General features: G+C 48.8%; 5 protein-coding genes and 1 pseudogene across 15 annotated transcripts; 5 read left to right on the top strand and 1 right to left on the bottom strand.

The window, feature by feature from the left end:
* Window positions 1-13,532: 13,532 nt before the first annotated feature.
* PXN (paxillin) lies at window positions 13,533-59,585 on the top strand. 6 transcript variants are annotated; one of them, XM_047696954.1, is made up of 15 exons: window positions 13,533-13,693; window positions 48,491-48,717; window positions 49,024-49,139; window positions 49,506-49,642; window positions 49,740-49,941; window positions 50,680-50,815; window positions 52,515-53,381; window positions 54,583-54,858; window positions 55,105-55,419; window positions 56,040-56,138; window positions 56,416-56,586; window positions 56,701-56,874; window positions 57,699-57,780; window positions 57,946-58,094; window positions 58,844-59,585. In XM_047696954.1, the coding sequence occupies exons 1-15, from the start codon at window positions 13,681-13,683 to the stop codon at window positions 59,108-59,110; spliced, it is 3,231 nt and encodes a 1,076-aa protein (XP_047552910.1). In that variant the 5' UTR covers window positions 13,533-13,680; the 3' UTR covers window positions 59,111-59,585. The 6 variants fall into 6 exon arrangements, with proteins under 6 accessions (XP_047552910.1, XP_047552912.1, XP_047552911.1 ...); XM_047696956.1 differs by having other exon boundaries at window positions 53,082-53,381; window positions 54,583-55,419; XM_047696955.1 differs by lacking the exon at window positions 54,583-54,858.
* Window positions 59,586-64,148: 4,563 nt separating this feature from the next.
* Window positions 64,149-68,096, top strand: RPLP0 (ribosomal protein lateral stalk subunit P0). The gene is made up of 8 exons (XM_047696366.1): window positions 64,149-64,188; window positions 64,468-64,569; window positions 65,548-65,723; window positions 65,836-65,923; window positions 66,048-66,194; window positions 66,305-66,490; window positions 67,362-67,502; window positions 67,866-68,096. Exons 2-8 carry the CDS (start codon window positions 64,516-64,518, stop codon window positions 68,025-68,027), a joined length of 954 nt encoding a protein of 317 aa, XP_047552322.1. The 5' UTR covers window positions 64,149-64,188; window positions 64,468-64,515; the 3' UTR covers window positions 68,028-68,096.
* A 1,453-nt stretch (window positions 68,097-69,549) lies between these two features.
* GCN1 (GCN1 activator of EIF2AK4) lies at window positions 69,550-130,778 on the top strand. The gene is made up of 58 exons (XM_047696364.1): window positions 69,550-69,593; window positions 75,011-75,113; window positions 79,558-79,621; window positions 80,162-80,293; window positions 80,795-80,903; window positions 84,741-84,839; window positions 84,935-85,069; window positions 85,946-86,014; window positions 86,137-86,245; window positions 87,140-87,214; window positions 87,467-87,595; window positions 88,374-88,424; window positions 88,768-88,866; window positions 89,079-89,252; window positions 91,385-91,537; window positions 92,752-92,844; window positions 94,154-94,229; window positions 94,385-94,544; window positions 95,371-95,560; window positions 95,658-95,782; window positions 96,492-96,670; window positions 96,980-97,073; window positions 97,656-97,769; window positions 97,862-98,060; window positions 98,937-99,092; window positions 99,571-99,752; window positions 100,810-100,890; window positions 101,245-101,388; window positions 102,589-102,716; window positions 102,911-103,100; window positions 103,308-103,378; window positions 104,029-104,194; window positions 104,551-104,745; window positions 105,921-106,167; window positions 106,624-106,745; window positions 107,088-107,202; window positions 107,996-108,175; window positions 110,586-110,806; window positions 112,009-112,077; window positions 112,283-112,421; window positions 112,511-112,707; window positions 112,903-113,045; window positions 114,294-114,411; window positions 114,523-114,738; window positions 116,498-116,662; window positions 117,947-118,108; window positions 118,387-118,479; window positions 118,684-118,827; window positions 118,923-119,192; window positions 119,437-119,550; window positions 119,974-120,204; window positions 123,718-123,911; window positions 124,052-124,166; window positions 126,192-126,288; window positions 126,636-126,784; window positions 127,297-127,404; window positions 129,246-129,464; window positions 130,099-130,778. Exons 1-58 carry the CDS (start codon window positions 69,576-69,578, stop codon window positions 130,222-130,224), a joined length of 8,016 nt encoding a protein of 2,671 aa, XP_047552320.1. The 5' UTR covers window positions 69,550-69,575; the 3' UTR covers window positions 130,225-130,778.
* An 8,504-nt stretch (window positions 130,779-139,282) lies between these two features.
* On the top strand, window positions 139,283-156,703 carry RAB35 (RAB35, member RAS oncogene family). 2 transcript variants are annotated; one of them, XM_047696813.1, is made up of 6 exons: window positions 139,295-140,406; window positions 145,755-145,805; window positions 148,318-148,441; window positions 152,629-152,753; window positions 152,848-152,972; window positions 154,336-156,703. In XM_047696813.1, exons 1-6 carry the CDS (start codon window positions 140,355-140,357, stop codon window positions 154,462-154,464), a joined length of 606 nt encoding a protein of 201 aa, XP_047552769.1. In that variant the 5' UTR covers window positions 139,295-140,354; the 3' UTR covers window positions 154,465-156,703. The 2 variants fall into 2 exon arrangements, with proteins under 2 accessions (XP_047552770.1, XP_047552769.1); XM_047696814.1 differs by lacking the exon at window positions 152,848-152,972 and having other exon boundaries at window positions 139,283-140,406; window positions 154,336-154,442.
* LOC125081814 (uncharacterized) lies at window positions 154,475-156,703 on the top strand (annotated as a pseudogene).
* Window positions 156,704-157,319: 616 nt separating this feature from the next.
* On the bottom strand, window positions 157,320-260,155 carry BICDL1 (BICD family like cargo adaptor 1). 5 transcript variants are annotated; one of them, XM_047696807.1, is made up of 11 exons: window positions 259,604-260,155; window positions 251,128-251,343; window positions 183,653-183,769; window positions 182,726-182,737; window positions 180,698-180,844; window positions 174,222-174,401; window positions 173,378-173,596; window positions 172,144-172,287; window positions 166,259-166,389; window positions 161,692-161,812; window positions 157,320-158,869 (listed from the first exon to the last, which is right to left on the bottom strand). In XM_047696807.1, the coding sequence occupies exons 1-11, from the start codon at window positions 260,036-260,038 to the stop codon at window positions 158,708-158,710; spliced, it is 1,884 nt and encodes a 627-aa protein (XP_047552763.1). In that variant the 5' UTR covers window positions 260,039-260,155; the 3' UTR covers window positions 157,320-158,707. The 5 variants fall into 5 exon arrangements, with proteins under 5 accessions (XP_047552763.1, XP_047552767.1, XP_047552764.1 ...); XM_047696811.1 differs by lacking the exon at window positions 172,144-172,287 and having other exon boundaries at window positions 259,604-260,154; XM_047696808.1 differs by lacking the exon at window positions 182,726-182,737 and having other exon boundaries at window positions 259,604-260,154.
* Window positions 260,156-261,155: the final 1,000 nt, after the last annotated feature.

Below are 261,155 nucleotides of genomic sequence, written 5' to 3'. Positions count from 1 at the left end.
AAAATAAAGAAACCATTTGAGACTAAAAGCCCTTTGCTTTCCATGACCACCTTCTATTTTTTTTTTTTTTTAAGATTTTATTTATTTGACAGAGAGAGATCACAAGTAGGTAGATAGGCAGGCAGAAAGAGAGAGGGGAGAAAGCAGGCTCCCTGCCAAGCAGAGAGCCCAATGCGGGACTTGATCCCAGGACCCTGAGATCATGACCTGAGCCGAAGGCAGAGGCTTAACCCACTGAGCCACCCAGGTGCCCCCATGACCACCTTATTGAACTACTTCCTGATCAGTTATCAAATCTGGCTGAGTAAGATAAATTAATGTCACTCCTTCTCTGGAAAATCCCGGATAGGTTTCCCAGGGCTGAGGGATGCCCTGCATTCAGGACAGGAATTCAAGAGCCCCCAAGAAGCCATTGTATCAGAACTGAGCAAACATGATGGAAAGAAGAGGTCGGTGAGCATTTCTCAAAGGGGCATTCTGGGAAGAAAAAGAGGGGCAGGGCACCTAGGGGGCTTCGGGCTCCCTGCTCAACCGAAGTCTGCCTCTCCCTCCGCCTGCCACTCCCCCTGCTTATGCTCTCTCTCTTTCTGTCAGATAAATAAAATCTTAAAAAAAAAAAAAAAAAAGTACATACCTTAAATTTAAAAAAATACTTTGGAAAAAAAGAAAAAGGGGGAACATCCTGGAGACCCCATGTTGATTGCTTAAGAACTTCAAAAGGAGGCAGGCGTGCTACCCAGAGGTTAAAATGTTGATATAATTATCCCTGATGGTGTGGTCTGGAAATGCACCCCAACCATTTCTTTCCACCTTAGCTGGTTTGTCGAGATGGCTAATCAGAGTACTGACCCAGGTCTGGAGGAAATAGAAGATGGTGCTCTTGTGGCAAATTTTGTATTGATCAGAATGTCAGCTGACGCTCTGGCAAACACTGACCTATGTTATGTGGTGTGCGTGCGTGTGTGCGTGTGTGTGTGTGTGTGTGTGTGTGATTTTCTTAGAATTTCTAATAGCAAGTAAGTGAAATAATGGCCAATTTGTGGGCAAACACAAAAGCATGGGAAAAACCACTGAAAAGATGAACAAATAAAGAAAACAAAATAATGTTTTTATTTTTATTTTTTTTATTATTTTTTTTTAATAATGTTTTTATTTTAAAAAGGGAAAAGTTAGGCATTCGTTAAGCATCTGCCTTTGGCTTGGGTCATGGCCCTGGGGTCCTGGGATCGAGCCCCCCATTGGGCTCCCTGCTTGGCGGGAAGCCTGCTTTTCCCTCTCCCATTCTTGCTTGTGTTCCCTCTCTCGCTGTGTCTCTGTCAAATAAATAAATAAAATCTTTTTTTTTTTAAGATTTTATTTATTTATTTGAGAGAGAGAGAAAGTATGAGAAGGGGGAGGGTCAGAGGGAGAAGCAGACTCCCTGCCAAGCAGGGAACCTGATGCGGGACTCGATCCCAGGACTCCAGGATCATGACCCGAGCCGAAGGCAGTCGCTTAACCAACTGAGCCACCCAGGCGCCCATAAAATCTTTTTTTTAATTTAAAAAAATAGAAAAGGGAAAAGTTACAGAACATCCATGAGACATTTTGCTCTCAGCAATACTGGACTCTTCTTTTGGCTGGGTAATTTGAGTTGCAATGATTTTTTTTTTTTTTAATTGCAGTAAAAATCAGACAACATAAAAATAGGTGTTTGAAAGTGAATCCATATGATGTTAACATACTGTTTTCTGTTTCACAATAATATTATTTCACAATATTTATTAATTCACAATAATTATTAATTCACAATTTCACAATAATTTTTTCTGGTTACAAAATTACTGCACGTAATTTTGCATATAAAATCCAAGCATTGTATATACGAAGAGACAGTCTAAGATCCCCCACCATAAACCTGCCTCTGCTGCTAGAGGAGAAAGCCACAGATAAGTGAGACTATTCTTCCAAATTGTTCTATTCCTATGTCAACATTATTATTAACAAACATTGGATTGAACTCTACCTCAGTGCTACTAATTCTTTTTTCTTTCTGCTAAATAATACAATGGTGGCATATTACCCATGTCAGTACATAGCTCCCCTCTTCCTGTATGGGTATATATCACTTCAGCTAACCAGTCTCCTGAACATGGACATTTGACATATTTTCATTTTTCCTGATTAGAAGCAATGCTCCTATGAACATCCTTGCTTGTGCAGCTTTGCCTACTCATGGGGTATTTCTTTTCTTTTCTTTTCTTTTTTTAAAGATTTTATTTATTTATTTGACAGAGATCACAAGGAGGCAGAGAGGCAGAGAGAGAGGAAGGGAAGCAGGCTCCCTGCCGAGCAGAGAACCCGATGCGGGGCTCGATTCCAGGATCATGGGATCATGACCCGAGCCAAAGGCAGAGGCTCTAACCCACTGAGCCACCCAGGTGCCCCTTGTGGGGTATTTCTAGGGAAATTTTCTGTAGATCTGATTGCCTGCACAAAGGCCATGGCTATTTTGCATTTGAGAGGTGTCCCCAAATCAGCTCCCCTGAGACTCTTCCAATGTATTCGCCCACAAAGCCACGTAGGGAGAGCACCTGGAGAATGTCTGATGTATATCTTTGGATGTCTCGGCAGTTTGCCTGTTAGGGAAGGGAAGAGGGAGGGGTGTGAATTCACATCCAGTTTCAACACTGGTTTGTTCTCCAGCTCCTTTCCAGACAGAGAGCAAGAAAAGACTGTGTTGGGTGAGGTAGTCCTGGCCCTTCCACCACACAGGGAAATATCTTTGGAAACACCAACACTCCCCATGGAGCCAACAGTCACCCCACCCTCCCTCCCTGTTACCCCAGCCAATCTGGACCCCTAACTCCAGGGGACAGAGAGCCTGAGCACCATCTCAGCAAGGAAATGACCCACCAGCCCCCCCAAACAATCTTCTTAGTGTTCAAGTCACTTCAGGATGTCTGTAAGAATCAGCTGGGAGCTTTTAAAAATTTTGAAGCCCAGGGGCACCTGGGTGGCTCATTGGGTTAAAGCATCTGCCTTCAGCTCAGGTCATGATCTCAGGGTCCTGGGATAGAGCCCCACATCAGGCTTTCTGCTCAGTGGGGAGCCTGCTTCCTCCTCTCTCTCTGCCTGCTTCTCTGCCTACTTGTGATCTCTGTCAAATACATAAATAAAATCTTTAAAAAATAAAAAAATAAATAAAAATTCTGAAGCCCAGGCTGCATTCTAGGACAATTAAATCAGAATTTCTGAGCGTTAGTTTTGGGCAAAAATAAATAAATAAATAAATAAATAAATAAAATCATCATAATAATAATTTTTAAAAACTATATATATATATATATATTTTTTTTTTTCAAATGATTCTGATGAGACTAACTGCCATAGAGATCTTGTATTACATGATATAGGAAAAGTGCTTCCAATGATGCCTGACCCAGAGTTAAATGCTTTGGTACGGGTCATAGGACCAATTTTCCAAGCCTGGGCGGTGGTCAGGGAAGGCTTCCTGGAAAAGGGGGTAGCTGAGCTGTGAACTAAAAGAGAGCGGTTAACCAGGACAGAGAGGATGAATTTTTACAGGAGTTAACAGCCCCTGCAGGGGTCTGGAGACAGAGGAACTGTGACTGGAGCTGAGAAGGGAGAAAGTAGCCACACTGGGTCTTTTAATGGGGTTAGAAGTCCTGGAAAACTACTGGGTTTTATTCTGGTGTCTTTTTTTTTTTTTTTTAAGATTATTTATTTACTTATTTATCTGACAGAAAGAGTACAAACAGGGGGAGTGGCAGGCAGAGGAAGAAGGAGAAGCAGGCTCCCCACTGATCAGGGAGCCTGATGTGGGGCTCAATCCCAGAACCCTGAGATCATGACCTGAGCTGAAGGCAGACGCTTAACCGACTGAGCCACCTGGGCACCCCTTATTCTGGTGTCCTGAAGGATTTCAGCAGGATAGTGGGAGCCCAGACCATGCCTTCCCTCCCAATTCAGAGGCAGCAGCGTCTTCCTAAGGCTGTGTGCCCCCATGCTCTCGTTCGTGAGCCAGCCCGTGGACTCTCAAGTCAGGACCGTCCTGGCTTTGAATCCTGACTTCACCACTTTGTACCCGTGTGACCTCCAGCCAGTAACCTTATTCATGAGCCTCAGTTTCCTGGCCTATAAAATAGGCATGAACCCCACCTTGGGTTTTTCACAAGGATTAAATGAGATAATGTAAAAGACTTAACATAGTGCATCCCACACTTCAAACAATAAATGTTCTAATATAATAATAATTCTAATATGATAATGATTATATAATGATAACTATTAATATGATTAATAATAGTCCATGATATTGATTCTGCAACCCCTGGGTGACTGGTTAGATCCCTAAATCTGTCTTTTTCTCTCCCAGGCTTAATCCCACTCCCATGATAATTAGAGTTTCAATTTCTCAGCCTTTTTCCTGCATTTTTCGTGTTGTTGAATGCACATAACAACCTTGGGAGGCATATATTTTATTATCCAGATTTTACAGTTAGGGTAACAGAGGCTCAGAGTGGTTAAGCCACTTGCCCTAAACCACCCAGCTAAGTATCAGACCTTCAACTTCACACGCATTCATTGATAAGGAAACTGAGGCTCAGAAAGATGAGGTTATCATGAGTAAGGCTGCACAGCTGGCAGGTGGCAGGGCTGGGGTTTAAATCCTTGTCTGTCCTGTGACTCCTGGACTCTTAAGAGTTTCCTCCAGAGGGCTGACATGCTTGCTAGGATCCACTCTTTGAACCACCTGGGGAGATAAGCACGAGAGGCTGGAAGCTTCCATTTTTGCTGCTCTTCCTCTGGGGCTCTCATAAACTCAACCACCATCCCCTTCTTCCGGAATGCCCTCCTCACTGCCTGCCTCCCATTCTTCAAAAATCAGGTGAGTGTTCATTCTTTTCCAAGAAATATTTCCAAGTCTCCCTTGAATCACTCTTAAGCAGTTGAGTCTCTTTCATGTTAACGTCTGTATTGTCTTTTTTTTTTTTTTTTAAGATTTTGTTTATTTGCTAGAGAGAGAGAGAGAGCAAACATGAGCAGGGGGAGTGGCAAGCAGAAGGAGAAGTGGGCTCCCCATAGAGCAAGGAACCTGATTTGGGACTCAAAACCAGGACGCTGGGGTCATGACCTCAGCCAAAGGCAGAGGCTTAACCAATTGAGCAGTGTCATTTTTACAATGTAATTGTATTTTAATTTAAAAATATCGATTCATGGGGCACTGAGAGAGAGCACAAGTAGGCAGAGAGGCAGGCAGAGAGAGGAGGAAGCCGGCTCCCTGTTGAACAGAGAGCCCGATGCAGGGCTTGATCCCAGGACCCTGAGATCATGAGCTGAGCTGAAGGCAGAGGCTTAACACACTGAGCCACCAGGCACCCCTCCTGTCTTTTGCTTTTTTAAACACAGCACTGCAGAAGGGCCTGGCTGGCTCAGTTGGTGGAGCATGTGACTCTTGATCTCAGAGTCATGAGTCTGAGTCCCATGTGGGGTGTAGAGATTACTTAAAAATAAAATCTGGGTGCCTGGGTGGCTCAGTGGGTTAAAGCCTCTGCCTTCGTCTCAGGTCATGATCCCACAGTCCTGGGTCTGAGCCCCACTTCAGGCTCCCTGCTCAGCGGGAAGGCTGCTTATTCCCAGTGTAACAGGAAACCGCTGAACAGGTGAAGCAGGGGAATGAGAATGGGACAGTGTATGTTTTTTAGATACTACCTTGTGACCCAGCCATACCACTCTTGCGTATTTACCTGAGATGAAAACATAGGTCTGCACAAAGACTTCTCTACAAATATTCATAGCCCCTTTGTTCACAGTGGCCCAAACTGGGAAAACAGCCCAGATATCCATCAACAGGACTGTGGAGAATCAAAGTGTGGTACCTCTGTACACAGGCGTCTTACTCGTAATAAAAAGGAGCAAACTCTTGATACACACACGACGTGGATGAATTTCATGAACGTGCTGGGGACAGGAAGCCAGGCGTCCCCACACCCTGCAGAAAAAGAGAAAACATATTGTATGATATCATTTACATAAATGCATTATAAAGAAAATGCTGGGGCACCTGGGTAGCTTCCAGCAGCTGCTTTGGGCTCAGGTCATGACGCCGGGGCTCCCTGTTCAGCCAGGAATCTGCTTCTCCTTCCTTTTCCTCTGCCCCTCTCCCAATCCCCTCCCCAACACTTGTGATCTCTCTTGCTCACTCTCTCTCTCAAATAAATAAAATCTTAAAAAAAAAAAAAAAGAAAATGCAAAGTAATCCATAGTCAAAGAAAGCAAATTGGTGGTTACTTGGGGCCAGCAGTCAGGGGACAAGGGATGAAAAGCAAGGGGCAGGAAAAAACAATGGAATGTTCTGTATCTTGATTGAGGTGTGGGTTACATGGGTGTATCCACCTGTCAAAACCCATTGAACTAGTCCACTTGTTATTGGTGTGTCTTATTAGGTATAACGGCGAACAGAGAGGACTGGGGATGACTTCCCATTGTGCCCCTGTCAACATGTGGGCCCGTAGCTGACATCGGACATGGAGGATGGAGTAGCTTTGGAGGGAAATCCAGTCCCCTTCACTCACAGAAGGACCAGACGGTCTTTTGAGATCCTTTCCGCCCCTACAATTCTCAGTGTAAAATTGGAAAATCCCTCCCTTCCCAGTGAGGTATGGACTGTCAGTGACTGAGAAGCATCCTCACCATTGCCACCTGTGGAGGAGACTGGTTAACAGGAAGGTTGGAATTCCAGCCGAGGTCTCACTTCTGTTCCATTGTCCGGTTTTTCCTGAGTTCTCTGCCCCCGCTCAACTCCTGCCACTACATAGTGCCCCTGGGCGGTGGCTGAGCCTCGGGAAGTGTCCCAAGCTCCATTGTGAGTTTTGCTATCCCTGAGAACCCACCGTGCTGTAACTTAACTATATATTTCGGGACGCCTGGGTGGCTTAGTTGGTTGAGCATCTGCCTTTGGCTTAGGTCATGATCTCAGAGTCCTGGGATGGAGCCCCGCATTGGGCCCTCTGCTCAGCAGGGAGCCTGCTTCCCCGGCTCTCTCTACCTGCCTCTCTGCCTACTTGTGATCTATCTATCTGTCAAATAAATAAATAAAATCTTAAAACAAAACAACAACAGTGCACTTAACCTCTGATACAGTGCTTTCACCCCTGGGAACTGATCTTCAGGAAATAATTAAGGACGCACTCCAGGGGCGCCTGGGGGGCTCAGTCATATAAGCAGCTGCCTTGTCCCTCTGCCTCTGCCCCTGCTCATGCTCTCTCTTGCTCTCACTCTATTCCTCAAATAGATAAGTAAAATCTTTATTTTAAAAAATATTTCATTTATTTATTTATCAGAGAGAGAGAGAGCAAGAGCACAAGCAGGGGGAACATAGGGCAGAGGGAGAAGCAGGCTCCCTGAAGAGCAAGGAGCTCAATGAGAGACTGGGTCCCAAGACTCTGGGATCATGACCTGAGCCAAAGGCAGATGCTTAACCGACTGAGCCACCCAGCCATCTTGATAAGTAAAATCTTAAAAAAAAAAAAAAAAGAAGGATGCACTCCCATATTTATATATTTTGGATTGTGAACACTTAATTTTAATCTTTTAATCGATTTGTTGTTTTTTTTTTTTTAATTTCTTCCTACCGTGAACTACCATAAAGAAAACTTCTCCATCTATATTATAAGCTCTGGAATTTACTTTTGGAAATCTTTTTCCTCCTTTGTCCCTTCTTTCTTTCCAATGTCAACTGTTAAGACATGGTCTCTGGCTTCCTGAAGTCTAGAGTCTAGCAGGAGACCGAGATCTGCAAACGAGTGCACAGGAACTGTTTAATTATAATTGTCAGGAGTGCGTTCCAGGGTGCTAAAAAAAGATCTTAATAACAGGGGCCTCGTAGGTCAGGGCATGGTTTTCTAAGGCAATGGCTTTTAGGTTGAAATCCCCAAAATAATGATGCAGGCTCACAATTAAAGCTGCACTGTCCCGTGGGGTAGCCACTGGCCCCACGTGGCGGCTGAGCACTGGAAGTGTGGCTAGTCAAACTGAGAAGTATTCTCAATGTAAAATACACAATGGAAAAAAAGTGAAATATTTCGGATACTTTTCATACTGATTAAAAATGAGAGGGGTGCCTGGTGGCGCAGTCGGTTAGGCTTCCGACTCTTGGTTTTGGCTCAGGTCAGGATCTCAGGGTCAGGATCTCAGGGTCGTTGAGAGTGAGACCCACGTGGGCTCCACATTCTGAGCTGCGTCTGCTTAACTCTCTCTCTCCCGGGGCGCCTGGGTGGCTCAGTGGGTTAAGCCGCTGCCTTCGGCTCAGGTCATGATCTCAGGGTCCTGGGATCGAGCCCTGCGTCGGGCTCTCTGCTCAGCGGGGAGCCTGCTTCCTCCTCTCTCTCTGCCTGCCTCTCTGCCTACTTGTGATTTCTCTCTGTCAGATAAATAAATAAAATCTTAAAAAAAAAAAAAAACTCTCTCTCTCCCTCTGCCCCTCCCCTTGCGCAGTCTCTCTATCTCTCTAATTAGTAAGTAAGTAAATAAATACAAAGTTGAAATGAGGACCCTGGGATCATGACCTGAGCCGAAGGCAGAGGCTTTAACCCACTGAGCCACCCAAGTGCCCCAAATTTAAATTTTTTTAAAGATTTTATTTATTTGAGAGAGAGAGTGAGTGAGTGAGAGAGAGCACAAGCAAGGGGAGAGGCAGAGGGAGAGGGTGAGGGGGAAGCAGGCTCCTCACTGAGCAGAGAGCCCAATGTGGAGCTCCATCCCAGGACCCCAGGATCATGACCTGAGCCAACCAACTGAGTGACCTGGGCACCCTGGATATACTGGATTACCAAATATATGAAGATTCATTTACCAGTTGTTGTCTACCTTTTTATTTATTTGCTTAAAAAATTTTATTTCTTTATTTGAGAGAGAGAGCGCACGAGCTGAGGGAAGAACAGAAGGAGAGGGACAAGCAGACTCTGTGTTGAGTGTGGAGCCTGATGGGGGGGCCTCGATCCCAGGGCCCTGAGATCATAACCTGACTGAAATCAAGAGTCCGAGGCTTAACCGAGGCTTAAGCCACTCTGGCGTCCCTCTATTAAACAAGGCTACTGGAAAGTCTTAAATTACGTCTGTGGCTTGCATATTTTTTTTAAGATTTTATTTATTTATTTGACAGATCACAAGTAGGCAGAGAGGCAGGCAGAGAGAGAGAGGAGGAAGCAGGCTCCCCGCTGAGCAGAGAGCCGGATACGGGGCTCGATCCCAGGACGCTGGGATCATGACCTGAGCCGAAGGCACAGGCTTTAACCCACTGAGCCACCGTTGTGGCTTGCATTTTGTTTCCAGTGGGTATGGCTGAGCCAGAGAGTGCTTGCTGGTAGGAAGGATCATTCTGAGTACTCAATGTATGGTGTTTCATTTAATCTGACCGTAACTCTCAGAGGTGGCTAGTATTCATGTTTCTGCAGAGGTGGAAATCTGAGGTGCAGAGAGTAAACGGCCAGAGACTCGCCACCAGCAAGGAGCATAGTGGGGGTCTGAACCCCCGGTGGAGTCCCTCTGCCTAACCAATGTGCACTTAACTTCTACCCCACACTACTGAGTACAGGCACTACTGTGCTGGGACAGCCATATAGCCATCAGAACGGAAGGAACAGCACAGAGATATTTCATGGACTAGATGGCTTCTGTGCCTTTGGCTATGGAGTGACCCCACCACAGGAATCTGCTTTCTCGGTGGCTGTTTCCTTACCCTGAGGACTCTGTATTCAGTTTTAGCAGGGCTGTCTGTCTGCCTTGTCAATGCAAGTTAATCTTTAGAAAGCATACTCATAACGATCCACTGAGCACTCTCTAACCCAGCCTATGCACTAGAAACAAAAGGCAAGCCATGTATGTAATTTACAATTTTCTAGTAACTTTTAAAAAAGTAAAAAGAGGGGTGCCTGGGTGGCTCAGTCGGTTGGGAGTCTGCCTTCAAGCTCAGGTCATGATCCCAGGGTCCTGGGATTGAGACCCACTTTTCCCTCTACCTCTGCTGCTCCCCGTGCTTGTGTTCTCTCTCTCTCGTCAAATAAATAAAATATATTTTTTTAAAGATTTATTTATTTATTTGACAGACAGAGATTACAAGTAGGCAGAGAGGCAGGCAGAGAGGGATGGGGGGAAGCAGGCTCCCCGCTGAGCAGAGAGCCCGATGCGGGGCTCGATCCCAGGACCCTGGGATCAGGGCCTGAGCTGAAGGCAGAGGTTTTAACCCACTGAGCCACCCAGGTGCCCCAAATAAAATATTTTTTAAAAATTTATTTATTGGGGCGCCTGGGTGGCTCAGAGGGTTAAAGCCTCTGCCTTCAGCTCAAGTCATGATCCCAAGATCCTGGGATTGAGCCCCGCATTGGGCTCTCTCCTTGGTGGGGAGCCTACTTCCTCCTCTCTCTGCCTGCCTCTCTGCCTACTTGTGATCTCTCTCTGTCGAATAAATAAATAAAAAATCCTTAAAAAATTTATTTTGGGGAACCTGGGTGGCTCAGTGGGTTAAGCCTCTGCCTTCAGCTCAGGTCATGATCTCAGGGTCCTGGGATCGAGCCCCGCATCGGGCTCTCTGCTAGGCAGGGAGCCTGCTTCCTCCTCCCTCTCTCTCTCTCTCTCTCTCTGCTTGTGATCTCTCTCTGTCAAATAAATAAAATCTTTTAAAAAACATTTATTTATTTTTGGGAACCTGGGTGGCTCAGTGGGTTAAGCCTCTGCCTTCGGCTCAGGTCATGATCCCAGGTGTCCTGGGATTGAGCCCCGCATCAGGCTCTCTGCTCGGCAGGGAGCCTGCTTCTCTTTCTGCCTGCCTATTTGTGATCTCTCTCTCTCTGTCAAGTAAATAAAATCCATTAAAAAAATTTTTTTAAAGATTTTATTTACTTGACACAGAGATCACAAGTAGGCAGAGAGGCAGGCAGAGAGGGGTAGAAGTAGGCCCCCTGCCTCGCAGAGAACCCCATGGGAGGCTCCATCCCAGGACCCTGAGATCATGACCTGAGCTGAAGGCAGAGGCCCAACACACTGAGCCACCCAGGCGCCCCTATTTATTTTTTTAAATAAAAAAGGTAAAAAGAAACAAGTAAAATTGTTTTATCTACTCCAATATATCCTAAATGTTACTGTATCAACTTGTAATCAATATAAAAAAGTGTGGCTTTGCTGACCCTTTTGTCTCCCCATTTTCACTCCCCATCTCATATTTCATGCTGCAAATTCCTTCTAGTTCTTCCAATGCACCATGGCCTTTGTCTTAACCATAAGCCTTTGCATATGCTGTTCCAGGCAGCTGGGAATGCTGTGAGGCTATTCATTCTTCATACTGGCTTATTTACTTTCCTGCCTGCCCTTTTGGACTGTATCCCCGAAGAAGGCAGACACCGTATTAGTTTTATTTATCACTGTTTCTCCAGCCTGAGCACAGCTTTTGGTCCAGTGCAGGCACCGTTAAATATCTCACCTCTGAGTGAACTGATGAGTGACTTCACTAATTATCTTCTGAGTCTTCAATTAAACCAGGAACTTTCTAAGGAAAGGGACTGTGGTTTACTTCGTTCCAAGTGCCAGGCATAATGTCCACCAGTCACTCAGCAAATATATATTGAGCAGCCCCTCCTATATGCTGCACACGTAGTAATGGACATGGTTCCTGCCCTCACGTGCTTTTCCTCTAAGAGGATGAGGGACATTTATCAAATAATCTAACCACTACATGTAAATTGCAGGAGTGAGAAGTGTCTACAAAACAGAGGTACATTAAAGGTGTTGGGAGGGCAGGAGACAGCATGACTTGCCTGGTTGTGGAGCAGTCTTGGTTCTTGAGTTTTAATAGAGGAGGTTGTGGTAGCCAAAGGTGAGGCTCCTGGTTCTGCCTTCAAAAAAGAGCTTGATGATGGGTCGCCTGGGTGGCTCAGTGGGTTAAAGCCTCTGCCTTCAGCTCGGGTCCTGATCTCAGGGTCCTGGGATCGAGCCCCACATCTGGCTCTCTGCTCAGCAGGGAGCCTGCTTCCCATTCTCTCTCTGCCTGCCTCTCTGCCTACTTGTGATCTCTCTATCAAATAAATAAATAAAATCTTAAAAAAAAAAAAAAAAAGCTTGACGGGTGCCTGGGTGGCTCAGTTGGTTAAGTGACTGCCTTCAGCTCAGCTCATGATCCTGGAGTCTCCGGATGGAGTCCCACATCAGGCTCCCTGCTCAGCGGGGAGTCTGCTTCTCCCTCTGACCCTCTCCCCTCTCATGCTCTCTCCCTCAAATAAATAAATAAAATCTTTTAAAAAAAGCAAAAAAGAGCTTGGCACCGAGATTGAGGAATGACCGCTTTCACATGCAGGGTTTTTGGGGCAAGGCTGAACTCTTCCTCCAGGGCACCCCCAGCCAGTGGCTGAACATGGACGACCTCGGTGATTGAGGGGGGTGGGGGTGGGGACTGGGGCTTGAACACTTCTGCTCAGTGAGGCTCCTCCAAGGAGTTTTAGCTCATTTATCTTTGTCAGATCTGAGTCCTTGCGGGATCCTGTTTCTTCCCCTTTCTCTTTCACATGCGTTACCTGCCCCCTGCCCCCAACTCCATCTCAACATTTGCTTCCTGGAGGACCTGACCTGACCCAGAGGGTCTTGGGGGCTGGGTTCTGGTGGGCAGGGGAACTCCAAGTTGTGCCTACAGGGCATTTTTATATAGAATTGACAAACTACCCTTGCCCTTTGCAAAGAGAGGGGGGAAGGGCTGATAGCCATAGAAGCCTCTATGAGAATTAACTTCCATAGTAGCTACCTGGTGTCTGGCACTCCGTGAATGGCAGCTGTTACTATTATCTGATTTGTACACATCTCCTCTGGGCTTTGGGGTGGCAGAGGGTGTTTCAGGAAACTGTGCCTGGCACTGGGTGTAAAAGCCCTTGAACTTTTTCCTTTAATGTCTAAGGTGGCGTCCCCTCTGCTCCATGTTTTGGGAAAGTTTCCCTCTAGGGACGGTGAACATGTGGAAGATTAAGGGATATATAACTTCGAAAGTATTGAATCTGGCCCCAAAGTCCGGATTGCGAGCTGCACACAGAGGGCGACCCCAAGAAAGGTCCTCCAAAGGTTCCCTGCTTTGCCTGTACTGACTTAGGGTCCTCCTCGGAGGTGACCTACTGGGAGATAGGCAGATAGAATGGTGGACAAATCTAACTCTCCAGCGGATGGACATGTGATGAGTGAGTGACTGATGGATGGACAGACGCAGGTCAGACTGAGATGTCAACACAGGAGGGCTGGCGTGTGACTTTGAGACGGACAGAGACTGACCACAGGGCTTGAAGAGACTTACCGCAGAGCCTTAAGGGCAGAGTCTCCCACCTGCCGGCTCGGCCGCGAGGGGGCGCTGCCGCTCGCCCGGCGTAGCCCTCTGCCGGCCGGGCGCGCGCTCGCGGGCCGGCGGTGGGGCGGGGTTAGCGTGAGCACCGGGCGGGGCCAGCTTGCTCCGGGGGGCGACAGCGGGCGGGGGCGGGGCGCGCGTGCTCGCGGGGGCGGGGCGCGCGGCGGGCGCGGGTGCGCGCGGCGGCGGCGCGTTCCGTTCCCGGCGGAGGCTCGCAGCGGAAAAGTTGTGGGGCGGAGAGGAGCGGCCCCGGGACGGGCAGAGAGCGGGACGCCGAGCCGGTTCCCGGCACCCGCGGTCCCGCCATGGACGACCTCGGTGAGTGAGCGGGAGGCCGAGGGAGGAGGCTGCGAGGGGCGCTCGGCCCCGGGCCGGGCGGGCACGAGCGAGCGGCGGGGGCCGCGGAATCCCGCGCCCCCCGGCCGAGGTCCTGGCTCTGCTCGCTGAATGCCAGGGTTCCGCCGGGCCGGGATGCCCGGCTGGGCCTGAGTCCTGGGCCAGGCCGGCCTTGCCGCGGTCCTCACAGATACCAGCCCCCGCCTTGGAGACGGCCCCACCTCCGGACCCCGGACGTCGGACCATCTCCCAGACCAGCCGTAGGGGCTGGCTTGCACCTCAGGGACCCGCCCCGTTCGCCCCAGGGACGGACCCCCCACTGCCTGCACCACATTGCCTCCCCCGCTGTGGGACCCTCCCTTCACACACGGCTCCCCCACCCCCCACCTCACTGATCGGCGGCCCAACTCGGGGAAACTCGAAACTCTCTGTTGGTCCCTCATTTCCAGGACTTGTTCCCACCCCGTTAAGGACCCCCTTTCCAGGGATAGACCCTCCAAGACCACCCTTTCATTTCACAAGTTAGAGATGAGCCTCCAGTGACCACACCCCCATAAAGACAAGTTTTTCATCTGTCCCCACTACTCCCCCCCCCAATGCAGGTCTGGGCACCCTGTTTTATGGACTGGTCACTCCATTTCCCGACTGCTCTGTCCACGCTGTGGACCAGCCCCTCCCCTTTCCTATCACAGATCAGCCTAATCCTAGAAGAGTAAGCGGGGGAGACATGATTCTTCCCCCCGACTGCCAGGGTCTGGTGCAGTGCCAGGAGAATGAGGTGGGAAGTGGGCCCCAGGGTATGGCCATCTCTGGGCTTGTCCGGGCTGGAAGGGTTCCTCCCACCCGGCAGCATCCAACCTTGCTGGAGGCCACACAGGTAAGGAGGACAGGATGCCCAGAACAGAGTTTTACTGTTTTCATGTTATCAGAGCTCCCAAACTACTCTTTTCAGTCCAGCCTTGATCTGGCGTTAGGATGGGGAAAAGAATCTCCTGGAACCTGACACTAAACCCAAGGGGGTTGATGCCAGGGTTCTAGGAATGCCTTGAGTGGCCTGAACCCGGGAGTGAGAGGATTCACTCTTCACTCTCCCTCCCTCCCTTTCATGCCTGTAGCCAGAGGGCCTCTGAGCTGGGGAGGTAATGGGGGGGAAAGTTTCTTCTCTGTAGGAGCCTTGTCTTCCCTCTTTGGACTGTGGGTGGCTTGTGTGACCACTGATGCTTTCTCTGTCCCAGGCTCTGAGGAGTAGATTCATCAGACGGCCCTGAGTGGCCGCCCCCAACCACACAGGGCACTAAGTTAAGACTGGCTATTTGTAGGCACTGGACTTCCAAAGAGACAGGGAAGAGGACCGCCAGCTTCCTTTTGAAAAAGATCAGGGTGCCGCTGAGAGATCCTGGTGCTGGGAATGGTGCATAGTCCTGCCTGTTTTGCAGGGTGTGATGGCTGCCAAGCATAGTTCTGCCTTTGGGTCAGGCTTGGCACCCATTTTTCCAACACATTCGAGGTTGGCATGGCCTCCAGGCAGGTAGTTTGTTCACATAAAAAATAAGCTGAAAGGAGACTGGGGGATATTTTTTGAATCAGTATCTGAACGTCTTGATGCTTTCCCAGCAGGAACCAGGGAGCAGAGTTACAGTTTCTAAAACGCCGATGTGTTTCTGTTGCTCTTCTCCAGTCCCTTCCACACAGTACTGTTTGAAGGTCTGAGAGAGTTTTGTAGAGTGTACTCTTGGTGTCCAGAATTCCTGTCCTCTGACAGTCTTCCATTTAGTTCCAGGAAACCTGGTGAGTCTTCGGGAAAGTGTATCCTGGCAGAGGGGCCTGCAGGAACTGAAGTCTGCTGGTTTGTTTTTAAAGATTTTATTTATTTATTTGACAGAGAGAAATCACAAGTAGGCAGAGAGGCAGGCAGAGAGAGAGGAGGAAGCAGGCTCCCTGCTGAGCAGAGAGCCCGATGTGGGGCTTGAACCCAGGACCTGGGATCATGACCTGAGCCGAAGGCAGCGGCTTAACCCACTGAGCCACCCAGGCGCCCCTGAAGTCTGCTGTTTATGGAGTGCTTGCCTGTACCTCAGCTTGTCCCCGTCCTCCCTCACAGCAGCCCTTTATAAGAGCCCCTTACTTAGGGCCCTTACTGTCATTCCTGTCTGCTTTTTACAAATAGAGAAAACAGACTGAGAGAGGTTGATTGACTTGCCCCAGGCTGCACTGCCACCAAATGACCAAATCATGACTAGAATGGCAGTCCTTGGCTCTTAGATCTGCAGCTCCTGGGTACCAAGAGGCCTTTCTTCCTGAGGAGGGGGTGAGCAGCCCATGAAGGAGGGGTCGCAGGGGGTGGCGGCCGCCACCTGTAACTTCTGTCGCCTTTCAGCACACACTCCCCCGTTGTTCCAGGCTGCCTGACTTCCTCTGCCAAAGCTCCCAGGAGGCCAGCCACGCCTGGCTGCCCCGGAGCCCCTGGGGTGGGAGCAGTGGGGTGAGCAGGAAAGGGAGAGGAATTTGCCTCTGTGCTCGGCCGCATCAGCTGTCTGGATGGCTGCGCCACACACCGCCCGTTCAGCTGTTTTCCTTAGTTAGGGTGGACACAAAGGCCAGGCCTCTTGTTTTTATTTTTCTCCTGAGAGTGCTCTCAGCTGTGAGCCTCCTGGTCCCTGGAACAGGGGAGAGTTTATGGTGTGTCCTGTGGCAAGGCTAGAGGGGGCAGAGTCTCTGCTGTGACTTTGTTTTTTTTGGTCTTGAACGTTGGGGAACTCTTCCCTCCCCATAGCGGCTAGTGACAGACACACCATGTGCTGTTTAATAAGTTACAAATTTATAGCTCTTTGGGCAGAAAAACATAAACATTGCCCTTCCCTGTGTGTTCTCTCCTCTTTGTGCTGCGGGGTGGCTGCTGGTGGCTTTTCCAATTACTGTTTAGATGCTGGTTTGGCCCGGAGTTCGCCCTGTTGAGTTCTGGCTGGAGTTTCCTGGACAGAGTTCCCACAACACTGAGATGCAGTCTGATTACGGTTTCGGACCCAACTCCTCGCTCTCCTCTTGTTCACGTTCCTAGTGCTTCTGGGGGGCTATGACCACAGCTGCGGCCCAGTAATGGTCACGTGTGCTTGGTGGGAGACAGGCATCGGACTCAGCACTTTAGGCTTATGATCACTGACACTTTGGAGAGAGGGTGGTTTTTATCTCCGCTTTACGAATGGGGAAATGAGCCTCTGGGAGGTTCACTGGGGCAAGCGGGGGTTGGAACCCAGACTGATCCCATTCCAGATCTGGCCATCTAAACCAGAACAAGGTTAAGTGCTAGGTGAGGTGACTAACTGGGAGGGGTGGTGAGCCCCGGGCCTGCTGACTGATTGCTAGTCACCTTCAAAATTTGGGCCCTGGGGGCCTTCCTGAATAAATGGCCTCTATGGCAAAGGGCGGGTGCAGTTCAGACCTTGATGGCTTTGCCTTCCCTTCTCTTGCAGGGGCAACAGCCAGCTGTTGGCAATGCCCAGTTGCTGCTAGAATCTGGACATGTCTTCTTTCAGCTTCTCAGCAGTCTTGACCCTCTGAAATACAGTGCCTCATTGTCCTTAGGGGGAGTACTAGGGGGCAGGGGAGTTGCCTGGGGCATTCCGGGCTACGGAGCCTCCCTGTTTCCATGGAAAGTCTGGACTTTGGGCTTGCCTGTCTGTGGTGCCTCTGTGTGTTGGGCTGGGGTCAGGGCACCCAGCTGCTGGGCCCGCAGCAGAGGCAGCCCCAGGGAGTGATGCTGTGTTCCTCGGCAGGGCCAGGTTTCCTTTTGGGCTGTGCACTAGTGAGGTACAGAGCTGGGCTCCGAACCCTAGGGTGTTTGATTCTTAAGCAGGTGCGCTTGCCGTTGTGCCAAGCTGTCTGCAGCCTGGGCAGCCCCAGCCAGGGTGGAGAGGTTCGGGTTGCTGGGGCCATATCCCTGCCGCTGTGGATTGGAGGTCTTCCAAGGGAGCCTCACGGTATTCCCTCCAGCTTCCCCAGCAATAGCCTTGCACTGGGAGGCTGGGTGGGTCGTTGGCTGGAGGGGCCCTCAGAAGGCCAGAGTTACCGCCGGGATACCGAGCAGTGCCTCTCCCCCATATAACTCAACTTGCATGGAGTGTGCTGATCCTCCAAGGCTTCCTTTGGCCTTTGCCTTGTTCCAGGGGGAGAGAGTTGAAAAATTCCTCCCACCTTCACCTCATTGAAGCTCTTCCCTGGGTTGTCCTAGTGTCGGTGCTTTCAGTAATAACAACAAACATCTGTAGAACGCCTTCCCAGAGTGTTTATTGAGCACTTACTGTGTACAGGCACTGTGCGGGGCACTTTACATGCCTTGTTTCACTGACCTGTATCGGCCATAGGAGGCACAGGTCCTGTTATTATTACTACTGTCCATTTTACAGATGGTGAAACTGAGGCACAGAGAGTGTTAGCGCCCTGACCCAAATTCTGTTTACCAGTGAGTGGTAGGGCTGGGGTTTAAATGAGAGTCGGTCTTGTGACCGTCCTTATACCTCTCTGTTCATGATACTGGATCGGATCTTGCTTGCCTGTTGGTTTGATTGTTTTCCATTTCTAGGATGATAATAATCTTTTCTGTCCCCTCCCCACAGCCTCCAATCTCTGTTTGATCTCCCCCATCCATCCTCTTCCTGTTCTCTGGGCTTCTTCCCCTTCCTTCAGTCTTCCTTGGGATGGGCTGCTGGACACTTGTGCAGGGTCTCCTGCTCAGTGCCCTCCCATCCCCTGTCACCTCCTCTCCAGTCACCTGTTCCCCTTGGGACAGAGGGTAGTCCTCTGAGGTCCCTCTTCTAGGCCTGGTTGGAATCACGCCCTCTGTGCCCCTGGCCCATACAGACGTGCTACTGTCTTCATTCAGGTGTTTGGACTTGCCGCCAGTTGGAGCCAGCCCATTTTCAGAGGAGGAAGTAGATGAAAACTTTGAGGTAGAGAATTGAGAGTGTCCTCTGTGAGGGAGAGAGGGAGAGAAGGAGAGAGAGAATTGGGGGGAGCTGAGTATTCCCAGAAACCTTGACAAAGCTCCTGATAAAAAGGGTGTTCCAGGAATTGTCTCCTCACCCGGGATAGGCCAGAGCCTCCCCAGCCCCCAGGTCTACTTTGCCTTTTCATTGGGGGCCTGTTGGGAGTCTCACATCTGGCCTGAAGCGTGCATTCACGTCCTGATAAAGTCTTCCAGCTAACGAATTGATTGCCTAACCCGTGAGACTCAGGGCTGGCCTCTCCAGGGAGGCCTTGGACGCTGGGCCAGTGGCAGACAGAACGTGTGGTTGGCCAGGCCCAGCAGAGCCCCCAGTGGCCAAGTTTTCCCTTAAAGATAGCCTTTTAATGCTTATTTCTTGTGTGATTGTGGTATTGTGGTTTTATGGGTGAACATTGTCATTGTTAGGTGCATGTTAAAAGTATTTCGGAGTAAAATGTCGTGATATCTGCAACTCAGTTTGAAATGATACAGTAAAAAAAAGGAGATGTGTATATATATATATATATATGCATACACACACACATATGTATATATATAGAGAGAGAGAAAGCCTTCAAGCACATGTATCTGTTTATACAAAATGGCAAAATGTTAATGACTGAGTCTAGGCAGAGGGTATGTGTGTGCTTGTTGAAATGGTCTTTCAACTCCTCTGTATGTTTAGACACTTTCATGATCAAAAGTTGGAAAAAAAGTAGATCATGGTTTATTCCATAGTGGGCTCAGGCTTATTCAGCCGGGAGTGAACCTAAGTGTCTATCTGTGACCCTTGGCCTGTTGGGACCCTGCGGCCCTGGAGGAAAGACTGGGGTGGGGGGGCGACAGGAGCCAAGCAGGCCTGGGATGATCGGAACTGGTAACTGTCAGTTGGGGGGCGGGGGCACACGACCACAATGACCCATGCAGTAAAAAGGACAGGGCCAGCCGGAGACAGCTGAGTTTCCACAGCATGAAGGCAGCCCCCGGGGTTATTTTGGGTGTGGTGACATTAATCAGACCCCAGGTCGGGGCAAGGGCTCTGGTCAGAGTTTGGAGAGGGTTGCCTGGGTGGGATGCGGAGCAAGGCTTTACAAAAGACTAGCCTCTGGGCAGCTGGAGCCTGGGGGAGGGGATGAAATGCCATTTGCCTCACATCACAAACCTCTTATCTGTGGCCAAAAGAACACCACTAGCCTGTGGGCAGCGTGGGCCAGAGTGGCCCCTGGGCTCTTACTGGCGGCCCAGGGTCTGGCCGTTCAGTTCTCCAGCCTTCAGGACCCTCTCCTGGAATCCCCACTCCTGGGTCCCTCTTGTCTTGTTTTGTGCTGACTCAAAGCTTGGGCCACTTGGACCTCCCATCTGTTTGGGAGAAATGGTTGGATTCTGGCACCAGTGGGCCCCTTGGCTTGGAGGTCCTGGTGCCTACCAGGAACATTTGGGGCAGCCGTCAGGGTCTTGTAAGGGGAGCCCTTCACTCGAGGGTCTCCTTTGAGACCCATGCGTGTCTGTCGGCATGCACGGACGCAGAGACTGGCCACTCGCTCGGGCCTAGGGGATCTTTCTAGTGGGGGCTCAGAGTGGTGCATCATGGCCTTTCTCTGCCTGTTGGAAACGCAGCACGATGTGATGTGTGTTTTAAGGGGGGGGAGGGGCGGTGCTGTGAGGAAGCTGTATGTAATTCTTGGCTGGGACTCAGGTAATTGTTTTAATGAAATGGAATGCAGCTTATTCAGAACTCACTTGGCAGAGACAGCCATGTTCTGTTCTGTTTTCTTGTTGGGGAGAGCAGGGCGCACATTTGCAGCTGTTTTGAATAGTAGAGCCCTGGGTGAGCATGGAGGTGGGCGGAAGGCTCTGGGGAGCTCTTCTCTGGTTTGCTCATGGATCCTCAGGCTGCTGAGACGCCTCTGGACAGCAGTCCGTGTTTCGCTTTGAATAAGCCATGGAGTCCTGGGCCTTGCTCTGGACAAGAGAACAATCCTATTGAAAGCAGGGTGTAAGCGTGAGCTTACAAGAGAAGAATCCTGTTGAAAGCATGGATGGACCTGCAACCTGCCTCTGGTGTCCTTGGGACCTGCAGGAGACGAGGGCTGTGGGAGTGCCTGGCACCTAGCAGAGAGACCCCCCACAGCTGTCTGCTCACCCCACGTGTCTCTTCCCCTTATCACCTTCTGTGAGCCCCCGTACCCTTCCTCCCCACATACCCCATCAGCATACACCTGACGTGGCCATCTGCCCCTTTTTCTTCTGGCTCCCTCTCTTTACCCATCTGCCCCTTCTAACTTCTTCAGTCTTTTCTGTTGTTAACACAGCCTGGGTCCTTCTTTCATGTTATCTTTTTTGCTAAGAATGCGCTCTTTAGCGGACATATTTCCCCCTCCCTCCCTTGAGATCTGCTTCTGTAGACACCCCCCCCCACTTCCTTCCCCATTTCCTTCTCGAATCCCTTTGTGGGGGCCCACCTCTGTGTTATTCTAAAGATTTCTGCTGGCTCCCTGTTTTGCTCCTAGGTGCCTAGGTCAGTTTTTCTACTTGCGTGACCTCTTTTTTCACTCGTGTGCTGGCAACTCCTAAATTTATATTTCCACCCCTGACGTGGATTCTATTGTCCAGATTCTTCCGGCCTGCACGCCAGCAAAGACCCAGCTCATTTCCTCTTCACTCTCTCTTCGCGGCCTCAGGCATTGTCTGCTTTCTCTGTGATTGTCCCCTGTCTTCTCTTGCCGTGTGTGACATCATGGGCCTTTGCTCAACACTTCGAGATTTAGGCAACATTTTCGTGAGCTTCATCATTGTTGATAGGATTCTGACCACAGTCCTTTGGGGGGTGGGTGCTAGTTTTCCCCATTTTGCAGATGAGGAAGCTAAACTGCAGGTACAGGGGCTTAGGGACACACCCAGTGTCACCCAGACCCTGATGCAAGAGCTTGACCGGAGAGCGTCACCTTAGGTCCCCTGTCACCAAACCCATTCTTTTTTTGGTTCTTCATACTGGAACCACAGGTTGGTTGCTTGGCTTTCACAGTATTTAAAAATATTCCAGATCACCATTGGATCCTCAAACAACATGGTTTGAACTGTGTGGGTCCACTTAAATGTGTGTGTGTTTTTTTAAATAAATATAGAATAGTTCTATCAATGCACTTTCTCTTCCTTATGATCTCCCTAACATTTTATTTTCTCTAGTAGACTCTGTTGTAAGAGTATAGTATGTAATATACAAAATAAGTGTATAAATTATAAATATATGCAAAATATGTTTTCATTGACTACTTCTATTACCAGTAAGGCTTCTGGTCAGCAGCGAGCTATTAGCCGCTACATTTTGGGGGACTCAAGTTGTATGTGGATTTTCATAACTGACTGACACAAGCCACTTATTAAAATGTTGACATTATTAAAAAAAAGAAGTTATATGTAGATTTTCTACTTCTCAGGGAGTTGGTGCCCTTAACTGACTATGGCTGCCAACATTGAAAACCTTAAGAGTTATGCATAAAAATCCATATGTCGTCTCTTTGAAGGAATCTCGGTTGGCTGCACCAGATGCCTGTCCTCCAAGGCACCACGGGCTTGGCCTCAGCAGCTCCAGCCATCTCACTGGTCCTCTCCTTTGCCTGCAGTGAGCTTGCTTGGGGAAGTTCTTAGAATGCTCCCTTTCTGCCCCATGTTTATGGCAAATGCACACTTGCTAAATCTAGGGGGCTTCTTTTCTTTTAAGATTTTAAAGATTTTATTTATTTATTTATTTATAAAAAAGTAGGGACGCCTGGGTGGCTCAGTGGGTTAAGCCTCTGCCTTCGGCTCAGGTGATGGTCTTGGGGTCCTGGGATCGAGCCCCACATTGGGCTCTCTGCTCAGTGGGGAGTCTGCTTCCTCCTCTCTCTGCCTGCCTCTCTGCCTGCTTGTGATCTCTTTCTCTCTGTGTCAAATAAATAAATAAAATCTTAAAAAAAAAAAAAGTAATCTTTACACCCAATGTGAGGCTCAAACTCACAGCCCTGAGAGCCAGGCATCGCATACTCCACTGACTGAGCCAGCCTGGTATCCCATCTAGAGGCTTTCCCAAGTTTCATTCTCTGTGTTAGATATGATTTCTGACCACTCCAAGCACTTAGTTTCGCCTAGAGTCTGGATCTTTGTCCAAGTTGTGGAAAATGGCCTCCGTACCTGTCTCCCTCCCCCTCCTCATTTAAGATCTGTGCAGCTCCTACCGTGAGAAGGCTTCTTTCTGGTTCAAACCAGCCAACCTCTTCACCCTCTCACTTCAATATAACTTTGCAGATCTAAAGTAAATTGGGCTTCTTCCTTTTGTCTCCCCTCTCCCTTGTAGGCCCCTTGAAGACAGGGATCTTATCTGCCTTTCAAGCATCTCTCAGTGCCAAGTTCACCTCGGTTCTCTGCAGTTGCTTAATAAATATTTGATGGTGGTTGATGATTAAATGGATATGAACTGCAGACACCCACTGTGATGCCAGACCTCCAGCAAAGCTCTTTCTCTGCTGGAGAATCCAAGCAAGGGACCGCCTCGTTCTAGGTTGGTGGGGAGGTTGCATAGTCCCTCGGACGGAACACAGGCTCTGACATCAGCCCTCCCGGGTCTGTATCGTTGCTGCCACTTGCTTTAACGTGTGACCTCGGCAGGTCACTTTACACCATTAGCCTCGGTGAAAGAGGCACACTTCTTGAAGTGCTTAAAAGTACTCAACAAGGGGGCTAGGGCGCCCAGGTGGCTCTGTCAAGTGTCTGGCTTTTGCTTTTGGCTCAGGTCGTGATCTTGGGGGTCATGGGATTGAGCCCTGCATCAGGCTTCATGCTCAGCGGGCAATCTGTTTGAGATTTTCCCTGACTCTCTCTCACTCTCAAATAAATAAGTCCATCTTTTTTTTTTTTTTTTTAAAGATTTTATTTATTTATTTGACAGAGAGAGATCACAAGTAGGCAGAGAGGCAGGCAGAGAGAGAGGAAGGGAAGCAGGCTTCCTGCCGAGCAGCGAGCCCGATGCGGGACTCGATCCCAGGACTCTGGGATCATGACCTGAGCCGAAGGCAGCGGCTTAACCCACTGAGCCACCCAGGTGCCCCTAAATAAGTCCATCTTTAAAAAAAAAAAAAAAAAGTACTCAGTAAGTGGTGACGGTTGTTATTATCATTCCTCCTTGGAATAATTTAGACTTTGCTTGGGGCCTTGGCCTTCTTTACTGTTGATCTTGGCCCAAAGGCCAAGAACCGATGGCCTTGGCCTTCTTTGTCACCTCTCCACTTCACCAGTCTGCTGCCTGTGTTTGCTGAGGCCTTGGTGGCAAACATTTGTTTATTTTTTAATTTTAATTGTTAATTTTTTAACTTTTTTCCAGTGTTGAATAGTAGTGGGTAAAGAGGACAGTGGGTAAAGAGGGCTTGGGGGCACAGCTCTGCAGGTGAAATGGTTGTCCTCTCGTGCTGGTGGTGTGAAATTGGGTTTTGGTTATAAGACCTTACATTTCCCCAGAGCTTCTTTGGTGGCTTTGATGAGGAAGTGGCTGGTTAAGGAGGTCATTCCGTGGCTTGGTTTATACTGATTGCTCATTTAACACTATATTTGAGAGCTGCCAGAGAGTGGTCCTGGGATCCATTTTTGGTCTAGCACTGGACTTTTCCCAGAACCGACAGGCCTTCCTCCGGTCAAGGAAGGCCATGAGGGATGCCCCGTGACAACTCTAAAGCCTCATGGGATGGGTCTAGGCCACCGGGGCTCCTAGTAGCAGTAAAGAAAGGGAGGCTTTGGTTTTATGGACCATAAACTGAGGCTTTTGTCCACTGAGTGAGCCCAGCTAATAGCAAGAAGCTGGCCCAGTGGCTGGGCCGCCCTGCTTGCCTCTGGGCGTTTTTCAGGGCAGTGGATCTGTTAGGTCAGCCCTGATCGCTTCTCGGTCTTTTGGCTAAGATCAAGTGTTAAGTCAGCCCTGAACCCCTTGGGGAGGTAGAAGTGGCTCAGAGAGTCCTGGCCAGGCTTTTCCTTGTTCTCTGTTTCTGGGAACATTCCTCTTCCTTAGGTGGAATGGGAGAGTTCCCTAGTCTGCACTTGGTTTCCTCTGGATTTGCCATTCCCGCCCCTAGACTCCTGACCTGGATACCCCACTAGGGTATCTCATGACTGCTGAACTCCAGGATAGGCAGGTCAGGCTGGCTCTTCTGGGGTGGGCTTGAAGGAGAGGCCGTGCCTCAGAGACCCAATGTGGCTACCCACCTGGGCTTGCTTGGTCACACGTTGGCTGTCTTGTTCCCATGAGTGGACTGTGGCTTCTTCTCCCTTCCTCAGTAGAGTCAGCCTAGGTGTACCCTTTGGATGAGCTGCTGGGTAAGCGGGGTGGCCGTATTTCCACCCCGCCTCACCCCCTCAGATGGCCTCTTCTCTCGTGTCCTGAACTTTCCAAGAATCTCTGCCCCTTTTCTCTCTTTGGAAGTCAGTACTTGAAGTCATTTTGCCTGCCTGAGGCAGCTACACCGGAAACAAGCTGGGGAAAGAAGAGAAGTGTCACCTGGACGCGGTGGTCACAGCTTCCTGTGGTCACTTGTGGTCATTTGCTTCCAAACATCCTGTTTGCGCCTCTAGAGCAGCAGGAACACTGACCTGGAGACAGCTGTTGTCTGCCTGACTTCGTTCAGAGGCATGGGGGCCAGGGGTGTCACAATCTGTCTGTCCCCCAGGACCCCGGGTTTGCTGGTCACTCTTGATGGTGTTGCTGGTAGCAGCTCCTTTTGCCATCTCTGGCTTGGATGTCATCTCTGCTCTGCCTTTCTTCTCCCCTGCTTCTACTGCCTGTGCAATTTGTCCTCAGAATGTTCTCTTGGGTGTGATGAGTCAGCACTCCCCTCTCTGTGGTTCTGGACCCATCCAGTCTTCCTTGGATGGCTCCCTACACTGACAGAGCTGGAAGAAGTCTTAGGATATCCCCTACGGGTGTGGGTGGGGGCTCTCCAGCCCACCACCTTCCTCAGTCAGATTAATGCGCTTTTTATCAGTTTATATATTGGACTTTTATCAAAGATGGCAGTTGCACAAGTTTTGAGACTTTTTCTTTTCTTTTCTTTTTTTAAGATTTTATTTGTTTAGTTGATAGACAACACAGAGAGAGGGAACACAAGCAGGGGGGAGTGGGAGAGGGAGAAGCAGACTTTCCGCTGAACAGGGAACCCGATGTGGGGCTTGATCCCAGGACTCTGGGATCATGACCTGAGCTGAAGGCAGATGCTTAATGACTGAGCCACCCAGGTGCCCCAGTTTTGAGGCTTTTTAAAATATTGAAAAAACAGTGTAAAAACATTTGAAAATCACAGGGTTCAATCCATGCATGTTATAGGACAAACCAAGGCCTTCTGAGGAGAAAGCACTTGCCCAGAACACTTATTAGCAGAGCAGAACTGTGCTTTTTCCTCTTTCTTATGCTTTTTGAGGAATATGTAGGGTCCTGGTTTTCTTCATTTCTAGAACTATGCACCTGCCACAGTGTAACCTCAAGCTTGCTTTTCTCTAGGGACCTTTCTCCTGTCATTTTTACTGTTACTTTTGTAAAAAGTTTTTTTTTTTTTAAAGATTTTATTTATTTATTTGACAGACAGAGATCACAAGTAGGCAGAAAGGCAGGCAGAGAGAGAGAGGAGGAAGCAGGCTCCCCGCTGAGCAGAGAGCCCGATGCGGGGCTCCATCCCTGGACCCTGGGATCATGACCTGAGCCGAAGGCAGAGGCTTTGAACCCAAGGCAGAGGCTTTAACCACTGAGCCACCCAGGCGCCCACTTCATTCCTTTTTATGACTGAATAGTACATTGTATGGATATACCGAATTTTGCTTATTCATTTGTCAGTGGATGGACGTTTGGGTGGTTTCCACATTTTGGCTGTTATGATTGGTCCTGCTATGACCGTGTGTGTTCAGATTTTTATTTGCGTACCCGTTTTCAGTTCTTTTTGGCTTATGTCTATTCATTGCTTTTAAAGTTTATTTTTCTCTGTTGTTGTAAAAGCCTAATAAAAGGACTATAATCATATTCATGTTACCTTTTTTTTTTGAGAGAAGAAAGAGGGAGACATTTTTGAGCAAGAGATATTTTTGAGCGAGAGTGTGTAAGGGAGGCGGGGGAAGGGCAGAGGGAGAGAGAGAATTTTAACAGGGTCCACACCCAGGGCAGAGTTCCACACAGGCTCAGTCTTACAACCCTGAGATCATGACCTGAGAGGAAATCAAGAGTTAGCTTCTTAACCAACGGAGCCCCTCAGGTGCCCCATTTTTACTTTTAATATTGAGCTGTCTTTTTCCTGATTATCAATGTTATGCATGTTCATTGTAGAAAATTTGAAAACTACAGGGTTGCCTGGATGGCTCAGTCAATAAAGCATGTGACCTTTGATCTCAGGGTTGTGAGTTTGAGCCCCACGTTGGGTGTGGAGCCTACTTTAAAAAAAAAAAAAAAAGAGCTACAGAGATGCACAAAGAAGGAAATGGTGAAAACTCACAGATATAATCAGAGAACCACAGTTAATATTTTAGTGCATTTCTGTAAAATCTCAGTGCATATATATTTACATAATTGAATAATTGCCACCATTATGCCACCATTACTGTAACATTTACCCTATGCTAGACATTGTTCTAAGTGCCTTACTTACATTATTTTTTCCTTTCATAACAACCCTATGAAGTAGATATTCTTTTTTTTCTTTTTTCTTTTTTTTTTTTTAAGATTTTTATTTATTTATTTATTTGACAGAGAGAGATCACAAGTAGACGGAGAGGCAGGCAGAGAGAGAGAGAGGGAAGCAGGCTCCCTGCTGAGCAGAGAGCGGGATGCGGGACTCGATCCCAGGACCCTGAGATCATGACCTGAGCCGAAGGCAGCGGCTTAACCCACTGAGCCACCCAGGCGCCCTCTTTTTTTTTCTTTTTAAGATTTTATTTATTTATTTGAAGAGAGAGAGATCACAAGTAGGCAGAGCAGGCAGAGAGAGAAGGGGAAGCAGGCTTCCTGCTGAGCAGAGAGCCTGACTCGGGGCTCGATCCCAGGACCCTGAGATCATGACCTGAACCAAAGGCAGAGGCTTAACCCACTGAGCCACCCAGGCGCCCCTGAAGTAGATAATCTTGTAGATGCCAATGCTAAAGCATAGTGAGGGTAAGGGATTTGCCTGAGGGGAACTATTGGTACCTGGTAGAGGAGTCAGCGTTGGAATCTGGAGGCAGCTTTAGCCCACTGTGTCCCCATCCAGCCCCTTTGATTAGACCGACCTTCCTTCCTTCCTTCCTTTTTTTTTTCCCCCAAGATTTATTTATTTGAGAGAGAGAGAGCATGAGCAGGAGGGGCACAGGGGGAGGGAGAGAGAATCTCAAGCAGACTCCATGCTGGGCACCGAGCCAGACCCGGGACTGAGCCTGACCTGGGGCTGGATCTCCCAACCATGAGATCACAACCAGAGCCTAATCCGAGAGTTGGAGGCTTAACTGATTGAGCCACCCTGCACGCCTGGACTCCATTTGATTCCCACTCAGTGATGCCACCGAGGGCCGCTAGAGAGGAAGGAGGAAGGGAGTCAGGCTGGTGTGCATGTGTGTGTATCCTGTGTATGTGGATCGCAGTGTGCTTGGGAGTGTGGTAACTTGGGAAAGTGATCAGCCAGTGGCATGGCGGGGGTGTTGTTAACACTGTTAACACTACCCCATCAGATTTGTCGAAAGCCACTGGGGAGTGTGGTGTGAGCTGAAGTGCCTCCCTCCCTCTGGGTAGGCTTGTGGACCCAGCAAAAGGACAGGAGCCTTGCCTGCTCTGTGGCCACCTCTCTGCTCCTTTGGTGCGGAGAGCAAAGGCCTGGGGTCTCTTGTGCTCCTCAGACCAGCGCTCTGTTGGCTTTATGTCTTGTTGCTTTTTAGCTCTTGGATTATTGTCTGATGTCTTCTGGCTTATGTCCTCTTATGTCTTCCTCTGGCTTCCTTTTGAAGGGCTATTTCTCAATGACTGGTCTTTCTCAATTAGAGAGTTAAAATCTCCATGCATGATTGTGGATTTGTCTCTTTTTCCTTTCAGTTCTTCTTCTTCTTTTTTTTTTTTTTAAGATTTTATGTATGTATGTATGTATGTATGTATGTATTTTTAGAGAGACTGACCACACACAAGTGGGGACGTGGCAGGCAGGCAGAGGGAATTGCTGAGCCAGGACCCCCCCCCCCCCCCCATGCAGTACTCGATCCCAGGACTCTGGGATCATGACCTGATACGAAAGCAGATGCCTAACCACTGAGCCACCCAGACATCCCCTTTTCCCTTTCCGTTCTGTCCATTTTTCTTTCATCTAGTTTGAAGCTGTTATCAGATATGTATGCACTTAGGACTGTTAAATGTTCATGATGCATTAATGTTTTATCATTATGAAATGTCCTTTTTTTTAATCCCTGGTGATACTATTGCTTGGAAGTCTACCTTATCTGATAGTAACAGAACCAATCCAACTTTGCTGGTGTTAGTGTGTTGTCTTTCCTCCACGTTTCATGCCTCACAAGCTGGTAAGAACTGTTTATCTGTGTCTTTGTACCTGAAGTGTTCCAGATAGTAGCATATGCGGAATCTTGCATTTTTTTTTTTTTTTAAGATTTTATTTATTTATTTGACAGAGAGAGATCACAAGCAGGCAGAGAGGCAGGCAGAGAGAGAGGAGGAAGCAGGCTCCCTGCTGAGCAGAGAGCCCGATGCGGGGCTCGATCCCAGGACCTGAGATCATGACCCGAGCCAAAGGCAGCGGCTTAACCCACTGAGCCACCCAGGCGCCCCGGAATCTTGCATTTTTATCCAGCCATACAATCTCTACCTTTGAATTGATATAATTATATAGATTTTTCTGACATTTGCAATAATTATCAATATGATTGGGTTTATTGGTGTTTGTTTTTTTTCCTGGCGGGCAGCAAAGCAAGTTTATTGAGCAATAGCAAAGTGATAGTACAAAGCTCCCGAGGGAGTTGCCTCATATGATTAGGTTTAAATCTACCATTTTGCCATGTTTTCTATTTATATATCTGTCTGTTAATTTATTTCGTGTAAGCTCTGTGCCCAGCCTGGGGCTTGAACTCACAACCCCAAGATCAACAGTCACATAATCTACCTACTGAGCCAGCCAGGTGCCTCTATACCATCTGGTCTTTATTCTTCTTTTCCTGCCTTCTTTTGGATTCATTGAGTATTTTTTTTAAAGATTTTATTTATTTATTTGTCAGAGAGAGAGCACAAGCAGGGGGAGCAGCAGGCAGAGAGAGAAGCAGGCTCCACTGAGCAGGGAGCCTGATATGGGACTCAGTCCCAGGACCCTGGGATCATGACCTGAGCTGAAGGCAAACGCTTAACCGACTGAGCCACCCAGGCACCCCTCACTGAGTATTTTTTAGGATTCCATTGGCTCTCCATCAGTGGCCTCTTTAGCCATACTTCATTGGTTTACGCTTTCTAGTGGTTGCTCTCTGGTTTACAGGTGGAACTCATCACAGTCTGCCATCAGGTCACGTAACACCCTTTCACATACAGTGTAAGACCTCACAACGGTATATTTCCATTTCCTCCCTTTCTTGTCCTTTGTGTTACAGTTGCCCTAAGTTTTATTTCTACACGTATTCGGTACTCTACATATACTCTACATATACTCTACATATACTCTACTCATACATCTACATCTATATTCTATACCTGTAAAGCTCACACTGTGTTGTTAGGCAAATTTATGTCCTGGTACTCTCTGTCCCTTTGTAGAAAGGGCCTTTTAAAATGGAAGGAAATTGATAAAAAAATGTTTGCAGAACATTTCTTTTCTTCCCTTCCTTTCCCTTTTCAAAAACTTGTCTTTCTCTGGCTAGTTTCTGGCTAGTTTCCCTGCCTGTGGAGCTTCCCTTAGTGTCACTATTTTTGGGCTCCGCTTTGTGGTTCGGCTTCTCTGCGGCTCGGTCATGAGAATCAATGATGCTATCAGCCACTCTGGGCTCCAGAGCCCACGGCTGGTGTTGCTAACATGTTCCAGTGCCACGCGTTTCAGAAATCCTCACATTCCAGCTTATGTCTCCTGCCTCGCCTGCCCCACGGGAAGAGGTGTGACAAGATGGGATCTCCCTTTTCTTTCTTGACCTGTCGCTTGCTCGCCCCTCCTCCTCTTCCTCCAGCACCAAGTGAAAGGGCCACCTAGTCCCAGGACCTGACTCCGCCTGGGTTACGCAGACCCCTCCAGGTGCCTCCCTCCTGGGAGTCAGCCCACCTCACCGACTCACCCCCGCACCCCCAGAGGCAGCTAGACAGGCCACACAGTGAGTTTAAACCTTATGTACCCACAAAAGGCTGCTGTGCTCTGGCCACAAAATCCTGTGGAGTGTTCCTTTTTCTTTTTTCTTTCTTTCTTCTTCTTCTTCTTTTTTTTTTTTTTTTTTTTTAAGGGTGAGCATGGTGCTGTGTTGGGGAGGTGGTGGCAGTTAGATCCCTATAGAGGGACATTTCTTTGGTTAGAAGAATAGAGCGGCTTGGGCCCTGTGTGCATGCGTCACCCACCCTTCCCATGCTTTGCATGTAGTGAGTGCTCCCGGAGGGCCTAGAAGCTGCACAGACTGGAGTGGTGGGGCAGATCTCTGCTGCACATGGGCTTGGCAGGGGCATTCATTGATTTAGCATCTGTCCATGGAGCTCTTCTTATGTTCTAGGCTCTGCTCAATGGGAGGCAGTGAAGATGGGTAATAAAGACACACTTCTCGTCCTCACTGAGCTCTCACAGGCTGGTGGGACACAGACTCCCAGGCAGATGGTTCTTACCAGTTGGATACATGCTTTCATAGGGGAACTTCGTGGTGCTTTGGGAACTCAAAGGAGAAGGGCCTTGAACCCTGTGCAGAGAATATGGTCGAGGAGGGCTTCCTGGAGGAAATGGTACCCTAAGTTCACTCTTTGTTGTGTGTTTATTTTAACTGGAATGTTGACATTCATAAAGGGCCCAAACCTTCATCCTTTAAGTAGATACCATTCCATAATAAGATTTGGGAATGTCTTATAGAAGAGGGCCCCATCGTAAATAACCACACATTCCTTTTTTTTTTTGGTAGGCAAAGCAGATCTTTTTTATCCTCATGTTGTAAAAGAGGAGACTGAAGTGTGATGAGTCTCAAGGGATACGAAAGGATGTAGCGTGGTGAAGAAGACAGGACGGTGGTCTAGGCTCAGAGAACAGCCCGTGCAGCGGGCTGGAGGGAGGAGGCTTGTGTATGTGTGTGTGTGTGGTGGGGGGCTGATTTGGTACCCTGTGTGCTCCCAGCTAATCTTACAAACTAATCGAATAGCCTGAGCTACAAGGCGCAGGACAGTGACTATCCTTTGCTTCCTCAGTGGGATGAGCTTTTGGGGTGGCCTTGGAATGACAGCCAAGGCTGGGCCATCTCTGGGGCTTCTTCTATTCTCTGGCATATGTTGCACTCTGTCTCTGCTGGGGTCCAGTTTGGAAGGGCATTTCCCTGAGAGTTTGGGGCCTGAGATTTCATCCTGGGCCCACTGGCCCACGTGCTCACATGGCAGGAAGGACCTGGTTCCTGTGGTAATGCGCTTGGCCTGGTCCCTCTTCCAGAGGGAGGCTGTCGGGGGATGGAGCTACCTTTGTTTTTTTTACAGATCTTTTTTTTTTTTTTAAAGATTTTATTTATTTATTTGACAGAGAGAAATCACAAGTAGGCAGAGAGGCAGGCAGAGAGAGAGGAGGAAGCAGGCTCCCTGCTGAGCAGAGAGCCCGATGTGGGGCTCGATCCCAGGACCCTGAGATCATGACCTGAGCCGAAGGCAGCAGCTTAACCCACTGAGCCACCCAGGTGCCCCTGGAGCTACCTTTGTATTTGGATACCAGGGCAGACTTCACCAGAAGGGTGGGAGCCCCCAGTATTCCTGGGCATTCTGAGGACCCCCGAGCAGACTGCCTATAGTTTACAGCTCCCGCAAGGCCCGGCAGGGAGAACTCCTTGTTTTCGAAGGAAGAACAAGCTGGAGAGGCAATACTGTATCATTTCCTAAATAGCTACCTTCTGGGCCCCTACAAGATTCCCAGGTGACGTGGCCAAGGGAAAAGAAAGTCCCTCGGCCTGGCTCTGTGGCCCTGTGTCCTGCCTGTCCTCAGCGGCTGACCCTTCCATGCCCCTTCCTGCCCTCGCCCTGCTCCTGCTCCCCTTCCCGTCCTACAATCTCATCTGTTGCCTGTTCCATCCTCCCACAGAAAACAAATGTGGGCCGCCTCTTTCCCTCCCTCTTTCTCCATAGCTGCTCAATTGCCAGGTCTCGTTGATTTTACCTAGTTTTATCTAGAACATTCCTCCAGTCGAGGCCCCCTCCCTCCCTTCTGTCCTGCACTCACTGTCGGAATGATCTGAAACACAAGCCTGGTCCTGCCTTCCTCCCCACAGCCTTGTGTGGCTTGCCCTTCTAAGTCCAGACTCCGCAACAGGCCCTGGGTCCTTGACTCCTCTTCCACCAAGCCGAGACTTGTACTCTGAGCTCCGGCCCCCTCTGTCTGCCAGGCTGTTTCTCACCTCTGTCTCTGCTCCTCCATCTGCCTGGAAGATGCCCCTCCTTCCTTCTCCTGCCCCAATGCTGATGGTCTCCCGCTAGTTAGCGCTGCCTGGGGACAGACACTGGGTCTTTGTCTCCCCATCATGCACCTGTGAATAGTACCTGTTCATGGACATCGTAGGGGCCACCACTGGTAAAGATGAGGTGGCCCCCGGGGGGAGGATGGAGGGACTGGAGGAGGCAGGTGGGACAGGTATGTAGAACTCACCCATTTTCAAGGTTAGTCTTGGATACCCAAGTGGGGCCTCCCCTGCCCAGCCCCCTTCCGGAAGAAATTCTGGTCCCCTAGGACTGAAGGAGAGATGAGGACTGGGCAACCAGACGTGTCTTCCAGGGACCCGACTGTGAGTTACAGGGGCAGAGAGGCCACTGTCGGCCCTTGTTTCTCGCAGTGGCTTCACCTTCACCCCACCCCTTTGGATCATGAATATTATGAACCATCTCCCAGGAGTAATGCCATGGGGACATGCACAAGATGTCCCATGTGTAATTTCAGGGGGTCTGCGCATCCCTTAGAGGGTTCTCCTTTAAGCGTCAGGTTCACACCTCCGGGGTAAGGTTAAGCTTCTCTGCTGTGGGGGCTCTCTGCCTGTCTCGCCCTTCAAGGGGACCTAGGACTCCTTTTGCCCCATAGGTGGGTCGCTGAACTGAGTCAGCAGGGGGGCGGTGTGGGGCGAGGTGCAGGCCACACAGAGCAGGTAATCACTTGTCATGCCTGACACTCAGAGGCCCTGGAGTAAGTCCGGGGCAGGCTTGTGTCATTGCTGCTCTAAAGGCTGAGCTCTCTGGCCGAGTTAGAGGTTAGAGCCCTGAGATGGCCGTGTGCAACAGGAACTACCTTGGCCCATGCCGGGCCTCCTTCCTCAGAGCTTGAATTGTTGGGAGCAGATGGCACCGTGGGGTGGAAGTTCGGACTTTGGACCAGACTCCCGGGTAGACCAGCAGTGAGTAGCCTTCCTCCTGTTGGCTTTGTGCACTGAGCTCCCCATGCCCTGAGCACAGGGCACTCCAGATGCTCCTTCTTGGCAAGTCCTTGAACTTGGGGATGGCTCTGAAGCCAGGGAGAGAGATCACAGTTTTGATTGGGGCCTGCATATGCCTGTCAGCTTTGTAGCCAAGATCTCCTTGTTGGCAGAGACCAGTGATCTGTCCTGGTGTATTAACAGCTGGATCTCGGGTGGGGGACTGTGTGGGGGAGTTGGGCTGCCCGCCTGACACCTTTCAGAGCACCTTCCTGTGATCACTTGTGGCTTGTAGCGCTGGGTGCTGTCTTGCACCTGCTCGGGTGGGACAGTCAGGGGTGTCAGCTTTGTGGGTGGGACAGCCACTCGGCCCCCATCTGTCATCTGCTGTCACCTGTGAGGTAGACACGAAGGTTATGTACGGACTGTGTGCTTGTGATGTGCCAGATGTGCTTTCTGTTCATTCTCTGAGTTATTCCTCCAAATGGCTCGGGTGAGGCTTGGGGATTCCACAGTCCGCATGATGTAAGGGGCTGTTGTTCCGCCTGTTCTGTAGAAAAGGGAACTGGGCTCAGAAAGGTGCCGTGCTAGCAAGGGCAGAGCTGGGACTTGAACCGAAGTTCAGCGGCAAGCCCCACACTATACTGTGTTGCAGACTCACCTGCCTGCTGAGGCCGGGCAGGTGCTGTGCATGGAGGAAGTGGGCCAGAGCAGAAAGCGGGATTTCTTGCAGCAGCCAGTGGGGGCCCCGCAGGAGCAGACCAGTGTTGCTTGCTCTTCTCGCTGCTCCCAGAAAGCCCGAAATCCTGGCTTCCCAAGTGAAGTCTCTCGATTTCTTAAGACAAACTCAATTTCGTAAGAAGCATAACCGCATTCATCGGGGAGCAGGGCGCAGCCTGCCGGCCCCGGGCTGGTGGCCTTGGCTGTATTCTGTGTTGTCTCCCTGAGCTCCCCATCCCCCTCATCTCAGAAGGAGAAGAATCAGAGTTCATTGCTAAAAGAGATCCTGGAAGATTTATCTGGGCCAGGCCTTAGCCGTTTATGACACCTGTTTTACCAGAAAGATAGGGAGGTGTGGAAAGGAAGGAACTCGGAAATCTGCCCTCGAGAAGCCATACTCAGGAGCCAGAGCAGTTCGGGTGCCTGTTCCCTCCTCTAGAGGCCACTGGCACTTGTCTGCTCTTCCACGCTGAGCTGCCTGGCTCCAAGGGTGGCATGGCCCCCCGAGACCTTCCCTCAGAGGACCTGGACACTAGGGGAGAGTGCTGTGGCTGCTCTTTGTGCCTGGGTTTTAAGATTTGTCCCTGTCACATGGAAGCTGGAGTTATTATTCATAGTCTGTGAGATTTGGCCCATCTCAACTCTCTTCCTACCTCAACTCAGTTTGGAGTAAGAACGTGAGAGAGCCAGACATCCCCTTAGCTTCTAGGTAACCTCTCCCAACCAAGGGATAGTGCCCATGGAGGAACACAGTCTGGGGAACAGCAGGGCAGGGTAGGTGGAGACCGAAGCTTCCACTTTTGAAAAGGAAGATCAGTGGGGTGAGAGAGGGCAGTGAGAGGGTAGTGTTGGATCGCCTGCTAACTTGCTTGGTGACCACTTCCTTTCTGTTGTAGACGGAGACAAGAGAGGCAGCAGCCTTCATTGGCAGGCTTGTTCCGATCAGAGGTCGCCAGGTCATCCGTGAATTTTCCAGACACATGTGCAGAAGCACGGGATTTCTCACCAGGCTTATCCTTGGGAAGTTTAGACCAGGGGCGCCCAGGGCACAGCCCACTGCCAGGCGCAGAGCGGGCACGGCGAGTGAGGAGCGGTGGGGTTCGATGCTCCTGGGTCATGCGGGCCTGCCCCCCCGCCCCAGGCGGGCCTTTCCCATGACCCCACAGAGTGAGCCAGCATTCTCTGCCGACATTGGAGAGCCTGGCGTCCAGGGGAGTGAAGGATATAAATGTCTCCATGCACGGTCACCCAGATCTGCTCGTGAGAGTGTTGTTTCTGTTAGAAGACATTCCCTGTGGTTTAAATCCAAATTCCAAGCAAACTGGGCATTATGGCCCGGCACTGCTGTTGCCATCTGTCCTGGCTCTGCTGGGTTGGATTCCCAGGGCCTCAGAGTGTCTCCTGCAATAAAATCCAAATGAGCAGTGAGGTGGATACTTCCCTCCTCCCCATCAGTCTTCTGGTGGAACCAGCTGGGCCTGGTGGACGGAGGCCAGCCACACCGAGTCAAGCTGGAGTGCTGGGACCCTCTGCCGCCTGAGCCCCGGGCCATGGAGTCTTGGTGTCTGCTGGTCATCGTCTCAGTCCTGGGGTTGGTGGGCTTCTTGCCCACAGACTACAGGATCTTACTTTGTTTTTTTCCCGCCCTGTCCTACTCCTCTGCACCTTCTGGCCCTGCATGTGAGCTCTGCCAGTGAGGCCGACAGCCCGGAGGTCTCCCTAGACGCGTTTTGTTTCTGGGAAGTCCGTCTTTCCTGCCTTCTTTTCTATTGTGGTTTCCCAGTGTGACTCTGGTTAGCCAGAGCTGGGAGGACTGTGGCCTGCATCTGCTCCCTCCCTGTCCAGGATGAGGCTGATTTCCTGATGTGGGGAGTTGGCAAGGATCTGGGCTTCCAGAGAAGTTTGTCCTGCCCTCCTCAGGGCAGTGGCTGGAGGCGTCCTTCCTCTGAAGATTAGTGACACCATCCCACCAAGGCAAGCCACCTGAGAGTGTGGGGAGCTCTGGAGGGGCTTAGGGCTTCTATAGGTGTGATGGGCCCTCTCTAGACCATCTATCCTCTTACTTGGGACATGCCAGCCATCAGTTGTGACACCAGCTGCCACATGGCCTCTGGAGAATTTTGTCTTGCCCAGAATGAAGCAGATGGCTTCCAAAATTTGTGAGACCACAAAGAATAGGGCTGGATAGCATGATCCCTCTAGAGAAGTGAAAGTGCCATTGGGGGTCAACTGGGGAGCACGGGGGTAGCTGGTCCCGTCTTTCTCTCTCTCATCTTCCCCTTCCTCTCAGAGCTCTTGACCATCTCAGAGAGTGGTCCCAACTTTTGTTCCACCAGGACACACACTACAGGTGACTCTAGGGCAGATGAGAATCACCCGCTGTCTGTCCTTCCTGCGGGCATGCCTGGGACTCTGTGCACTGCCCATCTCTTTCTCTTAAGAAAGCAGATTGAGGGACGCTGGGTTGGCTCAGTCGGTGAAGCGTCTGCCTTTGGCTTTGATGATCTTGGGGTCCTGGGATGGAGCCCAGCATCTGGTTCCCTGCCCAGCAGGGAGGCTGCTTCTCCTTCTCTCTCTGCCTGCCCCTCCCCCTGCTTGTGCTCACTTTCTTTTTGTCAAATAAAAAAATACAATCTTAAAAAAAAATAAAGAAAGCAGATTGAGCACATGTGGGTGGACTGACAGTCATGGAGTAGTCTTGAACCCACTTCAGTTTATTTTCTAAAATGAAAAGCAAATCATTTGTGAGTATCAATAGTTTGTGGGGGTTAGCTGGCCAGTGGCAACCCTTCACAGCTAAGAGCCAGCGTGAGAACCAGCGTGAAGCCGGCTCCCAACTTGGGCTTGTGTTTCCCTGGTATGTTAGTGCATTCCTCACCCTCTTCCCCTAGTGGGAGGTGGGTACAGCGTTTACAGAGGGAGGAAGCTGGGGCCTGCCACTTTTTTGCTGGGAGGAGTTAGGCTCAGGTGAGACGTGGGCCTATCTGTAAAAGGAAGACCTAGGGGGCGCCTGGGTGGCTCAGTCGATTAGGTGTCCAACTCTTGGTTTCGGCTCAGATTGTGATCTCTGGGTGGTGGGATCGGGCCCTGCATGAGGCTCTATGCTCATCACAGTCTGCTTGAGATTCTCTCCCTCTCCCACTTGCACACACTCTTTCTCTTCCTTTCAAATAAAATTGTCATTTATTTATTTATTATTTATTTTAAAGATTTTATTTATTTATTTGAAAGAGAGAGAGAGAGAGAGCGCGCGTGTGAGCGAGCGTGGGAGGGGGAGGGGCAGAGGGAGAAGCAGACTCCCTGCTGAGCAGGGGAGCCTGGTGGCAGGACTCCATCCCAGGACCCTGAGATCATGACCTGAGTCAAAGGCAGACGCTTCACTGAGTGAGCTGCCTACGCGCCCCTCAAATAAATAAAATCTTAAAGGAAGACCTAGGTTGATTTTGGGTTGCAGAGTTTAGCCCAGATGCCTGTCCGTCCCTCAGTTGGCTCTTTAGCGAGTTCAGTGGAGCCCTGAGTAACTGTCTCCTGATGATCCTCATGCTGCCTTTGCCTGTTTCTGGTGGGGGCTGAGGAGCCACTGATCTGTGTGTGTCCCCCAAATGGTCCAGGCATCTCCCTCTCATCTGGGTAGGAAGGCTGCCTGGCAGTGAGGCCAGAGGTCAGTGCTTGGGCCAGCCCCGTCTTGTATCATGTCACTTAGAAAACACTCAGGCAGGTCAGCCCAGCAGCAGGTTAGCCTAGACCATGGCCCTGCCGCCTTCTCTGAGTTCTTGAGCTCTGAGGGCCTCCACGTGGGCTCAGCAGTGGCTCAGGACCCTGCCTGCGACTGAGGAGGAGGTGGGGAAGGGAGCGGGGGAAGAGAACAGGGAGACCAAGAGCAAGGGACCCCTGAGGAGGCAGCGGTGGAGCAGCACCCCATGGCCAGCCTTTTTGGATTGCAAGAGGGGCTCCGGAGACTGCTCTGGAAACAGGACAGTGGTGATGGGCGGAACGAGGGATGGCTACAGGAAGCGATCGCTCCTCTCCCACTGGGGTGTCATGGAATGAACGGGAATGAGTTTCTGGAGTCAGGCAGAGCTGCCCTCACCACAGACTCCGCTTGCCTGTGGAGCACACTCACTAGACATCTCAGCCTCTTTGTCCTTATCTGTAAGATGGGGTTGTGAGGCCAGTAAGGATTACTTCTCTCCCCCTCCCCCTGTCTGAGCTTCTTCCTGTCCCTGCGGCCCTGTCTTTGGGTTCCTTTGTGGCGCTCTGCTGGGTTTGGAGCCTCAGTGTTAGGAGCAGAGGCTGCTCTGTCCTGGGTTTGCTCCTCTGGGAGTTAAGAGGCTGAGAGCTTCTTTGGAGTTCGGGCAGCTCCTTCTGTTGTCGCCATTCCAGGTTCAAAGCCACAGGGCTCTCAGACAGCTGTGACTTCCCGGCAGGCAGGAGAGCTGGCATTGTATGTGTGTGTGTGTGTGGGTGTGGGGGGTGCTGGAGCCCTGCAGCTTCTCTCTTGCCTCTGTCCTTGCTCGGGAGTGAGTTGGAGGCTTCTGGGCTCAGCTGATTACTCTGAGGAGGACTTGGAAGAAACCCCAGGCACGGAGGGGTGAGGTCAGTAGTTTGCTCAGCAAGGAGGCCTGAGTTAGGGACGGGCCTGTCATAGCTCCCAGGATTCCTGGCCACTGTCCCTGGCTCCACCTCTGCCCCTCCCATCCTTAAGGGAGATGAAAACCAGTGATGTGGGTTTATCTACTGAGCGTCCCCTCTGTGTCACAGTGGGAGGGCAGAGGAGGGCCTCCCCAGCCACCACAGTGGCTCTTGCATGCTTTGTCATGGATTCCTCACCATGTGTTCTCTGAGTTCTCTGTGTCGCTGAAGCCCAGAATGATCTAGTTAAACTGCCACCCAGGCTGGTGAGTGGTGGAGACTCGGCGGGGGCCCCTTCTTTCCCTACTGCCACACTGCCCGGCGTTGGGATGCCAGAGGGTGTACAAAGAGCTATGTGACTGTCCCCACTCCCAGTGCCAGTAGAGCAGCCAAATTTGTGGTATGGACAGGGTGGCTTTATGTGTGGACAGTGGTGGCTTTGTGGTCCTGCTTGAAATTGTTCTGCAGAGTCCCCAAGTGCACGTGCAAAGAGTCTCCTTGAAGCCTCACTTTTTATCTTACAATTCATTTGCATTTTTGCCTTTGGCTTCATAAGGTAGCCTTGCTTGTTTTAGGGCAATGGTTTAAATTTCTTTCTCCTGAGTCAGTTTGATCCTCAGAATATATTTATCTTGAGGTTCCTGTGCCCCGGCCTCCATGTGTCCCCTGGGGTGTGTGGCTGTCCCGGTAGAAGATGGGGGGAGGCATGTTTAGTATTGTGAATCTTGGCACACAGCTGGGGAAAGGGAAGAGAGGGCCCAGTCTGTCTAGAGAGGCAGGTTGCCGTGAGTGTGCCCCAGGAGGAGGTAAACGCATGTTTCGGGCTGTATTCTGAGAAGCTCAAGGCCCGAATGCCGGCCCCTGGGCCTCTATCTTATCCTGCAGGCAGAGGGAGCCATCCGTGGCTGAGCACTGTGATTCCGTCTTGCCCGACAAACACCCACTCCCAGTAGGAAAGGCTCATGAGGGTATTTGTGCTGTGGATCTAGCGGGAGGGAAGGGAGTTCCTGCCCCAGGAACACAGGGTGTATGGTCTAGTGGGCGAGGCGACACACACCAGAAAGGGGGTTCCAAGAAGTTCATATTGCTGGTGTTTGCTGAAAGGGTCAGAGTTGGGGAACCTGGGTAGGGGGCTGCAGGCAAGGCTGAGAAGGGGGCTGAGCCTGGACCTGGATGCTGGTCTAACCTGTTGATGAAAAGAAAGGAAGCCAGTAATGGAGATGCACCCGAGAAGGAAGAATTAATTTGCCAATCAAGTTTGGGAGCTGGGGACGGCCGCAATTGTTAGGGTTGCTGTCAGGTAACCTGAAGGGCAGGAGGGAGAGAGCTGAATTCGGGAAATGGCCCAGTTGCCCGAGATCAGGAAGCTCTGGCCCGTTCTGTGGCCACCTCGGCCTGTGTTCCTTCATCAGAACTTGACCGGCAAAGAGTGGGTAACTAGGGCTGTGAAATCCACAAACATTTTGAAGAGAAGACCGTGGCTTATCCCTGCAGCAGGCAAACTTTTGAACTTTCTGTTCGGGTCTCTGCAGGGCAGATGACTCACTTCTGAGCCCCTCCTAACCTCTGGTGGTGATTAGCAGGACTGAGAGGCCCAAGGAGCCGCCCTGCCCTGTGACAGAAATGGGCCAACTGGCCTCCAGGAGCCTGATTGCCAGAGTGGTTGGGAGCTGGTGCGGAGCTGGTATGGAAGAGCTGAGAAAACTTCCAGGACCTGAGCCTCCTGTTTTTGTATGTAAATCCGTGTTGAAGGAAATGTGGGATGAGCCCGGAGTTGGGTCCTAGCTTGACTTTAAAAAGAACAGTTTCTGGATGACCCAGAGTAAGGTGAATGAAATCTGACCAATGGAATGCGTCCACGGTGGTTCTGGGCCCTCTGGGGGAGGGCGGGGCCTACTGATCCCCGACCAAGGGATGAGTTACCGACAGCAGAAAAGAGCCTGGCGTCCAGCCAGCTCAGTCCTGCTCCTGGGCCGGCAGGGAGGTGTGCAGGGGAGAGAGAGATCTGGGCAACTCCTCCCGTTGGCCACTGCCTGGGGAAGCTTCAGTAGCAGCCAGGGGCCTGATGGGGGGTGGGGTGGGGGCTGTGTGGGTGCCTGGTGCCGTTGCACTTCTTCCTGGAGCTCAGGGTGACTTCTGGAATTGCCTTTCTGCCTTCATTCTCTCGACTCTCCGGTTACCTGTGCTCTGTGACCTTGGGCACCAGCCAGGACCCAGTAAAGGTGACCCAGCCGGCATACTCATGTTGTATCAGCCCCTGTGAGGAAGGACTCTTCAGCAGACAGGAAACCACCCTCCTCTGGCGTGTAGGAAGCCCAGGGTAGAAATGCCTCACCCAGAGGGCACCTCCCAGCTTTCCCAGCAGCAGATTGGAGGACATCCCCCCCCCCCCCCCCCCCGCTGTTTCCCGTGTGTCACCCCCAGCCCACACTTCCTCTGGGGCTGAGACAGTAAAATGGCAGTTCCTGTTGAGCGAGGGATGAGTCAGCGAGGGAGAATGGTGGCTAAATCTTCATAACCTCCAGGCATGGCTATGAAATATTTAAATGACACTAAAGTATTGATTGTTTCTCATCATCCCCTTAGGGAGAGCAGTTCCTGTTTGGGATTCAGATGATAGCAATGCCTTGGATTTAGGCAAACTCCAGAAAGCCCAGAGATGCTGTCTAAGTCTTACCTGAAATTGTATTCTCTCCTCTCCGGAGCTTGCTCCCAGGAATTGGGTTCTGCCCATTTTACAGACAGGGAAGAGAGGATGACCGTGTGGACGGTTTGACCTGCTGCCAGGCACTCAGCAGGCTGGGCCTGGAAGCCTTGCATCCTGGCCTCTCTGCACTAGCTTTCTCTGCTCCCTTCTCCCTCCCTGTCTTCCTCTTGCTCACATCCCCTGGCATTCCAGCTTCTGGGGAGAGAGGCGTCAAGCAAGATGGACAAGTGCTCTCCAGAGCTTAATTCTTGGAATGGAGAGAGTTGGTGGACAAGGACCCAAACTGGCAGGGAAGGCCCCTCCAGGAGATGGACCTCCTCGTCAGTGTCCAGGCCCTGGGTCCCTGGGCCCTGTGGGGGGCAGAGCGGAGCTGGCCTCATTGGCCCTTACTGGTCACAGATCTGCCTTTCCTCCCAGGACAGTTATCAGGATAAATATACCCAGCTCCCCATTCCTGGGGAGTTACTCACCCAGTAAAAGTACCCTGCTGTGGATTAGATTACCTCTGCTCTGACTGTTCAGAGCAGCCCTGACTGCTCAGGGCTCGGGGAAGGGGGGGGACCCATCTTCTTGTCCTGCTTCCTTCCTAATCTGGAAGAGTCCCAGCAAAGGGGCTGAGAGGAGACCATCCTGGAGGAGCTGGTCCTGCTGTTTACATAACTCCTTCCTTAGGAAGGCCCGAGTCTGCTCACTGCTTGGATCCCTGAGCTTGGGCAGCTTCTCTTCTGACCCTTGAAGCCCCACTCCGCCCCCCAGCAGGTGGTCAGCAGGGGGTGGCTGAAACTTCCCTTTCCCAGAGTTCTGAACCTAGCAGGGTAGACAGGCCTAAGACTGGGCCTCTCTAGGGTTGTGGGAATGGGACTTGTGGACCCTCCACTGTCTCTTTGAGAGTCCGATCTCGTGTTAAATGGCAGGGATGGACAGACAGCTGGCCGCAGACTGCCGGGAAGGCCCTTGTGCTATGGCAGCCCCTTGCCTCCCGTGTTGGAGCTCTCAGGGCGGTGCTGGCTGCTCCTTCCTTCTGCTTGTCAGCTCCTAAGGACACCATGCCAGCCCCTGCCCAGGGTGACGAAAGCTGAGTTAAGGCCCGCGGGAAGAAGGTGGGTGAGTGGAGTCTGGAAAAGATTTGAGTTCTAACTGTGGGCTCTCCTGGGCCTCAAGAATGCAAGGCATTTTGAGGTGGGGTCTTCCTGGAGGCTAAAGGAGCCCACCTCTTCTAGTGGAGCCCGGTGCTGGGGGTGGAGAAGGATTGGGAGTGTTCCTGCCCCGTCGTGGAGACCTGATGGGGAGGTTTCTCCAGGTGGTTTTCTGTTCCCCAGAATAGTGCCCCTAACTGCTTCTCCGGGATTGCAGCATCCTCTGCCTCCCGGACTGGGTTAGGAAGGGGAGGTGCTTTCTCATGCCCCTCCAGGGCTACCCTTCTCTCTGGGAGCCAGCTCCCCTCAGGTTAGCATTTACTCAGAGTGTGCTTTCTTCCAGGACAGTGCTAAGCCAGCTCCGTGTATCCATTTTTTCACGATATTCCTTGCTCCTATGAGTAACATGGTAGAATTTCGGTCAGACAGACAAGGAGACTGAGGCACAAGCAGTTTGGCCACTGAGCAGAGTCTGTGTGACTCGAAATCTTCCTGTGTAAGTTCTCACATCTGGTGTCTTTAGAGCCTGGGAGGAGAGAATGGAATAGTCCTGGGTCCTCCCTCACCCACACCCCCCACCTCACTTGAGGGATCCTGGTGGATAGACCTTTATCTTCTGGCATCTGCCCAGCTCTGGGCGTGACAGTCTTTAGCACACACTCAGGAGAGGCCAGGGCTTGGGTAGGAGGAAGCCAGTTTTGTGAAAGGGTCTAACTTGTTTTTACACTTCATTGGGGGTGGAGGTGGAAAGGGTTCGTTGCATGTCTTTAACTTATAGGGTGTCATGTGTCAGTGGATCAGCCTAGGTCCCCAGAGTCCTCGTCTGGGGCACGTGAGGAGGGCCGGGGCTGCCCTTGTCCTGCATCCTCCGCCTTGTTTGGGAATGTGAGGGGCGCAGCTGCGGCTTGCATCCTGGAATGCAGGCAGACCGGCCCCTCTCTCTTCTCCCTCCCTGGGCAGCCAGCCTCTTAACCCCCTCAAACCCTTGCGGCTACAGACCCCAGGCTCCCGCCCCCTACCCCCATCGCCCGTCGGGTCCTCGGGATTACGTTTGGCGGGTCGCTGGGGCCCGGGGAAAGGGCGTCTTCATCTCGGCCTGGCAGCGTGCTCCGTGCCCGCCCAGGCAGCCTACCCCCGAGCGGCCTGCGGGTCCCAAGGCACCCCTGATCTGAGCGGCTGCTTGGGCCCAGGCCCTGCTGCAGGGTGGGGACGGGGCGCCCGCGGGCGCTGCGTCTGCGGAGGGGCGCGCGTCCCTGTGGGCCTCCGGATGCCCCGCGGGGCTGCGTCACTCTTTGGTCGTGCCTTCAAATGTTCGTGTGCCCCAAGCACGGGTGGCAGGTTTGGCACCTCCTTGTGCGCCTCCCGTAGCTGCTTCGTCCCTCCAGCTCACCGAGCTTTCTCGGGATTGAAACTTCCCCAGGGAGCCCGTGGCCGGTGGCCGGGAGCTCCCCGGTCTTCCCGGCTCGAAAATTCCGTGGTTGCGTGAGTTTACCTTGGGTTACTGCGCCCGCCGCCGGGAGCCGACGGGCCAATAGCGCCCTCTGGCGGGAAGCAGCGGAAGGGCCGCATCCCTTCCTCGCCGGGGCGGAGCTGGGTGTCCTTTGCCCCTGGTGGGCTGGAGACTTTGCACCCAGCCGGCCATCCCCTCCCCCACCTACCTGGAGAGAAGAGCCCCTCCCCCTGGCACACGCACATCGGATGGTCTCACCCGGAGACTTCCACTTCCCCTCTTGTGTGGGTGGAAGTGCCAGGACATGCATGAGCTGGTCCGAAGAGGCAAAATGCCTGCAGCATCTAGGGTGGTTTCTTCCAGAAAAGGGATGGGAAGCCCCAGGGAGCGCTTCCTTCCACAGGGTGGCTTGGGTGGTTCCAGTGGCTCTGACTTGTCCTCAAGGTTTTAGGACCCAGAAACTTAGTGGAGAAATGTTCAGGACATTCGGAGCCTTCCTTAGCCTGGAGGAAGGAGCCCCCCACAGCTTCCGGTCCTGCCTCTGTGTGTCTGGAGCTATCCTACAAACACCTTCTTTGGGGTCTGGGTGGAAGGACTCTGGATTCTGAGCCCGGCTGCCTGGTGTTTAGAGCTACGTACCAGGCAGTAGGTGTAGCTGAGGACTGGAGGACCCGCCCATGGGGTGCTGCTCCCAAGTGAACTTCCTTGAGCAGTCTTGCCTCTGCGGCCTCTGTTGACTCAAGCAGGGGAGGAGTTCGCTGAGTTTGCAAGGAGACTTTGGCCTGGAACCATTTTGCGGGCTTTCAGGCCATAGCAACCTTCTACACCCATAGGAATCCAAAGCAGAGCCCAGAGGCCTCCTTGGCTGCCTCCTATATTCCTTGCTCCCTTCCCTGAGGCGTTTGTGGGGGGCTTTGGGGAGAGAGTGACACTGTGCAGTCACTGAGCAATGTCCAAGGGTGCGGAGAGGGAAGGAAGCTATCCCAGAGGCCCCCTGGCTCGGGCATGGGCTCTCTCCCACTCGGGCAGACACACATTTGATCGCTTTCCCGCCGGCGTCCACACCGGCCTCCCTCCGACTGGTGCTTTATTACTTCTTTTCTCATGAGGCTTGCCCTTGGCACGTCTTGGATTCTGACCGTAGAAGATGTGGGAGTGATCGGTCCGGTGCATCCTACCCTGACCTCCTTGGAGGAAGGTGTTTTTCAGAATGTCACAAAACGAAGAAGATCTGATGTTTGTAGCTTTCCAGGGACTGTAGCCCCCACTGCCCCAGGTAGAGCTCCCACCAACACCGTGAGGTAGGAATGATGAACCCCAGCTTGTCGGGGCAGCTGAGGCTCAGGGATGGCCGCGGAGAGAAATGGAGGAGCTAGGACTCGAACTCCTGGAATCTTTTGTTTCTGTCCCCCTGGGACTGCTCCTTCTGACCAACAGATGTACCGGTGTTTAAAAGACCCCAGTGAAATTTTAAGCCAGACTTAGAGTCGGGGGAGAAGAGGGGCAGAGGGCAGTGGAGGCCCTCACTCGGGGGGTCTGATGGGATAGGTTATCCCTTTGCCTGAGAGACCCGAGTTCACATCTTCGCTGTGTCCTCTCAGCCAGGGGTTGGCAGCACAGGCGTGTGACTCTGCCTGCCTGCGCCTCACTTTTACCCTCCATGCTGGTGTTGCTGTGAGGAGGAAGGGAAGGAACACAGCATGAAGCTCCTGTTATTCCCACTGGGGCTGCACATGGTGCCTGCTCTGGGGAGCCCTGTAGGGTTTTCCAGCTGGCTCTGCCTTTGATGGAAAAGGGGAGACCCTACCCCTGCCGAACTGGGCCCAGGGCAAGTGGGGATGCTGTGTGAAGCCATGACACCAGGTGGTGGCCGTTCAGAGGCCACTGAGTTCGGCCCTGGACCCCAGTTCCTTTTCTGTCATCACCTAGGCACGTACTGACTGCCTCTAGTTCTGCTTTGCCAGAGACAGGAAGCCAGACTTATCTAGGGGATCTCGCGAGGGTGGGGGGCTGCAGGAACTGACTTTCCTCGGGAGTCAGGAGGCCCTTGTGCTGAGCTGCTGGCCCCAGGGTCCTGGGCCTTGTCACAAGCTCCCCCTCTGACCAGCTGGGTAAGAGCTGGGGGTAGGTGTGGCCACCCTTGGGGGTAGGAGGGCAGGGCAGGCAGCTGGGAGGTGTGGGACCCCCTTGGTTCCCTCTACTGAGCTGAGGTAGGGTTGGGGACAGGGCCATAAGGAAGGATCAGCCTGGGACCGGCACTCAAGAAATTGTACCATTGAAATATGGCATCATGTCGTGATCTCAGCAGACTGTTCCAGGCCAGATTTTGGGGGCTTGGGGCTACCGAAGAGCCACACAGTCCTTTCTTTCACTGGCTTTGTTATCTGGGCAGCTTCCACTACCTCTTGAAGCCCCTTTCCCTGCCTGTAAATGTAGGATCAGAATTCCAGCTTTATCTGGTATTAGGGTTCACAGAGAGACCCCATACCACGCAGTGCCTAGCGTGGTGCTCGTTACTAGTGATTGGCAGTAGATCCGGCCATTGCTTTCTGATACATAATATCCTAAGGGTGGGGGACTGACCCTTCCTGGCCCCCAGCGGGTCAGCAGGAGAGTGAGGGTGAGCAAGTCCTTGAGTATGGTAGGAATGAGGGTGTGGTGTTGGGGCCAGGCTCTCTGGGCTGGGGGGCTGTTGAGGGTCTCAGGAGGGGGGATTGAAGTTGAGGGGTTATCAGCAGTTCCTATGCCTGCCTCTCCTGCTAGGGGAGAACCACGGCCCCCCAGTTGGCCGCCTGGTGCCAGGGTAATGGAAGCTTACACTTGATTTGGCTCCCTTCTGCTGTTATAAGCAGAGTAGCGGGGCCCTGGAGCCTCTGGGGCCAGGCGGCTTGCCAGGCTTCCGCAGAAACAGCCTACAGAGCAGTCCTGCCCCCTGCTCAGCTGAGGGGGTGGGGATCCCTGCGCCAGCCTCCACCCAGCCCCCACCTCCCCACCAACCTTGAGCCTCCGCCTATAGCCCAGGGTATCGGAGGAGTAGGGAGCCTGGGGTTTTGCTTCCGCCTCGGCAGAGGGCCAGGTACCATACCCTGGAGAGCGCTCCCGGTGGAGGGGGTGCATTGCTGAGAAAGCCCAAGCTCCTGGAATTTCAGTGGGACCTGGCAATGCCTGTGCCTCTCCCCATGACGTGGGGCCCCTCCTGCCCATTCTCCCCGCCTTGCCCTGTGGAGTCGGAGTGCTGAGTTCCAGGCAGGCATTTCTGACTTCCAGCCAGCCAGCCGCACAGCCCTGTCGGCAGGGAATGCAGGTGCCCAGGCGCCAGAGGTAGGAGAGCCCCAGGGGCAGCCCAGGAGCCTCCAAGCACCTTCAGCCTTGGGCTGGGGAGAAGAGGTCAGTTTCAGAAGCTGGTTCTTTGCCAGGCTGGTCTGGGCTTCTGACTTCCTGCCCCGAGGCTGGTTATTTCTCCCAGGGGTGGGGCAGGTGCCCTTAGAAGTCATTAGCTCTTGGGTGCAGCGGGCAGGGAGGGCACTGCCACTGGACAGCGTGTTGCCAGGATCCCTGGTTCCTAACAGCTCTCAGCGTGTTCTCTCTGCAGACGCCTTGCTGGCTGACTTGGAGTCCACCACCTCCCACATCTCCAAACGGCCCGTGTTCTTGTCGGAGGAGACCCCCTACTCGTACCCAACTGGAAACCACACATACCAGGAGATTGCCGTGCCGCCCCCTGTCCCGCCACCCCCGTCCAGTGAGGCCCTCAATGGCACGATCGTTGACCCCTTAGACCAGTGGGAGCCCAGTGCCTCCCGATTCATCCACCAGCAGGTAAGGTGGGGACGGGGGCTGGGAAGACAGCCCGAGGCTTTGGGGCAGTAGGAGCTTGCCTGGCAGCAGCTGGGGGAGCCCAGGGAGGAACGGGATCAGGGGAATAAGGACAGGGGCCGGGAAATGGCTGGGTCTCCCAGAGGCCACGTGAGGGGGCAAGTGACCAAGTGTTAATCACCTGTCCCCTGGCCGGAGTGTGGAAATTCCCTGGTGAGACTGTCTGTGAGCAGGAGCCTCCTGGGGGTGACTCGGGTTGTTCCTTTTCCACCCCCTCGGGGGAGGCTCTGAGCATTCTGTTCCCTGCAGCCTCAGTCCCCGTCACCCGTGTGTGGCTCCAGTGCCAAAACTTCCAGCGCCTCCGTGCCCCAGGACGGCGCCGGCCCCCCGTGTTCCCGAGCTGGTGAGGAAGAGCACGTCTACAGGTACTGATGCGGCCCTCTGTGCGCCCCTTCCCCTCCTGCCTGGGAGGTCTGGGGCCAGGGATCAGGCCTGGCAGCGGCCCGCACAAGGCCCCAAGGCTCCTGGCCAGCTCGTACTGCCTTGGGCTGGCCTGGTGGCCTTCGCGTTGCTACTGCCACACAGTAGCAGGGTTGGGTTGTCACGTCAACTGTGTCGTTGAGGAACTGAGGCAAGACTTCCTTCCTCCCCTCTTCTCACCACATCCCTTCCCCACTGTCCCATCTCTTGCTGGGGGAGACTTCATACCCATTCCACCTTCTTCTCCTGGAGGTCTTGAGGCCGCCAAAGCTGGGGACGCCTCTCATAGTGGCCTCCCCTCTGCCTCTCAGTTTCCCCAACAAGCAGAAGTCGGCCGAGCCTTCACCCACTGTGATGAGCTCCTCCCTGGGCAGTAACCTTTCTGAACTTGACCGCCTGCTGCTGGAATTGAATGCGGTGCAGCATAACCCCCCGGGCTTCCCTGCAGGTAGGACTGGCTCCCTGGGCCCCCGGGGGCCACCTGCTGGCCTTTGGATCCCCAGAGGGGTCAGGGCTGAGCAGCCTTTCCCTCTCGCTCTTCCAAGATGAGGCCAACTCAAGTCCGCCGCTGCCTGGAGCTCTGAGCCCCCACTACGGCATCCCGGAGAATAACAGCCCACTGGGGGGCAAAGCTGGACCCCTGACGAAAGAGAAGCCCAAGCGGAATGGGGGCCGTGGCCTGGAGGATGTGCGGCCCAGTGTGGAGAGTCTCTTGGATGAACTTGAGAGCTCCGTGCCCAGCCCCGTGTGAGTATTGGTGGGCTCTCCCGGGCAGGGGTGGTCTTGCCCAGCCAGCGCTGTGCTCCAGTGTCTGTCCACTTGGCCCAGTTGTCCCCCGTTCCTTCTGCAAGGGCCTGTCGTTTGCCGGGCCCTGGACCAGGCCCTGGGGGAGCCACCAGCTTAGTGGCTGTCCTCATGGGCTTTGGACCACAGTGTTAGGGCTCGGGTCTCGGGTCTGTCCTCACTAAGTGCTGTCTCTCAAGCCCTCGTATCCCTGTCTGTAAAATGGGATGAAGGGATATAGAATAATGGCGAGTAAGACCACCTGCCTTGATGGGATGAGACCCAATAATCCACGTAAAGTGTCTGGAGTGGTTTCTGGCTCAGGCATGTGGCACACATGGCTCGTTACTAAATGTCAGCCTCGCTCCTGTCGGTATGTCATTGGGGCAGTCTCACAGGTCTGTACGGTGTTGTGCCTGGTGCTTGGGCTCGTTTAACAGGCGAGCTTGAACTCAGGCGCGGAGGACCACAGATGTTCTCCTGAGAAAGGGGCCGGTTGAGCTGCCCTCTTGTCCCATGCCAGTAGCTCACCTCAGCTTTGTCCCCGCGGCTGAGACTGGGAGCTGGCGGGTTTCTCCGGAGTCAGGCGGGAGGACCCCAGTGTGAGAGCTGAGATGTTGAGACCCTGGAGAGGAGAGGGCCGCTCTGGGGGGACACGGAGCTGGCCTCTGGGTTCCCGCTGACGCCGTGCCCGCCCCACAGCCCTGCCATCACTGTGAACCAGGGCGAGATGAGCAGCCCTCAGCGAGTCACCGCCAGCCAGCAGCAGACACGCATCTCAGCCTCCTCTGCCACCAGGGAGCTGGACGAGCTGATGGCCTCCCTTTCGGATTTCAAGGTGCCCTGAGACCCGTCTTCTTCCCTGCCCCCTCATTCTTCTTCCCCTCTACCTCGGTGTGAGTAGTTGGAGCGCGGGCCCTCAGTGTTTGGGTGCCTTGCCCTGAGCCAGGGACCCTGCGGTGCTCTGATCTCACCAGGGTGCCGGGGAGGGAGGGTCACACCAGGCTTCACTCACAGCTGATGAAGGCAGAGAAGCACTTAGCAGGGAAATTCCTTCTTCCTGGGTTGCTCCCAGGTCCCAGCCACCCAGGCGAGGGGATCAGGAGGCTGAGACAAAGGGTTCTGTGTTGATGGTTGCTCTTGGTGGGGGAGGGCATTCTCTGCTGGGCCGTGTGGGACTGGGATCCTGTGCCTGAGAGGTCATTTGTCCCGGAGCCCCGTCTCCCACGCTGGCTGGCTGTCCTCAACAGGTCCCTCTTCCTTCTGCCTCTGGCTCCAAATGCACAGGTCTCCTTTACCAGCCTCCCTCCATCCTTCCCCATACCCTCCACAGGCCCGAGTCCCCACAGGTTCTATCTGTGGGAGACCTAAACCCTTCAGGTTCCTGGGCCAGTCCTGCAGGAGGCATCCTTTCCCCTCCTGTCCTGGGCCTCTCAGACCTGCCAGACCCGGATGTTTCGCGTCAGCGCCTCGGTGGGGATTTATCCTGCCTGATCTCCCGCACTTGCTGACTTCACCCTTCCACGTGGGTCTGCCTGGGACCTTTGGGGCATGAAGTAGGGAATCTGAGAAGGGGAGCAAGCCTCCTGAGTGCTCTTGGCCCCGAGGGCGGTACAAAGAGTCCCTCCAGCTGGGGGGTTCATGGTGGGGGATGGGAGCTTCCGGGGCTCGTGACCCTCACGTGCCATTGGTTGTGGGTGGTGAGTGGCCACCATCAGAAACAAGTCCCTTGGACTTTGGTGTTGGTCTTGGGGAGCCCTGCACTACCACCCTTTAAACTGTTTTTACTTTTTTTTTTCCCTAAGATTATTTGAGGGGGCGGTGAGTATGAGCAGGGGGAGGGGCAGAGTGAGAGAGAAAGACATTTTTCAAGTAGACTTTTTGCTGAGCAGGAGCCTGATGTGGGGCTTGATCCCAGGACCCTGAGATCATGATCTGATCCGAAATCAGGAGTTGGACGCTTAACTGACTGAGCCACCCAGGCGCCCCAGTTTTTACTTTCTGAGACAGCCAGCCAACGTCGTAGTGCCCACAAGCAGCTGCACTGGTTCTAGCTGTGCTCTGAGATGAAGGTCTTGGGGGATGCAGGAAGGCTAAGATTGTCTGGGGGAGACAACCGGGTTGAGCCAGGTTTGGAGGAAGCAGAGCTGCTGCCTGTGGCTGACTCTTCCTCGATTGGGCTTGGGCTGACCTTCCTGGTCACTGGTCTCCATGGTCCACCCTCTGGAGCCTTTTCTCCCTTGTCCCTACTCTGACTAGGGTGGCCCCGCAGGCATGGCACAGTGGTGGCTCTTTGCTGCCTGGGTTTGATGGGGGCCAGGAATGTGGAGCCCAGGAAGACCTTTTTGGGGTCTGAGTCTTTCTCAGGCCAACCCTCGTGCTTCAGCTTCTCAGCGCCCTTAATCTGGTGTTGGTCAGTGTAGTTGGTGGCTCTCAGTATCCTCAGGCCAAGCCCATCCCTTGCAGAGAGCACCTCTCCTCACCTCTCCCATCTCTCTCTCCTCTCCTTTCTGCCTTTTGTTTTTCTCCTCTTCCAGACCAGCTCCTCTGCTGTGGCCTTGAGCTCCCTGGGGCTGCTGCCCAAACCAGCTCCATCCCCACGCCACATACCTTCCCCTTCTCCTCCTCCTCCTGGGCCCTCTCTGTTCTTACCATCCACTCCTAAGCTTGCCTCTGGAGGTCCTGCTGCCTCCCAGGAGGTCCTCTGCTTGGAGGACCCCAGTAATGGGCAGGGCCTTCGACTTCCTGTGGCTGCCCTCCAGGTGACACCTGACACTCCCAGCACAAGGTCTTCTTCTGTGGAGGCCCCTCTGGAGCTGTTTGGTGCAGAGAACCAGGCTCAGGTTTGGAGAGACCTACCAAGCCTTACAAGTGAGGTTTCCAGGGCGCCCCATTGCCACACAGCACCCCGCCAGGCTGGGCGTGCAGGTCCCGAGGAGCCTGGAGACCCCAACGGGCTGTTGGCCAACCCTTTGTACCCAGAGGAAGCCATGGCTGCCGCTCTGGAGCATCCATGGGCTTTGGAGGCGCGTGAGATCCCCCACGGAGCTATACCCAGCTCTCCGGAAGTAACTGAGCCAGCTGTACTGGCCGTGGACCGTCAGGCTATCTTCCCAGATACCTGGAGTCTCACAAAGGAACGTGGACAGCCGAAGCAGAGAGCAAAGCCAGAGCCAGGGGAGCTGGAAAGCAGCTGCCCGGCCCCAGTTGATGAGGAGCAGTTAGGTGGACAGACACCCATGAGGGGAAGCCTGGTCAGGCCAACCCAGGGACCCGAGACCCTCAGGCGGCCGGAAGGCACCACCGAAGCTGCTGCCCAGGCCCAGAGGGAACAGCCGGAGCCTCTACCTGCCGTGGTCACGGACACGCCCAACACCACTGAGAGGATTTCCGCCTCCGGCCAGGCAGGCGCAAGCTCGCACCGCTGCTAGGCATGGCCCTTGGCTGGCCCGAGTGTGGGCCGCTCCTGGCTAACCGCATGCGGCCTCCCTCTCCGTGCATGTCTGCTTGGGCAGCAGATCCCAAGAGCGCACGGCCTCAGACCCTGATGACCGGGAGTGGGTTCTGTGGGGCCAGTGGAGCCTCCAGGTCCTGGAAATTCTCTTAGTGACAACCCTCTTTTTGCTTGTTTGAAGGCTCTTTCCTCTAGATGGGCTACCCCTCACCTCTTGACATGATGTGTGCGAAATGGTTAAAAGCATGGGCTTTGGAACCAGATAGTCCTGAATACAAACCACGCTTCTGGTATTTGCTACCCTGTGTGACCTTGGGCAAACCCCCACCAGCCTCAGCTTTCTTGTCTTTAAAATGGGGGTAACAGTAAGGGGGCCTCGCTGGCTCAGTCAGTAGAGCATGCGACTCAATCTCAGGGCCATGAGTTTGGGCCCCATGGTGGGTGTGGAGTCTGCTTAAAAAAAAAAAAAAAGAAAAAGAAAATGGGGGTTGTAATAGACCATTTCCCCCCACCGCTGTCCAAGGACTAAATGAGGCAATGTCTGTAAAGTGCTGAGAACACAGCACGTGGTCCCCTATAAGCCGTGGCTGATGTTACTGTTCTTACTGGCTTCTTGCTTAATGAAAATTTTATGTCCTTTCCAAAAACAGACTAGAGCAACAGCAAAAAAACCCAAACAACTACAAGTGAGGTTATAATATACACCAGGAAAAAAACTAATTAAAAGATGTACTGGCAGAAAAGATCACATTTTTCTATTACAGATCAAAAAAAAAAGAAAGAGTCTTATGCCTTTTCAGGAATGTCCACCCCTTACATCCTTATCCTTTCAAATAATCTTGGAATAACCCTACAAGGCAGCCGAGAAAATACTCTAACCCCATTTCAAGGATGGAGATGCTGAGACCCCTGGAAGTGAAGTCTTGCCCAAGGTCATTGCTGACTTGGAGATGAAGTGCCAGGTGGAGGGAGGCCGCTCTGCCCCCTGCCTCCACCTCAACCCTCTGCCCCCTGCCTCCACCTCACCTCCGCTTAGCTCCTCTCTGGCAGTTGTGTTCTGCCCTCTCCTGCCCGCGGCACCTGAGTGTGGACTGAGCAGCTTTGGCTGAGCCCAGAGTGGGACAGTGACAGCTTCCCCCTCCCCCCTTCAGATCCGCTCTGTGATCAGGAGGAGCCGGGAGACGGGCCACGCACACCCCATGTCCCGGGAGCCCTCCCCTCGCCGCCGGTTAGACCCCGCCACCCTGAGCAGGACCCCATCCCAGGAGCGGCTCATCGCAGAGCTGCAGGGTCGGCTGGGCATCCAGCCGGAGGCAGAGGAGGCAGCGGGGGCAGCGGGGGTCTCTGCCAAGGACTGGCTGACTGAGGGCGTCATCATCACTGTGCAGCCTCGTGGGAGGCGGGCTGGGGGGCAGCTTGTAGAGAAGGTATCGAGGAGGTGCCTGGGGCTGGGCCAGGGCCAGGCCAGTAGGCATCCTGATTCTTGCCCAGGATGGCTGGAGGGGAGATGTGGTGTGGAAAGGAGGGTGGGGGGAGGGTCTTGCAGCCTGTGGCCGAGTGAGGCTGGCCTCACTCTCGGTGCCAGGGTGGGAAGGCCCAGGGGGAGCCTGGGGATGGCATGCTTCCTGCTCTTACGCTCTGCTTCATCTCTCTCCTTCCTTTCTTCTTCCCAGGTCGTCTTCCCTCCTGGCTCCCCCGTTCCCCTAAGAAGAACCTTCCCTCTTCTGACTTCTCCTCCTCCTCCTGTCTCTTTGCTCCAGCGGCACAAAGACACTTCAGCCAGCAGCCCTTGTCCCTCACCCAGCCTGCCCGCCCTCTCTTCCCTGGGGCCCTCCGCTCTTGCCCGAGGTTCCCCTGGGGTCCCAAGTGCTGCGGCAGGGCTTCGGGAAGAGGGTGTGCAGGGCCCCACCCCGCCCCCTCCTGCACCCCACACTTGGAGGTCCGTGGGCTGCCAGACCGAGGAGGACCCGCTCTTCCCCCCGATGCAGGCAGGCCTCCCTGTCTCCGTCCCGCTGCCTGGGCTGTGTTCCCGCACTGCACGCTTGGGGACACACACACACACCCCCTCTCTGGCCCTCCGTCCATGAGTCAGGACAGTATCACAGTCCTTCCTTAGACCTTGCCTTGACCCTGGGCCCTCTCAACCTGCTGTCAGCGCTCCCAGCCCCTTGATGTCAGCTGTCCTCTTGCTTCCCAGTGGGGCTTCTCTCTGCCTGCCCCTTCCCCATGTCCCTTGGTTCTGTCTCAGGCTCCTCTGAGGAAGCCATTCCCAGAAGGGAAACCAAACCTGCTCCTCCCGCTCCAGCCCCCAGGCCAGTACCTGGAAGGCCACTGTGCTCTCAGCCCTGTTACCTTCCTTTCCGTTGTCCGTGCCTTTAGTTGGCTTACCTTCTGCCCCTTCTTCATCTCTCCCCGGGCCTCTCTCTCTGGGTCATTATTCTCTAGACTTTTCCTCCTCATTCTGGTACTGCTGGGGGTGGGGGTGGGGTGGGGTCCTCTTATTTCATACCAAATTCCCTTTTGTGAAATGTTCCCTAACGAGGTCTCCTTTTCTTTCTTTCCTTAATTAAAAACAATTTTCTTGTCCTCGTTTCCTCCCCTATCCAAGATCCAGGGCCTGGAACAAATGGCGGATGGAGAAGCGTGGGCGGCCGGCTGGCCTCCGAGCGACAGGCAGAGCAGTCCCGAAGGGCAGGACGAGGGAGGGGTCAGTGCCGAGGCGGGGGCGCCTAGGGTCCTGCTTGCCTGTTTTCTGGGCCTTGGTAGGCCAGTGGGGTGCCGCAAACCCCTCTGATTCCCAGGATATCTTGTGGATGCCACTCCCACCCTCGGGGCTCGGGGCTCTGGGGGCCCTGGACGAGGTTGTGCCGCTTGCCTCCGACAGCCCGTCTGCCCAGGAGGGAGAAGAGCCCCCGGTGCCGCGGTGCTGCGAGGCCTCCTCCCCAAGCCTGAAGTCCTGACCACCTCTCTCCCTGTCTTTGCAGTTCATGGCCCAGGGGAAGACGGGGAGCAGCTCTCCCCCTGGGGGGCCCCCAAAGCCTGGGAGCCAGCTGGATAGTATGCTGGGGAGCCTGCAGTCTGACCTGAACAAACTGGGGGTCGCCACGGTTGCCAAAGGGGTCTGCGGGGCCTGCAAGAAGCCCATCGCGGGGCAGGTGATAGAGGGGGAGGGGAGCAGGGGAGGGAAATTGGTTCCCCTGGGCCCCCCGGGGGGGGGGGCGCTCCGTGGCAGGCCAGGGCCCTGAGCCTCGTTCTGCCTCTTTCCCCAGGTCGTGACCGCCATGGGAAAGACGTGGCACCCGGAGCACTTCGTCTGCACCCATTGCCAAGAGGAGATCGGATCCCGGAACTTCTTTGAGCGGGATGGACAGCCCTACTGTGAAAAGGACTATCATAACCTCTTCTCTCCGCGCTGCTACTACTGCAATGGTCCCATCCTGGATGTGAGTCCGGGCGGGCGGCCTGGCGGGAGGGCAGGTGTACTGCCCAGTTCTTTCCTGCTGCTGCTGCCGTCTGATGCTAAGAGAGGTCACTCATGCTTGAGCTCACACAGCTAGGAAATGGTGGGGTTGGGATTCAAACCCAGGCTAGATTCGGGGCCCTTCTACCTCCCTCCCACCTCCCATCCTAGATTCCCTGCTGCGTACACTCCAAGGCTTAGGAGCCATGGCCTGATAAATAGAGTAGAGTGCTGGCTCCCTCCTTCTCCTGCTGCATGATGTGGAGAGAAGCACACAGCCCCTTGGAGCCTGTTTCTCCACTTACAAGATGGGAGTCTGAATAGAACCCATGACCTTGGGGTGCCTGGGTGGCTCAGTCATTAAGCGTCTGCCTCAGCTCAGGACATGATCCCAGCCAGGGTCTTGGGATTGAGCCCCGCATCAGGCTTCCTGTTCAGCGGGAAGCCTGCTTCTCCCACTTGCCCTGCTTGTGTTCCCTCTCTCTTGCTGTGTCTCTCTCTGTCAAATAAATAAGTAAAATCTTAAAAAATAAATAAATAAATAAAAGAACCTATGACCTTAATCACATGGCAAGATTCAGGAGAGAGTATGTCGAGAGAGTATGTCTGGCATGTCAGATCCCTCCATAAACTGGAATTCCCAGTGGTAATCAGAGCGCATTGAGCACAGACTTGATCTCTGGGTGGGGGAGGGAGTGGGGGTGGAGGTGGGGGGGTGGGAAGGACAGTCTTGCCTGTGGGTCTCTGCTGTGGGATCTGTCCATTGGGTCGGCACCTGGGCTCTGATCCCACACTTTGCTCTCACAGAAAGTGGTGACAGCCCTTGACCGGACGTGGCACCCCGAGCACTTCTTCTGTGCCCAGTGTGGAGCCTTCTTTGGTCCAGAAGGTATGACCAGCAGGCAAATCACCTTGCTGGATGGTCTCCTCCCCCTCCCTTCCCCCTTACCCCCAGCGCTTGGGAGGCAGGGGCAGGAGACTTTGCTGCTGTTAGAGTCAGGATGATTCCATCTCTAGAGGCCCTCACTCGGCCCCCTAAACCCCTGTTTCTCAGGGTTCCATGAGAAAGACGGCAAGGCCTACTGCCGGAAGGATTACTTTGACATGTTCGCGCCCAAGTGTGGCGGCTGTGCCCGGGCCATCCTGGAGAACTACATCTCGGCCCTCAACACTCTCTGGCATCCTGAATGCTTTGTGTGCCGGGTAAGGAGCCCCCCTCATCTGGAGGGAGCTGGGAGTGGGCAGCTGGGAGAGAAGGTCCGCACCCCCCACCCCCTTGTGCTCTCTGGATCTAACACAGGGGTTATTAAAGGGGTGAGCAGGTAGGAGTGCAATTCTTCAAGTTCAGAGGGTCTTGGGCCAGGGCTCACAATGAGGTTGGGAGAAACCAAGAGGAAGGGAGACAATGTCCCCCAGCCTTGTCCTGTGCGATGGCCCTGGGACTGGTCATGTTCAGCAGAAGGGCGTGTGAGAATGAAATGAAATAATCTTGTACCAGCTTCAGTGGAAACAGGCAGTGGTCTCCAAACTGTATTTTGGTGGTAATGGGAGTCCACAGACGTTAGGGATCCAACAAGGGTTCTCAGACCAGATACGTTTGGGAAACTGCTCACTGCAGGACTTCTCAGTGCCTTTTATACCCAAGTATGCAGGTTGGTTTCTGGGCACATGTTCCAGCCACCTGCTCAGGAGTCAGACCTCTGTTTGAATCCAGGCTGTGCAGCTTAATAGGTGCGTGACCTCAGGTGAGTCACTGAACTTCTAAACCTCAGTTGCCTTTGTTGAGAGAATGCAGTTAAGTGTTTAGTGCAGCACTTGGCACATAGGAAGCGCTCAGCCAGCAGGAGTCATGAGCGTGACTGTGTGCTGCCCATCCCAGTGGCAGCTGTCCCAGCCCCAAGCCCCAGCCTGAGCCCCTCACCCTCCGCCCTGCCCCCTCTTCTGCCTGGCAGGAGTGTTTCACGCCCTTCGTCAATGGCAGCTTCTTTGAGCACGACGGGCAGCCCTACTGTGAGGTGCACTACCATGAGCGGCGAGGCTCACTCTGCTCCGGCTGCCAGAAGCCCATCACGGGCCGCTGTATCACCGCCATGGCTAAGAAGTTCCACCCTGAGCACTTCGTCTGTGCCTTCTGCCTCAAGCAGCTCAACAAGGGCACCTTCAAGGAGCAGAACGACAAGCCTTACTGTCAGAACTGCTTCCTCAAGCTCTTCTGCTAGGCGCCTTTCTTGGCCCCTCTGCCCCGGCCCAGCCTCCCCAACTGCTACTGTGACCCAGAGGCCTTGCCCTGAAACTGGAACGCGCGTCCTCGGCTGGTACAGGATGGCAAGAGGGCCTGCTCTTCTTCCCCCACCTGCCAGAGCCACGGCCTTCCTCCTCCTGCAGCCTTCCCCAGGCCGTCAGCTCTTCATGCTCCCTGAGAGGTGGAGGCTGGAGGGCCCCGCCCTGCACTGTGTGTGTCCCCATGACCCCGCCTGGCCTGGCCAGCGCCCCACACTGGAGCCGTCTCTTACTCATACTTTGGCAGTGGAGCAAGGGGGAAGGGCAGGCAGGGTCAGATGGGGTCTTTTTTTATCCTTCTCCCCCCATCCCGACCTCATTATCCTTGTCCTGAGAGTACTGGGGGATTCCGGCTCCCTTCAGACAATGCCAGCATAAATCCATCTGTCCAAGGGTGGAAATGTTCGAGGGGCCGCGGAAGGTTTCTTGTGCTCCTCCTGCCCTTCCAGTGTCCCCAGGCCTAGGCCCCTCCCCCCTCCCCCCATAACTGCTCTGGTTCTACTGAGAAAGGCCTCTCCAGCAATAATGTTTTATAGTCACTTCCTCCGCCTCTGGGACGGCGTGAGGTGGGGAGTTTCCCCCTGTGCCTGGACACTGTACCGACTTTGATAGATTTCTACACTGAGGTTTGAATTCATATCGTCTGAGTTGCTTTTACTTCTCTATACAACATGATTTTGAAGAGATTTTAAAGATGTCCCCTTTTGTACTCTCCTCATCCATGGCCACTGGTCCTGTTGGCATCAATGGCTGTGGTGTGGGGTTTGCCTTGTACTGAGGGCTTGGGGTGGGAAAGCAATTTGTATTTTATTTTTTCTTAGCACAAGCAGGTGAACTGGGAGCAGCTCTGTGACTCTCCTTCCTTAACTTCACAACTCACCAGGACTGTTTTATAAACTGCTGTATTTTAAAACCCCTTCCTGGATACTACCTGGGCCAGCAAGCTCTTAACTGAAACTGGCCTCAGGGTGTCTTGCCCTTGGGGGCCTAGAATTCTGAACCTCATCCGTCCTGTTCCTGAGGGAAGAGAAGGGGAAAGTACACTTTGGGGGTGCTGATTCCTGTCTAAGTAAGCCATCAGGAGCATTTGCTCCCCTGTGAACTTTTTGGCAACAAAGAGAACCCAGCAAACATCTTGGCCTCCTCACCGCTTCTCTGTGGCTCTTCTGCCTCCTCAGGAAAGCTGGTATCTGGTCTTGTTGATTCCACTGGCGCCATCACTTCCCCAAATTTCCTGCCCTCCCTGGAGACTGGAGGTTTGGGGAAAAGGGCCCAGGTGGTTGCAAGGGGGGCCTGATAGGACTCGGGGCAGTGGGATAGGATCCTGCTAAAGTAGTGGGACACCCCCAGAGTTCTGGCCCTCACAGATGAAACAGGAGCAGGCAAGCCTGGGGTTCTGGGTCAGCAGAAAGGGGCCCCTGTGGGGTCTAAAGTGAGGAAGATCCAGACCACTCCACTAGACTCACAGCAGAGGCTGAGCGTGCGGGGGTCTCAGAAGAGGGTCCCCTCCTTCGAGGCAGGACTGGGAGCAGCCCTGGTCTGAGGAGGTCAGCCAGGCCCCTCCAAAGGTCTGATGTCTTCACTTCCACCCATAGGCCTTATTGCTCTGTTTACAGGGACCTGCCCCAGGCCCCTCCCCTAGGGGGACGGGGTTTCTGGGGTCCACCCTCTGCGTCAATGGTTATTTGATGATTTTATTTTATTTTTTTCTCTGTAAACTTCTAACCTGGCTTTTCCCCATGTCAGTTCCTGTGATTTATGCCAATAAAGTTTGCCATTATTTTCACCCATGCCTAGTTCCTTTTCTTGGCGGTCTGAGGTAACAACTTAGTACCAGAAGAGAGACCAAACCTTTCCCAGACTCACGGGGACCATACTAAAGGTAACTCAGTGATGTTCCCTTAATTGAGGCAGAAAGCCCCCTGGGGATGGGATCCCTGCCTGAGCTTTGCTCTTCCCTCAGCAGTTGGTGAGGAGAAGCAGGGGGAGCAGTGTTGGGCCCCGTGTGGTGGGTCACGCCCTGCCCTAGTGCTTGGGTGTCACTTCGCTGAGGGAAGGCATCGTCATGTGGGCCTGTGGGTGGCCTCACACTTACAGAACCGGAAGGAGGTTTGGAGAAGAGAACGGACATGCACAACACAGTCCTCTTAGTGAGCTCAAAGGCAGGATGTGAACCCAGAGCTTGCCTCTGCCTGTGTTCCTGCTTTGACCAGACACCACCCCCTCAATGTGTTGGCACCAAACCTTGGGTGTGGAACCTGCCCAGCAGAAGTTGGCGAACTTAGAGTGGAGGATGGGTCTCCACTGACCTCCTAGTGGTCATGTCCATATTTGCATGCTTCCTTCTTGCCTGAGCCAGAACTCCAGTGCGGGGGCCCTCCTGGATAGCATTGTTCCCCTTTGAGATGCTTCACAATTTCCCTGTTCTCTGGAATGGTTTTCCAAAAGCAGCATGTTGAATTCTAGTTGGAATCTTGGCCATTTCACAGTGAGCTCAAATGGAAATTACCTTCGACCCTCACCCAAAGGTGATGACGGTTTATCCTTCCTGACCATGTCGAATTTATTTTATTTATAGAAATGGATATGGCACATTTCACTGTAGTTTGCTTTTTCACTCAGCTGTACTTTGTATTTTCCCGTGTCAATAAATATACATCTGCATCATTTTCTAATGGCTTCATGAGATTCCATTATATTGATGTACTACAATTAGAGATGGTATTTATATCATCAGAGCCAGGATGTCCTCGGAAAGGTACCATTGAGTGTGTATATACTTGGAAAAGTGCATTTGGGGAGAGACAGCCTCAAGGTTTAGAAGGGACTGTATAGCATCGTGAGACTCAGGGGCTTTGTACTTGCTTCTAGATTTCAGTTCCAAAACCATTGTTTATTAGGGCTTGAGCAAGCTGTTTAACCTGTGAATTTTCTCATTGATAAACGGAAATGCTAATACTGTACCTCCTCAGGGTTGCAAAGATTCACAGCAGTAATGTGTACAAAGTACTTAGCACAATGCTGAGCACGCAGTAATACACTGTCATTAAAAAGATCTTAGCAGGGGCGCCTGGGTGGCTCAGTGGGTTAAGCCGCTGCCTTCGGCTCGGGTCATGATCTCAGGGTCCTGGAATCGAGCCCCACATCGGGCTCTCTGCTCAGTGGGGAGCCTGCTTCCTCCTCTCTCTCTGCCTGCCTCTCTGTCTACTTGTGATCTCTGTCTGTCAAATAAATAAATAAAATCTTTAAAAAAAAAAAAAGATCTTAGCAGTAACTGACTCCAACATTTCTCTAAACAGCTGGTCATCAGAGGCACTAGGAGGCTTTGAAACAAAAATACAGAAACTTCTAACTTGAAAGGGTGAAGATAGAAACACCCCTTCTGCCCTAGGGTCTACCTCAATTATTACCAGAAAGAAAAAATTATTGATCTAACACAAGTGTTCAAATAAGTGTTGAATGAATGCATAATAAAAAACTAGAAATCCTCCTACATTTCAGGGACTGTGTTAAGACTTAACACATGGGGGTGCCTGGGTGGCTCAGTGGGGTAAGGCCTCTGCCATCGGCTTGGGTCATGATCCCAGGGTCCTGGGATTGAGCCCTGCATTAGCTGTCTGCTCAGTGGGAAGCCTGCTTCGCCCCACCCCCTGCCTGCCTCTCTGCCTACTTGTGATCTCTGTCTGTCAAATAAATAAATAAATAAAATCTAAAAAAAAAAAGACACGTATCTCATTTAATCTTCATAGCAACTCTAGAATGTGCTTACTTCGTTATCCCTATTTTACAGTTAAGGAAAAGGAAACAGGATCAGCAAGGTGAAATCACTTCCTAAGATAACACAGTTAGCAAGTGGTAGAAGAAGGATATGGATCCAGGTTGTCGTTGTCTTCTTCTTCTTCTTTTTTTTTTTTTTTTTTTTTTTTGGATCCAGGTCTTCTGACTGCAAACCTTGCATTCATTCAGTCAACAAATATTTATTATGTGCCTGCTATGTGCCAGGCGCAAGACAAGGGTCTCTGCTTTGTGGAGCTTGCTTTCTTGCAGGGAGAGACAGACAACCAACAACATAGTAAGTTATATAGTGTGTTAGGAGGTAGAAGTGCTAAAAAAAAAAAAAAAAAAGGAAAAAAAAAGGAAAGATAGAAAGAAAAAGGTGGAAGTGCTACCGAAAAAATAGAATAGAGTAAGGGGGAAGTAGTAGTGGATTTTTGGGTAATTTTAAATAAGGCGATCGGGTAGGCCTCCTTGAGCACATGATATTTGAACGAAGACTTGAGTTAATTCCGTGGATATCAGCAAGGAGTCTTCCGGGAGAGGGACTAGCTATTTATTGCACGACCCCTCAAGTGGGAGCGTGTTTTGGAAAAACACCAAAGAGCATCGTCTGGCTGGAAGGGAGCGTCAGTAGGAAAAGAATGAGATTATAGGGGTGGAGGTCTAGAGCAGATCCTGTAGGGTCTCGTAGGCAGTTTAAGTTTTAAGCTTTTTCTCTGAGCAAATTCGAAACTTTTGAGGAATTCTGAGCAGATGAGATAATGATCTGACTTAGGTGTTAAAGGGTTCCTCTGTCTTGGTAGGGGGAAGAACAAACTATAGAGTAGACAAGAGACCATGCTGTTTCTAACGCGTGTGCAATTATGCCTCAGCTCCACATCGTACTCTTCTGTTTGCGATTTGACCAGGTGGCAGGAGAAAACTTGAACGCTCAGCGCCCAAGCTCTAGCCCCTGAACGCGAGCGGCTCCAGGCCAGCAGAGGGAAGCAGCTTCGAGACAGCTACTCCAACATAAACGGTGCCTTCTTTAACTGCTTTATTTAAAGACGGCTTCCCGTTGGCTGGAGTGGCAGCAATATTATCCAATGGCTGTCTACCCCAGTTTAGCGTCACTAGATAGGCGGCGGCGCCAGCCAATAGGTGGGGGACACTGTCCTCGTCTTCTGATTGGCCGCTTCGTTCACATATAAAAGGTGTGGGCCGGCGTGCGGCCTTCTCTCTCCAGGCGTCCTCGTGAGAGGTTCGTGTGGCTGCTGTGGCCGCACCGGGACCCGTCGGCGGGAGAGATGGGTTGGGGGGGGTTTCTTTGTGGGATCTTGGGAGGGGGCGGGTCCGGGCCTGTCCGGCCTGGGGCCTAGGCGGTGGCTTGCGCTCCCGGAGTGGCGGTGACGGCGGCAGCCCCAAGTCGGGCTGGGGGGCGTCCACGCGTGGCCTACCCTGCATAGGCCTCGGCCTTGGAGCCCGATTGGGCCGTGGTGATGGGTGTAGGGGGGTGTCTGAGTTCCTTTCCTCTGCGCAGTGACATCGTCTTTAAACCCTGCGTGGCAATCCCTGACGCACCGCCGTGATGCCCAGGGAAGACAGGGCGACCTGGAAGTCCAACTACTTCCTTAAGATAATCGTAAGTGCGGGGATGGGTCGCCATCGCCCATTATGCTGCTTGGGGCCTGGGCGCTACTAGGAGTCATGAACTGTCATGTGTTGAGCACGTCCTGGGTGCCAGCTGCTGAACGACCATTTCAGGCAAATCTCGTTTAGTTTTCCCAGTCTGCGGAGATCTGTCCCCTCCTCTCCCCCCCAATCCTTGTTGCAGGTAAATGGGTTCAGGCAGTTTAAGTGGCTCCTGAGGTGACACCATTCATACTCTGGTCTGTCTGGTTTCCAGAGAGCACTCGTCCTGCTCCTGCTCTTCTGTCTCCGTTTTGGGAAGGCCCATGAGTGACTCACTACGAAGTGGCAACTTGTTGCATATTTAGGTTCCATCAAGATACCAAATACCCTGTGAATGTTCTCTTGGATGGTCTCCGTGGCCCGGGTGGGGGGGTCTTCCCTGCGCAGAAAAGAGACCCTGCTCCTCTTCAGGCATTAGGCTGCCTTGTGGAGCTTCGTCTCTTCTCCCCTGTTGATCACGAAGGTTTTCAGATACACAGAGAACTTAAAAGGATTGTCCAGTCGTAACCACAGTTTAGATTCTGCAAGTAAGGTTTTGTTGTACTTGTTTTACCTCGTGCTTAAAATGGTTTACAAACCTAACCTTGTTTGGAATAGTCGTTTTTTTCTGTTGATGCAGCCATTTAATGAATCAGAAACATGTCTTATGATTGGGAAAAATTAAAAATGTTACAATAAAAAAAATCGAGGGATTGAACGGAGATATCTCATTTTCACCATTCATACTCAGGGTACAAATCTTCGATGCAGTCTGTCAATTTTGCAACTCAGGTGGCTCCCAGTGGGAGGAATTGTCCCAATTTATGAATCACTTCAAACGCCTAGAAGAGAGGGAGTGAGATGGAAGCCAGTGATTATGGGATTTGGTTTCTTTTGGTATTTTCTCTCTTTCCTCCTGTTAACCATTGTTTCTGGCTTGTGTTTGTAGCAACTTTTGGATGATTATCCAAAATGCTTCATTGTGGGAGCAGACAATGTGGGTTCAAAGCAGATGCAGCAGATCCGCATGTCCCTCCGCGGGAAGGCTGTCGTGCTGATGGGCAAGAACACCATGATGCGCAAGGCCATCCGAGGGCATCTGGAGAACAACCCAGCTCTGGAAAAGTCCGTTAATTCTCTTGGGCATCTTTGTCCTCCCTTCTCAGAGCCCTTCTCCCCTTTCCTGGAGAAGAATGGTGCTGAAAGGTGACTGTCTCCTGTCAACTTCTCTTTGCAGACTGTTACCTCATATCCGGGGGAACGTGGGCTTTGTGTTCACCAAGGAGGACCTCACTGAGATCAGGGACATGCTGCTGGCCAATAAGGTAAGGAGAGAATCAGGACGGCTAATGATTTCTTATCGCTTATTTTGACTCCTTAAAAAGCAAAACTGATCATTTTCAACTTGTGTTTGTGGAGAGAAGACTTCTCACTGTTGTTTCCGTGTAGGTGCCAGCTGCCGCCCGTGCTGGTGCCATAGCCCCATGTGAGGTCACTGTGCCAGCCCAGAACACTGGTCTGGGGCCCGAGAAGACCTCCTTCTTCCAGGCTTTAGGCATCACCACTAAAATCTCCAGAGGCACCATTGAAATCCTGGTGAGTGGACTTGGCTTGCCAGTGCTAGCCAGGCAAGTGGTGGGGACTTGGTTTCTGTGGGCCTGCTGGCTGTCCTGGTGTTGACTGTCAACCGTTACCTTGTTCTTCAGAGTGATGTGCAGCTGATTAAGACCGGAGACAAAGTGGGAGCCAGCGAAGCCACGCTGCTGAACATGCTGAACATCTCCCCCTTCTCCTTTGGGCTGATCATCCAGCAGGTGTTTGACAATGGCAGCATCTACAACCCTGAAGTGCTTGACATCACAGAGGAAACTCTGCATTCTCGCTTCCTGGAGGTAAAAGCTGTCCATTTCAGGCCCTTGGTTAATGGTTGAGAGCCTGGACAGTTTCAGACTGCATCCTGGCTACACACCTGAAATGAGCCACATAACCAAGGACAATGATTTAATCTGTTGACTTTGGTTTCCTCGTCTGTAAAACAGCAGTAATAATACAAGGTTGTTGAGGGATTTAATTAATTAATCAGTATAAAGCCTTCTAACAGCACTGGGCAAATAGGGCCATTGTTACTCTAAGACCTGCAGTAAAACCTGAGATTTTGAGTAGTGTGTCCTGAGTCAGAGGAGAAATGAGAAAAATGAGGACTGTGTATAAGTAAATGTTGCCAGGTACCCTGTTTGGGGAGAATTGACTTTTCCTGAGACTAGCTGGCTTAGTTTTTGCCGTTAAAATATCTTTTAATTGATGGATAAGGAGAGAGAAGATACAATTCCTTTTTTTGTTTTCTTGGACAAATGAGAAATTGCGTTTAATATATATAGTTTTTATTATTTGGAAATCTTAGTAGTGGATGAAATTTACATCTGCAATTAGCTTAACCTTTTTTTTTGTTCTCACAGAACTGAATGGTTAGCTTAGTTTACATTTTCACAAAATGGTGACTTTTGAAGTAAGTGCCATCATTATGGTATAGGAAATAATCATGTTGGCAAATAACCATGTTGGGAATAGGGGCAAAAAGCATTTATAAATTACTGCGTCTGAATTGCCCTGCCAGAAGCATTTGGTGTGAGGTAAGCGCCCTCTGTGAGACATAGCAAGTCAGTCTTGAAGTCTTGCCTGCTGTTGAACTTCGCTTGTACTTCACGGTCTTGACTGTAAGTTACCTAGCTCAGGTGACATGGAATTTTTTTCCTCCCCTCATAGGGTGTCCGCAATGTTGCCAGCGTATGTCTGCAGATAGGTTACCCAACTGTTGCATCAGTGCCCCATTCTATCATCAATGGATACAAGCGGGTCCTGGCTTTGTCTGTGGAGACTGATTACACCTTTCCACTTGCTGAAAAGGTAAAAAACCCATTAGGACCACAGTGGCTCTGATGGGATAAATAGATGCTTAGTTGTGTTTAATGATCATATTGTACAAATTAGATATATTTTTAAGAGTTTCCTTAAGAAGTTGGGGGGCAGGGGGAGTGTGTCCTTGACTTTAGAAATGACAAGAAACCAGAAGAGGGGTTAGTTGATGGATGAGAGCTGGGTCTAAGCTTACCAGGCCATACCCACGCTGTCTTGCCTGATCATCTCCAAGAAAGGCTCCAGGGAAGGCTTTAGTGGCTGAGAAGTTGTTGGCCATTGAACTAGAGCTGAGGGGTTGTGGGTAGCAGAGGTTGTGAATGACCATTTTGATCATGAACTTTTCCTCTTCAGGTCAAGGCCTTCTTGGCTGATCCATCTGCATTTGTGGCTGCTGCCCCTGTGGCCGCTGCCACCACTGCTGCACCTGCTGCTGCCGCAGCCCCAGCCAAGGTTGAAGCAAAGGAAGAGTCGGAGGAGTCAGATGAGGATATGGGATTTGGTCTCTTCGACTAATCAGCAAAAAGCAACGAATTCAGCCAAGTTTATTTGTGAAACAAGGAAATAAAGGCTTAGTTCTCTTAAGTGTCTCTGGACTCTTCATTTTGTGCATTTTGAGGTTCATAATGCTTTGTACTAGAAACTAGAGCCATGGTGGAACAGTAGAGGTTTATTTGAAGTTGACATTTCAGTGTCTTTTTTTTTTCTTTCCAGTGTTCTTGTAATTGAGGTGCTGCTTTCCCAGCAGCTGGGATCATGACCTGAGCTGAAGTTCTGATGCTTAACTGACTGAGTCACCCATGTCCCCCAAATACTACCCAGCTTTAGCTGTTTTGTTTTGTTTTTTTTTAAAGTAATCTCTACCCAACTCTGGGCTTGAACTCACAACTCAGAAATTGAGAGTTGGATGCCCCACGGACTGCCAGCTGGTCCCCCTAACTGAATTTCTATTACACCAGAATTCTTATTTCCATGGCTATCTGGCCACTAGCCTGGGTCCCTCATATTTTGAGTAGGTGGTGACCAAGATAAAACGTGATTGCTGCAAGGGTAGGTGTTTCCTCGTGGTTGTTACAAATCTGTACTGGGTCCTGATGGAAAAGTATTTGTTGTAACTAGGTTGACTACAGTTTGAAGGCCATTGCTAAGAGGGCCAACAGCTAAGCTGCACAGACCCCTTTACACCGTAGTCTGTAGAGTTGACCCGTCTGCACACTGAAAATTAAGACCATGTCCCTTGGACCGTGAGGTCCTTTACTGCCCTCAGGCTCCCACCCTGTGGCCTTGCCTACATCCCAATCTGGAACATTTTGTCCTGTGCAGCCCCCTCTCAGCTCCACAATACTTCCCTGATAGCCAGAGTTCCCCTTTGTTTTCTAACTCAACATTGTCTGCCACTGGTTACAAGCTCAGGGGAAGATGCGAGTTCGCTGACTCCCTTTTACCTAGGTCAGTTCTGCCATTTAAGAATCTCATTTCCTGGGGCGCCTGGGTGGCTCAGTGGATTAAGCCGCTGCCTTCGGCTCAGGTCATGATCTCAGGGTCCTGGGATCGAGCCCCGCATCGGGCTCTCTGCTCAGCAGGGAACCTGCTTCCTCCTCTCTCTCTGCCTGCCTCTCTGCCTGCTTGTGATCTCTCTCTGTCAAATAAATTAAAAAAAAAAAAAAATCTTTAAAAAAAAAAAAAATCTCATTTCCTTAAAGAATGTGGCCTTCGCTTGGCACAGGCCACGTGGGGCCAGACCTGCGAACTCAAGCGGGTCGAAGACTACGGGGTGGTCTCACCACATTACAAATCCTCAAAGACCTTCGTCTCCCACGAGGCCAGGCTGAGAAGGGCCCCGGGGTTGAAGAGCGGGCCCTGGGGGTTGGCCTCCACTATCGCCGGCGCCGGTTCAGGCACTCCATCCCGCTGCCCGCCTCCTAGCCCGGGCTGTTGCGGCCGCCGTCCCGCCCGGGGGCGCCAGGCCCGGGCCCGGCGGGCTCCTGGCCTCGCCCTGCCGCGTGGGCCCGCGCTATGACCCGGAAGCGCTCCGGAAGCGGTTCCGGAGTCAGCGCCGGCAGGATGGCGGCGGACACGCAGGTGAGGCGGGCGGCTGCGGGGCCAACGCGGCCAGTGACTGGGTGTGGACGGCGGCCGTTGAGCTAGACCGCTCTTGCCTCTGGCCTAGGGGTATTGGGGGGCAGTGGTTGCGGAGGGCGCGGCCCCGGGGCCGTCTCCGGCCGACCCTTCGCGGCTCTTGGTCCGGCCCGGCCCGCGCGGCGCACACCAATCCCGGACTGGAGGAGGCAGGGGCTCCGGCCTGGGCTTCGGCCGCTGGCGCCCGGCGGGGCCCTCCCTCACCCTGGAGTTGCAGAAGTTCACCTTTACGAGTCTTTGCTGCAATTCTCCGAGCTCTCGGGCAGTGAGCCCCGGCCGACGCCGGCTCGTCCTTAAACTTTACGTTCAGCAAACGTTTCTCGAGTACCCACGGTGTGCAGGCACTTAGAGCACAGGCTTTGCATTTATACAGTTTGAGTCCCAGCTCGCTGATTTCCGTGAGATCCCCGGCAACTTACTTAGCTCCGCCAAGTGTCAGTCTTTTCGTCTATAAAATGGGGCTAAGGTAGTACCTACGGTAGAGGCTTGTGAGGATTCAGTGAGATAAAGTATACGTTATACGTTATACGTTGGTGGTTGTTCTTAGGACCACGGTTGGAAGTAAAAGAACCGTTACTACTTTGGAAGAGCCTTACCATCCTTGAGTGTAATACCTCGTAGTTTGGGAAGGACTTGGGAAAAACTTTTTCCTCCACCTTAGCCTCGATTATAGTCACGAGTGTTTTAGAGTGAAAAGACAATAATATGGGAAAAAGAAACCCGTGTCTAAGGGACAGCTTGGCTTACTTGGATCTCCCGGGAGAGGAGACTAATTGATTTTGATAGGGAGGCCCTGAGACCTGAGAGTGAGCACTTAGGGAACATTTGGGAGTTGTGTTTTGAGTATTATCTGTGCAGGGGGCTGGTAATTTGTTTCAAGTGTGTTATACTGAATCCTGGAAAGGAAAGCTTACTCTCTTGGGTATCTTGGAAGGGGTTAGGGGACACACACTGAATGTTTAACGTTAATACTCAAGTGGAGAAACATCTCTCAAGAGCTGTGGTATTCGTTATGGTAGCCGTGTGGGTATTTAATCGCTAGTTAAGTTAGTTAAAGGTAAATGAAATGAAAATTTTAGTTCTTCAATTGCTCTAGCCACATTTCAGTGTGTGGATAGCTATGTGTGGCTGCTGGCCACTGTACTGGACGGTGCAGAAGAACAATTTCCATCATCACAAGGTTCTTTTGGACAGTGCCACTCTAGAGAGAAACCTGTGATCTCTAAAGCTGTTTGCATCTGGTCACACCAACAAAAGACTTCTGTAAAAGATCTTGGTGTGCATTTCTTCAGTTTTCTGATGGAGCCTCAATTCATTTTCTGATTAAGAGAAAGAAGAGCCTTAAACCTAAAAAGTTCTTTCAACTTTGTGAGAGAAACTGTGGCCAAGAATCTAATATTATCCTAGAAAGACAGCTATGTGGGAATTCTAGGTAGAGAGTGGGTTGTATTCATGCATCTATTTTTGATGTCTCCTCAGCCCTCACTAAAACTAGTAAAAGGTTTTTTTTTTTTTTTTAAAAAGTAATCCCACAAGGATTGGGAGAATGGGGAGCAGACAACACCAACAAACTTTTGGAAACTACAAAGTGATGAATGGCAAGGATTTAGCAGACCCAAGGAAAATGACTCCTAGGCCAACAGTTGGGAACGCTGAGAAGCAACCTGATTCACATGGCAGAATCTCTGACAGATGAGAGCTGGGGGTATCAGCTAACCTCTGGAAGTGAGGGTGAGTAGGAGGGGTCAGTTAGGAGGATTGGGTGAAAGCCCTTTTCAGATGCAGTCAGATCCCCAGCTGTCTTTCTCCGCCTTGGCAAAAGCCTGGGCTTTTTTTTTTCTCAGGAGTGTGTAAAACAGGATCGCTGTGAGGACTAGTGTAGGAGACCCAATATCCAAGGAGGTCATCTGCAGAGTAATTGAAGAAACTTGCCCCCAACTGGAGGGTGTGTTTCCAGACCAAAAATGCTCAGCAGAATAGATGAAAATAGACTCGCAACAAAGCACATTAGTGTGAAACTTTAGAACCTAAGACACAAAGAGAAGATCCTAGACGTTTGCAGGGGTAAAAGTCAGGTCTCATACAAAGGAGCAGAAATCAGAATGACACTGGACTTGGTAACAACACTGAAAGCTGGAGTTCAGTGAGAAATGTCTTTGGTAGTCTGAGGGAAAATGATTTCAACCTAGTATTCTGTATCCAAACAAACTTAAGTCAGCTGTGAAGCTAGAACATTTTCAGATTTGCAAGGACTTCACAAAATGGAGGATATGCTCCATCTAAACATAAGAGAGAGTACATTCTCAGGTGATATGCTGTGTCCCATCTGTAGAGGATCATTTGCCAAATTGGGGCAGGTCATCAAGTTCTGGGAGACACTTCTTCAGGAAGGTGGAATTTGGGAGAATACCTGATCTGCCCAAATGTACTGAGATTTAGACAAGTGGCAAAAAGTTTGGGATCGAAATGCAAATTAGACCACATAAAACAAAGCAAACTGAGGCAAGGTGGGAAAGGGCATTTATTAACTCCAGGGTAAATAAAGCTGTGAGGATAGTAGCATAGTGTATTAAATGGAGGTTGAAGGACGCCTGGGTGGTGCAGTCAGTTAAGTGTCTGCCTTTGGCTCAGGTCATGATCCCAGGGTCCTGGGATTGAGTCCTGCCACAGGCTCCTTGCTCAGCAGGGAGTCTGCATCTCTCTCTGCCTGCCTGTCTTTCTCTCTCTCTCTCTGTCTCTCTGACAAATACATAAAATCTTTAAATGGAGGTTGAATGGGGCGCCTGGGTGGCTCAGTTGGGCATCCAGCTCTTGATTTTGGTTCCATTCATGACCTCAGGGTCATGCGGTTGGTCTCCACACTCAGCTGGGAGCCTGCTTTAGGTTCTGTTTCGCTCTGCTCCTTCTTCCGGTTGCTTGGGTACGTGTGCACATGCTCTCTCTCAAAAAATAAGTAAATAAATAAATAAAATCTTAAAAAAATTAATTAGAGGTTGAATGCCTACCATTTATATGCCGTGTAAACACTGACTACTGAGCTAGCCTATATTATGAAACTGAGGAATTATGTTGGGGAAAAGGGGAGGGTATGAGGTGAGGTTGGAGAAAGAGCTACTATAAAAGGTAACAAAACTGGGGCGCCTGGGTGGCTCAGTGGGTTGGGCCTCTGCCTTCAGCTCAGGTTGTGATCTCAGGGTCCTGGGATCCAGCCCCACATTGGGCCCTTTGCTTGGTGGGGAGCCTGCTCCCACCCCCTCGCCACGCCTGCCTCTCTGTCTACTTGTGATCTCTCTCTGTCAAATGAATAAATAAAATCTTTAAAAAAAATAATAAAAGGTAACAAAACTGAAAAATCAAGTAGTAGTGGCACAGATAAGTTATTTAGAGAATGGGGGTAACTCCCAAAATCATGAGCCAGAATTGGTGAGAGGGTGCTCTTGGGGAGTGAAGGCAAGAGACTGGTTTTTCTAGCAGACTTCCCAGAACTCTTCAGCTTTTTTTTTTTTTTTTTTTTTGAAGTATAGTTGACATGACATTGACTCTTTTTAATTATCTGCATGTATAACTATAAAAACAAAAGACATTATTCAAACAATCACTTACGTGGAAGACAGTTTTGGCATGAGTTTACTCATTGCCAGTAGAATTATATCAGGGATTTAAATGTAAGAAAAAGCATAATTTTGTTTCTCTATCCACCCTTGAATCTTACTTTGCTAATTAGACCTGCCTCTGAAATAGTTCCCCTCAGTGCAGGGGAGGCAGCTGTGCTAACGTGGATGGCGTTTGAAAGCTAAGGGTTGGTTGGCAGTGGTTTATAGACCTCTCAGTTTCAGGCTTAGTTTCAAAAATGCAGCTGCTATGACTCTCAGGCCCAGTCTGAGCAATGGCTTCTCTCTGGGAGTCTGCTCTTTTCATCACGTGTAAAGTGGGGGGACTGATGCCTACCGCAAAGGCTTGTTGGTGGTAGTGGCTGACCTTGTGCTGAGAGAAGAGTAAATGCTCTACACAGGCTCTCTCCCTTAGCCTCTAACGGTCCTGTGAGGTGGGTGCTGTTACCTGCGTGGTATACATGGGGAACTGGTGGTCAAGGAGATGACCTAAACTTTTTTTTTTTTCTTGAGCTTTTATTCTTTTTTTTTCTTTTTCTTTAAAGATTTTATTTATTTATTTGACAGACAGAGATCACAAGTAGGCAGAGGCAGGCAGAGAGAGAGGGGGGAAGCAGGCTCCCCGCCGAGCAGAGAGCCCGACATGGGGCTCGATCCCAGGACCCCGAGACCATGACCCGAGCCGAAGGTAGAGGCTCAACCCACTGAGCCACCCAGGTGCCCCTAATTTTTTTTTTTAAGGTTTATTTATTTATTAGAGAAAGAGGGGGAGAGAGTGTGCAGGGGAGAGGGGCAGAGGGAGAGAGAGAATCTTAAGCAGACTCCCCACTGAGCATGGAGCCCAGTGCAGGGCTCAGTCCCATGACCCTGAGATCATGACCTGAGCCAAAGTCGAGTTCGACACTTAACTGACTGAGCCACCCAGGGGGTCCAAGGAGATGATATAATTTGACTGAATTTCCACAGCTGGTAAGAGGCAGAACTGGGGTTACGTCTCTTGACTTTCCACCCTTCAGCCACTGTGCCCTCACTGGATTTTACATAATCCTGAAAGGGCATTTTCTGTCCTAAGGTTTTGGCCTTTTGCTTTGCCTCTTCTTGTCTAAACTTTGAAGTAAGGTATGTTGACTGGTTGACTGGGTTTAAGAAGTACGTGTCACCCCGGGATGATTTGGCCCACCAAGAGACTTTTCACAATGTCTGGAGACAGTGTAGATTGTCGACTGAGGCAGAAGGAGTGGAGTGTTGTTACTGGTGTTGAGGGGTTAGAAGCCAGGAATGCCATTCAGAATCCTACAACATGGGGTGCCTGGGTGGCTTAGTGGGTTAAAGCCTCTGCCTTCGGCTCAAGTCATGATCTCAGGGTCTTGGGATCGAGCCCTGCATTGGGCTCTCTGCTCAGCGGGGAGTCTTCTTCCCCTCCTTTCTCTCTGCCTCCCTCTCTGCCTGTGATCTCTGTCAAATGGATAAATGAAATCTTTAAAAAAAAAAATCCTACAACGTAGGAAGATGGCTTCACAGCAAGAATTACCCAGCCCTAAATGTCTGCAATGTGGAGGTCGAGAAACTTTGGGTTAGAGGGAACCACACTGAACTCTGTACCCCCTTCCCCATGAAAACACGCGCGTGCTCACACACACGCGCACGCATGCGCGCAAGCGCACAAACACACACACACACACTCTCTCTCTCTCTCTCTCATTGTTTTGTAGTTTGCTGAAATTTCTGCTGTGGGTTTGGTCTTCACAGGTTTCCGAGACACTAAAACGTTTTGCTGGGAAGGTGACAACAGCCAGTGTGAAGGAACGGAGAGAAATCCTCAATGAACTGGGGAAATGTGTTGCTGGAAAAGGTATTTATTTTATATCCATGTGGCTGAGAGACGGTTCCATTTCAGAGTAAATTGTGCTCTCTGTTTAGAACCATGGCTGCCTCTTCCCCTCAAAGCACCTTCTCCTTCCCTTGCTGTATTTGCTGTACTGTGCACTGAAACAGTGGGTTAGCGAGAGCTGATCCACTTAGGTACCAGAGATTTTTTACAGTTTTAACCATTTTGATTGGAAGTATTCCCTTTTTTTTTTTTTAAAGATTTTTTTTTTTTTAAGATTTTATTTATTTATTTGTCAGAGAGAGAGAGGGAGAGAGAGCAAGCACAGGCAGACAGAATGGCAGGCAGAGGCAGAGGGAGAAGCAGGCTCCCTGATGAGCAAGGAGCCCGATGCGGGACTCGATCCCAGGACGCTGGGATCATGACCTGAGCCGAAGGCAGCTGCTCAACCAACTGAGCCACCCAGGCGTCCCTTTAATAAAGATTTTATTTGAAAGAGAGAATGAGAGAGAGAGAGAGCACGAGAGCGGGGAGGGTCAGAGGGAGAAGCAGACTTCTTGCTGAGCAGGGAGCCCGATGCAGGACTCGATCCTGGGACTCCAGAATCATGACCTGAGCCGAAGGCAGTCGCTTAACCAACTGAGCCACCCAGGCTCCTGAATGGAAATATTTCTAAAAGATACCAAAAGTCTTAAGTAATTTATTAAATGCAAAAAACATTTTCTTTATCACTTGGGACCCCATTTTTCCCAGTTTGTTCAATGGAAGTTAGCAAGATGGTAATAGGTGATTTGACCAGTGAAGATTCCAAGGTCAAATTAAGTTTGGAAGATGTCATACTTTCTACTCTCTGGGAGATTCACAGCATATTCCAGGAAGGTGTTCTAACTTTATGAAGCTTTTTTCAGTTCTAACTTTCTAAGGTTCTAACTTTATTAAGCTTCAAATCTAGTGTTTTCCTTTAACCTTCTTTTTGCTGAAAACCTGTTCAGGGTCTGGGGAACACATTTTGAGAAATCCCGAGCACGTGTAGTTATCCTGATTCTGTACCACTCAGGGCTCTCTCTGCAACCCATTGAGGTGTGTAGGACTCATTTGCCTTCATATAACATTGTATGTTAACTATATTGGAACTGGGGGGAAAAAAAGGACTAGTGTGCTTTGTTTTTCTTTTTTCTTTTTTTAAGGTTTTATTTATTTGAGAGAGAGAGAGAGTGAGAGCAAAAGAAGAGAGCGCATGAGCAGGGGCAGAGGGAGAGAGAGAAGCAGACTCCCCTGCTGAGCTGGGAACCCTGCATGGGGCTGGATCCCAGGATCCTGGGATCGTGACCTGAGCCGAGGGCAGATGCTTAACTAATTGAGCCACCCAGACGCCCCTTGGACTAGTTTGCTTTCATCCAATAAATCCTAATTAGCTTCTGAGTTATCTTTTACTGTATAGCATTGGTTCTCAAAGTGTGGTCCCTGGGCCAGCAGCATCAGCATCATGTCAGAACGTGTTTGCGATACAGATTCTCAGCTCCATCCCAGAAACTCCGATTCAGAAACCATGGGGGCCCAACCCAGCATCTGTGTTTCAGCAAGCTCTCTAGGTGACTGATGTGTTTGCTGGAGTCTGAGAATCATGGCTGTGTAGAGTTGGGTCTCCCTGCCCCTCAGCTTTCACTTCCTGTGAGTAAGAGCCTGCTTCACCCAAGTGCTCATTTACTGCTTCTCATCCACCGCCGCCTGGTTACACACCCAAGCCTTTTAACGCTGCGTGTAAATTCCGTCCGTTCCTGTTTGTCAGCTTCTAAGAGATTCTCTGTGTTAACGCTTCAATGCATGAGTTTTATGGCAGCTTCAGAAGTCTCTCTGATCACTTTTCGTGACAGGGTTGTAGTTAGAAAAGGCTGCCATGTGACAAAGTACTATCTGTACACACCTTCTGAGCCACAGGGAGTGGCTCTCCTGCGACGGAACTGCTGGATACTGCGCTTTCCCATTTTATGGAGGAAGGCATTTAACATGTGTGTGAAGTTTACGAACTACTCAAGACCTTTTCAGAGTGACTTTACTCTTCAGCCACCCTGAAGTTCTGCCACTCAGGGTGAATAATATTTGTAAGATGTGTAGTCATCTTTGATGGGCAAGTTGGTGGTGGGAAGTTAACTACTCGCATGAAATCTTTAGTTCTTGGGGTTCGTAGGTGGCTTAGTCGGTTAGGTATCTGCCTTTGGCTCAGATCATGATCCCAGGGTTCTGGGATCGAGTCCCACATCAGGCTCCCTGCTCAGCGGGGAGTCTGCTTCTCCCTCTCCCTCTGTGCTCTTTCTCTTTTTCTCTCTCAAGTAAATAAATAAAATCTTAAAAATTCTCGATTTTCTAATTTTCTGAGTCTAAGGAACCGGGTAGCAATAATCATTCTGGCCTCTCCTTTGTTAGGGTTGTAGATAACTAAGTGAGGTAAGCAAAGGTGGGGAGAGGTGTTTTCTGGTGGGTTGGGAGTTGAACACTTTCTCAAAGCTGCCTAGCCCTGGATACAGATGGTCAGCATGGGCCAGCCCATGAGGCCCTGAGTTGCCTCTGAGGCTCTCCTCAGTCCTGCCTTCATGTACTTGAACCCTGAGGCTCACTAATGGAGTGTTTATTGTGCCTTCTCTTTCTAGTCACCAGCCTCTAGTGTAGGTGTCACTGATGAAGGGCTCGACTTGGGTCAGACAGGCTCTGTGTTCTAGCCATCGCCCTGCCACGTTCAGGCTGTGTGACCTGGTTCAAGTTACTTAACTTGTCTGAGCCTGTCTCTTTGCTTTGAACGTGGAGGCGGCAATAGTGTCTCCTTCAGAGGGTTAGTGTGAAGAGTAAATGAGAATATGTTTGGACGGTGCCTAACACTGTGCCTGGTTCTGCTGAGCACCCAGTGTATGTTAACTCTCAGCCACGACCTGTTTGCTGGCCCCAGTCACTCTTTTCCTTGGTCACTGAAATAGCCCCCAGTCCAGGGGACCAGTATAGTGTTCAGGGCCCTGGAGGGACGAGGTCCCTGCCTCTCGTTCATTTGTCCCCACCATTGGGGTACCTGAGGTGGGAGGTGCTGTGCGAGCCCTTGGCTCTCAGCGCCTCCCGTGGGAGTCTGCTCTACACTGCGGCTTATGTTCCCTCACTCACAGTCTCTCCCTTTCGTCTGCGTCCTTCAATCCGGCAGGCAGAGCCGGCCACAGCTTGGTTTGCCATTACTGACTCCTGTTGTTACAGCCAGAGTTTCTCTTTCACGCGGCTGACCTGCTTGGTTTCTTGGGCTTATGTTTCTTCATCTGAAAGTGGCCCAAGTCACATACCCACCTTACAGGGATTAAATGAGGAACTGTGTGTCAGTGCTTAGAGCAGGGCCTGGCACCTTGCGAGTGCTAATTAAGTCCTCCTCTTCTTCCTCCTCATGTGTCCGTGGGGCATTATGCATTCCCACACCTGCACTTGTGCTCCTGTGGTTAACAGCATGCTGTACATCTTTCTCTGCATTTTTCCATAGCCTACGGATCTGTTAGGCCAAGCTGTGTGTCCTTAGAACCTTCGGAAGCCACTCCAGTTTGAGGTGCTCTGCCCTTCTCTGATCCCTCAGAGTACATTAATTTTGTCCTGTTTTTATTATTTATTTAAAAAAATGTTATTTACATATTTATCAGAGAACGAGAGAGCACAGATAGTGGGAGCAGCAGGCAGAGGGAGAAGTAAGCTCCTCACTGAGCAAGGAGCCCAACACGGGACTCGATCCCAGGAGCCTGAGATCATGACCTCAGCCGAAGACAGACACTTAACTGACTGAGCCACCCAGGTGTCCCAATTTTGTCCTCTTTTTAAAAACCATTTTTTAGGGGCTTCTGGGTGGCTCAGTGGGTTGAAGCCTCTGCCTTCAGCTCGGGTCATGATCCCAGGGTCCTGGGATGGAGCCCCGCATCAGGCTTTCTGCTCAGCTGGGAGCCTGCTTCCCCCTCTCTCTGTCTCCGCCTGCCTCTCTGCCTACTTGAGATCTCTGTCTGTCAAATAAATAAACAAAATCTTAAAAAAATAAATAAAATTAAAAAACAAAACAAAAAAACCATTTTTTAGAAGAAGCATAAAGAGTTCATGTACCGTAGGCAAACAGCCCACTTAATGTCCACAAACTAGACGCACCTGTGGAACCAGCACCCAGGCCTAAGAAGCAGAATCGCCCCAGTGCCCCTGGAGCAGCACTTGCCAGCGTGTTAGACTTTGAGGCCACCGCATCGTCTTAGTTTCGTTCATTTAACACATGTCCACCTGAGAATCTTTCTGTACCAGCTGTTTTCCTGGAGTCCCGATTTTCCTGTGGGTTTTTCCTCCAGGGAATTCCACCTCTAACCTGCAGAAGTGTCCCATGGTAGAGATCATGTCTGGCGGAGTCCTGGCTCAAGCAGGTGCTCACAAAGTAGTTTTTATTGACTAATCTCTTCATGACGTTTGGTTTCAGATCTGCCAGAGGGAGCAGTGAAAGGGCTCTGCAAATTATTCTGCTTGACGCTGCACCGTTACAGGTGAGTCCTAGCGGAAAGCCCTGTGCCTGCAGCTCTTTGTAAGAGAGGTGGTACAGGAGAGTGGTTAGAGCCCAGGCTTTGGAGCTGTGTCCCATCCTAGCTGTTGGATCCTGGCCAAGTTACTTAACCTCTTTGTGCCTCTGTTTTCCCTATCTGCAGAATGGGGATGGTGCTATTATCTGCCGCATAGCGGGTGGTTAGTAAGTGTGAGCTCCCAGAACAGTGCCTGCCACATCATGAGTCTGTCTGTACACTGTCAACAGTCCTGTGGGTGGAAGGACTTGGCCTAGTTTGAGGCCCATAGTTAGTGTTCCATAAATGCCCGTGTTGCCCTCACAGCCTTGATGGCTCATTTGCCCTTACTAGCTGCTTCTAGAACTCCAGGAGGAAGGAGATTTCTCTAGTTATTTCCTAATCCCATCATCTGTGAACCACTGGAATCTAGTACAATCCAGTTTTCCAGAGCAAGACCAGCGCTTGGCCTAAGCTGCATTGCCCCTACCCCCAGTGATCACCTTTCCCCTCCATTCCAACCCCTAGAGATGCAGCTTCCCGCAGGGCCCTGCAGGCAGCCATCCAGCAGTTGGCTGAGGCCCAGCCAGAAGCCACTGCTAAGAACCTTCTGCACTCTCTGCAGTCTTCAGGCATTGGCTCCAAAGCTGGTGTCCCCAGGTAAGAGAGAAAGGTACGGCCTACCGGGGCTTGCTGAAGTCCTGTTCGCAGAAGCTGTTGTAGATGAACTGCGCTGAGCAGGTGTGAGCATGTCTCTCTTTCCTCTCTGAAACTCTGAGTGGCGCCAGCAGTCTGCCTGCTGCAGTGAAGGGAGGAGCCAGGATGTCAGGCTCAGTGGACAAACCACTCCTGAGGAACAGGGTTGGGAAACCAGTGGAAGCAAATGGCTGGTGGACACTAAATAGGGGGAACCTTTTTTTTTTTTTTTTTTGCTTCTGTAGTTGTGAGTGCTAAGAGGAGGGAATTTGGCTGACAAGGCCTGCATTTCTTGTCCTGAGTGGTTACAGATGACCTATGAGGAGCCAGTTTCCAGTTCTGCCCAGTCGTAGGTCAAGTGTGGGTCCTATATACCAGGCAGGGCCTTGCGTTGAGCATTTGTCCTCAAGATGGAGGCTACTTCTCTGCACTTACCCTTTGCCTCCTCACCCCTCCCCTCTGCAGTAAGAGTAGCGGCTCTGCTGCCTTGCTGGCCCTGTCCTGGACCTGCTTACTGGTGCGCATTGTGTTTCCCTCGAGAGCCAAGCGGCAAGGAGACATCTGGAACAAACTGGTAGGTTCCCTGGGTCTTTGGAGCAGTGAAGGTCACCTCCCTGCACAGAGTTGGGACGCGTTTAAGCACCTTCTCCGGCAAGTGCTCTTCTTGGTGCTTGGTAGCTGAGCGCTTTGAATTGTCCTGACGCATGTGATTTTGATGGATGGTCATGAGGGCAGCCTAATGCCATTCATCTGCATATCACATATGTTGGAGCTTCTCTGTCAGGCATGGTGCCAGGCTCTGGGAGTACACTGATGAGCCAGAGAAAGGCAGTTCCTGCCTTCATGGCATATGTGGAAGACCTACCAGGCCAGGGCGGGAAAAACAGCAAGAGAGAAAGTAAATCAGAAAATGCAATAATGTAAATCATTTTGGTTTTTATTTTCTGGCTAATCATTCCTTCCCCTATGTTTGGATTTCATTGTTGAACTGGCTGATGGAATGGAATTCTTGCGTTTTGTGTTTTGATCCTTTAATTCCCTCCTCCCATTCTGTGCCTGCTTCTTCCACATTCCCTGCCTTGCCTTTCAACACGTCTGATCACCAGAGATAGCCCAAAAGGCCAGATTGGGAGGTTCATTTGAATATCTAGATATGCTTAGTGGAGAACAAGAGGAATGGTCTTATGATTCATTGAAAAGGAGCTGGAGGTATGGCTCTGGTTCTCGGCCATGATATTTGGCCATGTAGTAACTTCTGAGCCTGTTGCCCGTTTCTGCAAAATGGGAAGAAGTGCCACCTACCCCACCCCCTTCCATGAGTTGTCGTGAAGGGGGGCTCAGGACGAGGTGTGAGAGGGCTGTGGAAACGTACAGAGGGCTGGGCAGCTAAGTGAGGAGTGGCGCTAGAAAACTAGCTCCTCTCACGAAGCAGCCTGCTAGTAAGACACAGTGATGGCCCCATCCCTTGGAGCTTCCCCAGCACGCCACTGGGGGTGACCGTGGAGTGGCCATCAGTGATTGACTGAAGGATAAGAACACTGTAACCTGGCAGGTAACGGATAGCAGAATTGAACTCCCTTCAGATTATGGGTTTCATTGCTACCTAGGTCTCATTATAAGATACTTTATCATGGCTCCCTCATTGGCTTATCTCCAGTGACCCTAGGTAAGTATGCTTCTGGGTTAGTGAGTGGCAGGGGTCATCCCTGGAGCGTTATGTTTCTAGGACAGAACACATCAAGAGTGTGAGACCGTGTTTGTTTTTCCTGTGGCTTGAATCTGGGTTTTTCCTTTACTTGTTGCCAATGTCGACTGTACATGTGCGTCAGAATGCATTCAGTTGCTCAAGTATCTGTTGAGGGTCTCTACGTGCTGGGCACTATTCTAGGAGCTGGGCCAAAAGCTGGGAACAAGAAAGGGCACATTGCCCTCTTGGAGCTTACACCTCTTTTTTTTAAGATTTATTTATTTGAGAGAGAGAGAAAGAGCACAAGAAGGGAAGGGTCAGAAGGAGAAACAGAATCCCTGCTGAGCAGGGAACCTGATGCAGGACTTGATCCTGGGACTCCAGGATCATGACTTGAGCTGAAGGCAGTCACTTAACAAACTGAGCCAGCTAGGTGCCCAAGAAATTTTATTTTTAAAGATGTATTTATTTGAGAGAGAGAGAATGTGTGTACACAGAGAGGGGTAGAGCGGGAGGGAGAGGGACAAGTCAACTCTGTGATGAGCGTGGAGCCCAATGTGGGGCTTGATCTCAAGACCCTGAGATGATGACTAAGGTAAAACCAAGAGTTGGGTCCTTAACCGACTATGGCACCCAGGCGCCTCTGGAGCTTACACTCTGGTGGTGAAGGTAGACGACACACAGGTCTGCTAATAAGTGGTGAGGTGAAGGTCACACAGCAGAAAGGCAGGTAGGAAGATGGAGAGAGTGCAGTACAGGGTGATTGTGGGAGGAGGCCTCAGAGGAGGCATCGTTTAAGCAGAGGCCTGAAGGATATGAACAAACTGTCCAGATCAGGGGTTAGAACATTCTAGGAAGAGAGAATAGCGGTGTAGTTTTGAATGTGGTTCCAATAAGCACAGAATGCTATACCTGTTTCCCTCTCTAGCCGTCTGGGTTCCTCTGTTACTAATTCCTTATATGGGTAGTTACATGCTCTGTATATACGACTGAACAGGGTTTCTTACACAAACACTAGTGTATTGGAAGTACTTTTTGGGGTGCCTGGGTGGCTCAGTGGGTTAAGCCTGTGCCTTCAGCTCAGGTCATGATCTCAGGGTCCTAGGATCCATCCCCACATCGGGCTCTCTGCTCGGCAGGGGGCCTGCTTCTCCCTTCTCTCTGCCTGCCTCTCTGTCTACTTGTGATCTCTCTCTCTGTCAAATAAATAAAAATTTTTTAAAAAATTAAAAAAAAAGAAAGTACTTTTTTCTTTCACCTTGCTTCCTTTTTCTTTTCTTAATGAAGATTTATTTATTTTAGAGATAGCGTTATTGGGAGTGGGCAGAGGGGACGGGAGAGGGACAAGCAGACTCTACACTGAGCGCAGAGCCTGATGCAGGACTTGATCTCAACCCTGAGATCGTAACCTAAACCTGAGTCAGGAGTCGGCCGCTTAACCGACTGAGTCACCCAGCTTGCCCCTCTTTTTTTTCTTTAACCAGATTTAGAATTTGTTCTGGAGTAGTGCAAAAAGAGTTTCTCATTCTTTTTTTTTTTTTTTTAAGACTTTATTTATTTATTTAAGAGAGAGTGCATGAGAGGAAAGAGGTCAGCGGGAGAAGCAGACTCCCTGCTGAGCAGGGAGCCTGATGCGGACTCGATCCTGAGATTCCAGGATCATGACCTTAGCCAAAGGCAGTTGCCCAACCAACTGAGCCATCCCGGCGCCCAAGAGTTTCTCATTCTTTTTTTTTTTTTTTTTTTTTAAAGATTTTATTTATTTGTCAGAGAGAGAGGGAGAGAGAGCAAGCACAGGCAGACAGAATGGCAGGCAGAGGCAGAGGGAGAAGCAGGCTCCTGCTGAGCAAGGAGCCCGATGCGGGACTCGATCCCAGGACGCTGGAATCATGACCTGAGCCGAAGGCAGCTGCTTAACCAACTGAGCCACCCAGGTGTCCCGAGTTTCTCATTCTTGATGACTATTTACTAATCATGAGTGGATGTCCTGTAGTATATATAACTAGGCCCCTGTTGACGGCCATTTATGTTGTTTGCAATCTTTTACTGTAAAAAAAAAAAATGTTCACCTGTCATTTTGTACACGTGCAGATGGAGTGCAGCAGACTTCTTGACAAGCATTCCCTTTTTCTCAGGGTGGCCATTTGCACTGTTCCCCAGTAGCTGTGGGTGTTTGTGGTGTATAAAGTCTCTGAGATTTTTCAGTTGAGCACCTATGGTGTGTTTCTCTCTGGGTTGGACGGGGAGCTCCACCACACAGGCCGGGATCATCCGATCAGTCTTCACTTTCATGACTAAAGTGCCCAGTGTAGTGCCTGCCATTTAGTCAGTAGTCAGCAGGTGTTTGTGGAATGAATGAAGGGAAAGTCAAGGCAGGTATGAGATAGGATGCTTATCTTTTTCCTGCACGGCCCTTACCTCACTGGAATTACATATTCATCTGTATGTTTATCTTGTAGTATCTTTTTCTCCCTCTGAACTATGAGGTGCATGAAAGCAGGGCCCACGTATGTCCCCTTCTCCATGTGTTTTCTCCGTCTGACTCATAGGTGCTCAGCATATATTTATTAATGAAATGCTTGAGCGAACAGATGTTATGCTGGGACGGGGCCACGTGTCGGCGGTGGAGGGAGGAGGATCTGGCTGGAGCTGAGTGGGCCAATGCAGGTCTTGGGCCGGCTGTGAGGGCCACGGCGCCACCACTCACGTTTCACGCCCTGACAGGTGGAGGTGCAGTGCCTGCTCCTGCTGGAGGTGCTGGGTGGCTCCCACAGGCACGCCGTGGATGGCGCTGTGAAGAAGCTCAGCAAGCTGTGGAAAGAGGTGCTGGGGGCAGAGGGGGTGGTGGGCATCGCTGCCTTTGTGCTCCCCCCACCCCATGGCTGTGTGACACTCCAGCTTCATGCCTTCCTCTTCAGAACCCCGGACTGGTGGAACAGTACTTGTCAGCCATTCTCAGCCTCGAACCCAACCAGAACTACGCAGGCATGCTGGGGCTGCTGGTGCAGTTCTGCACGACCTACAAGGAGCTGGACGTGGTCAACCAGCACAAGGCAGGTGGACTCGCCGGAGGCGAGGAGGGGGGTCTCCTTTTTGCCCTGGGCGCCCCGGCTCTGGCTGCATCTGATGCTCATTGGTTTTCTCATAAGGGGGCCTGGCCTTTTTCCATTATTAATGAAGTTGGAGGAGCTGGAAAGTTTTCCCTCCAGCTCTGGCTTGGAGAGAATCCTGGCAGTCGTTGGGATGGTAATTTGCCTATGGGCGCAGTGATTTATTCCCACAGCTGAGCAGCTGCTGTGTGCCAGGCACCATGCCAGCTGTTTGGGTTGCAGCAGTAAGCCAGGGATCCCTGCCCTTGGGGAACTGAGTCTGAGGAGTCTGCCATCAGGCAGAGAGGCATCTAATTCTATCTGTGATAAGAGCTGCAAAGGAGAAGGGCAGGAAGTGGTAATACTAGGTCCCCCTAGCAGGGGACCTGACCGAAGCCACGGATTAGGGGACACAGCTCTGATGAAGGAATTTCAAGGGTGAGCAGGTATTAGCAAGGTCAGGAGGTGAAGAGGGGTATTTTGGGCAGAGAAAGCAGCCCACGAGAAACCAGGCAGGGAGGCGAGGGGGGCTGGAGAGGTGTGAGAGGCAGCATAGGCTAGCAAGCAGCTTGGCAGCCCAGCCAAGGACTTTGGACTGAATCCCAGCAGCTCTGGAAAGCTGTTGAAGGTTTTAAAATAATGAGTGTCGTGATCAGTGGGCCCCCTGTGCGTGACACTGAAATTTGGGCTCTGATTTGTATTTTATTTGTTTATGTATGTATGTATAGATTTCATTTTTTACTGATTTGTAATTGTTAGAGGCACTCCCACAAAAGGGATCTTTTAGGTCAGTGGTGACATACTCAGAATGTTGCGCTAAACAGTCTTTGTATTCTCTAGAGTGCCCTGCTGGATTTTTATATGAAGAACATCCTGATGAGCAAAGTGAAGCCTCAGAAGTATCTGTTGGTGAGTGAGAAGTGGACCTTAGTTGGACGAGCTAAATCCAGTTTAAATTCTGATTCCACGCTGTTCTTTATTCTTCGTCTGTTCCCACGAGGTCTGGGTGTCTGACCCCTTTCTCTTTCTAGGATAACTGTGCCCCTCTGCTCCGGTACATGTCCCACGCGGAATTTAAGGATCTGATACTGCCCACCATACAGAAGTCCTTACTTAGGAGTCCAGAGAATGTTATTGAAAGTAGGTCACCACCAGACAGGATGGTGGGATAGGGGTGGGTTTCCTGGTACGCTGCGTCTCTGATCCTTGGCGGCAGAAGCGGTGGGGGTGGAGTGAAGTATATATTCCCTGTTTACCTTGTTGGAACCTTGAGAGAGAGATCAGGGACCCTTTTGAGAATATGTTGAAAGTCATGGGCCCTTTTGCTAACACGATGCACGAAAGTATATCTGCTTAGAATATCGCGAACAATTTTAGAGGTCTAAGAACCTTTTGGAAAACCATTCAGGTTAGAAACCTCTGTTCTGGGGCGCCTGGGTGGCTCAGTGGGTTAAAGCCTCTGCCTTCGGCTCAGGTCATGATCTCAGGGTCCTGGGATCGAGCCCTGCATCAGGCTCTCTGCTCAGCGGGGAGCCTGCTTCCCTCTCTCTCTCTCTGCCTGCCTCTCTGCCTACTTGTGATCTCTGTCAAACAAATAAAAAATCTAAAAAAAAAAAAGAAGAAACCTCTATTCTAGGGGCACCTGCGTGGTTCAGTCATTAAGTGTCTGCCTTCAGCTCAGGTCATGATCCCAGGGTCCTGGGATCAAGCCCTGCGTCAGGCTCCCTGCTTAGCGGGAGTCTGCTTCTCCCTGTCCCGCTCCCCCTGCTTGTGTTCCCTCTTTCACTGTGTCTCTGTCAAATAAATAAAATCTTTAGGGAAAAAAAAAGGAACCTCTGCTCTAGACAGTATGAACTTGGTGGCGCTTGAAAGTAGCGACAAAGGTGTGACTGCTCTTGGGATCGTATGAAGATGAAGAGTGGTCAGGGTTCTTTGCATCTGGACAGCAGGTCTGATGGCATTGGCTGGGATGTACAGCAGAAATGGGCATTTATGCCTGAGACAGATGTGCTGTGTACTTTCTGTCTCCCTTAGCTATCTCTAGTCTGCTGGCATCGGTGACTCTTGATCTCAGCCAATATGCCCTGGACATCGTGAAAGGACTGGCCAGTGAGTACCATGACCCCTCTCCGGCCCCTAGGATGGCACCTTGGGTTTTGGTTGCCATTTTCCCAGTTATTTTAGGAGAAAGGGCAGGGGACAGCTCAGTTTAAAAAAGAAACTACACTTGCATAGTTTCTTGAGCTCCTTTAGGAGAGTACCTTGCTGGGGTGGGAGAGTTGGGAATGTGGAGAAGACTGAGCTGAAGTCCCAGATAGCTCGGCTCTCGGTGGCTTCTGAGCTGCGGCTGTCTGTGTCTAGGTCAGCTTAAGTCCAACAGTCCCCGCCTGATGGACGAAGCTGTGCTGGCGCTGCGGAACCTGGCCCGCCAGTGCAGCGACTCTGCAGCAACAGAAGCCTTGACCAGGCACCTGTTCGCGATCCTCGGCGGTAAGCAAGGTTTCCTGGCTTGGGGGGGCAGGGCGGGGGATGGCGGAGGTGTGGGTGCTGGGACCTGCTGGGGAAGTGGGTCTCCTGAGTCTGCTTGTGTCAAGGCTGTGTGGTCGAGAGAACGCTCGCAGTAGAATGTGAACGTGTGAAGTGAACAGAAGCATGAGTAGGGAGAGCAGTGTAGACGGGGGTAATCTCAGTTATTATTATTATTTTTTTAGTGTAGACATTATTGTATGCATAAAGGGAAAAACTAGAGGGAAACACATCAAAATGTTCATAATGTCTTTGGGTAGTAGACACATGGGTGATTTTAAAATGTTTTTTTTTCTTTATAAACATGAGTTTCACTTTATTTATTTCTAAAGATTTTATTTATTTATTTGTCAGAGAGAGAGCACACAAGCAGGGGGAGTGGCAGGCAGAGGGAGAAGTAAACTCCCTGATGAGTAAAGAGCCTGATGCGGGACTCGATCCCAGGACCCTGGGATCATGACCTGAGTGAGCCAAAGGCAGATGCTTAACCGACTGAGCCACCCAGGCATCCCTAAATGTTTTCCTTCATATTCTTTGTTTCTCAAGTTTTCTGTGAGAACATATTACTGTTTTCGTCAGGAAAAAAAAAAATCTAGTGAATGTTATTTTAAAGGCAGCTTCACAAACAAAGGTTGCTTCAGGAACCAGAAACTGTATCTTGGTGTCACACACATGACCACATTCACCCTCTGGGGAAATGTGGCAGATGTGAATTTTGAATCTTTGCTTTCTCTCCTCTCAGGCTCTGAGGGAAAACTGACTATTGTAGCCCAGAAGATTAGTGTCCTCTCAGGTACAGAATCTCTCCTGGGGTAGTGGTAAGTGTAGTAGTAGATGAGGTGTAATGTAACTGGTGGGTAAGGCAGGTCCTTTATTGGATCTTGACTCAACTCTGACAGTCCTGGACATCCCAGCCTGGCTTCCAGGACTCTGCTGCCTGCCTGTGGGGCCAGTGGGACTTGTTTGAGTCTAGCGGGAGGCCTGGCTTCTGTGGAAGGAGGGATCATCTGTAGGGGGGATTGAGGGAAGGGCAGTGGTGGCCGGAGGAGAGACTTGGCTGCTAGGGAAGTGGGCAGTGGCAAGAAGAATCTCGTGTTTGTGGTTTTATGCTGAGCAGGAAATCCCCTGCCTTCCAGGGATCGGGAGTGTCAGTCATCACGTGGTGTCTGGGCCTTCTAGTCAAGTCCTGAATGGGACTGTGGCTGAGCTGTTTATCCCGTTCCTCCAGCAAGAAGGTAACTACGGCATGGGGAGGATGCAGTCTGGACTCGAGCTGATTCTGGTTTTCACCCTCACAGCTGCCATGAACCCCTTCTCAAGGCAGACCTCCCCTGAAGCATTACTGCTTCCCCCCCCTTGTGCTCCTGCTTGCTTTGGGGCACTGCTGCTGGCGGTTGGACGTGGGCCTAAGACACTGAACTGACCGGACTTCTGCTTCTTGCCCTAGTTCACGAAGGCACCTTGGTGCACGCGGTCTCTGTCCTGGCTCTCTGGTGTAACCGGTTCACCACAGAAGTGCCCAAGAAGCTCACCGAATGGTTCAAGAAAGCCTTCAGCCTTAAGACTTCGACCTCTGCAGTGAGGCATGCCTACCTGCAGTGCATGTTGGCCTGCTTCCGAGGTGAGATGCCTCTCCTGCGGGGGTGACCGAGTCTTCCGGGCATCCTCACCGCCCCCGGCTTTCCCTTGCTGTCCAGCTTACTCGGCGTTGCTTCTTTTTAAGCCTCTGGGAGCATCGGGCTCAGTCCTCCACAAAGCCTCGAATTAGTGCCCAGTCTTCACAACGGATTTTGGCTTCTCCCCTTTATCAGATCTCCAAGTTATGAAGCTTTATTCAGAGAGGGCCTGGGTCTAGAACCTGTCCCTGTATTATCTGAAGTCATGTGGAAGTGATCGTGAGAGGCCTGATTCAAAAACTCCAGCTTCATAGAAACGTTTCGTTGGACTTACTAAAAACCAGTCACTCCCTTTTCTGTGGTGCTGACGAATCTTGGGCATGGGTATCCATCTCTTTCCTAAGCAAAGCTAGAGGAAATGTTCCAGTCTGCGTAGGAATTAGATCTCCACGGTAAAAAACACCACCTCTGAGATAGGCTGGTATTTCCTTTAAAAAAGTGTACAGTTCTGATGAGCTGTGTTAATTTTTTATTTTTATTTTTTTTAAAGATTTTATTTATTTATTTGACAGAGAGAAACACAGCGAGAGGGGAATACAAACAAGGGGAGTGGGAGAAGGAGAAGCAGGCTTCCCACTGAGCAGGGAGCCCAATGCGGGACTCGATCCCAAGACCCTGGGATCATGACCTGAGCTGAAGGCAGACACTTAACAACTAAGCCACCCAGGTGCCCCTGATGAACTGTGTTTAAAGAAACATCTAGGAGATTCCAGAGCTGCTGATTGCATGGAAGGGTGTCCCTTCTCTGTCCCTTCTCTGATTGCATGGAGGAGTGCCTCTACTCCTCTTGTCAGTTTGCAGTTCTGCTGCATTGATCAATCTTGATTTTTTCTTTTTTTAAAGATTTTATTTATTTATTTGACAGAGATCACAAATAGGCAGAGAGGCAGGCAGAGAGAGAGGAAGGGAAGCAGGCTCCCCACTGAACAGAGAGCCCAATGTGGGGCTCGATCCCAGGACCCTGGGATCACGACCCGAGCCGAAGGCAGAGGCCCCAACCCACTGAACCACCCAGGCACCCCAGTCAATCTTGATTTTATTTATTTATTTATTTATTATTTTTTTAAAGATTTTATTTGTCAGAGAGAGAGAGTACAAGCAGTGGGAGCGGCAGGCAGAGGGAGAAGCAGACTCCCCATTGACTAGGGAGCCTGATGCGGGACTCAATCCCAGGACCCTGGGATCATGACCTGAGCTTAAGGCAGACACTTAACTGACTGAGCCACACAGGCATCTCTCAGTCTTGATTTTAGATTGAGTTCTAGATAGCAGAGACTTGGTTTAAACTAGTGTCTTCAGCTTGAGCTGTTTCTACTTGGTGCTTTTAAAATATGTAATAGAGGGGCGCCTGGGTGGCTCAGTGGGTTAAGCCGCTGCCTTCGGCTCAGGTCATGATCTCAGGGTCCTGGGATCGAGTCCCACATCGGGCTCTCTGCTCAGCAGGGAGCCTGCTTCCCTCTCTCTCTCTGCCTGCCTCTCTGTCTACTTGTGATCTCTCTCTGTCAAATAAATAAATAAATAAAATAATAAAAATTAAAAAAAAAAAAATGTAATAGAAAATAAGCCTTTAAACATTTTTTTGATTGAAATTCATGATGTCTTCCAAATGAAATGTTTAGTAGTTAAGAAAACATTGATTTAGCTATAATTTTAACAGATTTCCACTTTATTTATTTATTTAGTGGGTTTAGTTCATAGGTCAGTGTATTGGTTCTGGTTTTAGAATTGGGTTGGGAGCTTGTATGATATCGGGGAAGAGCCCCAGAAAGAAATTGGTGGGTTTGCAGTGGCCCTGGCTCTCCCCGAATCAGCTCAGTGTCGGGGGCATCTTACTTAACCTCTCTTGGTCTGTTTCCTTACCGAGCAAATGAATAGCTAGACTATTGGATCTATAAGGGTCCTGCTGTCTGTAACATGATTATAGACGTTGGTTCTGGTTCCCCTACCTCACAGCGTCTGACAAGGTGACTGTAGCATTTTAGTCAGCCAGTTCGGACCTGAGTGGATAGTGCCCTTCATGAGTAATCTTGTTGTGCTTGACGAAGTGTGTTATAAGGTGCTGGTCCTCTCTCCACAGGTGATACACTATTGCAGGCCCTGGACTTGCTGCCTTTGCTCATCCAGACGGTGGAGAAGGCAGCCTCCCAAAGCACTCAGGTCCCCACAGTCACCGAAGGGGTCGCTGCAGCCTTGCTTCTCTCAAAGCTTTCTGTGGCTGACTCGCAGGCTGGTAAGGGTCTAGACTAACTCCCCATGGTAGCAGATGAGGCCTCATCCAGGGTCCCCGGGAGGAGTGACTTGATGTTGAGGATTTCACAGGACCAGCTTGGTCACTACCAGAGTGGGTCAGCCACAGGGCTCCTTGTCATCTGCAGGGATGAGTCTTAGGGTCACAGTGGCATGTGGGAGTATAGTCAGGGGACTCCTGTCACTCTCCTTTGCCCTCTTGTTCTAGTGCTCTGGGACGGGGGTTTGTATATAATGCCCAGACTGACCTGGGTTTAGTATAGTGGGGAATTTTTTAATTGGTTATACATTTCTAGAGAAAAGCTCCACCACAGCCAGTCTTCTAGCCACTAAGTTCCCTTCCCTGGACAGTTTACCATGTCCAGAAATAGTCAGTGTGTAATTGACCAAACACACCAGGTAGCATACTGTGTAAATGCCATATTACATACTGAACAGCCCTTGGTAAAGATTCTAGATCGGGGCAGCCTAAAGTGCTTTCTCTGTATTCCATGCTTGCTTTAGTCCCACTCTGCCTGCAGATGTACGTGAACTTATTCTTGTGGTTGGAAGTGGAGTTAGCTCTTCTCATATTTCATTGGGTGCCTTGGCAGGGAGGCAGAGATGAACGTGACCATGCTTCCACACGTTTTTAGCTGCTTCACTGTAGTGGGAGAGAGGAGATGAAAAAAGACATCTGTAGTTGAAGACAAAAATGTGGCATTCGGGCAGTTTTGAAGGAGGGATTACTCTTAGTTGAGGTGTTTGGCTATCAGGAAAGGTTCATGAAGGAGGGAGCATTTAGACTAGGGCCCTGAAGGCTAGGAAAGATTTCACCAACTGGAAGGATTTCAACAGCCCAGTGTGAGTTCAAACCAGCCTGAGTCAGGGGAGGCACCATGTGTGAATGTCAAGTATTTCACCCTGGCACCTGGAGTAGGTGGGAATTCCAGGTGGAAAATGCTTGCCTGCGCTCCTGTAGGCAGCAGAGAACCACTGAAGGTTTTCACAGAGGCGGTAATACCGAAAGGACTAGTTGGTTCTCAGAACGTGGAGGGAGAGACAGTGAGCCTAGGAGTGACCCAGGCATGCTGGGGGAGCCCTGCTGTAGAAGAGGGTCTGTCAGTGCAGAATAGCCCTAGCAGCTTCAGGCAGGAGGGGACCAGCCATGGCAGACAGACTGAGCTATGTCGTGGAGTGACCTTTGGTTTCTTGCAGAGGCCAAACTGAGTGGTTTCTGGCAGCTGATTATAGATGAAAAGAAGCAGATTTTCACTTCTGAGAAATTCCTGCTCATGGCTTCAGAGGATGGTGAGTTACTTAGTTGAACTTACTTGAACTTGAGGTTGGGCCTCAGTGTCTTTGGTGGGTCTTCAGAGAGGACCCTTCCCTGACTGCTTGTTGTCTTGACAGGCAAAAACCTTAATCACAGTGCTAGGGTCAGCTGCAGTGCCGTTGGCTGCTGTAGGAATGAATGCACCTCTGTGGGCCATGGAAGGCTGGGGAATGGGGGAGTGGGTTGATTTGTGGAGACAGAGCACTAATGGTTGCGGGGCTGTGATATTAGATGTAATTATAGCTGATTGGGTAATTGGTGCTGTCTTGGAGGTTTTCTTATATTACAAGACAGCTGAGAAGCTGTGGTGGAGTGTGGCTGGCTGTACTCCCCCACCAGGAGACACAAAACTACTGGTTTCTCTCCTGGGAGAGAAGGAACAGTTGATCTTTAAGAGTATGTTTAAAATTCTAGGTTGCCTTAGGGGTGTCTGCTGCTAATCAGTGATTTGAAAAGTCTTTTGACTCATAAATCACAACATCCTATTAATGAGCTAAAACTGTTAGTCACTTCCTGATGTAAAAAAAAAAAGTCAGTTCTTATATAGGAAATACAATCACATAATTCAAAAATAAAAGATCCAGGAGGGCCTGTGTTAACAGTCATACCTCTGCTTTGATCTCTGGCCAGAGATCAAATACAACCAGTTGTATTAGCTTCTCTGTATCCTTGGTATTTTATGTTTATACCAGGAGATACCTTTCTGGATTGGTTCTTTACCTTTTTTACACAAACGATAACATGTCTGCTGTATGCATTGTGCTGGATAGACTTGGCAGTCATTCTACTCCAGTATGCCTATGTCTTCATCTTTTTTTTTTTTTTTTTTTTTTTTTTTAGAACTGCACAGTAATTTTTAATGAAGTAGAATACAGCATGTATTTTTCATTAGTCTAAAATACATGTGTGCATTGTCAGCAAAAACAGGACTTCAGATGAGCTGTAATTTCACATTGATAAATGATAGTCACATTGACGTTTTAGTGTTCATTTTCCAGGCTTTCCAGTTCTTTCTGGATGTGTTCTATATATCTTTTTAAAGATTTTATTTATTATCTGAGAGAGCACGCACACGCGTGCATGGTGGGGAGGAGCAAAGGGAGAGAGAGAGAGAATCTCAGGCAGACTCGATGCTAAGTGCAGAGCCCAACGCGGGGCTCGATCCCGTGACCCTGAGATCATGAGTTGAGCCAAAACCAAGAGCCAGATGCTTAACGGACTGAGCCACCCAGGCACTGTGCGTGTGTTCTGTATTTTAAAAACACTTGTTTGTCTCCCTCCCAGCCCTGTGTACCGTGTTGCATCTGACAGAGAGGATTTTCCTTGACCACCCGCACAGACTCACAGGCAACAAAGTTCAGTACGTGAAGCTTGTTTACCTTTCCCCATTGGGTCAAGGGGGGAGGCAAACTGTGGCGGGAGCTTGAGAATCAGTGGTGCGTGCACTGTCGGGGGGCTGGCTGCGGAGAGCTCCGCGCCTGCCCCCAACACGATGCCATGTCCCTGTGCTTGCAGGCAGTACCACCGGGCGCTGGTGGCAGTGCTCCTGAGCCGCACCTGGCGCGTGCGCCGGCAGGCCCAGCTCACGGTCCGGAAGCTGCTGTCCTCTCTTGGGGGCTTTAAGCTGGCGTTCGGGCTCCTGGAGGAGCTGAAGTCTGTCCTCAGTTCCCACAAGGTGAGGGCTCACAAGGTGAGGGCATCTGGGGTCAGAACTGGGGCTTGCTGACGTGCTTGGCCCACCCTGGTTATGCCAAAGGAGTTTGGCTGGTCTCTTCCTGAGCTTTTCTCACTCAGACACCATGTATCGCCAGAATCTTCTGCCCTGCTCTTTGGCTCTGATAACACCTTTGTTTCTTGTAATTCGTAATTCTTTTCAGAGACGCTTTTCTTTCATGTATCATGACATGTAGTCCAACCTTTTTATTCTTGAGTAATGGAGAAACACTCTGTTTTTAAAGCACTTTATAATTTTTTAGAGCATTTGCTACCCATTCTCTCTTTTGCTTTTTTTCATACTGCTATTAAAAGGTAGACAGGCTAAATACCCTTACTTTATATGAGTTGTCCAGGGCTCTGGAGCTGAACTGACTTGGCCATGGATCTCCAGCCAGTGGTTGGCAGAAGTGACCCCAAAGACCTGGTCCCTTCTCAGTGCTCTTTGTGCCCTCTTTCCCTCCCTCCCTCCCTCCTTAATCCCCCTTGAGGGATATGGGCCAGTGACAGACTTGTAGTCTCTGCCTAGGTCTCCTGGCCCAGTTTCTGTGGCTGCCTTTCCCACCATGGGCATCTTAGTTACAAAGTCATGTGTGCTTCCTCCTTCCAAGCACATCTCCCAGCCTGCAGGTCCTGTTCCGGGAGCTGGGCATCAGTCTTCACTCTAGCAGGAGCTCCAGAGAGCGACATGTGTGAAAGGCTGCTGTGTCCCTGCTGCTTTTGTCTCCTGTGTGCCAGGCTGGCCCAGGGCTCAGAGCAATGGGGGCTCATGAGTTGTTCCCTTGTAGGTGCTACCCTTGGAGGCTCTGGTGACGGATGCTGGTGAGATGACTGAGGCAGGCAAGGCTTACGTACCCCCGAGGGTCCTGCAGGAGGCTCTTTGTGTGATCTCTGGGGTGCCAGGACTGGAGGGTGACATCACCAACACCGAACAGCTGGCCCAGGAGATGCTGATCATCTCGCACCACCCATCCTTAGGTCTGTGCCGGGGGCGGTTACAGGAGGGGCAGGGATGCCTTTGGGCGGGATAAGGGCAGGCGGGCAGAAGGCCTCAAATGGTTCCCCTTTCCTGCAGTGGCAGTGCAGGCTGGACTCTGGCCAACGCTTCTTGCCAGGATGAAGATTGACCTGGAAGCCTTCATCACCAGGCACCTGGATCAGATCATCCCTAGGATCACCACGCAGAGTCCCCTGAGCCAGGTGATTGGCGCGTGGGCTAATTCTGGCTCTGGGTCAGTGAAATAGACACAGGTGTGGTCAAGTGCGGCCTTGGACCCCTCGGGTTGCAAGTGACAGAAAATGCAAAGTGGTTTAAGCATGAGAGGGATCCTCCTGCTTCTGACTCCTGATTCACGGTATGGCTGGTCACCGTGATGCTCGGTATGGGGACTTAGTTGTTACCTTGAGGACACTGTAGGTGGCAGCTCTCTTGCTCTCCATCTCTCTTTCTCTCCCGTCTGACTCTCATCTCTACTGTCCATGAGGTGCGGCTTCATTCTCCAGCAGTCTCCTCTTCTCTCCTAGAGGGGCAGTTGATACACTTCCAGATGTACAGCTCATCCCTATCAGCTCCAGTGGAAAGTTTGCGTTTTCCAGTCATTTTAGCTGGCATGGGGTCTCACTGCCCTGGGTGTCCTGGCCCTGTCTTTTTGAGCTAGGTCACATGCCCACCTCTGGAAGAGGTAGGAGTAGCTCGACCTGTGCAATGGACACTAAGAGTAGAGGGGGAATGTGACACCCAGTCAGGGTAGTGGGAAATGCTTGCCGAGAAGGCAGGCTCACACTGCGGCTGTCTACTCTGGTGGGCAGTGCTCAGAGAGAAGAGGAGCCGGGGACATTTAGGTGTGGCAGGACCCCTCTGCAGTGCCAGCCTTGGCACACCTTGACCGTGTCTGTGTTTGTCTGACAGTCTTCCATGAATGCCATGGGCTCCCTGTCCATACTGTCCCCGGACCGGGTCCTCCCGCAGCTCATCAGCACCATCACTGCCTCCGTGCAGAACCCTGCGCTGCGCCAGGTGACGCGGGAGGAGTTTGCCATCATGCAGACCCCTGCTGGGGAGCTGTATGACAAATCTATTATCCAGAGGTGAGTCCCCACTTGTGGGCTCAATTGCCCCAAGCCTTGATTTCGTTACCTGTAAGAGGGAGAGGCCTCTTTTATAGGGTTAAGGAGTGAATGTTTCAAGGAATAAATGGAATCACTTATCCATTCGTTGGACAAATGCTGCTCTGTTCCAAGCACCTGATTAGGCCTGGGATACAGGAGTGTGTCACGTAGCCCACACGCTGCTGGGGCATGCAGCTTCAAGGCTAGCTGGGGTTTCACAACTGGCGGGAGGTTGGAGGACCTGTCGGCTGTTTTGAAGCTGGCTGATCACCCGCTTTGATGTTTCAGTGCGCAGCAGGACAGCATAAAGAAGGCTAACATGAAGCGAGAGAACAAAGCTTATTCCTTCAAGGAGCAGATCATCGAGCTGGAGCTCAAGGAGGTGAGTGCTGGAAGAATCACATGTGGGGTGGCTGCTAAGCCTGGTGCCCTCAGCCTGGTGACTTTCCCGACTTCGTGTATGCAGTTCCCTGGGGTCATCCTGAGGCCTGTGCACACTCTTCTGACCCTTCCACCAGTCCCAGGTTCCCCTACCAATGGAGGTGCTCAGTAAATGCTTGTTGAATGAATGAATGATTTCTTGGCCTTTTCAGGCTGCAGGTTATACTGGGGGAGAGCGTCTGTAGGCGGGAGGCGAAGGTTTAGATTCTGAAGCCGCATGATTACAATACCCTTTCCCGCACACTGAGGGACTTTTGTTTTTCTAACATATAAAAGGCTCTTCTTGCCTTTGTCAATAGAGAATCCAGTAAGAAATTACTTCTCCACTGCTGTCTCCATCCTCTGGAAACCAGGTGGCTGTGGACTCTGTGGGAGGCTGGGGAGGCCACATGGTGGGTTTGGGGGCCCAGGTCACAGACTAGAGCTGGCATGGTGCTGACTATGGGACTGATCTCTCCCTGCTCTGTGGCGGGGAGGGAGGTGCATTTCCTGGAAATGGAATCGATTTGCTCGTTGATTTTAGGAGATAAAGAAGAAGAAAGGCATAAAAGAGGAGGTGCAGCTGACAAGTAAGCAGAAGGAGATGCTGCAGGCCCAGCTGGACAAGGAAGCACAGATCCGGAGACGGCTGCAGGAGGTGAGTGGCTGTTGCCCCCACAGGCCAAACCCGCTCCTCGCTGTCTGGAGCAGGCCCTGCTGACCTGCCTCCTGGGCCAACTCTGCTTGCAGCTGGACGGTGAACTGGAGGCGGCGCTGGGCCTGCTGGACACCATCCTGGCCAAGAACCCCTCTGGCCTGACCCAGTATATCCCTGTTTTGGTGGACTCTTTCCTGCCCTTGCTGAAATCTCCCCTGGCCGCTCCCAGGATCAAGAACCCTTTCCTGTCCTTGGCTGCCTGCGTCATGCCCCCGAGGCTCAAGGCTTTGGGTTAGTTCTTGTTTGCTGCCTCGGGCATGGCCCAGAGCAGGTCGGGAGGGGGGCGGGGATGCTCCCGGGCACTTATGGGGAGGTGTGTGGTGGTCTGGGCCTCCCGACTTCTGTTTCCCTATGGAAGCAGCCTTGGAAGCCCAAGCTGCATACCCTTAGTATGGACATAGAGCCGCCTCCTCTCTCCCGTTATGTCTGCTGTGCCTTTGCTCTTGAGTACGAAGTTTTAGCCACTGATCAGTGTGGTCTTTTTGTAGCAGTTTTAAAACTAAGAAGTCAGAAATTCAGTGGTAATGGGGTTGGTTTGGTGCCACGTGGTCAGGACGTGCAGCCCAGAGCTCCTGAGCAGCCCTATGTCCCTGATGAGGGGTCTCTGTGACCCTTAGCTTTTGTTAGCCATGGAGCGACAAAGACCAGGTAGGGTGGCTGGACATTACGGTGACTTCACTGTTGGGGGTTACGCAAACTTCCTAGCTTACAGGGGATGTTCCTGTGGGTGAGGCTAGAATCTGGGAACAGTTCTGAGTGGCAAATTGGCATCTTTGGAGCCTGCTGAAACTTGCTGGCTGGCTGGGCTTATTACGTGGAAGGTGGGAGCTTCAGAGCTTTACCCTTGGCTGAACAACCCTGGGTAGCTCACGTGTAACTTAGTGTCACAAGGACAGCTCCTGCCTGCCTGCCTGCATTCTTCCCCCCAGCAGTGCTGTCGCGAAGATGAGATGAGAAATTAGGTTGAGGACATTTTGGCATAGCAGCATTGATTACTTTTAAGTAAGAGCATGTGGCATCTGTGCCTGGGGTCCCTGGTTTGTGCCTGGGGCAGATCCCGTGTCTCTGTATTGGTCATCCTCTTTGGGTTCCTTCTCTTGGACACAGGCACTTTGGTGAGCCACGTGACTCTACGCCTGCTGAAGCCAGAGTGTGCCCTGGATAAGTCATGGTGCCAGGAAGAGCTGTCCGTGGCGGTGAAGAGGGCGGTGACCCTGCTGCACAGCCACACCATCACCAGCAGGGTGGGCAAGGGTGAGCCAGGTAAGGAACAGGGCAGGGAAGGGCAGTGGGCACCAGGCCGTATGTGCTTGTGCAGCAGGTGCGGCAGGTGCATGAGCCTCAGTGCTCCCCACCCAGGGCTTCCTGAGGCTGTGGCCTTGGGCAAGTCACTTCTGTTCCTGGCCTTTGTTTCCTCCTCTGAAAAGTGGGGGGTTGGACCAGATGGAGAATTTCTGAGTCCTGGTATTCTGTGAGTCTCTGTGACCTCCATTGGGAGTTTGCTTCCTGTTACTGTAAGCTACTTGTGTGTTTTAACGCTCTCTTCCTGGAACTGGGCAGTGTTTGGAGTTGGAGCAGGATTCAGAATTGGGCTACCAGCTGTCGTCCTATTCTGTGCTTCTGGGCGTCAGAAAGGGCCTCCATCGTCCTTCACCCCCTGCCCCACACACTTTGAGGATGGAAACCGAGGCAGCAGCTCTGTAGATGTCTGCAAGATTGTGTCCACTTTTTGCTCTCACAGATGCTGCGCCCCTGTCTGCACCAGCCTTCTCCTTAGTCTTCCCGTTTCTGAAGATGGTGCTGACTGAGATGCCCCACCACAGCGAAGAGGAGGAGGAGCGCATGGCCCAGATTCTTCAGATCCTCACCGTCCATGCCCAGCTGAGGGCCTCTCCCAGCAACCCCCCTGGACGTGTGGACGAGGTTGGCAGGGTTGCTCAGCTCTACCCTTGGCTTGAGGAGGGTCAGGGAGGCAGGGGCTCTCCGCGCTGGCCCATCAGCAGTGCTGGTGGGGTCACAGAGTGTGGGCATGAATGTGTAGCAGCAGCCAAGTGTGCTGTGTAGTGCAGCACTCACAGCCTCAAAGAAGCTTACAGGGCTTCTGAGAGTTTCTGACCTGGAGAAATGGAAGGATTTTGTAGCAATTTATTGTGTGAAGTTTTTTTCATAAGTTAGAAGGTAACACTGATCACCTCTGCCTTTGACTTGTTTGTGATTATGAGATTGGACCTTGTTCACTGAAGGGTTTCCTTCTTAATAGATTATGTTCTGAAAGTGTGACAGATTAATGCATGGGTATGTGTAAAAATTCTAAGAACACAGAGACAAACAAAAAAAATAATTGCCCCACACAGTAAGGCCAAAACAGATCGCCCTGCTTTCATATGATCATGTACTCTGGTCTCTCATGTGGCTTCACGGGCTGTGTAGGGTTCTCTGCTGTGGGGGCACCATGTTTCACTTAACTCTTTACCTGTTGATAGATATTTTAAGGTTGTTTCTAACTTCTCCCCGTGTGAGCAGCACTGTGGTGTGCCCTGCCCCCCTATGCACCCGCATGAGACACGTTCTCGGGCGTGGAGTTACTGGGTCACTCAGCACGTCCTGACCTGTAGCCTCACCAGGAGTTCCCATCCCCCCATACCCAACACAGCCTCAGATCGTCGTTAACTTTGCCAACAATGGGTAAAAGACTGGTATCCCATTTTTTTGTCTGTTTCTCTCCTACTTTTGTGAAGTTAAGTATCCCTCTGTTTAGGGGGTCATCTACATTTCACGTTCTGTGAATCTCAAGTACGTTTCAGAATGATCTGTTTGGAGTCTCAGAGGATGTTGGCTGATGGGGATTGGCTCCCATGGAGTTAGTGGTAAACCTGACAGTGTTTCCCTGAGGGTGAGAGGATGCTGCTGCTCGTGTTGCCAGGCCAGTTACAGACCTTCCCCAGAGCCTCACCTTGACTTACCTGTTGTTCTCTCTTAGAATGGCCCGGAGCTGCTGCCTCGAGTGGCCATGCTGCGCCTTCTAACTTGGGTGATCGGGACAGGCTCTCCCCGCCTACAGGTGATCTGGTTTTCAGCTGGCTATTGCTAGACCTCAGTTTGTGACCCTGAGTTCAGGTCCCGGTGCTTGCGGTCAAGTCCTAGGTCTCTTTCTCAGCCTTCATTTGGATTTGGGCTAAAGGGCTGCTTTTAAGAGAGCCAGCCCGAACATTCTCAGCTAATGAGGTGTTCTGCCTGGGGCCTGCCACTGGTCTAGGCTGGAGCAGGGGGGACCTTGGCCCCACTAGGGCGTCAGGATGGGCATTGTCAATTCAGATCCCTGTCTGGGCCCCTCAGCCCATGGCCCAGCCCACTGTCTGACCCCAGAAGTAAATAGTCTGCTGAACTGAGCCCAGCGTATCAACGTCCTCCTTAGGTTCTGGCGTCAGACACCCTGACCACCCTGTGTGCCAGCAGCAGTGGCGAGGATGGCTGTGCCTTTGCAGAGCAGGAGGAGGTGGACGTGCTGCTCTGTGCCTTGCAGTCCCCTTGTGCCAGCGTGCGGGACACTGCACTCCGGGTAGGTGCCTACTCCCTGCGGGGCCACTGTGGTATTCCTTGTCCCTCAGTGCAAGTGTTTGAACTGCATGAGGGACATTCTTTTAAATGATCCCATCAAATGATGATGGGAGATACCTCATCAGCACCTGTGTGTCCTGGAGACAAAGAGAAGTCATGGGGCGGGTCAGGATCATTCTGGGAAGGGGAACAACAAATCAGTTGCCACAGTGTGTCACTGACTTTTGTCTTTACTTTAGAAGGCTTCACCTGATTTATAGATATATAAATATACATATGTACACATATATATACATATATATGTACATATATGTATGTATGTATGTATTTTAGAGAAACAGTGAGAGAGTCGGGGGGCGGCGCAGAGGGAGAGGGGGAGAGAGAATCGTAAGCAGGCTCCATGCTCAGCATAGAGCCGGACTCGGGGCTCAGTCTCACAACCCTGAGATCATGACCTGGGCTGAAACTAAGAGTCAGCTGCTAACTGGCTGAGCCACCCAGGTGGATCTCTTGGTACTTGTATAGATACATAAAATTCAGAAGATAAGTTTGTTTTTTCAACCCATCACCTTGTACTTGGCTTTTCTTAGTGCTTTTGGACCAAAAACTAAAGGATCCCCTTGGAGTCTGAGACAGGGCTTCCTGAATGCCAGTCTATAGCCCCTTGTTAGCAATCTGTGAGTTTTCAGTGGCTCTTGGCAAAATATGGGAAGCAATGGTAGTGTGGCAAATTCTTCAGGACAGACAAAGGGAATGTTCCTTTTCTAAAGTTTTGTCCTGCACATTGAGAGTTAAGTTTTTAGATTTTAAGTTAAAAAGGATTCCACTCCCATTTGCCCATCATCTCCCAAAGGAAAAGCTGTGCGAAGAGCCAGAGCAGCTAACAAGTTGAGCTGACGTGAGGCTCTCCTTAGCACTGGTCGTGCTGTCCAGTGGTGCTCTGTACAGTGATGGGAGTATTTTATATCTTTGCTGTCCAGTGTGAGAGCCACGAGCCAACGTGTGTGGCTGTCCAGCGCTTAAAATGTGGCTGGTGTGACTGAGGAACCTAGAGTTCAATTTAATTGATTTAACTCTGAAGCCCCGCATGCAGCTGGTGGCTAGGTCTTGGATGGTGCAGCCTTAGAGGGAGGTGCAGAGGCAGATCAGAAGCTCTTGTGAAAAGTCAAGCCTTACTCGGTCCTATCCCACCCCCTCTCAGGGGCTGATGGAACTCCACATGGTATTGCCAGCGCCTGACACCGACGAGAAGAATGGCCTGAACCTTCTGCGGAGGCTCTGGGTGGTCAAGTTTGATAAGGAGGAGGAGATCCAGAAGCTGGCTGACAGGTGAGAACCCCCCAGAAGATTGTTTTTTTTTTTTTTTTTTTTTTTTTTTTTCCTACTCTCTTGCCTCTCCCCTTATGAAAAAACTGGACCCAGAGTACTCATCCTATAGCAAGAAAAGGGCTGGGTCCTCGGGTTTGGCGGGGCAGGTGCTGTAGACCCTTGTCTGACTAGTCCCTGCCTTTGGTCTGCTACAGGCTCTGGTCGATGATGGGGCTAGATCTGCAGCCAGACCTCTGCTCCTTGCTAATCGACGATGTCATCTATCACGAGGCAGCTGTGAGGCAGGCTGGGGCCGAAGCCCTCTCCCAAGCTGTGGCTCGGTACCAGCGGCAGGCGGCAGAGGTTATGGGCAGACTCATGGAGATCTACCAGGAGAAGCTCTATGTGAGTGGCCTGTGCATCCTGCTGCAGGCCGGGCCAGGGGAGGCTGGGTTGGACTCCGCTCGGCCTCAGACTTGCTCCGGACAGGAGTCTTAGAGCTCACTGTGGCCCAAGGTGGTTGTGACTGATATTCCACTTCCCGGCCGGCCGGCTCGCCCTGCTTGGGGTGCCTTTGTCACTGCAGCGCGTTTATCAGCTTCTCTGTTGCAGCGGCCACCCCCAGTGCTGGATGCCTTGGGACGAGTCATCTCCGAGTCTCCTCCAGATCAGTGGGAGGCCAGGTATAACAGCCGTCCCAGTCTTGTTCCACTCCGAGCTTTCGAGATACCGCAGGTTGGCTGGGCTGGGTGCCGAGAGGAGGTAGCATGGAGTCATGATACAGTGGAGGGAAAGGGAAAGCCCTCCCTCTGAGTCGGAAAGACCTGAGTTCAAGTCTTGGCTCCCCCTGCGCTAGCTGGGTGACTTTGGGGCAGGTGTCTCCTTTCCTCCCAGCCTCTGTTTCCTCAGAGGCCCCTGGGGACCTTTTTACTGTTCTAGCTGAAAAGGATAGAAGCACCTTTGTAGCGTAGATTTACTTCCAAACACCTTCACATTTGATCTTTTAACTCTTCCCTCCTGTCGCCTGCTCTGGAGGTAGAAGGGTAGGCATTGCACCCACGTGGGGAAACAGGCAGAGCTGGTCCCTGGCCAGGGTCGCCCCGTAGGAGGTAAACTCTGGGCAGATGGCAGGTATCCATTTAAGAAATGGGTTGTTGAGACTATTGTGTAGACTGCTGGGTAGGCACCAGGCAGTGGGCTCCATGCTGTGCTCTGCACCCCAGAGGGAGCTGCTGCACGCTCCCTTCCCTTGTGGCATGCCGGGATAGAGTCCAGCCACAGAGGAGGCCCCCGACCAGCCCTTGCCCCCTGACACGCTCCCCTTTCTTTCCAGGTGTGGCTTGGCTTTGGCCCTGAACAAGCTCTCCCAGTGTTTGGACAGCTCTCAGGTGAAGCCCCTCTTCCAATTTTTTGTCCCTGATGCTCTCAACGACCGAAACCCAGATGTTCGGAAGTGTATGTTAGATGCAGCCCTCGCAACGCTCAACGCCCACGGGAAGGTGAGCCATCTCAGCCAGTGTGGGGGGCGGGGTGCGGGCTGGGCCAGGGCAGGAGGCAGAGCTGAGCAGTGTGACACAGGGAGGCTGAGCACCAGGAGATCTGGCAGGGTTCTGGCATCCATGGAAAATTTCATTTCTCTTTCTTTTGAGCCAAAAGGACCCCCAAAGAGTGTTAAATTCTTTCGAGCTTGCTGCATTCCTGCCAGGAAACTGGGAAACCCGCTGGCATTGCTGGCTACCTTGTCAGGATGTGGTCCAGAAGCCAGGCTCGGGCTCAGTCCTCAGGGCAGAGACAGTCATGTCCACCTGCAGACTGCAGCGTTTACGTGAGGCTCTGGGTGGGCTTGGCTTTCCAGGAGAATGTCAACTCACTGCTGCCGGTGTTCGAGGAGTTCCTGAAGAACGCGCCCAACGATGCCAGCTATGATGCCGTGCGGCAGAGTGTGGTGGTCCTCATGGGCTCTCTGGCCAAGCACCTGGACAAGAGCGACCCCAAAGTGAAGCCCATTGTTGCCAAGCTCATCGCCGCCCTCTCGACCCCCTCCCAGCAGGTACCCGCCTCCTGGCCAAGGGCCTACAAGCCAGCTGGGGGTTTGGGACCCACTGCAGGTGTGCAGCGGGGTGCTAGGGCCAAGCTGGGAATCAGGTCCCTACTTCTTTGCAAGGAGTCATCCTCTCGGGCCAGCCTGGTTTGTAGTGAAGACTACAAACTGTACTACAGACTGTAGTGAGAGGGAGTTACTTTGTTCCAATAGATTTTCTAGATATTTTCATTTTTTCTACTCACTTACTAATAGTCTTTTTTTAACTTAGTATAAGCCTAGCACTGGGGATATCAAGATTAAAAAAAAAAAAAAAAGATGGCTCCCTCTGCTGAGCTTTCCCTGATCCTCTTTGCATTCCTTACACACTCCAGGGGCCATTTACTGCAGTCTCCAAGCCATGATGTAAGGATTGTTGTTTTCTTTTTGGAAAAACATATATACTTCACCCTTCTCCCCTCCCAAAGTGACTTGCATTTTGGATCACCTAGAATATGTCAAATGCAGGCTTACAAAACTGATCAGATTTTGAAAGTTGTTGCTGTACTCTCTCATTAGGCTTCATGAGCTGTGTCTAGGAGGCAGAGCTACTCGGTTTGGGCCTGGCTCTGTAAGGCAAGGCTGAATTCCCTGTGCCTCTGACAGGTTAGAAAACTGAGATACTTGGGCCATTTTTTTTTCTTTTTAAATATTTTATTTATTTATTTGACAGAGAGAGATCACAAGTAGGCAGAGGCAGGCAGAGAGAGAAAGGGAGGGAAGCAGGCTCCCCACTGAGCAGAGAGCCCGATGTGGGGCTCGATCCCAGGACCCTGAGATCATGACCTGAGCCGAAGGCAGGGGCTTAACCCACTGAGCCACCCAGGCACCCCTACTTGGGGCATTTTTAAGAAGGCGCAGTAACGCACTTCTCTCCAGATCTTTCTATGTGAGTGGGTGGGTCTTCCTGGCACTTCTCTCACCTGACCAGTCCTCACAAATGCAGTGTGCACCCTGACAGAGCCTGTGTCATCCACGGACATGTAACACTGTTCGCTTACCTGATGCCCTGTGCGATCTGACAGGCAGTGGCTGGGATGGGGCTGGGGGCCATCTGCGGTGAGGCGCTGCGGACGGCTGTGGCAACCCCCCGGGAACCAGCAGTGGGTGAGCCACGGCACTGACAAGGCAGGCCTCTCCCGCAGGTCCAGGAATCCGTGGCCAGCTGCTTGCCGCCTCTCGTACCAGCCATCAAAGAGGACGCGGGAGGGATGATCCAGAGGCTGATGCAGCAGCTGCTGGAGTCAGACAAGTACGCAGAGCGCAAAGGGGCCGCCTACGGGCTGGCAGGCCTGGTGAAGGGCCTGGGCATCCTCTCGCTAAAGCAGCAGGAGATGATGGCTGCGCTGACCGACGCCATCCAGGACAAGAAGAACTTCCGCCGGCGAGAGGGTGAGTGTCTGAGCTTGGGGCTACCTGGGGTTGGAAGTCGGTCCCCACAGCTGCCACAGGAAGGAATCGGGCCTTTCCGTCCCCACTGAAGGCCGGGTGTTTGTGTGTGTGTGTGGTGGAGGGAGCAGATTGGGTAACGCATCCCATCCTGTCCTTGCTGGTGTGGCCTGCACTTTCTCATTTCTCACTCGGTGTAGAGACTGTCAGCTGAGAGAGAATTGGCCTCACTAGCTGTTAGTGCCCAGAAGTGACAGACACTGCCCTTTTCTCTCCTTTCTGCTCAACCATATCTACGCTGTCGGGGAGGTAGAGGGTGCTGCTCCCTCATGGGGAAGCGACTGTAGTCCCACAATGGCCTTGAGTGTTTCCAGAGGGTGAGGTGATGGCAGGGAGGTGATCCTGTGGCAGGGCCCCTCCAGGGCACAGTCTTTCCAGCTATCCCGCCTTCTCCCCCAGGAGCCCTCTTTGCCTTCGAGATGCTCTGCACCATGCTGGGGAAGCTCTTCGAGCCGTATGTGGTCCACGTGCTGCCCCATCTGCTGCTGTGCTTTGGGGATGGGAACCAGTATGTACGTGAGGTAAGTCCTGAGGCTGCACGTGGGCTCGCCGCCAGCTGATGCTGCCCCTGGCCGTGCATCTCGGCTCTGGGGGCTGAAGGGGTGGAAGGGCCCCCTGCTGGAACCCCCTGCCTGTACCTTGGCCCTGGTTACTGGGACAGACTCCTCTGATTCCCAGTAAACCATTTGCAACTCTCTGAGAGGAGAAGCTCTCCTCAGCTGTGTCTGTAGGCCCTGGCACAGGATCTGACACAGGAGACCCTCAGTAAATGTTGGTCGGCAGGAGGAACGTTCAGACTAGCGTCCGGCCTTGATCCTTGCTTGGACAAGGAGGCCCCTGAACACCTTTTCTCCTCCCTTGAGGCTGCAGATGATTGTGCCAAGGCTGTGATGAGCAACCTGAGTGCTCACGGGGTGAAGCTGGTGCTCCCCTCCTTGCTGGCTGCCCTGGAGGAGGAATCCTGGAGGACCAAAGCTGGTAAGACTGCTCCCTTCGGTGTTTCTGTCCCAGCCTCCTTTTCTGAAGACGGCCCTTGCAGGGATCCAGGGAGCCATCCAGGGATCTTGTCCCATGTGTGTGTGTTCCCCAGCCCACGGACAAGGACAAGCCCCTCAGAGCCATCAGGCAGCTCTGTCCTTCAGTCATTTGTATGTTTTCGTGCAAAGAACAGGCCTCTGGTGGGAGCCATAGCCCTAAGTGAGGAAGCCCCAGAGCTTTACGCCCCAGAAATTTGTGGCATCTTCTATGACTTTAAAGCCCCCCCCCCATTAAGCCCTTTTTTAAAAATAAAATGTTCTCTGGCATCCTAATATGCAAAACAGATTCAAGCTGTTTTGAAGCTGTTCTGGTTTGAGCAGGGTCAAGACCTGGGGCCCTCGAAGGACCTCTGTCCCCCTCAGTCCTTCAGGTTCCACCCTGCGGTTTGAGAAATCACAGATAAGAGTTTCTTCATATATGGATAAAGAAACTAGGGCAGAGAAATTCAATGAAGTGGCCTTGGGTCACTGCCAGGGCTCAACCAGGTCTTCCCCCATCCTGGTCTTGCTCCTGGTCTTGCCTATTTTCCCCACACCACCTTGCATCACACCCAGAATGCCATGGCTCAGCAGGCCTGCTAGAGCCCCCCCGACCTCCATCCTCTTCCTGGGGACTGCTTTAGCATAGTCTGCAGAGGGGCAGGCTGGTTGTCCCTTGCCCGGGCAGCCGGCACAAGTGGCTCCCTGGCCTGTGCTCAGTGACTCCATGCTGGACCTGTGTTTGCTGTCTGCAGGGTCGGTGGAGCTGCTCGGGGCAATGGCATACTGTGCTCCCAAGCAGCTGTCATCCTGCCTGCCCAACATCGTGCCCAAGCTTACAGAGGTGCTCACTGACTCCCACGTCAAAGTGCAGAAGGCTGGACAGCAGGCGCTGAGGCAGATCGGCTCCGTCATCAGGAATCCAGAGATCCTGGGTACACTTCTCCCATGAGGGCCCTGGCCCTGGCTCCTTCTCCCATCCCTGGACACTGCGGGGAACGTACATTGAGCAAAGACTTTTGCCCTCTGAGGACAGATATATTCATGTTGAAATAATCTCTAAATTCTGGAAAGCGCTTTTTCTAGGATAATTAGCGGGAAGTAGTTTGGAAGCAATCAGTTTTGCCACTGGTTTAAGCAGTCCTCATTGACTGCACAGAAAGGGAAACTGAGTCAGAAGCAGCCTGACTCTGAGAGAGCCCTGTGCACTAAGCTGAGCCCCAAGGTCAACAGAATTGAATGACACGCTCTGGCCCACATCGGCGTCATACATTCTTTGGGAACTTCCTATTCTGTCTCATTCCAGAAGACATGTGATAGAGGGAAAGCTTAGGGAAGGGTTATCCCCCTTGATTATGCTCTTTAGTGTGGTTCTTGATGGAGTGATGGCAGGAGGTTGATTTCTAGAAACAAAACCGAGCAGCCATGCCACCCAACATGTCACTTGTTTTTTTTTTTTTAAGATTTTATTTATTTATTTGACAGACAGAGATCACAAGTAGGCAGAGAGGTAGGCAGAGAGAGAGAGGAGGAAGCAGGCTCCCTGCGGAGCAGAGAGCCCGATGTGGGACTCAATCCCAGAACCCTGAGATCATGACCTGAGCCGAAGGCAGAGGCTTAACTCACTAAGCCACCCAGGTGCCCAACATGTCACTTGTTAAATGTTAAGCTTCGTTGTGGAACATAGGTACTTTTTCAGTGTAGTTCAGCCAGGGTGTTACTAGACTTTTTTTCATTTAGAAAACAATGTTTCTTATTTGTGTGTTTTTGTTTTTCAAGGGGAGAGCAGTTATCCTTGGGTTTTATTGTTTTTCACAGTGTCTAGCAGCCCTGGGGATTCCTAGGGCTGGGAGCATTCTCAGTCTCTATCAGATGAAGGGAAGTGCTTTTGTTTTTGGGAATCCAGCATGGGTGGGTCTTTTTTTTTTTTTTTTTTTTAAATTGAGATATCATTTGCATAATGTTAAAATCACTTAAAAATTTATAGAATTTAGTGTTTTTTGTATTTTGGGTATTTTTTGTATATTCACAAAATTACATAAACATCACCACTGTCTAGTTCCAGGACATTTTCCTCCCCCGCTACCTGTTAGCATTCACTCTTCATTCCCTTCCCTACCTCTGGGCCCTGACAGCCGCTACTCTGCTTCTGTTTCTTTGGGCTTGCCTGTTGGGGATGCTTCATGTGGTGGGATCATTTGTGGCTAGCTTCATGCTCTCAAGGTTCATACTGTAGCATGGGTCAGTGTGCTCTGTTGCTTTTTATGGCCCAGTAATCCATCGTATGGATAAACTACATTTTGTTTGCCAGGTCATCTGTTGATGAATGTTTGGGCTGTTTCTGCATACTGGCTGTTCAGAATAATGCTATTCTGCACATTTGTGTACAAGGTGGTTTTCTTTGTAGGCGTGTTCAGATGTCCTGGTTAGATCCCTGGGAAAGGAAATTGCTGGGTCATGGTACGGTAACTCTTTCTGAGGCACTGCTGGACTGTTTGCCAAAGCGGCTGGATCATTTGGCATTCCCAGCAGCAGCGTGTGAGGGTTCCCGCTGCTGACACTGTTACTGTCTGTCTTTTTGGTTACAGCCCCTCCGTGGGTGTGAAGTGGCATCTCCTTGTCGTTTCGGTTTGCATTTCCCTAATGACTAACGATGTTTAAAGTCTTTTCATGGGCTTATTGGCCTTTTGCACATCTTCTTTGGAGAACTGTCAAAATCTTCTCTCCCATTTTTTTACTTGGGTTATTAATTTTTGTTTTTTGGTTTGCTTTTTGTTTCGATTTTAAATTGTTGAGCAGCATGGATCTTTCGAGTGGCTGAACTCCCTGGGCTTGTGGAAGAGAGAAGCCAGGTGTTTCTCCTGTCAGTCCTCTTGCTGGGCTGAAGGAGCTGACGCAGAGAGCTTGCTCTGTCGGGGCTGAACTGCTCGGAGCATGGCCGTGCTTCACCACCTACTCGGTGGCCTTTGATGTCTCACGGCAGTTGTTTTGCAAAACCACCCTGGGCTACCGCTTCAATAAGGAGGCAGACAGGGCCCAAGCAGTGCTCCCATGGATGCTCAGCTGTGCGGCTGCCCCTCAGTGCCCATGGAAGGTCGCCCCCTGTTGTCCTGCCGGGTCAGGCTGTGCTGTGCAGAGTGGTGATGGCTGCCACCTTCTTCCTCATGGAGCAACGATTGCTCTTCGCAAGCAGGCTGGTTTCCATAGCCGGTGACTTGTGGGCTCCGAGGAGAGTCTCCCTGGAACCCCCTTTTCTTGTGTCCCTTTGTAGTTCTAAGGGGACCCAGAGGCTTTGCCATGCCTGAGACTCGTGTGAACTAGCCTTTTTCTTGTTTGGACACGCAGCCATTGCCCCAGTCCTGCTGGACGCCCTGACGGACCCCTCCAGGAAGACCCAGAAGTGCTTGCAGACCCTGCTGGATACCAAGTTTGTCCACTTCATTGATGCTCCGTCCCTGGCCCTCATCATGCCCATTGTTCAGAGAGCCTTTCAGGACCGTTCCACGGACACGCGGAAGATGGCAGCCCAGATTATTGGCAACATGTACTCCCTGACGGACCAGAAGGTAGCAGCCCAACTGGGGCTGGTGTAGGACAGACCAGTAGATCCTGGTGTAGGGCATAGAGTCCTGCACACAGTAGACACAAGATGGCTGGGGGTTTTGATCCCTGCTTATGTTTAGGGGAAGAAGACCAGTTTAGGGTGGAGGGTAGAGATCTAGGCTTTCCGGGCATCTTGCAGAGCACAGTGGTTCAAGTTCCTATTAGCTCAGCCCCCTGATGAGGCCCTGCCTGGGCCCTCTCACAGACTGAGGGGAGGGTGCTCCGCCTTGCCCTGTCTTGGCATTGTGGCTGCTGTTTTGACTGCTTGTAGTTCTCTTGTCACAAGCATTTGCTTCTGTAAGCCTACAAATTAGAGGAAATTAGCCACGTTTGGGAGATTTACTTTGTTTACGTACTCCCCGGGGCTTGCATGTGCGAGCTCATGGTCTCCCACAGCCATGCTTTGCTTGCAGGCAAATCATGTCGATCCTCAAGAATTTAGGAAATGGGACAATTGGTGGAACAGCTAATCTTATCCACCGTCCTCCAACATTAAAACAGTTAATTATCGCTATTATTTTTTATTGCATTTATGAAATTATATTCCTGAACATCAGCTTATTTTTAAGTTACAGTGAGCTGTTCACAAAACTGGTGTTTAATAGTTCTTTCATATTCCAACAAGTTTATATACCATAGCTTATATAATCCTGTTATTGGTCCTATGCTGTCCAAGGTTTTCTGCTATTTTAAATGATGCTGCAATGAACATAAGGCTTTTTCTATATTTAAAACTGTGTCTTAAAGCTGAATGCTATCCCAAGAGACATAATAAACCTTTTAGAGTGAAGAATGGGAGGATGATAACATTGTTCTGAAAGGAAATAACCAGAAATAATTTCCTAGATTCCAGAGGCTGGACAGGCCTTGGTCCTGGGACAAGGGCAAGAGGAGGAAGGAAGAGCATTGAACTCTAGCCGGGGGTTCTTTGGACCCGTTGAGGGTGGGCCTCCAGGCCCTTGTAGGTTTCCCAGCAGTCACCTGCGGTCTCCAGGGAGCCAGTCATGGGGGGTTCCTGGCCAGGTGCCCTTCCCTGCTGGCTCTGTGAGCAGCCCTGCTGAGCTCTCCTTGTCAGCAGAACGGTGAGGTCAGGGTCCATGGCAGAACCAGTCCGGAGGAAGCAGGAGCTGGGCCTCCACCCAAGTCACCTTTTGTGTTGTTGCAGGACTTGGCTCCTTACCTGCCAAGCGTGACACCTGGCCTGAAAGCCTCTCTTCTGGACCCTGTACCTGAGGTGAGCCTGGGAGGAGAAAGGGGGCAGGAACTCATTATTTTAGTACATGCCTCAGAAGATTGGTTCCTGAGAATTCCTTATAAGATGCTTTTGTGTCTGTCCAGGAGAGGGAAGGAAACCCTAGGGTCCTCTCCCTGCTTCCGCGTGAGCATCTAGTTTTGAGATGCTGCCACTCCTCCCATCCTGGCTCTCGGTTCCCTGACAGGTGCGGACAGTGTCTGCAAAGGCCCTGGGGGCCATGGTGAAGGGCATGGGGGAGTCGTGCTTTGAGGACTTGCTGCCGTGGCTGATGGAGACGCTGACCTATGAGCAGAGCTCCGTGGATCGCTCGGGGGCTGCGCAAGGTGAGGACCCCGCAGGCCCAGGGGCCAGACCAGGAATGCTGTCTAGGGGTCTTCCGATCCAGGGGGTTCATTCTATCCTTTTGTTGCAGGCTTGGCCGAGGTCATGGCTGGCTTGGGGGTGGAGAAGTTGGAGAAGCTGATGCCAGAAATCGTGGCTACAGCCAGCAAAGTGGACATTGCACCCCACGTCCGAGACGGCTATATTATGATGTTCAACTACCTGCCCATCACCTTCGGGGATAAGTTCACTCCTTACGTGGGGCCCATCATCCCCTGTGTCCTTAAAGTAAGCACCAGAGACCAGGCTGAGGGTAGCATTAGGGAGTGGGGGAGGATGCACGTGCTGTCCTTGGAGGCAGGGCTCTCTGCCAGCGGAGACTGGGTGGCAAGAATCCTCATCCTGCTGTTTAGGGGGTCCCAGTTCCTTTGGGTCTGGTGCCTTGGGGCCAGCAGCCCTGGGTGACCCAGCCTCTGTGCGCAGGCTCTCGCTGATGAGAACGAGTTTGTGCGTGACACTGCCCTGCGTGCGGGCCAGCGGGTCATCTCCATGTATGCCGAGACGGCCATCGCCCTGCTGCTGCCCCAGCTGGAGCAAGGCCTCTTCGATGATCTCTGGAGAATAAGGTGAGAACTTGGGGGTGGAAAGACCCAGTGGCTTTGCGTTTGGGGAACTCTGAGAAATGAGAAGTAGAATGTGGCCAAGAAGTCTCTCCACGCTCTTAACCTTTGCGTAGCAGTGTCTGTCCTGATTCTCTTGAAAAGTTCGCTTTATGCAGTCCTTCAGTTTATATTAGAATTTTAATCATGAATGTTTTTTAATCTGGAAATTCGACTTCTGGGCATTGATTCCAAGGACAAATTTGGTCAAGCACTTAATTAAAAAGACATGTCGAGGATGTTTGTTGCAGCGTATGTCATCATTCAAAAAATTGGAAGTTGATTTTTAAAAAAGCCAGCCTGTCCCTATGGTGAGGTTTTATTCAACCATTACAGAAAATGGCGTGAGTGGACTACGTTAGCTGACACGGAAAGTGCCCCACCCGGTGCCGACGGAATGGTTCGGGCCCGCTTCCCACATTGGGTGGGAGTGCGTGCGTGCCTGTTGATGGACGTGTGTGTGGAGTGTCACCAGAGTATCAGGGAGGCTGCCTTGGTCTTGGGAGTTGGGCTGATGGTTTACACTCACTTTCTTTGTGTTTTTCTGTGTTTTTCGAATCTTTGCTTTGAATAGAACTTTGATTTTTGCAGTCATTAAAAATAAGAAACCTGGGGCGCCTGGGTGGCTCAGTGGGTTAAGCCGCTGTCTTCGGCTCAGGTCATGATCTCAGGGTCCTGGGATCGAGTCCCGCATCGGGCTCTCTGCTCAGCAGGGAGCCTGCTTCCCTCTCTCTCTCTCTCTCTGCCTGCCTCTCCGTCTACTTGTGATCTCTCTCTGTCAAATAAATAAATAAAATCTTAAAAAAAAAAAAAAATAAGAAACCTGAAGTAATTTGAAGAGAAATAAACTTTGTCCTTCTAGGCCTCTCTTTATGTGTCCAGTTCTGATGGTCAGCAGTCTTGGTTCCCTGTTAATGCTTCTTTCCGTACTCTCCCTCTTCTTCCTTATAGAAATGTTCATATATGGTTTTTTTTTTTAATGTTGATTTTTCCCATTACTAAAATAATACATGTTCATTAATAGGAAACTTGAGAACACGGTAACGGGGGGCAGTGTGAGGAAATGAAGATTGCCTGTACCTTTACTCATTCCACTATAACCACCGTGAATATCTCGGGTACACTTCCTTCCAGAGTCTTTCGTGCCCAGTGCTCGCTTGGGCCCCAAGGCCGCCCCTTGCAGCTTTGTGACTCTGTTTTTGGCATCCTCCTCAGGTTCAGCTCTGTTCAGCTGCTTGGGGATCTCCTGTTCCACATCTCTGGGGTCACTGGGAAGATGACCACAGAAACGGCCTCTGAAGATGATAACTTTGGAACTGCGCAGTCCAATAAGGTGCGTGCCTTGAGTTGGTTTTCTGTCCTTGCTGCTGGGAGGCATGTGCCCCGGCACTCGTGCTGTGGAGGCTTCACCACCCCGTGTTCTCCCTTCTTTCCCCTGCTGCAGGCTATCATCACTGCCCTGGGCGTAGACCGGCGGAACCGAGTGTTGGCAGGGCTGTACATGGGCCGCTCAGACACCCAGCTGGTTGTGCGGCAGGCATCCTTGCATGTCTGGAAGATTGTGGTCTCTAATACCCCCCGCACCTTGCGTGAGATCCTGCCCACTCTCTTTGGGCTGCTGCTGGGTTTCTTGGCCAGCACGTGTGCAGATAAGAGAACTGTAAGTTTCTGGACCTTGCTTCTGACCCAGCATCAGAGGCGAGGATGCGTAGGGCCCCCTGTCTAAGAGGAGAATATTTATTTATTTACATAGTTATTCAGTGGTTATCCTTAGAAAGAAAACAATCAGATATTTTGCCTGCAAGGTGGATTTATTCAGGAATAGCAGAGAATTGCAGGCTGGGACATGTAAGCCACGACAAAATTATAGGCAACTGCGGGGAACAAAGGAGTGGAACATTCTTTTATAGAGGGAAGGGGGCCTTCAGGAGGACTGTTGTAAACAAAAAGTCTGTTGGAGGTAACTGGGAGTTTGAAGTATAGTGGCTGTTCAGTGACTGAGTTGTGATGGTCTCTCATTGGCTGGGCTGTTGCTGGGGCAGGAGAAAATCTTCCTTCATCCTGCTGGGCCAGTAAAATATGTTTCTTCCTGTTCCATCTGCAAAGTTCATCTTTTCCTCTTGAGTCTGCAGTTGATGAAGAATGGTAGGGTGTGTAAGGAGTGCCCTGTTCTGGCCTCCTGATTCCCTTTTATTTATTTCATATATATATATATATATATATATATATGTTTGGTTTTTGTTGGTTAAGTTTTATTTATTTATTTGAGAGAGAGTGCACACACACAGCGCATGGGGGGAGGAGCAGAGGGAGGTGGAGAGAGAAACTTTAGCAGACTTTGCACTCAGTGCGGAGCCAGCTGGGGGCTCCATCTCACGACCCTGAGATCAGCACCTGAGCCAAAACCAAGAGTCAGATGCCTAACAGACTGTACCACCCTGACACCCCTCCTGACTCCATTCTAAAGGAGGTTTTCTTTTATTAATTTTTCCACAACAAAGATTTATTAAGCATCTACTATGTGCTAAGTAGGGCCTAAAACCTGGGGATATAATGGGGAAGAAAGGCAGCCTTACCCTCATCCTCGTGAGCTACACTCTGGTAGAGGAGATGGGTGTTTATCAGATCATCCAGCACACAAGCAGATGTAAACACAGCTGTAGTAAATGCTGCATGGGCCCCGCAGATGCAGGTAATGGGCCTTTGACCGGCTGGGAGGGGCAGGGGAAGCCGCTCAGAAGAAATGATGCTTGAGGTCAGAAGATGGGTCAGCACAAGCCGGGCGAGGTAGTGATGAAAGCCTATTCCGCACTAGAGAAAGAGGGCTTTAGCTGCACGGGCAGGATGAAGCCAGCAGTAGAGGCTAGGTGGGGGCTGCTGGGTCTGGAAGGCCAGGCGGTTCCATGGTTGGGATGACGGGCCCAGCCCGGACTCATGATTGCTTCTGCCCTTTGGCCTGCTCCCAACCCCCGTCCCTGGCAAGCAAACTGCATATTTGGCTCTAAAGAAGGGTTTGCATGAGACCTCAGGGAAGGTGGGTTTTTTTCTTTTTCCTTAAAAGCATTTGTGCCCAGTTCAGCTCCCCTTGGGCAACAGTGCAAGGTTAAGTGACTTCTATGCTCTGGTTATCAATTCAGGGAAACTGGCTCCTGTCCAGGCATCCTATGATGAGTTTCCTGTTCATATATAAGGTGCTAGCTCTTGCTTTAGATTGCCTAGGTGTGTGTGACACAAAGAAGTAATTGTATTTTTGTGTGTTTTATAAGCCCCCGGTTGGCTCTTAAGGGCTAAGAGCATTTGGGGAAGTTCAGTGACTTGGATCAAGTGCAGGAGGTTCCAGGACCCTCACTCTGGAGCTGCCTTCTGGGTACCCTGGGGTTTGCCCAGCATTGATGTCCCGGCTTGATCTCTGCTGACAGATTGCAGCAAGGACATTGGGCGACCTCGTCCGGAAGTTAGGGGAGAAAATCCTGCCCGAGATCATCCCCATCCTGGAGGAAGGCCTGAGGTCTCAGAAGAGCGACGAGAGGCAGGGCGTGTGCATTGGGCTGAGCGAGATCATGAAGTCCACCAGCCGGGACGCTGTGAGTGTTTTCTAAGGGCCCCAGAAGTGACCTGACGTGCAAGGCTGGGGGCAGGTTAGGGGAGAAGCTAGGGACACTTCATCCTCGGGGATATGCTGCAGGCCTCACTCTGGAGGGTGTTGCTGGCAGCAGGGCTGGACTGGAGTTTCCTTGTCGGTTTCCCAGACAAGAATGAAGCAATGTGGAGTGGCCTGTGCGTGGCCTGTGCGTGGCCTGTGGAAATTGGAGATGATCTTTTTCTCACTGCTCCTGAGGCCACTCCTGATTAATCCCTTTGTGTCACTGCTAAAGTTCAATTAAAATGTATAGTGTCCTTGGCAAGGAAGGGAGGCTGTGCACGCGTGCTTGTGCTGGGGCTGTAGGAGCGGGAAGGCTGCCCGCACTCTTATGAGGAGTGGAGCAGATGAGTGTAAGTACCCGGTGGGTGGAAGTGCGTCATTTCCAGCAGTGACACTGTCCCACAGCAGCCACGTTCAGGGGGCTGGCGATCCTTGCCCTGAGCTTATTTCTGAAGGGGATCCTCGGAACACCCCTGGGAAATGATGGAGCAGGTGTAGGGCTCTCAGTTGGCATAGAAGCCGGGAAGTGGCTGACCAGTCAAAATTGTAAGCACATGGCCAGTTGCTTAGCCTGAGTGAGCATCCTCCTCTGAGTTCCTGGCGACTTCCTCCGTATCAGCATGTATCAGTATAAGTATTACATTTGGGGGTTTACGTTTGCTTTTGGCAAAAAATACAAAAGTCCCCAACTAGAGCTGTGATTCACTGAATAGTTACTGAGTCCTCCCAAAGGCTGAGACCTTGCTGCCAGTGAGACTGATATGTAATCGGTCCTGATTCGTAGTGGGCTTTGCCTCCAGCGGGCGGGGGGGAGGACTAGTTCCAAAGGGAGCAGAGCTGTCATTAGCCCTGAGGTAACCCCTAAGATGTCACCGAGGAACGACTGTTTTGAAACACTTGGAGTTTTCCAAGAGGATGAGCGGAGGGATTTGGGGGAGAGGGGTCACGCCGTGCAGAGCCTTGCCATGGGAAGGAGCTCCTGTGGGAGATGGAGAGTATCCGGAGAACTCACCTAAGAAATCAGGCTCCTCAGTTGTAGGCTGCATATCCTCTCTGCTGTTTGATACTTGCTCATTTTCACAGAGTTGCTAAGTTAAAAGTCAAGCCAAGGGGGTTGGTGGTGGCCTGGCTGGGCCGGGAGTCCTCGTCCACCCCCCCACTTCTCTGGCTTCCGTCCCTTCGCTGCTTCTGCTGCCTCAGATACACAGCGCGGGTGCTGTTGCAGGTGCTGTACTTCTCCGAGTCCCTCGTACCCACGGCGAGGAAGGCTCTGTGTGACCCGCTGGAGGAGGTCAGAGAGGCCGCGGCCAAGACCTTTGAGCAGCTGCACTCCACCATTGGCCACCAGGCTCTGGAGGACATTCTCCCGTTTTTACTGAAGCAGCTGGTGAGTGGATCTGCCATGCACCTACCAGTTTGGCTTTTACTGTCTTTGTGGAAGCAAAACGCGGGGGGCTCACTCTACCAAAGCAGCTGCAGTACAGGCCCCTGAGGGAGTGGGTGCGGCAGGCTCAGATTTGGCTCTGTGCTTCCCCGACAGTAAGTGTGGGTGCACTGGGAAGGGAGGGAGGAAAGTGGTGAAGCAGGTTGGCGGTGGTTGGTCTAGACAGCCGAGGTGGGGCCGGGAGCCGGCTGCTCAGCGTTGCCCCCGATGCCCTCCTGCAGGATGATGAGGAAGTGTCAGAATTTGCCCTGGATGGTCTGAAGCAGGTTATGGCCATCAAGAGTCGTGTGGTGCTCCCTTACCTCGTGCCCAAGGTAAATCCCCCCTGTGGCCAGCCCCCTCTGGCCCAGGAACCTCAGCCACGTGATCATTCCTTAGTTCGCTCCGGAGACCTTTTCCGAGCAGGGGGCCCCATAGCAGACACTGTGCTTGGAACAGCAGCGATAGGATCTCCCAGAACCTGGCGCAGCCGCCAGCACGGGTTAGCGGTCACTGAACTGATGTTCATCGTTCTGCAGCTGACGACTCCACCTGTCAACACGCGCGTGCTGGCTTTCCTTTCGTCTGTGGCCGGCGATGCCTTGACCCGTCACCTTGGAGTGATCCTCCCAGCGGTCATGTTGGCCCTGAAGGAGAAGCTTGGGACTCCGGACGAGCAGCTGGTGAGCGGCACGTTGACCCCTGGCAGCCTTCTTCCAGCCATCCTGGCCTGCCCTAGAGGAGCTGTGCTCAGCCTGGGCGTCCCCTGTGGTTTCAGGAGATGGCCAACTGTCAGGCCGTGATCCTCTCCGTAGAGGATGACACTGGGCACCGGATCATCATTGAGGATCTGCTGGACGCCACCCGAAGCCCCGAGGTGGGCATGAGGCAGGCCGCTGCCATCATCCTCAACATTTACTGTTCGCGCTCGAAGGCTGACTACACCAGCCACCTGCGGAGCCTGGTCTCCGGCCTGATCCGCCTCTTCAACGACTCCAGTCCGGTGGTTCTGGAGGAGAGCTGGGATGCCCTGAATGCCATCACCAAGGTGAGGGGGCTGCAGACTGCAGAGCCGGCTTTTGAGTATAGACCAGTCCAGACGCCTGGAAGACTAGACCCTTAAAATAGCCCACGATGTACCTGTTAGGCAGCCGCAGCGTTGGCCATGCGTGGCCAGACTTTCTTACACTCCCACCCACGCCCCTCGCCCTGCGGTATTATTCTGAAGCTGTCTTGGGAGGGCTGTACTTAGAGCCCTGACATCCTCTCTGCTCTTTCCTGGCTTCCCACAGAAACTCGATGCTGGCAACCAGCTGGCACTAATTGAAGAACTGCACAAAGAAATCCGCCTCATAGGGAACGAGAGCAAAGGGGAGCATGTGCCAGGCTTCTGCCTCCCGAAGAAGGTGAGCCAGGGCCCCGTGCGGGGGGCTGCAGACACGTGGCCTTCCTCTGCCTGCACCCTCGATGCCCGGTGCTGTTCGACCCCTTCACAGAAGCGTGTTTCTTCCCCATGGTGGCCGTAGGAGGACAGCGTCCGTGCCGCCTTCAGTTTAAACTGGGGAGGCCACCTCAGCCAGAGCACGTGAGTCACAGAGGTGACAGCAGGTGTACCTGTGTGTGATGGGCGTGCCAGAGCTCTGCTCTTCTCATCACTGCCTAGTCAGGGCCATTCCCAGCCCCCCTCATGCTGGGACCGTGGCACCTGAACCAAGTCTCTCTCATGGAGTCGCAGAGAGGATGGCTGACAGGAGGGCCCTGCTTTGCACAGGAGTCACCTGAGCCCAGTGACTTTGAGATTTGACTCTCGCATGCACTTCTCTTGTCAGGGGGTAACCTCCATCCTTCCAGTGTTGCGGGAGGGCGTCCTGACCGGCAGCCCGGAACAGAAAGAGGAAGCAGCTAAAGCTTTAGGTTTGGTGATCCGCTTGACCTCAGCTGACGCCCTGAGGCCCTCCGTGGTCAGCATCACTGGGCCTCTGATCCGCATCCTGGGGGACCGGTTCAGCTGGAACGTGAAGGCAGCCCTGCTCGAGACACTCAGCCTCTTGCTGGCCAAGGTGAGCCACTGATGCGTTCATCTCTCAGTCCGTTTGGGTCTTAGAGAACAGATCTGTCTGCCAGTTGGTGTCTTGTGGCCGCAAGGTGACAGCTCATGACGGAGGAACAGCGTGGCAGAGGGAGTTGACACGCTGGATACTAGACTTACTGTACACACTGGTCAATTCCAGGTCCACCACTTAGTAGTTGTGTGGCCGGAATGACCCTGGGAGAGTCCAGGAACCTCCTCACCTGTCTCCTTACCTGTGATCTGGGAGTGCTGCCACTGCCTGCCACGTTGCAGCGCCGCGCAGTGTGAGGCCTAGAAGACGAGCCATTGGGCTCGCTGCCTGACAGCTTTTGAGTGCTGTGCACTAGTGCTCCTTGCTGTCTTTTGAAGAACTGTTGGTTCAAAGGAAAAAATCCAGGGCTGCGTAAATACGAACACACATTGTTTAAATATGCTTCCGTTCTCTGTTGTTGCCTCATAAAGAGGGATGCGGAGGGTCTGATGAGGAACGAGAGGGAAGTTTGGCACAGCTGGAATAGCTTCAGTCTCTGGCAAAAGTATAAGAAGCAAAGAGCCAGCATATTAACCGTTTCTCATAGTTCATGGGGCAATTATTAAACCCTTTAGATGTAAAAAAAAATTAGAAACAGAGCCAAGATTTGTTGTTATAAAAATGGATTTTTAAAATTTTTTTAAAATTTATTTATTTTTAAAGATTTTATTTATTTATTTGACAGGGGGAGATCACAGGTAGGCAGAGAGGCAGGCAGAGAGAGGGGGAAGCAGGCTCCTTGCTAAACAGAGAGCCTGATGCAGGGCTCGACCCCAGGACCCTGAGACCATGACCTGAGCTGAAGGCAGAGGCTTAACTCACTGAGCCCCCCAGGTGCCCCGGAATTTTTTTTTAATTGTTACTTGAGGTTTGGAAACAAAAGCAAGCTTAAAATTTGTAGTTTTCGGGGTGCCTGGGTGGCTCAGTGGGTTAAGCCGCTGCCTTCGGCTCAGGTCATGATCCCAGGTCCTGGGTTCAAGCCCCGCATCGGGCTTTCTGCTCAGCGGGGAGCCTGCTTCCTCCTCTCTCTGCCTGCTTCTCTGCCTACTTGTTATTTCTCTCTGTCAGATAAATAAATAAAATCTTAAAAAAAAAAAAAATTTTAGTTTTCTGGGACGCCTGGGTGGCTCAGTTGGTTAAGCAGCTGCCTTCGGCTCAGGTCATGATCCCAGCATCCTGGGATCGAGTCCCACATCGGGCTCCTTGCTCGTCAGGGAACCTGCTTCTCCCTCTGCCTCTGCCTGCCATTCTGTCTGCCTGTGCTCGCTCTTTCTCCCTCTCTCTCTCTGACAAATAAATAAATAAAATCTTTAAAAAAAAAAAAAATTTTGTAGTTTTCTCTCCCCCCACCCCTTTTGAGGGGAAGGTGTGGGGAGCAACTTTCCAATAAAACATGACATTGTGGGGGCGCCTGGGTGGCTCAGTGGGTTAAGCCGCTGCCTTCGGCTCAGGTCATGATCTCAGAGTCCTGGGATCGAGCCCCGCATCAGGCTCTCTGCTCAGCAGGGAGCCTGCTTCCTCCTCTCTCTCTCTGCCTGCCTCTCTGCCTGCTTGTGATCTCTCTGTCAAATAAATAAATAAAATCTTTAAAAAAAAAAACAAAAAAAAAAACAAAAAAAACATGACATTGTGAACATCAGCCTTACTCTATAGAAGATGGGTCTTTTTTTTTTTTTAAAGATTTTATTTATTTATTTGTCAGAGAGAGAGAGGGAGAGAGAGCAAGCACAGGCAGACAGAATGGCAGGCAGAGGCAGAAGGAGAAGCAGGCTCCCTGACGAGCAAGGAGCCCGATGTGGGACTCGATCCCAGGACGCTGGGATCATGACCTGAGCCGAAGGCAGCTGCTTAACCAACTGAGCCACCCAGGCGTCCCGAAGATGGGTCTTTTTTAAAAAATTAAGTATCATTTTCACCTGTGTTCTGTGCTTTTTTTTTTTTTTTAAGATTTTATTTATTTGAGGGGTGCCTGGGTGGCTCAGTGGGTTAAGCCTCTGCCTTCGGCTCAGGTCATGATCCCAGGGTCTTGGGATCGAGCCCCGTATCCGGCTCTCTGCTCCGCAGGAAGCCTGCCTCCACCTCTCTTTCTGCCTGCCTCTCTGTCTACTTGTGATCTCTGTCTGTCAAATAAATAAATAAAATCTTTTAAAAAAAAGATTTTATTTATTTGAGAGGAGAGCACACTCATAAGCAGGGGGAGGGGCAGAGGGAATCTCAAGCAGGCTCCGTGGTCAGCACAGAGCCTTGATGCAGGGCTTGATCCCATGACCTGAGTCGAAATCACCATTGGATGCTTAACCAACTGAGCCACCCAGGCACCCCGTGCTGTTCTCTTCTGTGGTGTTTTATAACTCTGTGTACAAATGGACCCCTTTCCTCACGGACTTTGTCCCTTAGGCCATGAGTTGGTGTCGTCCATGGCCAGATGGTTCCTACCTCTGATTTACTGGCTTCACTCCATAGTGTGCCTCCCAGCAGCCCACAGCCCACAACCCCAGTATTTCCACACTTCCAAACAGCTGCTTTGATTTTCCCGTTTAACAATGAGTAAATCTTCAGTCTTGGGAGAGGTGACTTTCTGAGATCATTTGTTTCATAAGATTGTCCTGAGGGCTCTGTGTCAGTGCTCACCCATGTATCGACTGCTCAGAAGACGGCACCTGCCCTTCTATACGTAGTTCATTGCCCCGTCTTAGCACTGGAATAGGATTTCAGTAGGGCTGACAGCCATCATCCTGTCCTGCTCTTTCTTTCTTCCCCTTTTTTTTTTAAGATTATTCATTTATTTGAGAGAGAGCAAGTGAGAGAGAGCATGAGCAGGGGGAGGGGCAAAGGGAGAGGGACAAGCAGATTCCTCTCTGAGCGGGGAGCCTGATACAGGGCTCAGTCCCAGGACCCCGAGATCATGACCTGAGCCGAAGGCAGACGTTTAATGGACTGAGCCACTCGGGTGTCCCTCTTTTATTTTTTAAGATTTATCTATTTTAAAGAGAGATGGGGGGAGCGCCAGAGGGAGAGAGTCCCAAGCAGACTCCATGCCAGGTGCAGAGCCTGATGCAGGGCTCAGTCTCATGACCCATGAGATCACAACCTGAGCTGAAACCAAGAGTTAGTCACTTAACCGACTGAGCTGCCCAGGCACCCCGGCCCCATGTATTGGGAGATGGAGGTTTCAGGTCACTTGTCCACGTGGACTAGTCTCCCTTTAAGCCAACCAGTGGCTCCCTTGGAGGAGGTGGTGGCCGTGCTGGTGGTCCTCTTCCTCCTTCTCCCAGTTCAGTGAAAGATGCTGAAAATGGGACTGAGCAGAACCTGTTCGTGCTGGCTGTCCTGTCTTTTGGAACGTCTATTCCCAGCCTGCGTGTGGGAGCTGGTTCCACCCATGGTGGCTTATGATTGCTTTGTGCCTGTAGCGCCTGGTGGCCTTGGCCTCCAGCGCAGCTGTGCTTCTTGCGTGGGTCTCTCAAACAGGTTGGGATTGCCCTGAAGCCCTTCCTGCCACAGCTGCAGACCACGTTTACCAAAGCCCTGCAGGACTCCAACCGGGGGGTGCGCCTGAAGGCTGCTGACGCGTTGGGGAAGCTCATCTCCATCCACATCAAGGTGGACCCCCTCTTCACCGAGCTGCTGAATGGAATCCGTGTCATGGAAGACCCGGGTGTCAGGTGAGGGGACGCTGGGGCAGTGCTTGGCCGTGAGGAGGCCCGGCAGCTGTCCAAACCTCCCAGGGCCGGACTGGGCGTGTGTGGGCGGAAGCAGTGGTGAAGGAGAGCCAGGGTTTAAGTTGGGTGCATTGGTTCTGTAGGGACACCATGCTGCAGGCCCTGAGGTTTGTGATTCAGGGAGCAGGGGCCAAAGTGGATGTGGCCATTCGGAAGAACATTGTCTCGCTCCTGCTGAGCATGCTGGGACACGACGAGGTACGGCTGCGGGTGGGCGGTGGGGCTGGTGGGCTCAGCTGGTTCCCCTTCTCTTTGCTTTGGTTGGCGTCTCTGGTTTGTGTTAGAAGAACTAGGTCTAGCTGCCAATTGCTCAGTGGTAATAATCATTCCCGACGTGCCCATCACTCTGTATGGTTGGTTTCCCAAGCATTTGGTTGTGAAGGAGACGGGGCGGGTGGTGTCGGTGTTGGCTCTGATTCACAGATAAGGAAGGTAAGGTTTTCACAGTAAGGAAAGGCAGGACCTCTCATTAACTTGCTGTCTAATCTTCAACAAGCTACTTTCCATCTTTGCCCCTCATTTCCCCACGTGTCAAATGAAGAGGTTCATTTATTGGTTCAGGAAATACTGGCTGAGACAAAGGGTCTTCACGCAGAGGTGAAGCAGGTATGGTCAGGGCCCTTAAGGAATTTGGCTTTTAGGGTCTCGAAAGGGCAGGATGCCACCCCAGCCACCTCTCTCCTCTCCTCTCTAACACCTCCTGGGAGGTGTTAGCCCTGTTGGAGAGGGCAAGACTCACCTGGGGCCGCACCCTAGTGACGGATGGGGCCAGAGCCAGAATCCAAGCCCTCTGACTTCTGTGCTGTCTCGTTCCATCCGCACAGCCTTCCCTTCCCCAGTCTGGAAGCGTATGTTAAGTACTCATTTGCTGCCCAGCACTGAGGCAGGTCCAGTAGCAGGTTGGGTCTGTGGGTAAGAATTTTCTCTTTCTTCTTTGACCTGGCAGTGGTGGGCCCTCTGCTGTGCAGCCTAATTTACATTTGTGAGGCTAATCTCTGGAGTGAGGCCTTCGGTTCACATGTTTTGTTGTGTGCCCACGTGGGGCCAGCCCTTGTTGCTGCTGGGCGTACCACTGCTCTGGAAGTCTGGCCCTATCCCCAGCTGCTGCTCTCTGACTAGAGCCCCCGCCTTCTCTCGGGGTGCAGATGGGAGACTGTGCCTTCCTTTGGTCACAGTCTGTCAGGATTTTTACAGGGCCATGCCCAGTGTAAGCAAAAGTTAGTATTTAGGCCAATTTGCATTTCACCACAGTGGAGCTTAAAATAGATCCTGTTGGAGAGAGTGGGCGTCAGAGAGAGCCAGTTTTAGTCTTGCTTGGCACCTGGGCTTCTGCTTGGAGCTCAGAGGCCCAAACTGTGCTCATACCATTCTCCCCCTTCTCAGAGCTTCCCCTGGATCAGCGGGGGCCACCCAGGGTGCCAACCTGGCATTGGCCTCTCAGTAGGCCCTTAGCCCTGATTGGCTGGTTGGTTGGTTTTGGGGGAGGCACATCACGTTGGCACTTATTAATAACAGCACATAACTGAAAATCCGCTCCCTCACTCTCCCATAGGTTGCTGGCTAGGGAGCAGCAAGGAGCAGGCCGCATCTGGCTCTGATTTTGACAGAAAATGCTCGGCTTTCACTTCTCTTCCTTGGGTTGGTTAGTGGCTTCATTCTGACTTCCTAGGACAAACCGAAATAATAGAGGTGGCTCTAGGGCGCCAGCATAGTAGAGAGGTAGCAGGGTGTCGCTCTGGACACAAGATGACATACAGGGTTGGCAGGGGAGGAGCGCTGGAGGGAAAGGAGCTCAGAGAGGGTCTCTGGGCCTGCCACCCCCTCTGTGCCCCTCCCTGCCTCCCAGGGCTGTTGAGACTACTTGAGAGAACACACGGAAAACATTCTGACTTTCTAAGAAGAAAGGTGCTACGTAAACACGGTTATTATTGCTATTATGCTGGTGGTTACCATATGCACACACACTGGAGTTTTCTAAAATTGAGCGGAGTGCTGGGCGTGTGACGGTTCACTCCACACCCGGTGGCAGCTGCCATGAATGGTAGTCCCGCCCTGGCGGCAGGAGCACGAGTGCCTGGAGTGAGGACGGGATTTAGAGCTCCCGAGTCGCCTTGTTCTGCCACCTCCCCTGCCCTCCATCCTGGGCAGAGTGGCTGGCCCCGCTGACCTGGGAGCTGGTGGTGCGGCTGACGCTGCCTTTCACTCGCTTCTGTGCCCCGTCAGGACAATACGCGCATCTCCTCCGCCGGCTGCCTGGGTGAGCTCTGTGCCTTTCTGACTGAAGAGGAGCTCAACGCTGTTCTTCAGCAGTGCTTGCTGGGTAGGTCTCCTCTGCACCGGGGACCTCCTGCAGGGCCTGTCTCCACCCCACCCCCGCCCCTGAAGGACCTTCTGGCAGCTAGCCTCTCCTGGGGAATTGAGCTCTTGAAGCAAAATGGAGTTTCCAGTGGTGCTGTAATGCCTTGTGTCTCTGCTCAGAGAACACAGCCGCGAGTCCGAAGCAGCTTGAGAGAGATCTATCCTTAACTTGCCACGTTGGGCAGGGAGGCCGGGTGCAGTGTGGACTGGGATTTCCTCCAGGCCCAGGTGGGGGAGGCCTGGGGGCTTCACGGGTGGTAGGGGCACACTGTAAAGTGCAGGTTGATCCAGTTGTGTCCTTCCACTCAGCGGATGTGTCCGGTATCGACTGGATGGTTCGGCACGGGCGGAGCCTGGCGCTGTCTGTGGCTGTGAATGTGGCTCCTGGCAGACTCTGTGCGGGCAGGTATAGCGGTGAAGTTCAGGACATGATCCTCAGCAATGCCATGGCAGACAGGGTAAGGCTTAGGGGCAACCAGACCCATCCTCCTCCTCCTCTCGCCTAAATTCCACTGCTATAGCCTTGTTGATGTGTAGGGGGGGTGGGGTTGGGGGGATGGATCAACCCCAGACCAGATGGTGAAAGGCCTGGGTTTGAATTTTGCCTTCGTCAGTAACTTTCTGTACTCTTGGGCCACCACTTGATCTCCTTGGGCCTTAGTTCCATCACCTGTAAACAATGAGGAGTTTGGGTGGGAGCATCTAGAGGTTCCTTCTAGGTCAGAAGGTCTCTGAACCCCACTCCTGGAAAGCTGTGACATGGGCTTTGTCTGCCTCCTAGCCAGAGCAGCCTGTCTGCAAGAGAGCTGTCAAAGAGTCTTGGATGTGAAGTTGTATGTGGGGCGGGGCGGGGATGCTTGTGTGATGGGCCGGGGTCCTGGAGATTCCTGGGGATGGGACAGAGCCTGTCCCTGCTGTTCTGAGGAAAGGGCAGGATGCCACCCCAGCCACCTCTCTCCTCTCCCCACAGATCCCCATTGCGGTGAGTGGGGTTCGGGGCATGGGCTTCCTGATGAAGCATCACATCGAGACAGGAGGAGGACAGTTGCCTGCCAAACTGTCCAGCCTGTTCATTAAGGTGAGTGGGGGCAGCCTGTGAGAAGGACCCATGACCAGAGAATCCTGGAAGTATATGCTGTCCAGCTGGCTGTGTCTGGGAGGTCTCTGAACCCGTGGGAATGGAACACAGAGGGGTTCTGTGTGCTTTTTTCTCTGGAAGAGTGCCTGACTTCCTGTCAGATTCTCAAGTAGACCTGTGACCCCAAATCAAGTTAAGAACCACTATTTTTGTATATTTTTAAAAACATTTCTTTGTTTTAATTTTGTCCTTTCTCAGACATGTGCTGTGGTGTCACATCATGATTTAATTTGCATTTGTCTATGGGTAATGATGTAGAACAAATTTTTTTTTTTTGAAATTTCATTTATTTTTAGAGGGGAGGGACAGAGGAGGAAGGAGAGAATCTCAAGCCAACTCCTCACTGAGTGCAGAGTCTGATGTGGGCTCGATCTCATGACCCTGAGATCATCACCTGAGCTGAAACCAAGAGTGGGAGGCTTAACCAACTGAGCCACCCAGACACTCCTATAGAAAATTTTTATGTGCTTATTAGCCAGCCCACATTCACTTGCTGGAGTGTTTATTAACATCGTTTGCCATTCTTAAAATTGTATTCTTTTTTTTTCTGATATTGAAGTGTTGACAGGTATGTATTCTGCACATAAGACCTTTAAGAACCACTCTCTTAGGTGTTTTTTTCTAGGCATCTGGATTTAGTTTTTTAAATTTTTTTTCTTTTTTTAAAGATCTTATTTATTTATTTATTTGACAGAGAGAGAACACAAGCAGAGGGAGCAGCAGACAAAGGGAGAAGCAGGCTTCCCATTGGGATCCCATAGGGCATGATCCCAGGACCCTGGGACCATGACCCCAGCCAAAGGCAGATACTTAATGACTGAGCCACCCAGGTGCCCCTAGGCATCTGGATTTAGTAAACTTTGGGATGGACCTGGGTTCAAATCTTAGTAGATCTTTTCTTCCCTGCTTCCTTTTCGTTGGCATGGCTCTTAGCATGATTATCGTGGTGGCTGCAGGGCTCCAATTAGGAAAACCCAAGAGCCGGACAGCGGGCCCTTGCCACCCATGGCCTAAAGCGTGCTTCTCAAACATGAATGTACACCCAAGTCAGAACCAGAATTTATATTTGAAGAGGTGGGGCCAAGTGTGAGGCTCTGCCTTTGTAACCACTTCCCGGGTGATGTCGATGCTGCTGGTGTGTGGCCCTTGATTGAGTGATGAGGTTCCTGCAGAGCCGGGAGCCCCGCTGCAAGTTCTCAGGGCCCCCACTAGATTGAGCCTGTGTGATGGCCTCACCTTGCACACGGCTCTTCCTCGGTGTTGACTTAGGATCCTCCATGCGCCCGGCTGGGCCAGACCCTCCAGGCGTGGAATTGCATGGGGCAGACAAGATCTGCGGAGTTGAGATGCACAGAAAGCCTGTGGGGATGGGGAGGGCCCTAATTTAGGGAGGGTTGTCAGCAGAGACCTTTGAGGGCAGACACCTGAGTTGAGGCCTGAAGGAGGAGAAGGAGCCATCCATGCAAGGACCAGGGGCAGGCACGTCCCAGGCAGTGGGACCAACCAGTGTGGAGGCCCCAGGGTAGGAAGGAGCAGGTATGTCTGAGGAAGTGAAAACCCATGTGGGCCAGGAGTAGTGACCAAAAGGGAGAATGGCACGAGACGACGTGAGGGGCAGAGATGTCACAGCCTGTCACCCACCCACGAGGGGGAAGGCAGATCTCAGAAGGGAGCACTGGGGTCAGTTTCCAGATGAAGAGGGAGTGTCAGGGTAGAAATACGGGCTTCTTTGAGAAACAGACTGGATGTGCCTGACTAAAAGCGCTTGGTCCTCTTCACAGTGTCTGCAGAACCCATCCAGTGACATCAGGCTGGTGGCCGAGAAGATGATCTGGTGGGCAAACAAGGACCCACTGCCTCCCCTGGACCCCCAGGCCATCAAACCCATCCTGAAGGCTCTTCTGGACAACACCAAGGATAAAAACACTGTCGTGAGGGCCTACAGCGACCAGGCGATCGTCAACCTCCTGAAGATGCGGCAGGGCGAAGAGCTGTTCCAGGTGGGCACCTGTGGCTGCCGCTCAGTGGGCGACTCTCCTTCTGGGTGGCATCCCCGAGGATCAGGCTCTGCTCTGCCACCCCATATGCCGAGTGTGAGGGGCAGATTGTGGTCAGGTGACTGGTCTGGTGCCTAAAAGCAGTCCTCTGTTCCTGTGGCGTTCAGGTTTCTTTTGGCAACAGAGCCCTTTCTCCAAATAGAGTGTCACATGGCACCCAAACCTATGAAGCCAATCCCGGGGGGCTGCCTGGTGAAGCCCAGAGCCCCCCTTACACATTCCTCCACCCCTAGGCACCTTTTTTTTTTTTTTTTTTTTAATTTTTAATTTTTTAAGTAATCTCTACACCCGACATGGGGCTTGAACTCACAACCCCAAGATCAAGAGTCGCATGCTCCACCGAACAAGCACGGATCCCTGTGACATAGAGTGTCACATGGCCCCCAGCCCCAGAGTCCCTCCCTGCCCCACCCCACCCCTTCTCAGCACATGACTTCTGGGGATCCGTCGGACTCCCTTTATTTTGTCAGATTCCGCCACATCTAGTTCTGAGGTTAACACTCGTTTTTGCGTTGGCTTGGAGAAAACTGCAGTCCAGTTTTCTGACAACGTCTCCTCCTTTCCATCCTCCCCACAGGCCCTCTCCAAGATCCTCGACGTGGCCAGTTTGGAGGTGCTGAATGAGTGCAACCGCCGGTCCCTGAAGAAGCTGGCCAGCCAGGCCGACTCCACAGAGCAGGTGGACGACACCATCCTGACCTGATCGGCCGCACCCCGGGCCGGGCTCCACCTCTTTGTTCAATGTTTTCATTTTTGAAAATACGTTTGTTCCGATGGGGAGCTTAGGAGATGGCGTTCCCAGAAAGTATTTTAATATTTCAAAAGACCACAGCCAAAGCCTTAAATCAAACCCACACACAACTGAAAATTGCCTCCTCTATCTCTCACCTTTTTCTTTGGAGAAGAGACGAGAAAGCACATGTGTGAGCCTCACCAGGTGGCAGCCATGAGCGGACCATCCAGCTGAGCACGGCTGGGTCTGGAAAAGGTGGGGCCAGACCTCCGCTTCCTCTCCCCCGAGCTTGAGCTCTGCTTTGGGAGCCCGTGCTACCAGCCTCTGCCTAGATCCTGAGTGGGACACGGCCCGTGGAGGTCGGCCTGGGGTTCTGTGTCTTGGCGTGGCTTTGCAGTGTTGTGCAACCTGTCAGGGGAATGGGACACAGCGCCCTCGCAGTTCACAAGTCGGGGAGGGGTACTGGCTCAAATGCGGGTTGTTTGAAGGAGGAATGTTTAATAAAGGCTTTGATTTAATCTTGATATAAGCAGATTTTTAAAAAATCTCCAAGCAGCTGTTTAACAGAAAGCTTCATGCATCAGGAGTCAGGCAAGGCTTGCAGCCTTTCTCACGAGCATCGGCCGCGCTCTGGCTTCTGAGCGTCTCTCCCACTCTGGCAGGTCCTGCAGAAGTCTACACGCTTCTCTGTCCAGAGGTCGGGTCTCGGGAAGTGCGCAGCCAGGCCCGTGGTCTCCCCGAGTATGGAAAATGCAGGGGTCAAATTAGCCACTTGCCGGCTCTGTCCTAACTCAGAAAGGTGGGCAGCTTCTGGCAGGCCGGTTTTAAAGAGAAGCCCATCCCCTCTGTGGAGGAAGGACGAACCACGTTCCTGGAGTCCGAGGACTTGCAGGAGGAAAGCAAAGCTGCAGCCCAGCATCTGCCTCCTTTCTGAATGACTTCCTTCCTGCTGGTCCTTAGAAGGCTCGTGATCCACATGTCCTGTCTGATGGAGCACACCCCTCTGGGCCCGGTGACGCAAGTTTTTCTGGGCTGTTCTCGTGGTCACAATACGGAATGAAGCTCTACTGAAATGAGTGGCCAGAGCTGTAAAAGGAAGGAAGATTAAATGTGGTGGTAGCGAACTCATCTTGTAGAGGGTCTAAAATGTACCAAAACAGAATCAAGGCACGGCTTGTTAATGCAGCAGAGGTAGAAAGTAGCCCCGTGACTTAGCACTTCTGATGAGTAAGACAAGGTGACCTCTGAGATACTTCTGATGAAATCCTTGCTGTCTACGCCCGAACCTTCTATGTCACAGGACTTCCTATTTTCTTGCAGCAGGCACGGGCTCAGCTTGCTCAGTGTAACCGTAGACTCCCAGGGCTGCAGGGGAGCTGGAGAGGTCGGCTGAGTCAGTCCCCAGAGCCACAGCCGCCAATGGGTGCAGCTTTCGGTAGCCATGGTAACTGTTCCCTGCTGCTGGGATTCAGATGGTCATCATCAGCATCTCAGCTGCCTGGGGCAGATGTCCAGCAAGCTGCCTGCACATGCGGTCACCTCGGCCACTCAGCCATGGGGCGGCAGATGAAGTTTCTGTGTGAGGGGCCGTGGGCTGGGAAAGCGCGGTGAGCTCTGAGGTGCGGTCTTCAGTGTTTCCTCCGGGATCTTAGAACAGATGCTTCTGTCTATCTCTGGCATTCAGCCCCTGGTGTGAAGTTGGGAGGGAAACCTGATGTACTGAGAGGTGGAAGACACTCAGGAAGCAAGATCCAAAGGAAAAACACCAGGTCCTAGTTCCAGAAACTGGAGGAGGATGAGAGCTCTCCGTCCAGGATGGATGGATGGAGGCTGGTTCGCAGAGATGACTCAGAGGCTCCCGGAGCACGCTGAAGTGTGTTCCTTCAGTCCGCAGGGGGGGTGCGGGCTCCCAGAAAGTGAGCCTCGAAGGGCTGTCTCAGGCCTGACAGCGGAGCAGGCATGGAGGACCCTGTTGGCAGTCCCAGAAACAGCAGCCCTGTGTGGACGCCCTGGAGGAAGTGGTGCTCCGCAGCGGAGAAGCAAAGCCGTTTGGCAGGCCGTCCGTCCTCTCCAGGCCAATGTGTTCATCTGTCAAATGAAGGATTTGGGATGGAGCTCTGAGACGCTCTTGTTCTCAAAGTTCCAATAGTGATTATAACCGATGACATTTGGCATTTTCTTCTTTAATCCTTTCCGCCTGTGAAGTAGGTTCTCTGTGGTTACTGTTTTCCAGAGGAGGGAATTTGGGAGAGTGTGTAGTCATTTGCCTGGGGTCATACGGCTCATCAATGGCAGTCTGTCCCCAGAGCACATATCCTTAGCTTTGCTCTTCCGTGCTGGCTAGTTAGGCCCGGGCATTTTCCATTCTTCACAGCCGGTGCCTCCAGCCCTTTCACGTCCTTGTGCAGCACACTGAGTGGGTGTCTGAGCAGCTCTGGGGGACTGGCTGGGGCTCCACGCGGATGCTACGCCGGCTGATTGGTACCTCACCCCATTCACAGGACACTTTAAAAAGACAGTGACTCCCAGTGACTCCCAGTGATGCTCCAGGGCGGAGACTGCTGTGCTCTGCGTGCGTCCGAAAGGCAGTGACAAAATATACCCCTAGTTAACCCAGGGAAAACGAAACCGAGCCTCGTACCCCTTCACCTAACTCTGGGAGCCTCTGGAATTCTGCACATCAAGAGTATTTTAAAATGTGGGGGCAGGTGACATGCTTCACATCCCTTCTAGGAACGAAGCCTCCAGGGAAGTTCCCTTCGGCTCCCTGCTGTGATGCCCGCTTGGGAGCCGGGGTAAGGGACCTACGGGACTGAGTCTTCTGTCTGCAGGGATTTCACGTCCTCGTTTTACTGAGAGCAGGTTCGGAAACCAGATCGGTCGTTAGAAATGTTTTTCTAAGTAGGAGTCTATATGGACGTTTTGTAAATTGCTTCAAGCCTTACTAGATTAGAACAATAGGGAGAAACAGGAAAAGCCACACTGAAAGATCTAGGTCCTGAGAGGCTTTTAAGGAAACACAGATGGCGCTTTCGCTCTGGGCTGTGCACTGCTGGGGAGCCGGCCGGACGCAGGGGCAGGCTGGAACCTTAACTTCACCGCTTGATGTCAAGCCAGATGACCCAACCATGTTCCTTCCCCGGAGCCCACGTGTCCTCACCTGTAGAGTGACAGGACGGGGCACGAGGCCAGGCACCCGGGAGCTGCTTGCTTGGTGGACAATGAGCCTTAAAACGAGCCATGTCAAGGGGAAGGGCCTGAGCCAGAGGGACCGTTAGCACGACAGCGTGTCCCAAGTCCTGAGGTCTTCCTGCTGGGCCCAGAATCTGCAGATGCCTGGTTGACTTTTGGGGTCTGAAGTGTAAAAAGCTCTGAACTTAAATTCTTTCTGAGAAGTGATGATTACTATGTTTGGATCCATGACATGGCGTGAGAAGTGTCAGCACCGGGCTGGGGCTTCCTGTGCCTGGGCAGGAAAACCCTTTGCCATCATTGCTTGAGTGGTACCGGTGAGGCCCGAAGGGGCTGGTCTTTGTTTTAGGAGGACAAAAGTGGAGATACAGATGGAAAGGAGCATCTGTAAGTTCTTGTAGCCAGTTGGCTTGTGGAACTGGGAAAAGCCTCTCTTTCTTGATCCTTTGGTCACCAGGCCCGAGGGCCGTTCCATAACAATTTGGGAAGGTGAATTCAACAAGAGAAACTAGCCCAGTTGTTGGCATGCGATTCTGTGGAGTGACTGACTGGGTTTCACTTTTCCTAAGACATGGAGCCCAGGCATTTCACTGGACTTTCCTAGCTGTCCTCCATTTGTGTCAGGAGGGTCCCCCACAGCCTGGCTGGCTGGAAGGATAGAGTGGATACTGATGGAGCTCAGGAAACTGGAAAAACCTGTCCGAGGATTACCCCTTCAGTGGGGTTTCTGTGTGACTCTCCTGTGTGTCCCCCACATGGAATATGCTCCGTCACCTTCTCTGAGACCAGTTTCTCTGGTCAAGATGGCATCAGCCGGGCGGAAGCCATGTTAGCTCCTTCTCACCATTTGTACTCTTAACTCAAGGGAGGTGGGAGGCCAGGTGGGGCAGTATCTGATCTAGCATTTCTCGAAAATATTGGCCTCAGGACCCTTTTACATTTTGAAAAATTATTGAGGACCCCAAAGACTAATTGCTTCTATGTCTCTTACTGATACTACTGTAGACATCAAAACTGGTCAGCTTATATAAGCTGTGCTCTTTTAAAAATAATAAGCCCATTACATGTTGCCATAAGTAACCATAGCAAATAGAACTGTTTTCCAAAACAAAAGCCATTTTAGTGAGGAAAGCAGCATTCTTTTGCATTTTTTTATGTCTCTTTAATGTCTGGATTTTCATGTCTGCTTCTGCATTCAGTCAGTTGCGTTATATCAAGTAGTCTCTCTGGAAACCTCACTATACACTTGTGAGCAGGCGAGTGTGGAAAAGGCGAGTAACATCTCAGTATTACAAAACTGTTTTCACGTTGCAGATCCTTTGAAAGGTCTTGGGGAGCCCTGGGCTTCCCAGGCCACACTTGGAAAACCACAGATCTAATCTAAAAGAGGGGAGAGAAATCCTACCGAAGTGACTAGTTGGGGGGCGGGGTTTGACCCTGTGTTCTGGTGACAGGCCCCAAACTCGGCCCACACCCCACAGAATGCAAACTTGAGAGAGTTCAACTGCATTATTTCTGATGTTCCTTCTATTTCGCCAGTTCTCCGTGTGGCTTCACTTGAATGCAACAGAGACACCAGTGCCTGCCATGTCCAGAGAATACCAGGATGGTCCCCGCAAGCAGGGAACTTAATGCTCACTCGATTCTACCTGAGGGGCTACCTGAGGGCAGTTGCCAAGTCTCCCAGAACGGCACCAGGCATGCAGGGGTGGGATCAAGACCAGTTTGCAGTTCCATCAAAACTTTCTTTATTCCCTCCCTCTTGGACCAGTGTGTCAGAGGTGTCCCATCTTGACTCCTCATGCAAAGTCCCTGGCGTTCAGTTCCCCCGCCCGTTCTCAATTCTGCTTTGCCACCTGCTTCTTCCTACTTAAAAGATCGCAGCATGTCTGCCTCTCTCACTGCCTCTGTTAGCAACTTGATTCTACTGCTCACCAGTCTAAAATCTGGATTTCACAGCTCCCTCCAGGCCCCTGCTGCGCCCACCTCTCTCTCCTACGGCTCCCCTAGAGGCACTGCTGGCTGTCATAGGCCTCAGGCTCAAGGTCCCCTCTCCTCGACCCTCCCAGCCTCCCCACTGGTGATCCCACGCTTCCCGACCCTTTGTCAGTTGAGCTCTAAAAGGGCGCCTGGGTGACTCAGTCAGTTAAACTTCCGCCTCCTGATTTTGGTTCAGGTCATGATCTTAGGGTGGCGGGTTCAAGTACTGCATTGGGCTCCTTGCTCAGCAGGGAGTCGGCTGGGGATTCTCTGGCCCTCTCTCTGCCCCCTACCCCTGCACACGCTTTTTCTCTCTCTAAATTATTATCTTTGAAAAAAACAAAGTGCCCTTAGCTCATGTTCAACCCTTACTATCTGACCCTACTCCTCACCAGCTGTTCAGCCTCCACTTGTATGATCCTAAAAAATACTTTACTTTGTTGGGCGCCTGGGTGGCTCAGTGGTTGAAGCCTCTGCCTTCAGCTCAGGTCATGATCCCAGTGTCCTGGGATCAAGCCCCGCATCAGGCTCTCTGCTCAGCAGGGAGCCTGCTTCCTCCTCTCTCTCTCTGCCTACTTGTGATCTCTGTCAAATAAATAAAAATAAATCTTAAAAAAAAAAAATACTTTACTTGGTCCCACTGTTCTCATCACCACCAGTTTCACTTTTCATTCACTGCCCAAATTCTTGAACAAGGAGCGCACCCCGCTCTGCTGTCACTGTCCGTTCTGGTGAACGTCTGCCCGCTGCTGTCCCTACTCTTTGCTTTTCTTTAGACACATATTTTTTCAGTAGGCTCCATGCCGAGCATGGAGCCCAGCTCAGGGCTTTAACTCATGACCCCGAGATTAAGACCTGAGCCGAGGTCAAGAGTCGGATGTTTAACCGACTGAGCCACGCAGCTGCCCCGCTATCTGTTCTCTGCCAGAATGTCAGCTCTGTGAAAGTAGAGATTTACAATTTTTATTTACTGCCAATGCTTCCCATCTGTCAGCGCCTGGTACACGGGAAGCCCTCAAACATGAAGGAATGACTTGTCCTTCCCTACTGTACTGTAAGCTCCACCAGGATGGGCCTTGTCTGGCTCACGTTAGGTCTTCAGTGCCTGGCACCCAGCAGGCGCATGAGTATTTTTTGTATTAGCAAATGAACCCAGTTGCCAGGTAAATTCTGGGACTGTGTTTTTGCAATACTGCTTTCTCTAGTAGATGTGGTTTGCATATTGTCCTTTGCATCTGTCCCCTCCTGCTGTTACCCTCACACCTGGCTTCAGCAGTGACCTCCTTGAAAGTTCAGCAGCGGAAATCCACTCCGGTGGATGCTTGCACCAGACTACTTTCCTAAAATAAGACGTTGCTATTGCTCCTCTGCTCAGAAACTTTCCCTGTTACAGTTTCTTCCGTGCAAACAGGTGGCACTGCAGTTTCCTCTGTAAACTGGCTGTTCAGAACAGCAGGACAGCCCTTCCCATCGGTGGCACATACGGAGGCCCACCTCAGGTCCCCGCGGCTTATGGCTTTGTACACTTACAGTTTCTTTCTCCCTCTTCCTTTCTCCCTACCTCTATCCACCTACCTACCGACCCGCCTCCCAGAACACAGCCTACCACTGAACTGTAGTTTAAATAAACATAAAGCAGTGTTTCTACGGGGCACCCGGGTGGCGCGGTTTAGTGTCCGACTTGATTTCGGCTCAGGTCGTGATCTCAGGGGCATGACAATGAGTCCCATGCTGGGCTCCACGCAGGGCTTGGAGCCTGTTTGAGGTTCTCTGTCCTACTGCGCACCCCCCACCCCCTGCCCGCCAAATAAAATTAAAAAAAATTTTTAAAAGCACCCAATGTTTCTAGAGGAAATATGCTCCATTTCATTCAGGGGACACCAGGCACATATCCTGGCCGATAGGGAATTTCCCCCTTGAAACCAAAATTGATGATTCTCAGATGGTGACAGCTGCTGTCTAAATACACCTGTTGTTCAAGGCTCTTAAGTTCCAATTCCATCATGAAATCTTTATGAGGAAATCTTCCCCATCATCTGAGTGAGAAGTGACAGCTCTCTTCCTCTCAAGTCTGGACCGCTCATTTGACAGCTGCTTTATCTATTACCTTGTTTGTAATTTTTTGTATGTCTTACCGCTGAGAAGACTGTCAGCTGCTGGAGGGAAAATGCTCTATTCTACAACTTATGGCATAGAGTAAGTGGTAAGCACTCACTAAATAGTTACTGAATAAACGATTAATGCCTACTGTTTTCCAGAAGACACGTGCAGGCAAGTCAGAAATCTGGTCTTCACTATGGCTGATTCAGCTTTTTTTTTTTTTAAAGATTCATTTATTGGGGCACCTGGGTGGCTCAGTTGGTTAAGTGTCTGCCTTCAGCTCAGGTCATGATCCCAGGGTCCTGGTATCAAGTCCCGCACTGGACTCCCTGCTCAGTGGGGAGTCTGCTTCTCCTTCTCCCTCTGCCTCCCCCGCTTGTGCTGTCAAATAAAATCTTAAAAAAAAAAAAAAAGATTCATTTATCTAGGGATGCCTGGGTGGCTCAGTTGGTTAGGCATCTGCCTTTGGTAAAGGTCATAACCCCAGTCCTGGGATTGAATCCTACATCGGGCTCCCTAATCAGCGGGAGCCTGCTCCCTCTGCTTGCTGTTCCACCTGCTTGTGCTCTTTCTCTGACAAATGAGTTAAAAAAAAATTCATTTATCTATTTTAGGGAGAGTGCAAGTGAGTGCACGAGGTTGGGGAGAGGGAGAAGCAGAGGGAGAGAGAAACTTAAGCAGACTCTGAACTGAGCAGCGTCTGATGGAAGCTCCATCTCATGGACCTGAGATCATCCTGAGCCAAAGCAAGAGTCGGATGCTTAACCACAGAGCCACCCAGGTGCCCCTCTGCTCTACTTTTGAGTAAAAGTATCCTACAGCCTGATACCAGGAGGCTGCCTTGGAAACGTGTGTAACAGGTGTCTACAATAGGAAACAGCTGAAAATATGAATGAGTCAGTGCAAAATGCTCATGGCTAACAGCATGTTGCTGTTTATCTCATGCCTGTATGTGGCAGATAATTTACAAACCTCTCAGCCTCACAACTATTCTGTGCGGAAATGGGCTCCAAGATGTGATGTGACTTATCCTAAATCTCTAACTATTTAGTGATGGGTTCCATGCTCAGTGTGGAGTCTGCCTGGAGTCCTCTTTCTCTCTCCCTCTGCCCCTCCGCCTGCTCTCGTGCTCTCTAAAATAAATCAATCTTTTTTTTAAAAAAGAAAGGCATATGAGCAGCTGCTCTCGCAGGCAGTACCTTCAGGTTCCAAGCCCATGTTGTTTTGACATCACCACACTTGATTCTTAGTTCCTGGAAAAACAACTCAAAACTTGAGCTGGACACTCCATGAGCTGTTCAAGGATCTTCCCTGTGACCTTGTTTATTAAAAAAATTATAAACAACATGAGTGCCTATCAATAGCAGAGTGGTTAAATTACTGTATAAACCTAGGACAGCGTAATACAACACAGCTGTTAAATGACAGAATGCCCAAACGTGTTGGTAAAGAGAAAAGGCAATATTCATACATGTATCTGTTTGCTTAGACACAAAAATTCTTTGAGGGGCAATGATTAATTCATTCAACAAATATTTCTTAGACATCTTAAGGTGTCCTAGGAACTTATTAACAAGGGTTACCTGGGAAGAGTGGGTCTGAAGAAAAACTTGTACTTTGGGGTAAGCTTCTGTACAGTTTGTTTTTTGACCATGAGCATTACTTCTTATAAAGTCAAACTAAAAACGATAAAACGAATAGAAATATTTAACAGCTACTTGACTGGAAAGGGACAGGGCTATAAGAACTTCGAATTCCCTGTAATTCTCTAATCACAATGGCAGTAGGAGCATCTCACTTTCAGGCCAGGTGGGAACTTACTCCAAAACGGGGAAAAAAACTGGAGCTGATGATAAACCCAATCCCGCTTAACTCCCGGCAGCCCAGGTCTTCCTAACCACACGCTTTTGAGATGTGACTGTGTAGGCGGTGTGAAATCGAAGCCGAGGGAGCTGCTGCTTCGGGCTGCGTGTGCCGCTCACACCGGCTCGGCGTCAAGGTGGACGGGGCTCTGACTCTGGAACTGCCCTCCCCATGTTACCAAGGAGGCAACTCAGGCTCCACCGGGTCACGGGGCTAGGAGGTGATTCAAAGGCCACACTCCTCTCACGCTCCGCTCCGCAGGCGACTCGTGGCCCTCAATACCGGGCAGCCAGCGTCCACGCGGACGTCCAGTCCGCAGGCCCGGGACCAGCACCCCGGAGGCGGCGTCCGTGCGGAAGGGGGCGGAGTGTCCGGATCCCGGGTCTCGAGAAACCGGGAGCTCGGCGTAAGCCCCGCCTCCAAGGTCACTGCGTGCCGGTCTTTCCGTCTCCGCAGCGCCTGCGGCTCTCGAAGATGCAGGAGCCAGTCCGTCCCGGGCCACGGCCGAGCTTCTCCGGCGCTCTCGGCGTCCTTCAGGGCTCCACAGCAACCCGGCTCTCCGAACCCCCCGGCCGCGCACGGCTGTGGCGACGTTCGCCGACAAGACGCAGGCAAGACTAGCCCGCGCCCGCGCCCGCGCCCGCGGGAGTCCGCCAGGGCGCCTGCGCGGGGCGCGAGCGCGGAGAGGGCGCGGCTGGCCGCGGCTGCGGCTGCGCAAAGGCGGTGTCAAACGCTGCGCCTGCGCGCTGGCGGGGCGGGGCGGGAAGGAGGGAGGTGGCGGCGGCAGCGGCGGCGGCTGCTGAAGAGGAGGAGGAGGAGGAGGGGGAGAAGAGGGAGGTGTTTCTGTCAGTTCCGGCTGTTTGTTCGGGAAGTGGATCCGCCGCTGCCGAAGCAGCCCGGAGGGAGCTGCGGATCGCGAGGCCAGCACCGACCCCGCCCGCCCGCGCGTGCCTCCCCCGCCCGCCATGGCCCGGGACTACGACCACCTCTTCAAGCTGCTCATCATCGGCGACAGCGGTGAGGGCCGCGGCGGCCGGACGCGGTGTGGGCCCTGCCGGGCGCGGCCCGCGGGGGCCTCGGGGCGGGCAGGCGGGCGGGGAGGTGCCGGCCCGCGCGGGGCGGGGCTGCCTGGCGGCCGCCGGCCCTAGGGGCGCGTAGAGGGGCTGCGGGCAGCCTCGAGGTGAGGTTGGGGCACCCGGCTTCGGAGCGGAGGGGCTGGACGCATGGGGGTCGGGGCTGGGGCCCCCGGTCCTCTCGCCGCGCCTGCCCCTGCCTCACGTGTGACCTTGGTCAAGTCGCGCGATGCCTGGAGTTGGAGAGACACGGGTTCGAGTTCTGGGACTACCAGCTTCCTTACTCCGTGACCTTGGGCAAGTTGTTTCGCCTTTGTGAGCCTCAGTTCCCTCATCTGTGAGGTGGGGACTTGCCTTGCTGGGTGGTATGACTGTTTGATGAGATAAAGCTGGGAAAGTGCTTAGCGCCCAGCCTGGCGTAACGTCAGCCCTGGGTAAGTGCTAGCTATTGATGTGGTTATTAGTGCCGTTTGTAAGCCTCAGTTTCTTGTCTGTAAACTGGGGATAATCCCAGAACCTTTCTCATGGGATTACCTTGCACAGGGCCTGGCACATTCCTGCTGAGTTATTGCCCATGTGGTTCTGTCTCCCCATCTGTAAAATGGAGTAATAGTAGCATCTGCCTCTCAGGGCTCAGTGAGTGTTCGGTGAGATAATGCACACATAGTGTTGGCAACAGTGCCTGCACGTAGAGAGTGCTCAGTACGTGTTTGCTGCTACGTACTGTATACTAGATGGGTACTGGAGGTGGGTCAGCCAGTGTTGCAAAAGGGCTTTGACCACGTATGCTTTCTGGGAGAGCTCCTAGCTCCATGCAGTGCATCTTCTCCAGGGCCTGGTGCAGTGCCTTGCAACCAGTAGGTGCCTAAAACACATTTGTTGAATGAATGAATGAATCAGTGTTAAGTTCCTAGAAAAGACAGGTTGGTTCCTGGGAAAGGGTGGAGGGTTTTAGAGGTGTTTGGAGTGTGGCAGGTAAGCAGGTTTATGGGGTGACCAAGAGGTCAGGGAGGCAGGCCCTAGGAGGTTTATGGGAGCATAGCTGAGGTGCTGGGATTATATGATGGGGAAGAAGGCTTGGGAGCATGCCAGGTTTATAGACCAGACCTGAGTTGAGGGCAGGGGAGTCATATGACTGAAGGCAGAGGCTAGATTGGTGGTGGAGCCCATGGGTTGTTAAGGAAAGGGGTGGGGGGGGCAAATCAAAGGAGTTGTGAGACGCTGATGGAGGAGTGCTGGGTGACACTGGGCTATAGCTGGCTGTGGAAGTGAGTGGGTTTTGATCTCACTGTGAAGCTAGATTGGGATGTGGTTGGTGGTTTGGATGCAGTGAAGGATGGCTGAGGTTTCTGTGGTTACTGGTGGAAGGGAGAGGTAAGGGGAAAAGTTAGGGGCCAACGAGGGAGATGCAGAGTAGCTGTGGTCAAGGAAGGAGTTAGATGGGTGGAAGGTGGATTCGTTGTGGTTTGAATGAAAGAAAACTAGATGAGCTGTGTAGACTAACCCTTGGAGATGGAGTCTGGCATTCCTCAGGGTCCCGAGACTTACGCTTTTAAAGGATTTGATTTCAGCCCCGGCCTTTGTTCCCAGGGGCCGACACCAGGGTAATTTCTCTCCCTTTGGAGAGAAAGTAAGCCCACCACAGTCAGGGGTCCTTATCCCTCTAGGGCTTGTGTGTTGATATCCAAAAATGAAAAAGCATAAACTCTGCAAGAGGATGCAGCTTGTTGGCTTTTCTCTGTAAAACCGAGGGGGTGGTTCTGGCCCCCTTTTTCACAGTACGTTTTGCCTGCTGTGTTGATTTTTCACTCAGAAGTCAGGTGTGGGAGAAGACTCGCTAAGTTATGTGGCTGGCTCCTAGCTCAGTCCGAGCTTGTAGAAGTACATCAGGTATAGGAGTCAAAGCTGGACCCTTATGAGCCTGGGAGATGGTAGCCTCGGTTCAGACTGAGCATGGCATCTGAGCGAGGAGGAGAGGATGAGGGACGGCCCAGGACTGGCTCCTTATGGGGAGGCTTTCAGGTTTTTCAGATGCTTTCGTGGACACTCTCATCTGGTTCTCACCTGCTCCCTGTGCAGTTTGTCACATAAGGAAACTAAGGCTCAGAGGAGCTGACTGCCCTGCCCGAAGTCACACAGCTCATCACAGGCATAGCCAAGCGCTAATGCACATCAGTGCGACCGTGGGAGCAGCTGGTGTCAGGCCCAGCAGCGGGCCCTCAATGAGTGTTCGCTTCTTTATTACAAAATCTAGAGTTCTTCTTCCCACTCTGCCACATTGTACATGCTTCTGGGATACATTCCCTCAGCTTTTGCAGCTCTTCTTTATGGCCGAGGTTCTACACTTTTTCCTACGTTCTTCTGACTTTATAGCACAGAAGTGTAATAAATAGCATTTCGTCTGATCTGTGTGGCCAGCCATCCTCATTCTTAGAACCTGGAGGCTGGAGTGGCTGTCAGAGAACTAGTTAGAGCCTTTCACTTTGCACATGAGTGAGCTGAGGCTCAGAGGAAGTGACTTGTCTGAGGTTGTACAGTGAGTGGGTGACCGAGCCAGGATTAAAACTGTGAGCGCTTTACTCGAAGGTCTCAGGGACTTCAGCTGTCCAGAACCGAAGCCCAGACGGTGAGGGAACTTTTTGTAGCCCAGAGGAGGAGCAGGGCTGAGGGTGGGGACTTTTGTGGGGGCTTTTTGAGGACCCGAGCATCTGTGTAGGCCGAGAGGCAGGGAGCAGGGGAGAGTGGTGATGGTTGAGGGGCACTTGCAGTGTTTGCCGAATAAATCTGTCTTCTGCTGCCTGTGCTCTTCGCAGGGTAGAAGGTGATGGGGCTGGACTGGTTGGGTTTCGTGCTCCGTACGGTTCTTGGGAAGCCCTTGTCTTCAGCAGTGCTGAAGGTAGATTGGTACATATTACGTCCTCCCTTCGGCCAGTACTGTGGGATGAGTGCAAGAGCATGTTTTCCCGAGGAGGCCTCCTCCAGGGATATTTAAGAGAGGTCGTTTCTGAGGGTGGGTTTCTCTCCCTTTCAAAGGGAAGAGCAATGCCGGAGATTGGGGTCAGGCCCAGAGCAGCAGTTACTGTGGTGACCGTAGTGGTTGTTCTGCAGCCTGGTGGTTTTCAGCAGCTCTGCTGAGCACGGGGGTGAGTGAAGGGGACTCGGAGAGGCCAAGTTGGAGGGCACACTGCTGCTTCCTTGCTTCCTGCAGAGAGAGCAACTCCCCTTACTTTTATTTATTTTATTTTATTTTATTGTTTGAGAGAGAGAGTGCAAGCCATCGGTGGGAAGGGAGGGGCAGAGGCAGAGGGAGAGGGAGAGAGAACCCTAAGCAGGCTGCATGCCCTGCGCAGAGCCCGACAGGGGGCTCAGTCTCACCCTGAGATCGTGACCTGAGCCGAAGAGTCAGACGCTTAACTGACTGAGCCACCCAGGCACACCTTCCACACCTGTTTTAGATATATGGGATTCAGATAAAATTTAATTTTCAAGAAGGATTCTGTTGCCCCTGAAAGTTGAAAACCATTGCTTTGGCTTTGGTGAGCGCCGTGGTCATAGCATCAGACGGCAGAGCTGTCCGTGCGATCCGTGTTTGTTGTTTGGTCCTGAGTTCATTCAGCCATGCTTTGTCGGTGTCTGCTGAGTGCTGAGCCCGCTTCCAGCGCTGCAAATATCCAGGCCAAGGCAGGCAAGATCTGCTTCCTAGAGGAACTCGCAGCTAGTGGCCCAGACGCAGCTTTTAGCCGAGTAAGCAGACCCAGAAGGCTCCAGGAGGAAGCCAAGGAGTCGGCAGGCCTGATGGGGTGTCAGCGCTGGGCAGAACGCCGTGAGGCACCCAGCCCAGGGCTTGGGCTTTCCTTGGGCTCAGCAGGAAGCCTCACTGAGGCGACAATGAGGAAGTGGCCCCGACCAGGAGCACTGCAGGCCCAGGGGCTGAGCAGCAGGTACTGCGGGTGCAGCGCCCGTCTGCTCAGAGCCGCACCCCTGTCCTTGGGAAGGGAAGGTTCACTCTAAGAAACAAGTTCTGGGTGTCCCAGGACAGTTCCCAGAAGAGAGCATCAGAGAGAGCTGGCTGGAGAGGATGTCTGGGGTTGGTTAGGTTTCGAGAAGCAACGTGGGAGACGGACGGAGGCAGCGTCCTCTCAGGTTCTGATGAGCACTTACGGGCTCCTCCCCACCAGTGTACACTTAGCTTGCGGGGGCGGGGGGCAGTTGAGACCCTGGTGGAAGCTCTCCTCCTGCCAGCTGTGGCCGCGCTACCGCTGCGGATCTGACAGGAGGGAGGTGCAGGAGCCCTTTTGGGGTCCTTTGGTTCCACTTTCTGAACAGGTACAGGAAGACTGCCCTGGCAGTGTGTATCAGAGAGCGCCCCAGAGCCCTGGCTTCACGTCGCAGCCCCGTGTGTCCCCGCGGAGGCCCCGAAGGCCAGCTGCTTAGCTTCCCGCGGCCCGGGTGCCTCTTCAGAGTCGGAGCGGGAATTACAGGCGCATGCGGGGGCCCATCGCACGCGCAGCTCTGGGGGCTCCGATTCTTTCCTCCTGCGGTTGGTTCACCCAGTCGGCCTCAGGCTGGCAGGGGTAGGGGATGGGATGGGGGAGACAGGGCAGGTGCACAGGCTAGTGCTGCTCGTTTTAAGGTAAAGGGAAGCCAAGCTTATGGGATTCTGCTTGCTCTTGGGACAAGTAGGCTAGGGGTTGCTGTGGTAAGTGAAACGGTCTGAGCACGTGTTGAGCTCTTGGGCTGACAAGTGTAAGGTGGACCCCCCCCACCCCCACCAGTCCAGCTGGCAGTGACATCAGCAGGGTGGGGATGGCTGGCAGTTGGTTTGTGTTGTCTGGGCCTCAGTTTTCTCACCTGTAAAATGGCCTCGATAATCTCAAGGGTCCCTTTCAGGTCCACAATTCCTCGTCTCATGCTGCACACAAACTGGGGCTCCGCTCAGTGTATGCTTTTCTAGGGACCGTGTGGCTTAGACACACTTGGCTGTTTCAAATGGCTGACCTTGCCCCTGCTTTATTTCTGTCATCTGGTATCTTCCTCTGGGTCTCATCAGCACGGGGCCTGGGCAGAAGCCCCTTTCTCATCTCTCCCCACGGGACTCCCCAGCTTATCTCGCACCAGGACAGAGGGAGAGGTCAGACGTTGAGTGGGAGAGATGGGCTTGGTGTGTGGCCCATCAGGGAGATCAAAAGCAGCATTGAGGTGGGCGACGGGTCTGCTGAGCTTCTAGGAGTCTGCGTTTGGGCGCCAACTCCCTGAAGGACTGGGCTTCATCTCCCGCTTTCTCTACTGCAGGTGTGGGCAAGAGCAGTTTGCTGTTACGTTTTGCAGACAACACTTTCTCAGGTGAGTGTGCCCCTGGGTTGCTGCTGGAGTATTTTGGGTTTGAGATCCCTTTACCTGGCCGGGCCTTTGCCTACTGTCTGTCTGGTTCAAAAAATCCTTTTGTGGACCCATCCCTTTTCCACCCAGAGACTTCTTGTGCCCCAGCATTTAAGGGAGAAAAAGAAAAGTTGAATATTACTAGTTAGTACATGCCTGGATAAAATGTCAAACAGGTAGACTTACGAGGTGAAGAATGGGAGCCCTTCACCGGCCCCTGCTCTCGTGCCCCGGGAGCTTCTGTCCAGCACGTGTGTGTCTTCCTGGCTTTTTTCCAACTCCGCATGCGGTGGGTTGGCAACTGGCCTTCGTTCTTCCCCATCTCTAGCAGACCTCTGCTTCTTCCGAATGCCTGTGGGTCTTTGGGCCGTGCGTGCGTGGACCTTCATCCTTCAGCAGCCGTGCTCCCGACGTGTGCGTGCTTTCTGGCTGCTTCTGGTTTAAGTGATGCATTAGGTGGGACGGGTCGAATGTTCATCCTTGTGTAGAAGGGGAGTTAACGCTAACGAGGTCAGGGGCTAAAGGCAATTGAAAATGCCGACTTGTCTTTTAAAGAAGCTGTGCTAAGTGACGCTCCCCCTGAAGCGGTCAAAAGTGCCCCTTGTCAGCTCTGATCAGTGCTGCGTCTTAGTGTTCGTTTTTGCTAATCTAGTGGGGAACGTGCTATCCCCGAAGCGTGTGTTTTCCCGATCGCTGGTGAAGCTGGACACATTTTTGTTTGTTGAATGTCAGATTCATTGCAGAGGTTTCCGGTTGACTTGGCCTCTCCGATCAAGGACCCAACATGACTCTGTCGTTGGAATGCGTGCGCTGCAGTGGGGCAGCGGGCTGCAATTAGGAAGTGATTACATGGCGAACACTTCCCTCTTGGTGGAGAGTTGGGTTTGGTCCGACAGCAGCCCTGCGGCACCCCTGGTGTGAAGTCAGGAAGAGTTGTCTGCTCCGTGTGCCCTTGGGCGCCACTAAGTCTCAGCCCATCTGTGAAGTGGGACCCCTTGGCGTCCCTCCCATGCAGGGTTATTGCGAGGGTTACCCGAGACGCCCGGAGTCCTAGTGCCCCGGCTAAGGAATCCCTCCCGCAGTAGCCGCTGGCTGTTGCTGCTGTTCCGTTCAGGGATGGGAACTCCCAGGCCGGGCAGCTGCTCTTCCTCCTCGTGCCCCTCTTGCTTACTCCTGGGAGCTTTCAGCTCTGGTCTCCCGGGCAGGGTCTCCTTCCCATTTCTACCCCCAGCCTCTTAGTGGAGTCCATCGTTGGTTCTGGGCCAAAGCGTCACAGCAGCTTCTGCCCATCCCACACCCGAGGGGTGAATTCATCTCGCCCATTCGGGGTTCTGGCAGCTCTTTCCGGGGCTGGCACGCCTCTGCGGCCTTCTCATGCGGGCAGAGTCCGTACCAGGGGTTCCTCCAGCTCGGCACCACCAACACTGGCGCCCTGCGCTTCCCCGGGGCAAGGGCTGCGCGGCGGGTAAGGATGTTGGGCAGCAGCCCGGGGCTCCACTGATGAGGTGCTCAGGGCTCTGCCCCCCACCTTCTCCCGGCCTTGGAAATGGTGCCTTTTTTTTCCAGGCCCAAGTGTGGCTTCCTCCCCAAAGCCTTCCTCGATCTCTGCCCCACCTTGAACTTTGACCCCTCCTTTGCGCCCCATATAGTTGGGTGTGTGTGGATCTTGCCTGCAGCACTGTGTTACACAGTCCGCCCTAAACAGAGCAGGAATGTTGCTGTTTGTAGGCCGGTCGGGCGGGACACGACGGTGGCTAGATTGTCTCTTCCACTCCATCTTTCACAGAGATGCCCGAATGAAGTGTTTCCAGTGCGGCTCAGGCTCTGATTCAGACCCCTCAGTGCCGCGCTGCCACACACCAGAGAAAGGCCAAGCTCGTGAAAATGGCACAAAGACCCTGAGACCTGGCCTCCGGTCCCCCTGCCTGCCTCCCACTGCGTGCTCCACCGCATGTCACACACACCCCCCTCCCCCATTGCTGTTTTTGCTTCCTTCTCCTCTGCCTGCAGCAGTGTTTTCCAAAATGCAGGTCGTGACTTGTGTGTTAGAATGGTAATGTTGTGGGTCATTTACAGTGTTGGGAATAGCACAGGAAAAAGAAACCCCAGAGTGTGGCCTGGGTCTCCCAGCACAGCTCAGGCCACTGCTGACACATCTGCACCCACCCCTCTCATGAAAGGAGCCTGCCCCTCCCTGGTCTCATCCGGGTTCCCGTTCCTTTATGGGGCTCCTCACTCTGGAAATGGGAGTCTTTCTCACTTCATTTCATCGTGTCCTCTTGCCCTCACCTCCACTGAGGGGTCCATGGATTGTGGGCTTTGTCGTCCTTGTTCAGGGCTCTGTCCCCGGGGCCTGGAACGCGCTGGGCACAAAGAGCCAGCAGGGAGCACTGCGGAGGCCGGGGTCCCCGGTGTGGCTGAGGCCGCATCCGGACGGGGTGCCCCGTGGGCCTGGCTGACGTGTGTGTGTGTGCAGGCAGCTACATCACCACGATCGGAGTGGACTTCAAGATTCGGACTGTGGAGATCAACGGGGAGAAAGTGAAGCTGCAGATCTGGGACACAGCTGGGCAGGAGCGTTTCCGAACCATCACCTCCACGTGAGTCGGGCTGGCCCCCGCCATTCTCTCCCCTCGCCACCTGTATTTGGACACATGTCGGGTGTCCGGGCTCCCTGAAATGTCACTGGGGTGGGCCCCTGAGCTGTCAGGAGGCAAGCTCCTTGCTGGCCCCAGTGGCTGGTGTGGCGTGAGAGGAGGAGGCGACAAGGTGGGCTGCTGTCCACAGGCGGCTGGTGGGTGAGCACCATGGCTCTGGGGGCTGGCAGGATAGTACGAGTCAGTCAGCTCACCTCCTAACCTTCAGCTCCTTGGTATATAAAATGGAAGAACAGGGATGTGGCATGGTCAGACACAGTGAGTGACTCTTGTTCAGTGCTAGCTGTGACAGCCACGGTCGGCTGTGCAGGCTCCTGTCACCCACCCCGACTTGGAGGAGGCTTCTCTTTTTTGAGAGGCTAGGAAGGAGCACTGGTACATAGGAGGCTGTCGGGAGGCCTCCTCTGCTCCCCAAAGCCCTTTACCAGGAACCTGGTTCACCCAGTGTGTTGCCTCCTTTGCTGCTGCAGCACCTTTGTGGTCCTTAGCTGGAAAGAGGGGGACCCAGCAGGAGCCCTGTGGACCTGTGGAGGGGCTCTCGGTTCTGGGGCTGTTAATAGAACAGCCTCCAGGAAGGAGCAGGGCTTTGAAGATGGTTCGGAATTTATATTTCTGTTCTGCTGTGTGACCTTGGGCAAGTTGCCTCAACTCTCTGTGCTTCAGTTTCCCAGAGGGTTTCTCCTTAGGGCTGGCTTTAATGCCGAGTCCTCTGTGCCAGGTGCTCTGTGCTCGGGCTTCACCCCGACGATCTCGTTGCGCCTGCTGCAGTCGGCACTGTTGCTTTCTGCATTTGACAGATGAGGGACTTCGGAGAGCGGGCCTGGTGAGTGAGCGCGGGTGCGTGCAGAGGCAGAGCCACTGTTGGGCCTGCAGTTGTTGCTTCTTTCATAGGCCTCTCCTTTGCCTCCGCCCGAAGTTCCTGTGTGACGGGGGTCTCTTGGGAGAGTGTGTGAGTTTTCTGGCCAGAGATCCCTTTCCTCCCTTCGGCCTGGAAACGGGACAGACCCCAGGCTGCCCGCCCGTCTGGAGACTCCTCAGGATCTTGTGTGCGTTGGGACGTTGAGGGACGAGAAGCCCTCACGGTGGAGGCGGGGAGTGTCGTGGGGGGACTCTTGGAGGTGCTGCCAGGCAGGGAGAGGGACTAGGCTAGTGGGTGGGCTGCCCGAGCAGGAGGGGCTTCTGTCACTGGGCCAGTGGTGTCGGGCACACGTGTGCCATGGCCGGTGATGCCATAGACCCCTCTGCCGGTGCAGCTCTCTGTGACTACTTGCTGACGATCTGCCCGAGTCCCCTTGTGTCTTAGCAACTGCCAGTAAGGCCTTAAGGAGGGCTGCTGGATCTGAGGCTCCTTGGGGTAGGATGGATGGCATGGGCAGCCCAAGCGTCCAGACCTGAACAGGACCACCCGTCCAGGTTGGGAGGTCTGGGCCCCGAGCCCAGATGTCCTTACTCTGAGCTGGGACTGTCGCTGAGGATTTTACTGAGTTTGTTTCACTTAATCCCAAATAAAGAGTCTGTGACTATTTCTATTTTGTGGGTGAGAAAATTGAGGCCCAGCGAGGGCACAGTTGAAGTGAAGCCCATTTGATGCCAAAGCTCTTGCCTTCTGGTCCAGTCCACAGCCCTGCTCCCTGCTGGCCCCCACGCCGAGGGACTGGGGCTGAGGCAGATGCCCTGATGTCTCCTGTAGGTTGAAGCCGCTCTGGGAATTCAGGGTGGCCGAGAGTACCGGGCCCGTGACTGTGAAAAGGGCTTTGGGCAGGGCAGTGGGCTGGGGTGCAGAGAAGCCTGTGGCCACCTTGAGGTCAGGTCCTTTTAGGTCAGGGTGGGCAGGGGGTGAACCGCCTCCTCCTTCTGTTGGAGACACTGAGCAGCTCAGCTAGTGGAGGGCAGTGTGTGTGTTTTGGGGTACTCGAGAAGGGGGCAGTGCTGCACAGTGGTGGCTGGGGAGCATGGGCTCAGCCCCCTGCTGCCATCTTGCCGGTCTTGGGGACGCTGAGGAAGCTCCATCCTATGTCCCCTACTCTGTGCCTCTTGAGGCAGGAGGCGCTACGCACACCATGCCGAGGGGGCACGGAAAGACGACGTCCCGTGAGGGGGGCTGGGGAAGGAGGAGGGAGTCTTGGGGGAGAGTTCAGGAGTTGTTCTCAGGGATTGGGGCAGTCGGGGTGTGGTAGTGTGGCTTTTTCTGATTCAGGGCATTAAAAGAGAAACTAAAACTGTGTCCTGTTAGCCTGACAAGGAGCCCTGTTGTCACCCTATTTCTTATCTCTCTGAGGCTGGGGTTTGCTGACCCAGAGAAGCATGGCTGGGGTGCACGTCAGGGAGGAGTGAGTAACAAGGTGCTGGATGGTGAGGAAAGGAAGCCCCTTTGATGGCTGGCCCTGGACCAGGAGTCAGACCCAGACACCGTGACTTCAGCAGGTCATTGCACGTGGCCTTGTGGCCTCAGGGGTAAAATGGCGGCCCTCATGACTGTAACACCAGGTTGCTGCGAAGACTGATAGGGCGGTGGATATAAAGTGTTGGGCGCTGGCTGGGCACAGAGCTGAGCTGAGCAGGGGTGAGTGGGTGTGATTACTGGTGGCAGTGGTGACAGGAGGCGCAGAAGCACTGGTGTCCCTCTTGTCAGAGCTCTGAGCCCCTGATCTCGTCCTCAGACTGGTTCTCGCTCTCCTATAAAGCTCTTTCAGCATTTTTTGGTATTTTCAATAGTCTTCAACGCAGGAGAGCTAGGAAGTGTGTTCCTCTGCTCGAACTACCTTTGCTGGCTGGGGACAGTCGCCTGTCACCCTGGTCCTGGCGCGCATGCCTGACCAGGTGGGCGATGACCTGGCGCTCCAGCAGCAGCAGGTTTGGAGGGCCTGGCCCCTGCCCGGCTTCATGGTGCGGGCTCCCCGGGGCAGCGACACTGTGTCCCTGGAAGGCCGAGCTGTGGCAGAATGAAGCGCAGGGAGACCCCTGCAGGCTCCTGAGGGGGCTGGAACCCGGGGTGCCGCGCAGCCGCTTCTGTTCGCAGCCCTGGTCTTCGGCCATGGCCTCGCACGCTGTCCCTTGGTTTCCTTCCGCCTGTGTCAGGGGCCCTGGCTTGTCACTGAAGGAATAGTAATAATGGTGAAGAGCCACCGTTCCTTGACCGTTGGCTACTTACTGACTGGCCCTTGTGGAAACAAGTCATCTCCTTTATTTCCTCGCAGTCGTCCCAAGAGCAAGTACTCATGTGTCCGTTTTATAGTTGAGGAAGGAGGTGATTGAGGTGCCTGCGCTAACCCTCCCGGGGTTCCACAGCCTTTCAGAGGTGGCACCAGGGTAGCCTCTGTCCTATGACTGGGCCTAGAAAGTGAAGAGTTGACCAGGGCGCCGACGAGCCGGTCGTGAGGATGCGGCGGCGCGCACAGCCTCGCCGGCTGCATCCTCACGGAGGCTCTGGTGCGGAGGGAGCCCGGGGGCTGGCGTGTGGGGTCCACGTCCTCCGTCTGTCCCTCTGAACTGTAAATGCTTGGGTTATGGCGTCTGGAGGGGAATGTTCATGCCCTCCTGCCTTCCAGACCTTCTGGCTGAGCTCAGGCCGGAGGGTCTGCACGGTTGGATGGTGGCACCTCTGGGACAGCTTCTGCCCGGCTGTGCCCGGATGTCCACGCAGTTTCCACGCGCTCGCTGCCACCGGCACGGATGAGCCCAGGGTCAGAAGTGGAGTGAATGACGCGCTGGCGGGGCTTCACCACTGGTGTGTCTTCTTGGAGTGGCATTTTACTCAGGCTTGAGGAGAAAAATTCTTTCAATGTTAAAACAAGCCCAGTGGTAATAGGACATCAAATAAAGTTACTTGCATTTTAAACCTAAAACAAGATCTTCAAAGACGTTTTAAGCTAGTGGCAGACTTGAACAACTTGACTGACCATCTCAGGGCCACTCCCTCTTCCCCGGTGCTTTGGGTACAAGCGTGAACAACGGTGCTGCTGAGCGTCCCGACCGGGGTCGGAGGGAGAGGGGGTGCTGGGTGTCGTGCAGGAGAGCCTGGGCCCCATCATCATCTCCCTGAGCGCCATCCGGACGCGGGCAGGCTCGGTCTTCGTGAAGGGGCTACTCTTGTCTAGGCTGAAGCTCTGACACAGATCCTGACCCTGCAGGTATTATCGGGGGACCCACGGGGTCATCGTGGTTTATGACGTCACCAGTGCGGAGTCCTTTGTCAACGTTAAGCGGTGGCTTCATGAAATCAACCAAAACTGTGATGATGTGTGCCGAATATTAGGTGAGGCTGGACCCCCCGGGGGTGGGGACAGTGGCCTGGAGGGTGACAAGGGGGTACTTCTGCAGGGCTGGGCTGACTGTGCTTTGCCTTGAAGTGGGGAATAAGAACGACGACCCTGAGCGGAAGGTGGTGGAGACAGAAGACGCCTACAAATTCGCAGGGCAGATGGGGATCCAGTTGTTTGAGACCAGCGCCAAGGAGAATGTCAATGTGGAAGAGGTGAGGCCTGGGCCCCGGGGGCGGGGACGGGAGGGAGTGGGCCCCAGCTCTGTCCCACTGATGCAACCCTCCTCTCTCCAGAGCACGTGGGTGCCTGACAAAACCTCCTAGTAGCTGCCGTTTCTTGGGGCCTGCTGGATGCCAGGCATCGCACTAGGCCTTTTGCACGTGTTAGCTTGTGTCTCAACAGTCCTCTGACCTGAGGTTCCAAGTTGAGGTCTGTCCCCCAACTTGTAAGAGGCCGAGTCACACTGAGACGTAGCCCACAGCCCAGCCACACAGGGTTCCTGCTCAGTCTTCAGCCTCACTGCCCTCCTTGGCGCCACCTGTTACTCCCGTCTGCTCTCAAGGCTTTTCCTGGGGCCTTGGCCTCCTGGTTGACACCTGGTTGCTTCCCTGTGACCTCCAGGCTTCAGGTGGGCCCCTGCTGCACGTCCCCCAGAGGCTTCTGGGGAGACAGGTCTCCTGTAGAGCGGCTGAGCTTCCGGCCAGGGGCAGCTTCCCTTCTGCTAGGCCTGCTGGGAGGTAGTTGTGAGTCTGTGGGAGAGAAGTGGGACCTTATGCCACAAGCCTAGCAGGCCTTGCTTGTAGCTTTGGGTGAGTCTTGCCCCATAGTGTGTGGAATCTGGAGACCCAGGGAAGCCTGGATCCCCCACTGTGTTCTGGACACCCGACTGCACGGTGACAGGGAACCCAGGTGCCTCGGACTCAGGCTGGGATCACAAGACGGGCCTTTCTGTGGGACCTTGGGCAGGGACTTCATCTCTCCAGGTTGCTACCTTGTCCTTCTGTAGATCGGGGTGGGGTGAGAGTCCCTGCCTCCTGGGTTGTGAGCAGTAAGTGAAGCAAATTATGTCAAGTGCTTGATGCCTTTCCTGGCAGAGTGGAGGAGAGGACTGTGGGTTGGCGGGCAGTGGGGGGGGGGAATCCACTGGGTCCTGGCACCACAAGGACGTCTTAGGGGTGGGGTCTGGGGAGGGTTCTGGGGGGATGTGCAGTGATGTGGCGTGGAGTGGGCAGGCTCTGCGTTCCTCTGGCCTGTCACCAGAGCCGGATTCCAGGTAGAGAGGTTCTCGGTCTCTTTAGAGGAAAGCCTGGAAAATCCCTGAGATTGACTTCCCTAAGACACAGCTCTCGGGGCTTTGATGTTGTTCCTTTTTGACCTGTAGAATTGACCACCTCCTTCTGGAAAGGGTGTGAGGACCTACGTACAAAAAGCCCTCGCGAGTAGAAATAGCAAATGGGGAGTGGGGCCCAGGGCGGTGGCTGAGCCCGCGGGCAGACGCGGCTCCGCGATGGGGGCTCGCCACACTGGGCCTTGCCGCCGGGTCTGAGGCCCACACTGCCTCCTTCGTCCTCACAGATGTTCAGCTGCATCACAGAGCTGGTCCTCCGCGCAAAGAAAGACAACTTAGCCAAACAGCAGCAGCAGCAGCAGAACGACGTGGTGAAGCTCACGAAGAACAGTAAACGGAAGAAGCGCTGCTGCTAATGTCCCCAGCCCACTGCAGAGACTGCGCTGCGGCCGCTCCCCGGCCCGAGGCCCCGCGGGGCTCCTCGGGGACAGTCTCAGTTTCGTGCCGTTATTTAAAGAATTCTTTCCACGTTTTTGTATCGGGAGGCGCCACCGTCGGCACTTCCTCCCCTCCCCCCTTGAGTGCCAAGAAGGTGTTGGATGACCTGCCCTTCCCTTCTGGTGCCCCTGCCCCCTGGCCAAGGCACCTGGGCCCGGCGAGGACGCTGCGGGCCGAGCGGACTGATTAACCAGATCTGTACATAATGTATATTGCTTTAACCAGCCGCACCACCCTCGGCCTGCTCCGGCGCCGCCTCCTTAATGCCGGCCTGCTGCAGTAGACCCCCGTCCCCGCCCCTCCCCGCCCCACCGGGCGGCCAGCGGCTTCCTGAGGAGACAGGATCCAGTTCTAGCCACGTTTTTTGCCAACCTGGGCCGGTGGAGCGGGTCTTCCGTGTTACTTGTTCTCTCCTCCAGGCCGTCGGCTTCTGTCCCTGGCACGTAGGGTCTCCCCTCTCTCTGGAGCCTGTGCCGCGTCTCTTCCCTGCCCAGCTCCCTTCCCTCCCCACTCCTCCCCCGCCCCCCCCCAACCATTCTGGCAGCGGGGGGCGGGGGGAAACCTGGCCTCGAGGAAGGCCTGGGGGTTCTCATTAGAGGCCTAGCCTTTGGCTTACAGGAAGACTTGCTCCTGCCTTTTGGTCACCAGATTTCTTGTCCTGCCTTCTAGATGCCTCTGAACTACAAACCCAGGGAAACCATGGCTTTTAATTTATACCAGCCTGTTTCAGTTCCAACAGAAAGGTAGGGGTGTGTTTGTGCAGGGCTGGGGGCTTGCAGGGGCACTGCGGAGCGTTATTTTAATACATAAAATGAAGCCAAATCAAATGAATTAAGTTCCTCACACTTTCTCTTCCTGAGGTTTGGTTGGCACAGCAGCAAATGTTGTGGCCTCCCCACTTTGGGTCCAGTGTTTTTAGAAAAATCGAATGGCTTCCTGTCATTGTGGGGCGGGGCTCTGGGCAGAGCAGCCTTGCCTTCTGGCCGTTTCTTGGTGGGAAAGGGGAACGGGCCTCCCATCCTCGTCTGCATCGGCCTAGGGCTTTCCACGGAGCTCTGGGGTCCCTGTTGCGGCCCAGGGCACCTCCGAGTGTGAGGAGTGGGCGCCAGGCGCTGCGGGACTGTGGGGTGCCGCGTCAGAGGTGGACGGCAGGCAGCCTTGGGTCATGGACAGGACTGTTCTGGTCCAAAGGCAGCAGGAGGGTTTCTTAGCGGGTGGGAGGGAATGGCAGCTGGGGCTGGGAGCCAGCCAGCTCTGACCCTGGTCCCTGGAGGAAAAAGCCAGGGTCATCTGCACTTGATTACTGTCCCCCTCGGGACACTTCATCATTCACCTTTCCCCTAAAAGGATCACGTAGCCTGGGAGTAATTTATTTCAACACCATGATGTGTTTTGTTAGATTTCCTTTCCTAGGTGATTTCCAGGCAAAGCCCTGATCGGACAATCACGTCACAGATCACACTGCAGATTTTCCATGTTAACACTGTTGGTGGGTTTTTAATCAGTAAAAACTGGGGGTTTCTTCTGACCTGTCTCTCTGCTTCCCAAGACTGCCAAGAGCCTGTGGTTGTCTGGGAGCAGGACTTCACTGGGGCCACCTAAAGAGGTGGGAGCTCTGGGCCTGGGGACGTGGTGCTGTGGAGGGCGGCCGTGGGGCCAGCCGACAGGCATCTTCTGACTGGTGGGGGGCCGGGAGTGAAAGTGGGGTCTCCGTCCTCAGGGCTGTGCGGGGTGACCTGAGGTCCTGGGCAGGATGCAGAGAGCTCGAGACTCCTGGGCGGGCAGCGTGTTCAAGTCTGAGTGTTCATGGGACACCAGTGTGGCAGTGCTTGCAGATTGGAGCAATAAGGGGAAGGGGTCCTGGAGCTTTCCAGCCCGGGCTAGAAGCTGGCTATGGCTCTGGCAACTGGACGTCCAGACCCAGGTGGTGGGGTGATTTTGGTGACGACAGTGTGCCTGTCCCACTGAGTGTTACACGCATGAATGGGGGGTGGGGTGGGGAGACTCACAGGGCCGGACTGACGTCCTGGTGGACCTGATGTGAAATTCCTGTTGAACAACAAAACTTTTAAATGGTTTGCTAGGATTATTTCTGTATTGAAAGTTTCTAATTATGCTTTTTAAAAAAATACTAAAAATAAAGGTTCAAGCTGCCAAGTTTTCTCCCGGGGGCCGTTTGCTCTCCTGCAGCTGTGGGGGGGGGCGCCTTCTTCCCGCCCACGGCATTCAGCTCTTGTTTGTTCTGGTTGGAGTCCGGCACAGGTGCCTGCCAGGGCCCAGGGCCACTTTCAGAAGCCAAGTTTGTTTTCCCCGCAAAAGGTCGGTCCAGTTTGAGCTTCCCCTCCGGTTCGAGGCGGAGGTCGGAAGCGCACTCGGTAAGGTGCCCGGGGAAGTGCCTGTTTATTCTCCGCACGGCCGGAAGGATGCAGTGGAAGCTTTGCCTGCAGTGATTTCTGTGTGGCCCCGAGTTCCTGCCAGGCTGGAGGGCCTGCCCCGGGCATGGGAAGCGGGGCTGGCAGGGCGCCCGGGGCCAGGGTGCGTGTGGAGGCGGGGCCCGGAGCGCTGTCATGGACAGGACGCCTGCGCCCTCCTGGGGAGGTGCCCCCCTTCCTGGCTGAATCCACTCACCAAGTACCAAGAGAGGAGGGGACCTCCCGGAGGTGTGAGGGACTCCCTCCTGCTGTCCCTCCAGAACCGGCAGCCGGTGGCTCTGAGCTGGAAGCTGCTTTCTGACCAGAGCCCTCCGGGTCCCCCAATGATTAAGGCAGGAAGCTCTGTAGAAATTCATTTTATTCTTTGACTATTTTCAAAAGAAGCAGTGGTGCGCTGTTTTTCTAAAAATATGCCTTTATAGATTTATATAGAATATGTGTATTATAAAATCCTACATGTATTTACAGGATCGCTACATACAAAATTACAGCACTGGTATGTACAGATCTACAGATACATTCTTGCCGCTCATCCCTGCTGTGCTTTTCCCGTGCGAGGGAGGGGATGATCCTTGGTAAAGCAGCGCGCGGGCTGACTCAGCCCAGGGGGGCCTCTGAGGGGGGCCTCAGCAGAGAGGGTGGGGTGGCTGCTGAGGAAGGAGCAGAAGCAGCAGGTTTGCAGGGTTCAGCCTTCTGCAGGCCTGGGGGGCAGTATCTGGTGGCATCCGCCCTGTGGTGCCAGTGCTGCCCTCGAGGTGGAGGTGGCTGACAGCAGACCCCTCTGGGGCCATTCTGTGGGCCTGGACTTGCTCGGCCGAACCAAGAACTTGTATGTGTGAGGGGAGCCGGGGGCCGTGGGAAGAGGAGGAGAGCCCCCCCGCTCCCAGCTCTGGCGCCCGAAGGGGGAAGGACTGGAGGGATGACACCCGCAGAGGGGCGCAAGGGGGCTGTGAGAACGCGGGCGGCCCGGAGGCCAGGGAGGGAGAACAGTGACGGCTGAGAGTGGGGGGGGGGGGGGGGGGGGAGGGCAGGGCCCTTCTTCCTCCTGACCTTGGGATGGCGACAGTCAAGCCCCCGGAGAGCCCAGCGGTGGCTGAATGCAAGAGAACAGCCCCGGCTGGTCAGGCCCCGCAGGCCGGGCCTCCTGCCGCAGAGGCGCTCCAGGCAGAGGTGCATGCACGTGGGTGAGGTGCCACCTCCCCCTTCCTCCCTGGGCCAGAGATCGGGGGAACAGGTGGAGGCTCAGCCCTGGACCTGCTGTCCCAGAGGACTAGTGACCCCCATCCCCAGGCCAGCTGGGGGCCGTGACGGCTTCCTGAGGCACTCAGAGATGGCCTCCATTCCTTCTGTTCCCCGTATTCCAAAATAGGAGGGCAGCAGTGCCTGGGGTGGGACAGGGGGAGCCCCCGAGGGGTGGGCGGGGTGGGCCATGATCTGCTGCGTCTGCGTGGCAGAGCCCTAGGGGCTGCTCCGGAGGCAGCAGGATCTGGGGGCAGCCTAGGCCGGGCGTGGCCTGGCAGGAGGGACACGGCTCCTGCCTGTCCCTCTGTCGAGGGCAGCCGGCAGAGGCCGCATGGGCTCTTCTGGATGACTGGGCCCCAGTGTGGGTGGGCAGTGCGGCCGCTAAGCTGGCCCAGGGGAGCCCTCGTGTGCAAGCATGGTGTGCTGGGGCCTCGCACGCTCAGTCCCCTCTAGTGTACCCATCCCTGCTGGCCTGACTCCTCCGGACCTAAATTTTCCTGAAGAATGAGAAGAGCCGCTTGCCTTCGGCGGTGCTGGGCTCGTCCCCGCGCCCCGCGCCGTGGGCCCTGGGGAGGGCAGCAGCAGGCCGGCTCCGTTCTTTCAGGTGCGTGTCCATCAGCTGTCGGTCAATGACCCTGTGCATGTCGTCCTGCAGGGGACAGAACGGAGGGAATGAACAGGGGCTCCGACCCGGGGCGGGGAGCGGGGGCAGCACATGTCAGAGGGACGCGGGATGGGGATGAGATGAGATGGTTGAACGGCTGCAGCCAGCTCAGGCCGACCAAGAAAGCAGCAAGTGTAGACATGATGCCTGGACACACAGGAGCCACCGACACCTCCGCCTCCTCAGGGCTTCGGGCTTCCTGCTGGCTTCGGCTCCGTGGCTGACCCCGCGGCTGGTCTGTCAGCTGCGAGCCCAGAGAAGGGCCGGCCAAAGCTGATCCTTCCCTGTCTCCACCCAGGCCTTGCCTGTGACTGGCTGCCTCTGCCCTGCCTCCTGCGTCCCAAGGGTGTGCCTTTCCCTTGGCATCCCTCCCTGGGCCCTAGGGCGACCTCTGCTCGCCAGCTCTCCAGTCCAAAGGGGCCGCTCCAGGGACCTATCCTGCCCCCTCACCCCTACAAGTTCTGCCTGCTTCATGATGCCCTCAGCCCTGCCCTCGCCCACAACCAAGCACACTCGCTGCAGCGTGTGGCTCGGGCCACGGCATCCCTGTCTTCAGGGCCTGACTCGCTCCTGCTTATTAGCGTAGATCCCTAGCTTCCTCCCTGGGTTAGCACCTTCCCCCAATTTGCTAAAGTTGCCTAAGAGATGCCCCTCACCCCAAATGCCTTACAAGCACAGCGGATGTATCCCACGGAGGGGCCTCTGGACAGAGCAGCACCGCCCTCCCTCCTTTCTAATGCTTCGATCCTGACTCTGCACAAGAGTCTGCTTGGCAAAGGCGTCCTGCTACCAGCAAAGCTCGCAAGCTACTGCTTTGAACGTCAAAACAGCCCTGTCTGGTTAACGCGAGCGGGAACAGAGCCAGCATCTGCCCGATGCCTTCACCCCTAAACCCAGTGGGCTCTGGGATGCCCTGGTCAAGACACCAAACCCTGGCTTAACGCCTGGGACGAGCCCGCGGAGCATGTCCTGCTTGAGCGCTGGACAGTGAGGGCTGCGCTCAGGCCGCCACTCGACAAGGGCAGGAAGTGGGGCCGGCGCCCCCCGGCTCCATCACACCCCCCGGCTCCATCACACCCCCCGGCTCCATCACACCCCCCGGCTCCATCACACCCCCCGGCTCCATCACACCCGCGCTTCTGTCACTCCAGGTGTTTGTGTGAAACAAAGGGACTTTTCTTACCCCACACCTTCCTAGCAAGCAGTGAGTGTGGACCTCCTGCTTCTCCCTCCCTTGTTCACGTCCTGCTCTTTCCTCACACTCAGCTGCTTTCCAGTTCCTTTCCTCTTCGCAGAAGTAGGGGACATGCTCCTCCCAAGTCCCAGTGCCAAATCCTGGGCACGGTGCCCTGTGCTTAGGACCTACTCAATAAAATCGTTCCCTGCAGCACTATGAGAACGTAACAGGCTCCTTCAGAAAGAAACCCTTTCAAAGTGCTGGTGGTTTTACGGGCCCACTGCAAACCACATCTTTTACACCTTAACGTGCATCAGGGTAAGCCCACGAAATAGAACACTGTAGAACTTCATACACAGGCGTGAACCACTTATGATTCCACACCTGCCAGTACTTCTGTGGGCAAAAGAGCCCAGTGATGGGGAGGGAGCACTGAGAAACCAGGGCCGAGGCAGTCAGAAACGGGCCGGCCTGCCAGTCCTGGGCCGCGGCGGTGGCGGGAGGCACGCTGCGGGGGATGGCATGGCACACACTGCACAGAGATGACGCCGGACGCCGGCACACACAACACGGCGGGCCACGGGAAGGCAGGGGCGAGACGGCGATGGCGGTAGGGGACACGGCGGGTGGAATGGGGGCTTGATCTCACCTCAAAGGCAGGAGGGGTGTACAACTAAAGCTGTTGATACGGGAACTGAGAAAGGCCACTAGATCAGAAACCAAAGGAGCCAGATAGTAAAAAGCCCTGAGGAAGCAAACTGTAGCCAGGAGAGAAGAGAGAAGAATGGGCGGTAAGCCGGTGACCGGCCAGCTGCTGGTGGGCCAGAGCCCAGGAGCCAGGAACCATCTCCCAGGGGAGGGGGGTCAAGTGCTCCTGTGGCCAGGCCAGCCAGGCCATTGGAGGAATGGTGACTGTTAACCTGCCCGCCAGCGGGGTGCTTTTTATCTGTTTGCTTCGGATTTTGGGACGGGGGTGGGGGGGGTGGGGGGGGTGGGGGGAGACACGAAAGGTTACACCCATATCCTGAAATTGTCCGATCTGAATCTCATTAACAAAAAGCAAATACAGCCTGGCCCAGTGGGGAGCCGAGCTGGGGCTGGGACGGAGGAGGCTGAGGCACTCTGAAAACGGTGGTCCTAGAGAGGACACACTGACTCATTTTCCCCCAGGGTAGTGCCCTTTGGAAAAAGGAAGCTGGCCTTTGAGAAAGGGAAGGGCAGCAGTGGCTGGCAGCCCAGGGGCTGCGAACTACATACTTCCAGCTGTGACTTTTCATCCCACCATGTAGGGCTTCTGGGGCCCTTTGTGATAACAGCTGTTTCTTTCCAGCTGACTGAAACAGAGTGGAGGCGACCAGCAGAGGGAAGCCCCTGCTCCAAACCCGGCGGTCACTGCAGCCCTAAAATTTGGCACTGCCTGGGGCTCACGGCTCGGGACAGCATCCTCAGGCCTGCTTCCCTGGGGACTGGGGGAGCGCAGGCTCTGAATCTTACCAGGTGAAGGCGGGTTATTGCTCACTCACGTGCGCAGAACCCTCTAGTAACAAATTCTCCTAATACTCTGCCTGGATTCAGCAGCTCCTCCCAGAGCCTCGTCTTCCCTCCCCCTGGGTCTCAGGAATCTCTTTACCTGCCAAGCCTCAAGCTGCTGCGAGAGGTTCAGTTTCTGCTGAATGGCATCCAGTAACTGGCTGTTCAGAGACATCATGTCCATCTTGCACTTGGCGAGTTCCAGCTCCACAGCATTCTTCCTAAAAACAGACAAGCCGGGTGAGTATGGGCTCCTTGTACCAGAGGCATCTGATTCTTTACCTGGGGCACCTGGAGTCCAAAGGGTAGAGGAAACAGGCTGTGACTTACAAACTTACAACAAATAGGAACTGTGACAGTAACTAGGATGTTTCTTGCAAAGGACTGGAAAGTTCCCAGCATGGGTTCACATCCGTTTCCTCAACTGTTGTAACAACGTGTAGGTGAAGGGACTACCTGTCCTCCCCATCTCACAGAGGAAGGGGGGCTCAGGAAGGAGGATAAAGGAGGACTGGAACCCAGAGGACATCAAAGGCCTCGCAGGGCACTAAGGAGAGGCTATCATTCCCCCATAAGACCCATCCGCAAGGGAGGTAAAGACCTCGTTCTCCCAGCCCCTCCTTTTCAAGAGCAACCTCCCCCCACGTAAGGGATGTGACCTAAAGGCACACAGGTGTGCAAAAGTAGCCACACAGTGGTGATGATCACAGCCTAGCTGATCACAGTCACCAACAATCAGGGCACTGGTGGTAAATTATGTGATGGAACACGGTCGCCAGTAACAACCATGACGCTGAATATTCATTACTCAGACAGGGGGGAAATAGGATGTATTGCTGAATGGAGAAAAGCACCCCAAGCCAACGTCCGCTATGGTGCTAGCTTAGAAAAGAAAAACTGCCTGTGTGTACTTAAAGGTCATACACAACGTCCGCTTGGCTCCCTCTGGGTGATCAGTGATGGGCTCCCACATACTCCTGCACTTTGTGTTTTCACATCTTAATGTTTCATATGTAATGTTTGCCTTTTCCAACATTCCTACAACAATGCAAAAGAAAAAATTTTTTTTTCCGGGGTGGGTAAATGATAACAGAATGTGCGAGAGGCTGAGCAGCTTCTGCAGAGGCACTGGTTGCCCGGCTGCCAAACTGGGCATTCCTAAGCCCCTGTCATCAACTGCCTTTTGCATTCGAAACGGCAAAGCAGAACCGCCCCACGCACCGGGCCAGAGACCAGGGTGCACGTCCCAAGGACGGCTGGCGGACCCGCCTGGGGAGGCTGCCGGCTGCAGCAGGCTGAGCACGGCTGAGAGGCGGGGCAGTGGGGGTAAGGCACTCGGGGCCACCGCCGGGACCCGCACTTCCTCTCCGGCCTCAAGTCCGATTCATGAGTCACCTCCCCTGACACCTCAGGGCCGCACAACGTCACCCCACCCGCCTTTCCCACCGAAGCGTCTAGAGAGCTCGAACCACCCCGGTCCGCCCGCCGCACTGCGGTTGAAGGGACAGGAGCAGGGGCCGTCCAATGAGCGCCGGCGTCTCAGACGCCTCAGGCTGCCGTGTCACACCCGCTGCCATTGGCTGCCGGGCGGCGGGCGGAAATCCTCACGCGGCGCCGTTGCCATGGACGCCGGGCCGGCCACCCCCGCAGTCGGGAAGAGCCGCGCCAACCCCTGGCTCCGGAGACCGCGGCAGCCTCCTGAGCTTCTGGGCGTCTCCCGGCAGGTGGCGCCACGAGAAGCCCGGAGACCCTGGAATGTGCTGACCGAGGCCTCCGGGCGGAGATCCGGCAGCAGCTGTGCGGCCAGGCCGGCAGGGGGTCCCCTTCCTTCCCCAGAACCGCCGCATCCCAGCCTTGGACTGCACCCCAGGGAACGTTTGCTCGCTGGAGAGTCGCGGTGCTTTTCATTCCCGAGAGCCCCAGGCCAGGAGAGCTAAGCCGCAGAGCCTGCTGATGGATACATTCATCAGAATTTTAAGTATTATCTCAAAGAGCTAGAAGAAGTCCTTATTTAAATGAAACCGCTAGTAACGGACTCCTTTTTGTTTTTGTGAGGCAGACTGCCAGCCCCAGATTTTTGCTTTTAGTGACGACTTTTACCTGTAGGTGACGAAGCCGTTACTTAACTTTTCTGAAACTCATTACTGTGCAGGATAAAGAACACCTTCAGGTTTCTGTAGCCCAGGGAGAGAGGAAAGTTATTTTTCCTGGGGGTTCTCACTCCTCACTATGCACTAGAACCACCCGGTGGGGTAGGGGGCACTTCTAAGGAGCTCCAAACCAGGAGATTCAGACTGAAATGCTCCGGAGAGGGCCCTGGCTTCCAGGGAGTCCCCAGATGATTCCAAAGTGCAGTGAGGACGGAGAGAGATGATGTGTCCTACACAAAGTGTGCTTCCCCCACATTTAAATGATTCTTTAGGTCTGCTGTCTCAATTCTTTACACCAAGAGTTTAATTTCTAAGGGACAGAAAAAGAGCAAACCTGCTGGAGTGATCTGACCCCCTCCCTCAGCCCCAGCCTTATTACACAGGGTCCACGAAGGACAAGGGCCTCACTGCACAGTGCTGAGTACCCCGGAAGGACAGTCTGCTCATCAGCTCAGTCAGACACTGGGAGGTTCACTGGGCCACCTTTGGCTGAAGGCAAAATCATGCATTTTAAGGTTTCATGGAGACTTGCTGGCCTCCCCGGTCCCCCATATGTCAGAGGTAGGTTCCACTTATTTTAAGGGAGAGGACTAGACAACTTCTGTTTCTTCCTTCCTGCACCCTGGTACGCTCTCTGGTTGTACCTCCCACCTCCTGTGCTGATGGCCAAATACGGTCAGAGCCGGATGTTCAGCTCTCATTTGCTTGTCTGGCGGAGAGAAGGTGACCAGCCATCCTCTACTTCTAACTCCATTCTGCTTTTTATTCCCGACAGGCTTCTACAATTAGCACCTCAATTTTACCATTTTATTCCCTAACTGTATGGCACAATTTCACCCTTTGTTATTCATGAATGTACGCTCCCACTCCAAAATATTCCAGGGCTATTCAAGTATCCGCTAATGAATCAAATATTCTCCAGGAGTCCAGTGGCAGAGAGGCCTGGGTTTGTGAGCCTGAGTGTACTTCCTAAAGGAACTAGAAATTGTCAGACAGGGTCACTGGAGGTCCTGGCCAGAGAGGCAAGGGGACGGAAAGGTAGAACTAAGTAATGGAGATGAAGAAATGATTAGAGAGCTAGCAGAAGGGAGTGGACAAGAGTGTGTGGAGGTGAGAAGGGGAAAGGTGTGGGGAATTTCAAAGTCAGAAATTAAAATGTGTCATGTTACTTTTTAAAAGGGTATATAGTATCTATTTACAATTTACTTCAAATGGGCTCCTTTTAGTTTGCTGACAAGCAGCCTGTGTGGAAAGGAAAGGATGTGGGGACAGGGGTCAAGAGACCTGAGGGGGAAGCCAGTGATCACTACTGGCCGTGCAACTGGGGAAAGCATCTCAGTTTCCTGCTCTGTAAAAACTGGGATTAAAAATTTTAATTCTCGCTGTGACTGAGAGGATTCAAGGGTGAAGTGTTTTGTAAGCAGTGAAGTGACACAGACGTTTTGAACGTTTGAATGTGTTGCAAAGTGCCCCATGAGCAGACATTTTCAGTACCTTTTATCTCCTCACAGTGAAGAGGGCAGATTAAATGCATGATAAAGAATCATTTGAAGGGCGATGGGGAATATGTAAATTTTTTTTGCCTATGCACTTCCAAATTTTTTTAATGTAAGAGAATGCATTTCTTCTCTGCTAAAGAAAACCCAAAACACTATTAAAATATGACCCAGTTTACTAGGGATACAGGTGAGAGAAAACTGCTGAATGACACTCTGAGGACCCATCAGACCCAGAATGCACATCATCGGTGTCTTCAATAAATAGAGGCCATGTGAGAAAAGGATGGGGGGGGGGGGGAGCTTAGGTCCATATCAACTAGACGGGGTTTGTGGGCTTTGGAGGCTGATTCTAATCATTCATAAAAGGACATTTATGGGGCAACTGGTTACTAGATGATATTAAGAAATTACTGAATTTATATTACTGAAGAAGAAGAAGAAGAAGAAATTACTGAATCTATACTGAAGTGTTTATGGATGAGATAAGGGATCTTGTGATTTGCTTCCACACAGTTCCACAGGAACGCGGCGGGTGGGATATAGATGAAACCTCTGGCCATATGCTGATTAGGGTTGAAACCAAAAGACAGGTAGGTAGGGACCCATCTTATTTTTTTCTACTTTTGTGTATGCTTGAAAATGCCCAAAATAAAAAGTAACAAAAATTCCCCTAAAAAAAAAACAACCCCTAAACATAAAGAAGTTGAGGTAGAGCGATATAATGAAGTCGGAAAGCTAAGATACACAGACACGCAGAGCATCGTCCTGTCAATATTTAAAAAAAACCCAAACAAGCACATACAGCTGGATACACCGAGAAAAAAGATCTGCACGGAACACACATCTGACCTCCAACAGTAGCGTCTGCCTGGGGAGAAGAACCAGACTGGGGGTCAGGGTGGCTAGCAGGGAAACACTTTCACTTTTGTAGTCTTCTGTAGCATTTCACTTTTAAAACTGAGCTCATACTCATGTTGCTTGTGATTAAAGTAAAATTCGACAAACCATGCCCACTCACTTTGCAATGGCCTCATCGCGGTCCCGGATGGCCTTCTGAAGCTGCTCCTTTGGCTCCTTGTCCTCAGATGTCACTCTGAGTCGGTCTCTCTCCTCCTTCAGTGCAGTCATCTCCACACTCAGCAGTGTCACCTGATGGGAGACCACAGGGATGAATGTGGGGCTACCACTGCTGCTGGCCTGAGGGGTTGCCCTGAAAGAGGCAGAAAGGAACAAGTAGCCCCAGGTGGGTGCTTGTAGCTTCCCAAGGTCCCAAGGCCCCAAGGTGGGTGCTTGTAGCTTCCCAAGGTCCCAAGGCCCCCTCTGAGAGATGCCCAGCTCTTCCGGAGAAGGGATGCCACAAGCTAGGCTGGAGCCCACTGGCAGGGGCGTGGGGGTGGGAGATGAAGTTCAGCCCCGGACAGCAGCCACAGGGGTCAGATCCCCTTTGGACGTAGCATTCCACACCAACACCTCCATTTCAAGGCACTGGCGGGTACTAATGAAGACCACCCATGCATCAGGGCTCTGAAACACAAGGTTAGGGGTAGGGACTCAAGTTTTGTTCCCAGCCATCTTCCACTCAACAAGGAACCTTGCTATGCACAGGGCCCTGGCAAAGCCTGGCTCCCATTTCTGTGAGGTACTTGATGTAGCCTGGTGTTCACTCAGCTTCCCTGGTCAAAGCCATATGGAATTTAGATATCCACGTGATACCATTTTTCACTCAAGCCTGTTACCTTTTCTGTAGTCCACGCCTCAGTGAATGGTCCCACAGCTTATTCACGGGGGGGTCATCCTTTGATGGTAGGGTACCCTTCCTTGTGGCTCCCTCAGTGACCACAGCTTATCCCACCCAGTGTACAGGAACCCTCTGGACACCTAAGGTTCTGCAGTGGTAGGAAGCGTGTCTCATTCATCTGTGCATTTCAGAGCCTGACTCTATGATGCTCAATCTGAAAATGCTTGTGCAGGACACAATTGTCTTCTTGGCTAGTCATCATCCCAAATGCATTCCTCCTTGAGGGACATTCCTGGTTACATGAGTCTTGGTGAGAAACAGGGGATGCCCTCCCAGTAAGGTAGCCAAAGGGGAGAGACATATCCTTTCCTAGGCACACAGACGTGGAAAGGTGACCTAGATGTGTGAGTCACATCTCCCTGCCTGGGACTGCCATTCTCGAGGGTTCAGCAAAGCCACAGGTCAGGGGGAAATTATTACACTGATAGCAGACTGCTTCTGGCCCCACTTCCTATGGCTCCTTTCTGTTTTGGAGCTTGGTTCTCCAGCCTTCCTGCTGATTCTGTTAGCTATCAGATTTAATTCCAATACATTCTCTCTCTTCTTAAGTTAAGCAGAGAGAGTTTTTGTTGTTTGCAATCAGAAACCCTGCTTGGTAGAACTTTCAGTAAATATTTGTTGAATGAATGGAAGGGTGGGAGCCCCTTCTCAGTCAGTAGGCTCAGACTGGAGTCAGGATGCCCGGCCCTGCCCTCTTGGTTAAATATTACACATACTTGGACATTTTCCCAAGGGAGGATCTATCCATATGGGTCTAGTCCTCCCACTAGGGGACAGATGCCCACTTTGGGTGTACTCCCCTCCTCAAGTCCCAGGCCTCAACATCTTCAGACAGACTGAAATTGAGCAAAGACCCCAGAGCAAGGCTGAGGATCCAGCTTCCCTGAAGATGCTTCGGAGCCCCAGACTGAGGCGGCACGGTGGCCCTCTACTGGGGTAGAAGTGCTTGGGAAGAAATCAGAGGATGCCCGATAATGAAGGGGCGTACAGGGCAATTGTTACTGGGGACAATGGATTTTGTACTCTTAGGGTCCTGGCACGTCAGCACCAGGTGATCTGTGCTTTCATGGGGGGGACAGCTGCAGTGAGCAGGGCTACTGGCCACAAGGAAGAACAGGCTGGGGCGCCTGCAGAGGCCACAGGGTGTAGCTAGTCCCGAGGCAAGCAGGCAGCAGGTAAGACACCCAGCCTCACCCTTCTTACTAGCAGGTCCTGTAGCCTGGTAGGCCTGAAACTCAAGACCCAGAAAGTACCTGGCAGAGAGAGAGCCAGACCTTCTCTGACCAAATCAGCCCTAACGTGGCCTCGGGCTGGCTGTGTGCCAGACAAGGGTTTTGCCAGCCGAGTAAGCTATAGATCAAACAGATAAAACCACATGCGAGGCACGAAATGCCAAAATTTAATAGGCTCCAGAAAAAACTCCACAAGAACTTTTTGCTTTGGTCTGGAAAACTTGGTCAAGGTAGAGACGGACCATCAGCTGTCTTAGCAGTGACAAGGGACTTCCTTCTTCGAGCTGCACATACTTTTCATAAAAAACAGGAATAAAAATAACTAGTTCCCACCATCAGGTTGTTGTGAGGCTCAAATGAGGTAACTGACACCAAGGACGGAGCTGAGCACCCCACGGCAAGTTCTACGCCCTTCTCTTCCCCACACCGGCGCGGACCTACTGCTGCGGCCGTCATGAGGACTGGCCCGGCCTGTTTACACACTGACTCAGGTGGCAGCCACCCCTAACTCCACTTTTCCCACATAAAGTAGGTGTCCTCATGAGTGAACAGGATCAAAGAAAATATCCTGAAGTCATATATCCAGGGTTTTCTTTGCCCATTTGATTATTTTTGTGCCTATTCTAGGTAAGGCTTGTGCTAGACGCTTTAAGAGAAGACAAAGAGAAGTCATACCTCAAGCTTTTCCTCGTGGGGGCTAAGGTTTAAGTGGGTAGATGAGATGGAAGCGAAGGTGGCCATAACAAAGCAGAGCTGAGGCTCCAGAAAGAAGGGAATCAAGGGTTTGAAGGAAGAAGTGAAACCTGAAGGATGAGTAGGGCTGATACGCGCAGGTGGCCGGGGAGAGTCTTCTGGACAGAGGCCAAGGGCCAGAGAAAAGGCCCAGATGTGGGGAAGCACAGAGAGTGTGCGCCCTGCCCTTTCACAGTCTGTGTTCAATCGACTAACACACAGGAGGGGAGATGAAGGAGGCTGGATGGCTTCCATGCAGCCAGTCTGTGGGGCTGTGAGAGTTTGAGGCTTCCCGCCACGGGACAAGAGGAAGTCGACTAGAACCTGTTTCCAAGCTGTGCTTCAGGAAGATCAATCCAAATCATGTGTGGGTTAAGTGGGCTGGGGAAGTGATGGCCAAAGCCACAGTGTGACAGCATGAAGGTCTGAAACAAGGTGATGGCTAGGAAGCTGGAGGAGAGAGAGCACAACGAGATTTCACACAGGAGGGGCCACCCAGATGGCCTTACGTGACGGCCTTACGTGCGCCCAGTACGTGCTCTACCGCAAGGTCATGGCCCTGTGGGGAGAACTGGCTAGTGCTCCAGTCAAGCCCTATAAAGGAACCAAACATAGGACGGGGACTATTTCTTCCTTCCTTCCTTTCTTTAAGATTTCCTTATTTATTAGAGAGAGAGAGAGAGAGCACGTGCATGTGCACACGCTTGTAGGGGGAGGAGCAAAGAGGGAAGGAGATAGAGAGGGAGAAGCAGACTCCCTGCTGAGCATGGAGCCCAACGAGGGGCTCTATCCCAGGACCCTGAGATCATGATCTGAGCTGAAATCAAGAGTCAGCTGCTTAACCGATTGAGCCCCCCCAGATGCCCTGGGCCTGGGACTATTTCTCGGTGCACCTCCCACAGCCTGGTTTACCGGCCTGGGGATCGGTGGAGGGGCTCCCCAGATAACTGGTTTTCCTATTGCTCTGAACGTCCTCTCTGCCTCCCAGCAGCTGCTCCAGACCCCAGTGAGCCCTGCCCAGGAGGGAGCAGGAGCCTGCAAAGCTGTGGGGAATGAGCAGGCTAAGTAGGGGTGGGAGGGAGCTCTCCATGGCGTAAGGGTGTGGGGCGGTCTTCAGGTCTGGTTACAGATTCTTGTCTCAAACATAACTATCAGTTAAAATTAAACCTGGGCTCTCTTTTACTTAAAAATTTGGATAGGCTTCTGGGGGGCTGGTCACTTCCCCTTCCAGGTCCTACAGCTGTTACGTCTGGCTCAGTTTCCGGGAGAAAAAAAGAACACTGTGGGCAGGGAAAGCAGCGGGCTCGGAGGCCGGATCACCCGTTGGACGAGGCTTCACTCTAGTCTAGCGGCGGTCTGCTGGCACTTCGGTTTCACATAACTATGTCTGGGCTCTGGCCCTTCCTCCCCGCCGCTCCCCACCCCCAAAGAGGACAGAGCTAGTTGGACTCCTCTCAGCATTCTAGGAGAGGCTGTGGAACCCAAGGGCATCCATCCTGAGCACCTCAGGGTCGAGAGCAGTGCAGGCACCCGGGGAGGGCGAGGGGCCCACTCGAAGGGCCACCGTGTCGGAGGCACGCTACAGTTCGGTCTGTGTCCTTCCCGCTGTCTTGGGAGGTCGGTGTTACCCCCATGGGCTGGTTCTGGATAGATATACTTTGGCTGAGAGGTCTGCTGCTTTGTCTAAGCTTTTGGGAAGAGATGACCCACTCAAGAGGCCCAGTTCCATACCCCATGGGGCTGAGCAGAACTCTCTGCTTGATGGCATAAACCACTTATCAGCTGAAGTATTAAGGAGACGGGCTCGGAGAGAGCCGCGTCCGGACCCTCAGCCACCTGTGCCTTGCTCTGGTTTCTCAACAACACCCCCAGCTCTCTCTAGCTCTGCTAGTCTGAGAAGCAACAAAACAAACCAGCCAATACCAGAGAGCTGATAAGAAGCACCCCCACAACAATTTAAGCGGGCTTTCAAGTAAATGAAACTTTTATTCACCCAAAGAACGGTCAGATCCACCTTGTCCTGTTTTCTGATTCTTACAGTCTGAAGACCCGAGCTGGTGTCTGAACCACCCCTGGCCAAGCGACCGCCTGAGCGACTCAGGCTTTGGGCATGACAATGTCCTCGGCTGCCCAGTTCCATTCTTTGGGGCCTGGGCAGAAACAAGCTATAGCCTTCAAGAGCATCATTCTGTCCTCCCTGTACGGTCACTCCCAGAGAAGAGTACGGCAGTAGCTGCGGGAGGGTCTCCCAGGATCTTTCAAGAAAATTATATTAGGATGTCCAGTGGGTATGAGCCCCCGGATCAGTCTATTTCTGTAAGGCCCTTTAAATTTAAGAAACACTGACTGACACAAAACCCAGGCTTAGCCTCTCAGCGACCTGTGGCGGCAGGGAGGGATGACCAGCTTCAGACGAGGGAGGGAGGGGGCGCAGGCTGGGTGGGGGCAGGGGTTAAAACGCAACCTGTTTGGTGTCCCTCACACGTGGGACAGAACACTACCCATGACCCCTGTCAAAAGGAAGCGCCTTATCTATTTCTAGGACAGAATCTAGAAGCTCCTGCCTGGGTTGGGGGCTGCTCCTGAGCGCTTTAGAATATTTCAGACTGGAATACAGGTGTCCTTCTCCAGGATTCTCGAGAGAAACGAAATGATGATCAAACAGAAACGGAACAGCAAGAGCAGCAGTAAGTGCTTCTGAAGCTGAAAAACAGGCTGGCAGAGGTGACGGCATCACAGAGCGAGAACAGGCCGGCGAAGATCAACTGCTTCTTGGTTTGCAAACTTCCCTGCTTAGAAGCTGCTGGAAAAACATCCGTGAATGTCCTGAGAGCTATGGCACTTCAAACTGTCAGAATCCGCCAGATAATTTGGGCTCTGTGGAAGGTAGCATGTCACTGGAGGAAATGGGAGGGTCTATTCTTATCCCTAACAATTTTACTTTGGGCTAAACCAGAGGGTTGGCTGCTTCTCTTGAAGACGCCCAGCTTACCTCAACTTCAGGTCACTGTCCTCTGAGGACCTGTCAGGGGAGAGCCACTTCTCATATAGACGAGGGAGAGGGAAACTCATGAGGGTCCCAAGACACCTTGGGGGACACATGCACATTTCCTGCTCAGGACTGAGGACAGGGGTGCTCACCTGACTGTGGAGTTGCTGCAGCTCCTCTAGGCTTTGCCTCAGTTTACCCCTCTCTCCCTCCATGAGTTCCCTTAGGGCTCTTGAGTCCTCACTGGTCTGCCTTATCTGTTCTTCTAAGGAGTCATCGTCAATTCTCCGGGAGCTCTGACAGTAAAAGAGAAAGCCACCAACCCGAGAGATGGTACAAGCAGAGGTGGGTGCGGTGAGACGGTTAGTGGGAGGAAGGGAGAGGGGAGGTACGGGGAGCAGGTAGAGATGGGTTGGTTTGGAGGAGAGCAGGATAAAGGAGATGAAGTGGGAGGTGGAGGGAAAGAAAGGGAGAGAAGGAGGAGAGACACAGGAGGGAAGAAAGAAAGGGTTAGAGGAGAGAGACTCTCTTGCCCAATTTGGATCTGCAAACATTAGCCAGATATTTATTTTGGTTTCAGGCTTCAGGGGAGGTAAGTCAACACCTCACTCTGACCGCTCCCATGCCCCATGATGACCCAGTCTCCACAACTAGAGCACATTCCACAATCCACACGGCACCTTCAGGTAAGGACAGCCACCCTCTCACAGGACTTCATCTAATATGGGGAGAAAGATGTTGACTGTTCTGTAGGAGGACAGGCCCCGAAGAGAGACAACTGCCTGAGAGTCGGGGGTGTGAACGGAGAGTAAGTCTGGCAGAAATCTGTCACGAAGTTGGAAGAAATGCCAGTCTGCTCAGGGAGCCCAGGGGAACATTCTTCTCCTCCACAAGAAGAGCCACATCTGGAATTCTAAAAGGCCCTTGTTGATCTTCTCAACTTTCTGTGCTCACTTGTGTCTTTTTAGCAGAAGCTCCAGATCTTTTAAATTTGCCTATTTGCAGCTACTCCACCACCAGGACCAAAGAGCTACAGAAAAGAAACTTGCAATTTGCACCTAGATCCAAATTTCTATATTCAAAGCTTCCAAGGAAAGTCCTTGACCTTGAGGCCACCATGGCCTGGACTTAACCATATGGAGAAAGGACTCCACTTGTATGCCAGTGTCTTCAGGAAGATGACTCTGGAACCTCCATTCCCTGACACTCTGTCCCTCTGCCCGGTCACCAGTGTAGACTGCTCTCGGACCATAAGGGCTCTGACAACGTTCTCAAAGACTCTGCAAGGCTCCCCCTCTGGGATTAACCTCGTCCCCCTGCACTTGCCTGCAGCCTCCCACCAGCCAGGTTGTGTGGGCTGAGGAGCTTCTCAGCCTGGCTGCTTACCGTGGGCTCCACGCCGTCCACGATGCTTTGTATTAGCCTCTTGAGCTCGCTCAGGGCCGTGCGCAAGCTGCCGGCCGGCACATCCTTGGCAGATGAAGTCTCTGAAGACTCGTCCATCGAGGAGTCCGTGGAGACGGCCGAGTCGGCACTGTCGTTCCCTCGGAGGTGCGAGCAGAGATAGCGAACTTGGCAGTAGGCCTCCCAGAGCTGCAGTCTCAGCTGCCGCACAAAGAGCCGTTCTTGATTATGGACGCTAGAGAAGACTGTCCCTGCTCATCTTTTTCTAGCATAGGAACCCAACATACTGACACCCTAGAGACTAGTACTAGGAAAAAAGATTTTCCTTTTATAAATCACCTGTCCTAAGAAACACTTGTCCTTGTTCTGGGCCTAGTACATCTATGCAGACTCCCAATTCTTAATTCCCCAGCCCTCCCACCTCCCATGTGTCATATAAGCCCTTCCTTATATAGTTGGTTACTTTGATAGAGGAGTCATGATTAGGGGAGTAAGTGGTTAGTAGTAGTATGAAAAGAAGCCATCTGGATAGATTGTGAGTGTTCTAGAGCTCAGTCAGTGTAAGAGTCAGGATGAGCCAACAAGCCTCTCCTAAGAGGCAAGGGGGCAGCAGTGAGCCCGGGACAGGCTGTGGTCAGGGCCTGCTTCCTGATGGCTCTGCCAGCAGGCCTAGGCTTCCGCAGGTGCACGCCACAGGCCCTTGCGGGGAGGAAGCTGAAATGGTAGGCCCTGGGCCACAAGAAGGATGGACAGGCTCCCGCAGTCCGGGGCCTGCCCCTATGATCCCAGGGCAACCTCACATGCCAGAGGGACAGGGTATCAGCACCTGCTCTCTCTCTTGCTCCAGCTCCTCAGCCTCCATGCTCTGTTCTATCTCGGACAGAAGGGACGTGCTGGTGGCAGCGGAGCTCTGCAGGCTCCTCTCCTCCGTGAGCTCGTCCACCTTCATCTGCAGCTGTCGGTAGGAGAGTCGCACCTCCTGGAGCTCCAGCTGGCTCTGATGCAGCTTTCAAAAGAGACGACAAACGGTCAGTCGTGAAGCTTTCCCCAAACGAAAACAAACAAGAAAAACTGACCCCAAACCTGATCATGCTTGTATGTCTGACCACCAATTTACGGAAAAATACAGAAGAGAGAATATGCTAGATTACGTTAGGGGTGTGCAGGGAGTAAATTCCAGGTTTGGGAAATTCTGCAGGACAAACAGCTCAGCTTCCTTAACATACACATGTTAGGAAAAAAAGAAGAGATAAAGGGGGAACCATAGATTAAAAGAGATTCAAGAGACATATTAACTAACTGCGATGTGTAGGCCTATTTTAATTTGCATCTTGATTCAAGTAAAAAATGCGAAGAAACAATTATGACATTTATAAGAGTTAAAAATTTGAACACTGGCTATTTGATATTAAGAAAACATTGTGGGGCACCTGGCTGGCTCAGTCAGTAGAGCATGTGACTCTAGATCTTGGGGTTGTGAGTTCCAGCCCCATGTTGGGGATGGAGCCTACTTAGAAAAATTAAAAATAACCTACCTTAAAAAAAAAAAAGATTTATTTATTTATTATTTGATAGGGAGAGAGAGACAGCGAAAGAGGAAATACAAGAAGGGGGAGTGGGAGAGGGAGAAGCAGGCGTCCTGCAAAGCAGGGAGCCCAATGCAGGGCTCGATTCCAGGGCCTGGGATCATGACCTGAGCAGAAGGCAGATGCCCAATGACTGAACCAGCCAGGAGTCCCTAGAAAAATAAAAAATTAAAAAACAAAGAGAAAATATTGCTTTTTTCCCTTAGGTATAATAGTCCTGTGGCTATTTTTTTTTAAAGATTTTATTGATTTACTTGAGAGAGCAGAGTGCACAAGCAGGGGGAATAGCAGAGGCAGAAGGAGAAGCAGACTCCCCGCTGAGCAGGGAGCCCAACATGAGGCTTGATCTCAGGACCCTGAGATTCTGACCTGAGCCGAAGGCAGATACTTACCTGACTAAGCCACCCAGGCATCCCTGTGGCTATGTTTTTTTAAAGTTCTTATTCTTTATTTACAGATGAAATTATAAAAATTCTGGGATTTACTTCAGAATAACACAAGAGATGGGACGCCTGGGTGGCTCAGTGGGTTAAGCTGCTGCCTTCGGCTCGGGTCGTGATCTCAGGGTCCTGGGATCGAGCCCCGTGTCAGGCTCTCTGCTTGGCAGGAGGCCTGCTTCCCTTCCTCTCTCTCTGCCTGCCTCTCTGCCTACTTGTGATCTCTCTGTGTCAAATAAATAAATACAATCTTTAAAAAAAAAAAAAGAATAACACAAGAGAAGCAAGTAGATGTAATGAACTTAGGGTAGGACTGGCTGGGGCTCAGTGGTTTGTCTAGCTGGCAATGGGGTGCATGGGCCATCATCACATTATTCTATTTTTGAATTTGTATGAAATTCTCCATATTAAAAAATAAACATACACATAGAAAGGCACACAAAGTAAGGTATGATGAAGACTCTCACCAGAATGACTAAAAGAAACAACAAGATAATAATGGTCACCAAGCACTGACGAGGATGTGGAATGTTTGGGACTCTCACTGCTGTCAGGAATGAAGATGTACAACCACTCTGGGAAACCAGCAGTGTCCACTGCCACTGTCCCACAACCGCAGTCCCACGACCTAGCAGCTCACTTTTAGGTGCATATCCAACACGAATGGCTGGGTATGTGCGTGCAGGGCGAACAGGATGTCTATAGCAGCATTCTTCTTCTTTTTTTAAAATGTTATTTATTTATTTGACAGAGATCACAAGTAAGCAGAGAGACAGGCAGGGGAGGGGGGGAAGCAGGCTTCCTGCTGAGCAGAGAGCCCAATGCAGGGCTCGATCCCAGGACCCTAAGATCATGACCTGAGCTGAAGGCAGAGGCTTTAACCCACTGAGCCACCCAGGCGCCCTGCAGCAGCATTATTCTTAAGAGGAATAATGGGAAACAATCCAAATGCCAATACAGGATGGAGAGACACAGGCACATGTGGGAATATTATACAGCAGTGAAAAAGAACACACTGCTACTATATGCCATAACCTGGATGAATTTCATAGACATAATGTCAAGCAAAAGCCAGACATAAAACAATTTATAATATGGAATTCATTTATAAAGAATTCTAAAACTTCACTGAGATAGAAGAGATGAAAGTGGAAGGAAGGTCTGCTTTTGAGGAAGTGTCAGGGTATTGACGGGGAAGCAGAAGAGGGAGGCTTGTAGGGTGCTGATAATGGGCTTTATCTTGATCTGGGAAGTGGTCAGAAAAGGGTATACATTTGTAAAAATTCACTGGGCTGTCTACTTAAGATTTGTATGCTTTACTGTATGTATATTGTATTTCAGTAAAAAAAAATTAAGGGAAAAAGGGTTGTTCGGAAAGAAGCGGAGGGTAGGATTAGGAGTAATATTTGGGTAGAAATACCAAGAAGTCCCAAACTCATGAGAAAAGAGGTCTCTGCCTACTCACAGTTTACAGATAAGGGCCAGGCCTGGGAGGGGCTTACACAGCATGGGAGGCTCAGAGGAGGAGAGGAATGCCAGCGGTGGAGGGAACAGCAATGCAGCTACCACAACACAGAGGCGAGGGCTCCTTCCCTCTCTCGTGAACTGCTACATCACACCTCTCCGCATTCTCTGGGACCTTCCCTGTGGAGTCCAAACAAGTCCCCGCTGCCTGATGAGGTTACTACTGCGCCACCATGGCCACTATGTGCCGTACTCTCTGAGCGCACTCCATCACTACACCAGCTCTTAACACAAAAGACCCTAACTGCGGAATCTTCACCTGCTCATTGACCACTATGCACATGTCCACACAGGACACCTGCACAAGAGCAAAGCTTCCTACTCCTGTATTTGTGGACTGTCCACCTACCCCTTTTAAAAGATTGGTGGGGGGTAGTGGCGGGAGAAAGAATTTTCTGGGATTTAGATTTAACTAATTTATCCTTCCATAACACAGGACTTTCGGGGTCACCCCTGTTCATTATAGAGAGAGCAGACATGGTTCTGTCTGTTCCAGACCGCTGGCCAGAAAGGCTTGTGGGTCCTGCAGAGATGCAGGCCCTGAGCGCCAATGGGTAGCAGCTCTGAGCTCTGGAGTCCTCATGAGTGCAGCTAGCTGCTTTGCAGAGCCTCCAACCCACTGCTTAGGTGCCCTAGGGCCCTGCCTCTGCGGGTTAGTGTCAGACAACGGCTGGCTAATGGCACCAGTGATCAGATGAGCCTTTCCCAGGCAGAGTCTGGAGCCCGGCTGCTCTGAGACTGAAAAAGGAGTGGGCAAGCCTGCTCTGTCTGCATGGTTCCCATGGGTCAGCAATGCCTGCTGGTCCAGTGGGATCTCCTCCAGCCCCAGTTTTGAGAAAACTCAGAAGAAATTGGGGTTAAAAAAAAAATTCCTAGGAAGCATTTGGCACAATTACAAATGGTATACTATGTTGGCAAAATGCTTTACAATTATTTTCTAGGCAACTCCACATACATCCCAGCAGGAGAAGTTCAGCACAGACAAGTACAAGTTCTCATGCACTGGACAAAATTAGTTCAATTACTCATGCACACTCGAGGGTGCTTAATTAGTTATAACAGCAAGAGAACCAAAGACCGGGACAGGTCTGCCCTCTCTGGTGAATGACTGATCCATAAACCCATGTAGAAAAACCAAACCAGAGGAGTCTATTAAATACAAGAAACCCCTAAAATTATAAATATCATCCTTTGTATGACGAAGATGACACTCAAATATATTTCTATGTATATATAGATAAGGGAAGACACTAAATGCCTTAGTTTAAGCTTACAATATTCATGCCCCTCCAGTTGGCAGAGGTGGAAATACCTCCCATTTCGCACTGAGGGAACTAAGACACTATGATGTTACGTGTCAGAGCAAACTTTATCCTGCAGGCGCTCTGTTTCCTGGGTCACCCCACAGAGCGGGGCCTATGCTTTCTGCTGATGAAATCCTGGGACGAGGTCCCTGCACACACCGGTAAGATGCCCAGGGGTATATGAATCGTAGAGGGCACTTAAGTGATCCTTAGAGGGATGAAATCCTTTACTGGGTATTAATGTCCAGTTTTCTAATTTATTGGGTATTCAACAAGTAATAATTTTTCTACCTACTGTCAGCCTGAAAAAAAAAATAGCTGGAGTTGGTCGGCATTAGACATTAGACAATCTGCATTAGACAGCAGAACCCAGCCACATGGTAGCCTAGATTCAAGGGGGCTACACTGGTTATGCAGGCCTGACGCTCTGCCTACTCAGCCTTCCTCTCATCCTTTATCTGAAACAAAGGATTAAAATCATGGAATCAGACACATTCCAAGGCCACTAGCTCTGCATTTCACATGTCTGACTTAGACCTCTCAACTACCACCTGAGTAAGCTGGCATGTTTATTCCTGTATCAGTACAGGCGATTTTAGCAACAGAAAAGGGTTTCTGGACAACACTGGTAATTAACAGCAGCTTAAGAAAAATTTCATTTTGAGCTGAAGGAAAAGAATCACAAAAAGGTGGGAATGATAAGAATTCAGCCCATAAACACATATTCTCCAAATGCAAGTGTGCACTGCCTGATCTGATACAGGCCATGCAAGGAGCGACACTCTCATTGTTGAAAAAGTTCAGTCGGAAGAGAGCAGACGTGCAGATTCGAGGTTGACCTGGGGCTCTTGCTGCCAGAGCACGCACATGGCGTTAGCCAGGTGCTGGATCGCACACACCGGTCCTGCTCTTCCCCGTCCTTTGGTCCCCAGTTCTTGGTTTGAGATAAGGACTTCTCATTTGTGAATTCAAGCTAGACTGAAAAGGTCTTTTAGGCAAGGGTCTTTCTGTATTTTTCTGTACTTCTTTTCCTTCTCCTCCACACTCTACCTGTGCAACCTCAGGAGAGTGCCTCGAAGGGGTTCAGAAGTGCTGGTGAGATGCTGACATGCGGAGGCAAGGCATGCACTAGACACTGTCACTGAGCACCACGGGAAGCAGGCCGGAGGGCTCTAATTTCACTTCAGCCAAGGACTTAGTACACTAATTTGGTAAATGATTCACTTTTTTCTAAGCCATAGTTTCAGGATATATGCAAAAGCACTCTGTTCCCTGTAAAGAAGTATACAAACATTCATCACTCTTAAGCACGGCAATCTTAGAATATGAGTTGACTCCTTTCCATTTTGGAAACGGCTGTGAGGCGTCCGCCAGCATCATTTTCTAGTCAACATCTATGGAGGCCCAACTGCACACAGCATCCCAAGCTGAAGGCCCAAAAAACCCAGAGGGTGGAAAACTGCTCGTTTGCCCATAAAGAGGTTAATCACTCAGACGGCAACTTAGCTGATGGTATCAATAATCGAGGTTAGCCCCGAGATGTTTCTGTATTCCACATCCTGGAGTCTTCCTCAACAGCCAGTCGCTGACCCCAGGGGGGCCTGCCATACTGGTCTTTGGGGAGGGACCTGCCTGGTGCTGGCACACACTTGGCTGACCGCCCCCACACGAACGACACCACTGCAATCTCCCACTGCCTGACAAACTCAGCGGGTGCCCAAGGGAAGGGGTGCGCTCTTAGCCACTGGCCCCAGGTGCTCCTTTGTAGCAGATGTCATACTCTGTTTCCGGGGCGGCTAGGAGCAATTATCTTTTTGTTTAGGGGGTTGTCAAGTGTGAGCCTGGGGATTTAGCTGGGGACTGGTGGCAGGTCCCAGATAAGGACAAATGTGGCCATGAAGCGATTTCCTTTAGGAAGGAAAAAGAAGCCAATTAAGTTCACAAAGGGTCAGCCTATTCCTTTTGTAGCCACTGTCAGAAGCAGGGGGGAGTCTTGCTGTGTTCAGTGGGCAGCTTCGTGATTTCTGGCTAAATGCATCAGACTGGGAAGCAGCAGCAGAGAGCACTGTGAGCCACGCACAGGAAATCACAGGCTCCCTCTGAAACCTCTAGCAGATTTCACAAACCCTAGGAGGCGGAATGACACTCCTCATGTTCCAGTCATGTTAATAGCCCAGAAAGAACTCACTGAAACTGCTCCAGGGGCCAGTGGCTTGAACAGATTAGAAGGATGACTTGCGGGTAGCGATGTGTTTGTTTTCAGCAGAGCCAGACTGGCCAAGTTGGTGGGTGCCCAAGGAGAACGACAACAGGGCCAGTAGAGAGACCTCGGCTTTACCTTCTCCTGACCCCTATGGTGGTGCTGGCCCATCAGCTTTCCCGCAGGGTGGGCAGCTATGTGCTCTTTTAATCTGGCCCTGGTTTTATAGGACAGCTTCTCTGTCTCAGTACCTGTAGGTCTTTGTCATGGCCTTGCCTTTCCAGAATCAGCACCCGGTCCTGTAGCTCCTCCACAGTCCCCTGGAGCAGGTCATTCTCCTCTAAGGTGGCACTGAGACGATGCTCCAGCTCCCGTTTCCGATCCGACAGCATCTTGATCTGAAAGGGTGGAGAGTCACAAGGGTGGTGCGCAGTTACACCCAGGCTGATGACCAGGAAGGGAGGAATGAGCCCCAAACATGAAGGCAGATGTTCCCCAAGTGCTCTGCCCAGGGGCCCGGTGCCCCCATCTCAGAGAGAACAGCTGTGAACTCCCAAGCTAGAGAGAAAGCCCCTCCCTTCTAGAAACCTGTCTGGGAAGGGGTGGGAGATGAGCTTTGGGAAGCTGGAATGTGGGATGCCAGGCAGAGGAAGGGAAGGTCAGTGCTCTGGAAATTCCACAGATAAGACAGAGAAGGGCTCCACCTTGCCTGCTCATAACTTCACCTCAACCCCATAATTTATGGGGGAGTGGAACCCAAATTGTGGTTCCATTTTTCCTTCTCAAGTCATGGGCACAGGAAAATGCCTGGAACAGCCTCTTGAGCTGCTGTCTTGTCATACTTTTATGGCTCTCTTCTGTACTCCCCCCCCCCGAACCCCCCGCTAACGGGTCTGGCTCTAGAGGTCGCAGTTCAGACCTGGTTCTCCAAGTTAATGGGGGAGTGGCAGGGTACAGAAACAAAGTAGTGCCTGCCTCAGCCTGTGTCCTGGAAGCAACAGGAGATGGACATAAGTGAGTAAATGATTTTACTCAGTGTCTTTTTGCCTGAGCAAGTCATTTGTGAATAGGAGGAATTTCACTCCTTTTATTAAACAGGCCGGTGTGTTTGTACATTGCATATCTAGCCAGTCTTGAGAGATATAAATCTTCTTTTAGGAAGGCCTGTCTAGTCTTTTCAATGTCAGTGAGAAAACAAAGGCAAAAAAGAAAGAGGTGCCAAATCTCCTGGCCTCAAGGTCTGTAGGCTCAGGAGCTATGCCAGCACTCCATGGGCCAGCGATGCTTCACCCCAAGAACACTGCACCACTAAGGGGCCATGGAAACCTTCCCAAGACCTGCATGCAGGTCCCACTGGCTCCTCCCATCTATCATTTCCCTGCTGAACTTATCTCTCAACCAGATCCTTGCTCCCAACATGGTTAAGATGTTCTCCACTCTCTCCAGTTTGGCTTGGAGAACAATCCATTAAGGGGACCAAACTTCGACCCTTTCCTACGGAGATTTTAAAATGAATGTATAATGTGTCTGAGGTTCTCTGAAATCCACCTTTCCCTCTGCTTTTTGTCTGTTCTTGCTGTCCACACCAGAATTCTGTTCTGAGAGCACAGATCTTCCCTGGCCCCTGATCAATCAGATAGGGTGCTGTCCTGGGGAAATGGAAGTATGTGGTCTTTGTCCAGAGAGATCAGGTATCTGGCCAAACAAAGAAATACTGTCTCAAGTGTGCATTTGGGTGAGGGACAAAAAGGAGTAGGTCTCTTCTGTGAATGGGGCCACTATTCCCCACACTGAAGCATGTTACCCATGTGAAGGAATTCTTACTCTAGTTGATTTTCATTTAAATACCCTCTGACCTTTACATTTTCCTTCCATGGATAAGCTTTGTTTCTCAAGTTCCACTCAGTGAAATAATGATTTAATAGTTCTGACAGATAATCTTGGCCCCTTAAAAAAACTTAGAAGTCAGAGCTCCATGAAGTAACGTGCTTAACCAACGTCATACGTTGGTTTTGTAAAGCAGCAGTGTTGCCAGATGAAGCAAGGCATCGACACTCCATCACCCCAGCCTATATACCCTGAAACCTGTGATCAAATCTGCCAATTAACATTCCCGGGAATGACCCTGAGTCACAAGGGTCTTAAAATAGTAAGCAGAGGGGAGAGGAAATCAGGTAACTCGAAGGAGTCAGAGCTTGGCAAAGGCAGTTTAACGGCAAGTCATGCACACGAGTGGTCACAGACAGGCATGCCAAACCCCACCAGAACCAACTACTTACTTCAAGAACCTGCTGCTCAATACCAGTAGTATTTCCAAGGGAAGGGAGAAAGGAAGGGAATGACAGGAAGGAGAAAAGAGAAGACATTGACAGACTTTAGGAAAAACATCTTCAGGTCATTTCCAAAGCAGGGAAGCAGCCATCTGGGGTTCTCTGGGCCTGACCACACCTATTGATTCCTTAACCAGAGTCAGGGTGTGATTCATCTGGCCCTAGCCTGTGCCTTCAAGTGGAACTTAGCCAAAGGGTTACTGTCTGGACAATCGGCTTAGGGGCCATCAGGATCAGATTAGGTGGAATACTGAGGAGGAAGAGAAGAGCCCCCCTTTGGGCTGGTGATAGGACTCCCCTCTTCTCACCTCCCACACCTGGGTTCTCACAGGGTTGTCCACTAAGTGCTACTTTTTCTTTTCCTCTGGCCCACTGAGGGCCAGAGACCCTGCCATGCTCTGGCTCACACCCTCCACACGGAGTGCTTTCTCTGATTTAACTCATCAAACACAACAGCCCTATGGAGTAGCTACGTCTGTTACCCTCATTTTGTACATGAGAATATCACAGGTCCCATTAAGGTGGACTGAACTGGATTTAAATAGCATGGAGCAAGGGGAAATTCTCTTTCCCATCGTCTGTTTAGGGTCGGCAAGAATGTTCTTGGACGGATCCACATATTCAGTAAAAGTAGGTCATCCATGATTTCTGCGCACTCAGCAGTAACTCTGAGCAACCTTACTCTTCCAGACCCAGCGCCACATGAATCAAGTGTTCCCCCTTGAATTTCTCACAGAGACATCTCTCTTCAGAGATTTTAGATAGAGCAGGGTTTTGTCTCCCAGTTCAGGGGACTCCTTATCCGAAAGACCTACTGCGGCACCTCCACAGAGAAAAGCGCTGCCTCTGTAAGCGCGGCCCCGCGGGGCGGCTCACCTCAGCTTGAAGGCTTTCGAGCCTGATGATGTGCTGGTTGGTTGAGGAGTTTTTCTCCCGGAAGTCTTCTCTGAGGGCATGGACTTGCATGGAGAGTTGTCTCTCAACTTCTGATGCCTGCAAGCAGAGGAGACCTTCAGTGGGGGACTCGGAGGCTTCAGCGGATTCAGTGCAAAGGGAGTCTGTTACGATTTTCCTGCCTTTCGTTTCCCAAGCATCTCTCTGCAACTTCCTACTCTGTGAGGAGCATAGGATGAGATGCTGGCTTCCCACCCCCGGTCCATGTGTTCTTTAGTGCTCAAACAAGACCAACCCCCATCTCTACTTCCACTGCGGATGAGTCTGTCTTGGTAAAGACCGCTTTGCTAGTCAGAGGAAACAGGCCTAGGAATAGTAAGCTCTCAAATGTTCGATACCGCCATGACTACTCTGCACATAGCAGAAGCTCTGCGAACATCTACTAAACCCAGAGAAAGTCTCAGTGTTTTACATGAAAGAGTAAGAGATAAACCTAGTCCTTCAGAAACTCCTTTATTTTTCTCTTAGAATTGTCTTTATCTATATTCTCTCATTCCTTTATTTTCTCTTTATTTCCTCAGCAGGGCCCAAGTAAATCACCTCTGTCTCCATTGCTCATTTCCATTCAACATGGGCACTATTTGAAGTTCCCTGTCATGTCTGTTAAGATTTTTTTTTTCATTTTTATTTTTTAAAGATTTTTATTCTTTGAGAGACAGAGGGAGAATGTGAGAGAGAGCACGAGCATGGGAGAAGGGCAGGGGGAGAGGGAGAAGCAGACTCCCCACTCAACAGGGAGCCCAGTGGGGGACCTAATCCCAGGACCCCAGGATCATGACCTGAGCTGAAGGCAGATGCTTAACCAACCAAGCCCAGTTAAGAATGTTTCTTTTAAAGATTTTATTTTTAAGTAATCTCTACACCCAGCATGGAGCTCAAATTCACAACCCTGGCATCAAGACTTGCATGTTCCACCAACTGAGCCAGCCGGGCATCCCGATGTCTGTTAAGATTTTTGCCATTCGGTCCTCAAGGACATCTCATGCAACTTTAAATTCTTGGGGACTGTGGCTGAGGCACTGATTTCCCACCCTGATCCATTTATTCTCTAAGGCTGCAACACAGCAAAACACCAAAGACATTTAGTGTATCGGCACCTTCTCCTGAATATGTAGGAGAGTATTTTCAAAGAATGCTTCCTTGCTAAGATTTGAGCTCCAGTCCTTCTCCAGGAGTCCCAGCCCAGCTTCCCAGTGTGCATTGGCCCTGAACACTGCCCAGTAGAGACAAGAGCCACAGGACAGGTTAAATTAACTGCCTCAGTGCTTTTTTTGAGGCCGAAAAAGGGTCAGTAAGCTTTATGAGTTCCTGGGAGAGATCACTGTGTGCTGAAGTGGTTAGGAAGTGGGATGGTAATAATGTTGATATGGGAGGCTAGCTGTATAGTGAGGCTCTCACATTAACAGATACATGTTTGATAGTTTTTTTTCCCCAGCTTTTTTTTTTTTTTTTAAAGATGTATTTATTTACTTTAGAGAGAGCACGAAGGTTGGAGGGAGTGACAGAGGGAGAGAATTCCCAAGCAGACTCCCCGGCAAGCACGGATGCCACACAGGCCTCAATCCCATGACCCTGAGATCCCCACCCGAGTTAAACTCAAGAGTCAGACACTCAAGTGACTGAGCCACCAAGTGCACCTCGATAGTTGTTTTTATCGTCAAGTGCTGTATAAGCAACGGTCCATCTTTGTCTTGGTCCTGCGGAGTCAATAAATGTTCCCCTGAACTCGATGGCCATGTAAGAATCTCAGCCTATAGTTCTAATTTTTAAACAGTTACACATACACAACAAAATAAAACCAAACCACCTCTTCTTCCTTATTCTAAATTTAATTACAGACACCACCAGCTTTTTTAGTTTTCTTAATCACTTAGAAACACAATGTTAGTCATCCTTGCCTAAAATAACGTAAGTGGTATGTACTGAGCACTCACTATGTGCCAAGAATTGTGCTAAATGCTTTAAGTGCATTATCTCAATTGTCATAACCAAAGTAGTGCCTGTCATGCTCAATTTACTAATGAGGAAACAGGCTCAGGGAAATGAAGGAACCTGCCAACTTCTCAGTAAATGATGGCATCAGAATGGTAAACTTTGGGTTGTCTTGTCTCCAAATTAGGACTTCAATACAGGCATACCCCGTTTGGCTGCACTTCACTTTACTGTACTTTGTAGATACTGTGTTTTTTCCAAATTGGGAGGTTTGTGGCAACCTTCATCGAGCAAGTCTGCCCGTGTTATTTTGCCAACAGCCTTTGCTTCCCTCGTGCCTCATGTGCTGCATTTTGGTAATTCTTGCAGTATTTCAAACTTTTCGTCATTATTATATTTCTTCTGGCAATCTGTGACCTGTGATCTTTGATGCTACTGCAGTAGTTGTTTTGGGGTGCCACGAAACACGCCCACAGGAGACACGGACTGAATCAATAACGTTGGATGCGTTATGACTGCTCCACTGCTCTCCTGATGGCCATTCCCCCATCTCTCACCCTCTCCTCGGACCTCCCCATTCCCTGAGACACAGCAATGTTGACATCAGGCCAGTTAATAACCCTACAGTGGCCTCTAAATGCTCAAGTAAAATTAAAGAGTTGCACGTCTCATCACTTTAAATCCAAAGCTAGAAATGATTAACCTTAGTGAGGAAGGCACATCAAAAGCCAAAAGAGGCCAAAAGCTTGGCCTCTTGCGCCAACCGTTAGCCAAGTGGCGGATGCAAAGGAAGAGATTATGAAGGAAATGACAAACACAACTTTTATGTGCACTGGAAAACCAAAAAAATTCATTTTACTCACTTTAATGTGGTATTAGCTTTTTTGTGGCGGCCTCGAACCAAACCGGCAATATCTCTGAGGCAGGCCTGCACTGCCTTTTTGTATCTTGAAAACAGTTTTTCCTTTTTCTTTGTCCCACTATTAACCAAACCTTTAGCAGTTTGACCAGTCCAAGTCAGCAAGGCTATTTTTTCTTTGTTTTCTCCTTCTTAAATGCTAAGAAATTTAATTTAAGTCTCTGGAAATTTCTTTTAAAAGAATTTAGGGCTCATAAGGAAAATTCCTTCTAATAAACGCTGTAATTTGATTGCCTATACTGAATTCAACTGACAATCAAGGTTTCAAATGGGTTTAGATGTACAAAAAGCACTGGGTGATTCAGGTGGGTGACGGCTTGACAGGGTTAGTGAAACAACCAACCCTGAGACGCACCGAGCGCGGCCAGGTTGCCCAAGCGGTATTAGAGATGTTCCTGGACACTAGTCTCCTCTCAAAGTGATCTTCCTAGAAGTAAAAATGGTCTCTTCCTATCAGGTAGCCTGACTCTGGAGTCTGAGCTCTTAACCACTAAGCTCCAGCGGGTCTCCTTTAAATGTTGACTCCTCAGATGTGCTCAGGGATGGACTATTCACACAAAGGCTTTTAACCTACATCTCTTATTTGAATCTCTAAAAGTCCTAAGAAGCAGGAGTAGTTGGCCTCCTTTTGCAGACAATGAAGTAGAGGCTGAGAAAAAGTGGCAATGCCTTGGGTCTTTGGCTTCGCAGTGCTGCGCTCTCCCACGCATACAGCCACCTCCAGCCACGGGCCAGTCATTTGCCTGTTACGGCGCTGGAGGGGATGCACACTCAGAGTGATAAACCCACTCCCGCATGCAAGAGCTAATGTAAATTATTTTCTTCTTCAGAGATGACCTTGGCTCAGATCCTTAGACCTAACAGAATGATTAAAAGCTATTTCTGCATATAAATTAAGTAATAATCTAAGTTTGTACATAACTTTAATGTTCTAGATGCTTTCTGATCAAAGGATGAGGAAGCCTGCAAAGCCAGTCCTAGCTCTATAACGTACTTCAGACCATCTTTGAAGTTCCTCAAGTAGCAGAGTTAGCCAGGACAAAAGTGATCTCTCTAAAGGGACTTGCTCGGCTCCTGAGAGGAGGGATAGAACAATGGAAAGGAAAAAAGTTGAGTGAGATGATCAGGATTAGAGTTCCTATCCAACCATATACATGTGTGTGTACAGAAGTTAAGGGAGTTGTTTGAGTATCACTTGGCCAGATTATAGACCTACTCCTCTTTTCCACACTATTACAAAAAGGGCAGGTCTAGAGGAATGCCCCTTTCCCTATTTCCAATTCAGGACCTTGTGAGATTGAGTTGAATCACTAAGTTTAGGGAAATAAAGGAAGGAAAGAAATAGCACAATGCATACAAATTTACGACAATTGTGGGAAATGGTAAAAGACCCAAGGGTCGGTGGTTTTTCTGCTTTTTGTTTTTGTTTTAAACAAGGTGCTACTGAGAACACCATGTGTGCACAGTCCACTTCTTGGGTTTCCACTGGGGACAGCCTGTCAAGTGACTTGGCCAACATCATGGAGGTGGTGGGTCAAGCTAAAAAATATGGAGAAACACAGAGATCTTTGACAGCCAAATCCTTTAGCTCTGCTCTCCTCGCGGTCTTTCAAAGCTACCCAACAGCCGGCAAATGTTCAGAAGCCATACCCCTCCTGCAGATACAAATTTTCCTACGTCTAGTTTTGGGGCAGCAGTCATGGCCCTGAGACATTTTTTGGTGATCGTGGTAGGGGGGTAATACTGGGACAATTCAGTTTTCTTTCTTTCTCCCCCCTCCCTTTTAAAAAGATTTATTTACTTATTTGAGAGAGAGGGAGCACACATGCGTGCGCAGAGGGAGAGAATCTCAAGCACACTGCCCACTGAGCGTTGAGCCTGGTACAGGGCTCAGTCCCATGACCAATGAGATCAAGACCTGAGCCAAAATCATGAGTAATCATGAGTCAGATGCTTAACCAACTGAGCCAACCAGGTGCCCTGCCCAATTCAGTCTTAAAGTAGAAAATGGCAGGGACTTACAGTCTGCTTCTCAGTATGATGATTCTGGCTACTGTGCCTGATGAAGCAGCCAGTAACAGCTATGGCAAAAATGTGGCAAAGTATGACATCTGTAATCATAGGCGAATATAAGATGGTATAGTTTTAGTTCAGGTATTTGTTCTTTGCTTTTTGAGATCAAAAATTTTTTCCATAATAAGAGTAACAAATGTTCAGAATAAAAATAGAGAATTTAATTGAAATTGAAAGTACTGAGATGAGTTACAGTCCCCATTTGTCCCTAGTCATCAGTGCCACTCTCCAGTGAGATCGTTAATATCATTCCTGTTACAGATATTTCATGTGAGTCCTAGAAATTGTCTATTCATATCTAAAACATTACAAAAGTTTTGCCTTTAAAAATACATATAGGGCACATGGGTGGCTCAGTCAGTTCAGAATCCAACTCTTGATCTCAGCCCAGGCCTTGATATCAGGGTTGTAAGTTCAAGCCCTGCACTGGGCTCCATGCTGGGCATGGAGTTTACTTTAAAAATAAACAAACAGGGGCGCCTGGGTGGCGCAGTGGGTTGGGCCTCTGCCTTCGGCTCGGGTCATGATCTCAGGGTCCTGGGATCGAGCCCCACATCGGGCTTTCTGCTCGGTGGGAAGCCTGCTTCCCCCTCTCTTTCTGCCTGCCTCTCTGCCTACTTGTGATCTCACTCTCTCTGTCAAATAAATAAATAAAGTATTCAAAACAAACAAACAAACAAACACACATGTATTTTTTTTTAAAGATTTTATCTATTTATTTGACACAGAGAGAGATCCCAAGTAGGCAGAGAGGCAGGCAGAGAAAGAGGAGGAAGCAGGCTCCCCACTAAGCAGACAGCCTGATGTGGGGCTTGATTCCAGGACCCTGAGATCACGACCTGAGCTGAAGGCAGAGGCTTAACCCACTGAGCCACCCAGGTTCCCCACAAACATACATGTATTTTACATCTTTCTAAGCCAATATATAGATCTACCTTATCCTTTTTAACAACTGTTTAGTTATGTGAATATAACATAATTTTTTTTTAAAGATTTTATTTATTTATTTGACAGACAGAGATTACAAGCAGGCAGAGAGACAGTCAGAGAGAGGAGGACGCAGGCTCCCCACTGAGCAGAGAGCCCGATGTGGGGCTCGATCCCAGGACCCTGGGATCATGACCTGAGCCGAAGGCAGAGGCTTTAACCCACTGAGCCACCCAGGCGCCCCTAACATAATTTAACTAATCACTGCTTATGAACATTTAGAGCGCTCCAATTCTTCGCTATTACAAGCACTGCTGGAGAAAACATCCTTGCTTAACCATCCTTCTGCTTGTGGGAGAATATCTTGTAAGTGAATAAATTCCTAAAAGTGGCATTGTTAGGTAAAAGGTAAGCATATTGGGGCGCCTGGGTGGCAATCGTTAAGCAGAGTTAAGCGTCTACTTTGGCTCATGTTATGAGCCCAGGAACCTGGGCTCGAGCCTCATATCAGGCTCCCTGCTCAGCAGGAAGTCTACTTCTCCCTCTCCCATTCCCCTGCTTCTGTTCCCTCTCTTGCTCTGCCAAATAAATAAATAAAATCTTAAAAAAAAAAGTTATGAATATTCACATTGATAGGTATCGCCAAACCACACCCCCAAAACATCGCACCAGTTTATATCCCCACCAACAGAGTACAAATACTCCTGCTTCTCAATACTTTGCCACCACTGGGTAATATGAAACATTTTAATCTTTAGATACTAATTTCTAACATTCATTTTTTTTTAAATTTTATTTATTTATTTGACAGAAAGAGAGAGACAGCAAGAGTGGGAACACAAGCAGGGAGAGTGGGAGAGGGAGAAGTGGGCTTCCCGCTGAGCAGAGAGCCCTACATGGGGCTCCATCCCAGGACCTCGGGACCATGACCTGAGCCGAAGGCAGATGCCTAACGACTGAGCCACCCAGGCACCCCTATTTCTAACATTCTTATTTCAAAAACATTGTCTTTATTACTTTTACTGATTACAGACTGGATGATAAAGAAAACGAGACATTTGAGAAATTACTCTAGTTCTGTTAAAGAGTGCTGAAAAGCCTAATACTTATATATCCTTGAACTATCTGGAATGAACTCCTTTTATAATTAGAGTGCTTGGGTTATTATTTATTAAGCCTCAAGTTGGCAAAACAGAGTGACTCTGTGTTCCTTCTCCCTGATATGCCTGATTTGGTTAGAGTACCATCTAGGACATGTTACTTTCCCTCTACTGAGCAGAGCTATTCTAGGATTTCTTTATGACTCCTTATGGTTAGGCATTTGGGATCTTCCCGTATTTCACAATTATAACGAATACATGTCACTGGTGGGTAAGTAGCACTTGAATAGAAATGCAATTGACAACCTTACTGTGTCAGAAAGGGAGATGAATATGCTTTAGAAAAGAAAATCTAGGGGGACCTGGGTGGCTCAGTGGGTTAAGCCACTGACTTCAGCTCAGGTCATAATGTCAGGGTTCTGGGATAGAGCCCCGCATTGGGCGCTCTGCTCAGCAGGGAGCCTGCTTCCCTGACCTCTCTCTGCCTGCCTCTCTGCCTACTTGTGATCTCTGTCTTTGTCAAATAAATAAATAAAATCTTTAAAAAGAAAAGAAAATCTACACCAATATAAAACAAAATGGGATTATTATTAGTCTTTGCTTAACTGAAAAATCCAATTATCCAGAGACCTGTATTTTCTTATCTTCCAGGTTTTATTGTTAAAAACTTTCAAATTCATTAATGGTTCATTAATAAGCCTACTGACAACATATTACATGACAAACCTTTTTTTTGCTCTCTTGATTATTTATAGTAATAATAGTGACAGCCATCTACTAGATGATCATAAATCAATGTAAAAAATTAAATTCGCCTTTTTGTTCTCACTAGGCTTCCATATGCCAATTCCTTCCAAAGGTTTTCAAAAATAACACTCAGAAGTGAGGTTTGTCATGTATTTATATTTTCCTTAATGTGTGAAGACAATAAGACTTTCACTACTACTTTTACAAAGAAAGGCTTCATATTTGGTAATATGGCTTTTGTGGATTGACCCTCCTACTGAAAACAACTAAAAATACTGCGTCAACCAGAAAAGACTTCTTGGAAGCATCAAGGAGCTGACAAAAAAAGTGACAGATCTATGTTAATGTTTCACGTATGCAAATTATTACAACCACCCAATGGAATACAAGCAGTAAGAAATAAACCTAACTACACCACAAATGAATAAGGAAACTACAAGGAAGGACGTGGAGAAAATAACTAAACGAAATAACTGGAAAATAGTCTTTTGACTACACTGTAATGTTTAAGAGAAAAAGAATATACACGGACATTGTACTGTAGTTAATAAATGTTTCTCACAGAGATGGATAAGAGATTCTGACCCCACTCTATGTTTAACAGAATTGAACATATAAGTAAATATATCACATATTATGAGAACGAGGTTCTTCTCTTGCAGAAAAATAAGACACAAATAAGGAAAGAGGAATAGAATGAATTCTGTGCTGCTAGACTGGAATCAGAGATACCAGTACGAACTTACTAGTATGTATACAAATGGACAGGTTGAGAAATAATTATGGATGTTTGTTAATGAAAATCATTATTAGGCAAGTATCCCAGTGTTAGTATATTTTCCTTATGTCCTAAATCTGTCTTCTGAGAGGGCCCCAAAGTAACAACATCCCAGGGGCACAACTACTGTTCAGATTTGGTTTCTAAATGCCATTCTCTAATAAACGAACCAAGGCTCCTTGGAGAAATGGTTGACTCCAGGGTTGGGGCAGGAAAAACACAAGATGAGCATGGATTATCTTGTGATGCCGGAAAGAAAGGAAATGCTCATAAAATGATGGAGATGTACTGAACAGGCATAGGTGCTAAGTTGAAGGAGCTCCCGATGGCTAAGACTAAGACCACGTGGTCAATAAAACAACAACGGTGATGGATGACAGCACATAGAATAAGAGAAATATTCATGAGTTCACACTGATAAATAAATGAACAAAATAAACGTGAGGGGGAAGGGCAGCTCTCTCTTACAGAAGAATCCTAATCAATAAATGTAGAAGGAATGATGACAACAGAAAATCACCATTAAGCAAGCATCACAGTAATAACCACTGCAGGCAAGAACTAGGATGGATGTTATAATGATTGGGCAAAAGTTTGATGAGAAACGGGATATTTGCACAGTCTCAAAGTGTGTCTCCATAAGATTTATTAATTATGAAGGGAAAAATAGTAACCTCACAGTGGGGAAGCCAAGCAGACACTACCTTAAATATGAGATAAAAGTTAGTGTCACCAGTAAAAAGAATAACACCACATGTCCTCAATAGGGTGCCCTGAGAAGGGCATAACTACACATCTGTGCTACTGCTATAAAACTGTACCTCAATCTAATCGTGACAAAACATTAGACAATGTAAGCTGAGGGACTTTTTTACAAAGTAATTCGTCATTACACTCCAAATGTAACAAGTTCAAGAAAAACAAAAACAGACTGAGGATTTGTCAGAGATTGAAGGAGACAAAACAAAACAACAAAACATCATGACAACTAAATGCGATAGGGGATCTTCAACTGGATCCTGGGCCAGAAAATAAACACTGGTGGGAAAACTGGCAACATCCCAGTCAGTCTCAGTCCGGTGTTAATCTCCTGTAGTGTACTATGGATACATAAGATGTTGACATTAAGGGAAGCTGGAAGGGTCTAGGAGAACCTTTAAAAAAGATTTTATCTATTCATTTATTTGAGAGAGGGGGAAAGAGAGCGTGTGTGCCCATGTGGGGGGAGGGGCAGAGCAAGAGGGAAAAGCCCAAGCTGACTCCATGCTGAGCCTGACGTGGGGCTCGATCTCACGACCCTGAGATTGTGACCTGAGCCAAAACCAAGAGTCAGACAGATGCTCAACCGACTGATCCATCCAGGCACCCCATTAAAATTTCCATATTGTTTTTCTAACTTCTCTGTATTTCTAACATTATTAAAAAAAAAAAAATCAGATTTTTAGTGCCCCTAGACACGTGGCAGAAGAAAATAAATCATCTCTGGAGGATGGTACCTCCATTCAAAGTTCAAATTATCTCCACAATTCTCTAACAGAAACAATCAGGTTGAATAAAAGATGACTTAAAGTTAAAAAAAAAAAAAAAAAAAAATCAGATTATAAGTAAAACAGAAAAAAAGCCAAACACACCCATGAAAACAAGGACTCATGAGCAAGAACCAGCAGAAACAAATCCACAAAGACTTCAGATCCTAGAACGACCAGATATAAATTGTAAGACAAATGAAGTTGTAAGACAACTTTGTTGATTTTGTTTAAATACATAAAAGATTAAGAACCAACATGTCTAGAAAGAAAAAATTATAATAACTAAAATTAAAACCCAATGGGTAGTATCAAAATAGAAGATTTCTAAGACATCATTAAAAAAATAAGTCTGGGGGTGCCTGGGTGGCTCAGTGGGTTAAACCTCTGCCTTTGGCTCAGGTCATGATCCCAGGGTCCTGGGATCGAGCCCAGCTCGATTGGGCTCTCTGCTCAGTGGGGAGTCTGCTTCCCCCTCTCTTTCTGCCTGCCTCTCTGCCTGCTTGTGATCTCTACTGTCAAATAAATAAATAAAATCTAAAAAAAAAAAAGTCTGTAAGGTCTAGTTTGGGAGAAAGTATATGCAACACATACATTTGACAAAGGACCCATATCCGGAATATATAAAAACCTCTAACTCAATAATAAAAAGACACCTAATTTTTTAAATGGGCAGAGAAACAGAACAGATATGTCACAGAGGAAGACCTATGAATGGCCAATAGCACATGAAAAAATGCCCAGCATCACTGGTCACCAGGGAAATGTAAATTGAGGCCACCACAAGATAACTGGACACATTCTTAAGAAGACTGTAATTCAAAAGACGGACAAGACAAAATGCTGGCAATTGTGGAACAACTAGAATTCTTGTACATAGTTAGTGGGAGTGTAAAATGGCAAAACCCACTTTGGAAAAAAGCCTTGTAGCTTCTTACAAGCGTCATGAACAGAGTTTAAGAACACATGAAACAACTGAAAAGCAAATTACCAAATTAAAAGACTAATCAGAAGGAATAAGACTAGTCTGAAGGCATTATTGAGACGGCAGTGCACAGAAACAGAGATGGAAGACAGAAGAGATAGGTCAGCACATGCTCTGTAAGTATAAACTTCAAGTGCATAAAGGGCAGAGCAAACGGGAGAGAAAATAATGGCTGAAAATCTCCTAAGTGATGAATGAACCGATTCAATCCTTAAGAAGCCCGATGAAATGTAAGCAAAACAAAACCTAAGGCATAAGAAGTGGAGTAATACTGATGTTTGCAAATATTCAAAGTAAAGCATTTTTAATTTATCTTCATTTTTTAATTTTTAAATATTTATTTGACAGAGAGAGAGAGATCACAGGTAGGCAGAGAAGCAGGCAGAGAGGGAGGGGGAAGCAGGCTCCCCGCTGAGCAGAGAGCCCGATGTGGGTCTCCATTCCAGGACCCTGAGATCATGACCTGAGCCGAAGGCAGAGGCTTAATCCACTGAGCCACCCAGGCGCCCCACAAAGGAAAGCTTTTTTTTTAAAAAAAAAAGATTTATTTGAGAGAGAGAGAGAGAGTGGGTGTGAGAGAGAGGGAGTACGAGCTGGGCTGGGAGGTAGTGCTGAGCAGGAAGCCTGACGTGGGACTAGATCCCTGGACTGGACTCTGGGATCATGACCTGAGCTGAAGGCAAACACTTAAATGACATCACTGGTGTTTGAGGCATATTTGGAATATTGGATGCATGTCTGGAGAACAACGGTTTATATTTTCTTATTAGAAAATTACTTTTTGGGGCACCTGGGTGGCTCAGTTGATTAAGTGACAGCCTTCGGCTCAGGTCATTATCCCAGGGTCCTGGGACTGAGTCCCACATCAGGCTCCCTGCTCAGTGGAGTGCCTGCTTCTCCCTCTCCTTCTGCCTGCCGCTCTGCCTACTTGTGCTTTCTCTCTGTCAAATAAATAAAAATCTTTAAAAAAGGGGTGCCTGGGTGGCTCAGTGGGTTAAATCCTCTGCCTTCGGCTCGGGTCGTGATCCCAGGGTCCTGGGATCGAGCCCCGCATCAGGCCCTCTGCTTAGCAGGGAGCCTGCTTTTCCCCCTCTCTCTGCTTACTTGTGATCTCTCTCAAATAAATAAAATCTTAAAAAAAAAAAAGTCTTAAAAAATAAGAAAGTTTCCTAGCAAGTTATGTTTCATGTATTATGTTATAATAGAGTATCCTCTTTAAACTCTGCAAAGCACAACTTTACCACTAAGCCAAAGTGAACACAGAAATCTAACAATTCTCTTAAGCGAAAAAATTTGAGATTTTAACAGAATGAAATGAAGTTTTACATTGCTCAAGCCTTTCATTTTATTTTATTTTTTAAGTAATCTCTACACCCAGTTTGGGGCTTAAACTCACGACCCTGAGCTCAAGAGTTGCATGCTCTTCCAATTGAGCTAATGAGGTGCCCCCATTTTGTTTTAATTTTTTCTTTTTTTAAGTACGCTTCATGCCCAATGTAGGACTTTAAACTCATGACCCTGAGGTCAAGTGTCATGCTCCAATGACAGAGCCAGCCAGGCACTCCAAATTTCATTTACTTTTTTAGTAATCTCTATACCCAATGTGAGGCTCAAACCCATGACCCTGATATCAAGAGTTGCACGCTCTTCTGACTGCGCAAGCCAGGTTCCCCCAAGCCCTTCATTTTAATGTTTAATAGGAATCTGTTTTTCTGAACAACTCGTAGTTCATCACCTATGAAGGAAGAATCCACATAATTCATGTTGTATTCTTGGGTTCTCACATGTTTTTGCTGTTACATGATAACGCTGTGGCTGAAGACACTTGCTGTGCTGCTTTACTAACTGATACTGCCTTCTTTCAGATACATGGTGTAGGCAAAAGAAATTTTCTCTTTACCTAAACTTTATGTTACAGGCATATGGCAAAGATATTGCTGGTTTGGTTCCAGACCACCACAATAAAGAGAATATCACAGTAAAGAGAGTAAAATGAATTTTTTGGTTTTCCAGTGCACATAAAAATTGTATTTACACTATAGTCTATGAAGTGTGCAATAACATTATGTCTAAACAAATTTACTTATCTCAGCTTAAAAATACTTTACTGGTAAAAAATGCTAACCATCATCTGAGCTTCAGGGAGTCCTCTTTTTGCTGGTAGAGGGTCTTGCCTCCATGTTGATGGCTGCTGAATGATTGGGGTGGTGGTCACTGAAGGCTGGGGGGGCTGTGGCAGTTCCCTAAAATAAGATGACACAACTTTCGCCATGTCAGTGGACTCTCCCTCTCATGAAGGGTTTCTCTGTAGCAGGTGATGGTGTTGGGTAGCATTCTCCCCACAGAACTTCTTTCAAGACTGGAGTCTGTCCTCTCAAGCCCTGCTGCTGCTTTATCAACTGAGTATGTGGAACATTCTGAATGCTTTGTCATCAACAGTCTTCCCAGCATCCAGGAGCAGTTTCCATCTCCAGACACCACCACCCTTGCTCATCCACAAGAAGCAAGTCCTCATTGCTTCAAGTTTTAGCACCAGTTTCTAGCAATTCAGCCCCATCTTCAGGCTCCACATCTAATTCTCGTTCTCTTGCTTTTCCCACCCCATGTGCAGCTACTTCCTCCACTAAACCCCTCCAAGTCCTCCATGAAGATTGGAATCAACCTCTTCCACACTCTGTTAACACTGCTCTTTTGACCTCTACCATGAATCAGGAAAGTCCTTGGTGTTATCTAGAATGGTGAACCCTTTCCAGAAGGTTTCCAGTTTACTTTGCCCAGACCCATCAGAGGACACTATCTATGGCAGCTCTAGCCTTTCAAATGTCTTTCTTAAATAATAAGGCCTGAAAGTCAAAACAACTCCTTGGTCCACGGACTACAGAATGGATGTTGTGTTAGCAGACATGAAAACAACATCAATGTCATACATCTCCATGCCATCAGGGCTCTCGGACGGCCGGGTACACTGGCAGGGAGCAGTGATACTCTGAAAGGCATCTCTCTTTTTCTGAGCAGCAGGCCTCAACAGCCAGCTTGAAATATTCAGGCAGTCTCGCTGTGAACAGAGGTGCTGCCGTCCAGGCTCTGCTGTTCCATTTACAGAGCGCGGGTGGAGTAGACACGGCATCGTGCTTCAGGGCCCGGGGGTTTGCAGAGGTGGGCAGTGGCTTCTGCTCTGAGACCCCGGCTGCATTAGCCTCTCACAGGAGAGTCAGCCCGTGTTTCGCAGCTTGGAAGCCAGGCACTGACTTCTCCTCGCTAGCTACCAAAGTCCTCCACGGTGTCTTCCTCGGATAGGAGGCTCTTACATTGACGCTGAAAATCATGTTGAGTGTAGCCGCCTTCATGGACGATCTCAGCTGGAGCTTCTGGAGAACTCGCTGCAGCTTCTACACCTGCTGCTGCCCCTCGCGCTTCTGTGTTATGGAGACGGCGTCTTTCCTTAAACCTCGTGAACCACCTCGGCTACCTTCAGACGTTCCTGCTGCAGCCCCTCACCTCTCTCAGCTTCAGAGAGTGGAAGGGAGTCAGGGTCTTGCTCTGGGCTCGGCTTCGGCTTCAGGGGGTGTTGTGCCGGGTTTGATCTTCCATCCAGACCACGCACGCAAGAAGGCTGTTTTCTTTCTTTATCATTCGTGTGTTTCCCGGAGTAGCGCTTGTCATTTCCTTCAAAATCTCTTCCTTTGCCTCCGCCACTTGGCTAACGGTTGGCGCAAGAGGCCAAGCTTTTGGCTTCTTTTGACTTTTGATGTGCCTTCCTCACGAAGCTTAATCATTTCCAACTTTGGATTTAAAGTGATGAGACGTGCAACTCTTCCTTTCACTTGAGCACTTAGAGGCCACTGTAGGGTTATTAACTGGCCTGATGTCTATATTGTTCTGTCACCTGGAATGGGGCAGTCTGAGGAGAGGGTGAGAGATGGGGGAATGTCCATCAGGAGAGCAGTGGAGCAGTCAGAACGCACGCAACATTTACTGATTCAGTCAACGTCTCCTGTGGGCGTGTTTCGTGGCACCCCAAAACAACTACCGTAGTAACATCAAAGATCACAGGTCACAGATTGCCAGAAGAAATATAATAACGATGAAAAAGTTTGAAATACTGCAAGAATTACCAAAATGCAACACATGAGGCATGAAGGAAGCAAAGGCTATTGGCAAAATAGCACTGGAGACTGGCTCGATGAAGGTTGCTACAAACTTCCAATTTGGAAAAAATCCATTAACTTCAAATTGCAATAAACCAAAGGCACAGTAAAATGAGGTACGGCTGTATAAGGATGTTCAGTACATCATAATTTTTAATAGTAAAAACCTGGAAGCAACCTAAATTTTTGCTATCAGCCGACTGGATGGAAAATGTTAATCAGAGTCATGGAATGCTATAGGCATCTACCTGTATTAATATGGAAAGACTTCATAATGTAATCTAAAGTAAAAAACATAGCACATTTGATTCCAGCACACAAAATTATGAGTGTACATTTATTTATATGCATATATGCATACATACATTCTTCTAGACGAATGTCTGGAAGGCCATTCATCAAAATGTTATCTGTGATTATCTCTGGGGAATCAGATTCCTATAGATTTCACTTTGGAAAAAATAACTTTTCTGTAATGCATGAATATTCTACAGAAATATGTATTATCTTAATACTGAGAAAAATTAGGTTATTTTTATTCTTTAAAAATAAGTAAATTCATAAGATACCAACCTAGGGAGAAAAGTGAAAGAAAGAAAATAATATTGTAAACATCAAACCAAGATCAGGATCTTCAGGAATATGAGGCTGGGGAGAATGATCAGTAATCACAGCATGAACTTAGAAAGATTGAGGGGGGAAGAGAAGTTACTCATCATTTATTTATTTTTTAACTTTCAAGTTTGAAACTTGACGAAGTTCCAAACCCTTATGAGGAATATAAAGAAATATAAGACACAATCTCTATCCTCAAATAGCTGAAGGAGATGAGATGAATACTCATGAAGTAGCCAACGTAAGTCACAGAATAAGTATTTGTATATGCGGCAGATGGTATGAGAAGTACACAAGGAACTCGAGACAAAATATGGTAAGTTTTGAGAGGAGGAAGAACAAAGTAAGCAGCTTGGTGACCTTAAGAGATTATACAACTACTATACCTTAGCTTCTTCATCTGAAAATGGTAATTAAAATATCTTTAAAGTTATGCCAGCATTAAAATGCAATAACACGGACAACATGTTTAGCACAGGTTAAATATGTAGTATGTTAGAGCTATTACTATCACTTCTAATAAAGTAAAATCTCCAAATAGAACATGCATTCATTCAAAGGAAAACATGCAATCTGAAAGTTAAAACCTCAGAAACTCTCTGGTTTAAACCCCGAAGAGAGCGTGTGATGAAACGGAGGTGCGGGTCAGCAAAGTCAGGCCTAACAGGACATGCTGTGAGCAAGCAATGGCGAGGGACTTAAGATCACAGTTAGTTCTTGACTCCTGCTCCAGTTTCTTTCCATTTTATTACCATTTTTACAAAAGACGAAAATGAACAGTCACACAGAGAATAGTCACATTTTCAGGGATGCTAAAAACTCAGCCCCTGGAGTGAGGCAGGTCTGATGTTTGTTACTCCTGTGAAGGGGATGCCTGAGAAAGTCAACGCATGACTGTTGGTCCTGTCTATGCCAAGTATGTGCTCTTTAATATTTAGAAAGTGCACTGCCGTGAAATAGGGGCCATGCCTAATTTTGTTTTATTTGAACTAACTTTAAAATTAGAGCACTATAATGGTTTTATTGTCACCCTTTTAATCATGGTCACAAACATAATCCCGCAACATCAAAGACCAGCAACTCTGGCAATACAGGCTTGGATTGAAAAAAGAAAAAAGGACAAATGTCAATCCACTTTTGTTTCTGAAAGAGGGCCATTATTCAGTGTCAGAGCCCAACTGCTAGTTAATAAAAACTATTTCAGAAGCCAGAGAGAAAAGACTAAAAGTTTTTATTTTTAAATGTTCTGTGAGGACTCAAAACAGGCCCAGATATTCCCAATATACTATATTCTCAGAGTTCTCATTCATTCTTTGTCTTTTTTTTTTTTTTTTTTTTTAAACCCAAATGACACAGTCCTTTGTGCTAACTTGATGGCCTGGCACTTTGCACCAATTCCAACATGGATGGAACACCTGCTTTCTATACTTTGAATCAAGGATGCAGGGATGAGTAAGGCTCAGTTCTTGTGGGAAAACTGCCTTGCTAGCTTGGGGCCTGAAACAGAATGTGGTCCTCCTCTACCAGATACCACGCTATGTGAGCTCAGGCAGACTGCTTAAGCCTCCATGCTTTCGCTTCTTTACCTGTGAAGTGAGGATAAAGTGGTAGCTCTCTCAAAAGCTGTGGCGAGGATGAAATTAGTTAACAGAGGTAAAGTGCTTAGGACAGTGTCTCATATGGGGTAAGTACTCTGTGTGGTAGTGCTTGTTGCTACTACTGTCATCATTAGCTCTAATAATTTCAAAGATCAACCCTGACTGAAGATCTGATGTTTAAGTTACTGGCACAAAAAGTCTAAAAGATTACATGTAAATGAGGGCAGATCTTAAGCCTAAAGAAAGAGGCCAAGGGAACTTGGCACAGGGAAATGATGGAGGGTGGGGAGAATGACAGCTCTAACTGAGGCAGAGTTACAGAAAATTGAGGCACTCTCTTTCATCCGTGGATGGTGGTATGGTAATAATAGAGAAAACCTGGAAGTTCTTAGGGGCAGAGGAAGGAGTGGATATGAGAAGGGAAAGACGGTAAAGGAATTACTATCTAGCTAAACTGAGGCACTGTGAACATGTATATCTTGAAACAGGCTTTCCTGCTCCCTCAGGGTTGAAAATACTGAGCACCATGGATTTCCTGCAAGGTGAAATATTTATGCTTTCAAAAGATGACTGCTTGGAGAAGAAACGGAGAACCTTTTCATAATAAACAGGAAGGCTGAGAAGAAGGCAGCTACTTTGAATGATGTTCACTTTATAGTAAAGTTTAATTTAGGACAATGATGGGAAAATGCTGGGGTAAACGCTTACATATCTTTCACTGGAAGATAAATGGTGTCACAGGGACCCATTCAGGACTCCCCTAGAAAACACATGTCGAGGCGCCTCAGTGGCTCAGTCATTACGTATCTGCCTTCAGCTCAGGTCATGAACCCAGGGTGTCGGGATCGAGCCCCATAGGGGGCTCCCTGCTCAGCAGAAAGCCTGCTTCTCCCTCTCCCACTCTCTCTGCCTGTGTTCCCTCTCTTGCTGTCTCTGTCAAATAAATAAATAAAACCTAAAAGAAAATAAATGTCATGTCTAATCCTAATAAAGAAAATTCTAGATTTTTTTTAAAGATTTTATTTATTTATTTGACAGAGAGAGAAAGAGATCACAAGTAGGCAGAGAGGCAGGCAGAGAGCGAGGGGGAAGCAGGCTCCCAGCTGGGCAGAGAGCCGGATGTGGGGCACGATCCCAGGACCCTGAGATCATGACCTGAGCTGAAGGCAGAGGCTTAACCCACTGAGCCACCCAGGGGCCCCAAGAAAATTCTAGAAATTTTAATTTTTGGGGGGGGGGGTCTTTTGGTCAGATGGCTTCATCAGGGAACTCATCAAGACCTCAAAAAAAAGTTTAGAAAGTTAAAATGTTCTTGTTTGCAGCTGGAGAAGGGTTAGGAAAAAATTGCTTTCCAAACTAGCAGTCACTTTCTCCTTCCCACCACCATAAGAACAAAACTACTATATTACTCAAATTATGCCTTTTCCTTTTTTCCCCTGAACAGGTCCCCATGATTCTGCTTTCGGAGCACTCCCTTCTTAGAATGTGTTTACCTGAAATTTTTCACTTGATCAATTCTAAATCTTAACAGCCCCACCCAGAGAGGACTTCTACATTGCTTTCATAATCTCCCAGGGTAAGATGACTACATTACTCTCAGCACATCAGCACTTAGCACTCACTCTATTTTATTTGTATACATGTCTGTTTTCGCTCTTATAGTGAAGAATTTAAAGACAGGAGTTATACCTTCTATTTATCATTTTTCCCTGAAGAAGTACATGACATACAGTAGGTGCTCAAATATTCACTGTATGAAATGAAATGTGATCACCTTAAGTGAATACTTTTTGAGATAGTCAAGCTAAGATTATAGAAAATAGAAGTGGGATTAAGTTAAACCCCAGGAGTGTCCCATTAGCAAAGTTCCACCAGGATCATGAGGGAATTAATGAGATAATTCCCTTTGATTTAAATAGTCCAGCCCCAGTAAAGGGCAGTATTTCCCTCTATAGGTCATCACCATGGCTCATTCGGATTTACTTAGGCTTTGATGTAAATTACCCACGACTGATCGGTGGATTTGCTGCTTGGTGTTTCTACCTGAACCTTCCTCTGCTTTTGTATGTGAAACCATTTAATACTCAGAACCTAAAACTTCTTTCCCTATACCTTCTATAAACTTCACTGCAATTCCTTCTTCTAAAAGATTATCATTTGAGGGAGGCCTGGGTGGTTCAGTCGGTGAAGCCTCTGCCTTTGGTTCAGGTCACGATCCTGCGTTCCTGAGATTGAGCCCCACATTGGGCTCCCTGCTCAGCGGTGAGCCTGCTTCTCCCTCTCCCTCTGCAGCTTCCCCTGTTTGTACATGCTCTCTCTGTCAAAAAAATTAATCTCAAAAAAGAGAGAGAGAGATTGGAGAGAGACTAAACATGAAAAAGGGAAGATAAACATTTATTAAGCACTTCCTATGTCCAAGCACTGCTCTAGGTAATGTACAGTTATTTCATTTAATCTTAACAACACTATGGGATGAGTCCAATTAACACATTTTGTAGATGAAGAAACTGAAACTAGAAGAGATTAAGTCACATAATTGAGGTCACTTAATTAGTAAACAAAAGAGCTAGTATCCAAATGTAGGTCTGACCCCAAAACCAATGAAAATGCCACCACATGACCATGCCTAAAGGAAAAGACTGCCCTCATATCTACTTCTGGTTAGGTTTAGCAGCAAAAACCAGACATCCAGTTGGCACTTCTTCCTGAATGCTTTGAGACTTCTTTCGTAATTTATCTCCAGTCCTGACCTCTTCTCTGACTTTCGTTCAGATATCCAACTACCTACTCAACACATCCACTTGGATAGCCAATGTGCATCTTAAACTCAACATGTACAAAAACCAAACTCCTGATTCTAGGGCTTCCACCCAAACATGCTTCTCCTGAGTCCTCCCTTTTTCAGGAGATGGCAACTCCATACTTAGGAGTTTTAGTCCCAAACATAGGAACCATCCTTGACTCCCTTTTACCCCTAAACTCCACATTCAGTCCATCTACAAATTCTGTGGGCTATACCCCTGAAATGGACCTCAGAAAAGAGTTATGAGTGCGAACGAGTTGGTATCAAAAAAGCTATTAGAACGGTGCCTGGCATATAATAAACACTGAAGCAGTTACTGAGAAAAACAGATATTCAGCAACACACCACTTCTGTCTCCATTCTTCAACCCTAGTTCCAGCCAGCGTAATTGCTCAGCTAGACTACTGACCACAGCAATCACCTACCTGGTCTGTCTGCATTCAGGCTTGTCCTCCTACAGCTCATTCTCCACATAGCAGAGCAATCCTTTAGAAACCCAAGTCAGATCATGTCCCTGCTCAAAACAGTCTAGAAGCTTTCATGTTACTCAGAATAAAATACGATAAAGTTCTTATCATGGCTTAAAGACTCTACAAGAATCCTTCCCAACACCAACCTCATCTCTCATCTACTCTCATCCACTGTATTCTCTCAGTTCCACCCATAGTGGCCTCCTTGCTGTCCTCAGCCATGCTGAGCGTACTCTTACATCAGATGTGCGTGTTTGCTTCCCTCTGCCCGGCACTCTCTTCCCTTAGCTATTCACAAGCTGTTCAGTCACACACAGAAGTCTCTTCTCAAATGTCATCTCATCAGAGAGGTCTGCCTTGTTTACCCTACCCTACACGCGTCAGTCTCTATTCCTATCCTCTGTTCAATTTTTCTCTATGGCACTTCCTGACATACAGCTCTTTGTTAATTGAGTTACTGCCTCTCTCTCTGCCCTTGATGTCAATTCCAAAAGGGCAGGGCCTCTGTTTCATTTGCTGCTCACAGCCCCACTAGTAAGAACCGTACCAGGCACATAGCTGACAAATTTGTTCAGTACAGGGAAAACATGCATATATTCACTCATTTTCAACCTTAAGGTTGCCTATAACACACTCCTGAATGTCACATGGAACAAAACAAATTCTATAAAATCTGCATATTACAGAATGAGTTCAGTTTTAAGCAGGAAATTTTATTTTTAAATACTAAGAATTTTATTTTTAAAATCCTTCCTTTTGCTTAAGTAAACTGTACAGAAGACAAATCATGCCAATTTTTATCTTTGCCTTTAGTTATCAATAGTCACAAAGGCTATATAAAAATTACATATAAAACGGTTTTTTCCCTTCAGATTTACCTTATTATGTCTATTTTGGAAAGATGATATTTCCTTATAGAAAGAATCCATGGCAAGATTTTTTTCTGAAAAACTATCTCCTACTAAATTTTCAAACACGAAAATGCGGAAAAGCAGGGTTTAATATTCTGGAGACAGCAGCTAAGTAGTTGGGCAATCTCCCAGTGGGACATTTTACCAGTAAATTTGGGCATTTATTGATGAGAATATTTCTCACATCTTGTCTCAGTAACATATATCTTCTGACGGTTGCCAAGGAAATAGCAGTAATGCTAAGAAGTAGATTAGCCCCACAGGCTTTTACCACTGGGTGCAGAATTACTTTCTGAGAGTTCACTAGAGAAGCAACATAGATATTATATGGGGACAAAGAGCTGGTGAAACCCCTGTAAGTGGGGGAGAAGAAGCGGGGGCTAACTCTTCTCCCAATCGCACCTCCATTCCTCACCTTAATACTACTACGGCTTGGGGTGCCTGGGTGGCTCAGTTGATTGAGCCTCCGTCTTTGGCTCAAGTCATGATCTCAGGGTCCTGGGATTGAGTCCTGCATCAGGCTCCCTGTTCAACCGGGAGCCTGCTTCTCCCTCTTCCTCTGTGCTTTCTTTTTCTCTCAAATAAATAAATAAAATAAAATAAATACTACTACAGCTTGATCATCTAAATTCTGAGCCTCTTTCAATCCTACATCCTCCATGAAGCCTTTCCTAATACAGGCTATCAGTTCTTGTTGTCTCTTAATCTACACTTTAAAAAAAGGGCCTTCTCATGGAGCACTGGGTGTGGTGCAAAAATAATGAATACTGTTATGCTGAAAAAATAAAAAATTAATTAAAAAAAAAAAAAAAGGGCCTTCAGGGGCACCTGGGTAGGCTCAATTGGTTTAATACCTGACTGGGTTTCGGCTCAGGTCATGATCTTGGGGTCGTGGGATCGAGCCCCTTGATCCTGGGCTTGGACTGAGTGCAGAGTCTGCTTGTCCCTCTCCATCCATCTCCCTGCTCTCTTTCTCAATAAATAAAATCTTAAAAAATAATAATAATAAATGGCCTTCATATCATAATTTAAGAATCTAGTGATAATGCCCTGCATAGTTCCCTACATCTCAGTTGAAAGAACAGTTGCTGAGCGCCCGCCCTGATTCAGGCGCCAGTGCTAAGTGCTATTACATGAATTATTTCACTATATCCTCATAATAATGCCTGCCAGACAGGTATTATTAACCCACTATCTAGGTGAATAAGCTGAAGTCTGGAGAGGTTAAATGACTTTCCCAGTACAAGTTATTTCCTAAAACAAGACTTATCACTAACACTAGACTACAGGCTCCTCAAAAGAAGGGGTGGCTCACCATCTCTTGCCAGTTCTCCAGTATTCAGAAAGGGCATGGCTCACAACAGACAATCAATTAACAAAAAATGATTTAAAGAAAATCAATAATGAAAAAAATACAAAGAACTACATTTTAATTTAAAAAAAAAAAAACTTTTTTTGGTGGTGGTGGGGCAAATGGGTGGTTTAGTCAGTTAAGCATCTGTCTTGGGCTCAGGTTATGATCCCAGGATCCTAGGATCAAGCCCCACATCGGGCTTCTTGCTCAGCACAGAGCCTGCTTCTCCACCTCCCTGTACTGCTCCCTCTGCTTGTACGTACTCTCTCTCTGTTAAATAAATAAAATTTCTAAAAAAAAAAAAAAACCTTTAAAAATTTTTTGTTTAATTTGAGAGAGCACATACATGAGTGGGGGAGAGGCAGAGAAAGAAAGAGAAGCAGGTTCCCCACTCAGCAGGAAGCCCAATGGGGAGCTTGATCCCAGGTCCCTGGGATCATAACCTGAGCTGAAGGCGGATGCTTAACTGACTGAGGCACCCAGGTGCCCCCAAAGAACTACATTTTATGTGAACAGGCAGGAAGGCCAGAAACTGCCCTGTATATGTGTGTGTGTGTTCTTAGAAAATCAAATGTAGTAAGAGACTTATAACAAAGTCCATATACTATTTTGAAAAAAAATTTTTTTGATCTTATATAAAGCTATAACTATGAACATATTGGTGTTTGGTCATCATCAGTTGCGAGATGTTGCAAGTCACTTGTTAAAACTAATTACTAATATTAATTATTAATAAAATGTAGTAAATACTTCAAAAATATTGATAATAGCAAATTCAAAAAATGTTTACTTACTATGTTTTCTCCAGCAGGTGAAGAAAGGTATAGTTAGAGGTATAAAGGTATAAAGGTATAGTTAGGCCTCTGGGCAAGGCAAACACTGAAGAAACATTGTGAGCATGTGTCTTGAAGGAAAAAAGGTTAAGAACCACTAGTAAAAAAGTACTGAGATAGGGATCACATGTCACTGGACCCTAGTCCTAACTGTTCCTGGCTCACCAGCTGAACATAGCAATTCAGGTAAGCAACGTGGCCTCTATCTCCTCAGGACTTCAAAAACATGGGACAAACCAACATTCCCTACTGCCAGACTATCCTTCGGGGGCAATTAGACATTACTTAGTGTTCTGAGCTGGCATTTGTTGTATTTTCTTATTTCTTCAGATGGTAAGGGGGCAAGAGTAGCTTACTACATGTGGAAACTGCCTAGTGAATTGGCTTTGTGAAAATGAAACCAGTAAGCTTTGAAGCTGACTCAGTTGTCTCCTTCAGAGAAAAATGGAAGGCCAAAGGATGCGTCTGTTAAAAAAAAAATCAGATTAAAAAAACCAGAATGTATTATGTAAACCAGGTTACAAAAAATGTCTCCATGATTTTAAACAGAGTAAGTTGTTCCCAAGTGAACATCAACTTCTCAGGAAGAGTTAAGAGATTAAAAGCATATTGTACTTTCTCAGCTCTTAGTACATAATAAAAACCCATTTTCTACTTCTTCCAGATGATGGAAAATTGATTAGTTAATGTTTGCAAAGGCTTTTAGGTATACAGTGGTATCTTACAGCTAAACACTATTCTATTTAAACTTGTTTCTGCTTCCTTTCTGTCAGTCAACTACCATGTCTATCTGGGATGCCATGAAGGAGATAATTAATTAACTGCAGTCATATAAGCTTGAAAATTCTCAGAAGGAGGGAGGCTTAAAAAGATAGGAATGAAAATTTGGGGCAAATTCAGACAGAGGCTCATTTAAATGCCAGAATAATTATTCAAGTTAAAGAGAATTCAAATAACCTGTCACTTCAGAGTTCCTAGGTGGGAGAGAAGGTGCTCTATGAATCAAAATGATCATTCCTTAATAAACCTAACATATTAAGAACAAAAATATAACAGACAACAATTCAAAATAATGTGGTAATCCAATACTATTTCAACATGCAGTTATTGAACATCTACCACAGGAAAGGCAATTATGTTAGGCACTAAATAAGATGCAGGGGCTCCTGAGTAGCTCAGTTGCTTAAGAGTCTGCCTTCAGCTCAGGTCATGATCCCAGAGTCCTGGGATCAAGCCCTGCATCGGGCTCCCCACTAAAAAGGAGACTTGCTTCTCCCTCTCCCACTCCCCCTGCTTGTGTTCCCTCTCTCACTGTCTCTCTCTCTCTCTCTGTTAAATAAATGAATTAAAAAAAATCTTCAAAAAATTAAGATGTAAAAAAGTCATGAAACATTAGGGATCACATTTGCTAAAGTAAAACAACAACATAGAAGCACGTACATTTAAACATTCAATTGGTGAAACTTAAGTTCTGGATAGTGAATCCTCAAAGCATACTGAATCAATGTCTTTATGTTCAATCACTGTGAATTTTGACAAATGCTAATTTAAAAAAAAAAGATTTATTTATGTATTTGACAGACAGAGAAAACAAGTAGGCAGAGAGGCAGGCAGAGAGAGAGGGGGAAGCAGGCTCCCCGCTGTGCAGAGAGCCCGACTCGGGGCTTGATCCCAGGACCCCGAGACCATGACCTGAGCCAAAGGCAGAGGCTTTAACCCACTGAGCCACCCAGGCGCCCTGACAAATGCTAATTTTATACAGTGAGCTCTACCAACAGTTTTAAGCTTTCCAGCCAAACAGCCATAAGAATAGGTTATAATGCAGTGTAAAATACAACTTTTAAATTAATTAATTAATTAGAGAGAGAGAGAGTCCATGAATGGGGGGAAGGGCAGAAGGAAGAGAAAATCTCAAGCAGACTCCCTGCTGAGTGGGGAACCCAATGCAGGGTTCCATCTCACGACCCTGAGATCATGACCTGAGCCGAAGTCCAGAGTCAGATCCTGACCAACTGAGCTAACCAGGCACGCCATGAAATGAAGTAGAGAAAATCAAGTCTGATGCTCCCAAGTACAAGGAAACTGCTTACAGATTCTACAGAGTTTGTTTCCACAGAATGAACAAAGTGTAGCTTCTTATGCTGAAGCAGGAAGAATTAAACTAGCATAAAAGTTATCCTACTGATTATGGAGTAAATTCACAGAAGTCCAGAAACCGCCTTCTGCAATTACACATTCTGATCCATTAATTTTACTACTCGGAATCTATCCTCAGGAATCATCAAAGAAGTCGTCAGAGATTTACGTACCTAGCAATTTCCTAGGTATATACCCTACAGAAATGTGCGCTTATGTTCACCAGAAGTCAAGATGGTTTATTATAATGGCATTATTTGCTAATAGCTAAAACCTACAAACAACCAGTAAACTAGGTATGTTATACACTCCTTCAACAGAATACACACTGGAGAAAATGAATTATCTAAACTATACAGATCAACAAGGATGAAATGTAAAAACAAAATGTTAAGCAAAAGGAGTCAGAAACAAAATAACCCACACGGTGTGATTCCACTTATGCTCAATTCCAAAAAAAGGTAAAAAAACACAGTATTATTTATGGATACATAGTAAGTGAAAACCACTATAAAGTAAAGGAAAGGACTGATTATCATGAAAGTCTGGATAGTGACTTCTCTGGGAAAAAAGGGGTTATTGGGGTTGTGAGACCATGCAGAGGGCTCAGTTAAGCTGTGCCCAATTCCTAACCACCAGTAATAATGGCATAATAAAAAATTTGCTGATCCCTGTACCCCTTCAAAGAAATTGGCACATGAAGCTAACTGGATGATCTTAAGTCCCAAACAGGGTCATAAAATCACGTCCTGCTCTCTCCAGGGACTGCCGAGGACCAGATGCCCAGCACTGCCAACCCAGGGAAGGAGACTGTCAGACTGAAGCTCTCAGACCCCTTTGTATTTAGTTAATTTTGATACGATTTTAGTTAAAAATATAGTCCAGTCGTCTCTTTCTGAAATTACACTCAAGTAGTCTTGACTGAATTTTGTATGTCCCAAACCTGTCCTATTAAAAGACAATTCTTGGATCACCTGAGTATCTCAGTCAGTTAAGTGTCTGCCTTCAGCTCAGGTCAATGATTTCAGGGTCCTGGATCAGGCTCCTTCCTCAGCAGGGAGCCTGCTTCTCCCTCTGCCTGTTGCTCCCCTGCTTGTGCACTCTGACAAATAAATAAAATCTTAAAAAAAAAATTCCTGGTGTATTTCTAAAGAGGGCATATCTTCTCTTCCTAATTTCATTATTAGAGATAAAGTATAATTTCTATTAGTCTGCAACTAGTACTGGCTCATTTTTTGAAATCGCAAGTTAAGTTATATGGACCAAAAGCATGTAGGAAAGTTACAAAGTTAGTTGGTGATATGCTATTTTCATCAAGATGTTTAATGACCACAAAGGATGAGAAATTGTGTTCCAGTATTTGGTGGTGTTGGAAGAAGAATCAATGCATGAATAAACCATGGACTACTTTCCTTGATAAGAGGAAACATAACTGAAAAGTGGAGAATCAATCTCAAATCACAGCCACAGTCCAGGTGTCACTGTCAGTGTCACTGATAGAAGGACAATCAGCCATGTTGTAGTACATTCGATATAACACATTGTAAGTGCAAATTTTCTAGCCAAAATGTTTGACCTGAATCCATCAAGCTTTTAATATATAGCCTCCAGTTACAGGAAACACCGGGAATAGAATAGAGAGCTAAATGTCAACTATGAGGGAGCAACCAGACAAATTCAGAAGCTAGAACTTTCTACAGGGCAACTGGCCCAGTTTCTTCAATATGTCAATGGAAAAGAGGAATTGTACTAAAATAAATAACACTTGAGAGACCAGACATAATGCGACAGATATAATGCCTGGTTCTGGACTGCATGCATCTGGATTTGCAAACCAAATGTAAAGGACATCTTTTGAGGTCAACTGGGGAAATTTGAATATGGACTTAGATTAGAATACTGAAAAGTTACTGGAGTGGAAAGGTAGAGATCATAAAAAGCAGGTTATAAAACAGTATGTGCAGTGTATGATATGATTTATGTTGAAAAAATTATAGTTGCATTTACATATGTCTAGGAAAAGGTCCCTAAAGATTTGCACTAAGCTGTTCCAATGGTCATCTCTAGAAGGTAAAAATTTTAATTATTTGAATTGTTTCTATTTTCTAACACTCTTCAGCACACATGTACTGCTTTTGCAATAATGAGGCATTAGTTAAAAAAATAACTTAAAATCTCCAAGGCTGGGTGGCTCAGTGGGTTGAGGCTCTGCCTTCAGCTCAGGTCAAGATCTCGGGGTCCTGAGATGGAGCCCTGCATCGGGCTCTCTGCTCAGCTGGGACCCTGCTTCCCTCTCTCTTTCTCTGCCTGCCTCTCTGTCTACTTGTGATCTCTGTTTGTCAAATAAATAAATAAAACCTTAAAAAATAAAATAAATCTCCAAGGCAGTGAATATTAAGTGTCAAGTAAATGATGACGAGTTAAGATGAAGCGATCACTGTGCTAGCATGGTGAGGGAAGCTTTCATGGTGGAGATGAATTATCAGCTGGAAAAATGGGCATTATTTGGACAGGCAGAAACTTACTTCTTTAACCCATCAGTCAACCTAAAAGTGACAAGTATGTATGGAGGACAGCTTGGCAAGGCTATGAGATATTTGGGCCAAAAAACCCACTCCCTTCAAATTCTAGTCAGCTGCTTCTCATTTCTGTCATTGCTCATGATCCAAAGAGTCCCTACCAAAAGTTGAGCCCTGATTTATTCTGGCCCCATTTTGCCAAAAGATGCCCTCTTTCTGGCTTCTGAGAATGGAATGTTTTGCTTCTGAGAATGGAATGTTCTAACACAGGTATGTGTGGGGCCCAGTATACACGCACTGGGGTGAAGACAAGATATGGTAGAGGGAATTTTATTTTGAGACTGGCAAGAGTGCAGACTTAATATGGCTTACAAGCGAATGTGCACCCTCCAGTCTTCTTTCTCTTCTTTGTGTTTTGACCTGATTATTTATACATTCAACAGACATTTGAGAAGCACCTATTGCCTGACACACAAAAGGTTACACTCACAAACACAAAAGGAATTGTAAGCAAATGCTGAACTCTAGTTAATGAGATAAATTCTGAGGTATTAAGGAAGAAAGTGTACTGATGTCTCCAACTTACTTTGAAATGCATCAGAAAATAAGGAGTGATGGATAGAAAAATGGATAGACGTGTGATTAAAAAAAATAACAGAAGTTAACTGTAAAACCCAGGTATTGGATAAACAGTTTTTACTGAATAATTCTTTCAACTTTCTGCATATTTGGAAATTCTTAGTGTGGGGTACATGGTATATGGGGAATCTCTATACCTTCTCCTCAATTTTGTTGTGAATCTTAAACTGCTCTAAAAAATAAAGTCTTATTGGGGCGCCTGGGTGGCTCAGTGGGTTAAGCCACTGCCTTCGGCTCAGGTCATGATCTCAGGGTCCTGGGATCGAGCCCTGCATCGAGCCCCGCATCGGGCTCTCTGCTCAGCAGGGAGCCTGCTTCCTCCTCTCTCTGCCTGCCTCTCTTCTCTGCCTGCTTCTGATCTCTCTCTGTGTCAAATAAATAAATAAAATCTTTAAAAAAAAATAAAGTCTTATTAAAAACTTATTGTAGAATGAAGTGTTGGGGAAAATATAAACAGCTTAAATGCCTTGCCTACAGCTGGTAGTCAGTTCTGAATAAATGTTTGTTAAACTTAGAAAACAAAAAACAAGGTTAAACACAGTAGGCTTTAAATTCATATCTGAAAGCATGTTCTAGAAGAGAAATCTGAACTTTTGCTCAGAGTTTTAGATCCTCTGATTTTTTTTTGTCTGCCTAGAGATAACCTGGGTATTTGTTATGCCCAGACTGTGCTCATCACTCAGATGCTATGGGAAATAAGCAAAGGCAAAAAGAACCCCGAGGGCAGAAACGCAATTAGAAGTACTTAAGGGGGGACGCCTGGGTGGCTCAGTTGGTTAAGCAGCTGCCTTCGGCTCAGGTCATGATCCCAGCGTCCTGGGATCGAGTCCCGCATCGGGCTCCTTGCTTGGCGGGGAGCCTGCTTCTCCCTCTGCCTCTGCCTGCCATTCTGTCTGCCTGTGCTCGCTCACTCTCCTCTCTCTCTGACAAATAAATAAAATCTTTAAAAAAAAAAAAAAAGAAGTACTTAAGGGAAAAACAATAAATAAGAGAAAGTGTACCATTTTGTAAAAGCAGCACTCATAAGCATGGATGTGGGCAACTACTTCAGTGATATGGACATAAACTCTGGATGTAGAGATGAAAGCTGAGAGTTCTACATTCTAGTATGTCATCTAATGTTGGACAAGTCATTTAATTTGAAGTACCTCTTTTGTAAAATGGGGATAATATCCACTTTTTTTTTTACCACATAGGGTTCTGATCATGGAAATGTAAGTTCTCCAAGTCTTAAAGCATATTTTTTTTAAGTAGGATCCATGCCCAGCATGGAGTGCAATGTGGAGCTTGAACTCAAAACCCTGAGATCAAGACCTGAGCTGAGAGATCAAGAGTTGGACATTCAACTGACTGAGATACTTAGGTGTCCCATCTTAAAGCACAGTACAAACATGAGGTATCCTTACCATCTTGTTAGGTCTAGGTAACCCAAGCCTGTTCCACTTTTCAAAATAATGCCCACCTCATCAGGAAAATAAAGCAGATCATCAATACTATTCTCTTTCTTGGGTTTTATCTACTCCATGAATGAAGGTTAGAAATTTTCTCTAACTCATGGGGCTACCTTTATAATCTAGATCTTCCCTACTTTTTTCAAGCTCAATCCACTGGGCATATAGCTATTAATTCCAAGAATATGTTTCTCAAGTGTTGAAGAAATATTAATTCAAAATAAGGTTAGTAGATTTTAGTGACAAAAATTTCCAAAGTCAAAAAAATTTGGGAAACATTGACCAAACAGATTTCTTTACTGTAAGACTCACAAAAAATTTTTAGCTTACTAATTAATATACACTGCAAATCTCCAAGAGAGGGATATAGTATTAAATGTTTCCTGGACTCATTTGCCCGTGGAATCTTTTTTACTCCAATCTCTTTTTCAGGACTGATGCTGTAATGGCACACTGGGGAAAGCTGCTGTGAACACTGGAAAATTCTAAACATATTTACATTTCAATTCAGGGCTCTGGGGATCACAATCAAGTTAAAAACAATAAAACCCCACTCAATTATAATAATAACAATGCCAGAGACTGTTTTATAGAATGAAGCTGTTGTCCTACCTATTGAGAAGAAAAACGCTGCTAACCTTTAGGTAAAATTACAGCTATGCATTTCCGGGCACAGAGAATACTGCCCTAGAGGTTCTACAGTAGACTCCATTCTGTACCTGCTGTGATCTTAGCACGCCTACCTTCTATGCCTTAGAGGAGATCCACTTCCGGCCTCTGACCACAAGCATTAAGAGCCAGTGTTCGAAGGCCCCGCGTTCTCAGATCAGAATCTACCTTTTCTCAGCAGGCTTTGCTAGAGCCTCCTCACTAGTTTCTTGGATCACGATTACTTCAGCTATCCCCCTGCCCCCTTATTTTTTTTTTCTAAAAAAAAAAAAAAGAAGAAGAAGAAGAAGGCGGCTGCTTTTTCCTAAGTTAGCTGGCTGCCCCTGACTTGACTCCTTGCTTACCTGTAACTATGGAATCTGCAGACTTTCTCAATAGCTAGGTTCCTGGCCACTCCTGTCCCATTGCTGCCTATTTTACAAAACACATTTTCTTATTTTCAATATTAATTTTGGGGGAACCAGTACTCAAATAGGTGACTCAAAATGGGCCTTTGAAATATTTGGTGAAGCCAATGAAATAGAAGAGTCGGAAGGTAGAGAGCAAAACCCAGAATTAGAGAGGTTTTCTTATTAGTTAAAACTCCAGGGGGCGCCTGGGTGGCTCAGTGGGTTAAGCCGCTGCCTTCGGCTCAGGTCATGATCTCAGGGTCCTGGGATCGAGTCCCGCATCGGGTTCTCTGCTCGGCAGAGATCCTGCTTCCCTCTCTCTCTCTCTGCCTGCCTCTCCATCTACTTGTGATCTCTCTCTGTCAAATAAATAAATAAAATCTTTTAAAAAAAAAAAAACCTCCAGTAAGTGGGGCACCTGGGTGGCTCAGTGGGTTAAAGCCTCTGCATTCGGCTCAGGTCATGATCCCATGATCCTGAGATCGAGCCCCGCATCGGGCTCTTTGCTTGGCAGGGAGCCTGCTTCCCTTCCTCTCTCTCTGCCTGCCTCTCTGCCTACTTGTAATCTCTGTCTGTCAAATAAATAAATAAAATCTTTAAAAACAAAAAACAAACAAAAAAACTCCAGTAAGAATGAGACTGGGAGAGACCACCAAAGTAGTATTCCTAATAAAGTTCCAGATAATGTTGGGAGCTACATTCCAATGACCAAATTAATAGTCATGACCTGGTGATCACATATTAAGAGTAGAACAAAGTCATTTAACAGCTAGTCTTCCAAAGCAGCCAATTTCCTGAATGAATTCTGTATTAACAGTTTAGGGTCACAGTAAAGCAGGGTGAGATTAATACCCTCCATTGCCTCTATTAAAACTCTGTCTTAAAACACCTGTTTACAAACATGACAACCAACATTTTAGTGCTTCTGAATCTGAATCTTCTTGCTGTCTGCCTACCTTGTATTAGAACTGCAAATTTAGAGTAAACAAACCTGCTAATTAGGAATAGTGCTGTTGAGAGATGTTAGCCTTTGTCTTGGATGAAAAAAGCTAGACCAGTCCTATGGGGACCAAAGATATTTTGGATACTAGCTACACTACACCCAAGAGAAAATTCTGGGGCATAAATTGTTCCACAAGGAAAGTCCTATTTTCAACAACACCTGGGGAGTACAAATTAGATGTTTAAGATTTCAAAGAAGTCTGAGGAAAACTAGCCGTGATAGAACACAGAAAGTGATAATAATACAACAGTCTGTGCAGGATCTAGCTGATCAACTGTCTGGGTCTCAGTTTCCCTATCTGCAAAACGGGGATAATATATAACTGACTCAGATATTATTCCTTTTTACAGAAAAGGAAACAATACAGTTGTGAGTCTCAAATTAGAGGGCAGGAAAACAGACCAAACTTTAAAGCACAAAAATATTATTGCTAAGCAGTTTCAAGGTAAAGTGGAATAGGATGAGATTCAACCTTTATTTCAAAGGGACAGGATCCATCATTCTCATCCCAATTATTCATATTCTTTATATGATCCCACTTTCCTCATGCAATTCCCATTAGAGCTTAATACCAACACCAGCTGAGTTGGATGTGGGGAAAAGAACAACTTTTTGTAGCCCCAACGCTCTGTCAGGCCACAGCACCGAGATCTCATAAAGAGCCCATCCAGAGAGAGTAAGTAAAGCAAGAAAGCTGAGCAGCAAGCTAAGGGCTCGTGACGGTGCAGCAGAAACCACCTTCTCATACCCCACTCCAACACAATGCTGGGAAGCCCAGTTGGCTTCCTATCCTTGCTTCAACAGAAATCCATAAAATCCCAAGGTGAAGCAGACTTTTGCCTGTTACTAGTGTATTTCCTTGTTTTAGGTGCTTTACATCTATCTTCTACTGTTTTTGCCCACCTTTTTTTCTCCTTTAAAACATTTTGAAACCATATAAACAAGGCATATAATACCATTTATTAAGTTAAGCTCACTCATCAGTGTTTTGTATTTTTTTCTTACAAGATCTTATTTTTAACGAATCTTTACACCCAGTGTGGGGCTCTAACTTACGACTCCCGAGATCAAGAGCCCCATGCTCTACCAACTGAGCCAGCTGGGGGCCCCTTGTACTTTTTGATATATAGGTCTTACATCTTCCACCAGATTACCTAAGTATTTCACATTTTTTGGTGATGTTTTAAGTAGCATTCTAAAACTTCAATTTCTTCTTGGTATTGTTAGTATGCAAATACAATTCCTATTTGTATATTCATCTTGAATTTTGCAATCTTCCTAAAGCAACTTATGTTACTAGCAGCTTTTTTTTTTAAATTTTATTTATTATTTGACAGATCACAAGCAGGCAGAAAGGCAGGCAGAGAGGGGGAAGCAGGCTCCCCGCTGAGCAGACAGCCCGATGCGGGGCTCGATCCCACGACCCTGAGATCATGAACTGAGCCAAAGGCAGAGGTTTAACCCACTGAGCCACCCAGGCACCCCAGCAGCTTTTTTTGTAGTTCCATCACAGTTTCTATATGGATAATCATGTTATCTGTGAAAAAGACATCTTTACTTCTTCCTTTCTTTTCTGGATGCCTTTTATTTCTTTTTCTTTCCCGACTGTACTGGCTAGAACCTCCAGGATGGCATTAAGTGCACGTGGTGAGAACAGATATCCTTGTCTCATTCCTGACCTCAGAGAGAGGTCTTTCACCATTTAAATATAATGTTAGCTGGAGGTTTGTTTGTTTGCAAATGACTTTTACCAGGCTGAAAAAGTTCTCTTTTATTCCTAGTCTTCTGAGAGTTTTCATCGGGATTGGAGATTAGATTCTGTTCAGTGCTTTGTCCATGTCTACTGAGATTGATTTTTAGTTGTTAAAATGGTGAATTATATTAGTTTTTGAAGATTACATCAACCCTGAATATTTGGAATAAACCTCACTTGTTCATGGTTTTATCCTTTTATATACTGTTGGTTTCAATTAACTAAAATACTTTTTAAAGTTTTTTGCATTTATGTTCAAGAGGGATATTGCTTTGTTGTTTTCTTGTAATGCCTGTCTGGTTTTGGTATCAGGGTAATACTGTTTGCATACAGTCAGTTGGGGATATTCCTTTCACTCAAAGTTTTTGGAAGAATGTGTGTAGAATTGGTATTATTGCTTCCTTAAATGCCTGGTCCTGGACCTTTCCTTTGCAGGAAAGCTCAACTACAATTTCAATTTCTGTAATAGATACAGAGTTAAGACTGCTCCTGAGTGAGATTTGGTAGTTTGTCTTTCAAGGAATTTTTCCATTTCACTTAAGTTAACAGATTTACTTGCATAAAGGTGCTCAGAATATTCCTTATTTTCCGGGGCACCTCCAACTCTTAGTTTCAGCTCAGGTCATGATCTCAGGGTCCTGATATTGAGTCCCACATTGGGCTCTGTGCTCACCATGGAATCTGCTTTAAGCTTTTCTCTCTCTCTGCCCCTGCCTGCCTGTGCTCTCTCTTTGAAAACAAATGAATCTTTTAAAGAGAAATTCCTTATTTTCCTTTTATAACAACATAAGCTTATTTTAAAATAAAGTATTGACTAGCTCATTGTAGTTCATTGAACACTGAACTGAAAGTGAAAAAGAGAATGGTCGCAATGGTTGTATAGGTACAGAATGGTCGTAAGTGTGTTGGTTGTTTACTCTCATAACTTCATGGCTGCCTGGGAGCTTCGGCTTGCTGCCACTGCCCAGTATCACAAGAGAGTAATGTATCACGTATCACTTGCATGGGAAAATACCAACTTTCAAAATGTGAAATATCAGTTCTACTAAAAGTGTATTGCTTTCACACCATCACAAAGTTTTTCAATCATAAACTGAACCGTCATAAATCAGGGACTATCTGTATAGGCATGTAGTGCTATAAATTACCCCAAGTACTGCTTTAGTGACATCCCACCAATTCTGATAGGTTATTTTCATTTTCTTCCAGTTCCTAAAACTTTCTAATTTCCATTTTGATTCATCCTTTTATCCATGGGTTATTTAGAAGTATTATTTACTTTCCAGGGGTGTCTGGGTGGCTTAATCAGTTAAGTGTCTGACTCTTTGTCTCAGCTCAGTTCTTAATCTTGGGATTATGAGTTCACGCCCCATGGTGGACGCATGTAGCCCACTTAAAAAAAAAAAAAAGAAAGGAAGGAAGGAAGTATCATTTACTTTCTAAATGTTTTTGGATTTTCCAGAAATCTTTCTGCAACTGATTCCTTTATGGTCACAGAACATGATTTGTAGGACTTGAATCCTTTTATTATTGAGGCTTTTTTTTTTGTAGTCTCTTATTATTTTTTTTTATTAATTTTTTATTTTTTCAGCATAACAGTATTCATTATTTTTGCACCACACCCAGTGCTCCATGCAATCCGTGCCCTCTACAATACCCACCACCTGGTGCCCCCAACCTCCCACCCCCCACCCCTTCAAAATTCTCAGATCGTTTTTCAGAGTCCATAGTCTCTCATGGTTCACCTCCCCTTCCAATTTCCCTCAACTCCCTTCTCCTCTCCATCTCCCCTTGTCCTCCATGCTATTTGTTATGCTCCACAAATAAGTGAAACCATATGATAATTGACTCTCTCTGCTTGACTTATTTCACTCAGCATAAGAGGCTTTTTTTAAATGGACCATAATATGGTGTATCTTGGTAGGATGTACATTTGAAAATAACGTACATACTACTATTGCTAGGTGGAGTGTTCTACCAGGTCTAGTTTGAATTAGGTTAAGTTGATTAATAGTTGTTTCAAATCTTATTTTCTGTTTACTTGTTCTCTCAGTTGAGAGTTGTATTGAATTGTGAATTTATTTAGTTTTGCTTCTAGTTCTATTTTTTTTTGTTTCATGTATTTTAAAACTTTGTTATTCAAGCATAAATGTTTATGATCATAGTGTCCTCTTGATCGAGCTCTTCATCATTACGAAATTACTTTCTCTATTGCAGGTAATATCCTTTGTATTTGATGTTAAACAACATTGTTACTACAGCTTTTTTTTTTGTTAATTTTTTTTTTCTTAAAGATTTATTTATTTGAGAGAGAGCGTGTGTGTGAGCAAGAAAGTGAGAGAGAGCATGAGCAAGGGGGAGGGTCAGAGGGAGAAGCACCTTCCCGTTGGGCAGAGAGCCCAACTCAGGGCTTGATCCCAGGAAGCCGGGATCATGACCTGAGCCAAAGGCAGACGCTTCACTGACTGAGCCACCCACACGCCCCTTGACTGTGTTAACATGGTATAATTTTTCATTTATTTATTGATACTGAAATTTTTGATACGTTTAAGTTCAAGTCTGTCATCTTATATTTATATTCTATTTGAGCCATCTGTTCTTTTCTTTTTTTACTGCCTTTAAAACAGTTAATGGAGTATTTTTACGATTTTTATCTTGTTTGTTGGCTTATTAGCTATAATTCTTTGTAATGTAAGTGGCTGTGTTAAAAGTGCATATCACACCCCTTTCACAAAAAATATAAGAACTTTACAATAGTATATTTCCATTTCTCTCATTTTGGCCTTTAGTCTATATTGCCATGCATTTTATTTTTACGTATGTTATAAATCCCACGATACAGTGTCATTTTTGTTTAAAGAGTCAATTATCTTTTAAAAAGTTTTATATAGGGCGCCTGGGTGGCTCAGTGGGTTGAGCCGCTGCCTTCGGCTCAGGTCATGATCTCAGGGTCCTGGGATCGAGGCTCACGTCGGGCTCTCTGCTCAGCAGGGAGCCTGCTTCCCTCTCTCTCTCTCTCTCTCTCTGCCTGCCTCTCCATCTACTTGTGATCTCTCTCTGTCGAATAAATAAATAAAATCTTTAAAAAAAAAGTTTTATATAATAAGAAAAAAACACATTTATCTACATAGTTACTATTTCTAGTCTTTTTCACTCCTTTACACAGAACTAGATTTCCAACTGGCATCATTTTCCTTTTGCCTGAATGACTTCTTTTAACATTTCTGGTTGTGTGGGTCTGATGAATTCAGCTTTTTTACATCTGAAAAACATCTATTTCACTTTCACTTTCGAAATATATTTTTATTAGGTATAAAATTGTAGGTTGAGGGCGCCCGGGTGGCTCAGTGGATTAAGCCACTGCCTTCGGCTCAGGTCATGATCTTAGGGTCCTGGGATCGAGTCCCGCATCAGGCTCTCTGCTCGGCAGGGAGCCTGCTTCCTCCTCTCTCTCTCTCTCTGCCTGCCTCTCTGCCTACTTGTGATCTCTCTGTCAAATAAATAAATAAAATCTTAAAAAAAAAAATTAAAAAAAATTGTAGGTTGACAGGTTTTTTTCCTGCCCCCAGTTCAAAACTTTAAAAATGTTGCTCCATTATATTCCCACTTGCATTATTATTATTTTTTAAAGATTTTATTTTTTTTTTGACAGACAGAGATCACAGGTAGGCAGAGAGGCAGGCAGAGAGAGTGGAGGAAGCAGGCTCCCCATGGAGCAGAGAGCTCGATGTGGGGCTCGATCCCAGGACCCTGGAATCATGACCGGAGCCGAAGGCAGAGGCTTTAACCCACTGAAAAAATATAGGTGCCCCCCCCCTTTTTTTTAGGAGAAATGGGATGTCATTCATATCTTTGTTCCTCTTTAGGAGTGTCTTTTCCTCTCGCTGCCTTTAAAATTTTGTCTTTATTACTGGTTTTGAGCAGTTTATCATGTGCCTTGGTATATGCAGCAGTTGGGTCAAATCAGGAGACAGAAATCACACAGATTAAAAGGAGAAATTTAAGACAAAGAATTAAAACTATAACAGAAGAGTAACTAAAAGAAATAAGAAAACCCTATATGGTAACCATAGCTGACTGAGAGTACCCATAAAGGACAAAATAAGAAAGGTTCAGATCTCACTGGAAGATGGTATGATTTAGCCCCCCTGGACAGGAGAGAAGTTTGCCGGTTTGGTCAGGCCAGAGGTAGTCCTGAGTTGCTGGGCAAAAATAAGCTACCCTCAGGAGGAAACGGGAACCAGGTAATCAGAAAGAATGACATGCAGTGCGTGCGTGTGGGTAGGGGGCTGTGAATGTCAGTGCGGGGAGGAAGGCTTCAGAGCACAGGGCCACAGGGAAGTTTCAATTTATGTGTTGAGAACACTGAAAAAAGGACAGGGGTGCAAACACTGCAGAAAGACCATGTTCTGAGGAAGGCTCCACCGGATATCCTCACACCCACTCCTCTAACACCCAGCCTTCACCCGAAACAGAGCTTTTGTCTCCTATAAGGTCCCTCCAGCACCAGGGTCCTATATTAAGAAAGTTTAACACCATCCACTCAACTTTAAAGAAGAAAGACGTAGAAGAATTCCTTTTTCTCAGAGCTTAATACTGAAGGGTGCATCTGAAGCCAAAAGTAGTAAACAGATGAAAGTATAGTTTTCTTCATGTTTATGTTTGGGTTTCACTGAACTTCTTAGATCTGTAGGTTTATATTTTCTTTTCTTTTTAAGATTTTATTTATTTATTTGACAGACAGAGATCACAAGTAGGCAGAGAGGCAGGCAGAGAGAGAGGAGGAAGCAGGCTCCCCATGGAGCAGAGAGCCTAAGGTGGGGCTCGATCCCAGGACCCTGGAATCATGACCTGAGCCGAAGGCAGAGGCTTTAACCCACTGAGCCACCCAGGCGCCCCGTAGGTTTATATTTTCATTAATTTTGGATAATTTTCAGCCATTATTTAAAATACTTTTTCTGTACCCCGTCTTTAGGTACTCCAAATACACATATATTAGGCCATGTAATGTTGTTCTAGAGCTTACTGATGCTCTTTTCTTTCTCTCTGCATTTTATTGTGGATAATTTCTATTACTATGCCTTCAAATTCCCTAATTTTTTCTTCTGCAATGTCTAATCTGCCATTAATTTTATCTAGTGCATTTTTCATCTCAGACATAGTTGTTTCATTTCTAGAAATTCTGCGTGTTTCTGTTTTATACCCTCCATGTCTCTACTTCCTTTTGAACATACAGAGTGCAAGTTACAACATCTCTTAACGTTCTTCTCTGCTAATTCTAATATCTGTGTCAGCTCTGGGTGAGTTTCAACTGACTGATTATTTTCCTTATGATGGATGTTTTCTTGACTCTTTGCATGCCTTTTATTAGATGCCAGACATTATAAATTTTACCTTGTAAGGTGCTGGATATTTTTGTATTCCTACAACTCTTCTTGAGCTTCGTTCTGTGGTAAAGTTACCTGGACACAGTTGGATCCTTTTGAATCTAGCTTTTAAGTTTCTTAGGCAGGTCCAGAACACTATTCAGTCTTGAGCTAATTCCCTACTATTAACTCAAGACCTTCCCAAGGACTCTAATGCCTCATGAATTACAAAAGTCTTCAGTCTGGCTGGTAGTAACAGTGGCTATTGGTACTACTGTGTGAGCACTGGATACCATTCCTTCTAATCTCTTTGAAGCCCTCCTCTTGAGTAGTTTGCTCAAATGCTTATGTTGGTCAATCTCTTCTGAGTGCTCAAGGGAGAACTTGTGCAGATCTCAGTGGTTCTGTGTATCTCTCGTTATTCTGGTACTCTGTCCCATGAACTGCAGTCACACTTGTCTCCCCAGACTCACAGCTCCATGTCAACTCAGGGAGTCTTTTGGGTTCTCCTTCAGTTCCTGCTCCTGATACCAGAGCCTGGAAACTCAAGGCAGAATGAAACAATTGCAAGCTCACTTCTTTTGTTTGCCATCTCTCAGGGATCACTGTCCTTCATTTCCTGATGCCCAGTGTCTTGAAAACCATTGTTTCATACAGTTTACTATTTCTGTTTTGCTTTGTTTTTAAGTAGGTCCTATGCCCAACATGGGGCTTGAACCTATGACCCCAAGATCAAGAGTCACATGCTCTACTGACTGAGCCAGCCAGGAACACCAGTTTGTCTGTTTTTTTAAGCAGGAAGGTAAGTCTGTTTCCTGTTATTCCAGCTTGGCTGGAAATGGAGGTTACCAATATATCCCTTAAAGCTAATTAGAGTTCACACATTGCATTTGATTCTTAGGTCTCTTAAGTCTCTAATTTTGGATAAATTCCCACCCTGTACCTCTTCAGTTTTTCTATGAAACTGAATAGACCCAGCCAGTTTTTCCTATAGGATATCTACTTTCTATATGTGTCTCATTGCTTCTTTATAAAACCAATTAACTTGTTCCTCTAACTCAGGGCTGGCAAATTTTCTTTAGAGATCCAGAAAGTAAATATTTGAGGGTTTGTGGGCCACATAATATCTCTGTCATATACCCTTTTTTGTGTATATTTTGTTGTTGTTTTTACAATTTAAAAATGTAAAAACCATTTTTAGCTCAAGGGTTGCACAAAAACAAGTCTTGGGCTGGTTTGGCCTGGTGGCTGGAGTTTGCTGACTCCTGCTCTCATCTCAGTATTATCTATAAACTCAAAGTTAGACAAGTTCACACAAATGCATCACAGGTGAAACTGTTTACCTTATACTGCATCTCAATGAGAAGCACATAATGTCTGGTTGTCCCACCATTTATGATGCCAAGACAGATCACTAGGTTAAGACGATCCTTCTATTGCAAAGTTGAAATAATCAAGTAATTTATGAGGTGATATGTGCAGTTTTCTACCTTTTACCTAATTATTTTTATCATCTAAGGTATTTTTGCCTGAATAAGTCATTTTCTCAGGAGTTGAAATGGTGATTCTCTAATCATATCACTATTTGCACAATTATTAGCTGGCATTCTTATGAAAGAGCATTCCATCATCACTTAGAGTTATTCGGTTACCCTAAAAAGAAGTGTCCCTGGAAAAACACTGAATTATCTCCTTTTATCAATATTTAGAGTAACGAGATAATATTAGAGGAATTTTTAATATTGACAATTGTGTGTGTGTGGGGAGCTTTCTCTTTTCTGAGTATTATGGACTCAGATTTTTTAATATTCATGTGTGTAAGTTAATTACAGCCATTATTCTCCCTAATGCTCCAATTCTCCCAACTTTTACCAGTGGGACTTCCTTCTAGCAGATTTCTGTGTCCTTCTGAAAAACTCCATTAGTTTATTTTGAATTGAAGTATAATTATTCCATTAGATTGTGGAAATTTTCTTGTGGCTAGCACAAGATGATGTCTCAGGCTCACACTGTCAAGTTCCTACTACCTGGAATTAGTTGTTTTTCCAAAGGGCCCTATTTTTTGTTTTTGTTTTGTTTTGTTTTTGTTTTTGTTTTTTTTCCAATGGGGAATGCTACTTAAAAAGTAAAATCTGGGTATTAGGGGTACTCATTATTACTAATATTTCATTGCTTCTAGGCCCTTTGAAGACGAAGCTAGGAATAAAAAATTCATGATGAGGGGTGCCTGGGTGGTTCAGTGGGTTAAAATCTCTGCCTTCAGCTCAGGTCATGATCTCAGGGTCCTGGGATTGAGCCCTGCATCGGGCTTTCTGCTCAGTGGGGAGCCTGCTTCCTCCCCTCTCTCTGCCTGCCTCTCTGCCTGATTGTGATCTCTGTCTGTCAAATAAATAAATAAAATCTAAAAAACAAAACCAAAACAACAACAAAAAACTATGTTTCTGAATAATCTCTCTTAAAAAAAATTCATGATGAATTATACTTATATATTCCGATTTGGGCTTATCCATACATCCTAACGCACACAAAACAACCCTGTTTCGACCTCTTCCCTGATTACTCACAGTTATTTCTCATACCCATTCTCTTCCTAACATCACACTTGCTGTAACTATTGAAGTAATGCTTGCTAAATAAACACTGAAGTGCTACTAATTTTGTCCCTGAGTTGTATGATATTGCATGAGTTTAACCGTGAATCTCCCTGAACAAAAATGAAGGGATGATGTCTTTAAAATAATGTGTAGCAACATTTATTTGCTGAGCATGACTGTTATAATGCCACATCCATTATATACCTACAATATATTTTTTTAAGATTTTATTTATTTGAAAGAGAGAGAGATAGTGAGAAAAGAGCACAAGCAGGGGGCAGGGAGAGGGAGAAACATGCTCTCCAATGAGTAGGGAGTGTGATGGGGGGGATCGACCCCAGGACCCTGGTATCATGACCTGAGCGAAAGGCAGACACTAAAGGACTGAACAACCCAGGCACCCCTACCTATGAGATTAAAAAAAAAAAAAAAAAGGATTTGAAAAAGAATTTTGTTTTCTGTATCATCAAATTTTATAACTTCTGAGCATAAGGCACTATGACTGACACTAGGGATACAAACGAGTCTAAGATGGTCTCTAATGTCACAGCCTCTGGGCCTTTATGTCCAGTTGGTGAGACATAGCACGAGTACCAGTACAAACGCAACTGCTGTTTACTACACCAGAAAGTATGCAAAGGACTTTATACCCAGTCTACAATCCTAACAGCTCTGCAAGGTATATAATATGAATCTGCCTTTTTTCCCCTTAAATAATCCCTATTTTTTCCAGATGAGGAAAATGTGCAATTGCAAACTCTCTGAATCTCAGCATAGCTAGTGATCAACAGAGCCAGAATAAACCCAGATTGATCTAGTGCCACAACATGAATCCATTTCACTATGCCACAGTGCCCCTTAGAAGGAGTGATGATGGATGAAATGTGCCCTGACTTTAGCAATGTTTAAGGTTTCTGCTTTCATTCCACATCACCTTCTTTCAGACACTGACTGTGCTACTTCTGTGGAAGAAGGGCTTACCTGTGAGGTTCCTCCAATGGCTTGTATCCCAGGGACTCCATTTTGTTAAATTCCTTTACCAATGAAGGAATTAAGATACTTATAACGTTGGCTGCTGATACTAAATTAGGCAACAACAGCTGTCACCAATCCTGGCTTCATATTAGACTAGTAATTCTCATCCTTAGCCACACATTATAATCACCTGCTTTTAAAATCCTGAGGCCCAGGGGCACCTGGCTGGCTCAGTCAGACGAGCATGGGGCTCCTGACCTTGGGGTCATGAGTTCAAGCCCCATGTCAGGTGTGGAGATTACTTAAATAAACTTATAAAAAATAAAATAAAATCTCAATGGCCAGGTCGCATCTCAGAACAGTTAAATGAGAATCTCGGTGGGGGGGTGGGGTGCCCAGCTCAAAAGTGATTCTAATTTGCATTCAGGGATGGACTCAGAGCTTTAGAACACAAGGATAACATTTGCTATGTGACCGATAAATTGAGGGCAAGAAGACAACTCCTTTACAAAAAACATAAAACTAAAGGAAATGGATAGATATAAACAGCAATTTTAAGTCAGCAAGAAGTATGGAAATAGGTGTTTCCAAGAATCCAGAGTCCATTCCAGGGTAGTCTGAGTAAAGGAGAGACTGTTGTTAAGTTAGCCTGGTTCAGGTTAAGTCAGCATTCTCACCTGTGTGGCTCTAAAGACAACACTTTCTATTAGGTCACACTGATTCCAAGTAGTAACGGCTGTCATTATGGGCCAAATGCTTGACATTTTTTCATACAACTTTAGGAGGCAAGCCTCTACTTTACAGATAATGCATAAAAACATACAAGACAGGTTATGTTTATTTCTAATTTTTTTTAGGATTTCATTTATTTTAGAGAGAGAGGTAGAGAAAGCAGTGGGAGGGGAGAGATAGGGACAAGTAGAGGCTCGATACCACAACCCCAAGATCATAACCTGAGCTGAAATCGAGTCAGACATCCAACCAAATGAGCCACCCTTGTGCCCCAAGACAGCTTATATTTATTTCTAAATAAGTTATCTAGACTAGTAGTTCCTGACCACGGATCCTTGGGGGACATTGAATTTCTGTAAGAATGCACACAAAGCACTGCCTGCAGACTGAATACATCCTGTTGTTAAATGCTATTGTGATACCCTACAACTCAGCAATTGCACTACTAGGTATTTACCCCAAAGATACAAATGTAGTGATCCAAAGGGGTACCTGCACCCCAATGTTTACAGCAGCAATGTCCACAACAGCCAACTATGGAAAGAGCCTAGATGTCTATCAACAGATGAATGGAATAAGAAGATGTGGTGTATATATATATATATATATATATATATATATATACACAATGGATTATTACACAGCCATCAAAAAAAAAAAAAGAAATCTTGCCATTTGCAACAACATGGATGGAACTAGAGGGTATCATGCTAAGTGAAATAAGTCAATAAGAGAAAGAGAATTATATGATCTCACTGATACATGGTATTAAAGAAACAAGGCAGAGGATCATAGGGGAAGAGAGGAAAAAAAAAAAAAGAAACAAGACGAGACCAGAGAGGGAGACAAACCATAGAGACTCTTAATCTTAGGAAACAAACTGCGGGTTGCTGGAAGGGAGGGGGGCAGGAGGGATGGGGTGGTTGGGTGATGGACATTGGGGAGGGTATGTGCTATGGCAAGCGCTGTGAATCGTGTTAAGACTGATGATTCACAGACCTGGACCCCTGAAGCAAATAATAGATTATTTTAATTTAAAAAACCACAATTGTGGGGCGCCTGGGTGGCTCAGTGGGTTAGGCCTCTGCCTTCGGCTCAGGTCATGATCTCAGGGTCCTGGGATCGGGCCCCGCATCGGGCTCTCTGCTCAGCAGGGAGCCTGCTTCTCCCCCTCTCTCTCTGCCTGCCTCTCTGCCTGCTTGTAATCTCTCTCTCTCTCTCTCCATCAAATAAATAAATAAATCTTTAAAAAAAAAATAAAAAACCACAATTGTGATTACAGAATGTAAATCTTTCTAATATTATTAAATCATTAATAATGTATAATCTTTATACTTTTTATCAGTCTGCACATACTAAAACAACATCTATTATCATGTGAGAGTTAGCAACTTTTTTAATTTAAAAATTAAAAAAAAAAAATTTAAGCCCCCCAACACAGGGTTCAAACTCACCACCATGAGGGCAAGACCTGAGCTAAGACCAAGAATCAAACACTTGGAACATCTGTGTTGCTCAGTGGATTGAGTACCTGACTCTTTGATTTTAGCTTCGGTCATGACCTCAGGGTTGTGGGATCAAACCCCACATCAGGCTCTACACACAGCATGGACAGAGTCTGCTTGTCCCTCACCCTGCTCACATGCTCTCAGGATCTTTCTCTTTCTCAAATAAATAAATAAAAACTTTTAAAAAAAAGTTGGATGGTTAACGAACTGAGACACCCAAATGCCCTTGCAATTTTTTTAATATTAGAAAGGGTCATCTTGTGGAGAAACAGAAACCCTCCCTTGTCAGTGGGAATGTAAAACGGTACTACAAGCCTTTTTGAAAACCAGTTGGGCAAGGTTTGGGGGGGCTTTTTTTTTTTTTTTTTGGTCATCTCTATTAAGTTTTTTTAATTGCAGTATAAGTAAAATACTGTTATATTAGTTTCAGGTGTACAACACAGTGATTCAATAGTTCTATATATTCCTCAGTGCGCATCATGATAAGTGTACTCTTTAAACCCCTTCATTTATTTCACCCATTCCCCTCCACCCAAGCTCTGGTAACCACTGGTTTGTTCTCTATCTTTAAGAGTCTGTTTCTTGGTTTGTCTTTTTTTGTTTGTTTCTTAAATTTCCCACATGAGAGAAATCATAGGGTATTTGTCTTTTTCTGACTTATTTCACTTAGTATTATAGTCTCTAGCTCCATCCATGTTGTCGCAAATGGCAAGATTTCATTGTTTTTTATGGCTGAAAAATACCCCCCCCATATATATATATACCACATCTATCGATGGACACTTGGGCTGGTTCCATAATTTAGCTATTGTAAATAATGCTGAAATAAACATAGGGGTGCATATCTTCTTTTGAATTAGTGTTTGTTTTTTTTTTTAATTCTTTGGGTAAATACCTAGCAGTGCGATCACTGGATCATAGGGTAGTTCTATTTTTAATTTTTTGAGGAACCTCCAGACTTTCCCACAGTGGCTGCACCAGTTTGCATTCCCACGAATGGTGCATGAAGGTTCCTTTTTTCCCACATCCTCACAGTTCGGCAGTTTCTTAAACAGTTATATGGAGACATACCATACAGCAATTTTACTCCTAGCTATCTACTTAAGAGAAACAAAAACATATGTCTACATAAAGGCTTATATATGAATATCCATAGCAGCACTATTCATAATAGTGCTAAAACTAGAAATAATCCATATGTCCATCAATGGGTGAGTGAAAAAAATGCAGTATAGCTACACGACAGAATACTATTCAGCAATAAAAAGGAACTACTGATAGGTGCTACAACACAAATGAACCTTGCAAACATTATGCTAAGTGAAAGAAACCAGACACAAAAAAGCTATATGCTGATTACATTTATATGAAATATCCAGGGAAGGTAAATCAATACAGAGAGGAAGCAGATCAGTGTTTGCCTGGAGCTGAAGGTGGGGGTGGGGGTGGGGACTGACTACAAAAGAACACGGAGAACCGTTCTGGGCATGGGGTGGGGTTACGAAATGTTCTGAAACTGGATTGTGGTGATGGCTGCACAATTCTATTATAAATTTTTTTTTAAAGATTTTATTTATTTATTTGACAGAGAGATCACAAGCAGGCAGAGAGGCAGGCAGAGAGAGAGGAGGAAGCAGGCTCCCCACTGAGCAGAGAGCCCGACGTGGGGCTCGATCCCAGGACTCCGAGATCATGACCTGAGCCGAAGGCAGCGGCTTAACCCACTGAGCCACCCAGGCGCCCCTCTATTATAAATTTGCTATAAATAACTGAATTGTACACTTCCAACAGGTGAGTTTTATAGAGTGTAAATTATACTTCAATGAGAGTATCCAAAAATATTGTAAAAGGTAATTGGTTATTATTATTATTTTTTTTAGATTTGTTTACCTATTTCAGGGAGAGAGAGGAGCCTGAGCCTGTGCATGAGTAGGGGGAGAGGGAGATAAACAGACTCCCCTTTAAGCTGGATTCTGGGACCCCAAGATCATGACCTGAGCTGAGACCAAGAGCTGGATGCCTAACCAACTGAGCCACCCAGGTGCCCCTTGATTTGATTTTTATTTTTTTATTAGTATTTTTTAAAAGATTTTATTTATTTGAGAGAGAGAGATTGAGCAAGTGAGAGAGAGAGCATGCAGGAGCAGGGGAGATGGAGAAGCAGACTCCCCGCTGAGCAGGGAGTCCAATGCAGGGCTCGATCCCAGGTCCCTGGTATCGTAACCTGAGTGGAAGGCAGATGCATAACCAACTGAGCCACCCAGATACCCCTTGATTTGATTTTTAAAAGGCAAGGGTCCTCATGCTGAAAAACTGGAAGCCAGTGACATAGACAATGGTGAAGGAATTTAGCAAGGGTGAGTGTACACTTGGTGATCATTTTGCAATATATACAAGTATCAAATCATTATGTTATACACCTGAAACTAACATGTTATGTGTCAATATTATTTCAATAATTTTTTAAAATAGTTAATAAATAAGTAAAATATTTCCTAAGGGAAAAAAGAGTGTACATTAAAGGAAGTAAAATATTAATTCTCCAGGTGCATAAAATCTTTCAGTAAACACTCAAATTTGTTACATACTTGGACCACAGAACTACTTTATATGTTTCCTTGACTTGTAAATATGGTTCTAATACTTACTAAGGATCTGTATTTCATACAATGTGTTCTGCCCTCTGTGGGAGGTGTCCTGAGTGCACAGCCCTTGATGGAACAGAGTTAAGTACATGAATCAACCATAATAGATGGCTGTCACTTATGATGTAAGTGACAAAGAAGGGTAGGGTACTTAAGTGCTCTTGCTGGTTAGTAGAAGGAGAAATGAAAACGGGCTCAGGAAGAAGAACAAAGGCCTCATGAAGGAAGTGGCAATTACACTTAGTCTTAAAGACTGGGGAAAATTCCAGCAGGTGGCAATGGGAGGAGACAATGTGAAGTGGGAAACCACAGGACATCCTCAGGAAACAGGCCAATTTGGTTGAAGCATGGGGCTCAAAAAGAAAGGTAATGGAAGACAAGGCTGGAAATGTGTAGTAGGCCCAGATGGTACAGGGCTTTGATACCCATACCATGGTATGGAGCCCCATACTATGGAGCCCCAACTTTGTTTAGTAAGCAAAGGAGGAGCTCCTGAAGAAAATGAGTTATCTGAAAAGTCCATGGATGAAGGTCATCTGACAATGGGAGAAAATGGAGGGGCAGAGCATCAAGGCAGGGAGATACATATGGGATTACTTCATGGAGTTCAGAGAGCCTCAACAGGGAATATGGGGGTGAAAAGAGAAAGGAGGGGGCAGACCCTGATTCTCTGGTCCTAGGAAAGAGGGGAGGTTCACCTTGTATTATACTTCATCTTTTGAGGGCTACTGCTTTGCTGCTTACCCCGGCTCTCAGGGATTTGTCTGTGTCTCCTGATGACAGTTAAAAGTCCATAACTGATATCTTTGGCAATCTGTGTTTCCGAAGACACATTTTCATTCATTCTGTTTTTTCCCCAAACAAAAGGATTCTATTTGGTAAATAAATTCCTTTCATTTCGGAAAGCACCACCATATTCAAGGGATGACTTTTTTTTTTTTTTTTTTTTTTTTTTATTTATTTTGAAAGAGAAAGAGACAGAGAGAGACAGAGAACATGAGCAGGAAGGAAGAGCAGAAGGATAGGGACAAGCATACTGCACTGAGCACAGAGCTGTACTGGGGAGGCAGGGGTTATCTTGTGATCCTACAACCCTGAGATCATGACCTGAGCCAAGATCAAGAGTCAAGACGCTTAACCAACTAAGCCACCCAGGCTCCCCAATTTTTTTTTTTTTTTTAAGATTTACTTGAGAGCGAGTGAGCATGTGACTGAGTGAGCATGTGCACACGGGGGAGGGACAGACAGAATCTTAAGCAGACTCAGCGCTGAGTGCAGAGCCATGCAGGGCTCAATCTCACAACCATGAGATTATGACCTGAGCCAAATCAAGAGTTGGATACCTAATTGACTGCGCCAGCCAGGCGCCCCAAGGGACGACTTTTTAATTCAAATCCTGCAGGCTTTAAAATAGGATGTTAATTTTGAAATACTGGCCTCAATCCTATGCTATGGTGAACTTCAATCTGGTTTTGAGGAATAAATCAAATAGTTAAGTAGACTACAAGGCTTTGAATTGACATGAAATAAAAATTGGTATACTCTTCACAGAGCTCCTGTTAAACACTGAAATTCCTCTTTAACATTTACCAGCTTTTTAAGTAATCAAATGGCATAAAACAAAATACTGTTTAAGTAAACAGAATTATTTTTACTGCAAAGATTTAAAAATCTGATTTTTTACAGACTTTTTATAACACATTTGCGTAAGCCACAGCTTTACTTGCTCGGTGACCTTAGATGAGTCACATCCTCTTAAGGCCTTAGTTGTTTCTTCAAGTGTAAGATCAAACAGACTGGGTAGCAGCTAAGTAACATGGGTTAAGTTGACCTTCAACTATGGTAATATAAAAGGGTTCTCACTAACTTAAAACATTATGTTAGAAATCCAAAGTCAGGGACGCCTGGGTGGCTCAGTTGGTTAAGCAGCTGCCTTCGGCTCAGGTCATGATTCTAGCGTCCTGGGATCGAGTCCCTCATCGGGCTCCTTGCTCGGCAGGAGCCTGCTTCTCCCTCTGCCTGCCATTCTGTCTGCCTGTGCTTGCTCTCTCTCCCTCTCTCTCTGACAAATAAATAAAATCTTAAAAAAAAAAAAAAAAGAAATCCAAAGTCAAATTAGTAATTGCCTACTCCTTTAGTCTTTAGAACGTATCAATAAGCCTTTCATCCATCACTGCCATGTGTATGGCACTATACTATTCATTGTTGGGGACAGAAACAAGTTAAAGATAGTCCCTGCCATCATATAGTCTAAATCATAGAAGGGGGCGCCTGGGTGGCTCAGTCAGTTAAGCATCTGCCTTCAGCTCAGGTTCTGGGACTGAGTCCCGCATCGGGCTCCTTGCTCAGTGGAGAGCCTGCTTCTCCCTCTGCTTGTCACTCCCTCCGCTTGTGCACTCAAAGTCTCTCTCTCTCTCTCTCTCTCCATGACAAATCAATAAATAAAATCTTAAAAAAAAAACCATAGAAGAAAAACAAATAAAAGCATGTGTGATATTAAATGGCAATAAAATTTAGACCACAGTCATCATCATTTAGATAAATGGAGTTTGACAAATATCATTCCCAAATGCCCCTAACCTTTGAGGGCAATGTCAAAAATCATGATTACATTCCATGGCTAACCCTCTCCAGAAGAGGCAGCCTGCTGATGTGGAACATGCACTGGACACAGTACGGCAGGTTTCTCATGCATAGTTCATAATGTTAGTCTTACTTTTGTAAAATAATAATGGAAAAAAGCTCCTAAGAGATGGAGCATGTCCAGGATTCGGCTAATACCTCATTCCTCTAATTCATATGTTAGAAGACATAGAATTGATATCCGTTACTTAGACCTTTATCATTAATGTCGAGGGAAAGCTAGATGCTAAAACATCTCTGACATCACAGTTACGTCTTGCCTGCACTCTGAGCTTGACCAGAACCGTGTCATAAGAGGAGGAATAACTGGTATCTATAGCAACATCACCAGGCTGGGACAATGTAAAAAGCTGTAACCTAGCAACTGATGACGAGGGATATGTGTAGGGGGAATTCTCCCAGTTCTGCAAATGACAAACATGCAGCACTGAGTGCAACTGATAATACTAGGGCAATGTGGAAAATCTGACTTATTTATAGAGGGTGGGGAATGTCAGCCTCTTAAAACCTCAGTACTATGCTGCATAATTTTTAAACAGGAAAAGCAAGCAAACATCTCCTCACTGCCCACAACAGCAGTCGTGTACAGGGAAAGTACCTTATGTGTCATGACTGAAATGGAAAATAAATTTCATTGCAGCACGAAACATCTCAGCCTCTCTCTAGTTCTCATTATATAGGGGTACTGAATTTTGGTGGGGGGGGGGGAAGCTGCCCCTGTTCCGAGAGAAGGATGGATAGGTTCTGTATGTAAAGAAGAAAGCATTACAAAGCTACTAGACTCATAACATACCATACGAGAATGTCCCCCTAAGAATCCTGTTTGTTTGTTTTTTTAAAATTTATTTGAGGGACAGAGATTACAAGTAGGCAGAGAGGCAGGCAGAGAGAGAGGGGGAAACGGACTCTCTGTTCAGCAGAGAGAGCCCGATGTGGGGCTCAATCCTAGGACCCTGGGATCATGACCTGAGCCGAAGGCAGAGGCTTTAACCCACTGAGCCACCCAAGCACCCAAGAATCCTGTTTTTAACAGAGATCATACATACTTGTAGACATTTGGAGAATGAAAGAAACATCTAGTTCAATCCCCTTGTTTTACTGACTCAAAAACTGAGACCCAGAGTGAGGATTTATCTAAGGTCAGAAAGTGACAGAGCATGGGCTAGAACTGAGGTCTTATTTTCCAAGCCAATTCTTCCCATTAAAACATGATGTTATATTTTTCCTTGTGTTAACAGGAACATAAAACAGGACTTCATAGGAATGAGAAATAAATTTCTATTATTATTTTTATCTCTATTATGTAAAGCCATTGAAATCTTGTGGTTTATCTTTTACAATAGTGTTATCCTACCTAATACAACCATGAATGGGTCTATCTAACTCCAAGATAATCTAAAAAATAAACCCACTTTAAAAACTTTTGATGATTCTGGATTAAGTCATAGCATTGCAGGAATTTAGCCAAATCTGTGATTATCAGAAATCTTACCTTAGTACAAAAAAACACAACAGCTTCTCTGGAACAAAATGGTGTATGTGTTGGGGTACTGGTTCCTCAGTCACTTAAGTGTCTGACTCTTGATTTTGGCTCAAGTCATGATCTCATGGTCATGAGATCGAGCCCCAAGTTGGGCCCAGGGCTTAAGTTTCTCTCTCCTTCTCCCTTACCCACCTTTCCCTAAAATAAATAAATCTTAAAAAAAAACACAAAACAAAACAGTAGTTTTCCAAATTATGTGGGTTTTTTTGGTTTCAGGTTTTTTGGGGGGTTTTCTTTTTGCAGAACTCTTTTCCATATGAAATCTTATGAGAAGCCTCAATAAACAGATATAGATAAAGGTAATCTTTTATTAATATTAGATATTTTATAAATTTAAATGTAAATAATTTTTAAACTCAGTAAGAACAATGAGGCTTTTTAAAAACAATTTAAAATAAGACAATAAGGCTGACTGGCAGCTTTATATAATGTGGATTTCATTTTGATTTAAAAGTACTAAAAACTTATTCATCCAGTGAAGTCGCTACAGATGCTACCAGTTTTTACACAGCTCACCTTGCAACAGCATATGAAAGATGGACAAGGATGTCTTGTCCATTGTCTCCACAAAGGCAAGTTAAGCCGGCAGCGCAAACGGAGGTACCAAATACCTTTCATATATAAAACGTAGCATCATCTATTTCAAGAGAGTTATTGGTATCTGTTTTGGTAATGGTTCTTCAAAGTGTTATAAATCCTTAAAAATAATCAAATTTGCAGAATCTCTGAAAAGCAAACATTTTATAAACCACTGGTCCAGCTAGACTAGAAGTTCTTTTTTGGTTCTGGAAATTATGGCGAGAATTGGATTACTGTCCTGGACTCCAGTGAAGAGCAATGCAGAAGATGCTATCAGAGTCAAAACATGACCTGCTTTTCTGCAGATTAGGTTTACTCACTGAATACAGATATTTCATTTTTCAAGGCAATACTACTTAGGGGCCAAAACCATGGGTTAACCAGCACAGGTAACAAAAGAGTGAATAGTTTGCTGCCAAATTTTTTTTCTTTGCCAATCAGTCCAATCTTCTTGCCACCTGCAACCCATTTGCCAGGCATAAAAATCTAAAGGCCCCACCTGCCCCACATCAGACAGGGTCAGCTCAACTGCTCTAGTTCCAATATGACACACTAAGCTGTCTATAGAGGAGAAGGGAATCGAGATTCAATGTCAAAAAAAGGCTGACTGCCATTGTATTAATTCAAATCTAGGAACATTAAGAAGGGGGCACCTGGATGGCTCACGGGGGTAAGCCTCTGCCTTCTGCTCAGGTCATGGTCTCGGGATCCTGGGATTGAGCCCCACATCGGGCTGTCTGCTTGGTGGGGAGCCTGCTTCCTCCTCTCTCTCTGCCTGCCCTCTCTGCCTACTTGTGATCTCTCTCTCTCTTCAAATAAATAAATAAAATCTTAAAAAAAAAAAAAAAAAAGATCTACCCCTACAGTGATTTATCTGAATTTTGGGCCTTGCAACCTGCCAAATTTAGAGAATACGCCTAAATTCTAGGCTTTCCTCTTTTGAAAAAGATAATCAGAACTAGATACAATTGTAAATAATACAACCAAACTAAAGACTCCAGAATCAGGCATGGCTCTCTCTTTGGTAAATAATTAAGAATAGGTTCAAATAATTAAGACATGAATCCACTAATAAAAACACCCATATGCTGAAAGAATAAGCAATTACCACCCTAATGTGTTTAACCTACTAATTAGCAATAGTACCAATCTGGAAAAAGCTGGAAATGCTGTCTTCATAGTGCAGAGCTCCTAGATGCAGAAAAGCCCCTTTTCTGCTCTAGCTGAAGTGATACTCTCAACAGATCATTTCAGTCCTTTTATTTTTTTTTAATTATTTTTTTTTCTTTTAAAGATTTTATTTATTTGACAGAGAGAGAGAGAGAGATCACAAGTAGGCAGAGAGGCAGGCAGAGAGAGAGAGGGGAGGAAGCAGGCTCCCTGCTGAGCAGAGAGCCCGATGCGGGGCTTGATCCCAGGACCTGGGATCATGACCTGAGCTGAATGCAGAGGCTTTAACCCACTGAGCCACCCAGGGGCCCCGATTTCAGTCCTTTTAGTACACCCTTGACATAACAGAAATGGCTAAAAGTCAATCTCAACCTTTGGATTCACTTTACTCAGTGACTCTGAAGTTAAGAGCATACAAGACAATAATACCCAGCAAATATCAACTAAAAATTAAGTCAAGGAGATGGAAATACATGTGAGGAGGTTTTTATTTCTGATCAATTACCTATCCTTGAAAATGTACAAAAACCTATCTTCAAGCCAGTGGTTAACCTGCAACCAGTGTAGGCATTGGGCAATGTCACTAAACCTCTGATCCTTAGTTTCCTTATTTGTCAAATAAAGAATAATTAGCACTACTTCCTATCAGAGTAAGTACCATGAATGAATGTCATTTGGAAATTTAAATTACTGTTATTAGGTTGGGAAATAATCTTGTTTTCCTAACATCTTTCAGGGATAGCCTGATTAAAAACTACCAAGTCTTTTTAAACAAAAACCTGTAAATAAGGTGGACTTTAAGAAGGAAACAAGTGGGACGACTGGGTGGCTCAGTTGGTTAAGTGTGTGCCTTCTGCTCAGGTCATAATCCTAGGGTCTTGGGATTGAGTCCTGCATCGGCTCCCTGCTCAGCAGTGAGTCTGCTTCCCGCTCCCACCCACCCCCACCGCCTACCACTCCCCCTACTTGTGTGCTCTCTTTCTCTGACAAATAAATAAATAAAATATTAAGAAAAAATACAGCTCAAAATACTACCTCAAATGGTACAAAAGCATATTCAGGAATTAAAACTACTTTTGATGAGCAGCTGTTTACAGTAAAGGACTCTAGAAGCAAGGATGACTACATGTCACCCACCAGCAGCAGAGCGACTGTGACACTAATGGCAACTATTTAAAAGCCTTTAACCCTGAGAAGGAAACCAGTAAGAAATTTGCTTCAAGAAGTGTGCCAGATGCAGAGCTGCGAATCCCAAATGAGCTGTTTAAAGAACAGGGATCTGTTTACTCTTCAGAGGAAAATTAGTCTTTTCAGGGAAGATTAGCTCCAGCTAGAATGCACACACTGTATTCTTCGTGTGTGGGGACGATGTTAGAGGCAGACTGAGGAATACAGCTCTCAACAAGCAGGAAACAGACAAAGCACCTGTTTGCACCAACTTCCTCCCACATGTGTCACCTCAGACACCAACTCAGTAAGAGTGGCTCTTCTGGGAGCTTAGAGTGTGGGGGTGGGTGAGAAGGAGAGAAGGTATCACAGAGGGCAGGGAGGGGGAGTGGGCAATCATCAGAATACAGCTCCAGCCACGCTGATTGAGTCAATTCTTTTTTTTTTTTTTAAGATTTTATTTCTTTTTTATTTGAAAGAGAGAGAATGAGAAAGTGAGAGAATGAGTGGAGGGAGCAGCAGGCAGAGGGAGAAGCAGACTCCCCGCTGAGCTGGGAGCCCAATTTGGGGCTCAGTCTCAGGACCCTGGGATCATGACCTGAACTGAAGGCAGCTGCTTAACTGACTGAGCTACCCAAGGGGCCCTGATTAAGTCAATTCTTAGGTAACAACCTAACAAAAGGTACCAGAACCGAATCTTGGGTACTTAGAGAGCTCAGATGGGAGACTTCACTCAAAATTTCACCTCAATATGACAGAATTCCATTTTTTTTCTACTAATGTGAAACTAACATGGATCTTTAAAGGTAGCTCCAATTTACTAGTCCAAAAACAATTATTTGGCTTTATATTCCAATCTACCCCTCCTCCAGTCTCTGGTCTCTCAAGTGAATATGTTAATCACGCCACTACTCCTCTGGTAGCTTGACACAAACACCTAGGAGTCATTTAAAATTTTCCTTTCTTTACTCCCTTTCTCACATTTACTCACCCCATTAACAAGTCTTGTTGGTTCTACCTTCAGAACATACACCCAGTCTAACCCTTCTCTCCACATCCATAACCTACTGTCAACTCTCCCCTTGGAGAGTCCCTTCAATGATCTCCATGTTTCACCCCTACAATCCATTCTCCCACAGCAGCTAATACCATCTTTTTTTTTTTTTTTAAAGATTTTATTTATTTATTTGACAGAGAGAGATCACAAGTAGACAGAGAGGCAGGCAGAGAGAGGGAGGGAAGCAGGCTACCTGCCGAGCAGAGAGCCCGATGCGGGACTCGATCCCAGGACCCTGAGATCATGACCTGAGCCGAAGGCAGCGGCTTAACCCACTGAGCCACCCAGGTGCCCGCTAATACCATCTTTTAAAAACAGTTCTCAGGGTGCCTGGGTGGCTCAGTGGGTTAAGCCTCTGCCTTCAACTCAGGTCATGATCTCAGGGTCCTGGGATCAAGTCCCGCATCAGGCTCTCTGCGCGGCAGGGAGCCTGCTTCCCTCTCTCTCTCTGCCTGCCTCTCTGCCTACTTGTGATCCTCTCTCTGTGTCAAATAGAAAAATAAAATCTTTTAAAAAATAAAAATAAAAACAGTTATCAATCAGGTCATGATGCTCCCCTGCCAAAACCAGATCACTAGCTTCGAAGCATACTGAATAAAATCCCAAATCTGTATCATGGCTTAGTAAAGCCCTGTATAATCTGGCAGCTGACTGTTCCTCTGACCTCATCTCCTTCATTCTTCCCAAGCTAACCATGACCCAGTCACATCAACCTGCTTTCCATTCATTCCTAGGCTTTTTCTTTTCTTTTCTTTTCTTTTTTTTATTTGAGAGAGAGGGAGAGCATGAGAGGAAAGAGGTCAGAGGGAGAAGCAGATTCCCTGCTGAGCAGGGAGCCCGATGTGGGACTCGATCCTGGGACTCCAGGTTCATAACCTGAGCTGAAGGCAATCGCTTAACCAACTGAGCCACCCAGATGCCCCCATTCTTAGGCTTTTAAATGCCTGGAATATTCTTGCCCTCCTTTATATCTATCAGGTGTCTGTGCAAACCTCACCTCTTTAAAGTCTCCTTCTCGACAACCCTTTCCAAAATGCAGTTGTCCTTACAGTTGTTACTTTCTCTCCCTTACCTGGTTATATTTTATGTATAGCACTTACTACTTATTGATTTGTATTATTTATGTATTTCTTTCTTTACCGTTAACCTCCTACATTATTTTAAAACAGGGAATTTAACTTCTTCACCAAACAGTGCTTCATACAGAACAGTGCTGTCATACATTGCAGGTACACACCATAAATATTTGTTGAATGACTTTTTCTTTTTATTACCAAATTAATATAAAAACAGTTACATAAAACAAACATGCACCACTTAATAAGGAATTGTCAAGCAAACATCCATTTAATTACCACCAATGCCAAGAAGTAGGATATCCCAGAGGCCTCCTTCCCAAGCACCTTTCCATGATGACAACCTTCTCCCCCTTCACTCCTCAGGCAGCCATTATCCTCAATTTTGTGATTAAAAATTACCTCAGTTTTCTTTCTAGTTTTGCTGCTTATATATGATAAGTCTGGGGGCACCTGGGTGGCTTAGTGGGTTAAGCCTCTGCCTTCGGTTCAGGTCATGATCTCAGGGTCCTGGGATCGAGCCCCGCATCGGGCTCTCTGCTCAGCAGAGAACCTGCTTCCTCCTCTATCTCTCTCTCTGCCTGCCTCTCTGCCTACTTGTGATCTCTCTCTGTGAAATAAATAAATAAAATCTTTTAAAAAAAAATTACCTCAGTTTTCTTTCTAGTTTTGCTGCTTATATATGATAAGTCTGGGGGCGCCTGGGTGGCTCAGTAGGTTAAGCCTTTGCCTTCGGCTCAGGTCATAATCCCAGGGTCCTGGGATCGAGCCCCGCATCGAGCTCTCTGCTTGGCAGGGAGCCTGCTTCCCCTCTCTCTCCGCCCATCTCTCTGCCTACTTGTGATCTCTCTCTCTATCAAATAAATAAACAAAAATCTTAAAAAAAAAAAAAAAAAAAAAGAAGAAGAAGAAGCCACGCTTATCCTAGCTAGAGAAACCATGATTCAGGAAAGAATACCTCACTGGGTTCAAAATTTTAATAGACATAGATTTCAAACTGCCTGGTTTCACCTGAACTACAAGTAAATCTTTTTCCCTCATTTTAACATCCTGGCCACCAATCTTCAGATTATCACGCCAGATATCTCTTGGCCTAAGCCCTTCCAGTTTAAAATGCAGGCTTTGATTTCTCTTGGCCTTACACTAGGCCTAACTTCTTGTTAAATTCTTTTTATCCCCTTCCCTATCTGTGATTCTGTAATAATAATCTTTTTTGGTTTCATACGCCTTTTGGAACAGCTCTTTTTGTATACTGCCCCCAATATAGCTTCTCCCTTTGGCACAACTAGTAATACCTGAAATCATAGTGACTAGGCACATGACCACAGCTCTGGTTGTGAGGAAGGAGAGAGAGATCTGTTAGAGAAACTTACAGAGCTGCAGGTAAAAGGACTAATAGGGAAGGGCCTGTGAAAATAAAAGCTAAAATATAGCATGATGCTGAAACAAGAAGGGGGAAAATAATGATTTTTTTTTTTTTTTTTTTGAGAGAGAGAGAGGAGAGCAAATGAGAGCAGAGGGGAGAGACAGAGGGAGAAGGAGAGAGAGAATCTCAAGCAGACTCTACTGAGTGCAGAGCCCAACGTAGGGTTCGGTCTCATGACTCTGAGATCATCAACTGAGAGGAAATCAAGAGTCAGATGCATAACCGACTGAGCCATCCAGCCCACAAACTAATGACTTTTAAGGTGAATTCTCAAGAGTTTAGTACCCAGGGCACACAGAGAACTAACTATACATCCTCATGAGACTGTTCAAAAGCACTCACTATCAGCTTTCTAAGGGAAACCTCTGACTCCTCCACACTACAGACCATCTTGGGGTCTAAGAATAGATAAGATGACAAGATAGTTGGAGGCAGTGACTTTTTTTTGTCCAGAGTGTATGAACCCAGCAAGGGAGAAGGGGAGCCATAATGATACCCAAACCCAAATAATGGCTAATCCTCCCAGGAGACAACAAAGTTTTTTGGTAAAAGCTAAAATGCTGATTTCCATCTCCATCAGCAAGGTCAGAAGACCACAGGGCCAGTCACTCAGAAACTGATGAACATAAAGACCACTGGCGAAACCACAGCACAAACACGAAAAAACTTGCAGGCTTTAAGTCAATACACAAATGTTCTAAGGGTGCCTGCATGGCTCGTTGGGTAAGCATCTGCCTTAAGCTCAAGGCATGATCCCTGGGTCCTGGGATTGAGTCCCATGTCAGGCTCCCTGCTCAGGGGGGAGCATGCTTCTCCTTCTCCCTCTGCAGCTCCCCTTGATTGTGCTGTCAAATAAATAAATAAAACCTTTAAAAAACTACACAAAACTCTGTCCATTCTGGGCGCCTGGGTGGCTCAGTGGGTTAAGCCGCTGCCTTCGGCTCAGGTCATGATCTCAGGGTCCTGGGATCGAGTCCCGCATCGGGCTCTCTGCTCAGCAGGGAGCCTGCTTCCCTCTCTCTCTCTCTCTCTGCCTGCCTCTCCATCTACTTGTGATCTCTCTGTCAAATAAATAAATAAAATCTTTAAAAAAAAAAAAAAACAACTCTGTCCATTCTGTAGTCATTCTTCTCAATTTATGGAAGATTGGGTTTTTATGCAGAAGGAGTATCTATGAAGACAACACTTGATCTCTAGGCACCTGAGTCACCATTATCAACAGCTTGCCTGTCACACTGTTGACGTCCATGGTCTCTTTGCCCACTGGTTTCCAAACAGCACACATATAGCCTAAGAATGCATCTGAAACAGCCAAGAGTACTTTTCCACAGAGGGCACGGAGAGGCAGCATATTTTTCGGAAAGTTATAGTTCTAAACATCTCTTTATTAGGTATGTTAGCTTGTCATTTAACAAAAAAACAACTATCTTTTATTGGATGCTCACTCCGCCAGATACCTATTTACAAAAATAAACAAGCCAGATGTGTATAGCCAGACCACAGTCCCTTTTCCCCAAGAGTTTACAATCTAACAGCATCCATCAAAGAATGCGTTCTCCCATCTCTTCTGTGGCTGATTCTTCACTCTGCAGGTCCCACCTCAAATGTTAATCTCCTCAGGGAGAAGCCTTCCCTACCTACTTCTCAGAATGTGTACCTTTTGGAGACAAAATCTTTAGAGTAGTAATCGAATTAAAATGCAGTTATTAGGCTGGGCTGCAATCCAATATGTTGTTCTTATAAAGAGAGGAAATTTGGGAACAGAGAGTTAAGTATGGGGGAAAGAGACACAAGCCCCAAGGAGAAGACAGCCATCTACAAGCCAAGGAGCAAGATCTGGAACAGCTCCTTTCTCCATAGCTCTAGAAAGGAATCAACTCTTACAACACCTTGATTTTGGACTTCCAGCCTCCAGAACGGTGGGACAATACATTTCCTTTGTTTAAGCCACCCAGTCTGTGGTACTTTGTTATAGCAGCCCAGCAAACAAATACAGCTTTCTACAACTTTCTAAAATTTTTAAGTTATCTTGGCTCTTCAGTCAAGAATAGATGTTGGGATTTTTTTTTATTAAAAAAATCCATATAGCATTAGAAATCCATGGGGAAATAAACAGTGTTGCGACAGTAACCCATATAGAAAATATACCTGTATTTCTATGTCATATCACACTACAAAGTTAAGCTCTAGATAAAGATCCAAATGTAAAAAGCCTGAAGTTTTTGTAATTAACGTGAGAAAATATCTTGATGACTTGGAAAACAGAAAATAAAGCAGAACACAAAAGAAGAAATCATAAAGAAAATGATTAATAAATTTGACTTCACTATAGGACACACTTCTGTTTAGTAAAAGACTCCATAAACAAAGTGAAAATATAACTGTATCAAGCACCTGTAAAAACACACTTACGCACCAATAAGAAAATAGGTGAAGGATACCAACAGGTGATTCACAATAAACATAAGCACAAAGATGCCCAACCTCACGAGCAATTCATGAAATAAAAATTCAAACAATAAAGATTTAAAAAACCCCGCAACAGTAAAATTCCATTTCACATACAAGTGACTGATTTTTAAAACTGGGCAGTAAGCAAGAGTTGGTGAAGATGTGGACTACCACACACACTGGCACTCACACACACTGCTAGGTAAGAATGTAAATTTGTACAATTTTGGAGAGTCATTTGGCAATATCTCATGAAGCTGGAGAGGTCTTTACTCTTGGACCCAACAATTCCACTCCTAGATTTACCAGAGTAACTCAAATATATGTGCAGAAGAAGGAAAGGTACCAGAATAGTCATATACTTATACATATTCCTATATACTATAGGAAAGTGTGAAATAATTAAAAATCGGGAAAAACTTAAACGTTTATCAACAAAAGTATGAAAACTATATTGTACTGTATTTGCACAATCAAATAATAAGTGACTGAAATAAATGAGCTGGAACTGTGTTTATTAATATAGGTGAATCCCTAAAACACAACCTTGAACCAAAAGAAAGAGGTAAAGAATGATATGAATACGGTGCTGGCATTTATTAAATGCTTGAAACGTGGAAAAATTATTACACATTGTTAATGGATATAGTATACATAATGGAATACATGTTTATATGCATGCACACACATGTGTGCGTGTGTATGATATAAACATATGAATAGGAAGAAAAGTAAATGGAAAAATGGAGAAGACACGGGATCATCAAATGTTATCAGTTACATTTTATCTCTTTAAAAAATCTGAATATGACAAAAATGTTAACATTTTACAAAGCTGGATTTGTATTATTCTCTGCAGTTTTCTGTGTGCTTCAAGTATGTCATGGTTTTTTATCTTTTTTAAAAGATTTTATTTATTTATCAGAGACAGAGCACGCGCAAGCACAAGCAGGGGGAGGGGCGGAAGAAGAGGGAGAAGCAGACTCCCCGTGGAGCAGGGGGGGCTCGATCCCAGAACCCTGAGATCTTGACCTGACCCAAAGGCAGATGCTCAACCGACTGAGCCACCCAGGCAGCCTGTCATGGTTTTTTAAATGGAAAATGCAAAAATCTATATAATTATTCAAAAATTATAACCCAGCCATAATAAACAGTCACTAAGACAGGGTATATTCAGTCCTGCAGTCCGAAGCCCTGACCCCTTGTAGAGAAAATGGGATTACGATTAAGCATATGGTTCTTCTGTTGGTAGGTTTATGGGTGAGGGAAGGAGCGGGGAGAAAAGGTACAGACAATATTTCATGAATAAGACTGCAGAGGAAAAGTGTAAGAAAATTTCCTAGCCGCTTCCGACAAATTCTAAAACTCTGTATTTCTGGGAAGGAAAACTTCAGTAGCCCCTAAGCAATTTTAAATCCTCCCCCCTTTTTTTTTTAAGATGAAATCAATCATTTTTCCTATGCTTTGGTCAACAAGTGCTCAAGTCTAAACTTAGTGTTTAACAAGGACATGTGAGCAGTTTTATTAGTATAACCTGTGGAAATGACTTATCTCTTACTGAAGTTTCTAATACTACTGAGATTCATTTTGAAAATATCTTATGTCAACTGCTTCCGAAGGCTGAAAAGGCTAAAGAAGCTTATTACTGATATCATTATTATTATGAATCAGACTATTTCTACATTGTTCAAATCACTATTTTGACTTGTTGTCCTACATGCAAGCTCTAAGAAGTTTCCACAGTGCCTGAACTGTGGTATAAACTGTAACAGGTTAAATTAGTGAATGATCACTTTAGAACACTTTAACACTGATCAGAACACTCTGTTATCTTTGCTGCTGCTATTGGGAAGAAAATCATCTGGGGGCACTGGAGGATTCTGCTGCAATGCTAGTAAAAAGTACTGTATTAGGTATTAGAAGGATTCTCAAAAAACCTCCCCTCTAAGGTTTACATGAAAATATTCTTCTTAGGCGACAAGCATGGCTCATGTCTCTCCTCTTCACTTCCTGAAAGCAAGGCCCACTGTATTCTTTCTTCTTTTGAGGTAGGATGTTAGGTGTCTAACATGCCCCCTTTAAACCCTGTCAATGCCATCGTGGTATTACTTTCTAACTCAGAAAGTGAACTACACTTTCTCCAAATATGTCAGCCTGAGTTCCACAAAAATGAGACTCACAGAATCTTAGAAGCTAGAAGAGAATTTAGAGGGCGTTTTGTCCAAATGAACAAATGAACTGGAATAATGGTATCCCCAGAGTATATGAAGCAGTGTCCAGGGGATATGAGATGCCATAGAATGAATCTGACTCAACTCCTGGAAGGATCATTTTTACTCAAATAGTTCTGAGTAGAGATTTAACTGCAAGACAAAACATTTTCAGGAACTAAAATTGGAACACTCCAGATTCTTCTGCCATCAAGTTAGAGTTCCAGTGTTTGACTAGATGCAGAATTCCCTTCTACGTGAAGAAGACATGATAATTATAAATCATGGCTACCATTTACTGAGCACTTACAATATGCCAGGCACTGTGGTCAGAGTTTTACATATATTATCTCATTTAATCCTCCTAACACTATCAGGCAATAGTAGTAATTGTTTGTTTCTATTTTACAAAGGAGGAAACTAAGCTTAAGAAAGGTGGAAAAAACTTGCCCATGTTCACCCAGCTAGTAAACAGCAGAGTTGGTGTTTGGCCCAGGGCTGTCTGGCTCCAAAACCTGTGACCTTAACTGCGGCCTCAGAAATGTGAAAATGAGGCAGAAGGACCGTAAGTCTTAAATCAGAAAAGCCTTAAACAAGCCATGTGTCTTTCTGTCCCTCGAGTTTTCCCAGCTATAAAATTCGAATACCTATCTCTTCTTCCTTCATGATAAGAATCCAGAAGCTCATGGGAGTATATATCTATATCTATATCTATATCTATATCTATATCTATCCATAATAATGAATACACACACACACACACAGCATCTTATTTTAGAGCTAAAAAGAAGCTTGGTCTGGGCGCCTGAGTGGTTCAGTCAGCTGTGTGTCAGCCTTTGGCTCAGGGCATGATCCCAGGGATCTGGGATCGAGCCCTACATGGGGCTCCCTGCACCGTGGGGAGCCTACTTCTTGCTCTCCCTCTGCTGCCCCCCTCTCCCCGCCTATTCTCCCTCTCTCTGTGTCAAATAAATAAATTAAATATTTAAAAAAAAAAAACCCTGGTCACATAAAAACTTGTACATGAATGTTTATGGTAACCTTATTCATAATAGTCAAAAAGTGGAAACAACCCAAATGTCCATCAACTAATGAATAAGCAAAATGTGTTATATCCATAGAATGGAATATTCTTCAGCCATAAAAATAAGATATTAATATATGCTACAATGCAGATAAACCTTGAAACATCATGCTAAGGGAAAGAAGCCAGTCACAAAGAATCTCATATGTATGATTTCATTTATATGAAATGTCCAGAACAGGCAAATCCATAGAAACAGAGTGGTTATCAGGGGTCAGGGCATGGGGTAGGAGGTTAGGAGGAATAGAGAGTGACTACTAATGGGTATAGGATTTTATTCTTTGGCAGGGGGAGAAATGTTCTATAATTAAATAGTGGTGATGGTTGCACAACTCTAAATACACTAAAATCAAGTGAATTTTATACCTTTAAAAAGTAAATGTTATGGTATGTGCGTTCTATCTCAATAGAGCTGTTTAAAAAAAAAAAAACTTGGAGGCCATGGTGGCAAAAGAAATATACTTAAAAATACTTTGGGGGTGCTTGGCAGGCTCAGTCTAAAGAACATGTAGCTCTTGATCTCGGGGTCATGAGTTTGAGCCCTGCATTGCGTATGATTACTAAAAAAATAAATAAACTTAAAAAAAAAAAAAAACCTTGGACAGAAGCATCACAGAAATATTGTATTACACCTTAGATATTATACGTTTCATGTTTATAAAGACATGTTATATACACTGTAACAAAGCCTGGCCTTCTACTACATCTCTCCTGGTTATCTTGTCCAAGGAGAATCTTAATTCACTTCAAAATACTCAACTCCTCTGGTTTCTGAGTGCCCAGTTAATAAAATGCTAAAATACAATCTAAACTGGCTGCTGATGTAAACCCCAGGGGCTTGTCCTGCTTAAAAAGAGAAAGGGAAAAAGCCACAAAACTCACCAAGGGCCTATATTCAAGGCCAGAAAGGATAACAAGAATCTAGATCTAATGGAAATTACGCCCTTTTGGGAACAGCTTGTCAGGATTTCCTACAGAAAAATTAGGCAAAGGAAGCTCAACTCTAAAGATACTGCTTTACTGAAACAACCATCAACATTGAAATCCTTACCTTCATAGAGTGCAGCATAATATAAACACATTATCTTACTTTCATCTCAACAATATTTGTATAAGGTACAGATTTTTACCCTCATTTTATAAGTAAGGAAAGTGAGGCACAAGCAAGTCAATGAGAAGCAGAGTTAAGATTCAACATGCATGTAAATTCCAAGTTCTTTGCTCTTTCACCGTGTCATGTTAGTATCTGCTTTCTCCCTTCATCTCTCTTGGCTACCTGTCTTTCCCCAGATCAGAGAGCAGAACTGAGTTTGTTTCTGCTGACATTATTTTGTAACATGAACTTACTCCCAAGAAATAATTTTCCCTTTAATTGTTCTGGTTTGCTGTATTCCTTGCATAGGGATCCATAAGAAACACTTGCTCAGAATAAGTATTAAGTCAATGCTGTTGAACAAATAAATAAATCTGGCTAGGTGTATCCAGTTAGTTTCATCTTTCATGAATAATGAATGAAGACTCAAAACCTAAAAAATCTTACAAAATCCTTTCCCAGTGGTTGCAAAAGGTTTTAGAACGGAGTCAGAAATGTTGTTACTGAACTGGCCTTGAAATGACTTGAGGAACTGTCCAACTCTTCCCTCCCAGCCAATCAAATGATGATGTAATCCCCTAGATGGGAAGCCCACAGGCAAGATCTTTAGCTCTACTTATCATCCGGATTCTCACCTTTCGCACAAGCTCATATTTCCTGCAACTAGCTACTTTCCAAGTTATTAGGCATCTTTTTTTTCCCTTCCTTCTTCCTTACCTGTCTCCCTCCTCTCTTCCCCACCTTCATTCTCTCCTCTACCTCTTCTTCCTTTCGCTAGTGGTAGCATTTACCTCACACTTCCCAGTGAGACATGAAGGTACCCATGAGAAGCAACTATGACAAACTAATGAAATAACTTCACAGGGTATTACCCACTGAATTAGTGGAAATGCCAAGTATTTTCATGTGCTGCTCTAGCTAAGTTCTTTTCCAAAGAACTAAGCAGACCTATGGGATAAAATCAGACTAGAAGTTCATTTTTCTTCTGATAACTGAAGAGTTAATAGTTTTATTTTCAACACATAAGAAGGACTGAAGTACATTATAAATCCAGCTCTTAATTTTCAAAAGTAGGTGGATTTAAAGACTAGGGCATTAACAACATTCCTACATTTGTTAAAAAGGTATGTTCTATATTTAAATTAGATTTCTACCTATTCAGCCCTCAAACTCCTTCCTCGCAATAATTTCATAGTCTTGACCTTGGTTACTTAATTAATACTTCCATGACACCACCCTATAAAGATACAAGTAAAGAATTTTTACTTAATATTAAATAAAAAGAACAAGTTTTAAACATAGATATGCATATACCTCCTTTCACATTTAAATAATATGAAGAAACATATGTTCACAAATGTAACATCAATGAAAACCTTTAGCTCTAGTAATTTTCCCTAAGCTTTTCAGTTTAAGGATAGTACCATTTAATATTTGAACTAAATGCATTAACATAATTTTACCCATGACAGACTTTCTCTAGGTAAGGAATCATAGACTTTTAGAGCTTTCTGGAATGTCAGATATCATTAGGCACAATTCTTCCATTTTAAAAACGAAAAAACTCCCAAGTTAAGTGTTTGTCAAAGTCTTATAGCTAACTAATGGCAGGTAAGGGATTTTGGCTCCTGACTCCCAGTTCACACAGCTAAAGTTCTATAGGTGAAAAATATTTAACTTGTTGATATCAGCCAAAAAGGCAACAAAAATCAGAACTCCTCTTACCATATGTATGACTGACATCACACTGATTTCAACTTTCAGTATTTCTGTACCATAAATTCTTAACTTGTGACTTACCCTGCTGAGTTGATCCAATAACCTCTGGTTCTGTTCTGATAATTCCTGGACGGCCCGTGTTTTTTCTCGATCTGCTTCCCGCAGATGAACCTGCTGCCTCTCCAACTCATCCTGAAGCTGTTTCACGTCACTCTCCAGCTCTGACACACGCCCTTCCCATTCCCCTTCTCGGTTCTCAAATCGTCTTCTCAGTTCGTGTTTCTCTTGTTCTAAGTGCTAGGTGAGAAGTGAAGAGGATTTAAAAACTGTTCAAAATTCACAGCCTTTTGCTTTTTTCTCTTCTCACACTTTCCTAACTTTTCTTTTTCCCAGCCAGTCAGCACAACAAAACACCCTGCCACATGGGAAAAGTTGCCTATTTCACAGCTACAAAAACATTCCTTTCTTGCAAAGTAGGGACGGCGCTGGCTTCACAAAGAGAATGCCATTCCTCTTTAAAATGCTTAATATTACTAAGTTTATTCTCATTCTTGAGAATGGATTGTGGACTTAGGAGTTCAGTTGAAATTGAACAAGTCATCCAATTAACTGGTGAACTATACATTTAAACAACTTAAGAGAGTCCTTAAGGCTTCTTTTAGAATCATCTATTATGCTTGGCATAATACCAGGCACTTAGAATCAAGGAATTTTCAGAGATGGAAAGAACTCCAGAGATCCTTCAGATTAACCACCTTTTCTTACAAATGAGGTAACAGAAGATAAGAGGTCAAGTAACAAGCTCAAGGTCAATACCAGTAAAAGAAAGAGCTGGGATTTGTGTTTAAGTCATTGGACTCCATTAGTGCTCTAAATCACAATTCAGTAAATATTTGTTGTGATATAAGGTATTATATTTTGATATCAAGCAAGTTCAGCTTCAGATCTGCTTTAAATCATGGCCCATTAGCCCTGCATATTTATTTCTGATCCATCCATTCATTCTTAACTACCTACTATGGGTCAGCCACTGTGCTGGGGACACAATGAAAAGTAAAACAGACAGGGTCCTTGCGTTTACAGAGCTTTCATTCTAGTGGGAGAGACTGGTAAAAGTAGAAAGTTGTGTGTGACAAATGGTATGCAGTAAAAATACAGATGGCTTGAAGTAGCAGCTCAATAAAAAAGGATTCTTTTGAAGGAAGTAAGAGTATCTTTTTGTTTCTGTGAGACAAATACGGATGTCTCTTTACAGAGCCAAGTACGCTCTACTTAAAAAGCATACTATGTACAAGAAAGCGAAGTCTATACCCCACAGTATATTAAAAAGAAGTTAAAGCAATGGTCCTCAATTTGGGGGGCTCTCAGAAAAGCTCTGATATAATTGTTGTAAATATACCCTCCTGGACCTGAATCCCAAAGGCTGTGATTTGTCAAGAATGAGATGAAGCCTAGACATGCATCTATCTGCCTATCTATATTGGCTCTACAGGAAATTCTGATGCACTGAAGGTTGATATCAAGCATTCTGATTGTTTCAACAAGCTAAGATGAGCATCTGAATCTTCTTCAGAGTAGTCAGTCATCTTTTCTACTTGGGAAGGTATGCTCTTATTCTATCCAAATTCTCACTCTTTGAATATTTTTTGGAATGCTTCTTTTGGAAAGCCTTAAGGCCAGTGTATACTTAAACATGAAAATGAAAATCAGTCTGTTACTTCACATCTAATATGTGTCTAGAAAAGAGATCACTCCATTTCGTCCTGTCATTTTATTCTCCTCTTTTGCTCTAAATGACCTGATGTTTCTTAAAGTCGAATTTATCCCCAAAAGATGAAAACATGCCATCACAAAGCAGTCAAAATAATATGCCAAAAAGATAAAACCAGTGATCTGAAATGAAAATTCTGATCACATTAGCAAAGGCAATTTTTACTGAAATCAATATATGGCCTCCCAGGTTGACCACTTCTGGGAGATAATTCACTTGGATATAATCATTCTACTGTATTTGTTGAAAAAGTCACATTATAGTTATATTTTATACAGCCTCCGTTTGGAGCATGCAGGGAAAAGAAGGACAAGGGAGGGACTTCTCATCAGCATGAGAACTTTCTGCTCTATGCTTCCCTCAACATTGCCAAACTCCAAAAATGAAAATGTTTTAGTCACCGTAGAGACTTCAGAAAGATGAAATGCAGAAACAAATGCTAATTGCAATCCTAAAATTGTGATACTTGGTTTTATTCAGTTTTTCCAAAATGAAAAAGATCGAGCAGAAGGCAACAGCAAGAACTCAGTAATCACAGTGTTACTGAGAGGCCAGATAAATTAGGCTTGTGTTCTAAAAGAACAGAGAGACTTAAAAATATTCAGCAAACAGCTGTTAGCGAACAGCCCAACCAAGCAACTAAAACAATCCAATCCACTTGGAGTTGGGGGAGGGTTTGAGACAGGTGGTGCTGATCAGTCTATTCTGTCCTTAGAGTTCCCTGGTCATGTGACAAACTTCCTAATTCAGGTTTCCTGGAACACTGAAAAAAATCAATCAAGACTTTCCTATTAATGAACATACAGAATTTATCCCTTTGTTCACTCAAAGAAAGGTTTCCTAGAATTGTATTTTCAACTAAGTGAAATTAACCAGTAAACTCTAGGCAGCATATTGGGACATGAGGAGGTAAGGGGTTGTTCTGTTATTCATTTAATATATTTATTTTGTTATGTGTTATTTTAAAAGTTAATATCTATACCTGAAACTAATAATGTTACATTATGCCTTAACTATACCTCAATAAACAAAAGAAGGAAAGTTAACATCAAAACTGTCAAGGTCATCGAAAACAAGAAAAGTCTAAGAAAGTGTTACAGCAAAGAGGATACTACGAAAAACTAAATGCAATGTATTCAGGATGGGATCCTGGAAAAGAAAAAAAAAAAAAGGTAAAGCCTAAGGAAATCTGAATAAACTGAGTTTAGTTAACAACATATCAGCATTGATTTTTTTCATTATGGCAAGTTTACCATAATATGTTAATAACAGGGGAAACTGGGTTTGTAGCATATGGAAACTTACTGTACTATCTTTCTATGTTTTCTGTAAACCTGAAACCATTCTTAAAAAAATAAAAATTTATTGGGCGCCTGGGTGGCTCAGTGGGTTAAAGCCTCTGCCTTCAACTCAGGTCATGATCTCAGGGTTCTGGGATCGAGCCCCACATCCGGCTCTCTGCTCAGCAGGGAGACTGCTTCCTCCTCTCTCTCTCTGCCTGCCTCTCTGCCTACTTTGCGATCTCTGTCTGTCAAATAAATAAATAAAATCTTAAAAAAAATAAAAAAAATAAAAAATAAAAATTTATTGAAATCCCCGAAAAAATGAAAGTTAATATCATTAGCCCATCTAAAATTGGTTGTTACAGAAATTGGGATTTCTGCAAAGAATAAAAAAAAACCACCATTCTCCTACGTTTAGGATATACAATGAAAAAGTACTAATTTTTAAGTGGACCAAGCACTGAATACAAGGACCTCTGCGTTGCCTCTCCAAATCTATTAGTGACTCTTATTATGTGATTATTTTCACTTTACTTGTTTGGCCCTTTAAAAACACTGTACTAAAATAATGAGAATTGGCCTAAGGAAGGGAGAAGAAAATGTAGCTGAGGGAAAAGACTACCTTTGCAGTAAGAGAAAATTCATTCTCAGCTAGAATAGGAAAAAAGGGGATCTTGTATGTTAAAAAGGTTTTGGAAAACTAAATATTTAATTTATGAAGAAAAAAGTATATAAATAAATGCAAGTTACTGTCTTAGTTCATATTTTGGGAAAAAACTAAGGACCTAGGGGGTAGAAGATTTAAAAGCAAAAGGGCAGGGGTGCCTGGGTGGCTCAGTTGGTTAAGCCTCTGCTTTCAGTTCAGGTCATGATCCCAGTGGTCCTGGAATCGAGCCCCCACATTGGGCTCCCTGCTCAGCAGGGAGCCTGCTTCTCCCTCTCCTCCCTGCTTATGCTCTATCTCACTACTTCTCTCTCTCTCTTAAATAAATTAAATCTTTTAATTAAAAAAAAAAAGCAAAAGGGCTCACTGTAGATGCAGACTTTTTTTTTTAAAGTAGGCTCCACCCCCAGCATGGAGCCCAGTCATAGGGCCTGAACTCACCACCCAGAAATCAAGACCTGAGATGAGATCAAGAGTCCAGTGCTTAAGAGACTAAGCCACCCAGGTGCCTCCAGAAGAAATACAGTTTAAAAAATAACTTTAGGAGTGGGGCACCTAGATGGTGCAGTCAGTTAAGTGTGGGAGCCTTGGTTTTGACTGGGGTCTGATCTCAGGGTCCGAGATGATGGGAGTCCTGCATAGAGCTCCAGGTTCAGCCAGGAGTCTGCTTGGGATTCTCTCTTCCTCTTCCTTGCCTGTGCCCCCTCACTCCTCATTCTCTCTAAAATACATAAATAAATCTTTTTTTTTTTAAAGATTTTATTCATTTATTTGAAAGAGAGACAGTGAGAGAGAGCATGAGTGAGGAGAAGGTCAGAGGGAGAAGCAGACTCCCCATGGAGCTGGGAGCCTGATGCGGGACTCGATCCTGGGACTCTGGGATCATGACCCGAGCCGAAGGCAGTCGTCCAACCAAATGAGCCACCCAGGCATCCCAAAAATACATAAATAAATCTTAAAAAAATAACTTTACAGGTGTCTGGTTGGCTCAGTTGGTGAAGTATGGGACTCCTGGTCTTGGGTTGTGAGTTTGAGACCCAGAGTGAGCATAGAGATTACCTAAAAAATAAAACCTTAAGGGGCGCCTGGGTGGCTCAATCAGTTAAGCCGCTGACTCCTGATTTCGGCTCAGGTCACCATCTCAGGGTCCTAGATCAAACCCCACATTTGGCTCTGGCTCAGCAGGGAGTCTGCTTCAGCATTCTCGCTCCCTCTGCACACCGCCCCCCCGACCCTGCTCTCTCTCCTTTCTCTCCTTAAAATAAATAAACCTTTATGGGGCGCCTGGGTGGCTCAGCGGGTTAAGCCGCTGCCTTCGGCTCAGGTCATGATCTCAGGGTCCTGGGATCGAGCCCCGCATCGGGCTCTCTGCTCAGAAGCCTGCTTCTTCCTCTCTCTCTGCCTGCCTCTCTGCCTGCTTGTGATCTCTCTCTGTCAAATGAATAAATAAAATCTTAAAAAATAAATAAATAAATAAATAAATAAATAAATAAATAAACCTTTATATATATATATATATTTTTTAAAGATTTTATTTATTTATTTGACAGAGAGAAATCACAAGTAAGCAGAGAGGCAGGCAGAGAGAGAGGAGGAAGCAGGCTCCCTGCTGAGCAGAAAGCCCGATGTGGGGCTCGAACCCAGGACCTGGGATCATGACCTGAGCCGAAGGCAGCGGCTTAACCCACTGAGCCACCCAGGCGCCCCCCTTTATATATTTTTTAAGATTTTATATATTTATTTGTCAGAGAGAGAAAGGAACAGCAGGCAGTGAGAGAAGCAGGATCACTGTGGAGCAAGGAGCCTGATGTGGGTCTTGATCCCAGGACCCTGGGATTATGACCTGACACTTTATGGCAGTTATGGCAGACACTTAACTGGCTGAGCCACCAAGGCGGCCCAAGAAGAAATGAAATAAAATCTGAAAAAAAAAAAAAAAAAATTTTAGAACTCCAAGCATATGAAAACATAATTCAGTGAATGAATAAAATACAATATAGTCAATTAAAGGGTGGGAAAAAGATGACCAAATCTTCCAGTCTTTCAAATTAATCTTCATTTTAACCTGAGATATACAGCTAAAAAAAATTGTTATCCTTTAAAACATTAAAGACTTTAAATACTGTGCCTTTAAATGAGAGAGCAGTATAAAATCAAGACTTTATGTTTTAAATGACAAAACAAAGGCTTAGGTTTGGCACACAGAATTGGGAAGGTATTCAATATTAACTAATGAATAGGTAGGAAAAAAGTCTTGACAATGGCTTGTTGGTCCTGAAGTTAGAAAGGTGCTAATTTTGAAGTAGTAAGGGAAGAGAGGGGAATAAAACAAGACCAATCTCATTATTTAACAATCAAGCCAACATTGTCTCAGAGTCCACTCATGTGTTAATCTTTCACTCACAGGAGAAAATGTGTTTGACTCCACTGACAATTTCTAGAAAATTACAAATGCTTTTTAAAGGGCAAGTCCTCTACTCTTAAATATGTAATTGAAAATATAGCAGAGTGGTGGTATTAAACTTTAGACAGTATTTTGTCTAAACAGACATTCTAAAATCTAGGCTGCTTAAAAAATATACTGTGAGGAAAATTCACTTGCAAGTATCAAATGAAATCGTTTTCTATTAGGTTTCAGTCAATTAACAAGAATTAAAAGAAGGACCTAATTAAAACAAGGACCTAATGACTATATCTTCATGAAATATTTTTAAATGTACTTCTTGAAAAAACTAAAAATTCTTAATGATAATCTTCAAACGTACTTTGAAGAAATAGTAAAACTGAACCCTCCAATACTCATCCTCAGTAATGATTAATATTTAGCTTTTTAAAAATAAACATTTTAGGGGTGCCTGGGTGGCTCAGTGGGTTAAAGCCTCTGCCTTCTGCTTAGGTCATGATCCCAGGGTCTTGGGATTGAGCCCTGCATCAGGCTCTCTGCTCAGCAGGGAGCCTGCTTCCCCCTCTCTCTCTGCCCACCTCTCTGCCTACTTGTGATCTGTCAAATAAATAAATAAAATCTTAAAAAAAATTTTGTTTAAAAAGTATACATAACATAAACTTTACCATTATAACCATTTGTAAGTGTACAGTTGAGTAGTGTTAAGTACATTCACAATGTGGTGCAACCACAACCTCCAGAAATTAGAATAAATTTTTAACACTAGTGTTCATATGGTAATCTGTTGAGGAATAAAGATTTTATAAACTAGTTTAAGAGATTTAAATGATTTATTACTGTCTGGTCAATAGCAAAAAGTTAAAGGTAGTTTACTCTTTTACAACAGAATCTTATTACACAATTTTAAAATCTTTTTCTTTCATTGAACATGGAACCCAGGATGTGTGTAATTGCACACTCAGGATTACTCTGAAATCTATCAGTAATCAAACTGACTGATATGATGTTCCTTTCAAATTAGCAGTCTCTTCAATCAAGTCCCTCACTGAAGGAATTTCAAATCACAAGTATAAATCTCTACAGTAGTATTCTTATATAGAGTCATGTAACCAAATCCCATTTTCAAAAAAAGCACCCTTTTATTTCTAGACCTCTACTTCAAGTGAAAATTAAACAATTCAATTCATTGGATTGCTTTTTGGCAGTCTACTTATAGGTTTCACAAAACCACTTTTCAGAGAGATATCTCAGGGGTTCATCGACTGGCAGACCTAGTTAACAGGCCAACTGAACTACAGGGCACTCACTGGTTTCCTTTTTTCCCCGATTTACTTTTGATATGTCGCTAGACCACAAACACACTTAAATCTTATTACTGAAAAGTTTCTGAATCTACATTCTGACTGTTCAACCAGTAGCAAAGATATCAGACTAGGGTCAATTTCAGACCTTATTCAGGACTGTACTATTCTCTTGTAACTAAGAATAAAAAGAACTGGTTGCCACCGAACTGGGAAACAATAGTAAAGGCACAGGCAGACAAAAATTCCACCGCCAGAATGCCCCCCCACCTCCTTTTAAAAAGAACTCTCTTTAATTTAGAAAGGCTGGCATTCCATACCACTTTCAAGGCCCTTTTCCAGTAATGGGAAAGAACAGGCATAGCTCTGAGAAAGACTTTGGTCCAGAGAATTGGCAGAAATCTTACAGACACTTTAAGAGGTATTTATAACACTTAAAGTAATACGGTTCTGGGAGATTGCATTTCGCCATGGAATTTTGCATGCATGAGGCCTGGAACACAGAATACTGTTTAAATACAAAATACACAGAAATGCCGAGGTCCAAATTAAATCCACTACCAACGGTCACATGCTGAGCCCAGCCTTGCCTGATTTCTGCAATGGAACCACATTTCCTAATCCCTGAGTATTTGAAGGCTATATAAAGCTCCTTTAGGGGCACTTGTTTCCCACAACTCTGAGCTGCCGGGAAGTTAAGACAAGGGCATCTGGAGGCCTTAACGCCAAAACTGGAAGGCTTTAGACTAACACCCTGATTAGAGATTAACTACTCTGAAAACCTGGAGCATATTTTAAATGCTTCCCGACTTCCTCATTTCTCTGTGTGCAGACATCACCTCAGCGCTGTATAAATTAGTCATACTGTAAGCTCTATTTTAGATGCAGTGTACAGTACATATATAGAATGGCCCACAGCGGGGCTGGGGCTGTGCATGGACCCGTTTGCTGAAGTCAGGTGGATTCAATGTTGCCCTGGTCTGATAACTGAAAACCCTCTAGCCTACCCCTCCCCTCAGGTGATTTTCTGTTGAGGTAGCGAGAGCAAGGAAGGAGTGGGGTGGGTGAGTGGCTCCCGAAGCTGCCGGGCGGGCTCTCCCTGCTTCCCACCCATCCCACGAGGGACGTCCTCACCTCCAGCTTGTCTGTCAGCTCCTTGTGCATCTGCTCGTACTGCCGGCTCATGTCCTGGTTCCTCTCGAGCAACGCCTTGCCCAGCCGGGCCGCCAACACCAGATCCTTCTCCTTTTGCCGGATAACCGACAGCAGCTCGGGATCCTGGGCGGGTGGCGGCTGCAGTCCGGACCCCTCGGCCGGAGGCCCGACCTCGGCCTGAGAATGCTCCCCGGGGTCGGACGGCCTTTCCCCGGCCGCCAGCAGCGCCAGCTCCTCCTCTAACGCCAGTTCCAGCTCCCCGGGGCCCCCCGGGAGGGAGATGAGGGCGGCGGCGGCGGCGGCTGGACTCCCGACTGCGTCCGCGGCCGCGGCGGGCAGCTCCATGCAGCAGGCGCTGTCCGGCTCGGCGGGTGCTGAAGCGCGGCCGGCCAAGCCCAGGCAGAAGGCGGACATGGCCCGCGCGCGCGGAGCCCGCAGCGGTGCGGCCCGGCCGGCGCGCGCCAGGCTGCAGGGGGGAGGGGCCCCGCCGCGCCGCCCCGCGCCCCGCGCCTCGCCCGGCGCCGCGGCACGCGCCCCCCGGGTCCCCGCGAGCCCTGGGCGCGGCGCGCGCCGGCCCGCCCCTCCCCCGCGCCCGCGGCACGCGCCCCCTCCCCCCGCCCCCGGGCTCAGCTGCTCAGCGCGCGCTGGGGAGGAGGTGGGGGTGGCAGAGGGAAAGGCTGAGGAAGGGAAGACCGAGGGGCGGCGAAGCGCGAGGGGAGGTAGCGAGGAACGCCGCCGCTGCTGCCGCCGCCGCCGCCGCCACCGAGTTTTCAGCCGCCCTGTTGCTGCTGCTGCTGCCGCTGCCGCCGCCGCCGGCCGGGCAGCGCCTCACGGGGCGGGCTGCGCTCCGCTGTCGCTGCGACGCTCGCTGCTGCTGCCGGCGGCCGCTCTCTGCAGCCGCGCTCCATGTCCCTCGGCTCGGCGGCAGCCCCAGCAGCAGCGGCGGCGGCGGCGGCTGCTGCAGGCGCCGAGGCGGCGGCTCCACATCGCGCGCCGCGCAGCCGGGCGAGCTCCTTCCTGCCTCCCTCAGCTCCTCCCGCTCACCGGGCCGGCCGCACCCCGCCCCGGGCTTCCGGCCGCGCCCCCTCTCCCCGCCCTTTGCCGGCGCCTGACGCGCGCCGGCACCTGTTCGCTGCGCCCGCGCGGGATTCGCCGGCTCGCGGGTCTCCTCAGCGGCGCCCAGGTGGCGCCGGCGGCCTTAACCCCTGCGCTGCCTCAAGCCCGGGGATGGCTGCGCGCGCCGCCTGGGGAGGCGGCTGGCGCATCCCTAACGGTCCGGGAGGATCCCTGGCGCGGCCACGCCCCCCGGCCTCTAGCTCACGTCGGGTGTGGGCCCGCCCCCAGCACACTCACCTCGGGGTGTGGCCTCGCTCTCACCTCGGAGCACGGCCCCGCCCCCAGACTCGTTCTCACCTCGGTGCGCGGCCCCGCCTCCGGGCTCGCGCCCACTCGTGGCTTGGGGCGTTTCTCCGAGTTCGGTGGAGGTCAGTTTTCTCGCGCCTTACGTGGTCTCCTAGAGGACTGGGGACCT

Source organism: Lutra lutra, chromosome 12, assembly GCF_902655055.1.
Source record: "Lutra lutra chromosome 12, mLutLut1.2, whole genome shotgun sequence".
Classification (NCBI taxonomy): domain Eukaryota; kingdom Metazoa; phylum Chordata; class Mammalia; order Carnivora; family Mustelidae; genus Lutra; species Lutra lutra.
Note: the sequence above shows the minus strand (reverse complement) of the source record. Positions and strands in the feature narration are given on the sequence as shown.

Excerpts from the sequence above, each read along its gene's own strand:
- PXN (XM_047696953.1), top strand. Across the intron at positions 49,942-50,679 it reads AGCTCCGTGCCCAGCCCCGT|CCCTGCCATCACTGTGAACC; the intron begins GTGAGTATTGGT and ends CCCGCCCCACAG. Across the intron at positions 53,382-54,582 it reads GGATTTCCGCCTCCGGCCAG|ATCCGCTCTGTGATCAGGAG; the intron begins GCAGGCGCAAGC and ends TCCCCCCTTCAG.
- RPLP0 (XM_047696366.1), top strand. The coding sequence starts at position 64,516 with ATGCCCAGGGAAGACAGGGCGACCTGGAAGTCCAACTACTTCCTTAAG. Across the intron at positions 64,570-65,547 it reads ACTACTTCCTTAAGATAATC|CAACTTTTGGATGATTATCC; the intron begins GTAAGTGCGGGG and ends TTGTGTTTGTAG. Across the intron at positions 65,724-65,835 it reads AACAACCCAGCTCTGGAAAA|ACTGTTACCTCATATCCGGG; the intron begins GTCCGTTAATTC and ends TTCTCTTTGCAG.
- GCN1 (XM_047696364.1), top strand. Across the intron at positions 79,622-80,161 it reads TTGACGCTGCACCGTTACAG|AGATGCAGCTTCCCGCAGGG; the intron begins GTGAGTCCTAGC and ends TCCAACCCCTAG. Across the intron at positions 107,203-107,995 it reads ATCCTGGAGGACCAAAGCTG|GGTCGGTGGAGCTGCTCGGG; the intron begins GTAAGACTGCTC and ends TGCTGTCTGCAG.
- RAB35 (XM_047696813.1), top strand. The coding sequence starts at position 140,355 with ATGGCCCGGGACTACGACCACCTCTTCAAGCTGCTCATCATCGGCGAC. Across the intron at positions 145,806-148,317 it reads TGCAGACAACACTTTCTCAG|GCAGCTACATCACCACGATC; the intron begins GTGAGTGTGCCC and ends GTGTGTGTGCAG. Across the intron at positions 148,442-152,628 it reads TTCCGAACCATCACCTCCAC|GTATTATCGGGGGACCCACG; the intron begins GTGAGTCGGGCT and ends CTGACCCTGCAG.
- BICDL1 (XM_047696807.1), bottom strand. The coding sequence starts at position 260,038 with ATGTCCGCCTTCTGCCTGGGCTTGGCCGGCCGCGCTTCAGCACCCGCC. Across the intron at positions 183,770-251,127 it reads TATTGGATCAACTCAGCAGG|GCATCAGAAGTTGAGAGACA; the intron begins GTAAGTCACAAG and ends CTCTGCTTGCAG. Across the intron at positions 166,390-172,143 it reads TGCAGCAACTCCACAGTCAG|GTGACACTGCTGAGTGTGGA; the intron begins GTGAGCACCCCT and ends GTCTCCCATCAG.